The 222,599-nt window shown below is 47.6% G+C and overlaps 11 protein-coding genes across 43 annotated transcripts; 5 read left to right on the plus strand and 6 right to left on the minus strand.

Annotated features, from left to right (window-relative positions):
* Window positions 1–19,250: 19,250 nt before the first annotated feature.
* SDHAF2 (succinate dehydrogenase complex assembly factor 2) lies at window positions 19,251–37,142 on the minus strand. 5 transcript variants are annotated; one of them, XM_041774210.1, is made up of 4 exons: window positions 36,972–37,142; window positions 32,951–33,171; window positions 32,761–32,870; window positions 19,251–20,167 (listed from the first exon to the last, which is right to left on the minus strand). In XM_041774210.1, the coding sequence occupies exons 2-4, from the start codon at window positions 33,169–33,171 to the stop codon at window positions 20,037–20,039; spliced, it is 462 nt and encodes a 153-aa protein (XP_041630144.1). In that variant the 5' UTR covers window positions 36,972–37,142; the 3' UTR covers window positions 19,251–20,036. The 5 variants fall into 5 exon arrangements, with proteins under 5 accessions (XP_041630144.1, XP_041630143.1, XP_041630148.1 ...); XM_041774209.1 differs by having other exon boundaries at window positions 36,909–37,052; XM_041774212.1 differs by lacking the exon at window positions 19,251–20,167 and adding an exon at window positions 30,274–30,422 and having other exon boundaries at window positions 36,909–37,053.
* LOC121501773 (60S ribosomal protein L7-like) lies at window positions 26,216–27,193 on the plus strand. Its single transcript, XM_041774208.1, has one exon. The coding sequence runs from the start codon at window positions 26,332–26,334 to the stop codon at window positions 27,118–27,120; it is 789 nt and encodes a 262-aa protein (XP_041630142.1). The 5' UTR covers window positions 26,216–26,331; the 3' UTR covers window positions 27,121–27,193.
* CPSF7 (cleavage and polyadenylation specific factor 7) lies at window positions 37,098–60,945 on the plus strand. Of its 4 annotated transcripts, none has more exons than XM_041774204.1 (10): window positions 37,098–37,174; window positions 37,813–37,930; window positions 44,888–45,106; window positions 45,942–46,045; window positions 46,420–46,592; window positions 49,405–49,819; window positions 50,768–50,886; window positions 53,117–53,285; window positions 53,927–54,094; window positions 58,901–60,945. In XM_041774204.1, the coding sequence occupies exons 2-9, from the start codon at window positions 37,877–37,879 to the stop codon at window positions 54,087–54,089; spliced, it is 1,416 nt and encodes a 471-aa protein (XP_041630138.1). In that variant the 5' UTR covers window positions 37,098–37,174; window positions 37,813–37,876; the 3' UTR covers window positions 54,090–54,094; window positions 58,901–60,945. The 4 variants fall into 4 exon arrangements, with proteins under 4 accessions (XP_041630138.1, XP_041630141.1, XP_041630139.1 ...); XM_041774207.1 differs by having other exon boundaries at window positions 46,420–46,565; XM_041774205.1 differs by having other exon boundaries at window positions 37,126–37,247.
* Window positions 60,946–64,157: 3,212 nt separating this feature from the next.
* TMEM216 (transmembrane protein 216) lies at window positions 64,158–90,909 on the minus strand. 3 transcript variants are annotated; one of them, XM_041774133.1, is made up of 5 exons: window positions 90,831–90,909; window positions 68,466–68,567; window positions 68,063–68,155; window positions 65,011–65,212; window positions 64,158–64,725 (listed from the first exon to the last, which is right to left on the minus strand). In XM_041774133.1, exons 3-5 carry the CDS (start codon window positions 68,106–68,108, stop codon window positions 64,710–64,712), a joined length of 264 nt encoding a protein of 87 aa, XP_041630067.1. In that variant the 5' UTR covers window positions 68,109–68,155; window positions 68,466–68,567; window positions 90,831–90,909; the 3' UTR covers window positions 64,158–64,709. The 3 variants fall into 3 exon arrangements, with proteins under 3 accessions (XP_041630067.1, XP_041630065.1, XP_041630066.1); XM_041774131.1 differs by lacking the exon at window positions 90,831–90,909 and adding an exon at window positions 69,091–69,235; XM_041774132.1 differs by lacking the exon at window positions 90,831–90,909 and adding an exon at window positions 69,077–69,215.
* Window positions 84,542–90,960, minus strand: TMEM138 (transmembrane protein 138). The gene is made up of 5 exons (XM_041774130.1): window positions 90,831–90,960; window positions 88,812–89,073; window positions 87,046–87,217; window positions 85,416–85,491; window positions 84,542–85,141 (listed from the first exon to the last, which is right to left on the minus strand). Exons 2-5 carry the CDS (start codon window positions 88,937–88,939, stop codon window positions 85,029–85,031), a joined length of 489 nt encoding a protein of 162 aa, XP_041630064.1. The 5' UTR covers window positions 88,940–89,073; window positions 90,831–90,960; the 3' UTR covers window positions 84,542–85,028.
* An 18-nt stretch (window positions 90,961–90,978) lies between these two features.
* LOC121501751 (cytochrome b ascorbate-dependent protein 3) lies at window positions 90,979–100,474 on the plus strand. 16 transcript variants are annotated; one of them, XM_041774122.1, is made up of 10 exons: window positions 91,125–91,402; window positions 91,553–91,736; window positions 92,881–92,973; window positions 93,214–93,318; window positions 93,628–93,736; window positions 94,758–94,956; window positions 96,242–96,450; window positions 97,107–97,261; window positions 97,999–98,155; window positions 98,874–100,474. In XM_041774122.1, exons 6-10 carry the CDS (start codon window positions 94,773–94,775, stop codon window positions 98,895–98,897), a joined length of 729 nt encoding a protein of 242 aa, XP_041630056.1. In that variant the 5' UTR covers window positions 91,125–91,402; window positions 91,553–91,736; window positions 92,881–92,973; window positions 93,214–93,318; window positions 93,628–93,736; window positions 94,758–94,772; the 3' UTR covers window positions 98,898–100,474. The 16 variants fall into 16 exon arrangements, with proteins under 16 accessions (XP_041630061.1, XP_041630051.1, XP_041630063.1 ...); XM_041774123.1 differs by having other exon boundaries at window positions 91,553–91,649; XM_041774127.1 differs by lacking the exons at window positions 91,125–91,402; window positions 91,553–91,736 and adding an exon at window positions 90,979–91,116.
* Window positions 100,475–101,940: 1,466 nt separating this feature from the next.
* On the minus strand, window positions 101,941–115,273 carry TKFC (triokinase and FMN cyclase). Of its 5 annotated transcripts, none has more exons than XM_041774111.1 (18): window positions 115,184–115,273; window positions 113,737–113,853; window positions 110,778–110,967; window positions 109,556–109,666; window positions 109,301–109,482; window positions 107,547–107,625; window positions 107,123–107,212; window positions 106,334–106,368; window positions 106,170–106,254; window positions 105,989–106,078; window positions 105,332–105,448; window positions 104,893–105,012; window positions 104,579–104,716; window positions 103,415–103,521; window positions 103,208–103,311; window positions 103,037–103,070; window positions 102,837–102,926; window positions 101,941–102,497 (listed from the first exon to the last, which is right to left on the minus strand). In XM_041774111.1, exons 2-18 carry the CDS (start codon window positions 113,737–113,739, stop codon window positions 102,336–102,338), a joined length of 1,737 nt encoding a protein of 578 aa, XP_041630045.1. In that variant the 5' UTR covers window positions 113,740–113,853; window positions 115,184–115,273; the 3' UTR covers window positions 101,941–102,335. The 5 variants fall into 5 exon arrangements, with proteins under 5 accessions (XP_041630045.1, XP_041630046.1, XP_041630041.1 ...); XM_041774112.1 differs by having other exon boundaries at window positions 115,191–115,215; XM_041774107.1 differs by lacking the exon at window positions 115,184–115,273 and adding an exon at window positions 114,989–115,124.
* DDB1 (damage specific DNA binding protein 1) lies at window positions 115,130–148,730 on the plus strand. Of its 2 annotated transcripts, none has more exons than XM_041774102.1 (27): window positions 115,130–115,261; window positions 116,826–116,974; window positions 118,335–118,451; window positions 118,804–119,025; window positions 122,108–122,222; window positions 123,166–123,263; window positions 124,017–124,175; window positions 124,809–124,892; window positions 125,664–125,780; window positions 126,383–126,485; window positions 131,450–131,525; window positions 131,621–131,729; window positions 133,623–133,801; window positions 133,899–134,062; window positions 134,139–134,246; window positions 134,393–134,600; window positions 135,533–135,628; window positions 135,751–135,862; window positions 136,832–136,955; window positions 137,287–137,451; window positions 138,134–138,228; window positions 144,840–145,010; window positions 145,376–145,485; window positions 145,749–145,918; window positions 146,144–146,246; window positions 147,168–147,291; window positions 147,913–148,730. In XM_041774102.1, exons 2-27 carry the CDS (start codon window positions 116,933–116,935, stop codon window positions 147,994–147,996), a joined length of 3,255 nt encoding a protein of 1,084 aa, XP_041630036.1. In that variant the 5' UTR covers window positions 115,130–115,261; window positions 116,826–116,932; the 3' UTR covers window positions 147,997–148,730. The 2 variants fall into 2 exon arrangements, with proteins under 2 accessions (XP_041630036.1, XP_041630035.1); XM_041774101.1 differs by lacking the exon at window positions 115,130–115,261 and adding an exon at window positions 115,387–115,608.
* Window positions 148,731–150,341: 1,611 nt separating this feature from the next.
* VWCE (von Willebrand factor C and EGF domains) lies at window positions 150,342–177,190 on the plus strand. Of its 4 annotated transcripts, none has more exons than XM_041774106.1 (20): window positions 150,342–150,566; window positions 156,122–156,216; window positions 156,341–156,430; window positions 156,757–156,885; window positions 159,213–159,329; window positions 161,413–161,529; window positions 162,427–162,555; window positions 163,303–163,736; window positions 163,818–163,911; window positions 165,102–165,184; window positions 166,794–166,881; window positions 168,087–168,175; window positions 169,296–169,413; window positions 169,654–169,739; window positions 170,974–171,070; window positions 172,125–172,207; window positions 173,266–173,356; window positions 173,437–173,519; window positions 173,811–173,901; window positions 176,216–177,190. In XM_041774106.1, the coding sequence occupies exons 1-20, from the start codon at window positions 150,550–150,552 to the stop codon at window positions 176,815–176,817; spliced, it is 2,733 nt and encodes a 910-aa protein (XP_041630040.1). In that variant the 5' UTR covers window positions 150,342–150,549; the 3' UTR covers window positions 176,818–177,190. The 4 variants fall into 4 exon arrangements, with proteins under 4 accessions (XP_041630040.1, XP_041630039.1, XP_041630038.1 ...); XM_041774105.1 differs by lacking the exon at window positions 150,342–150,566 and adding an exon at window positions 151,733–153,156 and having other exon boundaries at window positions 169,654–169,719; window positions 170,978–171,070; XM_041774104.1 differs by lacking the exon at window positions 150,342–150,566 and adding an exon at window positions 151,733–153,156 and having other exon boundaries at window positions 168,090–168,175.
* Window positions 177,191–183,609: 6,419 nt separating this feature from the next.
* Window positions 183,610–192,209, minus strand: LOC121471475 (pepsin A). Its single transcript, XM_041722278.1, has 9 exons — window positions 192,106–192,209; window positions 191,514–191,670; window positions 189,438–189,555; window positions 188,832–188,950; window positions 187,915–188,114; window positions 186,403–186,519; window positions 185,203–185,347; window positions 185,011–185,109; window positions 183,610–183,916 (listed from the first exon to the last, which is right to left on the minus strand). The coding sequence occupies exons 1-9, from the start codon at window positions 192,159–192,161 to the stop codon at window positions 183,767–183,769; spliced, it is 1,161 nt and encodes a 386-aa protein (XP_041578212.1). The 5' UTR covers window positions 192,162–192,209; the 3' UTR covers window positions 183,610–183,766.
* A 15,499-nt stretch (window positions 192,210–207,708) lies between these two features.
* On the minus strand, window positions 207,709–216,210 carry LOC121501350 (pepsin F-like). Its single transcript, XM_041773312.1, has 9 exons — window positions 216,158–216,210; window positions 214,917–215,079; window positions 213,918–214,035; window positions 213,712–213,830; window positions 212,136–212,335; window positions 210,015–210,131; window positions 208,532–208,676; window positions 208,345–208,443; window positions 207,709–207,903 (listed from the first exon to the last, which is right to left on the minus strand). The coding sequence occupies exons 1-9, from the start codon at window positions 216,208–216,210 to the stop codon at window positions 207,751–207,753; spliced, it is 1,167 nt and encodes a 388-aa protein (XP_041629246.1). The 3' UTR covers window positions 207,709–207,750.
* Between the last annotated feature and the right edge of the window lie 6,389 nt (window positions 216,211–222,599).

The raw sequence follows: 222,599 nt of genomic DNA on the forward strand, positions 1-222,599 counted from the left end.
AAGGATTAGCTCATAATTGGCACTAGAGCCAGGATTCAGGTCCAGGGTATCTGTCTCCCAGCTCCTGATCTTAATCCCCTCATGGCCTCCTCTGGGGGCTGAATAGACCAACACCCTCCCATCTGGCAATTCCTAGCCTCGCCAGCTCTGGAGCTCACTCCCAGCCTCAGGCTCCTTGTCTCTCCCTCAGCTCCTGGGCCTGCCCTCCTGGGTGGGGGGCCCAACCACAGCCGGCCCCACCCTCACCTGCCCTCTGCTGTGGCTCTGAGGTCTGGCGAGAGAGGCTGCAGGAGGCAGCTGCTCCAGAGAAGCCCAGGCCCTCTGGGAGGTGGCCAGGCCAGGAGAAACAGTGTGTCGCCTAGCAACTGGTGCCTAGCAACAGCGTCCCCACGCCTCTGAAGGCCTTCTAGGGCCAGGGCCCACTGAGAGGCTGACCTGGCTGGGACGAGGGCAGCTGCCCAGGCAAGGTCCTGTGTTTCCGGACCCTGCCCCAGTTGTCGGCTTCCCAAGGACAGGGCTGGGCAGAGTTGCTGTGTGAGTGACAACAAATAAAAGATAATCTCGAACAATCACTCCCACTTATTAAGTATCCACTTCTCAGCAGACACTTTACATCCTTTACGGGCAGTCTTCTGAGTGGCTCCTCCGGGTGGCTATTATTATCCTCTTCTCACATGGGGAACACGAGGCTCAGACTAGCAGTGTCTTGACTGACCAGAGATCTCGAAAACATAAAGAGAGGAGCCAAGACTCAAACATGGGTGGGCCCCGATCCCACTGTAACAGCCTCTGGGTGAGTGATCCTGTTTCCTGTGTCCTGCTGGAGCCAGATTGGTGCTGAGGTCTTCCACACACATTGTTACCTCAGACAATCCCCCCAGCCACCCTGTGAGCAGGGCACTGTGATCACAAGGCCCACAAGCCCCAGCAGCTGCGAGTGGCTCAAGGCTAATGGGTCCCTGTTGATGAGGGGCCCAGCCTCTTCTGGCCCCCAATCCCTCCTCCCCACCTAGGACTGCAACAGCACCTGCCTTGTGGGGCTGAGTGGATTCAGCTCTTGGGTTTTTCAAGACTGCTGTTCTCAGCCTATTTTGCAGATGGGAAAGGTGAGGCCCAAGGACACTGCCCAGGCCTCAGAGTCAGTGAAGGATTCAAATGGGAGTGATCCAGCTCATGGCCCCTGCTCCCCCTGTGCTGGCCCATTTGCTCCACAGGAGCTTTAAGGCATATAAGATGTCTAACCGCTGGATCTCTGGGGGACAGAGTGGGAGTGGGGAGCCCTGATATGTAGCATTGGCCACATTTCTGTGCTCCCATCATGGCTGCTTTCAAACTACCAAGGCAAGGTCACCAAGCAGGGAGCTGGTAAGTCATACTCAGCCTCTCTGGAGCCCCCACTATGTAGACTTTGCACCATATGGATCCAATAGTCAGAAGTGACCTCATGACCATGGATGACAAACAAGGAGGTGATGACCTTGAAGTCTTTGTTACCTTTGTTTTTAATATAATTTAATAAATTGTAAGTTTATATAATTTGATTTTTTAAGGTTTTATTTATTTGATGGAGACAGAGAGAGTATAAGTAGGGGGAGAGGCAGGCAGAGGGAGAGGGAGAAGCACACATCCCACTGAGCAGGAAGCCCAACACAGGGCTCGATCCCAGGACCTCGGGATCACGACCAGAGCTGGAGGCAGATGCTTCACCGACTGAGCCACCCAGACGTCCCTATAATTTGATTTTTACCAATGGCAGAATTTAACAACCAGTTCACAAATTTCCTGGAGGTATTGCCTTCAACTTTCACGAGCTGGTGTGAGTCGGCTCCAGAGCACCCCAACTCCTAGGGGAAAGCAAAATGTGGATGAAGAGGGTACCCAGGGAAGGGGGGGAGCACCCGCCCAGGAGATGCCCTTGCTGCCCTCAGCCTGAAAAGCCTGGGCCTGCCAGGGACAGAGCTTGTGGCCACACCTGACCCCCACAGAGAGGCCCTGGGCTCAGAGATGCATAGAAAAGTGGTTCCATGCAAGAGCTCAGACTCTGAAGCTCTATCACACAATAACTAAGATTCCATGTGTGTGACTTATGCTTCAGTTTCCCTTACTGGAAAATGATTCCTACCAACAGCGTGGTAGTACACATAAAGCCCTTGAAATACTCTGCTCAGTGTCTAGCAGGTGGAGAGGATGGAGGGCTCGCCACCTGGAGGGCCCCTCAAGGGCAAAGATGGGTAGCGCCGGCATGCTGGGGACGGTGATGGGTCCAGGTGCCTGGAGCACTGTGTGGGAAGGCACTCAGCTGGGAGAGGTTGTCCAGGTTTTCCTTTCAGCAGCTGGAGGTGGTGAAAAGTTTGAAATAGCCGGCAGCGCTATGGCAAACTCTTGAGCTGCTGAAGACAGCCTGGGCTGAAGCCCATAGAGGATGGGGAGAAACTCTGGAAGGTGTCCATTCCCAGACTCAACTCCCATTAGGTCTGGGCTCCCAGGGGCTCATCATGGGGTTTGTTTTTTGGTTTGGTTTTGTTTGTTTGTTTGGGGTTTTTTTTGCTGTGCGGCGACACCCAGCGGTAATCACGGGGAACTGCAGGAGATGCCGCAGGTGTAGCCTCCTGAGGCTGCAATAGCAAACTCTATTGGGCTGTATTTGGTACCAGGCACCGTTCTAAGTGCTTCACATGTATCAACACACTCAAACCTCACCACAGTGAGGTGTGTTCCCTTGGGGTGGGGGATAGTGTCAGCATCTGCATTTTACAGATGAGGAAACTGAGACACCAAGAGGCTGCGTAAGTCGTCTGGGGTCACACCGCTAAGGGGGAAGGGGCTGTTATTTGAATCCAGGCAGGCTGGCACTGAGGGCAAGCTGGTGGCTGCTCTGATGTTGCCTCCTGGGTTGAACTGAAGGTTCTCCAAGCTATTTTCAAAATCTGAGCTTTGATGGCTCAGTTTTCTTTTTAGAAGTCTGTGCCTCCCTTCTCCTTGCCCGTACTTCACTCCTTGGTTGGTGCTGGGCACCTCAGGGTGAAAAGCCACAGAAGAAAGGTTTAAAATCATCCAAATGGCAGAGATGACTAAGAAGTGAGAAATGGGCCTCTGGGGTGCAGCTGAGCGGGAGGGTGGGGTGGTGGGGAGAGGGGACTTGGTTATCCTTTTTTAAAAATTGTAAAATACACATAAAGTTTACTACTTCAACCATTTTAAAGTGCACCATTCTGTGGCATTGACTCTGTTCATGATATTGCATGACAATCACCAGTGTCCATCTCCAGAATTTTTTCATCTCCCCAGAAACCATGCCCATGAGACACTCACTCCCCACTCCCTCATCCCCCCAGGCCCTGGCACCACTGTCTTACTCTCCTCTATGAATTTGCCTGCTCTCGGGGACGCCTATAAGAGGAATTATATAGTGTTTGTCCTTTTGTGTCTGGTTTATTTCAGTTAGCATCATGTCCTCAGGGTTCATCCCCATTGTAGTAGGTATCAAAAAAAATTTTTTTAAAGAAAGACTGAATAGTATTCCATTGTGTGGATTTACCACATGCTATTTATCCATTCATCCATGGACGGACCGTTGGTTGTTTCCGTTTTGGGTTATTGTGAATAATGCCGCTATGCACACAGGCATACAAATATCTTTTTGAGGCCCTACTTTCATGTCTTCGGGGTAGATACCTAGACGTGGAACTGCTGGATCATATTAGATTTATACTTTAAAAACTTTTTTTAAAGATTTTATCTATGAGAGACACACAGAGAGACAGAGACACAGGCAGAGGGAGAAGCAGGCTCCCCACAGGGAGCCCGATGCGGGACTTGATCCCAGGACCTGGGGACCATGACCTGACGCTCAACCACTGAGCCACCCAGATATCCCTAGATTTATACTTTGGGAGTCCCTGTGCTGGAGGCCCAGGCAGGCCCAAAGGGGATGTTGCCTGGCTTCAGGTGGGCACTGAGAAATGGCGGTGCTGGGGGCAGAGGGATTGGATCAGGTGTTGCCCCCAGGAAAAGCCTGGGTGGAGCCCTTTAGGTGAGAGGAAGGGGCAGGAGTCTCCTGTCTTGAATGAGACCAGGTCACATCCTTGCTCCTTCCTGAGCCTTTTCTAGAACATGGGTTTGAGGTCCAGCTCTGGCACAAATGGTGGTGACTTTCCCTAATTAACCACCCTTCTCTGGCCCTGGTTGCCTGTGAAAGAGGGGGCTGGGCTAGAACAGGAGGTTTGGCTTGTTCTAAGTTTGAGACGTGTTGTTTTGGCCTCAGGACTTTGGAACTGGTTCCTTCAAACAGACGGGAATGATGGTTGGCTCCACGCCTCCTCCTCCACCTCGTCGTCTGCGCCGTAGGGGTACCCCCAAGCTCATTCTCTCTTGAGGTCCTGCCTCACTACGAGAAACTGAAAGAGCCCGAGTCTGAGGGCCTACGTCTGCTCTCTCTGTCTCTGCCTTTCCTGAAAGGCAACAATTCCCTTCATGACCTGAGCTCAATCTCTCCACCTCCCGCCTCGCCAGCACTACTACTTCTGGTTCATTCCCCCTGTAGGTAGACACCTCCTGGAAGAACTCGGTCATGCTTATTTGATGGCTCTTCTGTTTCCGCCCGTTCTTGTTCTTCTACCTTCTCCTCTGGGTGAACTGGGTGATCTTGCACCAGGTTTAAAAATTAATGACTCCTGGGGAAGATGAAATAACAGAGCAGAAAATCAGGATCCAATCCCAGTGCTCCAATGGGACAAAAGTATTTTCAGCAGTGACCAGCAAGGAAGTCAGGGTAGGGGTCAAGAGGAGCAAGCATTCTGGATACACAGAGATCTGGGTTCAAATCTCCAGCCCTTTCTTTCTGAGGGCTGGGCTCTTGGGCGCCCTTATCTTCTTGAAAGCTGTGTGATGAGGTCACAGTGGTGAGGGCACACAGCAGAATTCAGTGAGGCCAAGGATTCAGAAGAGACATTTAAGTACTTAAACACAGCCGGCACAGAGAAAGCACTCAGTAAGTGCTTGGGATTATTTTACATTTCCCAGACTCTCTTGAGGTTAGATAAACACAGTGTGGCCAGTTCTGGAGGACTGAGAGCTGTTACTCCCAGTTGGAGGGAGTTAGAAGTGGCCATGCATGTTCCACTCTCGGTGGGTAGAGACCCCATGTTAGGACAGAGGAACTGATGGGAGCAGCCTGCGTCACTGAGTCACGGCAGGTAAGTTAGCTGCCTGGAGCATTGTGGTTTAAGCCACGCAGTCTGTGGTGCTCTGTTCCAGCAGCTCGGGCCCACTAAGCCACCTCTGTCACTGTGACCTGCAGTCTTCCAGAAGGGGCTGCTCTGCCAGGGTGAGTCCAGGCACGAGGATGACACAGCTGTCACACCAACCTCCTCACTGGCCTGACACGCACATGGTGTGAGCAAACTGTCCGGGGCCACCATGGTCTGCGGCTAGTTGTTAACACAGCACAACTTAGCCCATTCTAACTTTGAGGCATTATCATCTTTAAACACTCTTATTTCAGGGGCACCTGGGTGGCTTAGTGGTGGAGCATCTGCCTTTGCTCAGGTTGTGATCCTGGGGTCCTGGGATTGAGTCCCACATCAGGCTGCCTGTGGGAAGCCTGTTTCTTCCTCTGCCTCTCTGTGTCTCTCATGAATAAATAAAATATGAAAAATAAAATAAAATAAACACTATTATTTTAGAATGAAGTGTAAACATTTCATCATGACATCCAAAATCTGCCCTCCTTTCTTCCAGGCCTCATTGCTAACCCTCGCGATGTGTGGAGACCACACACTGAGAAGGCAAAGCCTGGGTCATTCGGTCACCCCATGAGGAGCTGCCCCATTCACACTGGACTTGGCCCAAGTGAGAAATAAACTTTGCTCTGTTAAGCCACTGAGATTTGGAGGTCTATTCATGATCATAGTCTAATCTGCCAGGTGCCTCTCTGCTCTAGCCTCACCATGAGCCATTCTGGGACTCTCCAAGCATGCCCTGCACTGTCAGCAACTTTCCCCCATACAGTTGCCTGTGCCTGGAATGTCCTTCCCTGCCCTGGGCACTTACTTCCTAAAGCATAGATTTGCCTAGATCACTTCTCTGTTAATATCTCTCAGACAGTTCTTCAAGAACTATTCAGGAGATCATTCTCAAGCTGAATGAGAGGGTGTTGTTGTCAGAGATGAAAGCTATGTCATTAAGTGGTTTTGGGAGTCACAACTAGACAGCAAGGCTAGTGTGAGAGGGATTCTGGGGTACTCTGGCAGCTGTGCCCCCCCGGGCCTTCACAGTGGCCTCCAGTAGGTGCTTGGGTGGATGCAGGTGGCAGGCACCTGAGGAGCAGCACAGTGCTCCCAAAGGGGACATGCTCCGTGATGTTTTAGGATGGAGACAGACAGGTTTTTAACAATTTATAAACCAAAATTACTGGGTAATTGGAACTGTACATACAGGCAGGAGGCCAAACTCTTTTCTTACAAGAAGGCCAAACTGCAAAGGGGTTGGGAGAGCACACGTGGAGTTGGGCTGCTGGGCTGAACGTGGGACCTCTGCAGCTCACCAGCTGAGTGACCTTGGGCAGGTGGCATGGCTTTTCTGCACCTCTGATTCCCATTAAAAGCGGGATGACCAGAGAGCTTCTGCCTTTCTCTAGGAAAAGTAAGTGAGCTAAGTGAGAGGCGTGCCTTACACAATAAGCTATACATCTCGCTATTATTAGTCTCAGGATAAAGCTAAAAGAAGCAGGATCTTGGCTGTCCTCCTGACCAGGATACCGACCACATGACCATGTGACCCTCTGGCCACATAGTTGACAGGCACCTTAGGTGATGGGGATGGCTGGTATGGGTTTTCAAGCACTGAATTTATACACACATCGCCACAACAAATACTCCTGGGCGTTGACAACCAGTTTTTATGTGACAAGCTGATAAATAATTGTATTAGAAAAACAGTTAAAATCTTTTGCTCTCACCACCTACATACATATGGGCTGTTGGCATTCTTGAAGCTGGTTAATATCATGGTTTAAAAAGAGAATTGCTTTATGATGGAGAACTTTATTTTCATTTTAGATATAAATGGTACTAAAAAAACCAAGTAACCTTTTATGACAAACTCATCCTTGCCGGTCTCATTTTTCTCAGTGAGGAACTTATTTTTAAATATGATTTTTTGTAACTCAATTAGACTACTTTTAGCTGCATTTAATTTTCATTTGAACATTTTATTTAAAATCTTTTTAAATTTAATAACGTGGCTTTGTTTTCACAGTTACAGATGTGATCTTTGACAAAGATGTCACAGCAAGCGAATAGGACAGGAAGTCTTTTTTAATAAATATGTTGGAATAACTGGGCATCTCTATAGAAAGAGAAAAGAGCCTCAAGCCTTACCTCACACCATATCTAAATCTTCATTCAAGATATAAAATACCTTCATGACTTAGGAAGAAGCAAAGCCTTCTGAAACAGGTCACAAAAAGCAATAACCATAAAAGGAAAAAGCTAGTAAATTCGATTTCATCAAAATTTAAAACTTTCGGGGCACCCCTGGTGGCACAGCTGTTTAGCGCCGCCTGCAGCCCAGGGTGTGATCCTGGAGACCCTGGATCGAGTCCCGTGTCAGGCTCCCTGCGTGGAGCCTGCTTCTCCCTCTGCCTCTCTCATTCTCTCTCTCTCTCTCTGTGTCTCTCATGAATAAATAAATAAAATCTTTCTTTTTTTTTAAATTTTTATTTATTTATGATAGTCACAGAGAGAGAGAGAGAGACGCAGAGACACAGGCAGAGGGAGAAGCAGGCTCCATGCACCGGGAGCCTGATGTGGGATTCGATTCCGGGTCTCCAGGATCGCGCCCTGGGCCAAAGGCAGGCGCCAAACCGCTGCGCCACCCAGGGATCCCCTAAATAAATAAAATCTTAAAAAATTTTTAATTTAAAAATTTTTTTAAAACTTTGGCCTTTCAAAATACACTGAAAAAAAAATGAATATATAACTCCCAGACTAGGTAAAATATTTGCAAACATATATCAGTAAAGGACTGGTATGCAGAATGTATAAAGAATTCCTACAATTCAGTAATAAAATGACAACGACCAGATTTAAAAGTGGGCAAGGGGCTTGAATAGGCACCCCACAAAAGAAGACATATGAATGGCCAATAAGCACGTGAAAAAAATATTCAATCATCAGGGAACTGCAAATTAAAGTCATAGGGAGGTGTCCATACCTATGCATGAGAATGGCTAAGTTTTGAAAGCATAACACCAAATGCTGGCAAGGTTATAGGGCAGCTGGATCTCTCATACATTGTCTGTGAGAGTATAAAATGGTATATGTCTGTTTTAGAGAAAGTTCTGGCACTTGCTTTTCTTTCTTCCTTTCTTTCTTTCTTTCTTTTTTTTTTTTTTTTGCACTTGCTTTTCAACTAGACATACACCTACCTATGACCTAGCGATTCTACCTCTAGATATTTACTAAGAAATAAAAATATTCATTCACAAAAGGAATCATCTATAGACCAATACTGGAAGGAGCTCAGGTGCCCATCAATGGAATGGATAGACAATGTGGTAGAGTTGTTCAATGGGATACATTTGACTCAACACTAAACAGGACCAAACATAGATGTAGGTTGTGCCAAAAACAGTATGCTGAGTGAAAGCAGACACATACAGAAGAGTATATACAGTATGATTCCATCTTTATTAAATTCTAGAACAGACAAAACTAATCTATGGTGAAAGAAAACGTTATAAATATGGTTACCTGTGTGTTATGAGGACTGACCAGGGTAGAGCATGAGAGAACTTTCTAGGGTGATGGTAATTCCAGCATCCTGATAGAAGTCTGGTGTAGGCATCTGCCAGAATGCAGCACATATACACTTAAGATTCGGGTATTTCATTGGATGTAAATTTTACAGCAAAATAAAACAACTTTTTTTAAAACAATTATTTATTCATGAGAGACAGAGAGAGAGGCAGAGACATAGGCAGAGGGAGAAGCGGCCTCCCTGCAGGGAGCCCGATTTGGGACTTGATCTTGGCCCCCAGGACCACGACCTGAGCCAAAGACAGACGCTCAACCGCTGAGCCACCCAGGCGTCCCAAGAAAATAATTTTAAATAAATGTATACATCTAGTTAATGATATGTATTCTGAAAGATTTTGAGGAAGCCTTCTGATATCTATAATTTTCTTTGAAACGAATCAAAAAGTAGATGGATTCATGTGTGGAAAGGGATGGAAAAATGAGCAGATAGTCAATGAATCAAATATGTAAAAAGTTAATGGTAGAATCTAAATAGTGGACAGGACATACAGTTATTCACTGTAAGACTCTTTTCAACATTGCTGTATATATGATATTTTTATAAATAAAATGTTAGAAAAATTCCATAACATTTTATGTATTTAAAAAATTTTTTAAGTAGGCTCCATGCCCAACATGGAGCTTGAACTCATGACCCTCAGAATAAGAGTCACATCCTCAACTGACTGAACCAGCCAAGCACCCCCAATGCATTTGTTTTTATAGCTACCTTCTTAATTTGGGCAAGTGACACCACTGATAACGGTTTTTCCCATTTCAGTGGTGATGTAAAGTTTCCTTTTAAAAATTAATTTGTTTAGGGGATCCCTGGGTGGCGCAGCGGTTTGGCGCCTGCCTTTGGCCCAGGGCGCGATCCTGGAGACCCGGGATCGAATCCCACATCGGGCTCCCGATGCATGGAGCCTGCTTCTCCCTCTGCCTATGTCTCTGCCTCTCTCTTTCTCTCTCTGTGACTATCATAAATAAAAATTAAAAAAAAAATTTTTTTTAATTAATTTGTTTAAATAAAGAAGGGACTCAACTTAGGGAAGACAGTAAGTAAATATTAGTATAGGTGGTGCACAGATATAGCAAAGTTCAGGAAGGCAAGGTACAGGGTACATCTGGGACAAGTAGGGTATTGGGAAGTGCATGCCAGGATCTGGGGAAATCTGGATTTCAGCCCTGTCTCACTGCTTCCCAGCTGTGTGACCGTAGGCAAGCATCTCTGAGTTCCAATTTCCTCAGGTAGAAATGGGATAATGCAATCTCTTCTGAAAAGAGGCATGTTGTGAGCATGAATGAGACCTCCTGGGAAAGCATGGCTTGGCAGGCCACAGCGAGCCCATCTTCCGTCCTGGCTTATGAGAAGGGCAGACAAGATGTGTACTGGGAAAAGTATTGGGAAGAACGCCCGCCTTCAGCAAGGGTGGGTGGACCCAGGTGCCCCCAGCTTCAGGGCCCTCCATGGAGTTTCTATTTCCCAAAGCATGCCTGGGTTTGGGAGTTTGCTCCCTTCCAGAGGCCTTGGCAGGAAACCAAGAACTTTCCACTTTCCACAGTGAGAGAGACTGATCTCACTCATTTTAAAACCCTTCTCCCCAGTCCAAGGGCATGCAGCCACCTGGAAAGCTGGGGATCATTCCTTCAAGCACACTGAACCATTGGAACTAGAGAGAGAAAAATATGTCAACACAGCAGGACACCCAAGAGGGCTCTGACTGCTGACCTACAGCTCTTCCTGTTGGAAAGTTTGCTTTGAACTCTGCAGTGTGATTACACATCAATTTTTTAATTCATTTCTTAAAATAATTAGAAACACCTTTTTTGAATTTATTTTTTAGTTTTATTTATTTGACAGAGAGAGACAGAGAACACAAGCAGAGGGGGAGGCAGGCAGAGGGAGAGGGAAGAGCAGATTCCCTGCTGAGCAGGAAGCCATTGAGCCCAAATGAGCCCAAAGCATTGAGTCCATGATTCCAGGACCCTGGGATCATGACCCAAGCTGAAGGTCTTAATTGACTGAGCCACCCAGGCGCCCCTTAGAAACACCTTCTATGTGCAAAGTGATGTGCCAGGCACTAGGGATATGAAGAGCACAAATCTAATCCTGTCCTTATGGAACTTAAAATCTGATGAGGAAGGGGGTGCCAGGATGGCTCAATTTGTTCAGCCTTGACTCTTGATTTTGGCTCAGATCATGATCTCAGGGTTGTGAGATTAATTTCCCAGTCAGGCTCTGTGCTCAACGGGAAGCCTGCTTAAGATTTTCTCTCTCTCCTTCTGTCCTTCCCACAACTCATGCGCCCATGCTCTGTCTCTCTCTTTCTGTCTCTCAAATAAGCAAATCCTTTAAAAAAAAAAAATCTAGTGAGGAGGCAGTCATTAATTAGAGAATCACCAGATGGATTTAAAATTGAGAAGTTAGGAAAGCTTCTCTGAGGAAGTGGCACCTGAGCTGAGATTCAAAAGAGGGTAAGAGGTAAAGAAGGAAATGGAGGAAAGAGCATTCTGGACAGAAAGAGCTGCATGTGCAAAGGCCCTGTGGTGGGAAGGGTTGGGGTAGGATGAGGTTAAAGGAACATCTAGAAGAGATGCCTGAGAGAGAGCCTGGCCAAGATGCAGGACCCATGTAGGTCACGTTAAGGATTTTCCTTTTTTTAAGAGCAGTGGACAGCCATGGAAGTGTCTTAAGGAGGTGGAAGACATGGTCAGAAAAGTATACTGGAATACACTGATCTCAGGGTCACAGGCAGAGAACAGATTTGAGGTGGCTACAGTCAAAAGGCTGTAGCAGTTGTCCAGTTGAAGGTTGTGAGCAATTTTGATCATGGTGATGATGCTAGGGAAGGAAAAAGTGGGTGGATTTAAGAGCTATTCTGGAAGTAAGTCTGCAGGCCTTGGCGATGTCATGGACAAAAGGGGGAGGTTTGGGACAAGTCCTAGCTTGAGCCGCTACACGATGCTGGCACCATTTGCTGAGAAACTACAGAGGAAAGCTGAGAAGGTTGGGTCCTGGAAGAGGGACGGGGAATAGCCTGATTCCATTGTGAAGGAACCAGTTTGAAGGACTTTTGAGATCCACTGGAGGAGCCAAGCTGGCAGTTATATATGTAGGCTGGAATTCAAAGGAAACAATGGATTTGAAACATAGATTCCAGAACTGCCCACATACAGTTGGTATTGGGCACCTCACTGTGGGTGAGATCACTAGAGGAAATATTGAGGGAAAAGAGGAGGGCTCCTAGGACAGCATCGTGGGGAGCTTCACATCTGATGATTGGAGAGGGGGCAATGGGCCTCTACAGCTGCAGGGGTGTGGCTAGAGAGGCCGAAGGAAACCTAAGGAAATGTGGGGTCATGAAAACAGGGGACAAGGAGGTTTCTTTTCTTGGGCACAGGTGGTAGCACAACTCTGCGTCATGTCAACTGCTACCTGCAGTTCCTGGGGGACCTGGTGAGAGATGTTCTCATTGAATAATGAAGCAGACAGGATGGAGACCGGTACCATCAACCTTCAGAGAAGTTGGGTTGTGAAGGGGAGGAAAGGGGAAGGACCTGGCAAAGAAGTCTGGATGCCATTGAGTGAGACACATGAACACATTAGGGTGGCTTGATGATAAGGAAGGAATAAGGTAGGGATGGGATCCGAAGTATAGGTAGAGGAACTGGCTGCACACAGGAGGAGGGACAGCTCCAGTGTTAGAATAGGAGAACAGTAGGTGCAGATGTGGGAAGATAAGGGAGTAGCTATCTGATGGCTCTAATTTTCCCTGAAGGAAGTCAATTTTCCCTGAGAATGGAGGGAAATGAAAAGTCACAGGTTTGAGGATGGGTAGGTTTAACCCAGTCATTGTGAAGAGTAAGACGGCAGATTGACCACAGGTACATAGCATGTGCAAAGGCCCTGTGGTGGGAGGGATTGTGGAGAGAATAGGTTGAAGGAGGATCTTGAAGGCTAGAGCATAGAAACAGAGAGAGACTGGCCAAAATGAAGTCTTATGTCCAAGAAGTGGCAGTGATATATAGTTGACCCTTGCACAGCACAGGTTTAACTATGAGGGTCTACTTATACCTGGTTTGGTCTTTTTTCCCCATAAATACAGTATAGTACCGGGGTACCTGGGTGGCTCAGTGGTTAAGCATCTGACTTCGGCTCAGGTCATGATCCTGGGTCCGGGTATAGAGCTCCATATTGGGCTCCCTGCTCAGCCAGGAATCTGCTTCTCTCTCTGCCTCTGCTTCTCCCTCCTGCTCGTGCTCTCTCTCTTTTGCTCACCCTCCCTCTCTCAAAATAGGTAAATAAAATCTTTTTTAAAAAATACGTACAGTACCGTAAATGTATTTTTTCTTCCTTATGATACTCTTTTTTTTATTTAAGTAAGCTCTATGCCCAATATGAGGCTCGAACTCACAACCCTGAGATTAAAAGTCACCTGCTCTAGAGCCAGGCGCCCATCCCCCTCATGATATTCTTAATAACATTTTCTTTTCTCTAGCTCACTTTATTGTAAGAATATAGTATATATATTATATATATATATGCCATACAAAATGTATGTTGACTGACTGTTTAGTATCAATAAGGATTCGGGTTAACAGTAGGCTCTTCGTAGTTAAGTTTTGGGGGAGTCAAAGGTTGTGTGTGTTCACCCTCACATTGTTCAAAGGCCGATTGCATTGTGTCTGGCACAACAAGATGTGCCAGTGACAAGATAGGCCGTAACGAGGAAATGAATAAAGCACAAAATCACCCTGACTTGACACAGTAAAGGTTTAGGTCTCATTTGTGCAGTTGGGTGACCTTCCTCCTTAGGCACCCCATCTGGAGCACATGTCTCAAGTGTCTGCAGCAGGCTGAGGACCGCTCAGGGTGTTGCTAAGGGCCAGGCCTGAAAGTGGCTTTCATAACCTCTGCCTGTGTCCTGCCTGCCAGTTCCAGGCACAGCAGGGGCCTTGTTGAAGGCAGGCTGGGCCCCTGTTTTCTTCCTGCCGCTCAGGGAGAGGCAGCAGCTGGGGGCGGGGGGATACTGCGGGCTCTGCCGTAACCCAACCTTGTTTGCCAAGCCGGCCAGTATTTCTCCTTACACATGGCACCATCTCACGCTCTCCTCAAGAGACACCACCCAAAGTCCTGTCCAGAGTCCCTGCATCCTGGCTCGCGAGGCCCGGTGTCTCTGGTGACACTGGCACTCCAGCCTCTTCTCATCTAACGAGCTCTTCCTGGACCAGCGACCCATGGACTGGAAAGGCAGGTGTGTTACCCACCCCCTGGCCCACACCGTACGGCACTGCAGGGGGCCTCCCTCCTTCACTGGTCCCACTTCGCAGGAGACCCCTGGCCACTGTTGGCATTGGCCTGGTCTCTTCCCTCTGGGGGGCTCCTCCTCGGCCACCTCTGAAATGGATGAGGCAGAGCCTGTCTTCCTTGGCAGCTGCATAGTCTCCCTCCTGCTCATGGATGGTTGGAGAGCCAAAGGTCCTTTTACAGCTGAAAACTGTCAAGGACTTTTATTTGTGAGGGGAGGGAGCCCCGGCTCGTGGTTCCATTGGCAACACAATGTTGGCTTCTAACCCATTTGTATTTAGTCACTTTTGTGTGCCCACAGCCACACTCGCCTAGTCTTTCCCTAGAGAATTCCAGAACCTAACTTGTCTTGCTGGTTCACCTCCGTACCTCTCCTGCTCTCCTCAATGGCTACCTAGAGGCTATTTTTAATAATAAATAGGAGGCATGCCCCAGTCTGGTCCTGTCCTGAGTCACTTTATCCAAGGGAAAACGTTTACTGGGTTTTTGTTGCCCCTAACTTTTTTATATCTTGTCTTTTTTCTCCTTGGGGTATAGAAGATTTCTCAACCCTGGATGTCTGGATTCTATTTTCCTTCTTTACTACTTAACCACTAGGTAATTCTTTCCTGGGCTCACCTCTTCCTTGCGAATCCTCACCAAATGCAGACAAAAGTAGCCAGCAGAGGTGACTAGGTTTTAGCTTTCCAACTTCTTTCCCATGGGTTGCCAGTGTGGAAGGCACATGCGGTTCCTCTTGAGTTAGAGAAGGCAATAGCTTCACTGAACATTTTGCTAATGCAAGACTCTAAGAGAAGACTCTTACAGTGCATCTAATTAATTTCTGAGTTATCACTTCCTTTTTGAACCAACTCAACTGCCTTTTTCTACTTGACTTGGAAACACATTATCTAGTGCAATTTCTCACCTTTATAAGACCCTAACAAGGGAGTGGGAGCTGAGAGAAAGAAACAGGGGAGTGAGGGTCCTGCTCACAAGAGGCCTGGCATTCAGGGCCTCTAGCTAGAAGGAGCCAGTACTGGCCTGTTAGCAAAAACACTGGAGGCAGTAGTGTGCTGGAGGTTGGGCAACTCATCTCAGTACCTGGAATGGGGTTCGAGCGGCCTTCTCCAACAGCCGCATCCAGCCCTCCAGCTTGGAGGGAAAGGACAGATAATGACAGAAGATCCAGAAAGCTTCAAACCTCATCTAGGCTGCTTGACATAAGGACAAAACCCTTGAAACAGGGCAGTTTGAGCCCTGCCTTCTGATTGCCCCCTGAAATCCAATGTGTCTCTCAACTCCAAACCATCATCTGGAGGTTGCACGTGTCCTATTTGGAGGGCTCTGGGGGTTAAGGCTGGAGCTGCTGGGGCCATGACATCATTTCTACAGGAGTCAGGGCCCAGGGCTCCTGTAGGGAATCAAGGGAGGGTCTCTGTGAAGTCTGTGCAGCAGTCCTCCATGGACCAACGGAAGATCCAAGACCAGAAGCCAGTAACAGAAGGGGGCTGGTGATGGCATTTGTTTTAAGGCGGTGTAGCATGTGGTGCCTCCCCAAGGCGTGTCTTCAAATGCTAGTTCCCATCTGTGACTTAGAGCAAGTAGCTTAATCTCATCAAGCCTCACTTTTCTCATCTGTGGAAGGGGAATGCCAAGGGTACACATCTCATATTATCATCATGAGCATTCGGCAAGAGTCCACGCGACACTCTAAGCAGGGCTGGGCCTACCACCAGCAAAGAGTACTGTTGCTAGGACTACCACTGAGCACTTCTAAGGTGCCAGGCCCTGTTAATAAGCACCTTACGCGCATGACCTCATTGGGTCCTTACACCCACACGTGAGGGGAGGTTCCTTTTTTATTCCCCTGTAAAAGAGCCTTTCCACAGAAGCGTGGACAACTTAAATTAACATGCTTGTCCATCTGGCTGATCAATGGGAGATCCAGGAGTCTGACTTAGGTATGATTGTCAAGCAGCTGCCCTTAACCGCGCTGCTCTATTTGCCCTCACCGTGTGTTCTGAGGCCTCGCCAAATGTGAACATTTCACTCGATACTAACTAAATAACTTGAATCCACTGGCAGACAAAATGCACATCTTAATACCATCATTTCTTTAAAACTACATGCTAGGATGTGTAGTTATGTAAGACGTGTTCACAGTGCTGTTTCTAAAGAGAACATTCTCCTCTTTGGCAAGAGTATCCAGATTCCAGCAAGACCTGGGAACCAGCAAAGGACTTTGACCCTTCTTCTGCGATTTATAGGTTACGAGGTGGTGGATTTCTTCTCTGCACATCTTCCCCCTTCAAGCCTCTTATCTTGGGTAGCTTCCACTTTTCTGTAATCCACCTTAAAATGTCAGACTGCTAACAGACATGTGTTTCTTAAAGCAGAAAGAGCACCCCTTTCAGGCCACCTGTTCCACCAATGCCCTTTTAGCTGACTAGGGAAGATTCTGCACCCTTCCTCACTCCCAGAGGGCTTCACGTGTCATGAGGTGGCCTAACTGGAAGCTAATTGGCATCATTCACTTGACAGCTGCAGGATGGCAAGTCCGCCCCCTTAGACATGGCAGGCTGTGCTATCGGGGGCTGTCAGCTCAGAGGTCTCCCAGATCTGCTGGCCACTTAAGGCTGCCCCGCTTCCATATCAAGGATCCTTCCTCTTCATCGAGCCACAGCAGAGAGACAGATGGATTGAAGGATAAATGTGAGACTCTTAACTCTGCCAAGTGAATCTCTTTTCCTGGTGAAGTTTAAAAATATGAACCAGGTTTGTGAGTGTACCACCCTGGCTGGAGCTACAAGACAGACCAGATGACCTCCAGATAATGCCCAAAGCCAGTAAGAGGCACCTAGCAATGACCCCAACAGGTCCACTCAGGCACAGAGCTTGGGCCAAGGGGTTTGGCTTGTGCATTCTGAAGGCTTAAAATTATTGAGAGGGAAGAATGGGAAGAGAACAGACTTTACAGCCCAGAGTGATGTGTCACAAGGCAGCCTGAGCAGCAGGGCTTCCGAGACCACTCCTCAGAGGTCAGGGCAGGGCCAGATGCTCATCTGCCCAGCTCAGGCTTGGAATGAGGTCACTGAGCAGAGATGTGTCACACTGAGAGCAATGGGTCCAGCTCCTGTCCATCACAGATCCTTGAGGGGGCTGCTGGCCGTTGCTATTTATTATTTTTTGAAAAATGTACTGTGGCCGACCTAGTTTTAGTTAATGCCTAATAAAGGTAAAAACTGTTTACATAGTACCCTTGTGGACACTGAGTAGCTGAAGTTAGCAAGATCCTTCCCTTTCAGGGAGGACACAAGCCAACAGTCTGGGAGGAAAACAATTCACTAGAAGCATGCCAGTCCCAGGTGACAGTGGTGACAGTTGAACATTATGTTAAATGAGACAAAATCAGGGTAAGGAGACTACAAACCCCCAGGGGGCAAGGAGGAGCCCAGATTGCATACTAGGCTGTCAGGGCTGTCAGGGCTGTCAGGCTGGGTTGCATAAGCATCCAGAACCGATGGTTAAGTAGCTGCCCAGTTTGTGCACTTCCTGCAGTGGTTTAGGTCTCTCTACACGAACCCTCCAGTTGGTTAATGCCCTCCCTCCAGCCCATCAAAGGAGGTCTGCAGCCGGTCTGAGGTAAGCCCTCCTGGGTCCTGCTTCCTCCCTCCCAACTGTCAGCACCCCCTTAGGTATGGTGCTTCTCACCCCCAGGGTGTTTTCTGTCTCCTCTGGCTGGTAAGATTCCTGCCCGTCCCTCCACCGCTTCCTTTAAAGGCTCTGCTTTCCCACCTAGACAGGAGATTGCCCCACATCAGCTCTGGTGACCTGTGACATGCCAGGCAACTGGTGTCAGGAGATGGCTTTTAAGTCTCAGGCTGAGGCCATGATGAAGCGCCAACACCTCATATCTACTAAGAGCAGAGCGTGCTGGGGGCCGTGTAAGACATGTACGAGCTTTTCCTCTTCTCATCTGACACTCACAACCAGTTAAGGAGTCATTTCCATTTTATGGATGAGGAAATTGAGGCTCAGGCCAGTGCATTTAGCCAGCAAGTGAGCAGCAGAACCAGGATCTGAACTTGAAACCACTGCCTGCACTGCTTCCTCGCTTCTGAGAGCTGCCCTCGATCACCACATTTGGGAAGCCCTCTGGCAGCTATGTGCCCTCTTTGTGACACACAGGTTCATGTCTCAGAAACATCATGTCTTTGCCCTAACCGCAAAGCATGAATTTCTACTAAGTTTCTGCCAGTAAAGGAGACAGTTCTAGTGGAAAGTTCACGTGCTTTGAAGGAAAACTGAACTGTCACTTTCTGATTGAATAGCCACAGGACTTTGGACAAATTACTGATCCCACTTTCTCTTCTATAAAATTAGCATAATACCATGTTTCCATATGGGTGCTATGAGGCGTTCACAAGGTCATGTAAGCAAAGGCTGCTACTCTTCTTCTCTCTCCCTAGCCGGGGACACGGAGAGGCAGGAAGGACCAGAAAGAGGCTCTCCGGGAACTCCTGAGGTCTAGAACCCTGGAAGCAGGCCCTTCCTCTCTGCGTGCATCTCCTGTGATCATCAACCACATGTTTACACTCCCTGGCCTGCCTTCTTGAGGTCCACACGGTCGGATGATCCTGACCCACCCTTGGGTGATGACTGCTCTGATTCAGTTATGGTTTTGAGGGCAAAATCCTGCTGGGAAGACCACTGCTAGCCACACATAAGTCTTCCTGTCCCAGAGCTCAGTACTCCCAAATGATTCATCTAAGATGTTACTGCTTGCGTGTTGTCAATTTGTCAGCTATGGTAATTGGGAAGACTGTGGAAATACAGAAAAGTTTGCTATTGTGCTACATGGGAATAAAACCTGTTGTCGGGCAGCCCGGGTGGCTCAGCGGTTTAGCACCTGCCTTCGGCCCAGGGTGTGATCCTGGAGTCCCGGGATCGAGTCCCACATCAGGCTCCCTGCATGAAGCCTGCTTCTCCCTTGGCCTGTGTCTTTGCCTCTCTCTCTCTCTCTCTCTGTGTCTCTCATGAATAAATAAATAAAATCTTAAAAAAAAAAAAAAAACCTGTTGTCACCTTGTGAAGTTCTAGACAAATCACTATGGATTATATGAAAACAGGCAATAATTGTGTGAGGGCTGAGGAACTGTGACTTTTCCTTTGTAAAATATTCTTTAATATTTAACTATCTTCAGTTTACAGTGAATGTTTTGGAGAAAATCTGATGATGATGATGTAGACTTCGTCAGCAGCATACCCACACATTCCTGCTGGCTGCCCTCGTTCTGCCTGCTGTGCCTCTAAAAGATTTGGCTCAGGGGGCTTGGGTCCATCTCCCTTGGCAGGAAGAACCATACTAGGTTGGAAGGTGGTCGGGGAGATTTCACTTGAACAAAGCCCTGGGCTGCTCAGGAAAGCTCAACACACAGCACCAGCAGCTGGCTGCCTCTTTTCACCAGGCATATGCTACTGGCTAAAGCAGTAAGCCAGCACAATTGCTTCCTCAACAGTGCCCTCCTGTGGCAGAGGCCTGCCTCCAGAGCAAGGAGCCAGGGAATAGGCCGGAGTGGTGGCAACACCAGCAACCCCTTTTGAGGATTAAAACTGAGCAAAATAAGTGTTTGAATGAGTCACACTTAACATTGACATGTCCTATGAGATGGGTCCATCACTTGAGATGAGACAAATGGCCTGGATGGACTGAGTTTCTAAGGAGAAGCAGGAGGTCAAGGCCAGTGTCTTGTCTACCCTAGAGTCCAGGGACTGAGCCCCCATGTCAGGCAGTGGTACACAGCTCAAAGTGGCTTTTCTTTTCTTTTTTTTTTTTTTTTTTAAAGATTTTATTTGCAGGGAGCCCGACGTGGGACTTGATCCTGGGTCTCCAGGATCATGCTCTGGGCTGAAGGCGGCACTAAACCGCTGAGCCACCCAGGCTGCCCTCAATGTGGCTTTTCAAAGAGGTATTCCAGATCCGGGGCACGCAGTCTCTGCTCTTTGTTTTTGTTTTTAGCAAAGTCTCTCAGCAGTGCCATGACTTCGTTTTCAAATATTTCTGGGGCCGGTTTTGCTTCTGCAAGAGAAGAGTGGGCAGAAAGAATTATGTCAGTCAGTACTCAGGCATAAGGACCCTGAAACTTGAAACTCTGGCCTCTGAAAAGAACCAGTAGATACACAGACTGTCTCCATTCTTCCTCTAAATATACATGGTAGCCTACAGCAGGAGCTGTACTGTAAATAGCTCTATTGGAACAGCTGCTCCCATCTGTTTACATATTGTCCATGGCTGCTTTTACCTATGGTAGAGCTGGATAGTTCCAACAGAGACCATATGGCCACAGACTAAAATATTTACTGTCTGGTCTTTTATGAACAAGTCTGCCGACCCCTGACCTGTCCAAGCTTGGTGGCACCATTTTGCTTTGCACTTGGTATCTCAGTGTTTTCTGGGTATTGTGTTTCTTCTTCCAGCTTATACATTTCCAGAGGCAGAAGTCCTTGGTTGTACATGACAAACTAGTGGCTCTACTAACTTCAGCAAAAAGGAATTTCTTAGAAGGCTATTAGAGGAACACAAGATGGATGTGAACCTGGAGAACCAGGTTTGGATGGAGGCCACAACAGCACGGAGCAAAGACATGAGAGTGTGTCTTAGGAGTGTGCGAGGGGGTCCCAGTATGGTTATTTACCTCCCACCTCTCTCTCTCCACCCTAAGACACTTGAGTAAGATTCCAATTACAAGCAAAGCCTTCCCCGGGGAAAGCTTAGGTAATGTGTTTGAGAATGACTCTCCTATCAAGACTACAACGCCAGGAGAGAGAATTTCTCAAAACAAAGCTGAATTCCCCCTCACTCAGCACTGAGCCCAGCATCTAGTGGGCTTGTCATCTTTTTCTTTTTCTGTGATCACTGAAATGAAGTCCAGGAGATTTAGGCTTCCCCTAAGGATGGTACAAGTTGGAAAGAACACTGTGCTCATCCTCACAAGAAAAGCCAGAAAAACCATAAACAGCATGACTTTCTGTGAAGTCATCCGAGAACTGAGGTCATGGGGCAACCAAGTAGAATAAGATCTAAGGGAAGGCCCTCAAAGGAGAAATTGCACATGAGCATCTGCTTGCCTGAGACAGGGCCCAGGAAGAAGAGATGCTAGAGACCATCTGGCAGGGAAGAAGAGTTTGGCTACAATTTTTTACAAACTGCTACAAGCCAAGTGTGGGCTAGCCACAGACACTGGGGGAATGCACATCCTGTGGACTATTCTCAACAAACCTTCCGAGTATGCTCCTGCTCCTGGATCCTGATCCATGGTAGGTTCAGGTCAGGAGGTGTGAGAACACCTCCCTGAGCGGTGCAGGTCAGAAGCAGGGGAGCAGCCAAGACTGCAAAAAAAGCATAAAGCCCAGCCTGGCCCTTCTTCTCTACAGAATAAAAGCCATAAGAAACTGGGAGTAGGTCTGCAAATCCTGTCTCCTACTGAACACATGTGAGGAGACCTTTTTGGGATGGTGAAAAAAGAATAGAAAAACAAAACAAAACAAATAAACTTCTACTCCTGTGGGATAGGCAGGGCCACAGAGAAAGCCCATCCCTGAGAAGCAGGGCCACAGGGACTGAACCAGGATAACAGAAAATGTTCTCCCAGCCTTCCTTCCCCGCCCCATGGGAGGGAAGCACTAAGTGGGAAGCAACAGTAATTTACTGCTGGGGAAAAGCAAGAAGAGCACAGAGATTCCCTTAGAGGCACAAAAATAGAAGGAAGGCTGAAAGCTGAGGGTAGAACAGGAACATTGAGAAATACCTTCCGGAAACTCAGCCCCTACTCAAAGCAGATGGTAGCAATAGAGGCTTGTGGTGCAGTGAAGGGAAGCAAAGCCCTAACAGAATCCAGGCAAGCTTAACTCCTAACTAGACTGACTCCATCCCCATACTAACAGCCTGCTGGAAGCATGCCCATTTCCAGGCATGAATACTATTTACTTCAGTCTTTACTGTCTTGCTCATAATGTCTAACACTCAATCAAAAATTATGAGATACACATGCATACAAAAGGAGACAAACACACACTGCAAAGGGACAAAGCAGTCAACAGAAAAAACCTCGGGGGTGACACCAATTTTAGAACTACTACCAAATTTAAAGAACTGATACGTTAAAAGCTCTAGCAGAACAAGTAAACAAAATGTAGGAACAGATGAGCAACTTCAGTAGAGTTGGAAACTATAAAAGTCAAACATAAATGTTAAAAAAAAAATACAGTAGCAAATAAGCAGATTGACCAACAGGCTAATCAAGAGACTCAACACTGCAGTCAAGGAAAGAACTGGCCACTGGAAGACAAATCAATTGGTCTTACCCAATAGAAATTCCCCAACCTGATACATATAAAGAAAAGACTTAAAGACACAAAACAGAATCGAAAAGCTGTAGAGTAATAAGAAACTGTGTAATAGGACCCAACATGCCCAGGGAACAACCCAAGCAGGAAAAATACCAAGGACAAACATCAAGACACATCGTATTCAACAGCTAGAAACCACAGATGAAATGCTATAAACATTCAGGAAAGATATGTTACATATACAGGAGTAAAGACATAGCAGACCTCTTGTCTGCTACACAAACCAGGAAACAGAACCTGGTAACTCGATGGGAATTGGAAGTTAATGGTACAATGAAGGTAACCAAGACAGCAAAACCGAAGCCAGTGCCAACTCCCAATCAGACTGACTCAATCCTGCACACTAACAGCAAAAGAAGTATGCCCCTGTAAAGTGCTGAAAGAAAATACCGTGAGCCTGTAATTCTACACCCAGTGAAAATATCTTTCAAAAATTACAAAAACAGAGATAATTCATAATAGTGGATCTGCACTATAAGAAATACTTAAGGAAGTTCTTCAGGCAGAAGGAACAGGATACAGATAGAAAAATGGATCTATACAAAGAAAAGAAATACAAAGAAATGAAAATCTCTAGACAATTAAAATAAAGGTTAGTGTATTTGATACATTGTTATATATTTTTGTGTATATACATATATGATGCAATGTAAGTTATAATTTTTTAAAAGATTTTATTCATTTATTCATGAGAGACACACAGAGAGTGAGAAGCAGAGACACAGGCAGAGGGAGAAGCAGACTCCATGCAAAGAGACTGACATAGGACTCAATCCCGGGACTCCAGGATTATGCCCTGGGCCGAAGGCAGGTGCCAAATGGGTGAGCCACCCAGGGATCCCCTAAAAGTTATAATTTATATATACAAATGTAAAATATATTCTTTTCCTTATTTTAATTGGCTCTAAAAATGACTGTCTAAAGTTAAACTAAAGAAATATAGTGTAGGCTTACAGCTTAAGTAAAAACTACGACAACAGATGGGAGGGAGGATTTGGGAGTATATTAATGTGAAGTTCTTACATCGTATGTGATACAGTTAATAGTACTTGAAGAGAGACTGATTAATTAAGGATGTATATGTAAAGCCAAGGGCAATCACTAAAAGATTATAATAGGAAGTAATAAATAATAAACTAACAATGGAGGTCATATGAAATTTAAATTACTCAATTAAGAGATGCCTAGGTGGCTCAGTTAGTTAAGCATCTATCTTTGGCTCAGGTCATGATCCCGGGGTCCTGGGATCGAGCCCTGCATTGGGCTCCCTGCTCTGTGGGGAGTCTACTGCTCCCTCTCTCTTTGCCCCTCTTCCTGCTCAGGCATGTGCTCTCTCTCTCTCTCTCTCTCTCAAATAAATAAATAAAATCTGGGGATCCCTGGGTGGCTCAGCTGTTTGGTGCCTGCCTTTGGTCCAGGGCATGATCCTGGAGTCCTGGGATCGAGTCCCACATAGGGCTCCTTGCATGGAGCCTTTCTCTCTCTCTCTCTCTCTCTCTCTGTGTGTCTCTCATTAATAAATGAATAAAATCTTTTAAATAAATAAATAAATAAAATCTTTTTAAAAAATAAAATACTCAATTAAAAAACCATGGAGGGGTGCCTGGGTGGCTCAGTTGGTTAAGCATCTGCCTTTGGCCCAGGTCATGATCCCAGCGTCCTGGGATCGAGTCCTGCATCAGGCTCCCTGCTCTGTGGGAAGCCTGCTTCTGCCTCCCTGCTCTGTGGGAAGCCTGCTTCTGCTCCCTGCTCTGTGGGAAGCCTGCTTCTGCCTTCTCTTTCTCTCTCTTTCATGAATAAATCAATGAAATCTTAAAAAAAAATTTTTTTAAATCCAAAAAAAAAACATGGAACTAGAGAGGTAAGGAGAAAAAGAACAGATGGAAAAGACAAGAAAAAGATGACAGATCTTAATTCAACCACATTGTTCACTGAATATATGCAAATAGCCAAAACACACCAATGAAAACAGAGACTATAAGACTGAATAAAAGAGACTACATATGCTATCTATAAGAAGCTCGATCTAAATATAAAGACAAAGATAGGTTAAATGTAAAAGGATGGTGTGGGAGGCAAACTTCTAAGTTGGCCCTCAGTATTTCCCACTCCCCTGATATATAAGCCCTGCATAATCCTCAGGACTGTGAGCATGATTTTTACTACCATGGTTGGGTTACGTTATATGGCACAGCTGACCTCAGGAAAGGCAAATTATCCAAGTGGTTCTGACCAAATCACATGTGCTCTGTATTTAGTCTTTTAAAGGGGGAGGGGGAGAGGGGGAGAGAGAATCTTAAGGCAGGCTCCACACCCAGCACGGAGCTCAATCTCAGAACCATGAGATCTTGACCCTAGCCAAAACCAAGAGTCATATGCTTAACCAAATGACCTACTGAGGCCCCCACATGTGCTCTTTAAAGGTAGTTTTCTCCAGCTGGTGGCAGAAGGAAAGCCAGAGAGATTTGAAGTGTTGAGAGGTATTCCATGTGAGGGAGAATCTCCATTGCTGAGATGGAAGGAACCATGTAGCAAGGACCTGCAAGTGCCTTCCAGGAGGTGAAAGAGATCGACAGGTAGCAAGACAAGTGGAATCTCAGTCCTACAACTACAAAGAAATGAATTCTCCTAAGAACCTGAATGAGCTTCCAGACAGGATTGCAGAATAGCTGACACCAATGTCAGACTAAGCTACAGGCCTATAGAACTTCTCACCTATAGAACTATGAGTATATGTATAAATATGTATGAACTATGTTATCTAAAACCACTAAGTTTCTAGTAATTTAATATGTACCATAGAAAAACTAACATAGGTGGAAAAAATACATACCATGCAAACACTAATCTAAAGAAAGCTGGAGTATCTAAATTACTATCAGATACTTTAGAACAAAGAATATTATCAGCAATAAAGACATTACATAAAAATGGTAAAGGAGTACAATTCATCAAGAAGATACAACAATCCTAAATGTTTTCACAAAACAAAGCTTCAAAATATATGAAAGAAAAACAGAAAATTGAAAGGAGTAATAGACAAATCCACAATTATAAATGGAGAGTTCAACACTCTTCTCTTACTAATTAACAGAATGACAGAGGAAACCTGTCAGAATATAGAGAACATGAAGAACAGCATCAAACAAGTTGTCCTAGTTGACATTTATAGCACAGTTCATCCACAGGTTCAAAAAACACATTATGTTCAAGTAAGTGAACATGAGACATTTATCAGGTATCACAGCCATAGTTCAGGCCACAAAACAAATTTTAAGAGACTTAAAAGACCTAAAACTACACAACATAAGTTCTGTGGTCATACTGGAATCAGTAACAGAAAAATATCTGGAAATATTTTATTTTTTTTTTTTATTTTTTTATTTTTTTAAATTTTTTATTTATTTATGATAGTCACAGAGAGAGAGAGAGAGGCAGAGACACAGGCGGAGGGAGAAGCAGGCTCCATGCACCGGGAGCCTGATGTGGGATTCGATCCCGGGTCTCCAGGATCGCGCCCCGGGCCAAAGGCAGGCGCCAAACCGCTGCGCCACCCAGGGATCCCCTGGAAATATTTTAAATGAAACTTCTACACAACTCATGGGTCAGAGGAAGTCAGAAGGGAAATTAGGAATTGAATGAAAATGAAAACATAACACATTCAAATTTGCAACATGAAGCCAAGGCAGCACTTAAGGGGAAATTAATAGTATTGAATGCTTACATTGGAAAAAGAGGTTTCAATCAATGAGCTCAACTTCCATCTTACAAAACTAAAAAAATAAGAGCAAATTAAGCCCAACACAGGCAGAAGAAAATAAAAAGCAGAAATCAATGAAATTAGAAAAAGAAAAACATCCTCTTTTTCCGGCTGGAACCATGGAGGGTGCAGAAAAGAAGAAGAAGGTTCCTGCTGTGCCGGAAACCCTTAAGAAAAAGCGAAGGAACTTCGCGGAGTTGAAGATCAAGCATCTGAGAAAAAAGTTTGCCCAAAAGATGCTTCGAAAGGCAAGGAGGAAGCTTATCTATGAAAAGGCTAAGCATTACCACGAGGAATACAGGCAGATGTACAGAACTGAGATTTGCATGGCGAGGATGGCGAGAAAAGCCGGCAACTTCTATGTGCCTGCAGAACCCAAGTTGGCATTTGTCATCAGGATCAGAGGTATCAATGGTGTGAGCCCAACGGTTCGAAAGGTGTTGCAGCTTCTTCGCCTTCGCCAGATCTTCAATGACACCTTTGTTAAGCTCAACAAGGCTTCAGTTAACATGCTAAGGATTGTGGAACCATATATAGCATGGGGGTACCCAAACCTGAAGTCAGTGAATGAATTGATCTACAAGCGTGGTTATGGCAAGATCAACAAGAAGCGAATTGCCCTGACGGATAACACACTGATTGCTCGGTCTCTTGGTAAATATGGCATCATCTGCATGGAGGATCTGATTCACGAGATCTATACCGTTGGAAAACGTTTCAAAGAAGCCAACAACTTTTTATGGCCCTTCAAATTATCTTCTCCACGTGGCGGAATGAAGAAAAAGACCACCCATTTTGTAGAAGGAGCAGATGCTGGCAACAGGGAAGACCAGATCAATAGGCTTATTAGAAGGATGAACTAAGGTATCTACCATGATTATTTTTGTAATCTGGTCAGTTAATAAATGACTACTTTCAAATGGAAAAAAAAAAAAAGAAAGAAAAAGAAAAACAGAAAAAACAATGAAATCAAAATTTTTATGGTTCTCTGAAAAAATAAATAAAATTGATCAAGATCAACCTTTAGCCAAACTGATCAAGAAAAAAAGAAAAAACTCCACAAATCACCAATATCAGAAATAAAGGAGGGACCTCACTACAGCTCTTCAGACATTCAGAGGAAAAGGGAATATGACCACAACTTTATATCCACAGACTTACTAACAGCTTAGGTGTTAATGTGGCCAAATTTATTAAAAACACACTAACAAACCTCACCCAAAAAGAAACAGGTAATTTGAATTGTTCCATAGCTATAAAAAAAAAATTAGGCTTTACAGTTAAAAACTTCCACCAGAGAAAAACCTCAGATCCAGATGAATTTCCTAGGAAATTCTACTAAATATTTAAGGAAGAAATCACAGCAATTCTACATACTATTCCAGAAAATGAAAGAGGAAAGCACTTCACAACTCATTTTAAGAGGCCAGCATTACCCTGATCAAAACCAGATGGCATTATAAGAGAACTACACATCAGTACCCTCATGAAGACAGACACAAAGATCTCCAAACTATTAGCAAATCAAATCAAGCAATACATATCCAGGTCAGGTGGTATTTATCATGGTGATGCAAGATCGATCCAATATTTGAAAGTCTATTAATCAGAGTCGCCTGGGTGGCTCAGTGGTTTAGCGTCTGCCTTCAGCTCAGAGCGTGATCCCAAGGTCCTAGGATCCAGTCCTGCATTAGGCTCGCCACAGGGAACCTGTTTCTCCCTCTGAGTCTCTCATGAATAAATAAAATCTTAAAAAAAGAAAAAAGAATCAATCAAAAATTCATCATATCACTAAACTAGGGGGAAAAAAATCATAGGACCAAACAATCATCTCTATAGAAATGCCTAGAAAGCACCTGGCAAAATTCAACATTTATGAAAAAACATTCAACATATTAAAAAAAAGAGGGAAGTTTTCTCAATCTGATAAAAGGCATTTACAACTAACCTACAGTTAACGTTATATTAACGGTGAAATACTACTTTCCCCCAATGCTAGTAACAAGCCAAGGATGCTGCTCTAACTGCTGCTATTCAGCATTATACCAGAGATCCCAGACAATGCAGTAAAACCAATGAAAGATATAAAGGGCATACAGATTGGAAAAGAAGAAAACCTTCTCTGTTCACAGATGACACGGTTGTCTACATAGAAAAAATCCCAAAGAATCTACAAAATAGCAGTATACAAAAATCAATTTTCTATCTATATCCTCCCAATGGGAAGCTGAAAATTTTTCTTAAAGTATCATTTATAACAGTCCCAAAATATATGAAATACCTAGGTATAAATCCAGCAAAATATGCCCCAATATGCCAAAAACTACAAAACATGGACTGTAGATTTTTAGGATGGCCCCCAATGATCTCCACCTCCAGATATCATGCCCTTTGTATGAGTCTCACCCCACCCCACTGCTTCAGGCTGGACCTTAATGGCTTGATTCTAACCACCAGAAGATGGCAAGGATAACAGAATGTCATTTCTGTGATTAGGTTACAAAACACTAAGACTTCCATCTTGGTAGCAGACTCCTCTCTTGCCTTCTTGGCTTGCACACTTTGAAGAAGCAAGCTTCCCAGCAGGAGAAGGACAGGGAACAGAAGGCAACCTGTAGGCAACAGCCAGCAAGGAACTTAGGCCTGCAGGTGGGGAACCTGTGAGGAATTTAATTTGTGCCAATATGAGAACTTAAAACATATCCTCTCCTAGCTGAGCCTTCAGATGAAGCCCCAGATCGTAGGCTGACACCTTGATTATAACTTTGTGACAGAATAAAGGGTAGGACCCAACTAAGCCATGACTGGATTCCAGACCCACAGAAAAGTTGAAATAATAAAAGTAGGTTTGTTTTAAGCCAGTAAGTTTTGGGGTAATTTGTTATACAACAGTAGATAACAAACATGCTGTTTAAAGAAGTCAAAGACCTAAAGGGTGCCTGGGTGGCTCAGTTGGTTAAGCATCTGCATTTGGCTCAGGTCATGATCCTAGAGTCCTGGGATTGAGCCCCATGTCAGGCTCCCTGCTCAGTGGGGACTCTGCTTGTCCCTTTTCCTCTGCCCCTCTTTCCAGCTCATGTGCTCTTTCTATCCCAAATAAATTTTTTTTTTTAAAGTTGAGGAGTTTATTAGGGAAATATGAGAGGCAAAGATACCCCAAGTGACAGAAAGAAAATTCTGAAAATGAATTCAAGCCAAGTGGAGGCCTGGCCTTGACCTCCCCCAAAGGACAAGAAACTGGTAGGTTAGCAACGACATTCTCTGATGGCCACCTTGCCGGGGCGTAAGTGTCTCAGCCAGGACTGCCTCCCACCCCCCCCGCGCCAAAGGTGGAAAGGAGACAAAGACTGTTTATAGAATCAATGCAGAGGCAATGAGAGCTGAAAGGAAAGTCTGAGAGAGAGAGAGATGGAGAGGACCTTAACAGAGTCCCAGGCATCTGGCTCTGAGCGCTTCAAATACACTGATGAACAGTTCTACAAAATGTTACTTAAAAGGTAAAATGCCTAATGTTGGTTCCAAGAGTTCTTCCCCTGGACTTCTTCCCACATGCCACATCACACGTCGATGTACATGGCAGAGCCCAAAGGCCACACTTTTGAAAAAAGAAAAACAAGAATAAGCCCTGTTGCTCTTTAAGAAGAGAGGAAGGAGCTGAGGCTGCTGGGGCCTTTCCCACGTCGGCCTGTGTTTCATAAAGCAACTTCCCGGGATCCCTGGGTGGCGCAGCGGTTTGGCCCCTGCCTTTGGCCCAGGGCGCGATCCTGGAGACCCGGGATCGAATCCCACATCGGGTTCCAATGCATGGAGCCTGCTTCTTCCACTGCCTGTGTCTCTGCCTCTCTCTCTCTGTGACTATCATAAATAAATAAAAATTAAAAAAAAAAAAAAAAAAAAAGCAACTTCCCAGCAGCAGCATGGCATAGTTCTAGGTGAGGGTCTCACCTTTTGTCACCCGTGCTTCAATGTACTCTATTCTCCGCTCGAGGGCTGTCAATTTCTCGTTTAGTGTTGCAAGTCTTGAACGACAAGACATATCGAATAAGTTGAGAAAGTCCGCGATCTTCTTGATGCTGCTGGTGATGACCTCAATGTATTCCCGGTTCGCCCAGTCCTGGTGAATCTCCCGCTGCACCGGATCCTCTTGGCCCGCCATGGTTGCCGCCTCCCAAATAAATTTTTAAAGAATAGTTTTTTTAAAAGTCAAAAGACCGAAAAATGGAGATATATCATGTTCACAGATCAGACAATTCTGAATTGCTAAGTTTCCCAATTTGATCTGTTGATCTAACACAACTCCAATCAAAATCCAAGCAGGAATGTTTTGAGAAACTGAACCAGTGATTCTTTTTTTAAAGATTTTATTTATTTGACACAGTGAGTGAGCGAGACAGAGAGAGAACAGAGGGAGACGGAGAGGAAGACTTCCTGCTGAGCAGAGAACCCAACGTGGCACTTGATCCCAGTACCCTGAGATCATGACCCGAGCCAAAGGCAGACACTTAACTGAGCCACCCAGGCGCCCCTGAACAAGTGATTCTCAAACTATAAAATTCCTAGAAGAAAACAAAGAAAATCTTTGACTTCAGATAAGGCAGATTAAAAAAAATTTTTTTTTTAAAGATTTTATTTATTTATTAATGAGAGACACTAAGAAGGCAGAGACATAGGCAGAGAGAGAAGCATGTTCCCTGCGGGAAGCCTGATGTGGGCCTCAATCCTGGGACTCCGGGATCACTCCCTGAGTCAAAGGCAGACTCTCAACTGCTGAGCCATCCAGGCGTCCCAAGGCAAATTTTTAGACATAGTATCAAAAGCACAATCAGCTATGTCACCAAATAAAACATTGTACTTCACCAAAATTAAAAACTGCTCTTTGGGGATGCCTGGGTGGCTCAGTGGTTGGGCATCTGCCTTCAGCTCAGGGCAGCCAATGTATTTAATCATACAATAAAAATATGGTCAGTCTTTGAGCCTGACCTCTTTCACTTAGCATAGGAGTCAACAAACTATGGCCTGCTGCCTGTTTTTGTAGGGCCTGTCCGCTAAGCATGACTTTTAAATGTCTGAGGAAAAAAGTCAAAAGGATATTTTATGACACACGAAAATTATATGAAATCAAAGTTCAGTGTCAACAAAATTTTATTGCAATGCAGCCACATTTGTTTGTTTACCTACGGTCTGTGGCAGTTTACATGCTTCAATAGCAAGAGTTGAAGACTCATGACAGAGACTGTATGCTCTGCAAAACCTAAGATATTTACTACCTGTCCTGTTACAAAAAGTTTGTCCTAAACATACACTTACCATATGACTCAGTGACGCTTTTCCTGGGTATTTATCCAAGAAAAACTAAAATCTACATCCACAAAAAGCTATATGCAAACATTTGTAGTGGCTTTATTCATAATTGCCTCAAACTGGAAACACCCTCATGTCCCTCAGCTGGTCAATGGATAAACAAACTGTGGTACATCCACATGATGAAATTTTACTTAACAATAAAGGGCCAGAGAGTAAACATTTTACACTTTGTGGGCTTTCCAATGTTTATATAAGCCTCTGGACTCTGTATTATGTCACTTTATACTCAGAACCTACAGAATGGTTTCTACTTTATGACTCAAATATAGACTGCAAACATAAAAACAGAAGACCCAGACTGTAGCAAAAATGAATGAGATATGTATGCTCTAAGATCCATTCTCCCATTTTTCCTGATAACAGAACTCCCACTGTAGCTGGATGCATGAAATAGACTATATTTTCATCATGACTGGCAAAGCCATGTGACTGAACTGTGGACAATGGAAAATAAGTGGAAGTGTGATGTATAATCTCCTGAGAAGGATCCATGAATAAGGCATGTGCTTCTACACATTTACTCCTGGCTGAAACACAGACATGATGAATAGACCTGCAGCAACCACCTGTGACCATGAGGAAGACAGTACATGCTGAGGATGAAGAAGTAAATCAAGAGGAATCTGGAGTTCATGGCTTCTGAATGGAATGCCTACCTCTGGACTTGTTATGAGAAAGAAAAAATACAATCCTGATTTGTTTGAGCTATTATTGTTTTGGATTTTTTGTTTGTTTTACTCACAGCCAAAGCTAATTCTAATTATATATAGTAAGAACCATTCTTCCCAAAGGTAGTGCTGAAGTGAGACTACCAAGAAACTCTTCCTTATGTAGCCTTCTACAGTTGTCGGGTTCCATACCACTGCCAGCCTGTTTTTTCTATAACAACTGTCTTTCCACACCATCCCACTAAACTCCTTTTTTGCTTAAGTTAGACAGGTTTCCATTACTTGCAAACAAAGAACTTTAACTAATAAAACAACTTTGCACACTTTGAAAAATTTGGAGTGCTACTGGGGTTGAGGGTCTACTGGACTGAGTGTTCACTGCATGAATAGAAAGAAAAAAATATTCCAGACTCAAATCGGTGCAAGTCATCCTATTTTTCACATCATGCTGCTTGCTGATCATGCCAGTACCTGTGGCCCAGTAGTAAATATCCCAGTCATTACTGGGCTCATTAATCAGGCGATCATAGAGGTTCAGCTGCTTCTCAGTCATGTGGTGCAGATACTCTTTAGCAAAGAGGCTAAAAATGAGAAAAAGAACAAAGTTGAAAAGGCTATCTCCAGTGAAAGAGAAGTGACACCAAATCTCGTATTTCCCTACCTAAGGAGTATACAGTTTTCCAACATTCCCCTCTTTCTGCTCTCGTAGAGCAGCCGGGCTCTTTTGGTTTCTATGGATTCATCAGTTCGCTCCTGCCATGGAGGCAAAGGGATTTCAATCATGTCTTTTTGGGAGTCTGTTGGGCTATCACCTCTGTAGAAACGGTTGGATGGTGTGCTGAGCAAAGGAGACACTAGGTGGCGCCTTGACAGAGCAAGCATCTGAAATAAACCACAAACATCTTTATGAGGACTTACCCTCAGTCATCCACTCAATACTTACTAGGTGTTAAATGCATTCAATCTCATTTAGTTCTTAAGAAGTTATGTTGAGGGGATCCCTGGGTGGCACAGCGGTTTGGCGTCTGCCTTTGGCCCAGGGCGCGATCCTGCAGACCCGGGATCGAATCCCACGTCGGGCTCCCGGTGCATGGAGCCTGCTTCTCCCTCTGCCTGTGTCACTGCCCCTCTCTCTCTCTCTCTCTCTCTCTCTCTGTGACTATCATAAATAAATTAAAAAATTAAACAAAAGAATATTAAAAAAAAAAAAAGAAGTTATGTTGATACTGTCCCCACTTTATAACTTAGGAAGTGGAGGCTCTGAGAAGTTAACTTAACCAAGGTCACCTAAACAGTAATTGCAGTTAAGACTAGAATCCAGCTCTAACTGCAAATATGTTCTTAACAAGTATCTCTCTGGAAATTCTTCAATAGAAATATTTTCTCTTTCCTTTGTATTCCCTTAAAATTCTTGTGGAATGGTATACATTTTAGTTGCTTGTTTGTGTTAAAATCTGAGCATACAGTGATGGCATGGTCCTTAATCTCCCAAAGGCTCCCAATCAGGAGAAGGGCAAAACCTATCAAGATGCAATTATAAGGTAGTGACATCAGCAAGATGATGGAACAGGAAGTCCCACATTCTCCTTCTCTCACACAGACACCAACTCCACAACACATGGACCAATTCCCTTTTATGAGAAACCCAGAAACCAAGTAAGAGGCTCTTGAAAAAAGAAGACATGAAATCCTTCCAACTTGGAGTTTACATGCACAAGTCTAGAGAAGACAAAAGTCTGAGAGGCTCCTGGAATCTCTAGCCAAGTTGACTGGTGACAAAGGTCTTTCCTTGTACAAAGCCAGTCCAAAAAGACTGGGAGAGCTGTTTTTTCAAAAGTGTAGACACCACATATAGTTCAAGGGACACGAAGAAACATGGCCCGATCAAAAGTACAAAATAAATGTGTAAGAGACAACCCTAAAGAAACAGGCATATAAATTACCTGACAAAGAACTCAAAACAGCTGTCTTCAAGATGTTCAATCAGCTCAGGAAAACAATGCATGAACAGAATGAGAATATCAACAGAAAAATATTTAAAAAGAACAAATTTTAGAACCAAAGAATATAAAAACCAAACAAACATAATTTACTATGAGGGTCAACTAGCAGACTTGATCAAACAGAAGAATGAATCTGTGAACTCAAAGATAAGTCATTTGAAATTTCCCAATCAGAGGAATTTAAAAAAGAACAAAAGTGAAATGCACATAAGGGACTTATGGGACATTATCAAGTAAACAAGTATAAATAATATGGGAACTTAGAAGAAGAAAAGAGAAAGGGGCAGAAAGCTTATTTAAAAAAATGGCCAGGGCAGTCCCGGTGGCTCAGTGGTTTAGCGCCGCCTTCAGCCTGGGGTGTGATCTTGGAGACCTAGGATCAAGTCCTGCGTTGGGCTTCCTGCATGCAGCCTGTTTCTCCCTCTGCCTGTGTCTCTGCCTCTCTCTCTCCGTGCCTCTCATGAATAAATTAAAAAAAAAAATCTTAAAAAAAAAAAAAGAAACACAAAAGCCTATGAAAACATAAAGATCACTGGTAAAGATTAACAAATGACAAACAGAATACTGTAATATTGTAACAGTGATATGTAAATCACTCTTAATTCTGATATACAAGTTTTTTTTTTTTTTAAGACTTTATTTATGGGACTCAATCCCGGGTCTCCAGGACCACACCCTGGACTGAAGGCAGTGCTAAACCAGTGAGCCACCTGGGCTGCCCTAATTCTGATACAGAAGTTAAAATAGAAAAACATAAGATAGGGATCCCTGGGTGGCGCAGTGGTTTAGCGCCTGCCCTTGGCCCAGGGCGCGATCCTGGAGACCCGGGATCGAATCCCACGTTGGGCTCCCGGTGCATGGAGCCTGCTTCTCCCTCTGCCTATGTCTATGTCTATGTCTCTGCCTCTCTCTCTCTCTCTCTCTCTCTCTCTCTCTCACTGTGTGCCTATCATAAAAAAAATAAAAAATAAAATAAAAAAAAAGAAAAACATAAGATAATACAATATAAAAAAATATGTAATTGTGGGAGTGCTTGGATGGTGTAGTTGGTTAAGCAAACAACTCGGTTTCTGCTTAGGTCATGATCTCAAGGTCCTGAGATGAAGCCCTGCCTTGGGCTCTGCACTCAATGCCAACTCTGCTTGGGATGCTCTCCTTCTGCCTCTGCTCCCTGTGCGCTTGCACTCTCTCAAATAAATTACGCTTTGCATAAGGCACATGGTAACCAAAAAGAAAATATCCAAAGGAATAGGAGATACACAATAGAAAATGAGAAAGGGATTAAAGTTTGTTTCTAAAAAAAAGAAGAAAGAAAAGAGAAACACAAAGGATAACAGCAAGGGAGGAGAAAAAGGACACAAAAGCTACAATGCGAATAGAAAACAATGAACAAAATGGCAATAACTTCTGGATCAGTAATTATTTCACATGTAATGAACTAAACTCTCCAATCAAAACACTAGTGTTTTGATTAAAGAGTAAAATCCAACTATATGCTATTACAACAGACTCCTTTTAGATATAAGAATACATAGGCTGAAAGCAAAAGGATAAAAAAAGATAGTCCATGCAAATGGTAACCAGAGAGCCAAGATGGCCCTACTTATGTCAGTCAAAACAGGCTTTAAGTCAAAAACCGTCACGAAATAAGGGACATTTATTATATCATGGTAACGGGGTCAATGCACCAGGAATATTTAACAGTTATGTATTTCCAATCAACATTAGAGCACTCAAACACATGAAGCAAACACTGACAGAACTGAAGAGAGAAATAAACAGCAACACAGTAAAAATAGATTTCAATATTCCACATTCAGTAATGGATAGAACTCCTGGACAGAAAGAAAAGGTCAACACAGTAAACCGAAGCCATTTGGCCTGAACAACAGCTACAGACCAAATGGACCAAGATGGACACATACAGGACATTCAACCAACAGCAGGATACATCATTTTCAAGCACGCTTGGATAGGAACATTCTCCGAGATAGATCACGTTAGGATGCAAAATAAGTCTTACCAAATTAAAAAAAGATTAAAATGCCACAAATGACCACAATGAAATGAAAGTAGAGACCAACATCACAAGGAAAACTGGAAAATTTACAAATATGTGAAAACTACCAACACTCTAGCTCACGAATAACCAATAGTTCAAATGGGTCAAACATCAAATGGGGAATTCGAAAATATCTTGAGACAAGCGAAAACGCAACCTACAAATATATCATGAGAAGCAGCAAAAAAGTACTGAGAGAAGTTTACAGTGTGAACGAGAAGCCTGCAACGACATGCTCTCCGGTTGTACGATCATAACAGGTATTAGGCAATAGACAGACTTCAGATCTGGCACAGAGGCGGCGCAGCCAGCTCCACCGGGGAAACAGGTGAAATCTGAACCGGGTCTCGCACGAGACGGGCACAGCGGGCTCGGGAAGGAGTGAGTGTGACCTGAATCTCCTACGTTGCAAGGCGCATCTCTCCTTGGCTCTGCCCTTGCCCTGGGGTATCAGGCAGCTGGATGCTCCTCGCAGTCTCCACGACTGCGTTGTAGGACGAGACTCAGCCCCCACTATGGCCTGCCCAGGACCCTACAATCTCCACTCGCCTCACCCGTGCCAGACCCGGGAACGTGGCGGCCACCACCATCCTTCCCGACCCGCTCCGGAAACCTACGGCTCGGCCACTTCCGGGAACTTCCGAACGCCTGAACTGCGGACTTCGGCGCCGAGGGCCTGAGCCGGAAGATGCGTCCCTGCGTATGGCGGAAGTGGCTGTACGCGTGACGCGAGGGGCGGAGGGGGCGGGACCTGGGGCCGAGAGCGGTTCGCGCGCTTCGGGCCTAGTCCGGACTCGCCGCCGCCGCCGCCATATTCCCGGTAACGGGGGCGCGCGGCCGGGGGCCGGCTGAGCCGGAAGAGGGCTCGGGGCCAGCGCTGAGACTGGGAGGGGGTCGGTTGAGTTTGGGGCGGTCGGAGTCGACGGGCGGTGGGAGGTGCGGGCTTTTGAAGGAGGAGGCCGAGAGCGCCGGGCGGAATCTGTGGGGAGGGAGCGGGGCGGGCCTAGTTGGGGGCGAGGACTGGGCCTGGGTGGGGAGTGGAGGCGGCTGGAAATCCGGACCCGCGGGGACTCGAGCCGGGGACGCTTGGGGGCCTAGGCAGGTGCGGCGGGCTGGCGCTGCGGGCTTCTCCGCGGGCGTTCGTGGCAGCGCCGTCCCAGGGCCCCTCGCAGCAGAGGCCTGGGCTTTGCCGTCGCGCCACGGGCAGCTGCGGCGCAGCTCGGGTCAGGCCCGAGGGTGATGGGCAGCGAGCCCCGCGAGCCCCGGCGGCCTGGGAGTTCGAGGGGCGGCGCGAGGCCGGGGGCGGGGCGGAGCGGGTGGGACCGAGCGGGACCGAGCGGGACCGAGCGGGACCGAGCTTGGGCTGCCGGGATGCTGCGTCTCTGGAGACCGGAGGTTGGCAACCATCGCTCTCCTCCCAGCCCGGGACCCTCATGCCTTCTAACTTGCCTCTTTCAGGATACCGCAGTGGCATCTTCCTTACTTTGTCCGTTCTCCGGCTCGCGATCTTCCTTCCGGAGCCATGTCAGAAGGAGTGGACTTGATTGATATATATGCTGACGAGGAGTTCAATCAGGTGAGGGGTCATCGGCATGGGGGTTTTCTGGGCTCAGCTGAATCACTTTGACCAAACTTGCAGGGGTTTCAAGCATTGACAGGCTTTGCTAGGCCTGAACATCCTTCTATCGGGTCTAAATTTTTTACTCTACCACAGACTTTAAAGACGTCTGACCATTGCGTTTTATGTTGGTTTTTAGCTGCCAAGGCTTAATTTTACAAGCTTTAAGAGCAAATAAAAATTAGATATAATAGAATGGTGAATCAGCCTGTGGAACTTGCTCCCCCAGGAGGCCAAACTTGGGTGTCAGTCTCCTCAAAGACTAGCCACACTTAAGAAAATCACACTGACGTTTGCTGTAGTATTCATGAGGACAATGTGGACCTTTCATGAGGACCTTTTCCTTTGCGGTTATTCTCCCCACCCCCCCTTTTAGAGAGGGAGAAGGAGGTGGAAGGGGAGAGGGAGAGAGAATCTTAAGCGCTCCATGCCCAGTGCAGAGCTGATGAGGGCTTGGTCTCACATACCTGAGATCATGATCTGTGCTGAAATCAAGAGTCAGAGACTTAATGGACTGAACCACGCACACACCCTCCCCCCTTGCAGCTCTTTGAAAGGGCAGCTGGGGAAATGTAGTCCCCTCCTCCATAAGGCAGTACAAAAATACAGTGTAAAAGATACTTTAACATTTAACTGCAGCTCCATTCTGCCTGTTTTGGGTCTTCCTTCTGTAAGTAGTTTGCCTCTAGTCTTGAGAGGTGCATAGGCATTTTGGTGTAATAAATTTTATTTTATTGATGAATGTAACTGTTTAGAGGGTAGAGGTAAGGGTGTTGGACAAACCAGTTAAAAAGCATATATAGACCCCTTGGTATACCCTGGATTTGTCGGTCGGTTTATACTACCTCAAGGAACATTATGCAGTGATATTCCTTGAAATGATAATCTAACATTGAAGTCAATCTCAAGAATGTTCCATACTCTGTATTTAAAAGTTAGTGATATCTTGCGGGAATTGTTTTCAGCACTATTTTAGATGAGTAAACTGGTTCTTCCCATTAGCACCTTTCATTAGCACCTTACGTGGGTACACATAAGGACCTGGAAAAAGGATAAAAAGGACAGATTAAAGAAGGAGCCCTGGTTGGACCCTGACTTTTATACAAGGCAACAAAGGTTTCATACGTGTCATTTTTTTTTTCACTTGGCACAAGTTATATTAATATTTTTAACATATTATGCCGTTTTCTAACATGGAGATTTTAGAACACCTGAGTAGAATAGAATAGTGACCTTCTACCCATTATACAGCCTCCTGAAGTAGAATATTTAATAGTCATCTTCCCGTGTGTACTTAGGTAAACTGGAGTCCTCTACATGTGGCTGCCGATTGACCTAAATACATGAAAAAAAATTTTTAAGCCCAAACAAGTCAAATAATTATGGATGGAAAGAAAGGTTTAGTGTATTAGTTTAGTTACACGCCATTATTTTCCTGAGTTGTCCATATTACTTTGAATCAGATCTTTACTACTCTTTACGAGTTGTGGGTTGTTTTTGTTTTATTTTTAATGCAAGACAGGAAGAAAAGAAGGTTCTCGTAGTTCTTATTATAAATAAAAACCCTTTTTCCCCCCGTTAATTTCCTTCTCTCTGGGTTGATAACAATGCTGCTCATTGAGAAGTGCGCAGAACACGCAGGTCTAGCCGCATTTAGTCTAAGAAAATGGAATATCATAATTTCTTAAGCTATATAGCTTGGAGGTTCTAGATGAGGCACAGGCCTTGTCCAGTGGTCACTGCTTTGTTAGTGTAGAAGTCACTGGACTCAACAATTAATTGTTGTCCTGTTACTTTAGAAAAGTTTTTTTTTAACGGGTCTAAGGCCAAAGATTGTATGTGGTATCTAGTAGACATTTATACTAAACACAATATTTAATGCTTGGCAAGTTGAAAGAAGTACAGATTTTGAATGTTTTATGTCCATTTGTGGAAGGTCTAGGGAGACGGGTGGGTGGGTAGGGGTGTGTGTGTGTCTCTGTGTGTTCCCCGCCAAATGAGTTAATTTTTGGTAGAGCTGCTTTTAGTGTAATTTGGGGGCTGCTAAAGAAATATTAAAGTTCTGTTTGGGAAGAATTGTTAAAATCAAGGTTAGACCTGAAGGCAGCCAGTACAGATTGTATTTTAGAATGTTTAAGGAATATTAAGGGACGCCTAGGTGGCTCAGCGGTTGAGCCTTCAGCTCAGGGCATAATCCTGGGATTCAGGATCGAGTCCCTCATCGGGCTCCTTGTGGGAAGCCTACTTCTCCCTCTGCCTGTGTCTCTGCCTCTCTGTGTGTGTGTCTCTCATGAATAAATAAATCTTTTTTTTTTTTTAAAGGAATATTAAGAATTCATCCCAAGCTGATCCAGGCATGAGAACCATATCACATGTACCCTACCCCCCAAGCAAAATGAATGCAGTTCCTGGATGGAACCTTAGGGTGCTGACTCTCTGATCTCTTACAACATGAGCTGTAAAAAATTCTTTTGTAGAGCTGCTTTACTCCTGTCATATTGGGAGTCAAAATTCACAGTTGCTCTCTTGGGCTGGGGAAAGGTACTCTGGAAAAGTAAGGATGAGCTGCCGCTTTGCTGAGTATTTTGCCTCTGTTCCTTGTGCAAAGCAAGGCTCTTTGCATATTGCCCAATACTGTTCGCTGCTTCCATCAACAAGTACTTATTAAGCAATTTCTTTTTGCTAGGCACTGTCAGGGCTAGGGAGGGAACAGGGAAGAAATGGATCCCTGTGTTAAAAAGACTTTGCATTCCTGGTGGTTGAGAGCAGTGGACAGTGGCAGGGAAGGAGGGCGTAAGCTGAGGACTAGAGATTGTCATTATAAAGCCAAAAACTTTGAGTTTTAGTTACAATTAAAAGAAACTTTGGTATCGAGTAGGTGGCCTTGAAAAAATAAATCATAGCCTTTCTTCCCTCAGAAATTAGGAAAAGGGAATTGGAGGGTAGAAAGCGTACAGTGAGCGTACAGTTGGAGAAGTTCTTATTTAAATTCAAAATCATACAAGTCCTTTTTTCTCTAAAAGCTAAAGAGACAGTCATAGTTCTTTCTATAGTACTAAACAAATTTTTTCATGAGATCTTCATTCAGTTTTAAATACATACTTTTTTGATCTTCCTGGAATGAAACCTTCAGCATCAATGCACATAAAACATTGTATTTTTCACTTAATATGTAGAATTAGATTTTGCTTTAACCTAATTCAACATTTGGTAATCAGAAAAACGTCGGGCCTGTTTTTCTGTCTTACCAGCTGAAGAAGTTAAAATGAATTGGTGTTGCTAGTAGATTTAAATCCAAACACAACTTGATACGTTGTTTCTTCAACAAACTCCTCAACAGGCCTGCTCTGTGAATCAGAACAGTTCCCACCAGCTTTTTTGACCCCTGGTTTTATGGCCCAGAGAAGCCATTTGAATCTTGTGACAATTTTGGATTCATTGAATCCTTTTGTGCTTCTTAAAGTGGTAAGGTAATCCATATACAAGGGTTTTCAGGACTTGAGTCTATCTGCTCTCTAGGGGGTCCCTGAAAGAGTAGATTGCCTAGGCTTGCAGTATGGGAGATTTCCTGGTAATGTGTGGTTTCTGAGCTATACGAATCTGCATGTTAGTTCACTGCCCAATATCAGTGGTAATTTTTGTGTTAAAATTTTTTTTAAATTTGTTTAAAAGATTTTATTTATTTATTAATGAGAGACACAGAGAGAGAGAGAGGCAGAGACACAGGCAGAGGGAGAAGCAGGCTCCATGTAGGGAGCCCGATGTGGGACTCTATCCCGGGTCTCCAGGATCAGGCCCTGGGCCGCAGGTGGCGCTAAACCGCTGAGCCACCCGGGCTGCCCTGTGTTAAAAATTTTAGACGTACATTTCTGAATCACAGATACTGCCTAGAAGGAATTCTAAGTTTGGTTCCACGGAGTACTGAAGTACTCACTGAAGTAATGAAGTACTCATTCCCCATAAGTTCTGTTTCATAATCCTTGATTTAAATTGAAAAAGCACCGTGGTGCTTTTTAAAGTAGTGCTCTCTAAGGATTAGAACATGGGAGGGGTGTTCAAGTGGTTTCTATCTTCTTCCTACCTTGAACCATAAGAGCATATTACCATGCCTACTATATAAATAAGTAAATGATTTTGTTTAGAATTGCAGTTCTTGGGATCCCTGGGTGGCGCAACGGTTTGGCGCCTGCCCTTGGCCCAGGGCGCGATCCTGGAGACCTGGGATCGAATCCCACATCAGGCTCCCGGTGCATGGAGCCTGCTTCTCCCTCCGCCTGTGTCTCTGCCTCTCTCTCTCTCTCTCTGTGACTATCATAAATAAATAAAAAATTTAAAAAAAAATAAATTTTTAGAATTGCAGTTCTTTGAAACAGAAGGGCTATGAAGTATTTTTCACCATTATGTTTGTCAGGTTTTTAGCCCTTCATTTTACTCACTTTATTATCTACCCTGTGCTCTCCAATGTTAGCTTCTCTTCCTGTTCTTTACATATATATTCTTTTTATGCAAGATGCTTATTTACTTATAATTTTGACTATCTAAAACAGTCTTCATGTGCTTTTTTGTCTCATTGATTTCTTTTTTTCTTAAGATTTTATTTATTTAACTTTAAAGGGAGAGAGCACATGAGCAGGGAGAGGCAGAGAGAGGGAGAGAATCTCAAGCAGATTCCATGCTGAGCATAGAACCTGACTTGGGGCTCAGTCCCACAACCCTGAGATCACAACCTAAGCAGAAACCAGGAGTCGAACTTTTAACCAACTGAGCCACCTGGGCACCCCCCTTTTCTTAAGTTCCCTCTAAAAAGGTTACTCTCTTTTGCAATTCTCTCCAATATTTTTACAAGGTATAAACTTTCTGTGGGATTTTTTTAGAGAGTATTTGTAGTATTTGAAATTATTTACATGCCTCAGGAAGTAGAATCCTTTTTTATTCAGTATCAGAACAGTCCAATAATGCTTTGTGTGCATGTTCTTCTATTGTACTTCAGATAAACTGAGAAACTAAAAGATTGTTTTCAGAAGTATGTGATGGTATGTAGATCTAGGAATGAATTTTGTAGTGAGTTCCCTCTCTAGTCTCACCTTAGAATCTGCAGTTCTTGAACAAAGAAAGCTATTAGAGCTTCCTGTCCTGAGTTGCATTAGAGGAAGTGCTCTGTTTCTTCAGGGAACTAGAAAAGTTACTTAACATAGGTTCTTCCTTTATTTTTTTAAAAGCAATGTCATGAATGAGGTGTAGTTTCCCTAAAACACTTTGAACTTCTGTCATTTTGGCAGCATCATCTTTGGCACTGTTAGGGTGTTTTAGAATGTTATCTGAAAAAATACTTTCTGATCCATAAAAGAGAGCTCTCTGAAATAACTGACATTGCAAATCTGAAACATTAAGGTCTCCTGGTGGTTTTCATGGTTTTAAGATTCGAGGTATATAGTGTTAACTTGACTCCTATAACAAAATACCAAAAACTGAGTGGCTTATAAACAACAGCAAATTTCTCACGGTTCTGGAGATTAGAAGGCTGAAGTCAGATTGGCTTCTGGTGAGGGCCCTTTTCTAGGTTGCAGAATGCCAGTTTGTATCCTCATGGGATGCAGAGCAGAGCATGCAGGCTCTCTCTTGGCTCTTATATGGGCACTAATCCTGTTCAATAGGGTTCCACCCTTAAAGCCTGGTCTAATTGTAATTTCTTCCCAAAGACCCCACCTCCTGATACAGCACAGTGGAGAGTAGGGTTTCAACATCTGCATTTTGGGGGGGACAAACACATTTATTCCATAACAATAATAAACGTGTAAACATAACACACGATAAAAGTATATTTTGCATTGTGTTTCGGAGTACATGTTCATGTTGTAAATGCTTACTGTGACATAGTTTATGAGGTGCTTGTCCTGTTTTCTGACCCTTAATATTTTGAGAGAACTTCACTGTTTTTGTGGTATCATTAAACATCTCTGGCATTGCTCCCAGAAATCTCTTATAAGTGTCACAATCATGTATTGGATTTACATTGTCACCTAAAAAATATTAAGGGAAAATCTCCCAGAGTTACTCCTTTCCTTTCTTTTAAAAATGTTTCTTTGGAACGTCTGGGTGGCTCAGCGGTTGAGCATTTGCCTTTGGCTCAGGGCATGATCCTGGGGTTCCAGGATTGAGTCTCCTATCGGGCTCCTTGCATGGAGCCTGCTTCTCCCTCTGGCTATGTCTCTGCCTCTCTCTATGTCTCTCATGAATAAATAAATTAAAATCTTTATAAATAACAAAAATAAAAATGTTTCTTCAATGGATACTTAATAGAAAGATAGGATTGCATACTATGAGTTTTAGAGCTTCTCTGAATCATTTGTGTAAAAATAAAAGTTTAAACCAGTAACTTCAGTTATTTCTTGCATTCTGGGTTCCCACTTGAATATGCTTTTCCCTTTTATTTTTAAATGAATATACTCTTTACTCTTTTTCTTATTAAATAGAGTAAGAAGATTTGTGTAACTCATGATTTTGGAAATAGTACAAGTTGTGGAAAATAAGTTTTTCATTACTGTATCTTAGGTGTGGTCTTTAGAAGCTAACCTCATTGACAATAGTAGCAGGTGCATCTTTATGTGTTCTTAGTTTGCTTTTGTAATCATCATGTACCTTTTGATTCTCACAGTTGGCTGAAGCTAGAAGCATTGCAGACTTCTAAGAGGGTCTTGAGAGAAAAAGCTACAGAAGCATAATTCAGTGAAGTGGTTTTACGTGAAAAAGTATTCTTACCAGGAAATTATTCTTACTAGCTTCCTAGGGTACGACAGGGAAGTTTTGTACGTTTTACGAAATATTTGAGTGTGGATTTTAAGTAAACTGGAATGATATAGAATGAACCCATTGGGAGGTCTGCAAACCCACCTTTGCCAACCCTTCATCTCTTAGGACCCAGAGTTCAACAATACAGATCAGATTGACCTGTATGATGACGTGTTGACAGCCACTTCACAGCCCTCAGATGACAGAAGCAGCAGCACTGAGCCACCTCCTCCTGTACGCCAAGAGCCATCTCCCAAGCCCAATAACAAGAGCCCTGCGATCCTGTACACGTACAGCGGCCTCCGCAATAGGCGAGCTGCTGTATACGTGGGCAGCTTCTCCTGGGTGAGCATGGGGAACCAAAAAGCTTCCTGGGTAGGCTGGAGGGAGAGTGCTGGGAGGTGATGGCATTTTCAAAAACCACTGTTGCACTGTTTTGTGCTCTGATGGGGTTGGATTTCTTTTTCCTGGGATCAGGTTGGATTGATCTCTGAAAGAGAACTATCCTGAGGACGTACTGGTGCCGAAGAAAGCAATGATTAAGTGGGTAGTTGCTTTTTCTGCCATCTTGTTAATGCCCCTGACCCTGGGGCTTTATGTCTAGCAGGGTCATCTGTGGGATGAGATTTCAGAGTGAACAGCTTGAACTCTTGGTGGGGTCATTCATTGGTTCTTTGATAACGATTGGTGACAGGATCAAAGACCTTGATAGTTCTAGTACACTCAGGGTAGGTGGTGATTCTTATGCAGAAATTCTTGTGTGATAGACATGTTTTGGGGCTGGTAGAGGGAGGGTCCAAATTAGGAAATGCACATACTGAGGGGGATGTTCCTGACATTGGTTAAACTGTAGCCTGTCAGGTCTGTAATTAAAAGCTGCTAGTAATCATTCTTTGAACTGATGACCAGCCAGCCCAAATGGCAGTCAAAGTTAAAATAGGTTTTAATTTTCTTAATCTCAAGAGATGGGGTTTGGGGAGTGGTGGGAGGTTTTGGACTGCTGGATGGGTGAGGATAATAAAAGCCTGCAATAATTGAAATGTTGGTGGGCTCTTGGGTTTCTGTGGGAGGTCATGATTGTGACTAGAATCCTAGGTTTGGGGAAAGGGTTTGGGACATTCTAGGTGGGGAGGGGGTGTAGCTCTTGACATTTCTTCCTTTTCCATCTTGCCGGCCCCAGTGGACCACAGACCAGCAGCTGATCCAGGTTATTCGCTCTATAGGAGTCTATGATGTGGTGGAGTTGAAATTTGCTGAGAATCGAGCAAATGGCCAGTCCAAAGGGTGAGGTCTGGATTTGAGAAGCCCCTTTTAGTTTGTCATCATTAGGATAAAGATCTACACTGTATTTTGGCCCTGGATTTTAATCCCTCTGACCCCTGGCCCAGGTTATTGCCTTGGTTTTGACAGACTGCCTTAGAATGGGGACCTTGCTGCAATGTAACAATGTCCATCCGTTGAGGGGCAAAAAAAGCTGATTTCTGATCCAAATAAATAGGACAGTTATAGGCTGACGCCTTTTTATTGATGGTAGTTTTGTGTATGTTGTTAGCAAGATATCTTTTATTTTACCAGCTTTCACTAAAAGTGGAAGAGAGTTTCTTTGTTTTTTTGATTGGCTAATAGATCTCACTCATTTTTAATTTTTCTTCTTCAAGGTATGCTGAGGTGGTGGTAGCCTCTGAAAACTCTGTCCACAAATTGTTGGAACTCTTGCCAGGAAAGGTTCTTAATGGAGAAAAAGTGGACGTGAGGCCGGCCACCCGGCAGAACCTGTCACAGTTTGAGGCACAGGCTCGGAAACGTGAGTGCGTCCGAGTCCCAAGAGGGGGTACGTGGAGACCATCTGTATGAAGGGGGGCAAATTTGTGGGTTTGTTTTCTGTGGTGTGGGCTCTGCCTACAATGTGGAGGAGTTTGGGGGAGGGTGGTGGTGGTAATGAGTGTTGGCAAGGTTAATTAGTAGACCCAAAAATGAGGCTGTGTATAAGAAAGAGCACTGTGCTGAGAGGTTCAGATTATAGTCTGGTTTTGCCACTGACTCATTGTGTGACCTTGGTCAAGTCACTGTACTATTTCTGCTCTGAAGTAGATACATGATGTTTAAAGTTCCTGTCAACTCTAAATTATATGGTTTTGTCTTAAATCAGTATAGTGAATGGGCTTAACTGTAACATGTGCTCTGTATAAATTAACAAGCAGCCACCTTAATATACAGGTAATGTTTATAAAGATGGCTATAATCTTGTCATAAACATATGTTGGAAGGGTGCTCTGTAAGGAATCAACCAAAAGGAGTGCTGGAAAAGAAGAGTTTAATAATGTTTCTCCAGCATTGTCCAGGGGAAGAGAGTGCCCTTTCAATTACCAGATATTTTAGTCTGCCTGGCAAGTGTTTCCCACTAATAAAGCTGCATTATACTATCTTAGCTTGATGATAGCATCCGTTGAGTTCACCTTACTCCCTTTGTTCTGATTCTGTACTCACCAAGCCACCTTCTGATACTAATTTGGTTTCCTAAATAGGCTCTCCTACTGGGAAGAGAATGCGCTGACCAGCCGACACAAGTATTCCAGTCTGCTTGGCAGTTATATTTCTCATTGTAAATTAATAAATTGGCATTCTGGTTTATGAATCAGTCTCTTGTGAGTTTGGTTAGCGTTGAATCCATTTTCTAGGGTACAGTCACCCTGGGTGAACTATTAAAGTTGAGTTTCTGAACCCACAAAACCTGAGGACCAGACCTTGGATTATCCTGACCTCACAAAGTGCAGCCACCCTGCAATGCCCTGCCTGAAGCAGCCAGCTGCCTTTTCTTTTCTGACGGGGGGGGGGGGGGGGGGGGGGGTCATCACCTGTGTTCTGTCATTTCTTAGGTCCTGCTCTCACAATAGTGTCTTGTATTGATTGGGTGGTCCACTGGGACCTTGTATTGATTGATTGAAGGTGAAGATATGGCCACTTCTCTATTTGCATAGGAACAACTGTTCTTTTAACTAGATTGAGAGCCTAGATGGATATAGTGTGAACTCCCATTGCTCTGGGTTAAAAGGCACACGCTTTTCTTTGACAACTTGAATTTTCAAGTTCCTCTGTTTCAGAGTCTGTATAATTCAACCCTTTTCTAATTTTCCTAAGCTGCATAAATGTACAGTTACATTAGGGATAACATTCCTACTTCTGCTTAGCTATGTACTCCTCAGTGTTCCGTTTCTTTGCTGAAATGATGGTGGTGACTGAGTGCTGTTTTCTGCTCTGTCACGTTGACAGACATGGGTTCTATTAATTCACTAAGTACAGCTAGTAGACTTCCTCTGCTTAAAAATGGTTGCTACTCTGGGATTGTAGCCATAGATATAAAACAATCTTTGAAAAAGTGGGAAGATGGCTAACTTTCAGAGGATCCCATTTACGGATACCTTTTTCTTTGGTTTGAGAGAACTCAGGGAAGAAGCAAGTTGCCATATGGATAAGATATGAAGCACAAGTATGCCATGATAGGCACCGGTGATAGGCTATGGTGGAGAAAGTAAGGTGTTTGCTGAGATAATAGGTCCCTGCATGCTTGAACCTGGAGTTGAGTTTATCAGCAAGTGTTAGTTTAAGGAGCACTCTCCTTTCTGCCCACATGTGACTGCTAACAGCATCTCTCTGCTTCCAAGACTTCTAAGGGTATGTGATCATGTTCTTCTGTTGGGTTCCACCTTAACCAGGCCTGGAGTAGACTATTAAATTGGAGAGAGTGAAGAAGTTTAACTGAGTGACTTTACAGTGTACAGCCACATTCCCAGCTGTGTACAAGCATTTGTGAGCCCTTGTGCACACCACCATACCAAAGTGCTGTGGTGATTTTCCTGTGGGGTACAGTGTTTGGGCCATTGAAATATAGTGGGAGTTCCCCAGATACGAGGGTTGCTTTTTACTAAGCTTTTTACTAGGAGTCCCTGCTGTCAGCTGTGTACCATCTGCTCAATCTGTGGACATGTCTTATCTTGGCTTACCTCCCGTTTTCTTTCTACTTCTCACTTGACCTCCAGTCTTCTGTGGTGTATGTCTCTTCCCCATCCCAGTGACGAGTTTTGTTATGTAGATGGAGGAAGTATCTCCCCCTCCCCTTCCCTCACTTCTCCCAAATTCTCTGGCCAAAATGTCATTGCAGAGAGAACATTGCAGATGTACAGTAGCATAGTACTGGTCTCAGGTCAACTAGTACTGGTCTAAGGAGAGAGGCCCTGAACTCTTAATCATGGAAGGGGATTCCACATCCACTTGACTCCAGCTGAACAGTAATGAACAAACTTCAACACTGTCATTTTCTCCTGGGTTAATCAGGATCCTGCATTTAGAAATAGAAAACCAGTCTAAGGATAAATTGAGTGTGAACCACAGAGAATTCTAGATAAAGAGCATTCTCTGACATGGAATTGGAGTGATACTGCTTTCTGGGTTTATGACTTAACTAACTTGCCTCAGCCCTTTTTTTCTGAGGCCAAAGAAAAGGGAATAGATGATTTTACCTTCTTTCTCAGCTGCTTGTCACCCTTCTCAGTATGGTATCCAAGGACTCTTGCTGAGGGATGAGCTGGTCCCATGGGTACGTGTAAAGCCTTGGGCAGTAACGTTAGTTCTGTTTTGCTTCATAGGAATACCTCCACGGGCCCATTCACGGGATTCTAGTGATTCTGCTGATGGACGGGCCACACCCTCTGAGAACCTTGTACCTTCATCTGCCCGTGTGGATAAGCCCCCCAGTGTGCTGCCCTACTTCAATCGCCCTCCTTCAGCCCTCCCCTTGATGGGTCTGCCCCCACCCCCAATTCCGCCCCCACCTCCTCTCTCCTCAAGCTTTGGGGTCCCTCCTCCTCCTCCTGGCATCCACTACCAGCATCTCATGCCCCCTCCTCCTCGATTACCTCCTCATCTGGCTGTACCTCCCCCTGGGGCCATCCCACCTGCCCTTCACCTCAATCCAGCCTTCTTCCCCCCACCAAATGCTACAGTGGGGCCTCCACCAGATACTTACATGAAGGCCTCAGCACCCTATAACCACCATGGCAGGTAAGGACTATCTTGTTTCTTTCAGATCTGAGCCAGGTATAGTAGGGTAGACCATGTGTTACGTAGTTTATTCTCCCTGAGGAAGTAAGTAAGCCTGAATTCTTGTGTTTTCCCTTGTAGAAACTGTTGTCATAGTGTTGAGTCCTGGGAAATAGTTAACCATCCGTTAGATAATGTTTTTTTATTTGGTGTTTCATTTGCATCTTAGTCTCTTGACCCTAATCATGTCTTTCGTAATCTTTTTTTTTTTTTTTTTTTAATTTTTATTTATTTATGATAGTCACAGAGAGAGAGAGAGAGAGAGAGAGGCAGAAACACAGGCAGAGGGAGAAGCAGGCTCCATGCACCGGGAGCCCGATGTGGGATTCGATCCCGGGTCTCCAGGATCTCGCCCTGGGCCAGAGGCAGGCGCCAAACCGCTGCACCACCCAGGGATCCCTTGTAATCCTTTTTTAAGGAGCTTGATTAAATTGAGAGCCACAGGGCAGCCCCGGTAGCTCAGTGGTTTAGCGCCACCTTCTGCCCAGGGCATGCATGATCCTGGAGACCTGGGATCGAGTCCCATGTTGGGCTCCCTGGGTGGAGCCTGCTTCTCCCTCTGCCTGTGTCTCTGCCTTCGTCTCTATGTCTCTCATGCATAAATAAATAAAATATTTTTGTTAATTAATTAATTAATTAAGAGCCACACGTGTCTGTTAGGGATGCTGCAAATGTCTAGTGCCATTGGGTCATGCCAAAATTACAAAAGAATATGTTGTAAATTCTGTCCTTGAAGAGAATGTGAACACATATAATGTGAACAGGCTGAGAACCATTTAAGACATTATGTAGGAGAAAAAAAAAAAAAAAAGACATTATGTAGGAGAACATGATTAAGTAACACTGTAGTGTAGATTATGGTAAAGATAAGAGGCTTGGGCAATCAGGAATGGTGTTATTTCTGTGCAGCCGAGATTCGGGCCCTCCGCCCTCTACAGTGAGTGAAGCAGAATTTGAAGAGATCATGAAGCGAAATAGAGCAATTTCCAGCAGTGCCATTTCCAAAGCGGTATCTGGAGCCAGTGCAGGTAACTCACCCTTACCTCTGCTGTGTTCTCCTTACCTTTAGTTTTTCCATGTTTTGTCATTTCCTTTGGGAAGAAGTTCAGCAAGATAAAGTTGGAGTACTGTTAGATTCTCAAGAGTGGCACATTTTCAGTAATATATAATCTGATACTGTGGTTTTGTGGCTTGGGGGAAGCTCTAATGTTGTTAATTTATTAAGCCTGTATCCAGACCTGCCTCATGAAAACAAACCTAGTGCCTAGATTATAAATAGTATCTCATTGTAGTATCTGTTGTAGAATGAAATTCCTGCCCTCATGGAGATCTCAATGGTTGATCAGTGGATCTAATGTCTAGTCCTAGTGTAGACTGCAGGTTTCTTAGGACTAGATATGGTTTGATATGGAATTTCATTGTATTTGGGGGTTTAGACAGAACTGCTGACCTCTCTGTAGCGTCTCCTAGAAAGAGGCAGGTCTGTTGGGTGTCATCGTAAGACATAATATATGCCCTTAGAACTAACTTTTGCCCCAGTCAGTATTAAGTGGACAGAACCAGAAGCTGTAACTCTGAGAGCCCTAGTATGGAATCTTTGGTTCTTTATAGGATTTTGGTCCGAGTCTCATGTTATGGTATCAGTCAGACTTCTTTCTTGTGAGTTTCCCACACTGATGTAAATGTAGATTGTCAGATCTCCTAGGAAATAACACTAAATATTGCCATCTGTTTTCTGTAATTTTTCATCTTTGGCTGCAAAATTTGAATCCACAGGGTAGGTTAAAGACAGGAAATACATATATTCTCTCTCTTTATTTTTTCCTCCAGAAAACTGACATCTGAAAGATTTTTTTTTCCTGAAAGATTTTTTGATTAGAAAGTAATCTGTGCTCATTTTACCAAGTTCAATACACAGAGGAGTATAAAGGAAATAGTCATTATTCTTCCTTACAAACTCCTGCACCTTAAGATGATCAATAACTGAATCTCTATCTCTGTCCGTTTTTGTTGTTCTCATTCCAGTCATTCAAACCACAAATACTTACTGAATGCTTACAAAATAAGCAAAAATTCCCTGCCCTGGTAGAGCTGACATCCTGGTGTTCCTGGATCTCTACAGAATCACAGTCCCTCCACAGTTTCCGTTCTATTCTTATTGCCCTGCACAGAGGAAGCTGCCAGTCCTCTTCACTGGACTCCTGTCTAGTTCCCATGCTTTCCTTGCATTATCTTCTGTCTGTATTGCACTTGACTTAGCATGGAAAAGCATTGTGCAAGTACCTACCCCATGACCACAAACCTTGAGCCAGGCACTGTGCACATTTGGGGAATGAAGGGGCTAGTTCTTCATGGCAGCGAAATTTAAAAACATGTATATGTAAATATACTCTACATACAGACATGTTAGGTATGTGTTATGTATATGTGTACACACATCTGATTATAGATTTAAAATAATTCAGACTTAGAAATGTGCAGTGGAAAAAAATTAAAATTAAAAAAATTTAAAAAAAATGTGCAGTGGTAATTAATGAAAGTCCTCTATGCAAGGCCCACCACCAAGACCACCTTCCACAATTTAGTGTCTGTCCCTCAGATTTTTTTTCTGTCCATATGACAACATAAATATAATTTTTATTCTTTTTACAAAAACGAAATACTGTTTTGCGACTTTAAAAAAATTAATGTTCTGGACATCTATCAGTGTATAGTATCTAACATTTATTGAGCCCTTACTGTGTGCCTGGCACTGTGCTAAGCGCTTTATGTGGATTACTTTGTTTACGTACAGATTTATCACGTGCCTTTTAACAACTGTGTAGTATTTTATAAAACCGGCATCACATAATTTATATAGCCAGATGCCACTGAAGGAAATTTAATTTGTGTCTAATTTTTTGATAAAATAATGCTGAAAAATAACACTGTTAAGCGTACATGCTTGTGAACAGAAGTAGAACTGTTCTTAGACTTTCTGGGTCAAAAAGTATGCACATTGTTTATTGTAACGGATATTAGATTGTTCTCAGACTACCCTGCACCACTTTGTATATCCACTGTCAACATCTGAGAATCCCTGATTGCAGACTGTTGAAATATAGATGCCGTCCACTTTTATACCTGCCACTTCTGCCTCATTCATCTTACCGTGGTTCTGTGAGACAACTAGTTACTGTTTGTGCCCTCTTGAGTTCTCCTTTTGGTCCAGTTAATGCCTCTGCTCATTCTTGGCCTTTCCCATCCGTCCCCTGTCAGGGGATTACAGTGACGCGATTGAGACACTGCTCACAGCCATTGCTGTTATCAAACAGTCCCGGGTCGCCAATGATGAGCGTTGCCGTGTCCTCATCTCCTCTCTTAAGGACTGTCTTCATGGCATTGAAGCCAAGTCCTACAGTGTGGGTGCCAGCGGAAGCTCGTCCAGGTGAGTTATTGGTTGCTTCAGCAGCCTACCAGCCCTGAGCAGCACTCTTCCAGGGATTGGCAGGGAGAGGAAGAGAGCCCAGGGGATGTGGCAAGGCCCTGGCTGGAAGAACAGGCCTACCTCTGCTGTCTTATTTAAGGGGAAGGAATTAGTCACATCTGCATTAACGAATGTTGTAATGTCTGCAATCCGTTGTTCAGTGAGGCGGTGGGCTATTTAGGAATAAAGATAGACCGGCATAGTTAAGAACATGGGCTTTGAAGACATATGTGCTTGGATTCGAGTCCCATTTCTGCTCCGGTATGGCTTTGGGTGTGGCAGTCACCAGCTTTCTAAGCCTCATTTTTCTCATTTTAAAAAAGGGACAATAATAGTACTTCTCTTACAGCCCTGTTGTAGAGATGAGATGAGATAAGCATGTAAAGCTCCTAGCACTGTGCCTGATACATTAGTAAGATCTCAACACATTTGATTGTTCCTTTTTCCCAATAAAAGATTAGTCCTCAAAGAGCTGACATCCTCAGACATTGGGCCCATAATAGAAAAGGGGTTCAGACAAATACTGGAAGACACCAGAACACAACACTCTTGGAAGGCACGTAGTAGGTCCTCTGAGTGAGGCTGAAGGATCTTTCTAATAGGAAAAGACATCGGTCCCGAGAGAGGTCACCTAGCCGGTCCCGGGAGAGCAGCAGGAGGCATCGGGACCTGCTTCATAACGAAGATCGGCATGATGATTATTTCCAAGAAAGGAACCGGGAGCACGAGAGACACCGGGATAGAGAGCGGGACCGGCACCACTGAGACAGGTGAGACGGGGCCCTGTTCCTGGCTATGGGGGGCCTGCCACGAAGGACAAAGTACTGGTGATCGTGAAGATTTTGCTCTCTTTTTAAAGCAGTTAAAGGGAAAGGGAAGACTTTTGACTTAGGTAACAGAAAATTGAGGAGGGCAGATTGCTTGCTCTTCCTGCTCCTTTGGAGAAGTCTTATCCTGAAATGGACCTGAAATTGAGCTGGTTCTGTTTGTGTCTTGTCTGCCTTAACCCGGTATCTGAGAGACAGCATTACATCTGGGATGAGAGCACAGTGTCTGCAGGCCACATTACTTTGTTCTTAAGTTTTCTCATGTGTAAATGAAGACCGTAAACGCAGCTGTCTTCGTTGAATTGCTGAATTCAGTGAGACATTCTGTCTAGAGCATTTAGCACTCATGGTACTCGTCACATACCGAGTTTTCAGTATTGATAGCCAGTTATATTTTCACCCCGCCAAACTTTCAAGTACAAAATTAGGAAATTGACCAAGACAAAAAAAGTAAGACCATTGCCTACTTGTTAGTTTTCAATGTGCAACATTAACAATTTTAAGAATTAGTATCTAGGGATCCCTGGGTGGCTCAGCAGTTTGGCACCTGCCTTTGGCTCAGGGCGTGATCTTGGGAGTCCTGGGATCGAGTCCCGCATCGGGCTCCCTGCATGGAGCCTGCTTCTCCCTCTGCCTGTGTCTCTGCCTCTCTCTCTCTGTGTCTCTCATGAATAAATAAATAAAATCTTAAAAAAAAAAAAAAAAGAATTAGTATCTATTAGGATTTTGAAACTCAGGCTACTTTAGGAGAAAGCTGATCTGAAAAAATCATATTTAATAATGTAGAGGTTGTAAAGAAGATACTTCAGTGGAAGGATCTGTTTTGGGAATGAAAGACTTATTGACAGTGATTGATTTTTTTAATTTTTATTTTTATTTTTATTTTTTTTAGCAAAACAAAAGTAGAGTTGTGAGGGGAACTATATTAACTCAGGTTATTGAGAAGTTGAGTTAGGCTTGGCTGGATCCAGGGACTCCAGCTTTGTCCTCAGAACTTTGTATGATTGTTTCTAGTATATAAGTAACCAAAGAGTGTTGTTTATTCTGTTTCTGTGGAGGCCTTTAAAAGTAGTCTAGATTCTGGCTAGGATGATCTGTTTATGGTTCCTGGAGGCCACTGCAAGACCCAGATCTCTTTAGGGTCTCTTCTCAACTTTATGGTTTCATTCACATCAAGTGTGTTACGAAAATGTTCTTGTTTTTTGGGTGTTTTTTGGCCAATTTGGTTGGTCCGAAGTAATGGTAATTGAACAGGAGGGTGAGGATTAGGAAGGGCTCTCTGTGGTTCTTTGGGGGTGGCAAGATGGGTACCTGAATGAAGATGAGAAAAGAGACCCTCTTGGGCAGCCCCGGTGGTACAGCGGTTTAGCGCCGCCTATAGCCCAGGGCGTGATCCTGGAGACCCTGGATCGAGTCCCACGTCAGGCTCTGTATGATGCCTGCTTCTCCCTCTGCCTGTGTCTCTGCCCTTCTCTCTCTCTCTCTTTCTCTCTCTCTCTCTCTCTCTCTCTCTCTCTCCCCGTCTCTATGAATAAATAAATAAAATATTTAAAAAAAAGAAAAGAGACCCTCTTGCTACCTGGGAATGCCCATAGTTCACTAGCAATAGCTGGACTGTAACATGTTTGGCCCACTGATAACCTACTAACAAGAAAGGAGTTCAGTTATGTTTGGCTGCTGCCCTCGACTTTATTGTTTGCATTATCTGCATTGATAAAAGTGGTTCTAGCTGGAAATTACTTTTTGTTGTCTTCTGTAGGAGGTAAGTGGGAAAATGAAAGGTTAACTAACATTTTTTTACCTGCTTCCCTTCTGTTTCTAAAACACTCAATTCCACAAAATTTTAAAGTGCATGGTATCACTGAAATCTGAGATAATCTATATAAAACTAACAGGCTGTGGGTGCTAGATACTTCTAGATTTTGCGACAAACTGAGTTTAGGGAGGTACCCATATTTCTCCAGGGGAAGTGGACTCTGGCCTAATTCGGCCTTGGAGTGGAAAGGAGAGTGGGTGTTAGGGTAGACCTTTGTTCCTGTCCCATCCCTGCTGTGGTAGTAGTAGCATCTCCCTGCTCTTGTTTGAGCTAACACAGTTGCTAGTGTTGCTGTGGGGTTGAGTGTCACCTCTCCCCTAATCCTGCTGCTCACAGCATGGGTCCTTCATACTGGAAAAGACTAGAGAATAGTGACCAGGGAGGTACTTGTCCATGCAGAGCATGAATTATAATCTCTAGGGCCACATTTGGGTTAGCAGTTAGAGTATGTAACTGCATGTCACCATTCCTGGTGGCTCTCCTAACAGTCTTTTGAAAGAGAAATTGCGAGATCCACTGATAGACTAGCATTTTGGGTACTAAACATCTGAACCTGAGACTGTCATTTTGCATCATTTTTTCCACCTGTAAAATGAGTGTTTCTCATTAATGTCATAAATGAGTGTTTCTCATAAAGTGTTCCTCCATATGAGAGTGATGCAGTTTGAATAACTCTGAAGAACCTGTAACCCTGTAGTTCTCAGAAAACAGTCATTTGGCTGGTGTGAGCCTATGACAACAGGAGGAAAAAGGTTTTCCAGGTTCCCATTTTTTATCCCTTAGGTATGTTGGTTATTCCATCCAGATAGCTAGTTCAAAAGAACTGAATCAGAAACCCAAAAAATGTCAGTTGCTCACATTCTCATCTTAAGGACTTTGCATTCTATCTTCAGTTACCAAGTCGTGATGTAGGAGGTTCCGTGTTGGGGAGATGGTATGTGGGTCCATTTAGCTGGAGAACTGTTGGAAGTTCTGTGTATGACACATTTTAGTTAAAAATACTAGTGTTTATATTGTATGGATGAGTGTTCCTGAGAGCCAAAGGATTTGTTCCATCTAGAGGCAGCAATACAACAGCAAGCTTTTCTATCCATCCTTTCTGCCTGCCTCCAAACATTACCACCAAAGGTAACCACAACCTGTAAGATTTGAGTGCAACAGTTGATTTCTCCTGATGTATTAGTTATCCTTTGTTGTTTTGTTTTGAACAGTTTCCAAATTACATCTCCTTTGGAGTATATGTGTGTATGCTTTGGAATTTGAGGATATTCTTAGGTAATGTGTGGCTTTGGCTTCAACTTATTGTAGTTCTCAGCTATTGGCTCATTATTTGGGGATATTATTGTATTTAAAATATAATCATTCTCACCTCATTCCTTTCCTCCCAGTCCAATGAAAACTAAACATTCTGTTCAATTTTGATCCAGTGCAAAGATACAGAAACCCAAATGGTTTGAAGGGGAGAGGCACTGCGGGCTTCAGAGTTTTCTCAGGAAATGAGACAAGTAGCTGCGAGCATAGGTGTTTAGAGAAGCTGGAAGGCAGAAACTTCTAGAACAGATTCTGAGGCTCCCAAGCCGAAATAGTAGAATGTAGAAGGAGCAAGCTGCTTGTGGATGTTTTTTCCTTAGGTGGTTCCTCCAGGTTACAGAAGTGCATACATAGGGCAGCGTGGGTGGCTTAGCGGTTTAGCATCGCCTTCAGCCCAGGGCATGATCCTGGAGACCTGGGATCGAGTCCCATGTCAGACTCCCTGTACGGAGCCTGCTTCTCCCTCTGCCTGTGTCTCTGCCTGCCTCTCTCTCTCTCTGTCTCTCTCTCTGTCTCTCATGAATAAATAAAGTCTTTTTTTTTTTTTTTTTTTTTTAAAAAGAAGTGCATACATAAAGAGTGAGCATTTGTGTGGAAGCTATATTATGGGTTTGGCCATTAGAAGAAGTCCTGAGCCTGATTTAATCTCTCTTTTTCCTGTTCACTGTTCATTCTCCTTTATGCGGTCAGCTTGATCAGGCTGCTCCCCGCTGACTGATAACTGTAACCCTGGAACAAGGGCTGGGCATACTAGGGGCCTTAGGTTTGGCAGAGATGTGGTGAGGGGCTGAACAGTACCTTACTGTTCAGTGGAAGTTCTTAATTGTGACTACGAATTCTTTCACTTCCACGCTCTGCTCTCTGTTCTGGCCTGCCAGATAACTCTTGCTTGATATGAGGGTGCTACTTGGCCCCTTACTCAAAGCTGTCGTCTGGGGAAAGATTTAAAATCCCTTGAGTTTTAGTATAGCTTAGTACATCCTTGGTTCTGTGTGTGTGTGTGTGCGCGCGCGCACACGGATGCATAAGGATGTGTTAAACAGGGCTTCTTGAGGGTTTAGGAGTTCCTGTGTTAAGTACATGCTCCCTGCTAGGGCCTCTTGGGTGTTTGTGGGTTAATGGATTTGGTTATGTGCACATTTGTGTTTTCTTACCATTGTACCTCCCATTTCCAGATTTTAACCCCTCCCCTTAAGGTAAGCTCAGAGTTGCTCAGAACAGATTTTCTGAAATGGTAGTTCAACTCCCTATATTCCCTTATTGCAACTCTTTTTGGATTGTCGTAGTTTCATATTTCTCCAGCCAGTCTCCTTTTTAGTCAAACTGCTTTGAGACTTCATTTCATTGTCTGTTTCTCCCTAACCGTAAAGTGAGATGTTACTGCTTTTTCTCTCTACTCACTGTAGTTCCTGCAACCATCCCTCACTATGGACAGTACCCAGACACCTCCAGACAATCCTGCTTTCTTTCCTTCACTTTCCCAGGCTTGCATTCTGTCTGTGTATATACCTCACTTCATACATTGTAACTTTAGACAATGCCAGTATAATTCCTGTAAACACATCAATCAGAAGATAATCTCTAACATGTGTTTTCTTTTTCTTCTGATGTTCTCATTGCAGGAGTCTGGTTGGAAGCAAATGTTTTTTTAATGGACTTGCATCTCCTCACCTTGATCAGGACTAAAGGACGGAGGCCATTCCACCCCTCTCCCTTCCTCCAAACCCCTAACTCCCTTCAGACACCCAGGGAATACCCTCTGCCCTACAGATTGGAAGATTGCCTGGCAGCCCTCCCAATCCCACACCTCCTGTTTGTCAGGGGAAGGAACCTAAAGACTTCCATGTGGTTGGAAGGGGTGGCAGACAGGAAGAAAACATGTCTAGGCCCCTGGTCTCCATAGAGAATGGTGCTTTGTCCAAGGAAACGTAGGAGTTTCTGATTCTCCAGGAGGAATTCAGTGGTGAGGTTGATGGGAAGACTTTCTTCCCACAGAAAACGGTTCCTCTGTGCAGGATCTAGGAGAAGTGACTGGGTGTGCCAAAATAAGCCCAGGGTCCTGCCCTCAGCATTAGGTTTGATGGGGCCAAGAGGGTCCAGTCCCCTTGCTAACATACCACTTCTTTGTTTAACTCCTTTACCTTCTCAGCCCTTTGAGGAGGGATCCTGAGAACAGAAATTCCCATATGAAAAGCTTCTCCTGTTCTTGCTTTTCCCTCTTCCATACTGACAGTTTGTTTCCCTGACCTCCCAGAGGACTGAGTCTTTCCACCTCCCTGCTGCCCAGCCGCCTCATTGGACTTGCCCCTCGTAAGCAGAGAAGGCCATGAGGTTGCTTGCTGCTGGGAGCCTGGCAGAGCCAGTTACCACCCACTGCAGCTTCGTGCTTGGTTGCCTCTTGCAGTAACCAGCTGTACTAGGTGTTCCCTTTCCTGGGGCTTTTCTGTTTCACACATGGAGCCCCTCCCCCAAGAAGGCTGCTTCCTTGTTTTAGAGGAAGATGCTGCCCTTGGGAGATGGGGACATCGGACCTCAGCACTGAAGAAGCCCTGTGAAGTACCGGGAGGGGTAGGAGAGGAGGCAAGCTAGGGCAGGCTAGGCCTACTTCCATATAGGCTTTTCTTCAGATTCAATGTGAGCATGTGCTTGCATCCCCCAGGTACATACTTTTACTTACTGTGGGATAACCTGGCACTAATAGGCAGGTAGTCATAAATTTGGTGTCTTTCCACCTTTGGACTATTGACGTATTAATAGTTTCCTTCACTCTATGTGGAGGTACTTCCTGCCTCTGATGAGGAGCAAGGAGGAAGTGGAGCCTGACTTGAACGAGCTCAGCTCAGAGTCCTACGGACCACCACTCGGGGGTCATTTTCTACACAGGCCAATGGAATTGCTCTTCACAGAACTTCCGAGTTGTGTGTTTGCTGCTGATGGAAGCAGCAGTAACAGGGTCCTGCGGTACCCACAGGGCGATGGCTGCTGCTTCTGCATGCATTTACAGGGCATGTGACATCTAACAGGAGATGAGACGGCGTGTGAGACATAGGGCCACTGGAGACCCTTCTGGCTCAGAGGGGAGAGACTGAGTTGGACCCAACCCTTCTTCTGTGCCCTGCACGTTTCTGACCTAGCCCATGGTCAGTCAGTGAGGGGGCCCCCAGGGTTGGACAGGCACATTCCCTTGGGACAGAGGCTACAGTTTGTAGCTATTTCCCCCTGTCCCCCCAACCCCATCCCCACCTCTACTTCAGAACATGGCCCCCCGCCCAACTGGCCAAGCGTTAAGTAATGTGCTTATCCTCGGGAGCAGCTCCGGGTGTCTTTTTAAAATGTAGAGAAAACCAAGTACGGTGACAGTTTAAGGAAAAAAAAAATATAGAATACCAGAAAAGCCGTTTACCCGGAGAATTTTTTTCTCCCCATTCTTGTTTTGTTTTTACTCAATGACAAAAATTTTAGTTTTATTTCCTGATAGCAAAAGGAAAGAAAAACCCAGCCCTCAAAAAGGCCAAGGCCCCGTCCCCCTGTTGTCGGTGATTTGTTTGTCTTTCTGATAGGTTGAAAATTGTGTAATAAACTTGATGACGCTGTCAATCTTTTATACTGCATTGTATTTTTTTCCTTTTGTAACAAAATATTTTTAAATAATAAATGGGGTGTGAGCTGTTTTTTGGATTCCGCATTGAATAGATTTGTTGAGGTGTCTGGGACACGGGCTGGGACTGATGTAGAGGCTATGGGATGGTGCTGAAGCCCCGAGTTCTGAGCTGGAATCGCAGGTCACAGGTCGGGTATGTGGTTGCCTGCGGTACACTAGGGGGCCTCTGGTGCAGATCTTTGCAAGTGCCCCCTTGTGGGTTAGCTTGCTTCCTTAGCCATCTAAACTAAGGGAGGAAAAATTCCAAGTCGTCCTTTACGCTTCAAGATTCCTAAGATTCATTCCCTGAGTTAAGTGTCCTCCCCTTAGAGTTCAGTTCTGATATTCTCAAGTTCTGGGTGGGAGGACTCTGCTTGGAGTCAGGAGGTATGCTTGCATGCTTGCCCCCCCCCCCCCCCTTACACCACCTATGGACACCACCTGTGGACTGTGGGCTGAGACCCACCCATAGCTGTTCTGCCTTCCACACGGCATTGTTTTAAGAATCTGAGCAAACAAATGAGCAGGTTTTAGAAATTGGACTATGGTCTAAACATCGGGAAAGTTTAGCAGTGTTGTGGGAGAGTTTGGAATTCCAGAAAGCTTCTTGTAACTAAAGAGCTTACATGTATAAGAAGATGAACCAGAGACCAGGTGATACATAATGTATGCTTGGACCAACAAAGGCAAGATCAGCATAAAAGCAAGAAACCTTCAGAGGGAGAGAAAGCCCCCAAAGCTCTACGACCATGCGCAGTGTGTGGGAAATAAAGAGTGGGCTCTCAAGGCAAGTTTGATGGTTCCAACCATCTCGGTTACATGTTGTGCTTGCTTTTTGAAAAGCCCATTCTTGGGCTGCATCCACATCTACATGAAGTCTAGAAATCTACATTTTATGTTCTAGATGAATTTCATGTAAATTAAATTGTGAGGACTGGTAGTTTAGAGATGTAAACACATTCTTCATTGAAGAGTTACCATGGTGTAACAAAGGGAATGATCTTTGTGTTACTCTTAGTTCAAACCCCAACTCTTTTTAAGCTGAATGCCCTCAGATACAGGTCGAATTAACATTTGAGTTGATCTTCTGCCTTGTAGGATCATGGTATGAATTAAGTCTACTCTGCCAGGCACTGGGTAAGTATTCGTCTCCTAGACACTGCTGCCATGGTACAGAGCCAGAAACCTGAATCTGTGTGTCCTAAGTGTCTCCTGTACTGGGCCAGACCTCAGCCTCTAGAGAAGTTCTAGCCATGCGTGTGAATATCTGAGCAGGTCTAGAATATCTCTACCAGCCTGTGTGACCAAGGCCTGCTCCTTTACTTAGGTCCTCTCTACTGTTCCAGAATGTTGATCCTGTCTAGATGGACTGCAAAGTGGCTTCCCTTGGCATTCAGTGAAGATAGCATCTGACCACATTAACCCTGAAAGACTATGCTCATTCCCATCCTCTGCTGCCTCAGTTTCTGTTGTAGGACGTTCTACCCTGGCTTGACTATCTTCACATGGTGGCTCCAACAAGCACCAGGAAGAGTGAACACCCATGAAACCCATCTGCAAGAAGCACAAGGCACTAAGCTCCTGGAGAACCATGAAATCAACAAGAGGACTTCTGCTCTAAACCTGTTTCCAACCACTCATTTTCATCCTCAAGTGGTACCTGCTGAGGAGTGGAATTTACTTGATCTAGACTGAGACTCCCAGGACAAGATTTTTAGATTTAACTGTTGGTAATCAGTACGATTACCTGGCTGTTACTTTCTCTAAGCCTGCAAAGTGGGGGATTAGATCCCTTTCTAAGGTCCCTTTTAATTTTAGGTCACTTCTAAACTTCCAACTGAGCCTTTCAGTCATTTATCTGTGTTGCCAGCAGAGTGACCTTAACTACTGAACCTCTCTAAAAGAAATGGGGAGGCCATGGAGAACAAGTTCCTGTCTAGCTTGATGCTAGCAACGTCTTTAAAATAAGCTAGAGAGGGCAGCCCCAGTGGCCCAGCATTTTAGTGCCGCCTTCAGCCCGGGGTGTGATCCTGGGGACCCGGGATCGAGTCCCATGTCAGGCTCCCTGCATGGAGCCTGCTTCTCCCTCTGCCTCTCTCTCTCTCTCATGAATAAATTAATAAAATCTTAAAAAAAGGAAAAAAAGCTAGAGAAAGCAGCAGTGTGAGCTGCAGAAAGGGTTTGTGACTGAAGTATCAGGGAAGTACCTACTGGATTTTTGGTTACTGTTTCGTAGTGGATTACAGCTGTCTACTACAGTTCTTGGATAGACCCCAAAAGCAGCCAGGAGTCAAGAACAAAGAATTTGTGGAAACCAAAATTATCAGCGCTTTGGCCAGTAGAGACCTTCATAGGCTGAGAATGAGCTCCATCACAGGAAATAAGCAGAATTAAAAGCCAGCATGGAAATACTTAAAGACCAATTAACTTTTGACTTTGAGCAAGAGCAGATAGTCTAGGATTCCCCTGACAGCAGAGGGGCCATATGGCTCAAAGTTTTCTAAAGTGGAGTCTGTCATGGCTCCTGGTGGCTTTTTGGGGGGAAACCAAAAAAAAGGCACTACCAACCAAGATGAGAAATAGTTTTAAAGACAGTTACTTGGGGGGCAGCCCCGGTGGCTTGGTGGTTTAGTGCCGCCTTCAGCCCAGGGCGTGATCCTGGAGACCTGGGATCGAGTCCCACGTCAGGCTCTCTGCATGGAGCCTGCTTCTCCCTCTGCCTGTCTCTCTCTAATAAATAAATAAAATCTTAAAAAAAAAAAAAAAAAAGATGGTTACTTGGGGAAGGGAATGAATGAATTATATGCTCATGTGGGGCAACATTTCCCCAGTTTTAAAAAAAAGTTCCTTTTACATTAACTTGAAATTTTAAAATAAATGACCAAAAAAAATACTGGCAAGTTTTGAATATGCTTTTTCTAATTATTCATGCCTCACTCTGGAAAGCTGACAATCATCTGTAAGAGGAATGAGAGAAAAGCTGGCTTTGAGGCAGAGGTGAAGAATATAAGCAGTCTTTTACCGGATGACAGGCCTGAAGAAGATACATAAGTTAACAGTGCCTTTAAGGATTAATTTAGGCTAGAGCTGAGAGGAGAAAATCACTGCCTTCGTGTCTGCATAGGATTGCTAAGCACAGCCTGAAAACAAACCACTGGCTAGGAAAGTCCCTACCTTCCCTTGGAGTGGATAAAATTCTAGGGATAGGTGCCAGAAGGAAAAGGCTTCAACTCCCATGATGGAAAATATACATTTATTATAAAATAATGTTTGTTTCATGATGAGAGTAGAAAAATAACACTATGAGCCGCTAAAAGAAGTTCTGGAGCTCAGTCTCAGGACTGAAATGAGAGGCCTTTGCATCACCCTGGGAGCAAAGCATCCGGAGGCTCTCTGCCCATGTGACAGGTATGGCATAGCACACACGGGGAGGATGTGGCTCTGGTTCTGCTGGAAGCCCAAGGAGCCTCCCTGTTCCACACAAGATGCTCTGGCCACGAGGATCAAAGAAAACTTGAGGTCAGCAGAGAACTGGTTCTGAGAAGGGCCAGGACAGGACAACCTTGCCCCTCCCTACACTGCAGTGTAGAACAGTCTCTTAGGTTGATGGTCCTGGTTTAGAAGATGATGCCCAGTGGCCTTATGCTGTTTGCTGCCCAAATGTCTGTGTTGAGGAAAAGCTGCAACCTGTCCCAGGACAACTTGACCCACCAGTTCTCATTGATGTGGCTAAAGACCAGAAGAATCTGTGATCTCAGCCCATAAGGGCTGCTGGCTGAAATTTTTGTATTTCATATCCTGTCCATACTGATGGCAGAAAGAAAAAAAAAAGAAAATGTTAAAAGACCAGTGAACAAGAGCAGCTGGCCTGAACTGTTCTGTATTTCAAGCCTCTTGGCCCCAAAGAACAAAGAGAATGTCTTCCCTAAGTAACCGTCTACCCTGAGTAGAAAAAGCAGTCCCATAGGCATCCCCTTTCCCCTTGAAAGTCCTTCAGACCCCTCAAGCTTCAGAAGAACAATGAATCCCTCCCTAGGATGAGCTGGGAACCCAACCCTCAGGTGACAGGAAATGAACCCTCAGCAGCAGTACCTGGAGAAAGCAGTCAGGGTGAGCACCTCAAGCAGCAGCTCTGAACCACAGAAGAAGAGCAAGATGCTGTTCATGATGGCTTCCAGGCGGAGCACGTAGGTCTGCAGCAGCAGGTAATAGGAGGCCATCATGGCAGATGGGAAGGTCAAGGCCACGCTAAAACCAAGTGGCATCTTTCGCTGGCAGAGGTTCCCCTTTGTACCTGTCAGATACAGCCCATGGAGTCACCTCCATGTGGCCTGCTTTCCCTGGGCTCAGAGAAAAGGTTGAGGGAATGGGATGGGATGGACTGGCAAGGCAGAGAAAAATTATCCTGAATGGGGATGGGCAGATTTATAAAGAGGGTCCTAGCGTGCTAAAAATGAAGGGCTTTGGAGGTGCCACAGGACGGAGTCATTCACTCCAAAGGTCCTGCTTCAAGTCTGGCTCCCACTCAAGGGACAACAGCTTCTTTACTCAGGGGAAATTTTTTTTTTTTTTTTTTTTTTTTTAAATTCATGAGAGAGAGAGGCAGAGGGAGAACCAAGCTCCTCGCAGGGAGCCCAGTGTGGGACTTGATCCCAGAACCTGGGATCACACACTGAGCTGAAGGCAGACGCTCAACCGCTGAGCCACCCAGCCATCCCTATATATATATTTTTAATTACAATATATAATCATTGAGCATCTTTCAACTAGGGCAGCCCCGGTGGCTCAGTGGTTTAGTACTGCCTGATCCTGGAGACCCGGGATCAAGTCCCACATCGAGCTCCCTGCATGGAGCCTGCTTCTCCCTCTGCCTGTGTCTCTGCCTCTCTCTGTGTGTCTCTCATGAATAAATAAATTAAATCTTTAAAAAAAAAAAAAAAAAGAATCAACTAACATAAATACAGAAAATAATTTTAGGAAATATAGAAACTAAAAGACCCCATGGCTCCCCACCGGAGATAACCATTATTATAGAATGATGCATACTGTTCCAGGTTTTTTTATGTCTGCATACTTACATATTACTCTTTATTATTACAAAAATAGAATTAAAAAATAAAAATAGAATCACACTGTACATACTATTTTCAACTTGTTTTTTTTCCCATTTAATGTATCTTTTCACATATAACTACCTTATTCTTTTTTTAATGGCCATGAACAATTTCACGGAAGCAAGTCCATATTTTAACTAATCCCCTATTGCCAGATGTTTAAGTTGTTTCCGATTTTTTTTTTTTTTTAAGATTTTATTTATCTGAAAGAGCGTGAACAAGCATGAGGTGGGGAGGGGCAGAGGCAGAGGGAGACGCAGACTCCATGCTAAACAGGGAGCCCAATGAGGCTCAATCTCAGGACCCTGAGATCATGACCTAGCCAAAGGCAAATGCTTTACCGTCTGAGCCACCCAGGCACCCTCTAATTTTTTTTTAAGATTTTTTTTTTTTTTTAAGTAATCTCTACACCAACTTGGGGCTTGGACTTACAACCCAGAGATCAAGAGTTGCACACTCCATGACTGAGCCAGCCAGGCACAGCCCTCTAATGTTTTGTTGTTACAAAATACGTGGCCATAAACTTTCTCCTATAGATACATTTGCATATCTGTGGAAGTGTTTGTTTCTTTACCAACCAGTTTTAGATGCGTAATTGTTATGTCTCAGAAAAAAATACAAATTTTAGGGGTGCCTGGGTGACTTAGTCACTTGAGGGTACGACTCTTGATTTCAGCTCAGGTCATGATCTCAGGGTCATGGGATTGAGCCCTACATCAGGCTCTATGCTCGGTGAGGAGTCTGCTTGAAATTCTTTCCATCTCCCTCTGCCCCTCCACCCCACTCATGCCCTCTCTCTCAAATAAATAAATATTTTTAAAAATAATACAAATTTTGGGATCCCTGGGTGGCGCAGCGGTTTGGCGCCTGCCTTTGGCCCAGGGCGCGATCCTGGAGACCCGGGATCGAATCCCACGTCGGGCTCCCGGTGCATGAAGCCTGCTTCTCCCTCTGCCTGTGTCTCTGCCTCTCTCTCTCTCTCTCTCTCTGTGTGACTATCATAAATAAATAAAAATTAAAAAAAAAATAATACAAATTTTACATGACAAAAATTTAGCAAAAACAATTATTCTAACTTATATTCCCAAAGAGTGTGGAATAGAAAGACCTGGTCCCCATACCCATTACAATACTGGGTATTTGGAAATCTTTCTAATCTGATGGATGAAATTATCTTGTTTCAATTTGCTTTTTATTAATGAGTTTGGACATTTTATCATGATTAATGATTCTCTGTAATTATTCTTATGTGAACTCCCTATTAGTGTCCCTTACCAATTTTTAAAATTAGGTCATCTTTAGTTACTCCTGTGAGCCTTCTATCTTTGTTACATATGTTGCAAATACTGTTTCTTCTCAGCCTGTGTTTTAACATTGTTTCCTGGGATGAGATATTTTCTAACTAATAAGGAATCTACTCTGGATCTGGGAGGATAAAAAATTTGTCCTAAAGAAATCCTGTTCAGAGAGAAGAGGGGACCTTAGTGCTTTCTTGTGTGACATATACTGCCCTGAACGTGGAGTTATAGTCAAATCTATTCTCCTAAGCAAGCTAGTAATAGGAACCAGGCAGGCTCTCATAGCACTTGGGAAGTTAGGAAGAACCTATATAAAATCTCAGGTGGCTCAGTTGGTTAAACATCTGCCTTCACCTCAGGTCATGATCCCGGGCCCTGGGATTGAATCCCAAGTCAGGCTCTTTGCAGGAAGTTGGCTTCTCCCTCTGCCCCTCCCCCTGCTCATTCTCTCTCTCTCTCTCTCTCTCTCTCTCTCTCTCTCTCTCTCTAATAAATAAAATCTTAAAAAAACAAAACAAAAAAAACTCATGCTACTGCCCACTTCTGTCTCTATAGAGCAACAAACTAGTAAAGCCTGACCCAGAAAATGAAGCAGCTTGAAACTTCAGAGAGGGAGTAATGGGACATTCCATCAGATCCAATCTATTATTGTGAAACTAGGTTATGTACCTCTTGTTAAGTTACAGATAGCAGTCTGAGAAGGAATGGAAATATTCTCTGGACAACACTCACCAAAAAACAGTCGAATTACTTCAATTCCAAGGTAAAGGAGAAGCATCACCACATCCAGTACTAGATTGGCTGTTGGATATGGTAGGAGGAGAGCTGCCGACACAAAAGCCAGAGTTTGCAAACATAAGAGCACCCACAAGAACTCCCCCACACTTGGGAATAAAGAGGGCATGAGTCTTATCAGCTTTCCATGAACTAGTTAGTGAGATGTGGACAGGATCTGTTAGCCTGCTGTAGGGTATGTTAACTCAGTGTGTGTTAATGATGAAAACACTTCTCTAACTAGCAGTAAAAAGGAGCAACGAAAAGGACGAAAAATAAGGCTCCTGATGGGAGTTGGCTCTGGCTGGGCTGAAGTGGGGAAGGGATGTTGGGACAAGGTTAGTCAAGCCCCAGGCCTTACCTTTATACAGAAATATGAAGAGTTCCAGGAGAAAATAGGTAGCATAGTACCACCCGTTCAGAAAGAACAGGATTTCCAGCGGGGTGGAGGACAGCCGTTTACCTGAAAAGACGAGCATAAGTGAGAAGGATGTGCGAGACGGCATGTCACTCTCTGCCCTCCGAATGGTTTTGTGCCTAACTTGAAGGAAACGAGGTCGCAGCTGGAGGGAAGGGCCTCTTGGGGGTACTTCTTATCGCTGATAATGAGGGTGTGTGCGTGTCGGGGGCCTCCTTAATCCGCTTCTTTCCCCGGAATCACGCCAAACCCGACTCTTGGCTTCGGGGTGAAAGTCTAAGATCTCATCCCGTCGCTGCGCGCAGAGGCCAGCACTGGCCTGTCAATGACACACAGCAGGTTCGTAACCGAGCCGGCCTAGAACAGGCCCAGCCCGGGGTTTGGGGGTTGCTGAGACCCGCAGCTCGAGACCTCAGGCACTCGATGGGTGAGGCTGCGAAACCCCACTCTACACAAGCGACGAGCGACATCCCTACACCCGGAAACGAAGAGTTCAGGTGAGCTCCAACGGGGGAGAGAGGGGCACCGAAGGCAACAGGACCAGAGACACACACCTCCAGAAGCTCACCTCGCGACGCCATCTTCTGTCCCCATGGAAACTGCGTGCGCGGCCACAGCCGTTCCCAGAGCAGCGAGGCCCGGCCGGAAGCGGGGGATGGAGCGCCCCCCGCTTCTGGCCCCTCTGCCCGCCCGCGGCACTCTATGGTTCGCACGGTCCGGGGCCGCCTCCAGGCCGGCCGCGCCTGCGCGGGGAGGGGACTGGGCGTACGCGGGCCTCGCTGTGATTGGGGACAGTTCCGGCGCGCGAGGCTGTAGCCCGCGTGGCTCGGGCAGGGGCGGTTCTCGATTCCCCCAACCCGAGTGACGGTACATTGGTAGAAGCGGTCAGTTGTGGCGGTCTGGCCGCAGGAGTAGTAAACAGGCCGTAGCCCCACGACAGTGAGAAACGGTCTGCGCGACCGTGCTCAGCAAATGATTGGTCCTCCGTGCTGGCCGACAGCAAAGCGAGCCAGAACTCGAGCTCCCTCTGCGGAGCACGGGGGACGCGAAGACGGAACGTGATCACCACGTGACCCGTGACGGGGCCGGTGCGAGAGGAGGGGACGCGCGCCGAGAGGGCCCTACCCCCGGCTGGGAGCTGAGGTTTCCAAGGAAGCCTGGAAACCGTCTGGAGCAGTAAAAGCGGGGTTCGCTACCCGCAGGGGAGGTGTCAGGAAAAGGGTTTCCAGGGGACCCAGGCCAGGTTGGCTGTCGATCCGCGGAGGGGCCCGGCGGGGCAGGCAGCCGGTCGGTCGTTTGAAGAGAGGTCAAACAAGGACAGCGCTGTGCTCCTCGCCAGCTGGGATGGAGGTGGGGCAACTTTTTTCTTCTAGGCATAAAAGGTGAGGAGCAGAAGCGATTACAGGCACCTGGAGACAGGGATGGAGAAGTCCTACCCCCAGGCGGCCACAGTCTGAGAAGCTGAGAAACCACCTGGTTTCCCTCCCCTCTCCTCTGCGCCTTCCTAGCTCCGCCTGTGCCTCCCATCATTGGCAGAACTTGCAAGCAGATTTTCTTCAGTAGCAGTGAGCAAAACACAGTAAGGTGGGGAAAGGTGGAAAGGGGTCTGGTGGCAAACAGCCCTCCTTACCTCCACTTACGGACCTCCACTACCCGTGGAATAAGAGACATTAGGCAAGTTACGACTTTGAGCCTCAAATGGTCCATCTCTAAAAGGAAGATGGGTCAGCTGCTCTGTCTTGTACTTAAAGTTCTTTAGGGGGAACACAGCTACACCCACTCATTTACATGTTGCATACAGCTTCTGTCATGCTATTGGTTAGGCTCAATAGTCCCCAACAGAAACAACGTGGCTTCTAGCCTTGAAAACTACCATCTGGCCCTGCTCACCCTTTTCATAAAGGATGGCTAGGAGTAAACTTGCCACAACTCAAAGTAGATGGTAAGACCGAATTACTCCTAGCACAGCAAACAGCAGGAATGGCAGGACAGCAGCCTGGTTCTCCTGCATCCAAGTCCTATGAGTGACAATGAGCCCAGATAGTGGTGCACACAATGGATGATGCCACATTTGAGAACCCCAGGGTAAGGGCTCAGCACCTTTTAAAGCAAGCAGCTAATAAGCCAGGGTCCTGGGGGCAGGAGCAATTATAGTGTGGTCTTTTTAAAAATATTTATTTATTTATTCATGAGTGACAGAGAGAGGCAGAGACATAGGCAGAGGGAGAAGCAGGCTCCATCAGGCAGGGAGCCTGATGTGGGACTCGATCCTGGGTCTCCAGGATCACACTCTGGCCTGAAGGCGGCGCTAAACCGCTGAGCCACCCAGGCATCCCTACAGTGTAGTCATATATAAGATAAGAGGTTAATATCCAAAATATATAAAGAACTGGGATCCCTGGGTGGTGCAGTGGTTTGACACCTGTCTTTGGCCCAGGGTGCCATCCTGGAGACCTGGGATCGAATCCCACGTCGGGCTCCCGGTGCATGGAGCCTGCTTCTCCCTCTGCCTATGTCTCTGCCTCTCTCTCTCTCTCTCTCGCTGTGTGACTATCATAAATAAATAAAAATTAAAAAAAACAAAAACAAAATATATAAAGAACTTATGCAGCTCAATAACAAAACAAAACAATCCAATTAATAAATGGGCAGAAGACATGAATAGACATTTTTCCAAAGAAGACATAGAGATAGCCAACAGAAAAATGAAAAGATGCTTAACATCACTCATGAGGTAAATGCACATCAAAATCACAGTGAGAAAAAAAAATCACAGTGAGATATCACCACACATTTGTCAGAATGGCTATTATCAAAAGAATGAGAATAACAAATACTGGCAAGGATGTAGAGGAACAGGAACCCTTGTGCACTGTTGGTGGGAATGTGTCTTAATGCAGTCACTCTGGAAAACATGAAGGTTCCTCAAAAAATTAAAAACAGAAATGCTACATGACCCAGTAACTCCACTACTGGGTATTCATCCCAAGAAAACAAAACTCTAATTTGAAAAGATAGATGCATCGTTGTGTTCACTGCCACATTATTCATAATAATAGCTAAGATATGGGGACAAACTAAGTGTCCATCAATGGACATCTCCCAATGAGTGGAGAAAAGAAGATATGCTGTATATATTCAATGGCGTATTACTTGGCCATAATAAAAATGAGATCTTGCCATTTACAACAACATGGATAGACCTTGATGGTTTTACGCCAAATGGAAATAGGACAGAGAAAGACAATTACCATATGATTCCACTTACATGTGGAATCTAAAACAAAACTCAACTCCTAGAGAATAATTTGATGACTGCCTGAGGGGAGGGTGGAAGGGTGTGTGGAGGACAAAATGGGTAAAGGCATCAAGAGGTACAAACTTTCAGTTATAAAACAAATAAGTCATGGGGATGTAATAATGTACCTCATGATGACCTATAGTCAATAATATTGTATTGCAAATTTGAAAGTTGCTAAGAAATCTTAAAAGTTCTCAAAAGAAAAAGATTTCACCATCAATATGTTAAATAAGGACTTTTTTTTTTTTGCAGATACTCTATCAGTTTAAGGAGTCCCTTCTCTTCCTAGTTTGCTGAAATGTTAATGATACATTTTATTGAATACTTTCTCTGCAGCCCTTGAGATGATCCTATGATTCTCCACTTTATTCTGTGAATGGGATGAATTACATGGATTTTCAAGGGTATAATTAAGCTTGCATTCCTGGGAAGAAACTCATTTGCTTATGATATTATTGCAGAAAAGAGTTGACATAGCAGGCCCGAGACTACTATCCTTAGGAAGTCCTACTTGCAAGATTGGCCTTTGGCTGGTGTCTGGAACTTTGGTTTCAGAAGTGTTTCCACCTATCCAAAGTGGCTCACTGTGCCTAAACTGTTTGTACAAACTATGTGGTTTATGCTGAACACCTGCTTCCTTCTGGGAGTCAAATTTTGGTAAGTACATGCTAAATAGAGGTTGCTTATGTAGCTATCCTCCAATAAAATCCTTGGACACCCAAGTCTCTTACCTGGTAGACAACATTTCATACATGTTATCACAACTTATTGCTAGAGACATTAGGCAAATCTTAATGTAATTCCACTGGGAGAGGATTCTTGGAAGCTTGCTCTTCTAGACTTCACATTTTCTTTTTACTGACTTTAGCTTTGTATCATTTCATTATAATAAATCATAGCCAAAGTATGCTGAGTCCTGTGAGTTCTCCTAGCAAATCAGTGAGTCTGGAGGTGGTCTTGGGGATGTTTAGTAGCTATAGTACACTTTTTATATATCATTGAATTTCATTTGCTAATATTTTGTTCAGGTTTTTACATACATTATGAGAGAGATTGGTTTGTAATTTTACTTTCCTGTAAGGACCTTGTCAAGTTAGGCATTAAGGTTAAGTTGGGCACCTGAAATGAAGTGAGAAATATTTCTTCTTTTTGTTACATGAAGGAAATTGTGTAAAATACTTTATTTCTTTAGAAGAAGGATTCACTGATGAAGCCACCTAAACCTGGATTTTCTTTGTAGGAGATTTTATCATAACCAAATTTCTTTAATGTATACTTGATTTCAGATTCAGATTTTCTATTTTCTGAGTAATGTTTGGAAAAATTTGTGTTTTTAAAACATCTTCCCATTTTTATACATTTTCAAGTGTGTTGATGAGAAGTTTCTCATAACAGCCTCATGTTTTTTAATGCCTACAGGATATATAGTGATAGCCCCTTTTTCTTCCTGACTTTTTTCTTGATTATTTTTTTAAGATTTTGTTTTTTCTTGGGCAGCCCTTGTGGCGCAGCGGTTTAGCGCCGCCTGCAGCTAAAGGCGTGATCCTGGAGACCCTGGATCAAGTCCCATGTCAGGCTCTCTGCATGGAGCCTGCTTCTCCCTCTGTCTCTGCCTCTCATTCTCTCTCTGTGTCTCTATGAATAAATAAATAAAAAATCTTAAAAAAAAAAAAAAAGATTTTGTTTGTTCTTAAAAAAAAAAAAAAAAAAAAGGCAGCCCGGGTGGCTCAGCAGTTTAGCACTGACTTCAGCCCAGGGTGTGATCCTGGAGACCCGGGATCAGTCCCACGTCGGGCTCCCTGCATGGAGCCTGCTTCTCTCTCTGCTTGTGTCTCTGCCTCTCTCTCTGTGTGTCTCTCATGAATAAATAAATAAAATCTTGGGTTCCCTGGGTGGCGCAGTGGTTTGGCGCCTGCCTTTGGCCCAGGGCGTGATCCTGGAGACTCGGGATCGAGTCCCACGTAGGGCTCCCGGTGCATGGAGCCTGCTTCTCCCTCTGCCTGTGTCTCTGCCTCTCTCTCTCTCTCTCTCTCTCTCTCTCTGTGTGACTATCATAAATTAAAAAAATTTTTTAATTAAAAATAAGTAAATAAATAAAATCTTAAAAAATTTTTTTTTTGTTTATCAGAGAGAGAGAAAAGAGCAGAGGGAGAGGGACAAGCAGAATCCCAGCTGAGTATGGAGCCCAGCGCAGGGCTCAATCTCACAACCCCAAGATCAGGATCTGAGCCGAAATCAAGGATTGGACACTTAACCAAGCAAGCCACCCAGACGCCCCTTTATCGATTATTTTTGATAGGTGTTTATCAATTTTAGTAATCTTTCTTAAAGAAACAACTTCTGGTTTTTCTTCACTCTATATTTGTTTTCTCTTATAGATTTCTGCTTGTCCTCATTTCCTTCGTCCTAGTTTCTTCAGGTTTTACTTGGTGTTCTTTTTGAGATGGAAACCTAAAGCTTACCTTTTCAGTCTTCTCTAATATTTGTGTTTTAAGGTTATAAATTCCCCTCTACATGCTAATATGGCTGAATCTTGTAATCCAATGTCCTGCTAAATCAAACTAACGTATAATTGTACTGACTTTTTGTTGATCCTTTAGGATTTTTTATGTTCATGGTGATCATTTTCTTTCTTTTCTTTTTTTTTAAGCTTTTATTTATTTATTCATGAGAAAGAGAGAGGCAGAGACACAGGCAGAGGAAGAAGCAGGTTCCCTGTGGGAAGCCCAATGTGGGACTCAATCCCAGGACCCTGGGACCACGTCTTGAGCCGTTCAACCACTGAGCCACTCAGGCATCTTTCATGGTGATCATTTTCAATTAAGGACAGTTTTACTTCTTTTTTTTTTCAATATGCATACCTTTTGGAGTGTCTACCTGGCTCAGATGGTAGAGCATGTGACTCTTGATCTCTGGGTCATGAGTTCAAGCCCCACATTGGGCCTAGAGCTTACTTTCAAAAAAACATAAGCCTTTTTTCTTTTTCCTTCTCCTACTGTTCTGGGCCAGCTAGTACAATATTGAATAGAAGTAGTGTGAGCGGATTATCTGTGCCTTTTCCCCAATTCTAGAAAACATTCAGTCTTCCACCATTGAGTGTGGTATTTCAGAGATGCCTTCTACCAGGTAAGGAAATTTCTCTTCTTAGTTTACGGAGAATTTTCATCGTGAATGGGTGTGAATTTCATCACAGCTACATCTATTTAATGATCAAATGCCTTTCCTCCTTTATTCTATTGATTCTATTGAATTTCACGTATTGATTTTTAAATGTGAGACCAACTTTACATTCCATGATAAATTCCACTTGGTCATGATATGTTGTTATTCTTTTTACATTGCTGGATTCAATTTGCTAGAATTTGAAAACTGTTTGCATCTATGTTCTTGAGGGATATTAATCTATAGTTTTGTTTCCATGTGAAATATTTGTCAATCTTGATATCAGGGTGTCATAAAATGATCGGAATTGGGAAATGCTTCTCTTTTTCTATTTTCTGAAAGAGTTTATGTAGGATTATTATTTCTTCTCCAAATTTTTGATAGAATTCATCAATTAAGTCATCTGTACCTGAAGTTTTCTTTAATGGGAAGGCTTTTCATTATGAATTCAATTTCTCTTTTTTTCTTGAGCCAGTTTTGGTGATTTGTGTCTTTTGATGAATTTGTTCATTTCATAATACTTATCAAATTTATTGGCATAAAATTGACTATCGATAACCTTCTGATCCTTTTAATATGCTAAGATCTATAGGAACATTCCCTCTTTCATTTTTTAAAAATATTTTATTTATTTATTTATTCATGAAAGACAGAGAGAGAGGCAGAGACATAGACAGAGAGAGAAGCAGGCTCTATGCAGGAATCCTGATGTGGGACTTGATTCTGGACACTGGGATGATGCCCTGAGCCAAAGGCAGACGCTCAACCACTGAGCCACCCAGGTGTCCCAATAAATAAATCTTTAAAAAAAAAATTTGTTTTCTAATAAAAGCTGCATTGTAGGCATTTTAATGTTTTCTTTTCATTATTATTCAAAGTACTTTCTAATTTCCCTTATGAATTCTTCTTTGATCCATGGATTCTTTACAAGTGTATTATTTAACTGCTAAATATTTAGTGTTTTCCCAGTATGGCAACTATCAATATACTGCCCCTCAGCTCCAGATTCACCTTTCAGCACCTATTCTGGGGTAGCAGACTAGACTCTAAGAATTTCTCCCTTGCAGTGAGCATGACGATAAGATGATACTAGAAGGATACTGCAGGAAGAAGGGCTTTCCTGGTTCCAGTATGCATCTGCTCTTGCTGCGCAGTCTGTCAGAGATGTGTATGTGGGGGGACATCCAGTGGTGCTCTGCCCTAGCTGTGTGCCAAGAGTGGAGGGTCCTGCAGCAATCCTCTAGCTCCAGCCCAGGTTTGGCGACAAACTTGCCAAAGCCTCACCACCTGCAAAGCATCCAGCTCCCTCTGTACTCCTGCCCACCAGCTCAGCTTGCTGCATCCCAGAGGGTGTTTCCCAGAGGTTTCCTGATATGGACACCAGAGGCTCCAGATCTTACCCCTGCAGTAGTGCCCCAACTCTTCTGCATACCCACCCACTACCCTTGGCCCACCCATGCTCTGGAGTGTCATTTCCCAGGGCCCTCCCAAAAGAAACACCATGTACATTCACCACGTACTCTACAAAATTGAATCTGATCAAGATACTCATTTCACAGCAAAGGAAGTGTGGCAATGGGCTTATGCCCATAGACTTAACAGAACTTCCCAAACATATTTCATCACCTGGAACCAGGGGGCTTCACTAAAAAGTGGAAGAGCTTCCTGAAGACTCAGTTATAGCACCAGGTGGGAGACAATCCATGAAAGAATGATGGCTGATTTACAGAATAAAGTACATCTTTGAATCAGAGACCACTATATGGTGCTTCATCCCCCTGGCCAGCATACAATTGATCCAGGTACCAAGAGGTGGGAGTAGGAATGACTCATCTTATTACACTGTACCAATCCACAGAGTTTTTGCCTCTTATCCTGAAAAATCTGAGCCTGCTGATTTGGAAATCTTAGTTCTCAAGTGAGGAATGTTCCACAAAGGGATATAACAATGGCACCACTGAATTACAAGATAGGATTGCCACTTGGCCATATGGGGCTCCTTATGCCCCACACATAAACCACTGGGTGAAGAAAAGGGAGGGGGTCCAATCTACTGGCTGGAGTAATTGATGCTGATTCTCAAGGGAAATTTCTACTGCTGCTATACAATGGAGGCTAGGAAGACTTTGTCTGGAACCCAGAGGATTCTCTGGGGCACCTCTGAGTGCATCCATGCTACCCAAAAAGCAGGGCAATTAAGGACCAAGATCTTTTAGAATGAGACTTTGGGTCCCTCTACCAGGTAAAGAGCCCAGAGCAGCAGAAGCTCAGCTGAAGACAAGGGAAATATGGAATAGGTAGTTGAAGAAGAAAGCCATGGATCCCAACTATGACCTTGGACTAGCTACAAAAATGACCAACTAGAAAAATGAAGACTACAATAGCTTTGCATGTTTTTCTTTTATTTTTGTGTTTATTTGTACACACTGTTTTCTCCTTTTTACTTCCCTTTTAATGTACAAATTGTAGGAGGTCAACTTTATAATTTAATCTTTAGATAATAGAATATTTAGTGGAACTATGACAAATTGTGGAGTAATTACTACAGTCAGTACGGGATACAGTGACTATTGGGACAGTGTCTTCTCATTTGTGAGAAAGGTGAGAACATCACTTTTAAGGATAGATATATCTTATTGGTAGGAATGTAACTGATAGGGAGGTTCAAATATGTATCGAAGGGCATATGGAATCTGAGTAGTCAAAAAGATGGATTTTGTTACCTATTTTTTGCCTCGGCTCCAGGTCCACCCTTTAGTACCTATTCTTTGATAATGGACTGGACTCAGCATTCCTTCCTTACAGTGAGCATGATGTTAGCTTTGTCAGTAGAGGGCAGTGGAGGGACACTCAGGGAAGGAAAGGATTTGTGTCTTCTTGGCTCCAGTGAGCTCTGGTTTGTTTTTCCATGCTCCAGTGCCATGGTCTCTCAGCAGTGGAGGTGCACAGGGCCATCAGGGGCCATCAGGTGGTGCTCTGTTCCAGCTACACACCAGGAGCAGGCACTCCCTCAGCAACCTGGCAGACCTGGTCCAGCCCCAATAACTACTTTGCTGTGACCCTCCTGAAAAGGATACTGCATGCTCCAGGCCTTGCACCTGGAGCAACCCCCTAACTCTCTGCATCTGTACCCTCAGCCTTTTTTACCTTTGCCCTGGACCATCATTTTTCCCAGACCCCTCTAGGCATTGACACCACATACCCACAGCAGTGCCCCAACTTGCTCTCTACATCTGTTCACCAACTTTGGCTCTTCTCCCTGGAGGGTTAATTCCCATGGCCCTCCATGCCCTGTGTGGAGGTCTTGCACTCCAGGCCTCATCACAGGACACTCCTCTATTTTGGTCACCTTCCCAACAGCCTTGGCTCACCTGTGGCCTGAAGGTTGTTTCCTGCAATCTTTCCAATGTGGATACTGTATGCTCTGGGCCTGGTGCCTGCAGATGATATCCTTACATTCCCTGCACCTACTCACCAGCCTCAGCTTACCTGTGTTTAGAGGGTTGTGTCTTGCCTGACAACTGTGAAGCAGCTCCGGCCTAGCTAAACCAGTGAACCTGTCTATCATCCAGTGGGCTGCAGTGAGGTCTGAACCCCCGCCTTGGGGTTGGGGGACCTTGCCAAGTTTGTCCTTTCTTGAGTACTCTCCCTCAGTCCTCAGGCCCCTTTTAGAATTCTCTTTACATCTTTGTAGTTATTCTTTTGCCATAATTTAATAGTTCTTTATAGTAATACCCTTTTTATGTTTAAATGATTGTATAGCTTGTCTCCTGATTGGACCTAGATTGAACCACCTAGCTATCTTATTGTTACTGATTTCTAGCTCAGCCCCATTATTGTCAAAGAGCATACTCTTTTAAATTGAGAATTGCTTTATGGCCCAGTATATTTACCATATACTGATCAATATTTTGTATACTAGGAAAAAAACTGCATTCTAAATTCATATATATTATAAAGAAATTAACAGGAAAAAAGACAAAAAGAAAGTCTTTAACTGGCTACTATTTCTGAGGTGCTCTATTCCTTTCTGAGAATCTGAATTCCCATCTGTCGTTTCCTTCAAGCCAAATAACTCCTTTAGCATTTCTTATAGTGCAGAATTGTTGACAGCTAATTCTCTTTTATCTGAAAATATCTATTTCAACTTCATTCTTGGAAGTATATTTTTGGTGAATGCTGAATTCTGACTTGACCTTTTTTTTCATTTTAGAATCTTAGAGATGTTGTTACATTCTCTCCTGGCTTCCAAATTCTAGTGAGAAGCAAACCATCAATTGTTATTCCTCTATATGAGGTATGTTGTCTGCTCTTGATGTTTTCAAGATTTGCTTTTCATCTTTAGCTTTCAATGATTTGACCAGGATATCCTAGTGATGGCCTTTCTGTGTTTCTCTAGGTTTGTGAAGTGTCTTAAATCTATAAATCTCTCTTTCATCAAATTAGGGAGATTTTTGACTATTGTTTTCCTAAATGCTTTTTCTGCTCTGTTCCTCATTCCAACAGGATCTCAGCCATTATTAGAAGTCCCTGGGTATAGGGCACCTGGGTGGCTCAGTGTTTGAGCATCTGCCTTTGGCTCAGGTCATGATTCCAAGGTCCTGGGATCGGGTCCCTTATCAGGCTCCCTGCAGGGAGAGAGGCAGAGACACAGGCAGAGGGAGAAGCAGGCTCCATGTAGGGAGCCTGACGTGGGACTTGATCCTGGGTCTCTAGGATCACACCCCGGGCTAAGGCGGCGCTAAACTGCTGAGCCACTGGGGCTGCCCTGTTAGTTTTAAAGATTTTATTTAAGGGCACCTGGGTGGCACAGTTGGTTAAGTGTCAGCCTTTGGCTCAGGTCATGATCTCAGGATCCTGGAATCAGCCCTGTGTCAGGCTCCCTGCTCAGTGCTTCTCCTTCTCCCTCTGCCTGCTGCTCTATTTGGGCTCTCTCAAATAAATAAAATCTTTAAAAGGAAAAAAAAGGATTTTATTTATTTGAGAGAGAAAGAAAGAGAGCACAACCCTCAATCATAAACTCCTTGTCTGCTTTCTTCAGTATTTGGGTCACCCTTCTCTATTCTTTTACTCTGGTTTTAAATAATATGGGCCTGGGATCCCTGGGTGGCTCAGAGGTTTGGCGCCTGCCTTTGGCCCAGGGAGTGATCCTGGAGACCCAGGATCAGTCCCATGTCAGGCTCCCTGCTTGGAGTCTCCTTCTCCCTCTGCCTGTGTCTCTGCCTCTCTCTCTCTGTCTCTCGTGAATGAATAAATAAAATCTTTAAAAAAATAAAATAAAAAAATAAAAATAATATGGGCCTATCTCCTGACTGCCAGTAATTTTTAGATCCAGAAATTATGTATAAAAATATAGTGTCAACTCACTTGGGAACTAAATGGTTTGAGGCTACGGCAATTATGATAAGTGTCAGCTTACCTGTTTCATCTTGTTCCTAGTAAGGAGTCCTGAGCTTTTTATCTGTTCACAGTTCCCTCCAACTGGCGGGTCCTGAATTCTAATTATCAGTACCATATATCTACCAAAAATTCTATTCTGCTTTTCAGAGCTTTGAGGCTTAGCTTTTGATAGCCTCTGGCCCTAAGACTTGGTAAATATCTTGAGATGATTGTTTTGTGTTTTAAGCTCCTCCAGCCCTCAGTTGTTTCTCCAGTGTTATCAGATAACCTGGCTCAGCAGACTTTTTCCTGGCTATAACCCTCTCTCTGGGCAATGCATGGATTTTTAGCTTCTTGCTCAAACCCAGAATCAGCAAATACCCCCAGAGAAAAATCTGCTGCAAATTGTCAGCTCACTTCTCTATGACTCTCTCTACTTTAGAATTTCAAGTCCCCCAGTCCTCTTTCCTTCAGTAATTCTGAGGCCCTTTAAAAAGATAATTTTTATATTTTATGGTTTTTTTTTAGTTACTGAGGCACTACTTAGCCAGAAGCAACCTTATCCTACTAATAAAGTCTCCAAGCATTTGTAAAATACTTTTCTTTCCTCTGAACTCTGAAAGCTGACTGTCCCCAAGGAGTTACTTTAACATTCCATCTTAAAAACACATTTCTATCGCTAAATAGGAGAGGAGCAAACTGTTTTATGGCATATTCCCCATAATCACAGCTGCATATAAAATATATATACATATTGTCAAATATTTGAAATGACTGGGATGGGATTATGGCAAACTGTATGTTTGTTTGCTTTTGGTAGAAATATTTCTGAAATGTTACATTGTTTATAAGAAGTATACAAGTAAATGTAGATCATCAGGGAGGGGATGGAGAAGGAACTCAATGGCTGAAATACAGCAGTGGGAGCAGTGGGAAGATTAACCGCATAAATCTTTTAAGATTTTATTTATTTATTTGACAGAGAAAGAGAGCGCAAGCAGGGAGAGCAGTGGGCAGAGAGGGAGAGGGAGAGGGAGAAGCAGGCGCCTTGCTGAGCAGGGAGCCTAACATGGGGCTCCATTCAAGACCCTGGGATCATGACCTGAGCCAAAGGCAGGTGCTTAACTTTTATTTTATTTTTATTTATTTATTTTTAAAGATTTTATTTATTCATTCATGAGAGACACACACAGAGAGAAAGAGAGGCAGAGACACAGGCAGAGGGAGAAGCAGGCTCCATGCAGGGAGCCCGACATGGGACTCGATCCCAGGTCTCCAGGATTGGGCCCTAGGCTAAAGGCGGTGCTAAACTGCTGAGCCACCTGGGCTGCCCTTGTTAGGTTTTTTTAGATCACTTGTTCCAATTACAGGATATGGGGTCTTACATGGTTTATTTAAACATTGTACCTTTTCTTTTCTAAGAACTGTTTAGATCTTGACAGTGCAGCTGATTACCTATAGTCTTTCTTTCCCTAGAACTTTATTCTAGCCTTTTAAACCAGGCATACTATGGCCTGGGGCAAATCTAGCCTGTTTTTCCCTTGAGCTAAGAATAGCTTTACATTTTTACACGGTTAAAAAAAGTCTACAAAAAATATTTTGTGACACATGAATATGATACGAAATTCAAATCTGTGTCCTCAGTATTACTGGAACACAGCTGCATCCATTCACTGACAAATCATCTATGGCTCCTTTCATACTACAATGACAATGCCCAAGCGGAGTACAGGCACATGTCAAAGATAATATAGGTTTGATTCCAGACCACCACAATAAAGAAATACTGCCATAACGTGAGTCAAATGAATTTTTTGGTTTCCCAGGGCACATAAAGCTTATGTTTACACTGTACCACACTCTACAAAGTGTTCACTACCTTTATATCTAAAATACCCTACATATTTATCTTAATTAAAAAATAATTGCTGGGGTACCTGGGTGGCTCAGTAGGTTGGGCATCTGACTCTGGTTTGGGTTCAGGTCATGATATCAGGGTTGTGGGGGCCATTCCTGCACTGCTTTGGGCTCCATGCTCATCAGGGAGTCCGCCTGAGAGTCTCTCTCCACCTCCCCACAAATAAATAAATCCTTTAAAAAAATGAAAAAAAAATTGTTAAAAATCATCTGAGCCTTCAGTGAGCCATAATCCTTTTGCTGGAGGAGGGTCTTGCCTCAGCAGTCCTGCCGCTGCTTCACCATGCACTTGTGTGTTATGGAGATGGCTGCTTTCCTTAAACCTCATGAACCAACCTCTGCTAATTTCAGACTTTTCTTGGGCAGCTTTCTCACCACTCAGCCTTCATAGAATTGAAGAGTTTTGGTATTGCTATGGGTTAGGCTTTGGTTTATAAGGAGTGTTGAGGCTGGTCTGATCTTTTATCCAAACCACTCAAACTTTTTCTGTATCAGCAACAAGACTGCTTTGCTTTATTTGTGGGAACACCAGAGCAGCACTTCTAATTTCCTTCAAGAACTTTCCTTCACGTTCACAACTTGGCTGTTTGGCACAAGAGGTCTAGCTTTCAGCCCATCTTGACTTTTGACAGGTCGTCTTCACTAAGCTTAGTCATTCTAGCTTTTAAGTGAGAGACGTGCAACTCTTCTTTTACTTGAATATAGGGTTATTCACTTGCCTAAGTTCAACACTGTTGTGTCTCAGGGAATAGGGAAGCCAGAGAGGAGCAAGAGAGATGGGGGAGAGCCAGTCGGTGGAGCAGTCACAACATGCTGAACATCTATGGCCTAACTTTTCTCCCTAACGTGTGTGTGGTTCATTGTGCCTCCATTAATTACAATAGCAACATCAAAGATCACTGATCACAGAGGACATAACAAATATAACCACAAAGAAAAAGTTTGCAATGTTGCAAGAATTACTAAAATGTGACAGACACAAAGCAAACAAATACTGCTAGAAAAAATGGTGCCAATAGACTTGCTCAACACGGGGTTGCCACAAACCTTCTATTTCTAAGAAACACAGTATCTGTGAAGTGCACTAAAGCAAGGTATGCTTATGGTTGCAACAAAGACCACATAGCCCTCAAAATCTATCTAGTGCTTCATGGAAAAAGTTTGCCGAGCCCTGCTAAAATACTTCTGAATGATGTTTCACAGAGGAACTTTCTGATGTGGTTAGGCTGCAATTCATGGCCCTCCCTGTATCTGTGCCTTTTACCAGGACATTTTGTAGTGCTTTCCTACCTGGGCTCTGGGCACAGTCATATGACTTACTTTGACCAATGGGAGTCTAAGAGACACAACACAGAGGCTTGAAGTAAGTATTGCACAATGGGGGTTATTCTTCTGCTCCTTTGCCACTGTCATGTGAATGAACCCAGGCTAGTCCCTGGAGGATGACTCATGAGAACCAGAACACCCCAGTCATTCTAGCTGAGGCCAGCCTAGGTTTGCCAAAAGCCCCAAATCCCAAGATCATCACAGCTGCCTGGCTGACACAGAAATGAGCAAGCCTAGCAGAAATCATCTAAACCAGTCCAATCAGCTGAACCCCAAGGCTCAAGAGCCACATAACTATTGTCACATGCCACTGAAGTTCAGTGGTGGTCTGTTACATATTATTCTGGCAATAGAAAACTGATACCACGAACACATAAATTTTAAAAGTTTCTTTTGCCAAAACAGGTTAGGGATTTTTATTCTTCTGAGTGCAGTTTAGGGCTCTGATGGTGGGGAGAGTCTGAATAAAGCACAAAAGTCCAGGGGTATCTGAGTGGCTTAGTCAGTTAAGTAAGTGTCTGAATTTTGGTTTTGGCTCAGGTCATGATCTAAGGGTCTTGAGACTGAGCCCCATGTTAGGCTCTATGCTCAGTGTGGAGTTTGCTTGTCTCTCTCTCCCTCTGTTCCTCCTCCCCTGCTTGTGTGTGCATGTACACACACTCGAGCACTCTCTTGCTCTCTTTTGCTCTCATTTGTAAAAATAAATAAATAAATCTTTAAAAAAAAAAAAGGCAAAGAAATCTGGAATTCCAAGGGTTGGGGCGGGGCATCAGAATGCATTCTGAATTTCTACAAAAATAGCTTGTACTCATAATGGCATTCAGTAATACCTGTGTTTGTTCTGTGACTGAAGCTGCCCACTGGGTCAAGCAAATGCTAAGGCCAGGACTTGATATACCTCTTATCTGCGACACTAGACAGACAGACTCCACCATTTATGGAAAAAGAATTCAATTTATTTCCTATTTATAAAGTGTTAAAAAAGTGCCTTGGGTATAGAATCTAAATGTCTACAGTGTGATGAGTTAGGAGCTCAAAAATATCACTCTTTGCATCCATTAATTATGTTTGCTGCAAAGAAACCAGATGCCAGGAGCCCCTCCTGTACCAGGCTAAGTGATAGCTTCCTAAGGATCAAGCCTCATAGCCTTCTATGAGGAAGAGAAGTAGAGAGCAGGAAAGGAAAAGGGGCAGAACTGAGGTAGGAGGCCAGGGAGGGTTATGTACTAAAGCCTGTATTGGGAAACACTTTAATTTGCAAGAGGGAAGATCTTCCTTCTTGACTACTAAACACAAGTGGTCTGAGCCTGTCCTACGAAAGTCACATTGCTTCCTGTGCATAGGGTAAACCCCACCCCACAGAGCCATAAATGTGGCCTCTGTCAGGAAGGAAAGGCACCCATCAGTGTGACAAGAAGCAGTCACCTTTGGACTTGTGTGAACTCCTTGCGCAGCCATAAAGAGTCCTGGTAGAAGCGAGGATCGCCCAGTCTCACAGCGGTTCGTTTGTAGAAGTAACAGTATAGCACTGCTGCTGTGAACAATAAATAGGAAAGAAACTTCAGGGATGCTCCTGAATATTCATTACAGGCTAAGGACACAACCTAATAGGGCAAAGGAGCTCTGCCTCATGATTTCCCAGTGACTACTAGCAAGGACAGTGGGCCATCATCTTTCCTGTTCTTGCCATGGCTGTTCCACTCATCCCATTCTGGCAATGATGGACTGGGAAAGCTAGGACCAAAGCCCTTAGCTGCCTGAGCCACAGGTAAAACCAAAGTGAGGCCTGAGGTTGCTCTGGTCCTTACCTAGTCTCTGGAATACAAATAGTGTTTGAAGTCCATCTGTCCAGACAAAGCGGTTGGAGTTTTTCCAGCGTAAGTTCTGAAGGAGACATGAGTAGAAAGGGAAAGTTTAGTGACCAGATGAGCTGCAAAATGCTGCTTGGTTTTAAATCAGGCTAATATCGGGACACCTGGGTGGCTCAGCAGTTGAGCATCTGCCTTTGGCTCAGGGCATGATCCCGGGTCCGGGATTGAGTCCCATATCGGGCTCCCTGCAGGGAGCCTGCTTCTCCCTCTGCCTAGGTCTCTCTGCCTCTGTGTTTCTCATGAATAAATAAATAAGAATCTTAAAAAAAAAAAAATCAGGCTAATCTCACCCTCCTTCCTTCCCATAACTCCCAGGAGTATTTCTCAAAGGAGCTTCAAACTCCCTTTTCTGTGCAAAGGAAATATCCTTTTAACTCTGAAGGAGGAAGTTTGAACTTAGCTACTTATTCCCTTTTATTCCATGGCCTTTTCCAAGGAGAAGTGCTACACATTATCTCAGGACTGCAGTGTTGGTCACTGTCTGGCCTTGAAGATCTCAGGCTCAGTTCCTGTCAGATTAAGGCTTAGTGTACTCAGGATTTAATCAGATTAACAGCTTTATAGTACAGAGTACAAAGCCAGGACCTATTTTGGTCCCAGGACCCAGAGCAGAGGCAATCCTTTTCAGGAAGCACCTAGAGAGACTCTGGCACTGCTGTTTCTTTCCTGTGAGCCCTACTTCTCTCTGTGGAATAACAAGGGCAACTTAAGAAGGTTTAGTCTAAAAAGGTGGCTTTATTTTTTTTTAAAGATTTTATTTATTTATTCATGAGAGACAGAGAGAGAGAGAGAGAGAGAGAGAGAGAGAGAGAGAGAGAGAGAGGCAGAAACAGAGGCAGAGGAAAAGCAGGCTCCATGCAGGGAGCCTGACATGGGACTGGATCCTGGGTCTCCAGGATCACACCCTGGGCTGAAGGTGGCGCTAAACCGTTGAGCCATCCGGGCTGCCCCAGAAGGTGGCTTTAGTAGAGAAGTGACTAGGGAAGCCTCCTGGGCTTTTCTCGTGTTCGATCAAGATGAGTACTTGGGAAACATAGGCGATGTTTCCAAAGAGATGGAACAGTTCATGAAGCAGGAGAAATCTGGAACCATGAAAACTGGGATCTACTGTGAGGCCATGTTGGCACCTTGGAGAGGAGTCCTTCTGGTATAAGTGATGAGAACAGAGTAGAGGGCATGAGGTACTAAAGGGCAAGTGGCACTCTTGGCACAGCCATTTCCCATGGGACACTGATATCTAACAATATCTTGTCCCAACGCCTACCTGCCCAAACAGCTAATGATGAAACAGAGTCCCCTTCCTGTTTTACCTCTGGCAGGACTGTTTGGGGCAAAGGTGAACGGAATATTCCAGAAGCGTCCCCTAACTCTTGGATAAGGCAGTCCTTTAACATGAAAGGTTGGGCAGAAGTGCTTTATGCAACTCACATATGCCCAAGTCCAGGTGGCACCACATTCATTCACCACAAACACACCTGTTTCCTGTCAAGGATTCTGTGAGATATAAAAGAATGATGCTGAATTCCTAGGGAAAAGATACTCCTTGCTCCTTAAGCTCTGCTCTTACCATGACCCAGACATGAAGGGAGATGCTGAGGGCAAAGTACACAGCTGTGAGGATGATGGTCCCTTTGAACTTGTGGAATAGGAGGTTGACCAAGCCAGCCTGGAAGACGAAGGTGTTGAAGAACATGAGGAAAATGATGATGATGTTGAAGAGGATTGCGATATCCTGGATGCTGTGGACATCAAACAAAGCACAGCCAAATGGAGGTCTGTGTGATGATCCAAGAGCTGGCTCTGAGTCCTAAGGGACACCATGAAGTCTGGTCTCCCCTGTGCTCTGGTCTCCCCTGTGCTCTAGCCCTCTGAAACCCGCCCCCCCACCCACAGGTATTATGGGCCTTTGGGGCCCAAATGACATGAGGTTTGAACTACCTGCAGGCCCCATCAGTGAGGTGCAGCCCATAGACAAGGCTTCCCTGCTCTGACGCTCTTAACCTTCTAGACACTTGGGAGAAGCTGCTTTCTTCCCTATGTCTAAAAAAAGCCAATACCACCTGTCACACAATTCCATCTAGTGAGATGGCAATGCCTTTCCCTTAATCTTGGCATGTCTGGTGTCTTAGTGCCATTCAAGTCTCAGTTCTGATGTCCCGTCTTCAGAAAGCCTCCTTTAACTCTACTGCCTTAGGTAGCCCTCCCCTCTCCACCCCATCCGCTTTCCATCCACTGTATGACATTTGTTACTATTCAAAATTATCTTTAAAAAAAAAAAAAAATGTAGGGCAGCCCGGGTGGCTCAGTGGTTTGGCACCACCTTTGCCCCAGAGCCTGATCCTGGAGACCCAGGATCGAGTCCCATGTCGGGCTCCGTGCATGAAGCCTGTTTCTCCTGTGTCTCTGCCTCTCTCTCTCTCTCTCTGTGTGTCTCTCATGAATAAATAAATAAAAAATTTTAAAAATAAAATAAAAATAAAAAAATGTATTCGTTGTCTCTTTCCACTTGAGTGGAAACTCCATGAGAGCAGGAAATTGTCAGCTTTACTGCTGCACCTGGAATACTGTCTGGTAGGCCAATGAACACTTGTTGAATGAAGGAAGAGTCAAACACCAGTTTTCTTTCTTTCTTTCTTTTCTTTCTTTCTTTCTTTCTTTCTTTCTTTCTTTCTTTCTTTTTTTCTTTTCTTTTCTTTTCTTTTCTTTTCTTTTCTTTTCTTTTCTTTTCTTTTCTTTCTTCCTTCCTTCCTTCCTTCCTTCCTTCATTCCTTCCTTCCTTCTTAAGGATTTTATTTATTTATTCATGACAGATACCCACAGAGAGAGAGAGAGAGAATGAGGCAGAGACACAGGCAGAGGGAGAAGCAGGCTCCATGCAGGGAGCCGGATATGGGACTCGATCCCGGGTCTCCAGGATCATGCATGCCCTGGGCTGAAGGCAGGCGCTAAACTGCTGAGCCACCGGGGCTGTCCAAACACCAGTTTTCTATTGAAACTAGCCTCATGGAGTCTGTAAGCCACTGGGGAAGAAAAATGCCAACAGCTTCTATCCCATATATATAACTGATAGAACTGCCCTTTTAACCTGTGGTTCTGTAATCCTCTTTCATGACAATGTAAGACAATATTTCTACTCACAGATAGAGAAAATGACCCTCTGACTGCTCCCTGGATCCCAGACCCTTGTTAGAGGTATATAAATACAGGACCCTTGACATGTCTATGGAGTACCCAAGATACGCAAAATTTTATTTTCCCTGAGGTTTCTCTATTAATAACTTTAAAATGCTAAATCACAATTGTCAGCTGTCCAGTCCCACCCACTGAACTCACATGAAGAGCACCAGCTGGATGACAGGAGCCATCCGGAGTAGCTCCGAGAAGGAATTGACAAAGAGGTCATAGGACAGCAGCAGGAACTGCAGTGAGAGCACCAGGCTATAGTTACTGGTCTGGAGCATCTTCCTTCTGCTTTATTGGGCCCCCAGGGGCACATTCCACAATTTCCCAAAAGAAAGCTCCTGGCTTTCTCCCCAGCACTGAGGGAGAAGCACTAGTTCCTCAAATCAGAGCTGTTTACCTTGAAGACAAGGGCCTGTTGGGGGGGGGGGGGGGAGAAATTCATTAATACAGTAAATATTTATTGAGGCTCTAATCCATGCCAGGTGTAGGTGCTTGGAATACGTCAATGACCAAAACCACTACCATGTCCAAAAAACCCAACTAGTCACTCCTTCTGGGGAGCGTTATCCTCAAACTTTCTCCATGCCTGGAAACTTCTAAATGCAGAGCTCTTTCTTTTTTCTTTAAGTTTTGCTTATTCTTTTTACGTAATCTCTACATCCAATGTGGGGCTCAAACTCATGACCCAGAGACCAAGAGTCACATGCTCCTCCAACTGAGCCAGCTGGGCGCCCCAATGCACAAATCTTTCTAACCACTTTTGAGTTCAAAGGAATCTAGGAGTACTACAAAGAGTGTCTGTCTGATTGTGCAATTAATACTAATTCTAATACTAACTGCAGCAGCAAGCCTTTATATATCACTTACAATATGCCAGGGACTATTTTAAGTAATCGCTACAGCCAAAGTGGGGCTCAAACTCTTGACTGAGCTCCGTTATCAAATCACATGCTCCACCGACTGAGCCAGCCAGGCACCCCTGCCTGGGGCTATTCTAAGCACTGAAATTCTGTAAATCTCACAATAACTGTGTGAAGTAGAAGATTCACTATTATCACTCTACCCCTTACGCAGTTAGGACAACTGAGGCTCAGAGAGGTAAAATAATTTGTCCCAGCTCTGTGAGCTGGGATTGGGATTCAGGCAGCCTGGGTCCAGAGTCTGTGCTCCTAAGTACTCCCCAAAGCTGCCTCTCACATAACAGATGGGCTGATAGGTAACTAGGTGGGAAAGATGTCGGAGCCAGAGAAGTAGGAAGGGGTGCAGGAGGTGAGCAAGAAATAGTGCTCTCCCGCAAGACTCTGTTTAAGGTGGCAACAACAGAGTGGCACCATATGAAGGGAGCCTGGCCTTTACTTTCGCATATTCCAAGGCCCTGAAATTGTTCTGGGGGTGTCCTGTGACCCTTCCACCTCGGTCAAATCTCTAAGCAAATTTCAAAATGCTCTGAAGTGTCAGAGCACAAGATCAAGCTAACATCTGTAAAACGTTTTGCAATTATTATTCATGGGGTCACTTATCCTACACCCGTCTTGAGCACCAGCCATTAGTGTGACCATAATCCCCGGTATCACACGGAGGCTCCGACAGGTTCCGGAACCGCATCCAGCTCCCCTGGCGGAGAAGCCCCACCGTAATGGCTGCAGGACCACACGGTCTCTAAGCCCAGCCCCCTCATTCGTCAGACGACAGGACAGCCACCGCCTACCACCAGCACTATGATAGAAGTGGCGACCAGGCCAGCTGCCTCCAACCCTCGCAGCTACCCGGCAAAGGGGAGAGAGGGTGATTCCCTCCGTCCTGCAGGCAAGAACACTTCCACAGGGCCAGACTTCAAGTCGCCCCGGGTCGCCGGTGCGCGGGGCAGGCCTCACAGCGAGGGGGGACACCGAGCCCGCGCGCCAGGCCACGGCGCCACCGCCCCCGGCTGGCTGCCGTCGGGACGCCCAGCGCCTCCGCTGCAGCGCAGCGGCGATTCGCGAGGGGGCCAAGCCGGCTCGGTCTGTCCACAGCTCCCCTCCCCGCGTCCCCTTGGTCCCCAGGGCAGTCTTCCTCTCAGGCCTTCCCCATCCACTTCATAACGGGGCTACCTGGCAGAAAACCCGCCCTGCACACGAACAGCGGAAGCCCCGACTCGGGTCACCTCACCCTCTCCTCCAGCACGCTCACCTCCGAGACCCAACGCCGGTTGTCATGGGGACGCCGGCCTGGCTTCCGGAAACCGCCTTTAGACCCCGGAAGTAGGTGGCGGCCGCGGGCTCGGTCGGCGCCGCGCACCCGCCTCCCCGGCGTTCCGGCCGCTCTGCGGTCGGCCCGGCCGCCGCGTTTGGGCAGGCCCCCTCGGGCCCTCGCAGCGTCGCCGCATCCAGCTCCTGCCTTCCCAGCAGCTGCCCGCGGCCTCGCTGAAGGCCAGCCCCCGGCGGGAGGTTTCGCGTCCGCCGAGCGCGAGATGGGGGTGAGGGACCGGGCCGAGCGGCGGCGCTCCCTGGGGAAGGAACGCCTCGGGGCCGTGGGGCTGGGAGCCGGCGGCTGGACTCCATTTCCCAGGCGGCCGCGGGCGCCACCGGAAGCGCCGTGCGCCTATAAGGAAGGTGGCGCGGCTCGCTTTCCCTGGGGCTGCGGGGCCGGCGACGGGCGCTGCGGAGTTCCCGGCTGCTTCGGCCTGGAGTCCTGCTGGCTGCGGCGCCGGGCGGCGACAGAGGCGGGCCTCGGAGACCCCTGCGGCCTACTGTGGTTCGGGGGTGAGGAGGAGCTCGAGTGGGGAGTTCAGGGAGCTCGAGCGCTGGGTCCGCTGCCTCCTTGCTTTGCGCTGTCGCTCGCCACCCCTCCCTTGGCCTCGGCTTTCCCTTGTAGGGAATGGGACGCCGTTGTCTGTGCCCTTCCTTCTGCAGGTGTGGCCTGCTTGTACAGGCACGAAAGCTCTTCGGAAGTCGCTGGCAGCAAGCGGAGCCCCTCGCCCTAATTGTCAGCCGAGGCTGGCCAGGACCAGTACGCGGCCCTTCGTCCCCGCAGAGGGCCCTGGACAGGGGATCCGGGGCACCAGAGCCAGGCCCGAGCAGCCCGAGCCCGAGGCCGGTCTGTCATCACTGGGGCGCTAAGGAGCGCCTTGCTTTGCTACCTCCTGATTGGAATTTAGGGGACCTGACCTTACAGAAGCCGCATTTGGACCTGAGGAGTCCTTGCAGCTGAGGGAAGCGAACCTGGGTTCCTGTACCCGCTGTGCCACTCACCGTGGCCGAGCCACTTCCCTTCTTTGGGTCCCAGTGATTTTGATCTGTAAGAGAAGAGTTTAGGACTTGAACCCGAAGTCTGATTCTCAGGATTCCCAAGTCCTCCACCATTCATCTGGGAAGTGGGGGCAGCAAATTGACTTTCTGTTCCTTCATCCACTTGTAGTTCTAAATTTTAAAAGTAAATATTGTTAAGAATTCGGAATAGAGTCCTTTTTCCTAAGATTAAGGGCTGAATGGAAACTTACTCATTTCCTGCACAGGGGCCTGATCTGTTTTACTGCAACCAGGCAGAACCCTTTTTTGTCAAGGGACCGAGGAGAGTATTAGGTTGGAGGGTACATCTCTTAGATTGTGGTCGACGAAGTTTGATGCACCGCCTGCATGGTTTTTACATTTTTAACTGATTAACAGAAAGAAGAAGGATAATATTTTGTGATACATAAAAATGATATGAACCTGAAATTTCAGTGCCCATAAATAAGCATTTTGGGGAACATGGCTGTGTTCTTTTGTGAAAGTATTGTCTATGATTGCTTTTGCACTCCATCAGAAGAGTTGCTGACACAATCATGAAAGAGGCTACGGCCTGCAAAGCCTAAAGTATTTACCATTCCGGCCCTTGATAGAAGAGGAGCTGATCTGCCTTAGAATGGGGCTTTACAAAGTGAGGGCAGAATCAGAGACCAAACTATGGTGAGCCCATCCTGAAATCATAGCACAGCCTACTTTCATGGAATAAATGAGAATATTTTCAGAGTTTGGGCTGCAGTTTTCACTTTATTCTTTTTTCTCTTCTTTCGTACTCTCTGGCAGAGGAAGGGCTCATCTGTGTACTGTGAACAGTATAACATCACAGCCCTCTGTCAGAAAAGTGTCCCCATGGTGAACTCTTAAGTCTGTCCCAGAGCAGAAATCCAGAATCTGTTGTAGAAGGGTGGATACAGCCCTTTTGGATTATATTTACTTTTGTTTTTTCTTCTCCGAAGGAAAAGGAAGTCATGAAAGATACTTGTCTGATGGATCCAACCTGCTGACCAGGTGCTTCATGCTGACTTCACTGGGAGATGACTGAACATCTGGTGACTTGAAACTTTCTCTGCTCTTACAGAGACTAAGGGGACACCTCTGAAGCTGGGTGGCAAATCTCTGAGCTCTGTAGTTGAGCCACAAAACTTCTATGAAGATGGTGGTGTTATGGTGTTATTTACCCTCAGCCTTATGGAACTTTGTTTTTCCCCCAGCCCCTCGAGTCTTCTCTTCTCAGTGATTACTGCCAACTTGGGTCACATTGAGCATTCAGTGTCTGTTTCTGTTTCTAGTTAGGTGGACACCTGCCATGGAGTGAGTTGGCATGGCATAGTATCAGGGCTACCAAGAGGCCTGGCCTGGCATGGAGGCCACAAGCTTCAGGCTGTAGCTTATAGGTAGGATGGACTGCTGTGACAATAGTAGAATACTTTGCCCTTACAATGTCCTCATGGACATTTTCTCACTTGCTCTTCTGACAGTCTATGGTCAAGGAAAAAACAGGAGCCTTAAAGCCAAACAGACAAGGGTTTGAAACTTCCTGCCCATTTCCTGGGTCCTAATGCTGGCATTTAATCTTCCTGAGCCTTAGTTTCCTCATCTATAAAATGGGGATGATAACTTCTCACAGGAGCAAATGGGTTCTAGTGGGGTGTCTGCTCATGGCTGCTCTTCAGTGTATTCTCATTACCATGCTTTTCTTTCAGATGAGAAGAATGAGTCCTACCAATGCTAAGTGATTTGCTCAAGGTGCCCCACTTCATAAGAATTGGAGCCTCGGCCATCACTCTGTCAGTCTGCCACTAAGTCTACAGGGTGAGGAATCAAGTGTCTTATCTCCTTGGGAGTTCTTAGCTGTTTAAGGGACCTGCCTTTTTTTCTATTAGCTGGTTCAGATTGAGAGGTATCAACTGCAGGATGTCCTAGTGTCTCCTCCTTGGTGTGAGTCCATGGGACAGGCTGACTGCCTTGAGAGCTGGGCCCATACTGCCTACATGTTAGCTGAGAGCAGAGATGGTCCTGTGGCTTTGTGTATTTGCCTGTTAGCCCTCATGCCCAGTTGCCTGGTTTGTACGAGCAGCTGCTCAGGGCTCTAGATGTTTGTCTGAAACCAGAGCTGGTTTCTGACTTTATCAAGGACATAGAAAAATCTCAAAATAAACTCATGCTTTCTAGACCGTGAGTTCTCGCTTCCTCTTTTCTCCTCTGAACTTTCCCCAGAGGAAGAGAAAGCAGAAGTCTCAGGCCTAGGACATCTGAGGCTTGTCCAATTCAAGGTGTAGAGTGTGGGGACTCTAGAGTGAAGGCCTGGTCTTTCTTCCTCAATAGGAGGGTTAGCCCCATAGAGTTCACCAGCTGCTGAAGAACTTTCCTATAGAAGTGGGAGATCATAGGACTTCCTGTCAGCTGGCCTAATAGCAGGGTGTTTGCTCCTTGTAGATTATAATTTTTCCACCTTCTGTTAGAACCGAGGGCCTAGGCATTTGTGTGATCTAGCCTGGGTTTGGATTCCTGTCCCTTCTTTTCAGTGGGATAGGGTGGGGTGGATTCTTTACCTTTTGGTCCTGTGAAGAGAGGCTAATCCCAGGGCTTTGGGCCAAGAGCCTTGAGCCAGAGCTACCAGGTACTGGGGTGGGGCCATCCTTACTGTCCATAACCAGAGATCAGGACTTCCAAGTCTTACAGGGAAGTGCCCAGGCTGGTAGCAGGAGAGCTAAAGTGAAAAGTGTCCACACTTCCAGCAAGAGCAAGCTCAGTGTTACCTCCTTTAGCTATTATGTGGGATGCACTCAAGCCAGCAGAGCCAGCAGGGACATGTGACTTATGCTTCTTCCAGGAGCGCCTAATCAGAATGGCTGTGGGATGGTTCTACTTGTCCTTTTACTCACTGTGGTTCCTGGGCTTGATGTGCATCATCCTCACCATCTATTGGGTGCAGTTGTGGCATGGTGGCTTTGCCTGGGATGGCACCCTTCTCATGTTCAACTATCATCCAGTATTCATGGTTGTTGGCTCAGTGGTACTCTACAGTGCTGGTGAGTACGAGGTCATGGGAAACATACTGTGGCCCAGCCCTGGCTGTGGTAGAGCTTTTGTCACTGTTGAGTTATTGGGTCTATGAGAGTAGGACAGATTGGGCTGTTTCTGAGCCCAGGTATCATTTGTAGGAAAAAAATGGTGAGAATGGGGGCATCTGAGAAGGGTACCTTTACAGATACTCTAAGGTAGGGGTTGGCAATATCTTTCTATAAAGGATCAGAGAGTAAAGGCTTTGCAAGCCATATGACCTGCATTGCAACTGGCTATCTATCTGCCATAGATAACCGGAAAACATGAATGTGGCTGTGTTCCAATAAAGCTTTACTTAAAAAACAGCTGGATTTGGCCCGTGAGCTGTAGTCTGCCAACTTCTGCTTTAGGGAGAGGAAGACTGAAGCCTCTCGTCCCCCAGTCAGGATTACATGAGGGAACTGCTTACTCTGCCAGACTCATCTGTGCCCCATGCATTCAGAGCTGGGCCTTGGGGCCCTGGTGAACCTCATCTCCCCACCTGTAAAATGGGAACAATGACAACATGGATCATAGCTTATCCTGTGTACTTCAGATACATCATCCTGTTTTGTTCTTCCAAGAAGCCTGTGAGATGGGCTGTGCTGTTATCCCCATGTTACAGATGAGGACACTGAGATTTATTTATTTTTTTTTTTTAAAGATTTTATTTATTTATTCATAGAGACACAGAGAGAGAGAGAGGAAGAGGCACAGGCAGAGGGAGAAGCAGGCTCCATGCAGGGAGCCTGACGTGGGACTCAATCCAGGGTCCCCAGGATCAAACCCCGGGCTGCAGGCGACACTAAACCGCTGCACCACTGGGGCTGCCCGACGCTGAGATTTAGAAACAAGATGTCAAATAGCCAAGAGGCAGAGCCAGGATGTGGACATAGGCCATCTAACTTTGCTAAAAGCCTGCATTTGTGACCACTAACAGTTGTGAGTATTCAATTAGAAAAAAATAATGAATGTGACATTGCTTTTTTACCTGCAGAGCTGCACACAAGTGCATATATGATGTAACGACAGACTGGCAGATTGATAAACCTACTCCTCCCTTTTTACTACTATGTTTTCTTCCCGCATCATGGCCAACTGCTATCCCAGCAATGATGCAGGGATAGGAGATGCTGAGGAGGGGGTGCTGCATCCCAGCATCTCCTTCTCCCCTGGTTGGGAAGCTGTGCGGGGCCATGTCAGGTTAGTTCCCCCAGTGTTGAGGGGAGCAAGAGGGGAAGAGTCTGGGCCCTGGGACATTCTCTCCCGCAGCGTCACTGCTGTACCGCCTGCCTCAGTCGTGGGTGGGGCCGAAGCTGCCATGGAAGATCGGCCACGCCATGCTGCACCTGCTGGCCTTCATCCTGACCGTGCTGGGGCTGGTGGCCGTCTTTCAGCTCCACCGCCGCTCCAGGATCACCAATCTCTACTCCTTGCACAGCTGGCTGGGCATTGTCACCGTCTTCCTTTTTGCCTGCCAGGTGCGTTCTCCCCTTTGGGTTCCTGTTACCGGCTGGTGGCCGTGGGCTCTGGTTGGGGCTTTCCTTGCACCCGTGCCACACACTCCCTCTGCTCACTGGCTGGACGCAGCCCCACAGGCCACATCCCCATAGCAGTGGCAGCTTAAATAGCCATAGGACGCTGTTGCTTCCCACACTCATCCGTTCCTGCTCTTACCCATCACACTACTCCTCTGTCATTCTGGAGCATGCTGAGCTAATAACTTCATCACAGCATGTGCCACACTGACTCTAGGTAGTCTTTTCCACCTTTCCCATTCCCACCTTTCTTTGAACTGGAAGCAATTCTGGAAGTGGTTTTTGCATTTTGACATCAACCCCGTATGAGCAAGGAGTCTTAGGGGCCAGGACTGGAAGGAAGCAGAGACACACAGGGATGGCTGGGATTTTAGGAGACTGGGCTCATAGCTAAGCATTTCATGGGATGTGCTGGTTTGACTGAGCAGCCAACCACAGCATGAAAGCTGGAGTGGCACCTAGTGGGAGGTTTGAGCCAGTAACAAAGGGTGAGGGACCACCGCAGGGCAGGAGGCCCTAGGGCAGGGGGCTGTGGGATGGCCTGGGGCACCACTGGGCACAGCACAGTGTGGTCAGGCACCTCCTCCCTGTGTCCACAGTGGTTCTTGGGCTTTGTTGTCTTCCTGCTGCCCTGGATGTCCGTGTGGCTGCGCAGCCTCCTTAAACCGATCCACGTCTTCTTTGGAGTCATCATCCTGTCTCTATCCATCGCATCTGTCATTTCTGGCATTAACGAGAAGCTTTTCTTCAGTTTGTGAGTGGGGTGGGGGGGCAACTCTAACATGGACGGGAAAGCATAGGGTCTTCAAAAGATGCACCCTGGGATCGTAGGACCTTGCCAAGGGAGGGGAGACTTTGGGGTTGAGCTTGTTCCTGATCTGGAGGGTCATGAAGTCTTTAGGTTGAGATTGGTAAATTGGTCAGCAAATATTTATTTAACCTTCAGATTGACTTGGTGCCTACTATGTCTCAGAAACTATTCTAGGTACCTTAAATTGAATCCTTTAATCATTTATAATGTAGATACTGTTGTCATTGCCATTTGCGAATAAGGGAACTGAGGCACAGAGAGGTTAAGTAACTTACCCAAGGACACACAGTGAGGAAGTGGCAGAGCTGGGGTTTCAGTTAAGATTGCAGCCTTCATGCCTAGCCACTACCGTCTCCCCATTCTTTTAAGGCAGGGGTGTGGGTAGTGAAAGGAAATAAGATATGAAGTCAGACTTGGGTTTAGGTCTTGGCTGTGCCATTTACTAGTTGTCTGACTCTGGGCAAGCTCATCATGCCTCTTAGAGCTTTAGTTCTGTCAGAGGTAAAAAGCAGTCTGCAGATGTTTTTTGTGGTGGTGGTAGGGACTTAGTACGTTAATGCTTCAGGTCACAGATGGTCCTTGGAAGCTTTTCTCACCATCTGCTAATGGTGTTGGGTCTCCTATTGGGCAAAAACAGGTGAAAAACCTTTCAGGGGCCCACATTATTTTGTCATTTTCAGGAACAATGCCACTCAACCATACACCAATCTGCCCAGTGAGGCTATCTTTGCCAACAGCCTTGGGATGCTGGTGGTGGTCTTTGGGCTACTGGTGCTCTATATCCTCCTGGTTTCATCTTGGAAACGCCCAGAACCAGGGATCCTGACTGAGGGACAGGTATGGCGTCCTGGTTTCCCCCTTCCAGTTTGGGATGGGGCCGAGTCTAGAGGAGACTCACCTAGGAAAGCCTTGGGCCTTGCTAGGAAGACCACTCAGTAACATGGTGGGAAACCCAGTATCTTGAAGGTGGGGTTGGGTTGGCTGATGGGGAGCACAGATATCAAAGCACATCCCAGCCATTGTGACAAACATAGCTGTTTGGGCTCAGCAGCTCCTGGGGCCTGCCTCTTGGGAGAGGACAGGTGGACAGGATAAGTGACTTGGTCACTGGTAACTGAGGTCACTCAGTCAGGAAATGGTAGAGTTGGGATCTATAGGCCAGATGTTTATGCCAGTCCCCTCCTCAAATTTCTGTGGTTTCATGAGGGGAAAGTATGGCCTTCTCTCCCCCAAGAAAGTGCTTGAGCATGAAGAAAGGGTGTTGTAATTTCTTCTTTTCCAGTCTTCGAGCTAGTCTTGAGGGGTAGGAGCTTATCTAGCGGGTGCTTGCTAAAGGGTGCAGTGCTTGGAGTAGGTTTTGCCTGTTCTTGGCCAAGCTTCAGGCAAAGGTTGTGAGATGGGGTGTGTGTCAGGCCGAGGGACATTGGGGCTTCCCTGAAAGATGAAGTGGCTTGCCTGGGGACCGCTCTACAGGTTGGGGGTTTTTCTGAAGAACTCAGGCCTGCACATTAGGGTGTGATGCCATTAACCCCTGTGTCTCTGCCTGTCTTTCCAGCCCCTGTTGCGTGATGGGGAGTGAAGCAGGAAGGGGCACCCAGGAGCAGGTGGAGGTGCTTCCCCTCAGAAGCTCTGCTCTGCCCGGGGCTCCTGTCTGGTTTCAGCGACAGACCTGCCTTGGGCTCTGGGCCCCAATCTCTTCTGGCCTCCATGTGGTGGTTGCGGGGGTGGTCTGCTCATTCCACCAATTTGCTGCCCACCCTCCTTGCTTGGTGGCTTCGGCTTCTGTACTCCTTCCTGGCGTCACTTTCTTGGGTTCTTCATTCACTGTGGCCTCCTCCCTGCACCACAGCTGCTCATGCTGCCCCTGCTTTCTGTGTGGTCAGGCTAATTTCCCCTTTAGACTCCAAGGATGTGACAGAAAATCTTGACAGCTCAAAGGAGCCAGGAGTCCAGGGCAATCTGTATGTGAAGAGTGAGGTATCTGTATCTACACCAATCTGTATGGTAATGGTGTCCAGCAGCTTTCCCTTAAAGGCATGTGTTTCATTTGGGCCGCCCCCACTGTGGGGTGGGCATCATCAGCCATCATCTCCATCCAGCCCACCAAGATGTGAGGCTGGGCACAAACATCTTGAGGTGATGGAAGTATGGGGGGAGAATGGCAGCAGAGCAGCTTCTGCAGAGAAGCTGAGCAGCTGACCGCTCTTTGCTGTTCTGTTTCATGCTGCCATGTTCCCTGTCTGCCTACATTGTGACCATGTGGCTCTGCTTCTACTGCTACAGCTCTGGCCTAGATCCTGGCCTCCCCTATGACTTACATGCCTGTCATGGTCAGGCAGCCTGATGAACCCTGGTAGCCTCTTTTTCCAACAACATCCTGTCCAACAGGGATGATCCTCAAGGGTGCTTCAGACTTCCTTTGCTGCCCCTCACCAGATCAGGGCCTCTCTGCCGCTTCGCTCTTTTGGCAAAGTGCCAACCCAGCTGGTTTTCACTCTCCAGCTCACCATAAAAAAGCCAAAGTTGTGGTACATTGTGCCCAGCGGACCCCAGGGGCCACAGCCACTTTCCAAGGTGCTCCCTGCTGAGTATCAGACTGCCTCATTTCCCTCTCTGGTGACTTGCTTGGCCAAACCCAGTCTCCTGTTATGCCAGAGGGTGAACAGCTGCTTGCCTCTTGAGGAGAAGCTGGGGTTAGTGTGAGGACGGGAGAAATCTTGTTCCTCTCTTAAGTGGTGGCAGTGGCTTTTCCTGCCCTCTCCAAATGAGCCCTGCCAGGTCCCAGGCTCCATACTGCTGTGCTTAGTGACAAACGACACAATACCTGGGGGCTGGGATGCATTTACCCTTGGCAGGTGGAGAGAAGGCTGGCTGTCCGCTTCAACCCCACACAGCCCAGTGTCAGCAGGACTGTGACTGAACTTCTGAGTGATGGACCCTTTGAAGCCATTGGGATAACTGCCAGACACCTCAGTCATGTGACCAGCACCCCCTCTTTCCACATGGATAGGCCTGTAACCTGAAGCTTGATTTCCATTTATCATGTTTTTAAGAACCAAAGCCTCCTCTATTGTAATGACATTGTGGTTAAGTGAGCTCTGGGAAACTTGTAAAAGCCTCTGGGGAGGAACAAACCAAAAGGCACCAAAGATCCCATGAATATCCTCCTGGAATGGTATGACTTGTGGTGTGTGTGGATGTCCTTAGTAATGAAAAAGCTTCTGGGTACTTGTATAGCTCACAAGGAAGGAAATGTTTCCTGTTTTATACTCTGGAACTCAGAAAGGATAAGTGACTTGGTCACTGGTAACTGAGGTCACTCAGTCAGGAAATGGTGGAGTTGGGATCTATAGGCCAGATGTTTATGCCAGTCCCCTTCTCAGCTGCCGGGTATGTGCATCTGTGCACCCCAATCACCATACGTAGTGATTGGAAACCCATGGTGCACATCCATGGGGGGACAGGGGGTCCTGAACAGAAGCCCAAGGATTGAGGGAGCCTGTAGCCAAGTTTGGGCAAAGCCCAAAACCCATGGAAAGCCCCCTTCCCACTGTGACCAGCTATAGACACCTCCTGGCAGTGGAGCAGATGACCCAGAAGGAGTTGGGTGCAGACACTGGTGATGATAGTAACTCTCAGCAAATAAGCACCTGGACCATACTGAGTCCATTGGTTCATTTCAGTGCTTGTCCACATCCCTGAGATGGATACTGTTCTGATTTTACGAATTCCAAAAGGCTAAATACTAGGCCTGAGTTTATGTAGCTGGTCTGAAGCAAAATCAGGATTCAATCATGCCCACGCCAGGCATGTGCTGTACTGTCTCCACCATGCACCAGACACGGCAGCCCCCTCCCACTTGCCCACATGCCATCAGTGACTGCTCTAGAGAGACCGGAGGTTTGGCTTGGGTGCAGTTTCTCTTCAACCACTGAGCTTCAGTATGTGGTGATACCTTCTGGCGTTGCACTTGCCCATTTGATTCCTGAAGAATACGTGAATTCTGTCAGTTTAGTGCTGAGAAAAGCACACCTTTCAGGTGTGGTGTGTGTACTGGAAACCAGGACTAGGGATCCCAGTAGAGCCAGCCCAGCTGCGCAGACCCTGCCCTTGGGTGGGGTGGTAGTGGATGGGTCATGATCATTCCAACCAGGGGCTGAGGCCTTAGCACCTGGGGCAGTAGTGGACCTACTGGTTCACACCCTTGGAAAAAGATCCCTCAGCAGCAGGAGCTTTTCTTTCTTTCTTTTCTTTCTTTCTTTTCTTTCTTTCTCTCTTTCTTTCTTTCTTTCTTTCTTTCTTTCTTTCTTTCTTTCTTTCTCTTTCTTTTCTTCCTTCCTTCCTTCCTCCCTCCCTTTCTTTCTTTTCTTTTCTTTTCTTTTCTTTTCTTTTTTCTTTTCTTTCTTTCCTTCCTTCCTCCCTCCCTCCCTCCCTCCCTCTCTCTCTCTCTCTCTTTCTTTTATTCATGAGAGACACAGAGAGGCAGAGACACAGGCAGAGGGAGAAAGAGGCTCCCTGCAAGGAGCCCAACCCAGGGCTCAGATACCAGGACCCCAGGATCACACCCTGGGGCCAAAGGCAGGTGCTAAACTGCTGAGCCATCCAGGGATCCCCAGAAGCTCTTGTTTTAATCTGGTTTTTTATTCGCTTGCTTTTCCACACTCACTCATGGTCAGGCCTTTCTCAGGGAGCCTTAAAACCAAATTAGCACGGCCAGTTAAAGGCCATGTTGCCACCCTAGGAAAATGCATATCACTGAGGTCCCACGGTGGCTGGGGGCAGAGCGGCATGACCCCAGAAATGAGAAAAGGCAGGGCTAAAGCAGTACATGACCCACTCAGCCTGCATTCCTGTAGGAATTCTGGAGGCTGGCAGAGAGTTTTCTGCTGAACTCATGACAGGCTACAGGGACAAGGAGTGAGGGAGGGTAACAGTGGGAAAACAGGAGGAAGTGACTGGCCACCTGTGCACAGCAGTGAGAGAGGCCCTGCGGCCCAGGAGGCACTCCAGGAGGCCCTCACACACCCTGGCTCTGCAGGACCTCCAGGATGGTGCGGAGGATGGCTGCGACTGCCACTGCCCCAGGGTCTGGCTGATCCAGCTTTGCAGAGCTGATGTAACTAGCTCTTCCGGCTCCAGCTTCCATGTTCTTGGTGGCCTGGGCTGCAGCTTCTGCACTCTGGGTGGAAGTGTGGGAGCAGGTTCAAGGACCTTTTACCCTCCTGTCCCAGCTCTATTAGCACCCCAAGTACTGTCATCAGGGTAGAGAGGTCACCTGTCGCCTACCTCTAGCAAGGCAAGAGACCACCATCTACTGAGGGCTTGCAATGTCTTAGATTCTGTCTTGGGGCTCCACATATCTCAAGCCTCAGAGCTACCCGGAGACAGGTACTCCTCTCCATGTTTGGAGGAGGAAACAGGTACAGGAAGGATATTAACTTGCTCAAAGTCCTACAGATATGCGAGCCTGGTGGCTCTAAGTCTGTCTTCCTGGGTCGCTGGGTCCAGCCTCACTCACCTGGACTGCTTTGGTCAAAACTTGGAAAAGATTGGCCCCTGGGTTCTTCCAGGCTTGGAGCTCCTGCCCTGCTGCCCACAGGGAATCCAGCTGGATATGGTGAGGGAGAGGGGACTGAGGATAGGCCCTGCCACTGACAGTGGCCTCCAGGGCTTCCATACTCAAGAGAGGGAAAGGGAAAGGCTGGGCTGAATACATACCATAGTCCTGTCCCCTGGAGCAGCCTTCCCATACCTGGCAGGGAAGGAGGATGAATTAGACTCCCTGCAGGGACTCACTTTGGGGGTAGGGACAGGGCCTGGCTGGGAGCAGGTGACACCATTCACTGCTCCTAGCCCACCCTTGGTCTAAGGCATGGGGTTCTGGCTCACTTCTGCATGGCCTCCAGGCCAGCATCCATGGCAGCAGACCAGGCTGGCAGGTCTGTCTTGGCCTTGAGTGGCTGGGCCGCTGCAGTCAGGAACAGGCCATAAAGCTGGGAAGGACCAGAACACTGAGCACGTGGGGCTGGCCTGGGCCTCAGGCAGCCTGGCAGCCAATGTGTCAGCCCTTTGGTCCCAGTGCCTCTTTGTACTCACCGCCCCAGATGAGCCTCCCATCTTCTCCAGGAGCAGGAGGGACAATCTGGAGAGTAGTTGGGCAGGGCTGGCAGGGGGTGGACCCTCCTTCAGCCACCCCTGGATTGCTGCAGGCAGAGAAAAATGAATTCAGAGACCCCTCCCTTCCATCTGCTTGTGCCCTGACCTCATTGGCAGAGACTGAGGGAATCAACCCAGGAGATTCTCAAAGCTCCCTTTCCACATCCTGTGTGCGGTCTGGGCAGGGTTGGGAAATGGGGAATGACAGGGACCTTGGCAGTCACCTAGGAGGTGAGGCCTCCCCCATACACCCTCATCCTGAGATGTTCCATGCCTCGTTTCCCTGCTTCATTTCTCCTCCTCAGCCCTTTGTACCGCCATCCTCTATCTTAGTTACTGATATTTCCTGTAGCCTGTTTGCCTCCCCCACCTGACCATAAGCCACAAGTCTCGGGGGCAGGGAGTTTTATCTGCTTTGCTCACTGTTTTATTCAGAGCATTGAGAGCTGTGCCAGGCCTGGGGTAGGCCTAATTCTTGATAGAACTATGCTGGATAATTAAGAGCTTTTCATTAGTCTCAGTAAGCTGAGAAAAATAAGGACAATTATATTGAGTTTCCCTTGAACCTAAAGTTATTCACTATAAAACTACATTTTGGGATGCCTGGCTGGCTCAGTCGAACATGCGACTCTTGATCTTGGGGCATATACACATATACCTACATAAATACGTAATTTTTAAAAGATTACATTTGGGGCCCCTGGGCGGTACAGCTGGTGGTGCAAACCAACTCTTGGTTTCAGCTCAAGTCATGATCTCAGGGTCATGGGATGGGGAGCCCAGTGTTGGGCTCCACACTCGGCACAGAGTCTGCTTGAGTTTCTCTCTCCCCACAAAATAAATCTTAAAAAGATTACATTTTATTTTGCAATGACCACCCTGCTACATTTGTAGCATTAGGAGTCTTTTCTAATAAAAAAAAAAAAAAAGGTGAAAAGGGTGCCAGATTCTATGAATGATCTCTTGGCAAAATAAAATGTTGGCCATTCCATGTGAACACTCCCCATGCTTTTGAAATTGTTCTGGTTCATGAAATGCCAAAATCTCAGAACCCATATTCTACACCAACCCCTGTCTCCACCCCAGAGGGACCCTAGCATCAACCTCTGGCAGCACGGCTGTGGGTGGTACCACAGTCCCCGTCACCAGCAGCGCGGTCCAGGGCATTCAGATGCTCCTCCAGGCCCAGGAGGGTGGTGCACACCTGCTCCATCACAAGCACCACCCGCTTCAAGGCCAAACCTGCAGATGGAGGACAGTGTGACAGAGGCCCACTTGGCCCTTTCACAGCCCACCTTGACCAGTGTGGGATGTGTGGGTACAAGAGCCCCTGCATATCCTGCACCCTTGGGGCATGGGCCAAAGCCCCAGGGCCACCCTCCACAACAGCAAGGTACCTTCTGCAACACCCTTGGTACCTTCTGCAACAGTGGAATTAGGGGCCTCCAGAGGCTCAGCAGGGGCTGCTCGGGTCCGCTTCCGCCCAGTCACAGAGACTTTGGCCACATTAGGCCAGGCTGATGCCGTAGTTTCAGCATCTAGGGACAGCAGGATGACTCAGAGACACAGGTCAGCCAGTCAGGGATCAAGTGGGGCCTGGACTCCCCACCTGGTGTCTGGCTTCCTCCATATCAATAAGCAAGTACCAAGTGCCTACTATTTATAAGGGAAGCGTCATGGAGGGTCCCTAGGGAGGATCCTAATATCAACTCAAATGAGAGCTGAAGGCTGGAGAAACCACAAAGAGTGTCTCTGTAGAGGTCACGGTCAGCCCTGATGAGGTCTCTCCAAGTCCCCTATGGCTCCTTCTGGCTAAAAGGAGGCCTGGCTTGGATGACCCCAACTTCCAGGTCTCACCAATCAGTTTCAGGAGAGGCTCATCCACCAGCAGAAGGGTGAGAGAAATGCCAGGCATCTCCAGGGCTGACATGAAGGTGCCCACCAGGGCACGGGCGATCTTCACCCCGCGGCCCTCTGCAATACCAGAGAATGGGAGTCCATGAGGGAAGGAGGGGAGGATGGGCGATCATCCTCAGAGCATCAGAGAAGGAAACAGTAAGAGGAAAACAAGGACTTTGGGAGCTAGGACCCAAAGTTAGTAGTGAGATGGCCAGATTCCCTCAGGTCATCCCTCAAGGATGCCCCGAACAACCACATTCCCTGGAGGTGCCCCTCTATAGGGCACACAGATGATCACAAGTCTCCTTTATTGAGTTCTAACTGGGTGCCAGGCCCTGCTGCTAAGTGGGATATGTCTGTGTAATCTCACATAATCCTCACAGCAACCCTAAAAGGCAGGAACTACTGTTGTCCCCTCTTCACAGATGAGGAGGCTCAAGGTACCCAGCAATCAGCTGGCACCATGATGGTCTGGCTTGGGCTAGTCTGCCCACACAGTCCTTGCTCTGGGCCATCACAAGACCCCATCGTGGCTACTTCTGTCCAGCTTCACAGGGCTGCAGGGAAAGGTGTGCCAGGGGTTGGGGAGGTCCCCTTCCAGGGTGTGGGGCTCACCCAGAGTGCGGACAGCAGCATCAGCTATGATGCCCACTTCCAGGAATGACAAGCCACCGAGGTTGTTGACCATCAGCACCACTGAGGAACCTGTGTGCAGACACGACACCCATGTGAGACTCGCTAGGTGCTCTGCCCAGAGTAGGAGGAAAGGCTGGGCGACAGCGGGACAACCCCTCACCGGACTGCACAGGCACATGGGACACGTTGGAGGAGGCTGTCATGTGGTCCAGCATGAGCGTCACAATCTCATTGGCACTTGCCATCTGGCAGAGCGAGAGCCAGGAGTGAGTGGTGCTGTAAGGCCTTGGTCTTAGACCAGCCCAGGCCAGGGAGTCCACTTACCTTTATGCGGCACACACCAGCTTCCCCGTGGATCCCTGTGGATAGACTCAGTCATCACTGGCCCATATGAGGGATTCAATCATCATGTTTTTCTCAAGGATTTACAAAGTGCTCAGCACTAGGCTAGGCGCCGTGGATGTGAGGAGTGTGGGGAGCAATGGGCAGAATAATGAAAAAGATACAGTCTCCACTCCCTGGGAGCTTATGGCTGGGTGGTGGACACAGCCAGAGCCTTAACTACTTACCTTTTAACTAGTTAAGTAGCTTTAACTAGAAGCAATTACAGTGAGGCCCCATGGCCTCTGCTCATCACTCTGGAAGCACAATGGGGAGGAAGACGGGAGATGGGTGGCCTCTGAACCACTTTTGAGAGGAGGCCTGCATTTTGGCTGGGGCATGAGGGCCCAGAAATGGTGTGAGCAAAGGCAAGGAGGTAGGTGGGGCACAGAGCCCCTGTGGCCAGAGCCCTGGGTATTAACAGCAAAGCAGGTAAAGAGACCACGCAGGCTGTGCCAGAAGGGCCTCCAGTGCCCACTTAAAAATACAATGAGGCACCTGGCTGGCTTGGTCAGAAAAGCATATGACTCTTGGTCTCAGGGTTGTGAGTTTGAGTCCCACATTGGGTATACAGATTACTTAAATAAACTGAAAAAAAAAAAAAGCTTAAAAAAGCACTAAGAGCGCTATGGCACCAGGTCCAGGTGAACAAAGAAGACAGCTCCCAGGGTAGAAGATATGGGGAAAATCAGAGCACAGGCAGGGCCAGGCCAAGGGTGGCCCCAAACTTACCCAGGCCTAGCTCTACTTCATCCTGTGAGAGCTCAAAGGTGGGTCTGGAGCCAGGGACACTGCAGGAGGACAAGCTCACTCCCAGGGTCCCTGTGGGAAGTGAGGCATGGAAAGGGTGACTGCTCTGTTCTTGGTGTCAGGTGTCAGGCTGGGCAGCAGCCATTCCTTGGGGGCCCTGCCCACCACAGCCCTCTTCACTGAGCCAGGCTGCCACACTCTTCACCTCACTGGTGAGGGAGAAACACAGCTTGGGGACCCAAGGCTATGGGACCCCAGGAATGGCCCCAGGGAGACTTTCCCTCAGCCCCCAGGGAATCACCCAGAAAGTCCTTCTATGCACCTGCAGGGAACCTGTGCCTGGTCTGTCCCAAGGTCATCCTTGACCTTCCACCTTCCCCTTCCAAATCCCTGGGCTGGCACTCACCCATGGCCTTGGCAACCACGCTCACCCGATTTGTGATTTCCTCCAGCCCCACACCTGCCTCAGCCAGGGCACCAGCCACCTGTCCCCACACAGATCAGAGGAAGGAGTCAGTGTGTTGTTTGTGGAGAGAAGGGGCCGGGGCTGTTTCCAGCTGGGCAGAAGGCATACCAGTTCTGTCCCATCAGCCTGGCCCACCCTATTTTGGGCAGAACAATGCACCCTCTGCATTCACAGGGCACCTGCCTGGAATTTTCTAGAACCCCAATCTGTTGGAACCAGAAGGGACTTTGCAAATGTAGAAAGGGGCCCAAAGAAGGGAGGTGACTGGTCCAGTGTCACACAGCTATTTGGCAGCCAGTTTCCTGATGACCAGCCTAGAGTTTTCTCCATGGCACATGCATGGCAGCAGCTTCTCCCAACCTGCACACCCACCCACTTTTTGCCAAGCATTTAGTGTGTGCTAAAAAAAAAAAAAAGGTGACTGAGTGACAGTCCCAATCTTGGAGAAACTCTGAATCTAGGGTGAGGTTGGGGAAACAGACACAAACCCAACACTAACTGGGAGGGAGTACATCACAACAGGATGGGAGCACTGAGAAGGGAAGCCTCCCCACATAACAGACATCAGAGCTGGCCCTTCATGGAATTGTGAAGTTAGCCAGGCCAAAGCGGGGTTGGACAGGGAAAGGATTTTCATAGTCTCAGGCTAGGTATCAGCAAAGTCCCAGAGCTGCAGCCAGGTGTGGAGTGAATTGGTATTACTGGGGCCTATGAAGGCTGACAAGAAAGGAATTTAGAAATCAGGGAGGGGGATCCCTGGGTGGCTCAGTGGTTTGGTGCCCGCCTTCGGCCCAGGGCCCGATCCTGGAGTCCTGGGACTGAGTCCCGCGTCAGGCTTCCAGCATGGAGCCTGCTTCTCCCTCTGCCTGTGTCTCTGCCCCTCTCTCTCTCTCTCTCTCTCTCTCACTCTCATAAATAAATAAAAATAAAATCTTTGAAAAAAAAAAAGAAATCAGGGAGGAGGGACAAATGTGGTGGGCGCTAGCAGCCTTGGTGGCTCAGCGGTTTAGCGCCGCCTTCAGCCCAGGGTGTGATCCTGGACACCTGGGATGGAGTCCCACATCAGGCTCCCTGCATGGAGCCTGCTTCTCCCTCTGCCTCTCTGCCTCTCTGTGTCTCTCATGAATAAATAAATATTTTATTTTTAATAAATAAAATTAAAAAAAAAAAGAGTGTGGTGGGCGCCTGACCAAGAAGCCTAGGTTGACTCTTGGAACCCTAGAGGGATTTCAGCAGGCGGACAACCCTGGTCAGATGCACATTTTCAAAAGACACCTTTGGGGCAGTGTGAGGAACACACACGTTGGAGCAGCCTGGCAGGAAGCAGGTGGGGAGCCCAGGGAGGAGCAGCTACAGCCAGCTGGGCATGAGCACATGGGCACCGAACCAAAGCTGGGACAGGAAGGGCAGGGCTCCGAGAGGCATGTGCATTCTAGGGGCAATTCGGAAGTCAGATGACTAGGACAGGGCAACTGGCTCGGTGTGGGGGAAGTAGAGGGAAGGGTCTGGGAAGAATGCTTCGGTTCTGGGCTTAGGTAGTTCAGGGGATGGTGGGCCTTCCTGGATCAGGGAGCACGGGGGAAGGAGTGGTCCTGGGGGGATGGGGTGGCTGGAAAGGTCCAGGTGCTGCCTGGAATGAGAAGGTTGGGGGTGAGGGGTGCTGGCCAGCCAGCGTCCCAGGTGGGAAATCTCACCTTGTGTATGAGCACTGTGCCGCAGAGTCCCCGCCTGCCTGCCTTCTTCAGGACGGTGAAAGCACTATCATCTCCAATGACCACCATCTCCACGGGGATGCCCTCAGCCTGGGCCTGCTCCCGGGCCAGGCCGAAGTTGAGCCGATCCCCAGTGTAGTTCTTCACAATGAGGAGGGTCCCCACTGCAGGAGCAGCCAGCAGGGCCCCATCAGTGCCTGCCTTCCCCACAGCAGCCCTCCCACACACTAGGCTTACCTGTGCCTGCCTGGGCCACTGCCCTGATGGCTGCCAGGATGCTGCCCACTGCTGGGGAGGTGAACACAGCCCCCGCGATGACCCCTGTCAGCATCCCCTTCCCTATGAAACCTAGAAATGGAGGAGATGCTGGCTGGGGACCTGTGCCTGCCATCTTCAGGGCTTCCCACGCTCCTGGGCTTCATGGTTTGGTGAGCCCCACTGTGTGCTTGGTGCTAAAAGAGCATCTGGGTCGCCCTCCATAGACCTTTCCTGAAGAGCAGTTTCCTTGGAGAGGCCTCCCCTGATCTCCAACCGAGGCAGTCATCACCCCATCCCTAGCAACTCCCTGTTCCTTTTCCCTGTTCTCTTGTCTTTGCTACTTCACTACACATGCTTCGGGATGCTTTCCTTCACTTACGTGTTTACCTGGTTACAGTCTCCCCAAAGGAGAACAGAAGCTCTGTGAGGGCAGACCCCTATTTTCTGGTTTGCTGTTAGACCCCTAGGGCCCCAAACAGTACCAGGTAACAACAGGTAAGGTTGCTTAGTGGAGGGATGGATTTGTCAAGGGAGATAGGAAAGGTTACAGGGGACAAAGCGTGGTGTCCCCCCCCGCCCCCACACCCGGAAGTTCTTGAGAAGGCTCACACGCCTGGCACTGAACAGGAAGCAATCCACAACTGTCTGTGTTGCATGTGAAAATGTGGGGTGGGAATTCAGAAGAGGGATACCACCCTAGGTTGGAAATGTCAAGAAGGCTTCATGAGGGAGGGAAAGGGTCAGTGGGGGCCTGGAAAGCCAGGATTCACAGAACTGCCAGGGCCTCAGAGATGATTTGGCCCAACCTTGTGTTTTTAAAGACATACAGATTGAAGCCCAGATAAAGACCATGACTGGCCCCAGATCACAGCCTCAGGGATTGAGACAGTAGGAACCAGGATCACGGTGCCTGAGTGGCTCAGTGGTTGAGCATCTACATTTGGCTCAGGTCGTGATCCCAGGGACCTGGGATCAAGTCTGCATCGGGCTCGCCACAAGGAGCCTGCTTCTCCCTCTGCCTGTGTCTCTGCCTCTCTCTGTGTGTCTCTTATGAATAAATAAATAAAATCTTAAAAAATAAACAAACAAAAAGGAATCAGGACCTGACCAGGGCTCTGTCCTAGCAGCACTGAGGATCTTCCGGGAGCCCCCATCCACTCTGCCTAGCATCTGGCCCCCACCTCTGGCCCAGACTACTCACCAGCATGGGCAGGCTCATGGCCAGAGCCCCCACCTGACAGCAGTGCCACCCGGCCCTTGAGGCTGTCCAGGTCAGAACGGAGGGCCACACGGTGGCCCTGTAGAAGTTGCAGGTTGGGGTTGCAGGCCACCAGACCAGCAAGGGCATCATCAGCACAGCCTGCCACTGTGTTCACCAGCTTCTTGGAGTTCTACAAGAGAAGAGTCAGGAGGAAGTTCCAGGTATATCGACAGGGACACTCCCATGCTGCCCAGCCACAATGCTATGGTTAAGACTCCTGAGCTAGGGCATCCCGAGTGGCTCAGTGGTTTAGCACCGCCTTCAGCCCAGTACCATGTCCGGGCTCCCTGCATGGAGGCTGCTTCTCCCTTTGCCTGTGTCTCTGCCTCTCTCTCTCTCTCTGTCTGATAAATAAATAAAAAAATCTTAAAAAAAAAAAAAGACTCCTCAGCCATAAAGACTCCAGGGACACAGCAGTAATTTGAATGGGCATGACTTTATTAGCTGGATGTTTCTGTGAGTTCTCTATATTTGGGACTACTTATTGACAGCAAAATGTATGGCATGTTTTGGACTGTGGCTTAAATTTACCTGGAAAAAAGCCTCAATATAAAAAAAGAAAGGAACCAGAGTCTTGAGTCTAGAAAAAATTCATAAAATTAGGGCCCAACAGCCTTCTCCTGTCAGAGGAGAAGCTCCACGCTGAGGCACCTGTGCCAGAAGGTACAAAAGAGACCCCACACTCATTTGCTATTCCAACTAGGGCCTCTGGTACTGGACAAACAACACTTCCTGAGCCTCTCTGGGTTCCTAGTGCAAGGCACTGGGAGTGAAGACATAACAGAACGCTGGTCTTGCCCTTGATGGAAACACAAATATCATTTCCACATGCTATGGGAAGTGCTACAGAAGAGGAATGCACTTGTACCACCTCCTCAGTAGATCCTGGGAGTCTCTGCAAAGGATAAGTAGGAGTTAGGAAAGCAAAGAATGTGAGAGCCATGGTGTGGGGTGGTAGGGAAAAAGGAGAGGATATTCTAAGCAGAGGGAGAGTACACACCATGGTGGTAAAATCGTACGGTAGCCGGGCCAGGAAGCCAGTTAGAATGACTTGAGTGACCAATGACCACGAGGAAGAGGTGGGCAGGTCCTCAGAAGCAGAAGGTGGGACCTGGCCATGGGGAAACTCTGGTGGGAGGGTCTTGAGCAACTGGCCTGAAGGTAGACCTGAGCTGACACAGGGTGCCAGCAGTAGGCAGCCTTGGGGCCAGAGTGGCACAGGGTTTGGGTTTTGCGGTCATGAGCTCTTGGGTTCAAATCCCCTGTCTGCCTCTCACCAGCTGTGAGAACTCAGGGAAGCCACCTTGTTGTTCTGACCTTTGTCTTCTTTAGTGAATCGGTGACTTAATAAACTAGAGTATATACATGTTATGGAAAAGAACTGAATAAACGACGGTTACTCCCTTTCTCACACAGGCTCTGAAGAGCTGGTGTGAGCTGAATGAGGTTTGTAGAGCAGGCTGCAGCTTCTGCCTCTGTCCCCAAGAGATACAGCAGCCCAACAGAGGCCCAGAGGGCAGGTTCCCAGCGCCGCCTGGTGGCCCTGGGCAGCATAGCTGAGCCTGTCAAGGGGCATTTCCCTGCAGGCACTTGGTTCCTTTGAGCAAATTCTGGCCTTTCCTGGGCTAAGGAAAGTGGGCTGAGCCCACTTACTCTGGGCTAAGGAGAGCAGCCCAGGTCAGCAGGAAGCAAGCAGAAAAAAACCCCGGTTATTCCTGGCTCTGTTTCCAGGTATTGACTAAAAGCCAGGTGCGGGGTCCAAGTGCTTTTTGAGCATATTTCATTCAATAAATATTCCCAATAACCTATGGAGAAAAGATTGGCATGGAGAGGAAACCAAGGCATAGTTTAATGACTTTGCTAAAGGTCACACAGACAGCAAGTGCCCAGGTCGGCCTGGCTCCAAAGAGAGTTCCATTTTAGCCTTATCATGCTGCTTTCCCCAGGGGCTGAAGGGAGGCTGAGACTGGCAGAGGTCTTGGCCTAGTAAGGGCATAGGCTTGTAGCTCTGAGAGCCCTCCGGGGACTGGAATATGCAAAGAAATTGTGATTTGGTCTTAACTTCAAGCCCAGCCTCCAGTGCCATCACCCTCCAAGAATGTGTCCCCCACCTCCACCCCCACCACCCCTGACAGTCCTGCCTGGGATTTGCAACCACTTCTGAAACAGAGCCAGAGGAGGGCTCGGAGACCAGGACCAATCCTGGTTCTCAGTAGCCTGACAGGATGGAAAAGGAAAAGTTGATCAGGCACTGAGTGAGGACCCCAGGATTCTAGTCTGATCAATAGCTCACAGCTACTTGGAGATTGGGCCTTAATCTGCCTCACATTGAGGATGGGGGTGGGGGTGGGGAAAGGCTCAGAGAAGACGAGTCTCTTGTACGAAGGTCTCTGGTTGGTGACAGGCTGAAATTTGAACCCAAGGCTGTCCAAGGCCTGCTTTGGTTTGGATCTAGTTCTAGAGTGGGCCTGGAACAATGCCCAGGGGCATGCTGAGCCTCCCACAGTGTAGATCCTACCTCTGGGACTAGCCCACACTTGTCCCCGGCTCAGGAACAGGCATCAGATCCTTCATGGCTCCTTCTGCTGTTGATATAATGTCTATTCAGAGTAAGTAATTATTAACATTGTAATCTAAGGTTCTAATCTAAACGTATTACCTAGACCAGGACCAGATGGCCCCGGCAGGGACTCAGGAGCTGCAGCCCCGGGCAATGGAGGGAAGTGGGGATCTAGCCCTAAGAGGGAGGGTGACCTTCTCTCTTAACCTCTCTGAATCACAGGTGGCAGCAGCATCTCTTGGTCAGGGTGAAGGGAACTTCAGCATGCCTAGAGCTGGCACCTCCACTGCTCCAAGACCACAGTGTCCTTCTTCTGCCCTGGCCCTCATGGGCACTTACCATGGTGGGGAAGGCTCTAAAGCACGCTGAATCCACACCTTCGCAATGAACTGCCAGAGGATTCGAAATCCTGTGGATGCTCCCTGGGTCTACTCACAGTGAAGGTAGCAGCAGCACCTGAAGAGGGTGACAGTATGAGCTGCTGGAGGCACTGGCAGCCTACTGGCAGTCACGCTTCCAGGGCCCTAGTAATGAGGGAGCTGCCCCAGACTTTGATCCAAGTCCAAACTCTAGTACGTGCACTGGGGATGGGGAAGAGCGTGGGGCTGAGCAAGGTTCACACCTGCGCTTGGCTGCCAGAAGACAGACTGATTCATGTTGGGCATAGGGCTGCCTTTATGCCCAGGAGCAGCACCCTATCTCATCACAAGAGCCGTTACCCACAGAGTAACTTCATCTCTTACATGGGTATTGTGTGCAGTGAATTACGTTTACGAAGACCTTCACACACTTGGTCTTGGCACCACACCAGGAAGGAGGCAACTGAAGCTGTGACTCTGTCTTACTTCTGGGGACCAGACTCAGAGAGCTCTAGTAACTTGTCCAAGATCGTACTGGTAAGAAGGAGCACCCAAAACCAAGCTTAGTCTTTCTACAAAGGCTGTGTTCTTTTACCAGTAATTCAGGGCCTCCAAAGTCAAGCAGAGTCCTTGGTGTGGGAAACCACACAAATAAACTACAAAGACATCTTAACTCCCTCCAGTTTCAGCCTGTGCAAAGGTATCTTGGGGTCATCCAGGAACTTACGCTGTGTCTGCAACAGAAAGAATTGGCACTAGATCCCCCACCTAGCTCTGCCTCGGCCTGACCGGGCGATCTTAGGTGAACCAAGTCCCTAAGCCTCAGCTTCCTCATCCGTAAAAGGGAGGTTGCTTTCTTTTCTAGGCCTCGTGGTTTCCCCTACTCTTTGCAAAGCCTGTCTGATGTGGAGTGGCCTGGGGATTGCGGGGCTGACTGCTTTCCTGGAACATTAACCAGGAAAATTCTAGTTTTGTGTTTGAGGCCAGAATTTGGTACAGCAGCAGGGACGCTAACATAGCCGGGCAAAGGGCCCAGTGGGCTCCTCTAAGTCAGAAAAATAGAACAGTTTTAAAGGGAGAGGCGAGCCTCCTAGTGTCCTTCGAGGTGAGAGGTGAGGCCAGGGTCAGGTGAGGGAACCGGCTGAGAGCGGAGGAACAGAGGGTGCTAGGCAGGGGGAGGTCCAGCCCTCGGACCTCGGTTCTAGCCGGGGAGGGGCACACACTGCTGTCACCTCCGTCCCCGTCCAGCCCTCTGCAGCACTTCCGGTTCCAAACGAGAAGAGCCTCGACAGCTCCCGGAGCAATGGAAGGCGGAGAGGGCAGAACCTACGGATGAGCGAGGGCCGCGGACTGGGGCTGAGGGTGGCGGGTAGGCTCCGAGGGCGGAGAGGAAGCCCGCGCAGCCCCCCACCCGCTCGCGCCCGCACCGAACACCTCCGTAGCGGCCGCCGCTCCTCCACGACCCCCGACGGCGCGCTCTCATCCGGGCACTGCGGGCTCCGGCGGTAAGAGACGGGGCGGGGCCTCGGGGGGCGGGGCCTCCGGGGGGGCCTCGGGGCGGGGCCTCCTTCGATTGGCCGCCTCGGGCTCCGCGAGTCCTCCAAGAGGCCAGGGGAGGCCGTCCCGTGATGCCCCGCGACGCGGCCGCTCTGGCCCGCAACGTGTCTCCGGGGCGGAGGCAGAGGCAGAGGCAGAGGCAGTGGAGTTCGCCGCGCGCGGTTGGGGGCCGCCGTCTCTTCGCCTGTGTCCCTTTCTCTGTCGCTGCGCTCGAGTGCCGCCCCAGACCTCGACATGTCGTACAACTACGTGGTAACGGCCCAGAAGCCCACCGCCGTGAACGGCTGCGTGACCGGTGAGGCTGCCGGGGCAGGAGACCTCGCGAGGGAGGGAGCCGGGGCGAACCGAGGCCTAGGGAGGCCCGCGGCCCCCGGGGCGGCCGGGCGGGGCCGAGTCCCTGGACCGGAAGGTGCCGGCGGCCGGCCGAGCTCTCCCCCCACCCCCCCGGCCCACGACTTTAGAGAAGCTGCCTTCAGCACGCGCCTTCTGGGGGGCAGAAGCTGCGTTGAGGGTCCCTTCCGTTCTGGGAGGTCGCTTGGCCTTCGGGTACGGGGACGGGCCCACTAGGACAGAGCGAAGTGTGAGTTGATTGTGCGCCGGTGCTTGGGCCCCGAGGTTGGCCTCGTGTGGTCAGGGGAAGGGGCCGGGGTGATGGCGACTTGGAGGGTCAGAATTTCCGTGTCGGAGAGCCTGGGAGGTGCAGGAGGTGGAGGGATGTGAGGAATGTGCGCCTGCACCCGAAGGAGAGTCCTCCTCCTTGCCTGGGGCTGTTGTTTACTCGAGGGGGCTGCTGGAAAAGAGGGTTTGGATGGCCCAGCCCAGTGCTGGGTTTGCCTGTTGGCTCTTTAAGGATTACAGAGGACACAAAATCCAGAACCCGGGAATAATCATCCTGATCCACGTTCTTAGCAGAATACCAAGACTTCAGATTTGTATGTTTATGTAAACTCTAATCATGATTCCAAAACGAAACTCTGTTTTTGGAAAGTGGGAAGCTCTGGAGTGTGGATGGGGTATTAGTTGCTGGTGGGGAAGGCAAGAGGTGTGGACAAAACAGTGTTTTCATGTAAAGCTCAGAATTTGCATTCATTCTGCTGTTAAAGATTTTGTGAGGATTTAAGTAAGGACTGACTGGGGATGAACACTTCCAGCGTCTCTCTTTTTTTTTTTCTTCCCAGCGTCTCTTAACTAGGTAAGTCTGCCGCTTGAGTAGGAGAAGTAAAATTTGAGGGCACAGAAGTAAAATCTGAAAGGTTTTCACAGTCTTTGTCAGCTGAAGGACATGCTGCCCTCAGGCCCAATCCAGTTTTCTTAGTCTGATTAGGGAAGTAGCTTTCTTCAATGTACGAAGTGAACTCTTCCGAGGTGCTGGGTTTGGCAAGAAGGAAGTAAATGGAGGGAGCTAGAGAAATATACGAAGTAAATGAGATTTCTGGAGGTTTTTAAGTAGAAGTGATAGGATTATTTAGATACTGTTCTGGCTTCCAAAGTTAGAGGATCTGTTCCTTTCAGGACACTTTACTTCAGCCGAAGACTTGAACCTGTTGATTGCCAAAAACACGAGGTTGGAGATCTATGTGGTCACTGCTGAGGGGCTTCGGCCCGTCAAAGAGGTGGGCATGTATGGGAAGATTGCAGTCATGGAGCTCTTCAGGCCCAAGGTAAGTGCTCTGGGTTGGGCCCAGCAATGAAGAACTGTTTTAGATGGTTTTATGTTGTTTTACAGTTTTGCTTGGGATGAGTGGAATGAGGTTTAGGAGAGAAAAGCTTCTCTTTTGATTGGTGGGTTTCAATTTGTATACTTGAACAAGCTTCCTAGAAGTAGAAGAGAGTCACTAAGAAAAAATTGATGGGGCAGCCCTGGTGGCTCAGCGGTTTAGCGCCGCCTTCAGCCCAGGGTGTGATCCTGGAGACCCGGGATCGAGTCCCACATCAGGCTCCCTGCATGGGGCCTGCTTCTCCCTCTGCCTGTGTTTCTGACTCTTTCTCTGGGTTCTCTCATGAGTAAATAAATAAAATCTTTTTTTAAAAAAAGAAGGGGAAATCAAAGCAGTTTGAAACGTGGGTCACCATACTGATTTGGCAAGTAGGCTCTAGATTAAGGCAGCCGTAGCTTTATTCCTTATTAATTGTATTTATTTATTTAATTTTTTAAAAAATATTTTATTTATTTATTCATGAGCGACAGGGAGAGAGACAGAGACATAGGCAGAGGGAGAAACAGGCTCCATACAAGGATCCTGATGTGGGACTCAACCCCGGGACTCCTGGATCATGCCCTGAGCCAAAGGCAGCTGCTTAACTGCTGAGCCACCCAGGTGCTCCTCCTTATTAATTTTAACTTTAGGTGTCACTTAACCTTTCAGAGCCTTATTTACTTGTCTGCAAAATGAGGATAACAGTAGAAAATCTCTGGGTTATTGTGAAGATGAAATATTTTAATAACACAGGAGCTATTACATAGCAAGCATTTGTGTGGTTATCACGGTATTATCAGTATTGTAATACAAATGTTTTCACCCGTATTGCTTCATTATATTCTAACTGAATCTGACAAGTAAGCAGTGGATTCAAAATCTTAATTTTAACCCTTTGGACAAAATATTTACTCTTTTGGGGCTCTGTTAATAACTAAGTAAGGCTTTGTAGGTCCATTTTAGCTTCCCTTGTTTTTCATGCTTTATTTTTTCCTCTCTTCAAATAGTTGGAGAAGATTAGAGGAGGCATTATATTCATCTTTCAGAATGAGGTTAGCTTGAGATGGAAATAGACAAGACATTATTGTAGGTAGGGTAGAGATGCACAGTCATTAAAGTGCAGACTAGATGTTTACCAGGTTCAGTTTTGGCCTTTTGCACATACCCTAAGGGTGTGTATTACCTACTCACTATGGACTTTTCTCTTAGGGAGAAAAGAAAGTTCTTAAAGAATTTAGCATGTTTAAAGAAAGATGTTTAGAGGCTGGGTAGGTATCCTTGTTTGAAAAAGAACTTCTTTTGATGATATTACATTGGTTTCCAGGGGGAGAGCAAGGACCTACTGTTTATCCTGACAGCTAAATACAATGCCTGCATCCTGGAATATAAGCAGAGTGGCGAGAGCATTGATATCATAACGCGAGCCCATGGCAATGTCCAGGTGAGGTGGCTGCGTCAAACTGATGAGAGTTTTTGGGGGTAAAGCCGTCATGTTTCAAAAAAAGAAACTTGAACTGCTAGGGGCAGCTCTCTCTCTGATCAGAGAAACAGAGATAACACTAAGGGTTTGAGCTTTTACAAAGAAAGGAAGAATCCAGGGGACAGGGTACTAATTCATTGAGACTCCGTGTTTTTGCAAAAAGATGTGCACTAACATGTGGGCTCCGTGGCATGTCAAGTGGATGCCACTAGTTTTATTCCCACCCTGAAAATCATCTTAGGGAAGAGATGCTTCGTATCTTCTATTACTCTGAATGTTGAGGTTCTTCCCTAACCCTAGTTTTACTTCTCAGGACCGTATTGGCCGCCCCTCAGAGACTGGCATTATTGGCATCATTGACCCTGAGTGCCGGATGATTGGCTTGCGACTCTATGATGGCCTTTTCAAGGTTATTCCGCTAGACCGGGACAATAAAGAGCTCAAGGCCTTTAACATCCGCCTGGAGGAGCTGCATGTCATCGATGTCAAGTTCCTATATGGTTGCCAAGCACCTACCATCTGCTTTGTCTACCAGGTACAGAGCCGGAGGAGAGAGAGGGAGAAGCTATGTGGTTTTGCATAGTGGGCGTTGATTTTCGCTAATTGGACTGTCTGGATTTGGTAGTAGGGTAGGCAGAGAGTTTAATGTATTCGTCTGGAAATGTTTTAAGTGGTATAGTTAATATGGGTCCGATTTCGGTTGTGTCTCTAGTGCAGTAGTACTTAATGAGGCAGGAAGCTCTCTGGCTCTGGTAGCAGGTTTTAATCCCGAGATTACATTCTTGTGGACCTTGGAGATTTTATAGGGTGACCCAGTTTATACTTTGAGTCTCTTAACGGCATGCTAGGGGATTATTGAAACATACTGTAGAGAAATGATCTAGAAATTGGCCTTATAAGCAAAATAAAAACGTTTCAGTCATGCCTTACTTATGTCTTCTAAGGAGAGGTTTGCATTTTGTCCAGCATTCCCTTTCTGGTGACTTGTTGGCTGTTGACTTCTATTTTAGTCTGTGCCTAAAACTTTAGTAGAGCTGATCCTGGGCAGCTGTTCTCTGAGCCAGATTTGTTAAGTGGGGGCGGGGTGGCAGAGCATCAGACTAACTTATTTGTATCTTGGTAAAATCTTACCCTTTTATTTTTTTATTTTTTTATTTATTTATTTTTATTTATTTATTTATTTATTTTTTAATCTTACCCTTTTAAACAAAGAGCCATACAGCGTGAGGTCATTTCACTTACATATGGTTGAATAAATGGTGGAAGAAAACCTAGTCCGAATCCAAGTGCTGTGTGTGGGTACATTTGATAGTTGTGTTAAGTATTGAAAATACTGATGTATTTTTGTATGTTTTTTAGTGTCACCATAAGTGTTAAGCGTTCAGAGGCTGGTTGAAATCAAGTTCATTTGAATGAGGTTGAAATTACTGCAGGGGATTTTTTTTTTTTTTTTTTAAAGATTTTATTTATTTATTCATGAGAGACACAGAAAGAGAGAGGCAGAGACACAGGAGGAGGGAGAAGCAGGCTCCATGCAGGGTGCCCGATGTGGGACTCGATCCCGGGACTCCAGGATCATGCCTTGGGCCAAAGGCAGGCGCTAAACCGCTGCGCCAGCCAGGGATCCCCAGCTCTGACTGTTAAAACACAGTAAGCAAGATCAAACAAAATCCCCTGCAGTGGGGATCCCTGGGTGGTGCAGCGGTTTAGCGCCTGCCTTTGGCGCAGGGTGCGATCCTGGAGACACGGGATCAAATCCCACTTCGGGATTGAATCCCACGTCGGGCTCCTGGTGCATGAAGCCTGCTTCTCCCTCTGCCTATGTCTCTGCCTCTCTCTCTCTCTCTCTCTGTGTGACTATCATAAATAATAAAAAAAAATAAAAAATAAAAAAAATAACAGAGCTGAAATAAAAACTTAGAATTTGGGCAGCCCCAGTGGCGCAGTGGTTTAGTGCTACCTGCAGCCCAGGGCGTGATCCTGGACACCTGGGATTGAGTCCCACATCGGGCTTCTGCATGGAGCCTGCTTCTCCCTCCTCCTGTGTCTCTGCCTCTCTCTCTCTCTATGTCTATCATAAATAATGGAGCCTGCTTCTCCCTCCTCCTGTGTCTCTGCCTCTCTCTCTATGTCTCTCATAAATAAATAAATAAATAAATAAACAAACAAACAAATAAATAAATCTATCTTTAAAAAAAACCAACAACAACTTAGAATTTCCCTTCTTCAGTTTTGTAAATACCAGGTTATTTTTTTTTTTTTTTTTTTTAAAAGATTTTATTTATTCTTTCATGAGAGACACACAGAGAGAGACAGAGGCAAAGACACAGGCAGAGGGAGAAGCAGGCTCCATGCACCAGGAGCCCGACGTGGGACTCGATCCCGGGTCTCCAGGATCACGCCCTGGGCCGAAGGCAGGCGCCAAACCGCTGAGCCACCCAGGGGTCCCCTAAATACCAGGTTATTAAAATACTGATGTTGGCTCTTCAAGGCTGACCCTGTGTTCCTAGCCTCAGAGCTGCCAGTTATGACTGATCTTCATTCCTGTGTGGGTGTGGGTCTCTCTCTCTCTCTCTCTCTCTCTCTCTCTTTCTCTTTCTCTCTCTCTCTCAGGGGCCCAAATCAAACCCCCCAGCTTGAACTTTTCCTGAAGTTCAGTCTTACCCTTGGTCATTGATGGGAAGATCTTTCATCAACTAAAAATGAGTATCTCCTGTTTTGTGAAAAAAGTCAAATATTGGTAAATATTTGAGGATTTACTGTGTGAAAGGCAGTCATTCTAAGTGTGTCAGGAGCTATAAACAGTGATTAAGATGTGGCCCCTGCCCTGAAACACATTGTTGAATTCTTTCCATAACTTCTTAGGCTTTCATCTGGCCTTTGTGAAGGCCATCTCTCTCTGTTCTTTCAGTCTCTCAGAAGTGACTTTGACAGCCTTAGCACTGATTTGAGTCATGATTCAGAAGGAGAGGGGGGAAGAGAAGATGGTGTTGACAAAGTTAGGACTGGATGTTTTAGTTAACTGTAGACGAGCAATATGTTCTGTTCCCTACTGTCATCCTGTCAGGATGCTTTTAAGAATCGTATCAAACAAACTTTTTAAAGTAGTCTACACCCAACATGGGTCTCAAGCTCATGACCCTGAGATCAAGAGTTGCTAGCTCTACCGACTGAGCCAGCTCGGCACCCCTCAAACAAATTTTTTAATCTCTTAGACGCAGTTAGCTTCTCAGTGGATTTTTTTTTTTTTCAAAGCTACTTCATATGTTCTTTGAGGCCAAGGAATATAGACCATACATACATCTTGTATGTACTCACATATATAAGTACGTATATTGTATTTCTTATGGTGATTAGTATGGTATGCCAGATTGATTTTTCTAATTTTTAAGTCTGTCTTGGTTGGTTGAATTGTTAGAAACAATAGGTCTGAGTCTCCGTCTACCCAGTCATAGCCTTAGTTGGTGGCTGTCAACTTACGGATGGGTCGGGATGGTTAAGGCCACCATGATGGGATGGTCAGATGCTGGCTGGTAGTGGTCTGTCCTTTTCAGGACTCCTTTCCAGTTTAGGTTTCCCCTGTCCTAAGGACTCACCCTCCACCTTTCCTCTCCTAGGACCCTCAGGGGCGGCATGTGAAAACTTACGAGGTGTCTCTCCGAGAGAAGGAGTTCAATAAGGGCCCTTGGAAACAGGAAAATGTAGAAGCTGAAGCTTCCATGGTGATTGCAGGTTGGTTGGGGTTTTGGAAATGTGCCCCCACACAAGGTCTGGGCCTGTTCCTCACCCTTGTTCCTGCCTCACCTTCACTGCTTCATTTCAGTGCTCAAGTGCTACTATTATTATGGACATGCATTACTCAGCAGTCCTGAGGTCTCCTTTTTCTAAATGTACTTTCGTTTGCTTTTCCCATTTTTGTCTTTGGGATTGTCTGTTTTTTACTTCTTCCAAAAAGTACAGTTTTCCTTTATCTGGGGTGGAGGGATTAGCTACAAAACCCTCAGTTTGATTTGTAGAGTGGCTTGCAGAAATTGTTCTCATTATGTTTTTGTTGGGCATAACATTTAAAAACTGCAGGGGCCTTATAGAACTTATCTAATTTTGACTGTGCACAGTTGAGGAAGCCTGGCCTGTGGGGCTTGCCCATGCCTGTGCCTCATTGACAAAGCCTTGGCCCGACTCCAGGCCTCTTTGCTTCTTATCCTGTATCCCCGTCACAACATTATGTTATGTGGCTCACCTAGGGGAGAAATTTTAAAACTCTCAAGTGAAAATTGGTTTTTCTACATGGTGGCCCTCATAATGGGGGAAATTAAGCTAAGGAACAAGGAGAAAAATAAAAGCTTCGAGCTGGAAAGGATCAAAATTTCAGAGAGAAAAGGGAAGGAATGCAGGTGGAAGAGCACAGAGAAGACTCTTCATCCCTAGGAACTTAGAAGCACCAACAGAGTGACAATTAAAATACTACTAAGGTTAGATAATGCCAGCCTAAAATTTCTCAGCCAGCAGTCTCAGTTAAAGCTATCATGTTCCCTGGACTTTGCTGTATTTTTAAAAAATTATAATTGTCTGAAGGTTTGCCTCAGAGATGGCTGGCTGGATTAGTGCCCTTGTTGCTGTAGGGCTTGGCGGGTCCAAAGTGCTGAGCATTCTAATGCTGCCCTTCCTCCTGCAGTCCCAGAGCCCTTCGGAGGGGCCATCATCATTGGACAGGAATCAATCACCTATCACAATGGTGACAAATACCTGGCAATTGCTCCTCCTATCATCAAGGTGAGCAGTGGTCTTTTAATTTTCCCTCCTCTGTTTTTCACCCTTGTTCTTACCCTGCTTCTCTCTTTCTCCTCATTTGTCAAAGGGACGTTTAAAGATGTCTGTCATAGTGTTTGCTGTGTGGTCATTGGGAATACAAAGAGATTGGCCTGGTTTTGCTTACTGATAGCTTGCTAGCTAACTATGAGAAAGAAGTAGTAATGAAAGTAGGTTTACCCTTTCCATTGACTAGGGCAACTTTAAGAAGGAAGGGAGAATTTTGCAAATTTTGTTCAATGTTTTCAGAGCTCAAGTCATGTGCAGATAATGTAGCAATAAGTTATATAGACATAAAAAATTAGTTATAAAAGTTTTAAACTTTAACGTTTCAAGCTTTAAGAATTAATAAAAAGATTAAGTTAAAGCCTAAGTAACAAAATCTATGGTAACATTAACAGTGGGAGGTAATCAGTAGTAGTGAGGATAAATAACAAAATCTGAATTAGTATCCATAGTCCAATTAATACTTCAAGCTGCTTCCTACTTTCTATATATTTTCATTTTCCAGGGAAATGATGTAAATAAACATTTAAGGTATATTGAGTTCCTCAGAAAGTTGTCTTCAGAATAAATTGTCTTCACACAGGTAGTCTTAGCTAAGCGGATTCCTTGCTCGTGAAATGGATGGGTTTGGTAAAGGGAGTGGTTCACGAGGGTTTGCTCTTTGGTTGTGGTAGATTTAATGTCTAATGACCACGTCTTCCCTCTTGGCAGCAAAGCACAATTGTGTGTCACAATCGTGTGGACCCCAATGGTTCCCGCTATCTGCTGGGAGACATGGAGGGAAGGCTCTTCATGCTGCTTTTGGAGAAGGAGGAACAGATGGATGGCACTGTCACCCTCAAAGATCTCCGTGTGGAGCTCCTCGGAGAGGTAGGAATTGTCTCTGCTCTGCTACATTCTCCTAGGGGCCTAGTGACCCCAGATGTGAGTCTGGGAATGTGACTCAGTGTGAGCAGTGTGAGACTGGGAATTGTACTCCTTAGCACCCAGCAAACAAATGGTCAGTCCTGCTATGGAAGTTGGATTTTGAATAAGTTAGATGTTAAAGAATTTCACAGACAGCTGAGCACTATCTCAAGTATAAAAAGGAAGAGAAATAAAAAGGATACCATTCAGAATTAAAGATTAATCTAATGCTGATATTCAATTCCAGGAAGAAGTTCCCCCCAAAGTTTATGAATGATGCAGTGAATTTTAGAGGTATCTAATTATTTTGAGGAAACTGGAACCATTGGGATTAAAATGATGACTTGGAGCAGGTACCTACAAGATAAAGTATAGATTTTCCTGACAGTAAGGATGTGGTAAATGGAGTCACAAACTTCAGAGATTTAGGAACATTTGTTTAGTATGAACTGAGGTTTTGAAATGGAGAATCATTTTGGGACTCATGGCTGCAGTTGTTCATTTTCTTAGCAGATGTTCACGAGGTGGTAGGACATTTTGCTTTTGCGTCATGGGGTGTTGGTTCTAATGTCTCTCATTCCATTGGCTCTCTTCTAGACTTCTATTGCTGAATGCTTGACATACCTTGATAATGGTGTTGTGTTTGTTGGGTCTCGCCTTGGGGACTCCCAGCTTGTGAAGGTGAGAAGATACTTTCTTTTTTCTGGCTGCTTCTTTGCCACCTCCACTGCTTCTTCCTTAAGTTTCTCCTCTGTTTGGAGCCTCTCAGAATTTCTTCAGTTCATCGACATCTGTACTATGCAGCTTTCTCCTTGGCTGATTTCACATCCTCCCCTGACTAGCTCTTTGCCTTAAAAGTTCATTCAATAGATGTGCCAGGCAAGGTGCTGGGCATAGTGGATACAGTGATAAATGGGACCCAACTCCTAGCTTCAAGTAGATCATAGTCTAATGTTTTAGATCCCGTCTAGAAGACAAAAACTTTGGACCTTTCCTGCCAAAAAATGCATGAGAATGCATTAATTTCCAACCTGCTGCTTTGAAATCTATCCATGGGGGACACCTGGGTGGCTCAGGGGTTGAGTGTCTGTCTTTGGCTCAGGTCGTGATCCTGGGGTCCTGGGATCGAGTCCTGCATCGGGTTCCCCGCAGGGAGCCTGCTTCTCCCTCTGCCTATGTCTCTGCCTCTCTCTGTGTCTCTCATGAATAAATACATTTTAAAATCTTAATAATAATAATAATCCATGGGACTCACAGATGAGAAATTCCTGAATAATGAGTGGATCTTCTATAGGCCAACCATGTTCCTTAGTCAACATTCCCCTTGTTGAAGCATCCAGTGGAGCACAGGAAGGGCAGATCTAAAAGGATTGAGAGTTTCTTTTGGATGATAACCTCTTTAGGATGGCTCTCTTAGGAGCATTCCAGCACTAACTGTTTTTTTCTTCTTAGCTCAATGTTGACAGCAATGAACAAGGCTCCTATGTAGTGGCCATGGAAACCTTTACCAATTTAGGACCCATTGTGGATATGTGTGTGGTGGACCTGGAGAGGCAGGGGCAGGGACAGGTAAGAAGATCATTCCCAAAAATGGATAGCTGATACACCCACTCAAACCATGTCCTCTAAGACTTGCCTGTCTGGAGTCGGGCATGCCCACTGAAGATAACTTTTAAGAGCATAACTCATTAATCCCAGTGATGCAAGGATAACTATCTTTTATTGAGTGCATCTTTTGGCCTGTGATACTGATAAACATCATCTGTGATCACATGAGTACCCTAATTAGATAGGAATTCTTGACCATTTAAGAAGTGAGAGGGCTTGGGGCAGGAAAAAATCAAGTAACTTGTCCAAGGTCACATAACCTCCAAGTGGCAGGTGTGTCTGACTCCAGATCCTGTGATCTTTCTAGTAGACTAGGTTTCAAGGATGGAAGCCTGCTTGTTAGGAGCAATGGTAGTTGCTCTTTGCTTCTTGGACTAGAATGTCCTATCTGCTTGGTAAATTTGAGAGACTTGGAAATCAGCCTCTGTTGAGTCGGCTTCCTCAAACTTAGCTCTGCTGAAAGGGTCCTTGGGTTTAGGTATAGCTCGTTTATCTTCTAGGCATCAGTATGATGGCCCCAGGCTCTGAAGGTAGTTTTTTAGAAACCTTTTCTCTGCTTGCAGCTGGTTACTTGCTCTGGGGCTTTCAAGGAAGGTTCCTTGCGGATCATCCGGAATGGAATCGGAATCCATGAGCATGCCAGCATTGACTTACCAGGCATCAAAGGTAACCTTTTGGTAGACATAGGATGCAAATCTTATTTAAGTGACCTTGGCTTTTGGCCTCATTAGGTGTTGTAAAGGCACATGAGTGAGAGCTTAGAGGAAAGCAGGTCAGATGAAGAATTTTAAAAAAAAGTCTTAATGAGAAATAAATGGTAGAAGCTTAAACATATTTAAAAGTGCAAATGGATGCCTGGGTGGCTCAGAGGTTGAGCATCTGTCTTTGGCTCAGGTCATGATCGCAGGGTCCTGAGATCCAGTCCCACATCGGGCTCCCTGCAGGGAGCCTGCTTCTCCTGCTTGTGTCTGTGCCTCTCTCTGTGTCTTTCATGAATAAATAAATAAAATCTCTAAAAAAGTTAAAAAGGTGCGAAGCAAGTAAAGTTGAAAATATATGTTGTTGACCAAAATTGCATAAGGAGTAGAGACATGGAAAGGAAACATTTGTAAGTTAAGTCTAATATTTTTATAAGAGAACTGATAGAATCCCTGAAAAAAGAGGAGACTGAAAATATCATAGAATATCATACAAAGGTGTAAGTATAAAGATAGTAACTTTTCTTTTTTTTTTTTTTTTTGATAGTAACTTCTGGAACAAAAATACAAACCTAAATTCCAGGAGAGCTATACTAATCAAAAAGATCAAAGAAAGACTATATAGTGAAAGGGTTTTTTTCTTTTTCTTTTTTTTTTTTTTAAGATTTTATTCATGAGAGATACAGAGAAAGAGACAAAGACATAGGCAGAGGGAGAAGCAGGCTCCATGCAGGAAGCCCGATGCGACCTTGACCCCAGGACTCCGGGATCACACCCTGAGCCAAAGGCAGACACTCACCCGCTGAGCTACCCAGGCGTCCCAGTGAAAGATTTTTATGTATAAATAGTAGACATGACTCAAGGTAATATGACAGAACTGTTATCAAACATCTGCATGAATGTATGATCTATCTGGCAAGTATCAGTAAATATAAATGGGCTAAACTCACCTATTACAAGAAAATGATCAGATTGAATCATAAAGCAAAAACATAGGTACAAATAGAAGGCACATCAGAAAAAAAGTTATTAGGGAATCCCTGGGTGGCTCAGTGGGAATCCCTGAGTGGCTCAGTGGTTTAGTGCCTGCCTTTGGCCCGGGACATGATCCTGGAGTCCCAGCATTGAGTCCCATGTCAGGCTTCCTGCATGGAGCCTGCTTCTCCCTCTGCCTGTGTCTCTGCCTCTCTCTCCTCTGTGTCTTTCATGAATAAATAAAATCTTAAAAAAAAAAAGAAAGAAAAAAGTTATTAGACTGTCAGGTAATAAGAGGATAGGAACAGGTAAATAAATAGAGAGTTATGAATTAGGAAGAGATCATAAAAGTATAAAAGCTGGGAGAATCGACTGAAAACTAGACAGAGTTTATTAAGGCAGCAAGGTATAAAATTAATGTACTGAAATCAATAGCATTCATATGAAAACACAGTCTGCTAGAGGGTACAATCAAGGGGTCCCTGGGTGGCTCAGTCAGTGAAGCGTCTGCCTTTGGCTCAGGTCATGATCATGGGATTCAGCCCCGTGTCTGACTCCCTGCTCAGTGAGGAGCCTGCTTCTCCCTCTCCCTGTGCCATTCTCTGGTGCTTGTGCTTTCTCTCTCACTCTCTCAGATAAATCTTTAAAAAAAAGAAAAAAATAGAAGGTATAGTTGGAGGTGAAGGAGCCAATTTACAATAGTAATGAAAAGGTAAAATACCAAGGAATAAATTGAACAAGAAATGTGCAAAACCTGTACAGGAAAAACTTTAAAATACTCCTTAAGAATTCAAAGGATAGACTTGATCAAATGAAAACTATATCAAGGTCCTATAAATTAAATTGTAAAGTGATCTCTGTTTGACGTATTTTTGTATTAAATGTATCTCAATAAAAATATCAAGAGGTTTTTTTCTTGACCTAGAAAAGCCAAAGTCCAAATGGAAAAAGGAAGAAGCAAGAAAAGCCAGGAAGACTTAAAAAGGAGCAGCGAGACAGGACTAGCCCTACCAGATACTAAAACATACCATTAAACCTTAGTAAATTAAAGTATAGTTTTGGTGCACTAATAGGCAGAGTTTGCTTGAGCAGACTCAAAAATCCAGAAATTAAAAAACAAGTCCTGAAATAGACCTGTGGGAATTTAGTGTATGCTGATGGTAGTATCTCAGTTCAGTGAGGTAAAGATGATTTATTTATTTATTTATTTATATATTTTTAAAGATTTTATTTATTCATGGGAGACACACAGAAAGAGAGAGGCAGAGACACAGGCAGAGGGAAAAGCAGGCTCCATGCAGGGAGCCCGTTGTGGGACTCGATCCCGGGTCTCCAGGATCACACCCTGGGCTGAAGGCAGCACTAAACCGCTGAGCTACCTGGGCTGCCCTAAAGATGATTTTTTAAAAAAATAAATTGTTTAATAAATGGTGTTCCTAGTTATCAACTGGGAAAGATAAGTTTGGATCCATAGTGTACTTTACATACCTTGCTAGAATCCAAATGGATTAGACTTAATATAAAAAAGAAGTTATATGGAGATCCCTGGGTGGCTCAGCGGTTTAGTGCCTGCCTTCGGCCCAGGGCATGGTCCTGGAGTCCCAGGATCGAGTCCCGCATCGGGCTCCCTGCATGGAGCCTGCTGCAATATCCGCCTGTCTCTGCCTCTCTCTCTCTGTGTCTCTCATGAATAAATAAATAAAATCTTTAAAATAAAAAAAAGGAAGTTATATGAAAGTAAAAAAGTTGTCAAATTCCTTTATAATTTTATTTATTTAAAAAAATATTTTATTTATTTGACAGAAAGAGCATGCACGTGCGTAAGCAGGGGGAGCTATAGCTCCCTGCTGAGCAAGAAGCCTGATGTGAGGCTCGATCCCAGGACCCCTGGATCATGACCTGAGCTGAAGGCAGATACTTAACCGACTGAGCCACCTAGATGCCCCCCCTTTATAATTTTAGAATGGGGAAGGCCTTTTAAACTATGACTCAAAGCACAGAAGCAAAGGAAAAGATTAATTAATTCAACAACATAAGACTTCTGCACGGCAAAAACAAAATGCTCAAAGCTAAGTCATAAGAAATGGCAATCCAGATAAAAATGTTTGTAGTCCATCTTATAGACAAAGGCCTCGTTTCCCTAATGTTGAAACATTTCTATAAAGAAGATCACCAAAAATTTGTTTTTAATTTTTAAAGATTTTATTTATTCATGAGAGATACAGAGAGAGAGGCATAGACACAGGCAGAGGGAGAAGCAGGCTCCATGCAGGGAGCCCGATGTGGGACTTGATCCCTAGACTCTGAGATCACTTCCTGAGACAAAGGCAGCTGCTCAACCACTGAGCCCCCCCAGGCATCCCATGATCACCAAAAGTCTTGCCCCCAGATTGGCAAAGGACAGGCATAGACAGGTAACAGGCCTCACTTGTACTAAGGGAGATGCAAATAAAAATTGAATAGTGGGGATGCCTGGGTGTCTCAGTGGTTGAGTGTCTGCCTTTGGCTCAGGGCTTGATCCTGGGGTCCTAGGATCGAGTCCCACATCAGGCTCCCTGTATGGAGCCTGCTTCTCCCTCTGCCTGTCTCTGCTTCTCTCTTGTGTCTCTGATGAATAAATAAAATCTTAAAAAAATAAAAACGAAAAATCCCCCCAAGACCAAAATTGAATAGTGGGGGACATCTGGGTGGCTCAGTGGTTAAGTGTATGCCTCCTCTTCAGGTTGTGATCCCAGCATCCTGGGATCAAGTCCTGGATTGGGCTCCCTGCAGGGAGCCTGCTTTTCCCTTTGCCTATGTCTCTGCCTCTCTGTGTGTCTCTCATGAATAAATAAAATCTTTAAAAGTCAAAAACAAATGGTGATACCATTCTTTATATACTAGGTGACCAGAATCCAATCCAAAAGCTTGACAACACTGTGGGTGAGGCTGGGAGGAGATAAGCATACATTGGTAAACTCTGCCAAAACTGCACCTGCATTTAATTTAGTGATTTATGGACATTTCTAATTCTAAGCATCAATCCTATAGACCTTCATATAGACAGAGTAATGTAAATACAAGATCATTTGTTGTGGCGTTGTATACAAAATACTGAAAAAGTGCCCATCAGTGGAGACTTAAAACTGGTACATCTGTACAATTAAATGCTGTGTCACTGTCAAAAACAAGGTACTATTGTGAATAGGGCTTTAGTATAAAATGGAAAAGCGTAGTGCAGAACAGTATATGATAGGTTTTATTTATATGTGTGTGTCCTTGTGTAACCTTTTATAAATTTTATTTTTAAATACTACACGGGGCTTGGACCCACACACATGCACACTCCAACAACTCAGCCAGCCAGACACCCCTATATTTGTATTTGTAAAACAATGATTACCAAATTCTTTAAATTAAAAAAAAATTTTCTGAAGAATGAACAAGAGACTATTTTTTTTCCATTTTTTAAAAGATTTAATTAATTAATTAATTAATTTATTTATTTATTTATTTATTGAGAGAGAGAGAGAATGGCTGGGACACAGGCAGAGGGAGAAACAGGCTCCATGCAGGGAACCTGACATGGGACTTGATCCCAGATCTCCAGGATCACACCCCAGGTTGCAGGCAGCGCTAAACCGCTGCACCACCAGGGCTGCCCTGAACAAGAGACTACTAATGACTTATTTGGGGGGTGGGTTTCAGGGAGTGAAACTTCTATGTACACATTTTAAAGATAAATTTTGTTTTTTAGTACTAGAAATGTATCATCCTATCCAGAATCAAAGGAAAAACTTTAAAATATTAAGCTTCTTCGGAATCTTAAAGCCAGGAAAGAAGAGAGTGGCTCTTTTAGCTTCAGTGTGGACTCCACAAAGTTCCTGCTCCTTCTTGAGGCCAGGCTGCCTTTCTTTAGATGTGGCGACCCGAGTGTTGGGCTCTGCTCTGCATCTTTATCCTTGATCTTTGTTCCAGGTCTGTGGCCACTGCGGTCTGACCCAAACCGGGAGACTGATGACACTTTGGTGCTCTCTTTTGTGGGCCAGACAAGGTAAGGGTGAGTCTGGTGCCTACTCCAGATGCTCCTGTCAAGGTTGCAAGGTGGGAGAGCAGGTCTGGCTGACCCAGTCTTCCCTCCTCCTGCAGAGTCCTCATGTTAAACGGAGAGGAAGTGGAAGAAACCGAACTGATGGGTTTTGTGGATGATCAGCAGACTTTCTTCTGTGGCAACGTGGCTCATCAACAACTCATCCAGGTAGTAACTGAGAATGGGGCAAGCCCCATGGACTTGAATTTGATCTAGAGTGCAGTATAGAGCACTGCAGGATTTTATGAGTTCCTTTTTTTTTTTTTTTTTTTTTTTTTTTTAAGATTTTATTTATTTAGGAGAGACAAAGAGAGGCAGAGACACAGGCAGAGGGAAAAGCAGGCTTCCTGTGGGGAACCCGATGTGGGACTTGATCCCAGGCCCTGGGATCACGCCCTGAGCCAAAGGCAGATGCTCAACCACTGAGCCACCCAGGTGCCTCACAACAGTCCATTTTTATGCCTCTGAAAGTAACAAATCCTAGAAAAAAAAAAATTAAAATCACCCAATAACCCACCACTCAGAGAAGACAACAGCTCTTAACTTTGGAGTTATTCCTTTTAGCTTTTTTTTTGTACAAATATATATATGTTGTATTTATTCACATTCTCTTACAGACTGGGATCATAATATTTTTTATGGTTTGGGGTATCATTTTAGCACTAACCATGCTCTATTTTCTGAGACACATTTCTTACCTTGTAATAATATATACCTATTTAGGTCTAGTGCTTCCATCCATATTTGACTATTGACAGCATTTTCACATTAATTATTAGAACCAGAGCTCTTACTTTGTTTTGAATTTGCTTTATTTTTTATTTTATTTTTTTTTAATTTTTATTTATTTATGATAGTCACGGAGAGATAGAGAGGCAGAGACACAGGCAGAGGGAGAAGCAGGCTCCATGCACCGGGAGCCCGACGTGGGATTCGATCCCAGGTCTCCAGGATCGCGCCCTGGGCCAAAGGCAGGCGCCAAACCGCTGCGCCACCCAGGGATCCCTTGAATTTGCTTTAAATCTATATATGCAGTATGGGGTCACATATCCTTTTGACACTTGATAGCCATGAGAGCCTGATTTCTGAGTACCATGCCCACCTCCAGTTTATTTTAGTTTGGAATGACCCCTGGCATTCTTCACTTCTACATACCCTCCTCAACTCTTGACTTTTCTTAACTGTGGCCAAAGTCCATGTTTGCCAGTATCAGGTATGGCACTTTCTTTCCGTCTTTTTATCCACTTCGGTCTTCCTTTTAGCAGTGGTAGATTTGATAAAAGCCAGAGGGAAGGTTATTTTGGTTTGTGGACCAAGTGTGGGAGGTGCCCAGATACTGATTCATTGCTTTGCGGGTTTTTCTAACTAAAGCCTGAAGACTGGTTCTAGTTCATGTATCTATTATTAATAGGAGGTCAGCTTTGATAGGTTAAGATGAATTGATACATATGTTACAGTGTCATCAATCTGCTTTTTGTTTTATGTCAGTGATGAAATAGATTTTTTAAAGTATATTTCAAGATATTTTCATAGCCTTTTCTAAAGAATTTTATTTTTTAAGGTTTTATTTTTAAATAATCACCTCACCCAATATGGGGCTTGAACTCATGACCTTGAGCTCAATAGTTACACACTCATGCCACTGACTAAGCCAGCCAGACACCTGCAAGGTTTAAATAATTTTAATGGTTCATGCACAGTAAAGAACTTGGCTGTTTTAGAGGACTGAATTTTGGGTTGAGAAAAACTGCTAGACTGGTAGTCATGGGGTCTTCCTCCATTGCTACCTCTCCTAAGACTTAATCAGAATAAAACAAGTTGCCTTTTTTCTGGTTGCAGGTAGGTAAGTTGGAAGCAGCCTTCAGCTTGTCTGATTTGGGGCTTCAACTAAAAATGGCATCTATCAGAACTAATCGTTGCAGGAGTTTAGGGAAAAAATACATATGGCAGAGAGGATTTCTGTAGTTTATTTTTAGGGCTCCGCTAGGGCACTGTTTACCACCTTCCCACTAGTGTATGGATCCCAGCAGATGCTTGGAGACCTTGCTCTTCTTTTTCTAGATCACTTCAGCATCTGTGAGATTGGTCTCTCAGGAACCCAAAGCTCTGGTCAGTGAGTGGAAGGAGCCTCAGGGCAAGAACATCAGTGTGGCCTCCTGCAACAGCAGCCAGGTGGTAGTAGCTGTGGGAAGGGCCCTCTACTACTTGCAGATCCATCCTCAGGAGCTCCGACAGATCAGGTGTGTGTTTATCTGTCTGCTCTTTTTTTCCTCTCCTATTCTCTGGGGCTTCTTTCATCCTTAGGGTCCTTCCTCTGCCATATTCATCTTTGTTCAGCCACACAGAGATGGAACATGAAGTGGCCTGCTTGGACATCACGCCACTGGGAGACAGCAATGGGCTGTCCCCTCTTTGTGCCATTGGCCTGTGGACAGACATCTCTGCACGTATCTTGAAGCTGCCGTCTTTTGAGCTGCTGCACAAAGAGATGCTGGGTGGAGGTAGGTGTTTTGTAAGGATCTTTTGAAGGTTGGAATGAGAAAATGGAGCAAGTCTTAATGTGCCCCTTTCCCACAGAGATCATTCCTCGTTCCATCCTGATGACCACTTTTGAGAGTAGCCACTATCTCCTTTGTGCCTTGGGAGATGGGGCACTTTTCTACTTCGGGCTCAACATTGAGACAGGTAAGAATAATACTTTGAATGGAGGGCTTTTGGAGAAGTAAGGAGTGTAGAGTTGCCGTAGCCTCTGGGTAGTGCTTTGAACCTTCACAGCCCAGCTGTTTGTCTTGTTTCCTTCCTTTTTTCTCCCGATGCCATTCTTTCTATAGGCCTGTTGAGCGACCGTAAGAAGGTGACTCTGGGCACACAGCCCACGGTATTGAGGACTTTCCGTTCTCTTTCTACCACCAACGTCTTTGCTTGCTCTGACCGCCCCACTGTCATCTACAGCAGCAACCACAAGTTGGTCTTTTCCAATGTCAACCTCAAGGAGGTCAACTACATGTGTCCCCTCAACTCTGATGGGTATCCTGACAGGTGAGCCTCTTTTTCTTTCTTTAGCAGGAGCCATTGATTGAGGACATCATGGTGTTTTCCTCAAACCCTCCTCTCTACCCTTTTCCCAAAGTCAAATCAGTGTAAGTAGCTGAGATGGGAAATGTAAAGCAGAGGTTCTCACATCTGGGCTACCCATTAGAAATCCCTGGGACACTTTTTAAAAGGTATATATTTTTTTGAATCCTTTTCAGATTCTGATTCAGTAGATCTGGGGTTTGGACCATAGAATCTGTATTTTCAGGAAAACCTCCCAGGTTATTCAAAGGGTTGTCAAGTTTCAGAATCCCTGATTTAGAGATCATTCTGTATTCCCCTAAAGCAAGACTTGGTCAAAGTATGGTCCCTCACCTGCAGCCACCGCACTAGTTGGGAACTCATTAGAAATGTAAACTCAGGGAGATGCCTGGGTGGCTCTGTGGTTGAGCCTCTCCTTTGTCTCACAGCTTGATCCCACAGGGAGCCTTCTTCTCCCTCTGTCTTTGTCTGTGTGTCTCTCATGAATAAATAAATAAGGTCCTTTAAAAAAAAAAAAGATAAATGTTAAACTCAGACCTTGGAGGGTTAGGGGCTGGCTGGCTGCTTTAACAAGCCCTCCTGCTGATTCTAATGCTAATGGTAATTTGAGAATCACTGTTCTAGATTCAAATGCTATACAAGAGCATTAAATGGAGAGAGCAGTTAAAAACCTCAGCTGGACCTGTTAATAAATAAGATGGGGGTGGCAGTGGGACCAGGCACTGGAATATGTCATGTCTCCCCAGGTGATTTTTAGCATGAGTCCAGGTGGAGAACCATTGCCCGCAGGAAGCTAGTGTAATTATATCTTGTTTTTCTTCCCCTTGTGGAGTTACCTTGTAGTATCCTTTCTTTTCTTGGGTCTACTCAGTCTAAACCTAGACCCTTCTTTCCAGCCTGGCACTGGCCAACAACAGCACTCTCACCATTGGCACCATCGACGAGATCCAGAAACTGCACATCCGCACAGTTCCCCTCTATGAGTCTCCCAGGTGAGGGCCAGGGTTGAGGGCCAGGGCAGGAGGGCCGCAGAACACAATGATCTGGTTGTTGGTGTGGGGTGCTTCCCCTCTCCGACCTGTTCTCAGAGGCACTGTCTGCACTTGCTCTCCAGGAAGATCTGCTATCAGGAAGTGTCCCAGTGCTTTGGGGTCCTCTCCAGCCGGATCGAAGTCCAAGACACAAGTGGCGGCACAACGGCCCTGAGGCCCAGTGCTAGCACCCAGGTGAGGGCACGGACAGAGAAAGATAGCATTAGAGTAGGGCTGACGAACTTTTCTGGAAAGGATCATGTAATATGTATAGCATTGTCAACCATAGGGAGCAGCTACTCCAGTGTGCCATGAAAGAAACAGCCACAGACAGCAGGTAGGGTAGTTGGGTTCCAGTGTGAACACAGGTAGTGAGCTGGATTTGGCCCCCTCGGAGCGTTGGGGAAAGAACTGGGGATAAGTGTGGTGGTCAGTGATTCTGATACTCTGTAGCCTTCCTTGCAGGATGAATAATTCTCTTTCATCATCAATTTGGATACTTTGTGGGATGTGCATAATTGGGGACAGCATAGCATAATAGGTAAGAAGTGAGATTTGGAGTCTGACAGAACTGGCTTCAAGGTTTATCGCTGCCTGTGTGACCTTGGGTAAATCTAAACTTCAAAATTCTCATTTGTGAAATACAGAGGATAGTAGGACAATTTATAGCCCCATGTAATAGACTCATTGGAGATATTAGCTGATTGTCTTACATTACATATTCTATGCTTTTCTTGCTCCCAAACAACTGTGGTGAGACTTCTTTCCTTAATCCAGGTTATATGATTCTTACACCTTTCTATTTCATGTGCACCCTGCTCTTTCCGTTGAGAGATATGGAGTCTCTCCCCTTATTAGGTTACCTTAGTTCCTCATTAGCTTGGTTTGATTGAGTTGGCATCACTGTTTTAATGGTAATTAGTAACCATTAGATTGTTCTGTTTTGGACTGCTGTGTCAATTTTATACGGAATTTGGCTCCATATCTTCCATCCCTGAACCTTCTCCAGAGCTCTCTGTTCTTCAGGTTCCACTTGAGCTGCCAACCTTCAGTTTTCCTCATTCAGACTTGGCTTCTGTTCCCTGATCCTGGCTGACCCCATCACCTGGATGCTTCCAGTGCCTGGTCTGCTTTTGAAAGGGACTGTGTGTTCTCTGTTCTCAGGCCCTGTCCAGCAGCGTCAGCTCCAGCAAGCTATTCTCCAGCAGCACAGCACCGCATGAGACCTCCTTTGGAGAAGAGGTGGAGGTGCACAATCTTCTCATCATTGACCAGCATACCTTTGAAGGTACAGATGAGCTTTTTCTGTCATTTGTGCCTATGTCCTCCCTGAACCAGTCTATTCTGGGCTCTGATCAATTCCACAGTTTGATAGACCTTGTTGTAGACCATTCTAGGAGGAGAAGAAAGGAGGGGTGGGGCCTCTGGATTGGCCAGGAATCCAGGGTGCTGGGCCGCCTCCTGTCAGCACAGGCTGGTGAGGGATGGACAGGCCGAGGAGACAGGAAGAACAGGAGCTGGACACTGTGCGTGGACCCAAGCTGGGGCCTCCCTGGAGTACAGGGTCATATGTGTGGGGATCAGTAGCAGCTAGTCATGTTCTCTGGCTCTCCTTCCAGTGCTTCATGCCCACCAGTTTCTGCAGAATGAGTATGCTCTAAGCCTGGTCTCCTGCAAGCTGGGCAAAGACCCCAACACGTACTTCATTGTGGGCACAGCCATGGTGTATCCCGAAGAGGCAGAGCCCAAGCAAGGTCGAATTGTGGTCTTTCAGTATTCTGACGGTGAGTGGGCACAGTCCCCAGCTATTGAAAGATTTGAAATTCTGGGAAAGTAACCATTTTGGTTGCAGAGCTTGCTTAGTTAAGCAGCAGAAGAGCTTGGGTTAGTTGCTACGACCTGAGCATTTTTGTTCCTTCCACTCAGGCTGCTGATAGTTGGAATAAATTTTGGGGGAGGGGAATGAGCAGACACACAAGTAAAATTTGGCTTGTGCTTCTTCTTTTTCTACTCTTTGAAAGGCAGATGAGGGGAGATGTAAACTATAAGTAAGAAAGTCTAGTCGCCAAGATAAGAGGAGTCCCAGATTTGCTTTCCCCTTGGTTGCTCAGTATTAGCGCTTCGTGTTCATTTATCCATCTCTTCTCATCTCCCCCACGTAAGATGGTTATAAAGACTCGCTATCAAGACAAAAACCTCAGCTCAGATGGCCAAGATGAGAGTTGGTCTCCATCTTGGACTTTGGATCAGCAGTTTTGGGGGGCAGGCAGATCTTAGGCACAGTCTGCAGTCCCTGCACATCATGTTGGGGCTCACAGTTGTGGTGGTGGCTAACCCCAGTGGACACTTGACTCCATTTCCTGCATTCTGATGTGTGGTTTGGGAGCAGGAATTCGAGCCAGGGGGAATCAGGATTCTTTGCATGAGTTAAGAAAGGAGTCTCAGAGTCTGTCTTTCTCCCTTTAGGAAAGCTACAGACTGTGGCCGAGAAGGAAGTGAAAGGAGCTGTGTACTCTATGGTGGAATTTAATGGGAAGCTCTTAGCCAGCATCAACAGCACGGTGAGGCCCACACCACTTGGTATCACACCCTAGGTTGCACACCATCGTCTACAGAGCATGTCCCCTTTATGTTCCCTGAGGCTGGGTATGCGACAGATTTTAAGAATGACAGAGTATTGGGAATGGGAGGTGGAACTGGGAGTCCAGGGAGGAACTCAGGTTGGCTCAGGTGTTAGCCTCCGTTATGGGAAGCCCCCTTGCATATCAGATCCTAAGTGCTGTGGATATTGAGGAAAAGGTGAGAACCACTCCCAAATGTGTGGTGACAGGGGACTATTTCATCCTTATGGAACAAGGTGAGCCAAACTGCGTTATCCTGTGTATATCCCCAGAATACTGATCCTGTGGAATAGTCTGCTTCTCTTCTGCCGTGATTCCTCCTCCCTTGCAAAAAAGTTTTAAACAGTTTTGTAGTCAAATACATCTGGGAAATATTTGTCCTGTGTCCCCTCTTGGAGCCCCGCAATGCATCATGGGTTGTTCAAGGTGCTGAGAAGTATGCGAGTAAAAAGCATTCAAGACTTTCGGGAGCTGTTTTTATTCACAACCTATTCGTTGAACACTTGAGGGCTGGGCATATTTCGGTGTTGAGATAGAGCAGTGGACAGAATAGATAAAGAGCTGCCCTTTGGGGCTTATGAGCAGATAGTACATATATGTTTTCAAGATGGTGAAAAATAAAAATGGGACAGGGACTGGAGGAGTGTCAAAAGGAGCATGGGGTGGGAGGAGGAGATGGTTGTTTGATCACAGGGTTGGGGTTTCTGCTGATACAGTGACCTCCAGGCAGGTTCCTGAGGGAAGTGAGGGATAAGCCATGCCTATGTCTGAGAGAAGCCAAGTGCAAGGAGTCGGAGGTGGGAGTGAGCCAGAGGATGCAGAGAGGTCAATCAAGAGCAGCCAGGGGATCGAATGCACAGGCTGTTTAAGGACTTTTCAGTTTTACTCTGAGAATGTTGGAAATTTCAGGAGGATTTGAGCAAATATTTGGATGTGATTGGACTTTGGTCTTGGAAAGATCACTTTACACCTTGGAAAAGGCTGGAGGGGCCCAAGGACAGGAGTGGTGACATCTGTGAGGCTGTAGTGGTAATGGAGACAACAGCCTCTTGTTGCGGGGAGGAGGTTGCTGATTGCTGATGGAAGAGGTGAACACGGAGAGGCTATGATGCTGCATGGAAGATGACCTGTGTGTTGGGGGGAATAAAGGGCCAAGACTTTTGGCCTGAGCAACAGGAAGGGTGGGTGGCATGGCCATTTATTGACAGGGTGAGACTGAATAGAGTGGGTTTGGAAGGTAAAGAGAATGTTTCGTTACTCAACACTATGACACCATACGTGTAGGGTTTTTATCCCCACACCAACCAGTTTTCTGACTCAAGACGGCAACTGTGCTGTCGCGATTCAGTTCTGACCCTGGCTACCCGGAGCTGCTGTCAGATGACACAGCTTATGTGCTCAGTCCCACGAGACTGTCCTCATTTCAGACATTATCCCCAGCACTGGGGCTCCAGGGTACCCAAATTTCTGTCCAACATGGCTACAAAGTTGGGTTCCCACAGCCTCCTCTCAAGTTTGATACTTGATGAAACAGCTCACGGAACTCAAGGAAATGTTTACTTATATTTACTGGCTTATCATAAAAGATACAAAGAGCCAGATGAACATAAGAGCATGGTCCACAGGGGTCCTGAGTACAGGAGCTTCTTTCCTTGTGGAGTTGATGTATGTCATCCTCCCAGTGTGTGGGTGTGTTCACCAACTCGAGAGCTCTCTGAACCTGTACTTGATGGATTTTTATGGAGGTTCCATCACCAAGGCATGATCGATTGATAGATCTGTGAGAGAGAGAGAGAGCATGCACAGAAGAGGGAGAAGCAAACTCTCCACTGAGCAGAGCCTGAGGCAGGACTCTATCCTCAGACCCCTGATACCATGACCTAAGGCAAAGGCAGATGCCCAACCCATTGAGCCACCCAGGTGCCCCAGCATGATCAACCACTAACTGAAGCTCTAGCCTCTCCCCCAGAGGATTGGGGAAGAGGGCATTCAGGTCTAGGCTTCTTGTCATGGTGACTAGCCCATGTCCTGAACTATCCAGGAACCATCAAGATCCACCTCATCAGAATAAAGGACTCCTAGCACCCAGGAAATTCTGGAGGATTTAGGAGCTCAGTGTAAAATACTGTTCACACCTAGGAAGTTACAAGGGTTTTAGGAGCTCTGGGTCAAGAACTGGCGGCAGAGACCAAATTTGTGTGTGTGTGTGTGTGTGAGAGAGAGAGAGAGAGAGAGACTCGATCCCAGGATCACCACCTGAGCCAAAGTCAGATGCTCCACCACTGAGCCACCCAGACATCCTCAAATATATTTTTCTTACCATGTGTCAGTAGGGAAATCAGAGGCCTGATTTTGGACATGTGTCAGTAGTTTCAGTAGTCAGGGTTAGTGAAGATGTCAGGGTGGTTGCTGGATGAGAGGTCTGGAATCCAGGCAAGGGCTGGGCTGAGGATGGCCGGGTAGTGGTTATGACATGGCATTTAAAGCCACCAGTCTGGATGGGGTGCCGTAAGCTCATCCACGCACTGAGAGTGGGTAGAGGAAAGATAGGAAGACTGAGTCCTGGTGGAGTGATGAGGAAGATCACACCAAACAGAATGGTGACGAGTGAAGTAGGAAAAGGACCAAGAGAGAAAACTGGAAGCTATGGAAAGAAAGCATCATCAGGTAGGAGGGAATTGGTAGATGGCAAATGCTGCCAGAAAGTAATCTAAGGATTGGAATTGACCGCTGGTTTTAGCAACAGGGAAGGTGATACTGCCCTGGACCAGCGCTCCTTTGCTTGAGTGGTAGAATGGGAGGCTGATAGAAGAGGGTTTGACCAGGACTGGGAGGAGAGGGCTGCTAGCATTAGAAAACTAGAAAATGCTCTTGACAAGTTTTGTAGTGAAGAAGAGTCTTGGTGATTGCAGGGCGGGGGTGGGGAACAGGACAAGGGCGTTGTTAGTTTTTTGAGTGTGGAAATATGACTATGTTTCTGTGCTGATGAAAATGGTCTATAAGAGAGGAGGGGCTGGAGCCGTGTTTTTGAATAGACCTATGAGAGGGGGGACCCACTACACCATGTGGGCCGCAGATGGTGAAAGCACCAGAGGTCCTCTATTGGTTGTGTCCGTCCTTTGGGAAGAAGCTGAGAGGAAGGGTAGAAGTGGAGGTAGTAGAGGTTTGAGGAGGTATGGCTTCTTGTTTCAGGACCTGGAGTGTAACAGACCAGGAAAGTATCCAGTTACTGGGAAGTCTGAGGAACTTACTGTCATCAGTGGTCTCGAAGTTCAAGTGAGACCATTCATCGGGCTCCCATTGTTTTTCCTTAGCTGTTATTGAAGACTAGACTTATGCCAGAGTTGGGTTATGTTTGGTGAGCAGGATCAAGGGAGAGTTGGCAATGGGGTCGAGAATCTTCAAAGTTTATGCTGAGGAACTCGGGGCATCTGAGTTGTTTTTAGTGACAGGCTCTGAGGGGTGACCACTGGTTGGACAAGATAATGTGGGGAGAAGGGGGTCAAGAACGGAAAGAGGTCAGTATTGGGTCTTCTCTGAATGTAGAAGTCACCAAGAATTACAAGAGGTTGTGTTGGAGAGAATGTTGGGTGGGGGTGTGCATGGGGGTGTTCAGACTTGGTGGTGCTGGCAGAGTCTGGTAGAGTGAGCTTCGGGACTGGTATTTTAGGGAGGAGGCAAGATGGAAATGAGAAAGGGCTGGCAGGAAGTGCAGGGAGGACGTCTGTCCCCCAGTCCCAGCCGTAGTGGGAGGCTGAGAGAGATGGCTTGGAGTCCTTGTGAAAAAGCTACCCTTGAGTTAGAGAAAGGGGATGGCCAGAGAAGAGGCTGCCCAGTGACTGTGCGCCAGGGGAGTCAGAGCTCGTGGGCAGGAGTTGGAGGGGTTGGGTACGAGGTAGGGTAGCAGGTGTTTAGGCCATTGCTGTCTAAAGCAAATACCATAGGAGCCACAGTTGTGATTTTGGACTTTTTCGTTGCCATGTGAATGAAAGTAAAAAGCAGATGAAGTTAAATGAGGAATGTATTTTATGGAATACATAAATACATTCTTTAGGAATGTATTTTATGTAGCCCAGTATATCTAAACTATTATTTCAATATGTGATTTATATAAAAATTATTAGAAGATATTTTGTGAATGTATTTCATATAAAGACTTTAAAATCTGATTTATATTTTACACTCAAAAGTATGCTCAATTTGGGCTAGGCCCATTTCAAGTGTGTCTTTTGTTTTCTTGGTTTTTTTTTAAGATTTATTATTTTAGACAGAGAGAGAGCGCATGTGTGCACACACATGAGCAGGAGGGGGCAGAGGGAGAGAGAATCCCAAGCAGACTCTGCCAAGCACAGAGCCCAACATGGGGATCATCAGTCCCCATGATCCTGAGATCACGACCTGAACCAAAACTGAGAATTAGATGCTCAATTGACTGCCAGCCAGGCACCCCCTTTTATTTATTTATTTTACATATATATATATACCCTCCATCTGCAGCACCATTTATCCAAGGGCACCATGGGATGTGATATAGTTTGCTGTGGTATTTGCATGAACATTTTTTATTTTGGTATTATATATTTACGAAATACGAAAATAGAGCGAGCACATCAAAACAATAATACAAAGTTTTCCTTTACATAAAAATATGAGTCAGTGTAAAGAAAAATGCTAAGTAATAAACAGTGATGCTAAGGACACAACAACAAAAGATGGTCTTCTCATGACTGAAGGGTGATAACTGACCAGAAATATTTCTGGAAAAAGAAGATCCATCTCCAGTTTCCTGATCACAAAGGAACAAGATGGCCTCCCAACAAACCGTTTTTTCTGAACCCTTCTGAAAACATACATTTCCAGAACATTCTGATGTGAACGCAACAAGAAGGGAAAATGGAATGGAAAGTCCAACAGATATATTGTCAAATAACTAAAGGACTCTTCAAGCATTAGTCTGTGGCTGCCCAAGGGCATTCAAATTTTGAAAAAAAAAATATATATATTTTATATATATATATATATATATTCAAATATTTTATTTATTTACTCATGAGAGGCACAGAGAAGGAAGGCAGAGACACAGGCAGAGGGAGAAGCAGGCTCCATGCAGGGAGACCAATGTGGGACTCGATCCCGGTATTCCAGGATCATGCCCTGGGCCGAAGGCAGGCACTAAACCGCTGAGCCACCCAGGCGTCCCAAGATTCATTTATTTGAGAGAGAGTATGTGCTGGAGGAAGGGGAGGAGGAGGGGGAGAGAGGAGACAGAGAGCGAATCTCTAGCTGACTTCCTGCTGAGTGCAGAGCCTGATGCAGGGCTCCATCCCACTACCTGAGATCATGACCTGAGTGGAAATCAAGAGTCAGATGCTTAACTGACTGATCCACCCAGGCACCCCACATTTCTGGTGTTATGTAGCCACATGTGGTTAATGGCTCCCATATTAGACAGCAGTCATGTAGAGCCTGTTGGGTTAAGAATGGGCATCTTGGGTTTTGATGATGTCTTACCTTAGCCTTGACTGTCTTCACAGCAGATTGGGAGACTGGGAGTGTGGAGTGGAAGGGTAGGGGATGTAGCCAGTAGCACATGGAACATTTGGCCCCATTTTCATTCCTCTGTTAGTCTGGGCTTAACAAATATGGGGGCCTCTAGGCACCCCTGACCCTGCCAGTGGGGGTGTGGTGGTCAGTGTAATTGTCATGCATAAATCTTGGAGGTCAGGTTCTTTACACAACCCCGAGAAATCATGGCTTAATATATTCTGCCCATGAGTTCTTGTGTGTGCAGAAGCCAGGGATGGGACCACCGGGATCCTGAAGGGTCTGCCAGTGGAGGCTTCTCCAGGGAGTTGAGTCTCTCTTTTTCTGACTGGGTTGTGCCAAATATTTGTTCATCTGTATGCTAATTGTAAAGCATCTGCGTTTGTTTGGATGTATGGTTGTAACTGAAGAAACATTGCAGTGGAGAAGACAGAAAGGGGACAAAAGCCCTTGGGCAGCCACAGACTAATGCTTGAAGAGTCCTTTAGTTATTTGACAATATATCTGTTGGACTTTCCATTCCATTTTCCCTTCTTGTTGCGTTCACATCAGAATGTTCTGGAAATGTATGTTTTCAGAAGGGTTCAGAAAAAACGGTTTGTTGGGAGGCCATCTTGTTCCTTTGTGATCAGGAAACTGGAGATGGATCTTCTTTTTCCAGAAATATTTCTGGTCAGTTATCACCCTTCAGTCATGAGAAGACCATCTTTTGTTGTTGTGTCCTTAGCATCACTGTTTATTACTTAGCATTTTTCTTTACACTGACTCATATTTTTATGTAAAGGAAAACTTTGTATTATTGTTTTGATGTGCTCGCTCTATTTTCGTATTTCGTAAATATATAATACCAAAATAAAAAATGTTCATGCAAATCCACAGCAAACCATATCACATCCCATGGTGCCCTTTGATAAATGGTGCTGCAGATGGAGGGTGGAGGAGGGGGACAATGGTCAGTCCGAGAGTTTGGGCCCCTCAGGTTGAGAGAAACAAGATGTCCTTCCCAGGTTCGGCTTTATGAGTGGACAACAGAAAAGGAGCTTCGCACTGAGTGCAATCATTACAACAATATCATGGCCCTCTACCTGAAGACCAAGGGCGACTTCATCCTGGTGGGTGACCTGATGCGATCAGTGCTGCTGCTTGCCTACAAGCCCATGGAGGGGAACTTTGAAGAGGTATTTGGGGGACGGGAGCAGACCTCTCATTTAGGATGTGGCCCCTGCAAGTGTTTCTCTGGTGATGGGGGTAATCAAGTCCAGTGGGGGCAGAAGGTTTTCCCTGGGGTGTACATTCTGCATTGATTAGGTATTTTCAGAGACCTCCCTCCCCTCAACTTGAATTTGAGTAGGCTCCATTTCTGGTCAGTTACAACCAAATGGGATGTTTTGGCCAGAGATTGGGGGTAGAATCCCTTTAGAGTGGCAGTTGTAAAACACAGAGCTGCAGGGCAGGCTCTCAGCCTTGGCCAAAAGACGGTCCCAGAACTGGCTTCCATGTAACTGCTGAATATATTTTCTTGTTATACCTTATCTATTTTAAGATTGCTCGAGACTTCAATCCCAACTGGATGAGTGCTGTTGAAATCTTGGATGATGACAATTTCCTGGGAGCTGAAAATGCTTTTAACTTGTTTGTGTGTCAGAAGGATAGGTGAGTGGCGGCTTTGGGAATAGTGTGGAAGAGGTGGCACCCCTGGGTCTGGTGGTGCGTCCTCTTTCAGGTGATTGGGTGCTCTTTCAGGCATCGGTGCTCCTCTTCACGGGGTAGAATTCTTTCACAAGGGAATCAAAGCCACAACAGGCAGCCTCTCAGACCGGCTCTGCCACTGTGAACTCACCAGAGAGGCTGAGCACACAGTGTCCACTGGTGGGGACAGGAGGTGCAGGGAATGAGTTTCTCCCACTGCCTTTCAGTGCTGCCACCACTGATGAGGAGCGGCAACACCTCCAGGAGGTCGGTCTCTTCCATCTGGGTGAATTTGTCAACGTCTTTTGCCATGGCTCTCTGGTCATGCAGAATCTGGGCGAGACTTCCACTCCTACACAGGGCTCAGTGCTCTTTGGCACAGTCAATGGCATGATTGGTAAGGCTAGCCCCTGCAGGGTGCACTCCCACACGGGCCCCTTTCCTAGGGGGCCACCATTCTGAGGGGTGAGGAAGAGCAGTTGGACACCACCTAGGAGTTCACTAGCAGAGGCTGCCACAAGGTCGTCCTTCCTTGTGCTGCTTTCCTGGGCTGCCCTTGGTAGAAGATGCTTGCTGTGGGCTCTGCATGTTCTGTAGCTCCTGGCTCCCTTTGCTTCTTCAGGGCTGGTGACCTCGCTGTCAGAGAGCTGGTACAACCTCCTGTTGGATATGCAGAATCGACTCAATAAAGTCATCAAGAGTGTGGGCAAGATTGAGCACTCCTTATATCCTTCCCAGAGGCATGTCCCAGCACAGGTAGACTGACACATTATCCTAAGCTGCTTCTGGAAACTGCTATCCACTTAGGAAATGTATTTGGTTCTGTTTTTTTAATATAGTTTTCTCATGGAAAAATTCAAAGACTAGTAGAGAAAATAGTATAGTGAATCCCCATGTACTACCATCCAGTTTACCTGGTTCATCTTGGAAATACATATTTGTGTTCTTGAAATATATCTGCTTTTGGTCTTTCTGGCCTTACATGTCAAATAGGCAGTTTAGATGATTTCTTTAGGAGCATACTTCGGGAGATGTTGGGGACAGCAGTATCTGAGAATCCTTATGAGAGAGGGGGAAGACTGAAGTGGAAGAAGGGGAAGACTGAAGAAGCGGGAAACTTCCAGAAGCCCAGGGATCAGCCCCCTCGGGACACTGAGGATCCAAGTATTGCTGGACATTTTTTCGTTCCAGGAGATGGAAAAGGTCCTCCCCAAGCAGGAGGTGGGAGGGCTCCTGCTCTAGCCTGGGAGGGAGGCGATGGACTGATGGCATGCCTCTTGTCTCACTAAGCCTCAGTTTATTCATCTGTGAAGATCCAGGCTAGACTTAGGAGCATGGTTCTTCCCGGTGTGCATGTCTGATTACCTGGAGCGCTTGTAGAAAATGTCCACATATGTCCAGGCTTTGTGCTAAGGAGGGTCTCATCTGTAGCTTTAAAAACATTAACAGTTGAGAAACCTTAGTTTGGATAATAATTTTACCTAATGTCTTTTAGTTCCAAAACTGTCCAAAAAGCAATGTGATTTTTGAAAATGTTTCCTGTTCTCATCTGATGATTGCTGTAGATTGTGGTCTTTGCAGAGGTGGGGGTGACCGAGAGTAAGGCTATTTGCAGATCTCACACATTCCTTAACTCCCCCGTCCACCTGGAGATCCTTTCATACTGAGCGAAAAACAGAACCAGCCACGGGCTTCATTGATGGAGACTTGATTGAGAGTTTCCTGGACATCAGCCGGCCCAAGATGCAGGAGGTTGTGGCAAACCTGCAGGTGAGTTGTGTGGTACGTGGCCCTGCACTTGTGACGCCTGTGACACAAGTCCATGGCAAGGCTGGGCGTGCTGGAGGGTCTCAGAACACTGGGGGCCTCCTGCCTTGATCCTTAAATGCTGGTGGCCCTTTCTAAGTTGTTTCCTTCCCCTGTGGGAAGGTGGAGTCTGAGGGCAAAGGAATGTAGCCAAGGGTCATGGCACTGTACTAGGAACTTTACGCATGTGACCTCTGTGCTGGAGCAGCAAGGGCATGTTCAGGCATGTGCGGGATCTCTGGCAACTCACAGATGGGAGGCTCTTGGATCAGGTCAGGATCCTGCAGGGAAGAGAAATTTCCACAATGTGGAGTTTTGGGATATTGCTAACTGGAGATGGTGCCTCTGGGGAACATCCTGGGAGGGGGAGAAATGTATGCCAGATGGTAGCCTCTGAGCCAGCTTTGCTGTCAGTAAGTAGGTCTTGCTGACTTGAACCTTTCAGAAGAGGGGTATGGGTTTCTGAAGAGACCTTCCTCCTTGCCGTGGCATTGGAGCCAGGTGCCTCTTCCTGACTGTCCCGTTTCCCTGGGGAGGGAAGAGTAGCCTTGTGGCCCTCACAGCGCTCCCCTTTCCTCCTTGCAGTATGATGATGGCAGCGGGATGAAGCGAGAGGCCACTGCAGATGACCTGATCAAAGTTGTGGAGGAGCTGACACGGATCCATTAGCCCAGGGCTGGGATCCCCTTTCCAGGCCCTTCCCGAAGGCTTTGCTCTCTGCCCTGCTCCCCTCCCCCACCATTGTCTTCTTGGCCCTGGGAAACCTTTCCCTGAGCCAGCTGTCCCAGAAGCCACAGTACCTGTGTGGAAATGGGGATTTCTTTGAACTAAAACCAGTTCACTGGAGACCTGGGAATGGGGTGAAGGTGGAATATTTTCTCCCTGGATTTTTACCAGTCTCAGAGGATTCCAACCATCACTTTGGACCACCAAGTCTTGATTGGTGTTGCCAGTTGTCCTCCTTCCAGGGAGGGATTTTGCAGCTCTTGGGCTGAAAGGAAGCTCTGTGTGTGTGTGTGTGTGTGTGTGTGTGTGTGTGTGTGTGTGTGTGTGTGTGTGTGGTGTATCTCACACTCATATGTTGTCCTCTGCTATCTTTTTATTTAGATTGGGGGTGCAAGGAGGCTGTGGGTAAGGGGGAAGAGGGGGCGGGACGGGTTCATTGTCTCTGAAGTGAGAGCTTCCTTTTGCTTTCTGTCTTGCCTGAGAGCTTTGGGTCTGGAGGCCTGACCACCAGGCCATGAGCTGCCCGAGTCTGAAATCTGAAGATGGTGGGTGATACCCAAGCCACCACAGCCTTTTTGTCTCTGGGGAACTGCCTTCTTCAGGGGGAAGGAGGTGGGGACGGTGAATTGGTTGTTAGTTTCTGAGTTTTACCAAATAAAGTAGAATCTAAGAAGAAAGATCCATTTGCTTCCACTTTCCTTCTTGCTGCCCAACTCCCCAGCATCCCAGTCATACGACGCCTAATTCAGGGCACCATTGTCTCCCTCCTTTAGGGCAGTGGCTGCAAGGCACTTTGCTGCCACAACAGCTCCTCTTGAGTAGTGAAATGACCCCTGTGTCTCATTTGCCATGTAATCATTTTTGGTGGGATCCCAGGGGTAATTTTTAAAATTCAGTGGTCTTTGGTTGCTGTTGACTCTGTAGCCACCATGTGATTCCCAGTTGCCTCTGTTAGTAACCTGGCGAGCCTTGGAGTTGCTTGGGCTGCCTTTCCTTATGTCATTTTAGGTGTGTATACAATGTCTGGCCAACTAGCTCCCAGGCGCTGCTCCTTGGCTGGGGCAAGTAGCTCTTCATGCATCTCTCAGCTTCCTGTTGCCACATGCCCTTTGGAGTCTGATTTTATTTCCTCTGGTTTAATCAAGTAAACCTTTGGCGCCTTTGGTTTGAAAATACAGGAGTAGGACACATTTGGGGTTCACCCTTCTGTACAGCAAACAGAGCCTGTCTTCTTTCAGCTCAGTGGGTCAGAGTGCCTGCACCCACATTTCCACCAGTGATCCAGTGGGAATAAAGGCTGCTCTGTCCCAACAGCAGAGAGTAGGGTTGATCCTAGGCATATTGGCAGGCTCCTTTAAAATCAGCCTTTGATACAGTGTCAGGAAAATTGTGGTTTCAAGTTCAAACTGTGGTTTTGAGAGAGAGATTCTAGCTTAAAGGAGAAAGGGCAAGGAAGCATCTCTGCTTTGGGGGTCTTCTGGAATAAGCTTCCTTCCTTAGAAGTATTCCTTGTATTTATTTTATTTTTTATTCCTTGTGTTTCATTACTGTTCTTTCCCCCTTTTCTGGAATTTCTGAGGGTGGGAGCTAAGGGTCTTAAGGGGAAAAAATCATCAGCATCTCTCAAAAACCACAGTTTGAACTTGAAACTCAATACTGTGATTTGAATTCTTCAAGTCATGGTTTGAATTGAAAAGGCTTGCCCCCATGCCAGAGACCAACTTTAATGAGGCAGCAAAGCAACGGAACAGTCTCCAGATTGTGATTATTTTAAAATGTTAATCCTAGTTGGAGGATTGACTATAAGGTGCTAAGATCAGAAAGAGCATGTGGTAGGATGATTATTCCGGTGCTTTTTTGTGGTCTGACCTGCAGCATGGAGACCTCAGTGAGTAGAAGGTTATTACTATCCGTGGCTTCAGTCTGGGCTTTGGGAGCCATAGAGTCCTTGCAGTTTGTTTGTTTCCTATAATCTTGAGTATATTCAGTCAGGATAGAATTGAATTCCAGCAATTCTTTGGAAACTGACATTCTGCCACATTCCCACATCCTCTCTTAAAAACCGTTAATCACCTCTCCAGGGGTGAAAGGTTGCCCTTGGAGCTTTGCTACAGCCAGCTGGAATGGCTCCTTTCCATGTAGGCGCTGATGAGCTACTCACTCCAGGCCTCTGCACGAGTGGACCTTTGGGAGAATAATAGAAACACTGACTCATCACATGACCATTTGGAAGGGTCACAAGCCAGAGGCCTCCTTTCTACAGCCAACAACAACTTGGATCCTCCGCCCTCAGCGGAGGGTCCCTTTTGTTATGGAGAAGCCACAGGCCACAGAAGCGCTGAAGAACTATATATAACCAGGGGATATAAACTAGTTCTTGAAGATGAATAATATTAAGTTAGATGCTGTCAGAGTTCAAACTCTGAGAAGCCTCAAGGTCTAACAAACCAAAAGCCAAGAAAAAGAGAGCAAACAGCAAGCAAAAGAAGCAAACTGATGGTAAGAGGAGCAAGGTGAGTGCCATCAGGTCAAAATGAACCAGGGAAAGGAAAGAAATGCCAGAGACTATTTAGAAAGTTGTTTTTTGTTGTTGTTGTTGTTGTTTTCTTTTTTCTTTTTTTCTTTTTTTTTTGAAATTGACCAGTAGAAATTTACTAAGTCTTAAATATCCTGAGCTCCTCTTGAGGGGAAAATGAGGATTTTCTTCAAGCACAGAGCTGCATCTCAACTATCCAGGTGCTCACTGGCCAGTGTGGAGCAAACCCTGCCATAGTTCTGGGGTGAGCCAGAAGACGGGACTGGAGGCCACAGCAGAGTTGTGGAGTTCAGGGAGGAGGTAGCTGGGGTGTGTTGGAGTGTGTGAAAAGATGGCGCAAGGTGTGACAGGTGTGTAAAAGGGACTTTTAGTCCTGTGTAATTGTGTTGAGCATTTGTGGGTAGCTTCCAGGATTGGGAAGGAGCACCTGTTTGACACTGAGTGGTGGCCTAGGTAGGCATGATATAGGGCACTGGTGTGGTAGATTTCGTGGGCTCAAGTGAAGGAAGGCCTTTATGTTTAGCCCTATTCTTGAATAATTCAGGGTTAGATTAAGTAACAGCGAGGAATGCGGTATGAATGGTACAGAGAGAAAGCGCACCTTTGGATGTCTGAGGCAAAAAGGAAAGTTGCTGTAGGATCCTGAGGGTCCTTAGGACTCAGGATGGCCTTTCTTTTTTTTTTTTTTTTTTTATTCATGAGAGACACAGAGAGAAGGAGAGGCAGAGACACAGGCAGAGAGAAGCAGGCTCCATGCAGGGAGCCTGATGTGGGACTTGATTCCGGGACTCCAGGATCACGTGAACCCTGGGCCGAAGGCAGGTGCTAAACCGCTGAGCCATCCAAAGATCCCTTGGGATGAACAGTAATATGAAAGTTGCACTCATCTTACAATACAGAATATTTTGGTGACTTAGTTGCTGAGAATTTGTTGCTTAGATTTGAAGATGGATCAAGACTAACAAGGTGAGGGCAGCCCGTTTGGCTCAGTGGTTTAGCACCGCCTTTAGCCCAGGGCGTGATCCTGAAGACCCGGGATTGAGACCCAGGTCAGGCTCCCTGCATGCAGCCTGCTTCTCCCTCTGCCTGTGTCTCTGCCTCACTCTCTGTCTTTCCTGTGTATTCTCATGAATAAATAAATATCTTAAAAAAAAAAAAAAAAGACTAACAAGGTGAGATAATGGGCCTAAATCTGAACATCTGGGAAAACTCAAGTGCACAGGTTCAGGTAGGGAGATTGGTTTAGCAGCTTGAGTTCAGGAAACAAGAGTAACAACATGAAACCATGACAGCCGGAAACACCACTATTGGAAACCGCTATGAACCACCAGCATCCTATGGTTGCCGGAAAAGCCAAGTCCTATTAGGCTGTGTTAATAAAACTTTGGTATCTGCAAGGAATGGAAGGAGACAAAAGTCCAGACCATTGTTGGTACACCATGGTCATTTGTGGTCACCAGTGTTAAGGATCTCAGTGACAGCTTAAGGTAGCCAGTGGGAGGGCAGCTGCAGAGGCAGAACCAAAGGAACTGGAATTCTTTAGCTGGGAATAAAGCACTTCCTAACAAATGTAGTTACTCAAAACTGGCTTGGGCTGCCTTTTGACAGGTGAGTTCCTTATCCTTGGAAGTGTTTAAGCAAAAGCTTGACTCACGGGATCTGGGTGGCTAGGGAGGATTCCTGCACAAGGCCCAGGATAGTTTGGGTATCCTTCCTGCTTCCTCCCAGCTGGATGGTCCGATCTCCCTCCACTACCTGCTCCCCACTTCCCCGCCTACCAGCCTCTGGTTGCAGCCTGGGGCAGCTACAGAGGGGGGCCAAGAGGAGCCTCTGGGTTCAAGCCTAGCTAGTGTCCTCTGGCCAGGGAGCAGGTGGATCCATGACCCGCACACCCTGGACTAGTGTGCGGACCTGCCGGCAGGCGGGAAGCCGGCCTTGACCTGCCCAGCGGCGGAATGACCCAGCGTTTCACCTTCCGGGACAGCTGTGGCAGCTCGGGCTCCCCCGAGACCAGCCGTGCCCCGGCGCCGGCCTCCAGCGCCAGCCGCGCTCCGGGACCTTTCCTCCGCGGCCCTCGGTCGGACGCCCACAGCCCTTCGCAGGAAGCCGACTCCGACCCCGGGCAGCGGGTGTGGGCCGAGGCTGAAACCCCGCCCCCAGGGGTCTCTGATCTTTGCCCCCGCCCCGGGCTCCGCGCCTCCTCGAGAGGCCACCGGCCGGCGAGCGGCGCTGCCTTTTGTGCGCTGCGCTCCGAGGTGCCAGGACCCCGGCGGCCGGCGCGGCCCTTCCTCTCCGAGCCCCGGCCCCCGCTCGGGCCCGCGTGCCAGCTCCGGGCTCTCCGGTTCGCTCCCCCAGCGCCAGGAGCAGGGCCGAGGGCCGAGGGAGGGCCGAGGGCCGGCCGCCCCCTCCCCCGCGCGGCGCCCGGGCCCAGCCAGCGGGGACCCGCCGCCGCCGGTCATGTGGGCCGGACTGATCCTCCGCGCCGCCTGCGCCGCGCTGCTCTTGCCGGGGGCCCCGGGCCGCAGCCACGGCGGGAGGAAGCCGCCCGGGCATTTCGCGGCCGAGAGGTAAGCGCCTCGCGCCCGTCCCCTGTCCCGCCGCGGGGCGCCCCGGGCGTGGGGCCGACGGGGGCTCCGGCAGCCGCGGGTGGCACCGCTCCGGGGGGTCCGGGCAGCAGCGGTCGGCGCCCCGGGCGGGGCTGTCCCGACAGGATGGGGGCAGGGGCGGCGGAGACCCGGCGCCGGCCGAGCCCCCCGCGCTTGCCCTGCGGCGCCGACCCCCGGGGAGGGCACCGCGGGGAGGGCACCCCGGGGAGGGCGGCCGCGGGGAGGGCACCCCGGGCTTAGGGCACCCCGGGGAGGGCACCCCGGGGAGGGCACCCCGGGGAGGGCACCGCGGGGAGGGCACCCCGGGGAGGGCACCGCGGTGAGGGCACCCCGGGGAGGGCACCCCGGGGAGGGCACCCCGGGGAGGGCACCCCGGGTAGGGCACCGCGGGAGGGCACCCCGGGTAGGGCACCGCGGGGAGGGCACCGCGGGAGGGCACCGCGGGAGGGCACCCCGGGAGGGCACCGCGGGGAGGGCACCCGGGTAGGGCACCGCGGGGAGGGCACCCCGGGTAGGGCACCGCGGGGAGGGCACCCCGGGGAGGGCACCGCGGGGAGGGCACCCGGGAGGGCACCGCGGCGAGGGCACCCCGGGGAGGGCACCCCGGGGAGGGCACCGCGGTGAGGGCACCCCGGGGAGGGCACCCCGGGTAGGGCACCGCGGGGAGGGCACCGCGGGGAGGGCACCCCGGGGAGGGCACCCCGGGTAGGGCACCGCGGGGAGGGCACCCCGGGGAGGGCACCCCGGGTAGGGCACCGCGGGGAGGGCACCCCGGGGAGGGCACCCCGGGTAGGGCACCGCGGCGAGGGCACCCCGGGGAGGGCACCGCGGGGAGGGCACCCCGGGGAGGGCACCGCGGGGAGGGCACCGCGGGGAGGGCACCCCGGGGAGGGCACCGCGGGGAGGGCACCCCAGGGAGGGCACCCCGGGGAGGGCACCGCGGCGAGGGCACCCCGGGGAGGGCACCCCGGGGAGGGCGGCCGCGGCGGCGAGCGGCTGCGGACCTTGAACCGCGCGGCTCTCCGCGGTCACGTCCCGGTTTCCGCCGTGCGCGGGCGGGGGCGGGGTTTGCCCCTTTGCCCCCGGTCGGTGCAGCGCTCGCCTAGAGCCTCCCCGCGGGTTTGCGTGATGCGCCGGCTCCTGCCGGACGGGCCCCGCGCCCGCCCCCCGCCCGCCCCGCGCCCGCCCCCCGCCTGCCGCCTGTCGCCGAGGCTGCCCGGGGCGCCCGCCCGCGCCCGAGGGTCGCCTGCCGCGTTGGTGGCTCCCGGCCCCTTCAGGGCCCGCCCCGCCTTAGGAGCAGGACCGCCGGGCCCTCCCCCAGGACCCTCCCCCAGCGGCCGCCAGAACCGCTCCAGCAAGGGCGGGGGTGAGACCGCGCGGCCGGGAACACCTCCCGCCTCCCGCCTCCCCAGGCGGCTTCTTTGCTGCTTCTGTGATGACTCCAGAGAAGTCTCTTGGAGGCTCCAGGCGCGGTGCGCTGCGGAGCCGTCCGTACCCAGTGTGCCCAAAGTTCCCCTGCCCAGAGCACTTGTCACGTCTGACAGCTGCTCTCCCGCGTGGAGTGGATGCCTTTGCCATCCGTCTGGTGCCTGCTGCTGCACCTAGCACCAGGTGGGTGCTCTGTAGAGGCCGCCTGGCAGGGCAGCAGCCTCCGGGCAGGGCTAGAGTGCAGTTGGGGAGGGTTTTCCTCTCCCCTTGTGCCAGGATTCCCAGTTAAAACCCGGCTGGACTCCCCCTCTCCGCCCAGCCCATCACAGGGCCACTTCCAGTCAACACCGATCCCCTCCAGGACGAGCACCTGCTCCCTCTGCCTCCAGCACCCTCTCCCTTCCTCCACTCTCATGGCTTGCCCCGACTCCTCTTGCCCATCTCAGCCCAGATTCCGTCCTTCCAGAAGACCTCCCCTGGCCCTCCTCAGGACTCCAAAGCCTGTCCCATTGTGGCACCAGTCACACTGTTTTGTTATCACCTGGTTCTTCATCTGCCCAGCGTCCCTTCAGGGCAGGGAGGCTTGTTCATGGCTGTACCGCCATGCCTCACCCAGTGTCAGGCAAACTGGCTCCCCTTTCCTGGCACCCTCACCTCCACCCCAGAGATGTCACCTGGGGAATGCGATCTCTGGGGCTGCCTCCCTCCTCTGTCTCTTCTCCTGGCTTCCTTTCTCAGCCTTTCCCTCCACAGCCATCTAGTGAGCACCTACTATGTGCCAGGCATTCCTCTTGACACTGAAGTGGACCAAAGAGATGAAGCCCTGGTCCTCAGAGAATGAGAGGGGAGACAGACAATGAATGAATCAACAAATTGATAAGTACTTGAATGTCCCAGGAAGTACTTCTTCTTATGGAGAAGAATAAAGCAAGATAAGGATAGGTAAGATAGATCTCTCTGAGAAGGTGCATGAGCAGAGAGACCCAGGTAAAAGAGCGAGTGACCTGGGTTCGTTCGTTCGTTCGTTCGTTCCTTCCTTCCTTCCTTCCTTCCTTTCTTTTTAAGATTTTATTTATTTATTCATGAGAGACACAGAGAGAGAAAGAGGCACAGACACAGAGGGAGAAGCAGGCTCCCTGTGGGGAGCCAGATGTGGGACTTGATCCTAGGACCTGGGCTCAACCACTGAGCTGGGTGCCCTGGGCTGGGTACATTTCTGAGGAAGAACCTTCCTGATAGAGGGAACTGCTGCTCTGTGTTCATGTGGTGTCTGTAGGAAGCTGGTGTCTCTTCTCTCCTACCTTTGTCTTTGTCTTGCCTCCAGGAGAGACCATCTGGGTCATTTTGGCGGGGGCAGAGGGGTACTTCCCATTGCTCCTCTGGCAGGTTTCAAGAACTGTTGACTGACTTACTGACTGGCTGGGAGGCTTTCACTGCATGGCAGACCAATCCCTCAGCCAGCACAGAAATATGGAAAGTGCTCTCTCCTCTCTTGTAGACGCCGGCTGGGCCCCCACGTCTGCCTCTCGGGCTTCGGGAGTGGCTGCTGCCCTGGCTGGGCACCCTCCATGGGCAGTGGGCACTGTACCCTTCGTAAGTGCCTGTCCCTGTGCCCCAGACATCCTCCACAGCAGGGTGCTCACTCCCTGGGCTGGCCTATGTAGGGCAGATTGGGGTCCCCGGCCCCCCACTCCCTCACCTGCGTTTCTCCTCTCAGCCCTCTGCTCCTTTGGCTGTGGGAGTGGCATCTGCATTGCTCCCAATGTCTGTTCCTGCCAGGATGGAGAGCAAGGAGCCACCTGCCCAGGTAACTGGGGGTGGGCCGTGGCTGGTGGGAAATACTCTTTTGACACTGAGACTATGTTCCAGGCTCAGGGCTTTTGTTTCAGAATATCATCTTCCAAAAACCCACTTGGTAGGCCTTCTCATCTCCATTTTACAGATGAGGAAACTGAGGCACAGAAGTTAGTGGTTCACCTAGGTTACATGGCTAGCAAGTGGCACAGCTGGATTTAAGTTCCAGTCTTTCCCTCTAGAGCCACCTTACCAACAGAATTTAGGAGGAGCCCCGGTGAGGTGGGGGCAACTGGCACTGCGGTAAGGGTGTGTGCTCATGGATGTGATCCATTTTAGAAGTCCATGGACCCTGTGGCGAGTATGGCTGTGACCTTACCTGTAACCATGGCGGCTGTCAGGAGGTGGCCCGAGTGTGCCCTGTGGGCTTCTCCATGACAGAGACAGCTGTCGGCATCAGGTGTACAGGTGAGAGACCTGGGCATGGTGAGGGTTGCACGGCGAGTGGGCATCCTGTCTCATCTTCCATCCCTCCCACCAGTACAGCCTCCAGAGAGGCATGCCAGGCCAGGCTGAGCGAGGCCGAGCTCTGGTTGGAGTGTGGGCAGGGAGGCAGGCCAACACAAGAAACAGGTCCCTTCTGCTATGAGCCAGGAATGGAGCTAGGGGCTGGGGTGACGAGTGGCGGCTTGGTTCCTGCTGTTGTCCATCCCTGCTCCTGAACAGGCGAGGGGAGACAAGTCAGGATAACCACATAATGGGGCCGTAACCAGTGAAGTGCGGGGAGCCAGACCCACAGAGGGGTAGGGAACCAGGACTTGGAGACTGGGCTGACCATGGAACGTTCCCTTGGGACCCTGGTATTTGAAAGACCAGGAAAGCCAACCTCAATAATTGTTTTCTAACAGTGCTATTTGTTTGTGATTTTAAAAGCGTTCTCACAGGCAGATCTGTTGCCTTCTCAGAGGCAGCCACTGGGACCAGTTTCTTGAGTATCTTTCCAGAGAGCTGAAAGAAAGCCTTTCTTTCTCTTTTCTTTTCTTTCTTTTTTTTTTTTCTGAGTTTTGACTTTGTATAAATATGTTTCTTCCCCAAATATGAAAGTAAAAAATAACTTACTTTGGAACATTTGGAAAGTATAAAAGAAGGGTAGAAGGTAAAAACAGACATATCCCCAAAGCCCCTACTCAGAGATATTTTACTAAAATGAAGTCGTTTTTTTTGCTTTTTTCCCTGGATGTATATGTGTTTGTGAGTGTGTGCACCTGTGTGTGTTTGTGTGTGCACTTGTGTGTGTGTGTGTGAAGCGTGTATATCTGTGTGTTTCATAAATTGGAATTATACCTTACGTAAAGTTTTTGTTCATCCTTTTTCTCACTTTATATTGTGGGTGGGGAACAGTCCTCACAACGTCATTTTTAGCGGCCGAGTATGTGGTTGCTGTAACTTGCTGTCCATTGTGTAGGTTCTCTGCGATGCTTCACTACGACAAGTAATGCTGCAGTAAAGAGGCTTTTCATGGGCCTCTCCCATTATTCCCAGAAGGAGAACCACTGGGTCAAGGGTCTCACTAAGGAGTTTTAGTGCTCGGGGCCCATTGCCACATCCTCTTCGGGAAGGCTGAAGCAGTAATCCTCCCATGAATGTGTTTTCTAGGGAGCACTTTCTGCACACACTTCTTGTTGCAGAGGCAAATTGGACCTGGAAGAGCCAGAGAATGTCAAAGTTAGCACCAGGCAGGGGCGGGGGTGGGGGGCACTGGCCACCATCACAAGGGATCCCAGTGAGATGGGGTTTAGTCAGGGTGGGCTTTCTAGAGGCCATTCATGTGGTCCCCAGGGGCTGGCTGTGAGGAGAGCAAGTGGGGAGGATGGAGGTGTCCAGCAGGCACGGGGCCAGGGGGTGGGAGACTCAGATGCAGACTGCAGTGGGTGGCATAGATTATATAAGTCCTTAAGACCTGCTGTGGCTCCTAGAGAAGGGATGCCATGAAGCCAGGGGTGGAGAGTTCTGTCCCTGGCACTCCTCACCCCACAGGCCTGAACTTCCCCAAAGGACTACTTGGATCTGGTCCCCCTGCCCTGGGCAGAAGCCTTGGGGCCTCCTTGGCACTCTACAGCTGAACCTCAACCCACTGCTTCAGCCTCTCACTGCCCAGGCCAGCAGGAGGAAGCTCCTCAGGCTCTCTCTGCTGGTGGCCCTCCTTCTGATGCCTCGTGGTCCTCTGCCCATCTGTTCTCCAGCTTCTGGGGCCAGGCATTTCCCGGTGGGGCATGTATCACCTGGTGGGGCTCCAGCATCTGGGCGTGTGCCATGGCTTTTAATGTTAGCAGACTGTAACCAGCTGGAGAGTCTGTGCCATGGCTTGGTCACATTTGTGTCCTCCATGGCACCCCTCCAGATCTGCCACATATAAGTGGTGCTCAATAAACATTTAATGGAATTAGATCAGCCCTCCTGCTCACTCTCCTCTGCCCTTCTAGGGTTGCCCTATGGTGGGGCCATTGGAAATGGTTCTGTCTTAGCTATTCTCTGCCCTCCAGTCTCTGTGGGTCACAAAGGAGCCCAGCCCTCAACCTCTGCTATCTGGTCGTTCACTCATAGCCAATGACTTTCCCGGTGGTGCCTGGTCTTCCTCGGGGTATGTGTGTGTGTGTGTGTTGTGGGGCGGGGTGGTTTCCACCCTGCTGAAGGTAGGCTTCTCCTGAAACAGTGTCCTTGTGGGGTCAATTTTTTTCCCCCTGAACCCAACCACATGCAGATGGTCTGTGCAAGGATGTTTTCTCTCTTCCCAGACATTGATGAATGCTTAAGCTCCTCTTGTGAGGGCCAGTGCGTGAACACGGAAGGCGGGTTTGTGTGTGAGTGTGGGCCAGGCATGCAGCTGGCTGCCGACCGCCACAGCTGCCAAGGTGAGTGGCCCAGAGACAGGTAATGCCACCACGGCCAGGCTCTGAGTCGAAGGCGTGGCCCCACCCAGCCCAACAGGTGCACTCCATGCATTACTGCATTTCATGGTCCTCTGTGGGCAATACTGTTATCATCCGTACTTTATTGACTGGGGCTCACCCAAGGCCATCCCAGGAGGAAGCACTGGAGTCATCTTGAATCCTGGCATGTCCAGCCCCTGCTCTGAACTGGTGCTGCAGGGTGGAGGGATACAGCCAGAGATGCTGAGGGGAGAGCCAAGGACAGGATGGAGGAGGCCACTGAGGTGAGGGAGGCTCCATGGAAGAGATATGCCTGCTGCAGTCCATCACCTGCTGCCTTCATTAGCTCCACCTGCCCCGGTGGCTGAGCTGCCTGGGTCTGGTGGGGAGGGCAGAATTAGGTTGGGGTGAGGGGTAAATGCTGGGGGAGCCTGGGGAAGAGAAGGAGTCTGCTCCTGAGTGAGGAGGATGAGGGAGATCTTTTAATATAATTACCTATCCCTTTAAGATGCCTTTTACTTACAGAGGAAGCATTCTCTCTTGAGGCAGATAAGGAAAAAGGTTCCCTATGAAACTGGTATTATTTTCTATTGTTTGAAATAGTCATAAATTGTGAAATACATTTTAAAAGCTGCTACCTCCAGACCCTTTCTGCCACTCCTGCGCTCTGCCCTGCGCTCTGCTCTCCAAGCCTGGTATCTTAGTTTGCTTGGGCTGCTATCACAAAATCCCACAGAATGGGCCAATTACACAACAGAATTTATTCTAATGGTTCTGGAGTCCCAAAAGTCCGAGGTCAAGGTGCCAGGCCGTTCTCTTTCAGGCCTCCCCTTCCTGGCTTGTGGACAGTCACCTTCTTGCTGTGTTTTCAAGGGGAGAGAGAGCAAGCTCTGATGGCTGTTCTTATAAGGGCACTACTCCCATTATGCGGGATCCCCCTTCATGATGTCATCTAAACCGAATCACTAATAAATAAATAAACAAACCCAATCACTGCCCAAAGGCTCCCCCCCTCCATCACATTAGGGGTTAGGACTTGAACATATTCACCCAGCATCTGGTTATTACTGCTCTGACGCATGCCCTCCTTGCCTGTCCCCACGGTATGTCCATACACACATATGTACTCACAGAGACAGGATGAGTAGCTGATAGTTGCATCATGCCAACCACTTGACGTGCATGTTCTCATTTCATTCTCAGACTGATCTTGTGAGACTTCTACTGTTTATTTACACTTTCCTCATTAAAGAAATTAAGTAACTTGCCCAAGATCATGTTAGAGTTGGGGGTTTGAATCCAGTTGTTCTCTGCTTGCTATCTTCTTCTCAGCAATGGAGCTGATACGGAGATCTCTCCATATCAGGGTAAACAGACCTGCCTTGCTCTTTTTAAAATGCCACCTGGTGCTCTGCAGCACAAATATCCCATAGTGTACTAACTCTTCTCTTGTTGATGGACATAGAGATCATTTCCAGTTTTTCAAACAGTGGCATGGGGAAGCTTTGACAGAGGAGGTGCTATGCAAGCTGAGTTTTGAGGTATAAGAGTTTTCCCCCAGACAAGATGGACAGGCATTCTGGGCAGACAAAAGAACATGGGCAGAGAGGGAGGCCCACAAGGACATGGTACATTTGCAAGGTGGCTGAACAAAGGTGAGGGAGAGGGAAGGATGTGGGAAAGGCTGCCCAGGGCTTGTGAGCTGTGGGGTGGCATTGGCGTCTGCGAGAGCAGAGAGTGGCCTGGATGTTTGGTCAGAATATCCCGGATGCAGTGTAGTGGATGGCTTGGGAGGAGCGCAAGGAGAGGCACCAGGCCATTTTTCTTCTCCAGATCAGAGAGGCAAAGGAAGCCCGGGCTGGGGTAGGACAGGGAGGATGGAGAGAAGAGGGCTGGTCCAGGGAGGATTTCGTTAATATGCCGAATGTGGGTGGTGAGAAAGAGAGGGTTTAGGAGGGTCCCCCACAGCCCCGAGTGGGAGGGATAGCAACAGAAGAAGAGGGGAGCACACAGTTCTGACGCTCCATGGGGAAATGAGCTGCAGTCTTGCCTTGGTCCCTTGCAGACACTGACGAATGCCTTGGGACCCCCTGTCAGCAGAGATGCAAAAACAGCGTAGGCAGCTACAGGTGTTCCTGTAGACCTGGCTTCCATCTCCATGGCAACCAGCATTCCTGTGTAGGTAAGGTGGGGGGACCCTGTTGTCTTCATACTTAGGCTGCCCATCAGAAAGATGGGCAGGACGAGCCCAGGGACAGGGAAAGGCCAGCGGTCCGGACCTCCTGGCCGCCTGGAGCCTGTAAGCACTTGAGCCTTTGCTCAGAGCCTGCCTTTCCCTGGGGTTGGCGTGGCTCCTCATGTAAGACCCTGTCTTGGACTTTTCCTGGCCACATGCCACTTTCATCCTGTTATGTTTCTCTTCTACCCCTCTCCCAGATACACCCCAAGGATTCCTCTCTGCTCACCCATTTTCTTGGCTGCCTTTGCTCCCCTTGGTAAATAAAGCATGTTATGTCTTGGTTCCTCTAGTTTAGAAGGAGACCCCTGTTTTCTTAGCCCATTAGCAGAAATTTCCAGAAAGGGATTGGCATGTTTGGCTTAAGCTTGGCTCATGAGTTGAAGGTGGGGGTCCCATGGGCCTGAAAACAGACCTTGTTCTGACGGAGTTTGGTATTTGTTCCACAGTCTACGTTGACTAGTGCAGTAATTCTTGAGACTCTTTTTCAGAGGGGGCCACACTATCCCCTACTTACACGTGGGAAGGTGGAAGGTTTGGAGATGAGATTCCCAGCAGGGCTCATCCCCACCAGCCAGCAGGTAACCATCCCTTAGTAGTGCTGGGAGATGAGTTCCTGGTGCATCCGTTAAATGCCAACTGGGTGTATGAACCTTCCAAGGGAACCAGCCATAGATTTCAGCCCCTCTTAGACATCTGAGTCACGTCCCATACCCTGAGGCAGGGATGGACCCTATAAGAACATGGCAAGGAGACTGCCCCAGGCTTCTGGGCTCAGGGATGGAGAAAAAAGGGGTCAGCAGCCCCAACAAGGCAGCTGTTGGCAGCGAAGCTCTCCTACAGATGTAAACGAGTGTCGGAGGCCACTGGAAAGGCGAGTCTGTCACCACTCCTGCCATAACACCGTGGGCAGCTTCTTGTGTACATGCCGGCCTGGCTTCAGGCTCCGAGCTGACCGCGTGTCCTGTGAAGGTGAGCAACCAGCCTGCCGTCCTGGCCCCTGGCCCCAGGCCCTGCCCCCACAACAGGCCCCACCCGGCCCACCCTGTGCCCACTCCCGCCTTCTTCCTTTTCCATCGGTTCTTTTTCAATTCGTCTTGTTATTTCCAACTCATCACTTTCTCACTTCCTCTTCCACTTTTTTTTATCCATTCGTCATCCTTTGTCATTTTACTGTTTCCCTAACCCTTTTGTTTTCTTTCAAATGGTAAAAAGGAAAAACAAATGATAGAGGAGCATGTGACTGGGAGGAGTCCTAGGAACCTGGGCTCCCAGGGACACTTTGGACATGTGGTGTCAGCTCACTGCCATACTTCAGTGGTGTGCCTATTAACATGCATATAAGGTCATCTAGATACTGAACGTGTTCTTTCTAGTTCATGGCAAGCTTTCCCCAGGCTGTTCCTTCATCCCAGGCCTTAGCATCCCCTCCTGGGAAGCCACCTCTGGGTGGGGAGCAGGGGACCTACTCCCAACTTGTCATTGGGCTGGCTCTTGTGGTGTTGTTCCATCCACCTTGTGTGATCATCACTGTGGCCCTCCCTGTGGTCTTGGGTCGAACAGGTGGTATTAGACCCGTTTTGCTGCTGAAGAAACTGGCCCAGAGACGTTCAGTGACTGGTGGTGGAGGAGCTTTGTTCAGACACCCTCCCCGCCCCCACCCGTCTTGCCTCCTGCCTCCACTGCCTCCCTCAAGAGACACCTTTGCTTCTGTTTCAGCTTTTTCGAAAGCCGCTCTGGCCCCATCGGCCATCCTGCAGCCCCTGCAGCACCCACCCAAGATGCTTCTGCTGCTCCCAGAGGCAGGCCGGCCTGCCCTCTTCCCTGGACACAGTCCCCCTTCTGGGGCCCCGGGGCCCCGAACTGGGGTCAGGACCACCAGCCTGCCTTCTCCCACCCCTGTACCATTCACGTCCTTGTCCTCTGCCCCAACTCAGCTGCTGGCCACCCTGGTGCCTATCCCTATACCTAGTGCCTCCCTCCCGGGGACCCTCGGGCCTCCCTCACAACTACAGGAGGTGACCCCGTCCTTGCCCAGGGGCCTAGCAGCCACACAGATGGCACCAAGGTCCTCTGCCTGCTGGCACCTGGGAGCCATGTATGAATCAGGGAGCCACTGGAAAGAGCCTGGGTGTTTCCAGTGCTGGTGCCAGGTAGGTGGGAGAGACCCTGGGGGTGCCCTGGTCTGGCATCCAGGGCCTTGTGATGGCTGGAACTCCTGCTTCTGCTTGCAGAATGGGGAGGTGACCTGTGAAAAGGTGACGTGTGAAGCTGCTTGCTCCCACCCGATTCCCTCTGAAGATGGAGGGTGCTGTCCGTCGTGTGCAGGTGGGAGCTGGTCTGGGGAAGGCTGTGAGTTCCCCACATGGTCCTACTTCTTCCCTTCCCTAGTCCTTCTGTGGCTGAAAGACTGTTCTCCAATTTTTGGGTACATTAGAATCACCTGAAGGGTAATTCCTGGGCCTCACCCCCAGAGCTTCTGATTTATCAGGTATGGGCAGGGCCTGGGAATTTGTATTTCTAACAAGATCCCAGGTGATGCTGATGTTTTGGTCCGGGAACCACACTTTGAGAACCACTGGTCTATGCTGTGATATCCCTCAGGGGAACTTTTCATCATCTGTGGATTCTCTTTGAGCTTCATTCATTCGTTCATTGAGTTTCTCCAGATCAACCCAGTGGTCCCCGTCCCCTCCCCCATCTCCCCTCCTACAGCCAGAGGAGTAGTTCTTTGTAAATTCTGTCCCCCTTTCCAATTTACTCCCATAATCTGCTTACAATAAAGACCCTGCATCTTAACAAGTCCTTGGATAGAGCTTCTCAAAACTTGCTCTTCCCAGGAATCCCTGGGATCTTATTAAGACACAGCTTCCCATTCAGTAGATCCGGGAAGGGACCTAAACTTCTGTGTTCTCTGAAGCTCCTGGTGATAAGATGCTGAGGCCGCTGCAGGTGGAGCAGCAGCAAAGACATCTTCCAAAGGGTTAGAATGAGAATAGACTTAATGATAATCATGACCTTTTACCATGTTCCCACTATGTCCTGAGCCCTGAATGTGAATGCCTAGGCACCTTACATCTGAGGCTGTGGATCTTCCCAAGGTCCCTGCAGGGCACATGGTGGTGTTTCCATTTCACAATAAAAACAACTGAGTCCATAGAGGTTAAGTGACATACCCGAGGTCACTCAGGTAACGGAATGGACAGACCGGAGTTTGGAACCCAGGGATGCCTGACTGGCCTTCCTGCCTTATGGGAATAAAATGCCATGTTCTCAATAGAGTTCTGGGTTTACAGACATGAATGGGACCCTCTCCTAGGCCATCTTCTGTGGGTATCTCCTTACTTCTCCAGGGGTCCTAGGACCACACAGTCCTGGGTATCTAGATCTGCCACTCCTGGGCATCCAGGCCGGTGAGAGAAGATTCTAGGTACATTATGCCTGGAAGAGTAATGAGACCTCAGGCTTCCTCTACTTTGAAGATGTCTAAGGCCTCCACTCCTGTTTGTCTTTCAAAGGCTGTTTTCATAGTGGCGTCATTCGAGCCGAAGGGGACGTGTTTTCCCCTCCCAACGAGAACTGCACTGTCTGTGTCTGCCTGGTGAGCATCACAAGAGCCTCAAGGCCTTGCGGGTATTTTCCTAACCATTTGGGGGTTTTAGAGGAAGAGGGAAACATCCGATGTTAAAGGTGAGCTTGTCAAATGGAGGAAGAGTTCCCAGGTTGTGAATTTTGGTCAGAACCTGTCGCATTTAAAGGCGTGGGGGGTCTGAGGAGCCAGGAGCCAGCAGGCAAACAGGATCCATCCATCTAGGAAGGGGAGGGGATGAAACTCCCTCGGAAACTTCCCACCAGGGAGGCTGTTTTCCTCTCCAGGCAAAATATTTGCCAGCACAAAGGTATCCACATTTGGGAGGGAGGAGGCTTATTACCAGACTCAGCTTATTAAGAGGATTATTTTGCTGTAGGTAAATTCGTTTCTCTAAGAATAGTTATTAAGCACCTACTGTGTTCCGGACACTGCCAGGTGCTGTCACACAGATTCGACTAGGAGTACTTGGTGAGTTCCAGGCTCAGGGCTTGGGGCTTTTCTTCTGTTGCCTCACCCGAGGCTCCTGGCAGCTCCTCTGGGTCAGCTTTCCTGGCCCTGTTCTACAGATGAAAAGACCAAGGCATGAGCTGGGATGTGAGCAAGGGTCTGTCTGCGTCCATGGCCTGGGCTCTGTCCACCACTCCTCACTGCCATCCTCTGACTGTCACTGGCCTGGTGGTGACAGCAGAGGCCGCAGGACAGGGGGTAGGGCACATAGACTGCAAGCGCTGCCCTGTACCGAGGTCCCCTTGGGTGCCACGCATGGGGACCCATGTGCAGTGGCTGAGTACTTTCATGGATCCTGTTGTGGCACATATCTTCAGCAATCCCCGATGGAAGGGTCGTTTCCAGCTCATCTCACAGATAGGGAGATCGAGGCTCAGTGAGCTGACCAACATTGGCCAGAATCTCAGGACTCATTAGTGAAGGAGCAAACACTATAGCTCAGCTCTGGCTGGCTTGGGGGCTGGTGGGAGGGGGAGAGGAGTTTGCCTTAACTTTAAATTTTAAAGTTTACCTTTTTTTTTTTTAAGATTTTATTTATTTATTTATTTATTTATTTATTTATTTATTTATTTATTTATTTATTTAAGAGAGAGAGAGTGAGTGAGAGAGCACAAGCATGGGGAGAGGCAGGCAGAGGCAGAGGGAGAAGCAGGCTCCCTGTGGAGCAGGGAGCCCAATGCAGGGCTCCATCCCAGGATCCTGGGATCAGGACCTGATCTGAAGGCAGATGCTTAACCTGCTGAGCCACCCAGGTGCACTTAAAATCTGGTCTTAAATTTAATTCTTTGAATAGCCAGTAGAGTCACCTGGTTCAAAACTCAGATGCACAGGGAAGTGGTGGAGCAATCTCTGTTCGCCTCTCCCTGGCATCCTTCCAAAGCTTCTGTTATGCTTTAGGAGGATGTAACACTGGGGCCTGGGTCCCTGCACACTGTCCTTGTGTCACCATGGTGGCATTCAGCAGTCTGGGATGGCTTCCATTAGGAGGCGTTGGTGTTGCACAGGAGACCTGAAGGATGGTGTGAAGTAGGGAATGAGCTGATGGGGTGTAGGACCTAGTTCTCCTCCTCCCCACCTCTGCCCCCACCCACCACCATGTCTCCCTCCTCAGGCGGGAAATGTGTCCTGCATCTCCCCAGAGTGTCCTCCCGGCCCCTGTCAGACCTCCCTGAAGTCAGATTGCTGTACTTGTGTTCCAGGTCAGTGACTCTTCGGGCTTTGGGTGGGAGGATTTTGCTTTTTGGTGTGATTTTGGGAGCAGGGTGAGTGGAGCAGAGGAAGGAGATTGATTTTTGCTTCAGAAACTCAGATCAAGCGAAGCATTTCAAAGTGCCAGTTTAAGTGAGCACCTACTATGTGCACAGTTGTTTGGAAGCTTGATTGGGCTCCCAGCCCAGCCAGTGCCCTGCCCCCCCTTCCACACAGCCAGGAAGGGCTATGAGTCCACTCCTGGCATGGCTCTGTCTTGAGACTGGGAGGGCATCTCCCTTTCCCTACTAACGAGTTTGTCCTTTGTTTAAAATGTGGTTCTCTTTTCCTGGGATGACCTCATCATCATCATGAATGTTCCCTGATGGCTCTGTGTTGTTGCCTGCCAGCCCTTGATCTCACTGCATTTGTGTTGCTCAGCCTTGAGGGAGTACTATTCACAGCCCCATTTTATAGATGACAAAACCAAGGCTCACTGACGTCAGTGATGACTGCCCAGTTAATACCAGAACAGAACTTGAAATCAAGCCTACTAATTACAAAACTGGTGTTCTTTAAACAAAAAAAATGCTTTTCTTAACCTTTAAATATTATTTTTAGCTAAGACGTTTTTTAATAGTAATATACTGCCTATGAAGTAGGAACTGTTATCATCTCTTATCAACCCCAATCTACAGATGGGAAGACTGAGGCTTAGAGAAATTGAGTATGTTGCCCCAAATCTGTCCCTAGTGAGTTGTGTAGCTGGTATTTGAACCCAGGGGCGTCTGACTAAGCCAGCTTTCGGGCTGTTTTATTGGAGTGGGGTTGGAGAGGAGATCTTCAGATGAGAGGCTTTCACTGATTCCTCCCAGCCTCCAGGGGTGGCATAGGTCCCAGTCCTTGCCTTAGGTATCTGGGGCAGTCTTATTTCATTTCTGCTTTTCTCTTACTCTTTAGTTATTTGGGGAGTCCCCTCCCTTTTTTTTGGTTAAGGACATTATTTTACATGTGATTCATTCTCCATCAGTTTTTAAGCAACAGCTTAGTTTTCATCAAGGGTTTGGAGGGGAGTGGTTGGCTCCTTGAGTGGGGCAAGCTGTGGAGCATGGTGGGAGTATGTTAGCTTCCCGAGGGTCCCGCTGCCCACTGTTCCCCTTTCTTTTTAGCTGCCCCCAGCCCAAAGCCCTTGAGCTGCCTCTCCCTTTCTCCTCAGCAGTGAGATGCTATTTCCACGGCCGGTGGTATGCAGATGGAGCTGTGTTCAGTGGGGGTGGTGATGAGTGTACCACCTGTGTCTGCCAGGTAAGTGGCTGCAGGAGGGGGGCCAGGCACAGGACTTCCCTAGCGTGCCTTGACCAGGAGAATAGGAGCTGCCATGTGGCAGAAGGGACACTGAGGCAGCAAAGGCATTAACGGGACCTGCCCTCACCAAGGCCGGCCCACAGTCTCCTTGAAGGTCACCCTGCTGCAGAGCTTTTTATAGAGCATCTACTGTGTGCCTGGAGCAATGCTGAGTGCTGAGGACACAGCTGGACACAGGACAGCCCCAGTTCCCTCTGTCATGGCCTGCTGTAAGGGCCTAAAGATGTCCCTCTGGCTGGAGCGCAGAATGTGGGCATCAGGCAAGAGAAGAGGCTGTAAACAGGGATGGTGCTTGGGTTGGGATCTGAGAAGCAGGGCTCAGTGCAGGATTCTCATGTAAGTGATTTTCTGAATGCTCTCAGGAGAAGCTGGCCAGGGAAGCAGGATAGGCAGGGAAGGGAGCCTGATGAAGATACCACAGGGAGCTCTGGAATGAGGTGCACGGCAGAGACGGGTGTGCCCAGAGGCCAGGGAGCTGGGCATCGTCAGTTATACACATTCTCTCTGCTCCCCGGGGAGTGCAGTGCCCGGGAGGGAACCGTCCAGGTACCTGGAGAGCTCGGTCCCTGTTAACCAGAGGTAGGACTTGGGGGAAGGGATCTTGGGGAGGATGGGGCCCTATAGTCTCTGCCTCAGACTAAGTCATGAAGGGCTTTGCCGGCCAGGCTGAGGGCTCTGGACTTGGCAGAGCTGCTGATGGATATTAGGTTTGGAGCCATGCGATCACATTGGTACATGAGAACGTTCTCTGGCTGCAGAGTGAGGGCAGACTGGAGTGAGAGCAGGAGGCTGTTGCAGAAGTGAGGGGAAGAGGTGTAGGAGTTGCAGCCCGGGTGGGCAGGGGCCCCCAGCTTAACTGGGCAGGGGCCCCCAGCTCAACAGACAGGACATCTCAGAACGTGCTCCCGGCCTCCTCCTGCCCCTTCCTCCATCCCCTCCCTTGAGATTCTTTGTCACTTTTAGAAGGGGGACAGCTGCCAGCCAGCCTCTTCTTTAGCTTTCAGATGGCCCAGGCCCAGGGAGCTGCCCTCACTGGCCTGTGCCCTCGGTTCTCTTCCAGAATGGGGAGGTGGAATGTTCCTTCACACCATGTCCAGAACTGGACTGCCCCCGTGAGGAGTGGTGGCTGGGCCCTGGACAGTGCTGTTTTACCTGCCGGGAGTCCACACCCATGACAGGTGAGGGCCCCCAGCATCCGTGCGTGTGTCTGTGAGTGTGTGTGTGCCTGTGTACAAATGTATATGTTTATGGTTTTGCAGGTAAGCGTATGTTTGTGTGAGCCTGCTGTGTGTACCAGGCACGTGTGGAAGCATCTGTTCTTGGTGTGGGGGGAGGTGTGCTGTAGGTCTGGCAGGTGTTCCAGGCCTCCTTGGCACTTGTGCCCACCTGCCCTTTCTCCCTCACTGTCCCCTGGCCAGGCTGCTCTCTCGATGACAACGGGGTTGAGTTTCCGATTGGACAGATCTGGTCTCCTGGTGACCCCTGTGAGTTATGCATCTGCCAGGTGAATGGCAACCTGCATGCCTTCGGCTGCTCCCCCAGACTGTCCCTGCCTCACCCCTGACCAGGCCCTCCTGGCCAGGCATCCCTGCTGCTCCTGAAGCTGGGCTGCCTTAGCCCGCCCTTTGTCTTCCTCCTATGCTGGCAGGTTTCATTTGTTCAGAATGGGGTGTGACCCACTGCTTGTGAGGAGTCAGGGGTCCCAAGAGCAGGATTTCCCCAGGCATGGGTAACTGAAGGAGCAGGACAGCCCGAGGCTCTGGGGTTCAGGGCTTCCCTGCAATACTGCAGGGTTTCCTTCACGAGCCTGAATTTGTGGCCTCAGCTCATCTGAAGTGGATAATGATATGGTGCACAGGTGTGAGAATCAGATGGACCCAGATGCAAACACAGCCACTTACCAAGAAACGCTATTGTTGCAGCTCATCATTTAAGTACACGTTGGCATTCTTTTCTGCTTTAGAAGAGCATTTAGTCCCTTGGATCTTAGAGCTTTACTTCTCAAAATGAGGTCCATGCCTGGAGCCTGCTGGACACGCAGAGTCTGGACTCAGGATCTGCATTTTAATCCCGGGTGACTCATGTGCACATTGGAGTTAGAGAGGCACAGCCTTCAAGTGTCTCCCAGATGCAGCATTTGTTAAAAAGCCATAGACCCTTGCAAAACTTGAAAACATTTCATCAGAGTTACAGTTGGGAGGAGGGCACATCCTCCGCCTTTCCCCTTGATGACTGATCCAGAGAACTCGTAGTATGAGAAAGCAACACAAAACCTTCATCGACGTTCAGATTCTTTGAGAAAAAAAAAAAAAAAAAGAAACCATATGTGGTGCTTTTGTCTTCTGAAATAGACATTTCTGGTGGAATAGCTTTCTATAAAAATAAGATTTTATTGTACTCCATAGGTTTGGGGTGAACGAGGGTTCCAGGGAATGGCTGAGAGAAGGATTTGGATGAGGTGGTGGTGAGCTCTGGCTGCTGCTGGAGAGGGATAGGAAGTCACAGAGACCAAAATCCCGCTCTGACCTTCCTTCTCCTTAGATAGGGGAGTTCTCATGAAAGGCTCCCACCCCCTTTCCCCCACCTCCCAGCTACATCATGGACCCCTTTGGGCAAGCCTCAGCCAGTTTACAGCATTGCCCTTTCTTGGGGATGGTGCTAGAAGGGTGGAATGGGGCAGGGAGGCACAGGGCCTGATGTTACAGGTGGGGTCTTGGTGAAGTTCTTTCTTCCTTCAGGCAGATGGCTCAGTGAGCTGTAAGAGGACAGACTGTGTGGACTCTTGCCCTCACCCAATTCGGATCCCTGGACAGTGTTGCCCGGACTGTTCTGCAGGTGATTTTCTGCATAACACCCCTGCTCCCCTTGGTGGGAATACTTGACCGCCCCCCCCCGCCCCCCCGCGCATCTGGGATCACCCTGCACCAGGCTCCTCCATGCAGAGGATGGGCCACACAGGCTTCATCCCCACTGCCGCACAGGGCAAGCCCATTTTACAGATGAGGGCTTCAGAGACGTAAAGCAGTTTGCCCAAGGCAGGCCCTGTGTGTGTGCTGGAAGCACAGAGATACAGAGATATGCTGAGCTTATAGCCTGGGTGGGGTGACAAAGGAACCACACCTGTGAAACAATTAGTGGGCAGCGAGAGAACATAGCAATGATACTTCATTTTTTTATATTAATTTCCTCTTTTTTCATGATTTCAGAAGTAACATTTTATTGAAGAACGTGCAGACAGCAAAAATAAAAACAATTAAAAAGGGCCCCTTATCACTTTTAGCCTCTTGGTTTGTTTTCCTAATCTCTTTTCATGAAATAAGTAGCTCTATCTCTATGTCACACATCTGTAACATGTATCCCTATCTAACAAATAACATATGAATGTTCTGAAATATGTCCCTGTTGTGCTCTCACCTGCTTTCATACTTACTAGGCTGTGATGAATGTCATCAAGGTGGCAGCTCTCAGATCAGGCCTTGGCGGGCTTGGGGAAGCCAAAAGGAGAGATGTGGGGGAATGTCCTGGAAGGTGGGGACTGGCTGAGTAGGGGTAGGGTCGGGGAGCAGAGAGGACGGCTGTGGTGCCTGGGCACTGTGTCTCCTAGTCCCTCTGGCTTGTTCCTGCCCGGTGAGGGGCAGAGAAGGAAACGCTCTCTTCCCTGGAAGTGGAGGCACTCTGATCCTTCAGCTAAATCCAGGGAGAAAAAAAAAGGCAGCACCCAATCCAGACCTGTGTTTTGTCCTTTCCCTAAACCCCCGGGATGACTGCCTGGGGAAGCAATTGGCCTGCCCTCTGCAATGCAGAAAACTCTCAGACCTTCACCCTTGGCAGGAGCCTGGTCACCAGCCACCTGCCTGGCTGGCGCTCACCCCCATGCTCTCTCTGGCAGGCTGTACCTACACGGGCAGAATCTTCTACAACAACCAGACGTTCCCGTCAGTGCAGGACCCATGTCTAAGCTGCATTTGTCTGGTACGGACCACCCAGACCTACCCCCTGTCTGTGGAAACCACCCAGGGATTGACACCAGGCCCTGGATCCAGAGCCCTCCAAGAGGAAGGTCACTCTGGTCACGGTGAAAGTTGGCTCCCTCCAGCCCTCCTCAGGGTGAATCTTTATCCAGGGCCAGAGAAATATTTTTAAACCTGCCTGGTGAAAGTCCACTGCTTCTGGGGGCATCTTGGGGGCTCCTTGTAACTTAACGTGTGAGTGCTCCCTGAGGGTGTGGATGAGGGACTCAAGCCCAGGGTCTGTGCTGGAATCTTTAGTGTACTCACGTCACAGAGCTCTTGCTGTGTGCCCGTATGGCTCTCCGCCCTTTCTTTGCAAGAGCTCAGTTAATCTTCAGGAGAATCCTATGAGGTATGTGCCACTGTCATCTCCATCTGCTAAGGTCAGAAAACTGAGTCACAGAGAGATAAAGTCATTCCTTCAAGATCATGATCAAGACTGGTCAGCTGAAGTGCCAAGAGTTAAATCCTGTGTTCCTGGAAGTGCACTTTTGCCCCTAAGCCAGGCTGCCTCTCAGCCTGAAAAAGCATGTGAGATTGTTAATATGACCCAGGATTTGGAAGATGGGGTTGGGGGGAAGAGTCCCTATTGCTTATCATGCTGGCGACATTTGATGCCAGTGGAGCTTCTTGGCTGGCGGTGCGTGCAGAGTGGAAAGGACAAGATCTATAGGATCAGAGAGATTCAGAGTGAACATCTTGGCTGAATGGCCTTGTTCATTCACCTGCTTCAGGGAGCTTCAGGCTCCTCCTTTCTCCTTGGTTTTCGGTGCTCACCTTTCCTGGGTTATTCATGGATTTGTTCGGCTGGGGCCTGTTCACAGATGCGCTGCATGGGTGTGGCCAGGCCCTTGGCTTTGTGGGGTTTGCGTTCTGTCAGGAGATAGCCTCTAACTGAGTGAGCATCTCCCCCACCCATGGGGGCTCTGATGGTCACTCGGTGGTTCTGTGATGGCCCTTCCCAAGCGCCCCATCAGCTGCCCAGAACAAAGGGCTTTGTGTCTTTTCTGTGTCGTGCAGCTGGGCTCAGTGGCCTGCTCCCCCGTGGACTGCCCCATCACCTGCACCTACCCCTTCCACCCCGACGGAGAGTGCTGCCCGGTGTGCAGAGGTGAGTGGGACCCGCTGCCCCACATCTGAGGCTCCTAGGTACACCATGGCTCTCACGGCCCCATCTCCTCTGCCCTGCAGATTGCAACTATGAGGGAAGGAAGGTAGTGAATGGCCAGTTGTTCACCTTGGACGATGAGCCCTGTACCCAGTGCATGTGCCAGGTAAGCCGGGGCTGGCAAATCAGAAGCTGCCCCGCCAGGCACTGCTTCTTGCCTTCTGTCCCTTTGCAAAACTCTGAGTCCCCTTAGCCAGTGTTAAGCCCATCTTCCACCTGTCTGCCCAACGTTAAATATCTGCCAGAACACCTTCAGGTCTGTGGTTTCCTTAAAGTGGCCCTGCTCTTTCAGCCTCTGTCCCTGTACCTTTCTGTGGGTGGAAGAGATGCATTGGGGTGCTGTTTCAGGAGGGGAGATGACCTGGGCTGCCTCATGTGTGTCCTTGTGCTTCCACAGCTGGGAGAGGTGAGCTGTGAGAAGGTCCCCTGCCAGCTGGCCTGCTTGGACCCCTCTGAGCCCCCAGGGGATTGCTGCTCCTCCTGCCCAGGTAAGCAGGCCTCTGGGTCCTGGAGCCTCTTCATGGGCTTCTTGCACTTTGCTCTTCTTCCCAGAAACCTAGAACTTATAAAGGGCTGGAACTGTGATACTCAGAAAGGGAAGGGGTTTTGCTCAAGATTACACAGCCAGCCTGGATTGAGGACAAGCCTGTGCCCGGGCTTGCTCATCCTCATCCAGTGTTCCCGATGCCACACTGTGAGAAGTGTGTTTATTTGCTGTTCCTTTTCCTTCTTTACTTCTTTTCCTAATCTCTTCTGCTTTCTTCTTCTTCTAATTTTTAATTACAATTCAGGAAATGAATCAACTTTGCAGAAAAGTGATAGCTAATATGTGAATACTCTTTAGGTGCCAGGTTCCTTTTCACAGCAACTCCAGTCCTATTATCATCTCAGTCTTCCCAATGAGGAAGCAGAGGCACAGAGAAATGAAGTGACCTGCTCAAGGTCACACCACGGATGGGCAGTAGAGCCAGATTTAAGCCCAGAGTTGATGCTTTTATTTATTAAATATTCTATTTATTTATTCATGAGACACACACACACACACACACACACACACACACACAGGGAGAGAGAGAGAGAGAGGTAGAGACAGAGGCAGAGGCAGAGGGAGAAGCAGGCTCCCTGTGGGGACCCCAATGAGAGACTCGATCCCAGGAACCCGGGGTCACAACCTGAACTGAAGGCAGATGCTCAACCACTGAGGCACCCAGGTGCCCCAAGTTGATGCTTTCAGCTCCTACATTATATTTTTTTTTTCCTACATTGTCTTGACCGTCATCTTTGTCTTGTCTTTCTCCATCATGAGTGGCCACGTACGTTAATCTTTTGGCAGAGGTATAAATAGGATGTGGACAACCTGCTGTAACATGTGGTTTTGAAGTACTGACAGAGGCCCACGGCCACCTGTTGTCAAAAGCTCCCATTTAGTCTGGTTTTCTCACCCGTTAACTTTTAAGCTGACATTTAGGTAGTTTCTTGCTTCTTCTTTTTCCATCCATAATGGACCTACTGTGAGAAATCTTGAGTCAGACAACTTATTTTTCAATATTTATGGGTTGCACTGGGGCCCTTTGGTTAGCAGGTGGAGTACTGGGGCATGGGGTGTTGGGAGCTGTGTGGGACCTCCTTAAGCATGACAGTGCATCACCAGATGGGGCTCCTTGGAAACAGGAAACTCCCCCTGATGTAGCTGGCTCCTCATACTCCTGCCAATTCTGTGCTTTGTGTCTTGAGTTTAATTTTTCTGATTTAACATGTCCATAATTTACCTTCATTGTGGCTATTTTGTACTTTTTAAAAAAAGATTTTATTTATTTATTCATGAGAGACACACAGAGAGAGAGGCAGAGACACAGGCAGAGGGAGAAGCAGGCTCCATGCAGGGAGCCTGAGGTGGGACTCGATCCCAGGTCTCCAGGATCACACCCTGGGCTGAAGGCAATGCTAAACCGCTGAGCCACCTGGGCTGCCCTCCTTTTGATAATTAATAAAAGTAACAGTTTTCTTGAGGTATAATTCACATACCATGCAACTCACAGGCTTGGAGTGTACAATCCAGTGCCTTCAGTATATCCAGAGTTGGGTGACCATTCTTGGGATGATTTTAGAAATATAAAATCATTCTAGGTTTCCTGGGCTTGACAACCTCTGTCTCCTCCTGACCATACCTTTCTCCAGTACTCTTCCTTCTGTGCTTATTCCCTCTCCGTGTTCTCTTTGCTTAGGTTCTTCCTTTGCTTGTTCTCCTCCCATGCATCAAGCCCTAATGATGTGCCAGCTCCAGGCTGAGACTTCAAAAAGAAATTTTTTTTCAATGGACTTTATTTTCGAGAGCAGTTTTGGATTCCCAGCAAAAGTGAGAAGGTCCAGCCTTCCCCTATGATCAATGTCCTGCACCAGATAGGATGTTTGTTACAATCAATGAGCCTCCCACACTGACACCTGGTTATCACTCAAAGTCCCCTGTTAACATCCAGGTTTAGGCTGAGATTCCCATGCACCATTCATTCAATGCTTGGAGTGGCCCTGCAGGTCCTTATGATGCCCATTTTACAGAAGAGGACGCAGGAGCCCAGCAGAGTTCCATGCCTTATGCCAAGTCACATGGCCAATGCCCAGCAGAGTGACTTTGGCGGACTGCCTTCCTCTGCTCATGGTTCCTTTCTGGTGTTCCCTGGAAGCAGGGGCCAGCTGGTCCTGGCCAGGGCAGAGAGACCTCTGTCCCCAGTGCAGCTCATCCCAGAGCCGCCTTGGCCATCTGACAGAGCCACTGTGCATCTTGTTTCCTCTGCCTCTCTCTAGATTCCCTGGAAAGAAAGGCAGTGGAGGTGGGCAAAGCAGCTCGGAGCCCCCGTGGAGACGCAGAGGCCCCGGTCAACTGTAGCTCGTGCCCGGGCACCCCAGCAGCGTTGGCTCAGAAGCCAGTGTTTCGTGTCCTCCAACTTCTCAGGACGAACCTGTCTGACACACAGACTTCACCCATGAGCCCCTCAGGAGCCCACACCTCACCCTCATCCCCTTTGGGACCCAGGGGCACATTCCCAGGGGAGCCTGGGGCCTCCCAGCCCTCACTAGGGCCTTTGATCCCTCCACGAGCCTCCAGTCTACCTCCAGTCTCTCCTGGGGCTCCTGGGCCTCCTCCTGTTACTCCAGAGCCCTCATCCTCCTTCTCTGGGGCCCAGACACTGACCAGAAGGGCTTCTTCACCTGCTGTTGTCCTGACTGAAGCTTCAGTCCATTCCATGAGGGCCCCCAGCCCCTCAGAGACCCCTGCTATTCTCCTCAGGCCTCGCAGACTCTCTCCTGCCACTGCCAGACTCTCTGCAGCCCTTGTAGCCTTGGCTACCTCCAGCCCTCAGTGGCCTGCTGCAGGGACCTCACGGGAGGAGGAGTCCACCAGCTAAGCAGGCCTCCAGATCAGGACTCTGCGTGGGACACGCCGGACAGAGAAAACTGCCAGCGGTCCTGGGGCTGGTAGGGAGGCTCTGGGGCGGATGAGGCTGGTTGACACCAGGGAGCTCGCTTTTGCATGGCCCCATGTGCAGCCTTGTCCCCAAGAAGCATTTGGAATGTGCTGTGAGAAGAGGCAATCGGCCCTCTCCACGATCAGGATCCTCCTTGGACACTGCGGCCAGCCTTTGGAAGAAGGTCTGGGCCACTGAGGATCCTGCTCAAGAGGAGGAGAGTCTGAGAGGACCCAGGATTCCCCTGGGCTTGTGCCACCAGCCATCATGTGTCCCTCCCTGAGGTTCCCTGATTAAAGGCTGTCTCAGTCTCCCCCAGGCTACCCTGCTCATTTACTTCTCACCTTTGGAGAGGTGGGGCAACTTCACTCCGAGCCCCAGGTGGTAAACTAGCACCGCAGCTCAACCCCCCATTCCCAGCTTGGGAGAAAAACTCGCACCTGAACTGGAGTGGGGTGGGCTCTTGTGGAAGCACCTGCTGCTTTTGATGCTGGGGGGCTCTCCAGGGAAATAGGAAAAGATGGACAGAGGAGGCTTTGCAGGTTGGGTTCCTTGGGTGGGGGGTTGTATGGGACAGGAGCTGACAGTTCCTGAGGGCACCCTCTCAGCAGTGGCCCCTGTGGGTGGAAGGCAGGGAGTGCAGAAGCGAGGGAGGATCACAAGCCTCAGCCAACCCCCTTGGAAGCTAGGATGGCCCCTCAGAGTAGTCCTGAGTAGACCTGAGTTGGCTCTGTGGCCACACTGCCACCCCTTGCCCCGTGCTGACCGGTAATTCTAACTGGGCTGCCTCAGGAAAGGGGCGTGACCTTGGCAGGGCAGCTCCCTTCAGCCCAGGTTGTTCCTAGGGGCCCAAGGCCGAGACCTATTAGCCGACAGCCTACCCAGCAGCTGGGGAAATAAGTTGTCAGTCCCAAAGAAAAAAATCGTCAGTCCAAAGGGTGGGGGGATCTGGGCGGTGGATCCACAACAGATGGAAAGAGGATAGTGCTATTGTTAATGGGGGCGGGATGGAGACAGAAGACAGAAGGGAGCTATGCTGTCCCTGGGTCACCAGCTTGCTACCACTGAGAACCGTGTATTCTGCAACCTCCTGGGGCACAGCCCCACCGCCATTAGCCCCGCTTCCCCCTTCCCCACTAGCTCTTCTCTGCCCTGCCACTCAGCACACATGCCAGGGTGAAGCATCCGCCCAGACATCGGTGAGCCTGTGAGGTCCTAATCCGAGCGTGGTGGCAGGACCAATGAATTTCTAGTTAGGAGCGTGGAAACCCAAGACTTGAGAGATGCAGAGGACTTAGAGATCTTTTTGTCCAGTAAGACCTAAGGTGTGTGGTGTAGAGTGAGATCTGGGATGCCCTTCAGCTGTGACCAGCCCAGGGGCCTTAGTTCTGTCTGGCTCCCTCACCTGTGTAGTGGGGATCCTAACCCTCCCGCCATAGAGAGCCGTGACAATGGCACGCACTAGTGCCTTCATATGTCTCAGTGGTTTATGCTTGGAATCCAGGGCAGCCTGCCCACCTCACCATGCCCTCTGGGATCTAATTTCAGGATGGAAGTGTAAAATATTGGCTGCCTCCATGTTGTCACCTCTTGAACAACCCAGCTGTCAATGTGGTAGTGGCTGAGAGTCAGTGCCAATTTTCTCATTGCTATTCAGTAAAGTGCAGTTTGAGTTTTAATACCAGTTTCCCTCTCTCTTGAGCTTGAGAAAATCATGTTTATTTTGAATGATAAAAAAAAAAAGAAAAACAAAGGACAGGACAACAGCTGTAAACGTTTTCCCCAAGGTGGTCCAAGTATAAAAAACACTTATCTAGACTTCCTCTCCCCAATTACAGTGGGGACCACAGAGGCCCAGAAGAAGTGTCCTAAGGTTGTGTGGATGGTGAAGTCTGAACTGGGAGGAGAGCCCTGTTTCTCTGACTTCCAGCTTGGGCTTTGTCTCTTCACATCACTTCTGGTGGGGTTTCAGAGATAGTTTATGGTAGGGCAGTGTGATTACCCTATTTTGGTTTGGGCTCCCCCAAGAGCAGACCAGAGATCTGGGGGAGAGTCATTGACCTGGAAAGTGATCCCAGGGAGCACAGTGAGGGAGGGGGCGGTGAGATAGAGACAGGAAGAAAATCAATCACCGGGTGTTAAAGTGTGGGTCACGTCTATGGGCAGTTGGTACCCAGTCCTTCTGCAGACCCTCTGGGAGACCATGTAGCGCATGCCTCAGAATTGTCCTCCCAAGGGCCTGAGGATGCCACACTCTTGTCCCTCTCTTGCTCCCAGGCTGTTGGCTCTCCAGTATGCCCAGTTGCCTGGGGCTGAGGATGGAGCTTGTCTCCTTTCCACTGGTTTCCAGCCACATGCAGGCACTCAGGGAAGAGGTGAGGGAACTGTCTGCAGAGGGCCTCCAGGCTGGCCAAGACCCTCACTACCTCACACTGTGATCAGTGTAGTCCCTTCCCAGGTCACCTGGGCGGGGGCGGGGTGGGGGTCAGAGCTGTCCTCCTTCAGGCAGGGTTGATGTGACATGTTGGGAAGCCCCAGTGGGATCCAACTTGGGAAGAACATGTCCAGCCTGAAAGAAGCCTCAGGATGCTAGGGCCCCTGTCCAGGGCTCACTGGCTCCAGCAGGCTGGAGGACTGCCTTCAAGACCCTAGGATGGGTGAGGGCTGCTTTTAACGAATGGGAGGAGCTGGTCTGAATTCTCAGACTTCAACACTCAGGTGTTTGGTTTTGGGTGAACACACCCTTCAATGTCCCTTACTTGGGATTCCACACTTAAGGAATCTTCTGAAAAGCAGTAGAGGATGTGGAAGACAGGATCCTGGAAGCCTGGTCTGTGATCCAGTTTCACTGGGCGTAGGGAGTTCTCAAATGGCCAAATGACCAGACCCCATTCAAGAGACCTGATTTTGGAGATTTTCAGATCAACAGGTTCAAGGACAAACTATAGTAGGTTTCAAATTAGGATAACTCAGAGGTTTAAGAGTACCTTCCCTTTATACATATATATGTGTGTGTGTGTGTGTGTGTGTGTGTGTGTGTGTGTATGTATACATATATATGTATATATATATTTAGAGAGGGGTGGGAGGAAGTGGGGGAGAGAGAGACAGAACCTTAAGCAGGCTCAACACTCAGTGTAGAGCCTGACACAGGGCTCAATCTCATGACCCTGAGATCATGACCTGAGCCAAAACTAAGAGTCAGAGGCTTAATAGACCAAGCCACCTAGATGTCCTCCCTTAACTTATTTCTAATGTGTAATACGCTTACGTCATGTAAAATTGTGTTCAGTGAGACCTCTCCCCCATCCCCTGTCTACCCTGCTCCCCCTCTTCTTTTTACGGTTTCTGATTCTGGGTGTCCTTTTTCAGTTCCCATATCTAAGTGCGAGCAAATCTTATTTTCTTTCTTTGTAATGCAAAGATAGCATTGTATGAGCCTGGTTGTCACCCGTTTGTGTGTGTATTCATTTCATCTAACAATCTCTTCTCAAGAGCTTTCCCAGTACCTTTTGAGCACACTTATTTTTAATCCTAGTCTGTTTAACCATCCCCCCACGGGTGGACATTTGGGTCGTTTCAAATCTTGCTCTTACAGAGAAGATGCTACAAAAATAACCTCGTACTTATATCATTCAGCACGTGTGCAAGTTTATGGCTTTAAGATAAATTCCCAGAGGTGAAGTCATTGGGCTGGAAGGCATATGCATTTCTAACATTGATAAATATTGCCAAATGGTGCCTAGGAGCTGTACCAGTTTCTGCTCTCACCAGCACTGCATGAGACCCTCCGTGCCTGAGGAGGGTGGAACAGAGATTGCAGAGATGAAAATACACTCCTGGACAAGTGTGAAGGGGAAGGATGGACCAAGCTGTGCTTAGACCCCCGAGGCCTGCGGGGGATGGAGAAAGATGAACAGAGGAGGAGCCCCAGACTGTAGAGTGCTAATGTGAATCTATCCTATCTATCTCGAGGGGCAGAGTGGAAAGAGTCAGATCAGGCCTGTCAGCTCTGGGTTTCCCAGCCCAAATGGTCTGTTTAAAGGGGAGTCTTTTTAGATTCTGTCTGGATCCAGGAATCCCAGAGCGAGGAAAGGGAAAAGGGGCAGGGAGGGAAGGGCTGAGCTGCAGCTGGTGGGGGGCGGGGGGCAGGAGCAGAGGTCTGGGAAAACAGGGCCTGCCTCCCCAGAGCCTAGCATGCTGCCTGGCTCATGGGAAGCGCTAGAGAAATGCCAGAAACACGAACACAGCAGAGCAGCAAAGACAGTGTGAAATTCCTCCTCAGAAACCTGAGAAGTCCACCTCTTTGTCTCAGGACCAAGTACGACTGGGACAGAATGTGGGTGGAGATGGAAGCAGACCCATCTGCTGTGTCAAGCACGTCCTCAGTGAAACTAGAGCCACTTCCTTATTCCCTTTCAAAAAGTTGTCTTGAATTCATTACTGGGTGTGCAAATATTCATTGAGCACCTGCGATGTGCCAGGCCCTGCCCTTGATGCCGGGGCTTTAGCAGTGCCTGCCTTGATGGATCTAAAACAGGCAGTCCCATAGATACATGATTGCAGGATGCGTCAAGTGCCCTAACAGATAGGGGGGCCAGGCTCCATGGGAGGGTGGTGAGGGAATACTTTGCAGGTCAGTGCTGTGTGAGCTGAGATCTGCAGGATGCCTTTTACTTGAAGGTCAAGAAAAGTCAGCAGGAACCCAGGCAAAGGGAACAGTGCGTACAGAGGTCCAGAGATGGGGAAGAAGTCTGGGTATTTGTGGAGATGACAGAGGCTTGGAGGAGGGGTCAGGGTGAGGGGGGGTCAAGGTGAGGCAGGGGAGGTGCTCAGGGACCAGAGCGCCCAGGGCCTGAAAGATGGATTGTCTTATTCCAAGTGCAATTGCAAGGTATTGATTGAAGGTTTTTGTTGTTGTTCTTGTTTTTAAAGATATTATTATTATTTTTTTTTTTTTTCATGAGAGACACAGAAAGAGAGGCAGAGACACAGACAGAGGGAGAAGCAGGCTCCTCACAGGGAGCCTGATGCGGAACTTTATCCTGGGACCACGCCCCCAGCCAAAGGCAGCCGCTCAACCACTGAGCCATCCAGGCGTCCCTTGATTGAAGGTTTTTTTTTTTTTTAATTAATTTTTATTGGTGTTCAATTTACCAACATACAGAAAAACACCCAGTGCTCATCCCGTCAAGTGCCCCCCTCAGTGCCCGTCACCCAGTCACCCCCACCCCCCGCCCTCCTCCCCTTCCACCACCCCTAGTTCGTTTCCCAGAGGTAGGAGTCTTTATGTTCTGTCTCCCTTTCTGATATTTCCCAACATTTCTTTTCCCTTCCTTTATATTCCCTTTCACTATTTTTATATTCCCCAAATGAATGAGAACATACACGGTTTGTCCTTCTCCGATTGACTTACTTCACTCAGCATAATACCCTCCAGCTCCATCCACGTCGAAGCAAATGGTGGGTATTCGTCCTTTCTAATAGCTGAGTAATATTCCATTGTATACATAGACCACATCTTCTTGATCCATTCATCTTTCGATGGACACCGAGGCTCCTTCCACAGTTTGGCTACTGTGGACATTGCTGCTAGAAACATCGGGGTGCAGGTGTCCCGGCGTTTCATTGCATCTGAATCTTTGGGGTAAATCCCCAACAGTGCAATTGCTGGGTCATAGGGCAGGTTTTAAGCAAGGGAGCGATGTGATCAGGTTTATGTTTATGTTCAGTGCTGGAAAATGGGCTAGGAAGAGTACCAGTGACACTGGGGAGACCCAGGGCATCCTAGAGTCCAACATCTAGTATTTGTATGAGTGACAGATGACAAATTGGAAGAGGATGTGACCAGACAGTTTCCAAAGCCATCCTGTCTGGGCACCCCAAAGTCACTCCCTTCCTGCGGGGAGGCCCGGCCCAGCCCTCAGCCTGGAATCCAGCTCTCTGGCATCAGGCTGAGCTGGGTCAAGGTGAAACAGATGACTTCGTGGGAACACTGCTCAGAGCCCTTGGGAAACAGACCTCGTGCACCTCTAAGAAGGGCCCAGAATGCCACATGTTCTATGCTTATTCTGTAACTTTGTATTTCATTGGATGTTTTGCTACTAGACCCACTGGGAGAAACACTGCTCTAAGTATTTCCTGCTTGCTGGGCTAGGGCATATTTGCTAACGGGCATGCCCACTTCCTTTTCATAATCTCTGCCCCAGGAACTGGAACACCATTCTCTTCAAATTACCGACAGGGAAATGGATCCGTTCGGTGTCCTACACCCAGAACATTGAGGGATCTTCAAGTGTTAATCTGGATCATCCAGCTAATCACAGATGGCAGCCTGGTAGATTTGGGAGTGTCAGCTTTGGTGGCCCCTCTGGCCCCTGCCTGGTCTGCTTAGGGAATATCTCCATCAGTGCAATGCTGCCTCCCCTTGCCCTCGTTCCTCCTCTCCCTATCCCTTACTGACTTTGGGAGAAATAAGAAGTTGACTCCCTTGCCAAGGACCCAGAGGCCCTGTTCTTCCAGGAGGCAACAGGCCTGGCATTTCTGGTGCCCGTCTTTATATATGGTGTTCCCGGCCAGACCTGCTGAGGGCTGTTCATCTCCCTGGCTCTCTTACGGGCCGGGTAGCACTGTCACTGTTTGGTGTTGTCCAAGCGGACATGGTCATCGTGTCCCCCTGCCCTGGCATTCTGCTCCTGGTGGTACGGGAAGAAGAAGCAACTCCACAGAACATTTTTCAGGAGGTGAGGTTTTTATTCTACGTTATTGGTAATAACAGGGAATTGGGTCAAGATTCCTCCTCCACAATCCCATAGGAAGAATAATCGGGAGAATTATATACATCTAGAGTGGGCAGCTAAGGCTGGGACGTGGCAGGAGAGATGCAGGCTCAGGCCACGGGAGCCAGGCCAACCTGGTTGTTTGCCCTGTCAAACACGGCAAAGTACTGGCGGATGAAGACATCACCCAGGATCCACAGCTCTCCGGAGGAGGTGGGGAGGTTCATGCCCTGGAAGCCGCTGACACAGCTCTGTTGGCTCTGGAGAAAAGGAGGATAAAGCTGGAGATGGGGCACAGGCTCAGCAGTGACAAGGTGCTGAGTACAGAGCATCAGGGCCGGCAGGCCACCACCAGGCACGTGCACGGAAGAACTTCCTGGCTTGTGTCCGGGGACTTGGCTCTTATTGGCTGGGGGCGGGCGGCGGGGGGTCTGCCTATATAAGCTGTTTTCTCTCCTATTGGTTTCCAGGTACTACTAGACATTTTTCAGTGTTTTTGGTGGATGTCCAAACCTTGACATTAGCGTAAGAGCTAAGAGGTTTAAGGAGAAGTCAGCTACTGTGAAGAATTTTGGAAGCCCTGATGACACAGCCTTTTCTCATTCTGACCCCATCCAGTGGCAAAACAGATCACTGTTCGTCCTTTTCAGTTACTACGGCCTACGGGCCACCACCTTGGCTGCACGTTAGAACCACCTGGGGAGTTTTGGAACCACCCCCTCTACCACTACCCCTGCTAATTAATCAGCATCCGTGGGGGACAGCCTGGTAATACATACTTCTTGCTGAATGACATTGACCCACTGGGTCAGTGAAGCATTGTCCTGTGGCTCATACTCTACCAAGTAAAGATTTGTTACTTGGTAGAGACAGTGGGAGTATCATAAACCCTGACCCTATGGAATGTATGGTTTCCATTTGCTCAACACTTTGTAGCTTTGATGTGGTGGATCCTTCTCAGTTACCCTAACCACATTCTGAGGGTGGAGAACACTGACATCTCTCATTTCTAGACCAGGAAACTGAGGGCCGGGAGAGGTTACAACTTGCTTGGAATCAATGAGCTAGTTATTGAGACCCAGGGCTTGGACTCAGGTGTCCAACCAGAAATTCTCTTTTCCTGCCACCTGCCTTTGCCTCCCTTTTCCCCTTGGGGGGCCCTGCATCCACATTTTCATTCATACATTCATTTTAAATGCATTCTTTCTCTCTGGAGGCTGTCCAGAACAGAAGTCAGCTTCAGCCTGTGGAAGTACACTTTCTCTTGTGCGAAGCCTGGGGGTAGAAGGGTGAGGTGGTATGTGGCCACAGTCTCTGCAGGCACATGTGGGTGCCTGGACCAGAGCCTCCTTACCTGTAGGATGTAGGCACTGGGAGGCAGAGGGTACTGGATGCCGTTGATGGTGAAGACGATGTCAGGCAGGCTGTTGATGGCTGAGCAGCTGATCACCATCTAGAAAGAGTGATGGTTAGGAGGACTTCTGTTTCTTCTACATGGCAGACCTACCACTTGGGTCTAGAACGGGAAAGTCAGGGCTGGACTCACCTGGCCGTATGAGTTCTGGCTGGCTCCAATGTAGCTCTGGATGTTGGCAATGGCATTGGTTGGGCCAGCCAGCAGAGAGGTGCCTGTGTCAACAATGGCCTGGCAGCCATCACTGCAAGCGATGGCCTGTCCGTTCATGGTAACACTAAGGATGAGATGCAAGTAAGGGTCCCCTGAGTCCCCAGGGTATATCTCCCCAAGGAGGAACCAGGTGTCCCCAGAGGGTCCCTCCTTCCATCCATTGGCCAATACATGAAATTCCAGCAGCTCTTATTCATGCATGCATTCTGTTACTCAACAAATATTGACTGAGTGCCTGCTCTGAGCTAGGCATGGGAGATGCAAAACCAGACAGCTGCATGGTTCTGGGCTGCAGAGAACACACAAGCTGGCTGGGAAGATAGGTTATGATTGAGTAGGAGCAGGAGGAGCAGGACACATGGCAGGGCAACAGAAGCATAATCCAGGGGGAGGGTGGTGGTGCTGAGTGGCTAGGGATGGCTTCTCAGGGAAGCAGAGCCCCAGAGGCTGCTAAGGAGGTGCAGAGCTGCAAGAGGACATCATGGGCAGAGAGTGATGGAGATACGGAGCACAGACAGGAGGTGAAAGAGGTGATGAAGTTTTAGCATGGCTGGGGCAGACACATGGTGACCAGCATGTGCCAGGTTGTCCAGGACCATCCTGGTTTTAGTACTACAAGTCTGGCATCCCAGGAAACTGCTCATTCCTGGGCAAACCTGGGCAGTTGGTCCCCCCAGCAGGCCAGCTGGGTGATGAGCAGTTGGGGAAGGAGTCTGCGTGGGGGAGGGGCAGGCCCCAAAGGGGAAAGTGGAAAGGATGCCCTGAAACAATTCAGCCCCTTCACCCTAGGGTGGGAGGGGCATGTATCAGTTCAAGGTCCCTTAAGTGCTGGGATGTGTGGATATGTATGCTGGTAGGTTGTCTTGCTTCTTTGACCAGAAGGGAAGTGGCTGTCTCACTGTTGCAGAGCATCTGGGGGTCCCAGGCAGCTCTGCTCCTCCAGTGAGTTACTTTCCTTGCAGCCTCTCTGGCTTGGTCAACTTGTATGTTCTTCCCTTGGGGTACATTTCTCTGTGTTGGCTGTTCTGGGGGGCGATTCTCGAAAGCTCAGTTACCTACGAGTCTATATGGAAAAGAGACCTGCCCATGTCAGAATGTTAGTCATCCATGTGCTCTGACCTGTCCACGGTGATCTGCCAATAACCCTCGACAGAAACGGGCACCCAGTTCAGGTTTCCACTGTAGTAAGAAGAATCGATGCCACCAAACATCACCACGCTGCCACTCTGGTCATCGCTATGGAAAGTGGGGGTAAGAGATAGAAATTCATTCATTCATTCATCAACCTGAACATCTCTTAGGTGCATCCTGAGAGCCACCCTCGACTGGGTTCTTGCTAGTGCCAGGAGCTGTGCCGAGGGTATGACAGACAGAGTCATTATTTTTATTTCCACTTTACAGTGAGGTTCAAAGACATGAGGCAACTTGCCCCAGGTGAATGCATGGCAGTGTCCACTTGTCTGCTCTCAGCCAGGAGCAGTTTCCAATTTGCTAACGTCTAGGATGTTTTTGATCATCATGGTTCGGCCGGGTATAGGGGTGCTCCTGGTAGCTAGTAAACAGGGGCCAGGGAAGCTGCTAAATAACCCGTGATGTACAGGACAGCCTCTGTGAATGCACAGAATTCTGTGGTCTGTAACGTCCAGAGTGCTGTGGTAGAGAAAATCCTGATCGGTTGGAGAGATGAAAGAAACGCCTAAGTATCCATAAAGGCAGGTTATGTGTAGGAGCAGATTGGAATATTAAGTGGGCAAGAGGAAAAACAAATGAATGGCTTCTCCTATTGTAAATTGCAGGAGTTCTTGGAACGGGGACATTCACTTTCTATATCTCTGCAGTTTGGGGTGAGATAGGGAAGCAAAGGTGAGTGATGATAAGAAATAAACCATGGAAGAACTGGCCGCGGATAAAACAATCCCCACTCACTTAACCCCACCCTACCTCCCTGCAAACGTCTGACCTTACAATGTAACCCAACGAGGTGGAGATTACAGCAGAACAGTTAGCAACTCAAGAACAACGTCGAGCATGACAAATTGCTTCAAGAGAGAACGACTTGTCAGAGGAAAATTGAGTGTCTCAAGAAAATTGATGACACCCTCTTATATTCTTGCATAAACCTTTACTCAACCAAACCAACCCTTGGCTTACTCTTTATTCATCCTTAGAATTAACTCAAAGTCACCAGCAGAACCTAGGTTTTGTTAACTAACAGAAGAAATTTGCTTTCATCATTTAAAAGTTCCCTTGTTCAGGATATAAGTCCTATTTTCTTTCTTTTTTTTTTTTGCTATGGAATTTTGGCCTCCATTTTAAGTGGATTCACTAAATCCACTTCTGGGGGCCAGCAATGAGAGGACTGGTGCTGGGGAGCAAACGGCTAATGACATTCAATTTTGTTTTTTTTTTTTTTTGTTTTTTTTTTTTTTTTTGACATTCAATTTTGTAAGTGTTAAGGTGACAAAACTCACACTGGTAAAACAAGATGAATGGAGACAGTTCATCAGGGAGGGATTTACCTCTTGAGACTTAGACATTGACCTTTCAAATCCCTTGCTTGCTGAAATCCTATCCACCTGCTCAGCCCTGGACAGCCCCGTGCTATGGTCATGACTTCCCTGCCCAACTTACCCACTTAAGTAGACTGAGAAAAGGTCTTGGGAAACCAGACCCTCGTTCCACATGTTGTCAAAGACGGGTGTAGCTCCAGAAGCTGAAATCTGAGGGTAGGCCAGACCCAGGATGCCGTCGAAGGGAGCATAGTACAGGAAAGAGCCGGGCTCAGTCTCGCTCAGGCCAAAGATCTGATTGGTGTCTGCGATGCCTCCAACCTGAATTGGGGGAAACCAAGATTTTCACCATCAGCACATGTTGATTGAGCACAGCGGGGTGCCAGCCCTGGGCTCAGAGCATCCCTGTTTCATTTCAAGTAGGACCCAGCTTGGCAGTCTGGAAGGGAGAAGGACTGGCCCTGGGAATGCTTGTTATTCTGCTGGAAGTAACCATTGCGATGGATCTCCAGATGGCCATAGTCTGCGACGCAAAGGGAGGATTTGCTGCAGATGGTCACGGTGTCTATGTGTATGTTTCTAATGACTGGATGCAAAGCTGACTCCAGACTAGTCAGAGAGCCCTTGACCCGTGCTGCACCCTGTGGGGGGGGGGGGCAGGGGGTGGCCCTTTGGAGTTCTCCTGACTCAGGGGGGCTGCAGGTAGGGGAATGAGTGGGGGAAGAGGTGCTGAAAGAGAACTGAGACTTTTTGTCTTCTGCTCCTTTCCCCTACCTAACATTTGACTTGGGGGTACTGAGGTTGGCTTATGGCTTCTGGTGCCCCACCCCCTTACCCAGTACTGCCCCACCTAAAAATGTCTGTGATGTCCTTTCCACTTTCCCCTCCTGCGATCCCTCTCAGGTTACTTTGTTTTCACTGAGACCCATGTTGCTTGAATAAGCTAGCTCGGCAGGGGGTGCGCTGTGGTCACCAGGGTCCTGGGAAGATGGCTTCAGGGCTGGGTGGGATTGGGAGGGCAAGCTGGCAGGTGCTCACCTGGACAGTGTCGTATCCCAGGATGCCTGTCATGCTGCCGGTGCCATAGGCGATGGAGACTGGCCGGTTGGTGCCCTGGTATGTGGAGGACTCCTGAGGGTTGAAGCGGTTGTGGTTGGCTGCCAGGACGAGAAGTAACAAAGTCAAACTTGAAAAGCTGAGTGAGACTCATGGGCTGAGAATGTCTTCTTAGGGTGGGTGCCTTGGTTCGGGTGGGAGCGTGGGGGCTTTGGAGGAGAAATGTAACCTTTCCCCCAGACTTTAGAGCCACTTCTGGCTCGTTGGGCCAGTCCTCCCAAGGACCCCCAGGCAAACAGTGAGCAGAGCAGGCTCCCAGCTGCCCATGGTGCTAAGCCCTGTCACACTTCTCTCTGCTGGGGACTGAACTCCCGAGGGTGGGGACCGTGTGTAAGTTACCCCTTATCCCTGGGCACCTAAGCCCAGTGCCTGGTATGTAGTAGGTGCTCAGCAAACGCCTGTTGGGTGAATCCCCGAGTGACTCCCCCAGGCTTGAAGATGGACCTATTGGAAGCCCCTGGGTGTTCTGGGCTCCCAGGTGGGGTGGTGGCAGGGAGCCCCCTGGGCAGGGCAGGGCCAAACACTCACAGCAGGCAGGACTGGAGCAGTAGACTGAGGGCACCCACAGGTTGGAAGAGCCGGTGTCAAAGATGACGGTGAACTCCTGAGGAGGAGTGCCGATGCCGATGGTGCCAAAGTACTCCATCTGTCAGGGCGGGGGGGCGTACAGTTCGCGGTTGGGGCCTCCCCGGGGCCTCTGCCGGGTCTGCTGCTCAGCCCACCCTCTTGCCTTGCCCTTCACTGTTCTCCTAGCCTTTCTCTCCCTGTCCAACGCATCCATCCTCCAAGACCCAGCCTGGCCCCCCCTCCTCCTGGGAGTCTCCCCGATTGCTCCCCTGTCACCCTCTGTTCTCGTTTAAGCACCACAAACACCCAATAATAATCTGCTGTCCTCTCTTCAGCTCTTGTCTTGTGTATCTTAGTCTCATCAGCCTAGAGAATGCACGTTCTCAGGAAGGGCTAGAACCCCACGTACCCATCAGGGTAGATGCTGAAATGCCTTTTCACTGAATCGCTGGTGGGGAGATAAACGAGTCACCTAATGATGGGAACCTCTCGAGATGTCTGCCTCCTAAATCTAGGTATGTGTAGCAGGTTCAAGAAAGGACACAGTCAGGACTGTTGGTCTCAGGGGTGGCATTATCTCCCTTGCCAGCTCTGTTCCAGCCCCACTGGTCTTTCTATTCTTTGATGATAACAAGCTCATTCCCCTCCCAGGGCCTCGGCACTTGGTATTTCTTGTGCTAGGCAAAGTTTATTCTAGATCTTTCCTTGGCTGGCTCCTGCTTGTCACTCATTCAGAGCCCCAGTCAAATGTCACCTCTGCCAAGAGGCCCTCCCTGATTACTTTATCTAAATTTGCCCCTCCCTCATTTTTCTTCTTCCTTTTACTCTAATTAATTTTTCTTTGTGACCCTTGTCATTACCAGAAATTATCTTACATATTTCTTTGTCTCTTCTCTGTCTTGCCCTCTAGAATATAAGCTCTATGAACTTAACTTATTCACTATCATCTCCTTAGCTCCTTGCACAGAGCCTCTGGCACATAGTAGGTGGTTTATAAATATTTGTTAATTGACCAGGTGGGCTGACTTTACCAAGCTCTGACTAAGGTCAGGCCCTGGGCTGAGCACTCCAGAAAACATTATTGCCTTATTTACTTGCAGCGACACCCTGATGGTAGATATGAGCGGCTCTGTTTTACAAAGATGCTGAGGCTCACTCAAAATTCAAATGATTTGCCCAAGGTCATGTGGGCAGGAAGCATTTGAGCCTGGCTTTGCACCAGGTCTGGCAGATTTTGTAGGCTAAACTCTTAACAACAGGCAACCTGGTTTCATACCCTGGGCCTAATGCCATTCACACTAGGGACACATAATATCTACTGAAGGACAGGTGTGGCCATTGAATCTCAAATGAAAGAGTCAGAGTGATCTTTCTGAAGCTCCAATCTGGGCGTGTCAACCCTCCTGGTTAAGACAATTCAGCAGCAAGCCATTATGAGACTCGTCTTTGGCTCCTCTCACCCACCCCTCAGGTCTTGCTTGTGCCTCTCTCTCCTTCTCTGCTCTCCATGAACTCCAGCCTCCTTTCCTCAAATGCACTCTGCTCCCCGCTGTCACGGGGTCTGGCACAAGCTGTCAGCCCTCTGGGACTCTCTCCTGTCCCCTAGAAAGCCCTGCTCTACCTTTGCTGTTTGCTGTAACCACTTCCACATAGTTTGAGTGAGCCCTCGGCCTGCTTTACTTGGCATGGTTTGTGAGGCTCCCTGATTACTGTCTGTCTCTCCTTATAGAATGAGTGTGAGCAGCATGAGGGCAGGGGCTGTGCCTGGTTTTGCTCTGCACTGGGCCCAGCACAATGCCTGACACATAAGGAGGTGCTCTGGACGCATAGACACTGGATGAATGAACCAAAGAACAGATGAAAGCTACGGCTCTGATTGCAAGTCTTCCTGCAACCCCCATGCCTCTGAGATCCTGGGAGCAGCCACCTAGGTTACTGCCTGGGAGCCCTAGCCCATCCTCCAAGACCCCTGGGAGCCCCTCTCTCCTCCAAGGCTGCGTCCTTGGAGCTGCCCCACTGCCATCCCTGGGGACTCACATCCATGTAGTTCTTTAGGGACTGAGTGGCCAACACAGTAGGCTCTTGGGGAAAGTACTTGCTGGCTGGGTTGGGGCTCTGGTTCTTCAGGAAGTCATTTAGGAGGCCATGCTCGATCAGGTTCTGCCTCAAGGACTTCTTTCTGACCAGGGGAACCCTGTGGCAAAGCAGTTGCAAACAGGTCGTTTGGAGGAGGAAGAGTAATTAGGCAAGGGATCTGCTTATGGGGTGCTCTGGAAACCTCAGAAGGAAAAGGAAGCTGGCCCAAGAGAGGAAGAAGGAGGGAAGCCAAGAGGAGAGATGCTTCCCTTTTGGGCACACTAATGCAAAGAGGTGAAGTGGTTGCCCAGAGTCACCAGCCCGGTGCTGGAGCTGAGAAGCCAGCCTGGGAAGGACTTTAGACTTGTGTCAGCAGCGCTGCCTCCCCCAAAGGGCAGAGAGACAAGAAGGAAGGCTGGAGGTGGTGAAACAGAAAGAATGTGGATGAGGGAAGAAGGAAGACAAATGCAAGGGAAAAGAAAGGAAGGTGACAGGCAGCAGAAGGAAGAGCCTATGGAAGCTCTTCCGGGTGCTGCGAGTCCCCCAGACTCACTTGATGATAGTGCACTCAGAGAGTGCCACCAAGCTGATCAGCAGCAGCCACTTCATGGTTCTTCTCAGGTCCCAATCTCCAGAGAAGGGTAGATGGGTGGAAAGTGTACAGAAGCAGGCAGGAGTTGCTCCTTATATACAGTCCATGTTCTTAGGGATCAGCCTTATCAGCCTTCAAATGTCACCCATAATTGTAACCCCAAACAGAAAATTTCCCGATAAGATTGTCCCCGCCCCTCAGCTCTGATCTGAGAAGTTTCCAATTGAGTAGATTTCCACTGTAACCATACCCCACAGTTGGGACGGACCTGCAGAGAGCAAGCTATGGAGCGGTGGCTTATTACTTAAATAATGGAATTCATTAAAACTTGACAAGCTGAATGTTTTGACAGAATTGGTCTAAAGTGCACTTAACATTGAGCAGATGGCAAGGGGGGCTCATTGTACCCTGATCTGCCCCTGTGGGATGGACGGTGGGATTCTCGGAGGACAGTTCCCCACTCAGTGATGAACCATGTTTCTGGAGCTGCTACCCCAAAGCACGGGCCTAGGTCAGTGATTCAGACCTCAGGACACATTTCCACATAGAAATGTCCTCATATGGAAATATAGGGTGTCAAATTAGCCTACGGCCCTACTAGGTTCTTGTTTCTCACGGCAATTGGGCTGACTCTTGGGAAAGTGGTGTGTGCAGCACAGAGGAAGAGGAGGGAGAGGAACAGGTGGGAGAATACTGCCTTCCTTTGCTGGAGGAAGCAAACTTGAACCAGGCTGGGTTTGTCATTGGGATCTGCACCTTCCACATTTTTACCCCTTCTCTCCCTAGGGCTCCTCTCTCACCCTCTCAGGTGGCTGGAAGCCTCCATCTTGAAGATCCCACTAGAGTCTGTGTCTCCCAGGTGCTCCATGCTTAAAATACGATCGAATCAGCTACAGTGGAGCAAAGCTATCCAGGCAAATTCACACTAGCACGTGAATGACTTCAAAGAGGGTCCTCTTTAAGGAAAAAAAAAAAAAGAGGATCCTCTTATTAGAAGAGGATACTTACCAACTCACAGGATTCTCTACCTTGTGGGATTTATTCAGTTGACAAAATGGAAAGAAAATTTTGATTCAGAAATTGTAGGGGAGGGAGGTCAGCAGCAAGCCCTATCTGTGGGTCTTGTTTTGAAATCAGATTCCCTGGGCCACCCCTGTTTTTTCCAAATCAAGAGACATAGATTTCATGAAAGCCCCAAATATCCCCCAGTGCCTCTGGGTGAGTGTGGAGCCGTGGGCAGTGTGGATCAAGGTTGGGACCAGGGGTGGTTAGTCCAAAGCACACTTGCATTTCAGACTTACCTCTTAAGACATCTCTGTGCCCCAAATGTGGATCCTTGCACCATAATCTCCACATTCAGGTATTTTGATATCTGCTTCCTGTCTTCTCTCTTTCTTCCCCCTCCAGACTTTCTCACCCTGACTTGTGAACTGATCTCAGCACTTATGTGGTCAAGCCTATGGTCCGACAGATGCTTGCCTAAGTTCTGGAAGCATTAGATAAAACCCCTGGCTCAAAGCTGCCACTGGCCAGGAGGGAGTATGGGTTGGGGGCTACTCATCAGGACTTCAAGAGGGTCTTGCACTGGGTGGTGGGTACATGGGTGCTCATTAGTCTTTATACTTGATGCAATATGTGTATCTGAAACCATTCATAATAATTTTTTTAAAAAAATTTATTCAGAGAGAGAGGCAGAGACACAGGCAGAGGGAGAAGCAGGCTCCATGCAGGGAGCCCAACGTGGGACTGGATCCCGGGACTCCAGGATCACGCCCTGGGCTGCAGGCGGCGCTAAACCGCTGCGCCACTGGGGCTGCCCTCATAATAAATTTTTAAAAAAGAAAGGAGGACCAAGCCTTTTGCACCCACTTCTCAATTTAGACATGAAGGGAAATATGGGTGGGCGATAGCAGGGACCATCAGGATTGAGATGCAATGAATGAATGAAGATCATGCATGTTTTATTCATCTTTCATTTCCCTCAGTAGATTATATGGTGCATGGAGTGTTCATCATGCTGTTTTGATGAATCCCAGGCAAAGCTGGGCTTAGTTAAGAGCAGGTTGTAGGGGGCACCTGGGTGGCTCAGTGGTTGAGCATCTAGATGCCTTCAGCTCAGGTTGTGATCCTGGGTCCTGGGATCAAGTCCCACATCGGGCTCCCTGCATCGAGCCTGCTTCTCCCTCTGCCTGTGTCTCTGCCTCTCTCTCTGTGTCTCTCATAAATAAATAAATAAATAAATAAATAAATAAATAAATAAATAAAACTTTAAAAAAAAAGAGCAGGTTGGGAATGTGGCTCCAAGTGGGGTCATGATTCCCTACTTAGCCATTCTGCTAATTGACCTGGGGTAGCATGTTCCATGTGTTTCTCTCCATTGGCAGTTAGAAGACACCAAGGAGCTTGGATTTATTGATCTCTTACTCTTAGCTCACTCTGCTAAGTAATATTATTATCCATATTTGATGGATGCGGAGACTGAGGCACAGAGAATTTGTGACACTTGCCTGGGGGAGCTTGAATCCTGGCCCTTCTCTGTTGCTCCTTGTGCCTTCTCCCTCAGTCCCTGGACTAGAGCTTACTGCAGGCTATGGGTGAATCTTATGAAGAGTTCTGGATCCAGGGTCTAGGTAAGGACCTTAGTACTGCCTCTGAATGTCTGTAAGACCTGGGAGTAATGGGGATAATAGTCCTACCACTTTCATGGGATCGTTGTGAGGATAAAACATGGAGTGCTAACAAGCCACACACTTTTTTTTTTAAGATTATTTATTTTAGAGAGAGAGCACATGCACACATGAGCGGGGGGGGGGGGGCAGAGGGAGAGAGAGAGAATCTCAAGCAGACTCCATGATGAGTGCAAATCCCACCACCATGAGATCATGACCTGAGCCAATACCAAGCATCAGATGCCTAAACGACTGCACCACCCTGGTGCCCCTAACCAGCCACGCACTTACAATGGCTAAAATGAAAGCAACTGTCAACTGCAGGTGCTGGTGGGGATGCTGGGCCACCATTGCAGGTGGACATGCAAGAGGCATAGCCCCTTTGGAAAATGACTTAGCAGCTTCTTGTAAAGTAAACATGTACTTATCATTTGACCCAGCAATCTTCCTCCTGTGATTCACTGAAATACTGGGTTTCTATTCACTGAAAAGAAATGAAAACCGTATGTCCCCACAAGGACCTGTACACAGATGTTTGTAACAGCTTTTTTTCATAATTGCCAAAAACTGGAAACAACTTGGAAGTCCTTCAGCTGTTCCCTGGATATGCAAATGGTGGTGCAGCCACTTGACAGAAGAGCCCTCAGCAACAGAAACAAAAGAGCTGCTGGTTGAATCTCATAAGCATCATGCTGAATAAAGGAGGTCAGACTCAGAGATTACAAATCTTACAAATATGTAAGATTCTACCTATATGACATTCTGGAAAAGGCAAAATAATGGGAACAGAAAACAGGTGAGAGTCCAGAGGAAGAGGTTGGCTTTGGGGAGATGGAAATACTCTCTAGATTGTACACTTGAAAAGGAATGCTTAAAAAAAAAAAAAGAAAGAAAAGGAATGCTTTACTCTATGACAACAGACCTGATGCACTTGACTTTTATAGCAGGTGATGTGTTCAGCCAGTAACAGCCACACAAGCTGGGGAGGGGGGTGGTGAAGGGAAATTGGGTACTAGGTTCTGCTTGTGGGGGTGCCCTGGAGAGGACCCATTTGATTCCTTTGAAATAAGATGTTGTAATACCATTAAAGGAAACACAAAAGAAAAGAACAATGCATTCACCACCCCTGCTTCCATTTCGGTCCTACAGAACCACGAGTAATACCTGTCACAGCCTGCTTTTCTCTTCCACATCGAATGGTGGCAGTGATGAAGCTGGTCCACTGTGGTGAAGCCCTGGGGAACCGAGTGAGGACCGAAACTCCTCAGAGTGACTGGCTGGCTGGCTCTTTCACGCCATCCTGGGGGTGAGAGTGGGGTGGCCATGGTCCATCTAGGAGGGGTAGATAGTGTCCAGGCATCTATCTGGGGGGCATAGCTTGTCTGTGAGACCCACATGGGAATTTTGGATAGAGGAGAAATATGTTCAGGAAGCAGAAGGAAGGCTCCTCAGGCAGGAACCCAAGGGAGCCATTCACGCATTCGTTTAGTACATTTTTACTATGAACCTGTTACATGCTGGGCAGGCATGTTCAAGAGGCTGGGGGTACATCCATGAGCAAAATGAAAATACACCAAGCCTTCAAGGGTTTGTAGTCAAGTCAAGAGAGGGCAGATAGGGGTGGGGAGCTCTTTCCTTCCCACCTGGATAGGTCTTTGGATTGCACTAAAGAGAAGCTCTTAGATGGGTGAAGATAGTTGAGTCTTCCCATATTAGAGATTTTAACACCTTGAGAGAGGCTGAACTGCTCGGTGGCACCAATCCCCAGCTTATGTCTCAGTCTATGATGAGCCCCAATTATCCTTGCCCCTCCTGCTCCCCTCCCTTGAATGCATGGAGGAGAACCTGTGACTTGTTCTAGCCAATAGGATGTGGGAAAGCAGATGGGATGTCACTTTTGTGATTATATTATATGGGATCATCATCACTTCTGTCTTGCCAGTAGAGTCTTTTTTTCTCTCTTTTTTCTTTTATTTAAATTCAGTTTGCCAACATATAGTGTAACACCCAGTGAGACTCTTTGTATAGATGTTTTTCCTCCCTCACTCTGATGGAACAAGCTGCTCCCATGGAGAGGCCCAAACAGCAAAGAATAGGGGGTGGCCTCTAGTCAACAGCCAGCAAAGAACTGAGGCCCCTAGTCTGACAGCCCACAAGGAGCTGGATCCTGCCAACAACCATGTGAGCTGGGAAGTGGACCCTTATCCAGTCGAATGCCAGATGAGACCGTGTCCCTGGCTGACACCCTGACTGCAGCTTCATGAGACACTGAAACAGAGGACCAGTTGAATGAACCTGGATGCCTGACCCACAGCAACTGTGAGCTAATAAATGTGAGTGTTTCAAGCTGCTAAATTTGTGTTAATTCGTCACCAACAGTAGAAACTAATACAATAGAGGGCACCTGGGTGGCTCAGTGGTTGAGCCTTTGGCTCAGGTTGTGATACCGGGGTCCTGAGATCAAGTCCCGCATTGGGCTCCCCATTCATGAGAGATATGTCTCTCATATCTCTCATGAATAAATAAAAATCTTAAAAAAAAAGAAACAAATACAATATAAACCCCCTTGAAAATTCCATTAAGAATGACATAACCACCTCTGCTTTTCTCCGTTTGGGGCCATTCCAGAGCCCTCCTGGCAGTTTTCTGCCCAGGCAACGTGAGCCATCGGGCAAGAAGGGAGCTGACATATGAAACTCCGTCCATACAGTAAGGCTTGTGCTTCTGAGGCTCTCCAAGCTTTCCTCAGTGCTTTGAGATACAGGGGCTTTTAAGAATTATTATCATCCCTGAATTATCCCTACTGACACAGTTCAGAAGGTTTAAGTGGTCAGCATGGGTTCCTATAACTAAACAGTGACACTATTTAGGGGCTAGAACCTGTGTCACAGAAGTCTGTGGTCTGGGGAGACCGTTGCCCTGGGCAGGCTCTGCGCCCACCCTACCCCCCACCTAGTTCCTGCCCATTGGTTAGAACGTAAGGTGGATGTTCCATCATGGCCACAGTCTCCTCCCGGGGCACTCAGGGGGGCCACTCCACCCAGTCCCTATAGGAATTCCTGGGAGGGACAGTAGATCCCCGATTCTAGGACCACGTGTCTTCCATGAGCAGGTCTGATCAGCAGCCAGAGCCGCTCCTCGGCTGCCAAGGGGGATGCCAGGTAATCTCATTGTGCCAGACTGGCCTGGTAGAAAGATTAGACAACACTGTGTACACTGCCATTAGCCCTGCCCTGAACTTGGCTTTAAGGGGCACTCAGAACGGCATCACTAAGGCAGGGCACCCCCCGCCAACGGCACAGGTGTTCAGAAACGTTCCGTGAACATATCAAATCAAGCAATGGAATGAGATCTAAAGAACTCAGTCTTGGCAAGACTGAAATGGAGCATTTAAGCAAGATAAGTGTTATCGAGCTGGTGTGATAGGCTTTGGGCTGGCTGGTCCCCTAGGGGCTTTCAATCAAGGCCTTGCCCCAGGCACACAATCTTCCAACACTGACCACACACTTCCACTCCCCAGCCTCAGCCTTGCGGAATTGCTCTAGGGATGGGCACATGTTTTACAATTAAATTTATAATGACATTTTTGGGGCCCGAGTCTACAAATAATGCATGTCCCTTGTAAGATTACTTATAGGCAAATAAAAGTTTTAAAGGGATTCAACCGCACCCAGAATGATCCCCCCATTAATGTCGTAAATGAATAAATTTATTTTTTCCGAAAATGGGGCCAGACAATAAAATACTCTTGTAGCCTGCTTTTGAAAGAAAAATGAGGGGCAGCCCGGGTGGCTCCGTGGTTTAGTGCTGCCTCCAGCCCAGGGCCTGATTCCGGGAGTCCTACATTGGGCTCCCTGCATGGAGCCTGCTTCTCCCTCTGCCTGTGTCTCTCCCCCTCTCTCTCTGTGTGTCTCTCATGAATAAATAAATAAAATCTTAAAAAAAAAAGAAAAATGAAATGTTCATGTGTTTTCCAGGTGATTTCATGTCATTTACACCATCATTTTATTTTATTTTAGATTTTATTTATTTATTGGAGAGAGAGAGAGAGAGAGAGAGAGAGAGAGCACACAAGCAGAAGGAGGAGCAGAGGGAGGAGAAGCAGGTTTCTCCACCGACCTGGAAGCCCGATGCAGGGTTCCATCCCAGGACCCCAAGATCATGATCTGAGTTGAAGGCAGACACTTAACTGACTGAACCACCCAGGTACCCTCCCTACACCATCATTTTAAAAGCATTTCTTGAACTATACGGTGTGTACCATAGGGAATGGCTTCATACAATTTCACAAACCGAAAAAGTCCATGTAACCACTACCCAGATCAAGGAATAGAACATTGCAAGGGCCCACAGAGCTCCCTGAGGCCCCCCTTCTAGATCCACCCCCCCCAAACCAAGCATAATCACCACTCTAATTTCAAACAGTAAAGATTAATTTGGCTTGTTTCTGTACTTCAGGGAAACCGCACCACATCTACTCTCTGGGTCTAGCTTCTTGGCTCCAAATTATGTTCATGAGATTTACCCCAGGATAGTGGGCAGCTGCAAATCAGTGATTTTCACTGCTGTATATTGTTTTGTTGTGTAAATATACATTTTCTGGACCTCTTCTCTGGTCAATGGGCCTTTGGGTAGCTTCTAGAGTGGGGGTTCTTAGGAACCATGGTGCTATTAACATTCCAATACATGCCTTTTGGTGAATATATGTAGCATTTCTATTGGCTGTAGACCAGGAGTGGACTTGCTGGGTCATAGGGCAGGTTCAGCTCTAGTACAAACTGCTAAGCAGTTTTCCAAGTGGTTGTACCATTTTGTGCTCCCACCAGCAGATAGTGGGAGTTCTAGTTGCTCCACGTTCTGGTCAACACTTGGTATGTCCATCATTTAATTTTAGCTACTCTAGTGGGTGTAAGAAGGTACCTTCTTGTGGTTTTAATCTGCATTTCCTGAATAGTAATGCTAAGCACGTGCTTACTGGCCATTGGTGCCTGCTCAAGTCTTTTGCTCATTTAAAAGACCATTAGGTTGCTTGTCTTTTATTATAACTTGCAGGAGTTTTACATCAGTAATTTAATTGTTTAAGGACAAAATATCTTTATAAAATGTGGGGTGCCTGGGCGGCTCAGTCGGTGAAACATCTGCCTTTGGTTCAGGTCATGATCCTGGAGTCCTGGGATGGAGTGCCATGTTAGGCTCCCTGCTCAGTGGAGAGTCTGCTTCTCTCTCTCCCTCTGCCTCTCTTCTGCTCATGCTCTCTTTCTCTATCTCTCTCTCAAATAAATAAATAAAATCTTAAAAAACAAAAACATAAAATCTTACATGCATATGATGCCATTATAGGAAAAGGGGAACAAGCTGAATTGCCTTGGCAGCAGAGGGGATGAAGACTCGCCAACTCCACAAGACATTCCTATGGAACCCCTGGAAATTGAACTTACAGTTTGAAAAACCCGTGAAACAGAGGCTCTTCTCACTCTTACCTCTTAGGTGTCTTACCTCATTTGCAGATTTGGAGTTTGCAGGAGCAGAGGACATCTCCCCTAGAAAATCTCTCCCCCATGGCTGTCCCAACCCAAGTTGGCAAAAGTAATTGCCTGCAAGTGTCGAGCACTTACCTATGTCATGCCAGGTACCTGTACACCTGCATGAGATCTTCCCATGAGATAGATCCTGAACTATATGGCACCATTTCATTTACCTCAGCTGGTAAACTGAGGCTCAGAGAGGTTCAGCAGCTTGCTTAGGGTTCAGAGCAGTGGAAGGCAACCTTGACTCTTCTGCTAAGAGGGTCTAATGCCAACTGTGCCTGCCCCGCTGGACCTGAGATTTTTGGGATAGTAGGGGTGAAAATTCTCTTGAATGGAAACATGTGCAAGGCTTCTGGGAGCTGGTGTGTTCTATTTCTTGGCCTGCACGGGGTTACTCGAATGTTTCATAACAATATGCTAAATCGTGTATTTATGCTTTAAACCTATTTACATGTTGGTTATGCTTCACAATTGAAAAAAATGAAAAAGCAGGTAGTCCCCTCACTCTGGCTCTGGATCCTCCTTATTCACTAAGGAAAGTGAATTTCTAATTGGTTTGGTTTGGTTTTCAGACCTCTGAGGACTGGCAAATGGCGCACAGGAGACAGGACACTCACTGGTCCAGGCATAGTCCATCTCCCTAGGGCAGGTGAAACCAAGCCCCTCCCATCCAGACCAGCCCCTGGGACAAGGAGGCAGATCAGTGGCATGACGGTAATGCATAGACGCCTGGGAGCATGACACTGACTAGCAGGTATAAAGGCAAGTGTGTGCTGGGAATTCAGTCTCATTTCCACGACCCTATGAGTCAGATACCCCTCCTCTTTATGTGTCACTGGTAGGATGCAGAGAGGTTCAGTGGTTCAAGGTTACACAGGTTACTCAGCTGGCAGGGGGCAGAGCTGGGGTTCAAATCCAGGCTGTCTGGAATGTGAGCCCACACTTGTAAGCATTTACTGCCACTTTCCCAGGAATACACACACCCAATTTCAGAGCTCCCAAGGCTTGTCCCTGGGCCCAACCCGGGGGGAAAATTTCTGCTTGTGGAGAAGGCAATAAATAGGTAGTGAGCTCTGCCCCTGAGAGGTATGCAAGCTGAAGCTGGGATGCCCCCTGCAGATGGTGCAGAATTGATGTTTCCATATAGATGAAGTGAATGAACACATGAAAGGATGAGTGAGTGAATTGGCCCAGGGCAGCAGGAGCCCACTGACCTTTAGGGCCTAGGACCATGGGAACCCTATAGCCCCAACTCTGTGTCCCCTGAGCAGCGAGGGCACTGGGTGCTGTGGTCAGGCTCTCAAGCACAGTCAGGAAGCAGAAAGGAGGTAGTGGTTTCTTGGGGGTAGGGATGTGCTCATGCAGAATCCTGAGAAGGCTGAATGAAGCATGATGTGGAGCCTCCAACCCAGCTTTGGGGAGAATGCAAGAGAGGAGCGTGGGGGAGGCAGGCATCTGGAACTGGGCAATACAAGGGTTAACTGGAAGCAGACAAAGTGATGTTTGGAACCTGGGAGTGGGCTGGCAGAGGATGGAGTTATTAACCGGGGTATGGAAAATTCTCGGGAGCTGGAGTGTAACCAAGGAGTTTGCCTGGAGTCCCGCAGCAGAGACAAAGGGATTCTCAGAAAGCCCCTCTGCCCCTCACAGCCCCCACCCCCCGCCCCCCCCCTCAGGGTGCCTCCCTGGAGCTGGATCTGCCCAGGGTGGAGGGTGCAGTGGAAACTCACTGGAGCTGGTGGCCTGGGGTGAACTCCTGCTGGGGACAGAGGGCTAGGTCTCTGATAATGAGTCCCGCCCCATAGGGCACCAGCTCTTTCATCCTCCGAAAGCCACATTACTTACTCCCTGGTGAGCACGCCTCTGGACCTGACCCTCTGTGTCTGTTCTGATCCAATCTGATCTGATGGAGGCCCTGTTCTTTCTGGCAGTGACCTGGGTCCTGGCTTCTGACCTGTGACTTTATCATGTTTGGTTACAGTGGAGCGAGCTGGGGAAGTGGCCGGAGGGTATTTAAAACCCTTGACCTGGGCCTCAGGCTCCAGATGAAAAAAACATTCTTGAAGCAGCAGGGGCCTCCAACCAGAGGATCTGCAGCAACAGCGTGGGTGGCCTCCTCCCTTGGCCTAGGGGTGGGCTGTGAGGCCACGGATGATTGCGGAAGCCTTTGCCATCTTTCTAGACCCTCTTACTGCTTTGCATCACCCACTTTGGCCTGGTTCCTGAGTACCCAGATTCCTCCTTTGCCTGGTCCATCTCCTCATTCATTCATTCATTCATTCATTCCATGTGCTGGTCAATAGGCCCACTAGAGACAAATTAGCCATTAATTTTGCCTCCATTGGGTTCACATCTGAGTGGGAGGAATAAGACCCAGACTTAAATCACTATAATAATGGGCAGAAAATCATCACAATAGTTAGCTAGAGCAGGATACCAAAAAGAGCCAAGGCGCTATAGGTCATTTAGAAAAAGGAGCTCACTTCTAGGGAACATCTGGGAGGTCATCATGGGGGAGGAGGCATTTGAGCTGTCTTTATGAGAGTAGCTTAAGAGTGTGTTTCCCCCTCCTAGGGGGAATCAACTTTTTATAGATATTTGAAACTGGCACAGAGTAGATGTCAGGTGAATTAAGCCTCCTGATGGACCCTCTGGAATGAACTTTTGATCACTGGTGGTAGAGAAGTCTTCAGGGCCTCTCTGGAGGCTTGAAAATCACACTGCTGGTGTGCTCCCAGCACCTGTCACCCTGCTCAGCCGGAGGTGTGCCTGTGAGGGTGGACAGCAGAATCCCACATGTTCTCTCCATCCCGGGGCTGGCTCAGGTAAGGCACCCTCCCTTCCCCTGTTGTCCTGGGGCTGCCTTACCCCTGGCACTAAACATGAAACCATCTCTAAAGTTTGAAACTTTTTATTTTGAAAGTATTTCCAATTTCCAGAAAAATTGCCAGTCTAGTGCAATAAGCTCCTGCATATACTTCATGCACATTCAACCTATTGTTATTTTGCCATTTGTCTCTGTCTACACACACACACACACACACACACACACACACACACACACACACGGAGTATTATTTTGGTTGAATAATTTGAGTCAGTTGCAGACATCATGACCCTTTACTCTAAACCTTTAGTGTGTATCTCCAAAGAACAAAGACATTCTCTTACGTAACCCCGGTTCAATGATTATATTTAGGAAATTCAACTTTGACACAATCCTATTATCTGACACATAGCACCTATTCAAGTTCACCAGCTATCCTAAGATTGTTCCTTTAGGTGATTTTTTTTTTTTTCCTGATGCAAGATTCAATTCAGGCTCATGCCTTATTTTGTGCCTGGTCTCTTCACCTCCCCTTTAGTCTGGAACAGCTCCTTAGCTTGCCTTTTGTTGTTCTTGACGTGGGCAGTTGTAAAGTTTGGGCTGGTTTTGCAGAATGTACCTGGATTTGAGTTTGAGGTATTTATATTTTTAGATTCAGGTTATGTGTTTTTTCACAGGAATGTCACGGGAGGCACTGGGTGTTGATCAGTCCTACTCTGGGTGCTGACTTTGGTCACTTTAAGGTGGCATCTACTGCTCAGATCCTCCACTGTGGTTCTCAAGCTGGGATTCCTAGGTGTTCTGTGGGGAGGTGCTTTGAAATGGTGCAGATAAGCTGTCCCCCCTCCGCCCCCCCCCCCCCCCCCCCCCCCCGTGAAGACCTTCACCCGAGTTGAAGCATCCCTTGAGGATTTGCGCCTGAATCAATCATTAAAGTGATGGCCACAGTGGTAATTTTCATTTACATTTTTCAATTGGCAGTCTGTGGTGAGGAACAGCTATCCTTTCACCCTATGTATTTATTTATCTGTTTGTATTTATTGATCAATATGGATTCATAGATTCTTGTTTTATTCAATGAGTTAAAATCCAGTATTATTATTCTTACTTTTCATGCCTAGACTGGCCTGGGTTTGGCCCCTGGAAGCCCCTTTCAGCTGACTCCTGTATTCTTTTGACACATCCCAGCATTTTTTGTGTTTATCTGTGTAATGGGCTGAGTGACCTCCCCCCTCCCCAGTATTTCCATATGTTGAAGTCCTAACCCTCAGAATCACCAAATGTGACTGTAGCTGGAGATGAGGTCCTCCAAGAAATGGTTGAGATGAAATGAAGTCATATGGGTGGCACTCATCCAATCTGACCAGTGTCCTTACAGGAAGAGGAGATTGGGGCGCCTAGGTGGCTCAGTCAGCTTAGCGTTCAACTCTTGGTTTTGGCTCAGATCATGATCTCAGGGCCATGAGATTGAGCCCTGCACTGGTCTTTGTGCTCAACGGGGAGTCACTTGGGATCCTCTCTCTTCCTTTCCCTCTGCCCCTCATCCGCTCAAGCCCTCTCTCTCAAATAAATAAATAAATAAAAATTTTTAAAAAGGAGATTGAGATAAGACACACAAAGAGGAAGGACCATGAGAAGACACCAGAAGAAGGTGGCCACCTCCAAGTCAAGCAGAGAGGCCTCAGAAGAAACAACCCTCCTAACACCTTGATCTCAGATTTCCAGCCTCCAGAACTGTGACAAAATGAATTTCAATTGTGTAAGGCCTTGCACTACCCCCCACACCACACTCCCAGTCTATGGTATTTGTTATTGCAGCCTGAGTAAACTGATAGTAGTTGTTAGCATCCACATTTCTTGATTTTGCAGTTATGCTCAGTGTGAACTGATGATATGGTTTTCTCAACATTGGTTTCTTTTTGTTTTTTTTAAAGATTTTATTTATTTATTCATGAGAAACACAGAGAGGAGAGAGAGAGAGAGAGAGAGAGAGAGAGGCAGAGACACAGGCAGAAGGAGAAGCAGGCTCCATGCAGGGAGCCCGAGTAGGACTCTATCCCGGATCTCCAGGATCACACCTTGGGCTGAAGGCGGCGCTAAACCACTGAGCGACCCGGGCTTCCCTCTTTTTGTTTTTTCTTTTTAAGATTTTATATATTTATTCACGAGAGATACAGAGAGAGGCAGAGACATAGGCAGAGGAAGAAGCAGGCTCCCTGCGGGGAGTCCGATGCTGGACTAGATCCCAGGACCCTGGGATCATGACCTGAACCAAAGGCAGATGCTCAACCACTGAGCCACCCAGGCGTCCTCTTAACATTGGTTTCACATAACATTCATCCCCAGGATATTTTATGGAGCATCCACCATGTCCCGGGCCCTAACTTAGGCACTTGGGGATCTATCGAGAGACAAGACAGACCCAAATCAGGTCTAAAGGTGGGAGAGCTGGTATGACAGTGGTTTCATGTTACTAAATAGCCATTCTTGCAGAGCAGCTGGGACCAAGGGGCAGGTCCACCGCGACCTGAAAGAGGACGCAGAGCGCGTGCGCAACACCCATCTTGGCCACTAGGTGACAGCACGTCACAGTCCGTTCCCGGAGGGCTTTTCGATGGGAATGGATTTGCTGGGTGCAACCGCATCATCTCCTCTCTGTTAGAAGACTTTCTCTTTCGTGGAATAATGCTTAGCTCCTACCCCCCTTTTCCTTTAAGGACAAATCATCTCTGAAAAGATGGTACCAATCTGCACTCGTGTAAGAAGTGTTCAAGAGCTTTTTCCTTTTCCTCCACATTCTCTCTCACCAGAGGCTGGATACATCCCTTCCGTATGCAACTGGCAAAGAGTAAAAGTGGAGGGCTGGGGTGTGGTGGAGGGCTTTTTGCTTTGAAGATCAGATTTTATGCTCATGTTGGTAGCACAGGCTACACATACAGGAACCTTAAGGAAAGTTTAGTTCATTAAAAGGCACCAGTTCCAGCCTTGATCTTGGGCTTGTTTAGGGGGAGCAAAGCCCAACCTTTTATGGTTGATGGAGTAGCCGTAAGCCACAGAGATACCACACATGTCTCCTGCCATGGATGCAGCAGTGTGCGCTGGTGGGAGCACTTACTAATTCATCTATTCGCTTATTCAACGTGTATTTACTGAGGGTCCACTATGTGTCTGTCATTGGGAGCTGGAGCCCATCCGAGCCAGCAGCTCGGATGCCTCCCTCATCTGTACAATGGGGGCAGCATTCTCTGCCTTGTGGGGGGTCATGGGGAGACAGTGAGCATATGTAATTAACTAGACCTATTAGTCTTGCTCTTATTGGTGGCTTCTGACCAAGAGAGAAGTTGCCTCTAGTCCATGAAGAGGACTTGAGCATGAGTTTTACAAACTATTTGCCTGAGTCTTCATTGAGCCCAGTTTTTAATTTTTATTGTTTGTTTGAAAACATTACCAAGTCTGGCCTCCCCCTCCACGAGCTCACATCATGTTCCTCTGCCATCCTGAAGGGACTAGGACAGAACCGTGGACATAGAGTAGATCTCACACAGACAGTAGCTGCGGGGTTTGGGGCAAGACTGAGGTCAATGCCAACTCACCCAACCTTCCCTGACTCCCCCAAAGAGAAAGCCCATAGTCCTCGGACCTCCTACTAATGCCTGTTATTTTCTCCACCTGGCACTCATGGGTGGCCAGAGTGGGACCATCTGAGTTTTAAGGACCTCACTCAGAGCCCCCGGGGGCAGAAGGCCACTGCCAACTAGGCTTTTGCGATCGGAAAATAGAATCTACCTTTACTATCCTCAACCGTCCCTCTGGATGTGGAGGTGGCGGATATTGGAGGTGTTGGCATGACCTCTCTCCCAGCTGTCTAGCACGCACCTCGGCCCCTTCTTTTGGGGACTGTTCCTCCTCAGCTCAGGGGGCCACGTGGTTGGGCATGAAACTGTCGATCACACCCTTGGCACTGGTGAGGCCACGTGGCCAAGGAGAACCAATCAGAGTACCCCAGAGCCTGCCCACAGTGGCTGGTCCAGGGTCGGACACAGCCTGATGTGGACCAATCAGAGCCCTGCTGGGTACTCAGCTCCTTTCTAGGGTTTCTTCCTTTCGGTCTGCATCCCTTAAGGCTAGAAAGCCCCGAGGACACATGGAAGACTGAGGAAAGAAACTTGCCAGGAGAAGAGGATCAAAGATGAGGGAAGGGAGAGAAAGAATGAACTGACAGCTTTTGATCTCGTGGGTTCCCGAGCCCTTGGACCTGCTCTGATTCCCGCATCCTGGGTCCCCAGTAGCCTTCCAGGCGTTAGTCTCCCTCTTCTTTGAGGCCAGCTGGCTTTGGGCTCCTCTCACTCTGGTCCAGACTAGATTCTGAAGTCCTGCCTGTTTCTGAGGCACCTCCCAATCCGGAGAGAGGTGCTCCACGGAAAATGAGATCTTTTATTCTCTACTGAGAGCAGGGCTTTACAGAGCCGCAGACAGAGCCCAGGCGGGCACCTGGGCAGGAATGCCCCGTGTGTGTGTGTGTGTGTGTGTGTGTGTGTGTGTTTGGGGACGGCGTGGTTGCTTCCCTGAGCAGTCCCAGCATTTACACCGCTGGAGCCAGGCCGATCGTGTTGTTCCCTCGGTTGAAGACGGTGAAATACAACCTCAGGAAGACATCACCCAGGATCCAGGAGTCTGAGATGAACAAGCCGCCTCTGCCCTCATCAAAGTTGCTGTAGCAGGTGCCCTCTTGACCCTGGAGGAGACGGAAATTTTCACCAGTCAGACTGCGCCCACACCTGCAGCCTCCCCTTCAACAACCAGTGCCTCTCCTCTTCCTCTCCCTCCTTTCCTTTGAGCCAGTTGGCTCTCCCAGCAACTGAAAAGTGGGTGCCCATCCAGGAACCAGGACTGCCTGGGTCCTGTGTCTTTCCTGTGACTCACATTCTCGGCTGTTCCCTCCACAGAGACTGCCTTTCCTTCTCTCCTCACCCCTACCCTCACCCCCTACCCACCCCTTAAGACCGAACTCAGCTCCTCTAGGCAGCCTTCCCAGACCCACGTGACCCTCCTCTGCCACTCGGCCATATCTGCTATGGTGTGGCTTGGGCTCCAGGGGGCTCCTCCTTCTGGCTGCTACCCCAACATTCCTGCAAGTCCCAGATTTGAGGACCTGGCCCCAGGGTTGGCCCCTCACCTCCTGGATGTAGGCACTGGCTGGCACTGGGTAGTTGACGCCATTGATGGTGAAGACAATGTCGGGTAGGGTGTTGATGGTGTTGCAGTCAATCATGTACTGTCAGAGAAAGGGAGAGAGAAGGTTGGCCCAACTGGTCCTTCAGTGTATGGAGAACCCCAGACGTCCCTGCGGCATGACCTGTCACCTCGCCACTGTAGGACTGCTTGGCATTGATGATCTTCTGGATGTTGAGGACAACACTAGATGGGCCAATCAGCAACGAGGTTCCCGTATCAATAATGGCCTCGCAGCCACCACTGCATGCAATTACCGCTCCATTCATGGAGATGCTGAGAGACGGAGGATAAAGCAGGTTCCAGGATCACGGAGGATAAAGCAGGTTCCAGGATCACGCTTGGGGCTCCCTTCACTACCACCCCCTGGCTGGATCCAGAGCAGCCCTTTAGCTCAGGCCTTCCAGCTCTTTCTCTTTGTTCTGATCATACTGATCTTCTTAGACTTCTTTCAGTTCTTGAATGTCCCAAGCTCTCTGGTGCCTCAGGGCCTTTGCATAGGCTGGTGTCCCTTTCTAGAACCATCCCCACTCCCTTTGTCTGGCTAATTTCTCCCCGTCTTCCAGGTTCCAGCTTCACTGTCACTTTTTTAAGGGAAGTCTTATCCCCAGACTAAATCAGCCTCCTCTCTTGGTCACCTCAGCATACCTATACTCACTTCTGGCACATATCAAGACAGTAATTCATTATTTGTGTGACTTGTTTCATGTACATCTGCCCTGCTAGATGTAAGAGCAATTTCTATCCTCAGGGCCTCCCTCAAGTGTCTAGCACATAGCAGATTGCTCAACATGAGTTTGTTGAATGAATGAATGAACCAGTAAGTGAGAGAGGGACAGTGAGAGCTCTGTATCTGGTGTCTGGCTCACTATGGGGTCACACAGGGCAGATGGAGGTTCTCCTGCTGCAGGTGCTCAGAATGACAGGAAGAGAGCCACAGGCTGTTCTGCACCAGCTCCCAGCTCACATGCCAGGGCCCTGGCCAGGAAACACCTTATCTAGCTCAGGGGGCAGGACACCAGCTGTGGAAGCTTCCAAAGGACATTTTAAGCTTTTGTATGCTGGTGTCACACAGAATCACATTAGTTATTGCCTCCTTGTTCTCAGGTTGATTCCCTACTTTCTGATGCTCTCTGCCGCACTGTATGCTCAGGCCGAGACAAGGGGTGGTGGGGGCGGCACCTCATGTGATTTGCTTTCAGACCTCCAGAATGAAGATGACCCCTCTCCCCGGCTGGGCAGCCTCTCCTTAGGGTGACCAGCCGTCTTGGTTTGCCCAGGACTTTCCCTGTTTTCAAACTGCCTATCCCGTGTACTAGGAACCCTGTCAGGCTGGTGGACTTCCCCCCCATCCCCTTTTCAACCTCCGCCCGCTCCCAGTAGGTGGATGAGCACCTCCACCTGCCCCTCTTGCCAGAGGGAGTTCAGCTTCCCAGGTCTGTAGGGCCTCCACTTCCCCTGTCCTCGTGCACCGAGATTCAGGACAGAGCCCTCAGCTTGGTCAGGGCCTTGTCATGAGGCAGGGGGCTATGTCTGTGTGTCTGTCTACGCGTGTCTGCACGTGTGTGCGTGTGTGAGGATCACCCGGAGCCACCCTCAGGGGGACGAACTTACCTGTCCATGGATAATTGCCAGTAGAAGGGTTTGGATACGGGCACCCAGTTGAGGTCTCCCCTATAGTAGGAGTGGTCCACGCCTCCGAACATCACCACACTGCCCTTCTCCTCCTTTCTGGGGGTGGGGGGGGGAGGAAGAGCTCACTGGGTGGGCAAGATGATAGGGGAGAGGGCAGGATGCTTTTCCCAAGCTCAGCAAACACACCAGGCACCATCTAAGGGCACACTCTTCACTTGTGCCCTTCACTCTTCACAGCTTACTTGTTCACATATCACAAAGTCTTGTGGAGTAGGTGCTCCCCTGCTCTTTACAGACAGGGAGGTTGAGGCACGGAGGGGTTAGGGCCTGGCTAGTGGACGGTGAGGCTGAGTTCGAACCTGCACAGTCAGGCAGCAGGGCTGGCTCTGACCACCCCCTCTGCCTGTCCCCTTCGGCCATCAGAGCAGTCGGCCATGCATTTGGAGGGCACGGCAGCCAGAGAGGTCTGGCCTGTCCTCTTTCAGAAAAGCCTCTTTCAGGAAAGAGCCCCAGGCTTAGCAAGTTCCCACCTCTCTGCTGGGGCCTCCTGTTTTTGTTTTGCATCATTCCTACAAATTATGGAGCAGGTCTTGGGAGCACGCTAATATGTTAGTGAGGGAGGACACACCTCTGCCCACCCCTCTCCTTCCTTCCACAGCAAATCTAAGGGCGAGTCTTGTTGCCCCTTCCTCCAACACATATCCCGAATATGTCCATTATTTTCCCTCTTCCCTCTACCTCGCTGGACCAAGCTGCCCCTCTCTGTTTCCGAAAGAGACTGCTGAAGCCTCTCCCCTGGCCTCCCTGCCTCCACTCCACTGCATCATTTTCCAGGGCACACCCAGAGTGAACTTTCACAAATGTAAATTGGATCAAGTCTATTCCTGGCCTAATCCCTGCCAGAGGCCTCCACTCCTACACAGAGCAAAACCCCAGAGTAGCCTCGCCCCTGCAATATCAGCCCCCCCCCAGCCCCCGCCCCCCCATGCTCCATTCCCATTCCCCTCCTCCTGCATTGTTCCAGCCCCACTGGCTCCCTTGCTGGTCCTTGGGTGCTCCTTCAGGCCATCGCACAGGTTTTCCCTTCTGCCCGGGACTTTGCCTCTGCAGCCGGGCTCTCTCCCATCACAGAGACTCAGCTCAGAGACAGGCCTTTGCTGTAGCCCCTCTACATCCACACTTATCACTGTCTGTTCTATCACCTTGGCTTGTTGCGGCCACAGAATCGAGTATTATCCAGAGTTATCTTTTCCCTTTACTCGTGTATTTATTTCTTCCCTGCCTCTTCTGCCTCTTGCCTGTCTCCTTCACCAACACATAGTAGGCACTCAATAAATACTTGTTGAACAAATCTTCTTTGACTGGGGCTAGTATTCTTGAGGCTCAGAGGGGTTCAGCAGCTTGTTTCTGTTCGTGTATATAGCTGAAGTTTGAACTCCGGTCCCTCTAGAGCCTCCACCACACTCTGCCTCCTACACACATCTCTGGGTCAAACTCCACCTTTGGTGAGGAAGGTACAGCCTGTCAAAAGGGTCCTCCTCTACTCTGTGCTTCTCCCCTGCCCCAGACCCTTAACCAGACAGGGGACTTCAGCTCTTCCTGCTACTGAGCCCAGGGACCAGAGATCTGCTGATGACTTGACCACCCACCATGGGGGAGAATCCTACAGGCTGAGATCAGGGCCTGCCACGACAAGCACCTGCCTGGCCAACCTTGTACCAAGCTCTTCTCTGAGCCTGGGTTCTCCCATTGGTCAAATGCGGGACTTGGAAAAAGGGGGCCAGGAAAATCTTCCTGTAGAAGGGGCCAGATCATCATGATTTCAGGAATTGCAGCCTGCATGATATCCATTGTGACTGCTCCCTGCTGCCACTGTAGAGCAATGGCAGCCACAGACAGAATGGGAAAAAATGAGCATGGTGGCATCTCAATAAAGTTTTATTTACAAAAACAGGTGGTGGGCCAGACGTGGCCCCCAGGCCATAGTTAGCTGACCCCTGGTCTCAAGAAACTTCAAGATCAAGTAATCTACAATTTATCATGTAACTTGGAGGCATCTTAAGCTGATTTGGACAAAAGGCTCGTCCAGCCCAGACTTACTTGCTCAAGTAGAAGGCAAAGAGCTCCTGAGAAATGAGACCTTGTTTCCACAGGTTGTCGAAAATGGGGATGGTCCCTTGGAGGCTGAGGCTGGGGTAGGCCAGGCCCAGGATGCCATCGAAAACTGCATATTCCATGAACTTGCCAGGCTCCCTCAGGCTCAGGCCAAATGCCTGAGACTTGTCAACGAGGCCCTCGAACTATAGGAGAAGAGAGGGTTACCAGGGAGAGGGCTAGAAAGTGGGGCTGGGTGGAGGTGGGCAGGCATGTGCCACGAACACGGCAGAGGACAACCCAGGCATGGTAGTGCCCTCGGGGACCTCCGCTGGCATGAGGTACACGCTCTGTCTGCGTGGACTGTGTGGGTTTTAACCAACACTACTCCTCTTGCTGACATCATCCCTTTTTTACAGGTGGAGAAACAGATGCAGAATGGGGCCAAGTTGTTCACATTTGAAGACAAAAGGAAGAGAGAGGAGGACAGTCTTCTCTTGGGCATTACTCTGATGACAGAAATGGAGCAAATTCATTGCAATTCGTTGTGGATTCTGTGTCCACCAAGGACATAGACATGCTTATTATACCATGCAGCCATCAGGGCTTTTATGAAAATTCTGCATGGGAAATATGCTTGTGTGTGTGTGTGTGTGTGTGTGTGTGTGTGTGTGTGTGTGTTCAGGCACTTTAGGGGAGGCAGCCCACAGTTTTTATTAGAGCCTCAAAGTCCCCCAAAGGTAAGAACCCATTTCTCAGGGCCCTTCCACTGCTGCAGACTCCACTTCTCTTTTCTTTTCTTTTCTTTTTTTTTTTTTAAGATTTTATTTATTCATGAGAGACACAGAGTGAGAGAAGCAGAGACACAGGCAGAGGGAGAAGCAGGCTCCATGTAGGGACCCCGACGTGGGACTCAATCCCGGGTCTCCAGGATCACACCCTGGGCTGAAAGCAGGCTAAACGGCTGAGCCATCCAGGCTGCCCCAGCCTCTGCTTTTTTGCCTGGAGCCCTCTCTGCCCTCTCCCCCAAAGTATCTTCCAAGGGTATGAGTCCTGCTTCGCATCCCAGTTCTGCCTCTTAGCAGGTGGGTGACCGGAGTGCCTTGGGAAAGGCACTCACTCTCCCCATACCTCGGTGCTTGCATCTGCCTCATGGCAGTAGCAGTGGCTGCCCATTGGGCTGACACAGGGTCAAACAAGTTCTTACAACGAAAGCACCCAGCACCATGCCTGGCACAGTCTGAGAATATAAAAGCAGGTGGTTTTCCGCATTGCTGTCCCTGTTCCCAGCAAAATCAGCCTTGAGCTAATCGAGGGGAAAGAAGCTGCAAATCCTTGGCCCTAAGGTCCACCAGCACGATGACCTGCTCTCTGGGGTAGTTGTTCTAGGAGTCTGTGTGTCAGCTGGAGGGGAGCCTGGGGGAGAGTACTGTCTTCCTAGGGACACAGCCCTGCAGGGCAGGCAGCCAACTGCTGGGAGGCTTTGGGAAAGACAGGTGCTCCCCCCTGACCCTACATCTGGCCCTATAAGCAGTCACTGCTCCCTGGACCAGCCTGCCCTAGCTTTGGGTTTCCACCTTACCTGAATGGTGTCGTAGGCGAGAAATCCTGACATCGTCCCAGAACCGTACTGGAGGTGGATGGGCCGTCCCGAGACCCGGAAGGTGGTGGACAGCAGAGGGTTGAAGACGTTGTGATTAGCTGCAGACACAGGAGGTGAGTGTCTGTCAGGATGCCAAGGACAGAGGAAGGGATGGTGGTGCGCGAGAGGGGGTTGGAGGCACTCACCGCAGGCAGGGCTGGAGCAGTAGATGGACGGCACCCACAGGTCAGACGAGCCCGTGTCAAAGATGACCTTGAACTCCTGTGGGGGTGTTCCAATTCCGATGGTGCCAACGTAGGCTAGCTGCGGGGGCCAAGAAGGGGTGCTGAAGGAGGCCTGGACGAGGCCCTCGTCCTCTCTGACTCCCAGTGCCTCTGCCTCTTTTGGGTGTCTCGTGTCTCCTGCAATCAGCTTTCAACCACTCCCCTTAAAGCCTCTACTCAGACTAGTGCCTCTATTTGAAAAGCTCTTCAGTGTCACCCATAGCTCACTAAATCCTTCCACCCTCTAAGGCCCAGCTTAAGTGCTTCCCCCTCCAGGCAGCCCTCCTAATGTCACTACAGGCCCCTTCCTCTAAACTCAAAACATAATATCAATACCATGTAGTTAACCCTTTTACATTCATTAACTTATTGCCTGTCTCTCAGGTTGTACTATACATTCTTGGAGAAGAGATGAGACCCCTTGTTAACAATAATGATGATCTTATGTTAGTGTTTTATGGCCTCACACACCATAGGCACTTAATAACCTTTTTACTGGTGTCATTCTTGGGGTTGTGGAGGTTGCACTGCCTCTGCCGGGGGTGTAAAACTTGGGTCACAGTGGGTTTTGTCGTTTACGCAGACCTGGCTCCCCTTCAACTATAACTCAGTGATTTGCATTAGTTCAGAAAGAACAAAATCCCTCAAGCCAAGCACTGTGGCTCATGGGTGCCCAGTGAAGTATCGCTGGTGCTGAAATGGATATTTACCTGCCACCAGGTAGTTGCCAGACCTGGTTGCCACAGATCGGAGTTGAGGGTGGGGGTGACTTCTCTGGGAAGGGTTCCTATTCCCCCTTGTTTCTGCCTGCAAGAGCCCCAGCCCCAGCATCCCTGCTCACACCTCCAGTCATGTGAACCCCAACGCTTGGCTGGAGCCCTAGGGTGTGCTCTGTGGAGCCATTCTGCCTACTGCACTTACATCCAGGTAATTCCTCATGGATTCATAATAGACCCCTGTGTCTGGATCTACAGACTCAACAAACTTGTAGGCCAGGTTGTAAGGATGCTTCTCTAGATAATCTTTCAGCTTGTCCTTCTCCCTGAGGTTTTCTCGCATGGACTTGATCCTTGTCAGAGGGATTCTGTAAGCCAGCGTTGGGAAAGAGAAATGAATGAGAGACAGTAATTGCCCGCCCCATGTTACATGTAACTGCCACATCTCACTCTGTAATCCTACCGTGTATTTTCCAGGCATCTTTATGATATCATCATCAAGACAGGCCACCCAACAGAATGGAAAGACCATGGCAATAAACTTAGGTTTGAATACAGGTTCTGTTGTATGATCTTGGGTAAGCCCTATGCCCTTTCTGTGCCTCTGTTCTTCCTGCAAAAAGGTGGAATGACAATAACTCCCTCACATAGAATGTTTGGGGTGTTAAGCAAAATGATGGCTATCATGCATCTGACCGATAGGAGGTCCCAACAAAGGCAGCCATCCCTCTTGCTACTGTCATCTCATTGTGTTTTTCTCAAAGAAGCCATGATGGGGGTGAGGGGAGGTAGAGTGGAAATCATCCTCTCTTTATATGTAGTTGGTGACTTGGCATGGTCACACTGCTTGTTAGAGGCAAAACTGGGCCTATCAGTAGCTCTCTTGATCTTTTTCTCAGGGCTCAACCAGAAGAGAGGGGTTATGGAGGAAGTGAGGAGATGGGGAATAAATTAGAGAAATTAAGAGGACAGAGAAACAAGAAGGACACAAACTAGAAAAACACAGAGTTTGCATGCAGAGACATCCAAAGAGACAAAGACAAAGAGATAGGTAGATAGAGATATAGATATGTATATGGAAATGGAGAGAGAGCAGGGAGAGCAGATAGAAGACCTAGAAACAAATGTAGGAGAAATGCTGTTCCTAGACAGGGCCATGCCTACAGTTGCACAGGTTGTGCACTGAACAATTCCAAGGGGTGCCATTTCACATAGTTCATGATATGACTGGCACTCCTGGAGTTGTACAACCCTGCAGGGCTGCCTCAAGACACCTGGACCCCATGGTGCACGTGGTAAGCTACTGATCAATAAATAGATACTTGAACTTTAAGACAGTCTGGGAATGATTATATGCTCTTCTCTACCCATGGTGGAGCAGGAGAATAAGAGGACAAGAAAGAGTCCAGAAAAAGAGTGGATGCCACCTGAAGTCCCTGTACTTACGTGACTAAGCACTCTGAGAGGGCCACCAGCCCGAGGACCCCAAACCACTTCATGCCTTCTTCTTGGGTTCCGAGCATGCAATGGCCAGCACGAGTTGCTCATTATATGTACTCTGACCTGCCCTAGTTGTCCCCCTGAGGGCCGCTAAGTGGACCTGATAAGTCATATGAATCTCTCTGATAAGATCTCTATCCTCATCAGTGTTTGTGAGGAGGGGATTTAGAAAATTCACAGAATACAGAGATTTCTATTATGATCTCTTCCTTGGGGCTTGACTGGAACAAACAAACAAACAAACAATCCCAAACCGTAAGTTCTAGCAAAGAGTGGGTAGACTCTTCCTATCTTGGAGATAAAGGTGCTGCTAATAATGTCCTAAAAATAAGTGTCAGGTGCTACGCTTGGCTTTGCTGATCTGGTGTAGTCCCCCCAGGCCTGTGAGGCATGTGTTGCTATCCTCATTTGGAGAGGAGATTGCCAGGAGGAAGGGAGGTCAAGTGTCACTGTGAAGACACCGAGTACAGCACACTGGCATACAGATGATTTTAGGTGGTGGGATGGCACAGACCAGGGGCATTCATGATGCCAGTCAGCTCCAAAGATCCACTTAGAGCAGTATTACACTTACATAATTTTAATGTTAGAAGAAATGTGATGCATGCATCCAAGAGACCTGTTATTCACACAACAAACATTTGTTGAGAACTCACACTGTGTGCTGGGTCTGGGCTGGATGTCAAAAAGTCAAAGTCAAATATGACACAAGTGGTCCTTGGGGCACCTGGCTGGCTCAGTCAGAAGAGCATGCAACTCCTGATCTTGGGAGGTTGTAAGTTTGATCCCCATGTTAGGTGTAGAGATTACCAAAAAAATACATAAACACATTTTTTAAAGATTTTATTTATTCATTCATGAGAGACAGAGATAAATAGATACATAGATATATAGAGAGAGACAGAGAGAGAGGTAGAGACACAGGCAGAAGGAGAAACAGGTTCCATGCAGGGAGCCCGATGTGGGACTCGATCTGGGGACTCCAGGACTATGCCCTGGGCCAAAGGCAGGTGCCAAACTGCTGAGCCACCCAAGGATCCCCTAAACAAATACATTTAAGGGACGCCTTGGTGGCTCAGTGGTTGAGCGTCTGCCTTCTGCTCAGGTTGTGATCCTGGGGTCCTGGGATTGAATCCTGCATCAGGCTCCCTGCAGGAAGCCTGCTTTTCCCTCTGCCTGTGTCTCTGCCTCTGTGTGTGTGTGTGTGTCTCTCATGAATAAACAAATAAATTAAATCTTAAAAAAAAAAAAAAAAGACACTAGCAGTCCTTGCCATTGGGAAGCTTAGGGCAGGGCTCAAGAACTCATGGTGCAGGAGGTGAGGGAGATGAATGGAAAGGCTGGATGGGCAGCATGGGCAAAGGGCAGCACGTGCCTGTGACAGGGAGGCAGCCTCTACCCTGTTCCCATCAGAGTTGCCATGTCTGGCTGTTGATGCCAGACTGGCCAAGTTTTCAAGAGATATCAGAAGTCTGGATGCTTATGTGAAATCCTTATTTTCAAATGTAAGCAACTACTTTCTTAAAAAACAACAAAACAGACCCATAATAAACAGTGTGAGCCAAACCTCAAGCAGCTGTGGGCTGGATTCAACATGTAGGCTGTACAGGTTTTTATTTCTAGCCTAGGGACAAGAGTACAGTGTAGACTAAGAGGATGTTCAATTCGTGTTGGTTGGATGAGTAAGAGACTGAATGCATCCTAGCCATGTGAGTTTTCTGTGCATTTGTAAAGAAACACCAACCAGGGTCAAATCAACCAACAGACTTACCATTAACTTTCATTTGCTGAGCACCTGACATAACTCCCCAAAAGGATCCAAGGCTTGAAACACTTTTTCTGCCAAACCAAAGAGACAAAGGAATAAGCTTGTCAATCAAAGAAGGTGAAAAAGAAAAAAAAAAGACTACCTACAACTTCTGCTTAGCCTGAGATGTATGAGGCTACCCATTAAACTGGTATGATTCCAGCCAAAGTAAAGAGAATGGGAATTTTACAGCTCTTTCCAAGACTGCTGGGGACCTGATGTTCCTCTGTGAGCTCTCTCTAGGTCTGAGTCTTGAGTAGAACAATGGGAGGTGGGCCTGGTGCCCAGGCTGGGTGGTATAGAAGGAGTGGGGGCACTGCATCTTACCCCTCAACACTCCACATTGCTGCAATTTAGTTTTGGTGGCCCAGACTTATGGAAGGGATTTGATAGCACCTAGCAAATGACACACATGTGCCCTTTTTAATTTTTTTTTTTTAAAGATTTTATTTATTTATTCATGAGAGACAGAGAGAGAGGGGCAGAGACACAGGCAGAGGCAGAAGCAGGCTCCATGCAAGGGACCAGGACCCCGGGATTATGCCCTGAGCCGAAGGCAGATGGTCAACCACTGACCCACCCAGGTGTCCCACACATGCTCTTTTTAAATGTAGCAATTCTACTTCTAGGCTTTGAATCCAAAGATATGTTGGCAAAAACATAAAACTACTGTTAAACAATTTAACCCCATATATTTTTAAGACCTAATTGGCTTTAGTATAGAGTGCATGAATCAGCCAGCATCTTATCTAGCAAATAGAGGGGGAACTCCTGAGTTGTCCAAAATGGAAAGAATTCATCGAAGTAGGGTTGGGCAAGAGAGTTACCAGCAAAAGAAATTGTTCCAGGTGAGGCCGCTTTCCCTTGGGGGGAAAACCAAGCTGTCTTATCATATAGATCACCTCGTCTTCCTTTAGGGGATGGAGAGGGCCCATTTGTTAATCAGAAAATTCCTGACTGACTGGTTAAGATTACATTTCTAGGGGAGGTTGAAACTACAGTTAGATTATGTATTAAAGCTACCATTGGGGACTTGGCCTAAGTGATGCCATTTTGGGCCTGTGATTCTTTTTTTAATAAAATGTATGTACCAGCTCTGCACTGCAACGTTATTTGCAAAAGCAAAGACTTAGCAGCATGCCCGAAGTGACAGTCAACTGGGGATGTCAATCAGATAAGCTACAGAGCAGGTCTCACAACTGGGTATAATGCAGATGGAAAAAAGAAGGGGATAGTCGAGACCTCCAGGGTATATTGTTTGTTTAATAAAAAAGAGGGGGCGGAACAGAACAGTATTTATAGCTTGCTGCTTTTACATACACAGACATGCATACTCTTTTACTTCTTTTTTTTTTTTTTTTAAGAATCTGTTTATTTATTAGACAGAGAGAGAGAGGGAGGGAGGGAGAGAGGGAGAGAGAGCACAAGCAGGGGGAGGTGCAGAGGGAGAGGGAGAAGCAGATTCTCCGTGGAGCAGGGAGCCCAATGTGGGGCTCCATCCCAGGACCCCATATCATGATCTGAACCGAAGGCAGATGCTTAATTGACTGAGCCACCCAGGTGCCCCAAGACATGCATACTTTTAATAAGAATCAGTGGAAAGAGAAACCCAAAACTAATAAGACTAGTTATTAATAGGGAAAGGTAGGGATAGAAGTGAGGTTTTTCTTGTTTTATAGTTTGACTCTGCAAGCAGGTAAATGTTTTATAGAACCCATCAATCAGAAAGACATCTCTCAGAATTGAGAACAAACTAAACAAATGAACCCAATGGTTATCAAGTTGGTGACATAGCCACACAGAGCACAACATTACCTCAGATGGCTTAATTTTTTAAAAAAGATTTTATTTACTTATTTGACAGAGAGAGAAAGAGAGAGAGAGGGAGGGAGGGAAGGAGAGAGAGAGCACAAGCAGGGGGAGCAGCAGAGGGAGAGGGAGAAGGCTCCCCGCTGAGCAGGGAGCCTGACCTCAGGCTCATCCCAGGTCCCTGGGATCATGCCCCAAGCTGAAGGCAGACGCTTAACCAACTGAGCCACTGAAGTGCCCCTCAAGTGGCTTTAACTTTTTTTTTTTTTTTTTTAAGATTCTATTTATTTATTCATGAGAAACAGAGAGAGAGAGGCAGAGACACAGGCAGAGGGAGAGGCAGACTCCTCGCAGGGAGGCTGATGTGGGACTCGATCCCAGGACCCCGGGATCATGACCTGAGCCAAAGGCAGATGCTCAATCACTGAGCCACCCAGGGGCCCCTCAAGTGGCTTTAAAATGCGGAATTTTAACTCTACATTCACTGGGGGGGTACTTTCTAAGGATAATCAATAAGGACAGCAAGGAAAAAAACCAAAGAAATCTGGAACTGCATCTAGTAACCTTATTGTTGGTGATGTTGCCACTGTTATTTTGAAACCCCGAAGTTAGAGGTCAAAGCCAGTGAGTAATTAATTTTGCAAATATTGTCCTGATGCAAGCAAGACTTTCAGCGGAAGAAAAAAGAGATGTAAGTCCAGGACAAAAAAGTTGAAGTAAAACCCCACCATCTACAAACTTGAATTGGAAGTCTAAGTTTGTACTAATTCATTATTTTTCTGTTTCTAACAAAATATGTATAGTTGACCTGAGACTAATGTGGGGTTTAGGGCTGCTGACCCCCTCCCCCATGGTGCTAAGAAACCGCATATAACTTTTGACTCCCCTGTAACTTAACTACTAAGAGCCTACTGTTGACCAGAAGCCTTACCAATAACATACAAAGTCGATTAACACATATTTTGTATGCCATGTATATTATATATTATATACTGTATTCTTACAATAAAGTGAGCTAGAGAAAAGAAAGTGTTATTAAAAAGTTCATAAAGATGGAAAAACACATTTACAGCACTGCACCGTATGTACTACAAGGATTCCGTGTGTAAGTGGACCTGTACAGCTCAGACCTGTGCTACTCACGAGTTGACCATATCTCCTGGCTCTGGCAGCCGAAAAGCCTAGAAGTCATGATAAATGTGATAGCAGAGAATATCTGGAGGCCCAGCTTGTGGCCTCTAGATACCATTTACCACTAGAGGATCAGGGATTCTTGAAGAGATGACTGATTCCAGGGTTGGGTGGAGAAATGCATAGGGTGAGCCTAGCACGTCTTGAAAGTCCAGAAAGTTGGGAGCCTCCAAAGATCACTGGAGTCCTATCTAAACACTCAGGAATCAGTAGGAAGAAGCTTCCACTGGCCAAGTGTGGGACATTTTGAGCATCACATCAACTCAAAAGAAACAAACTAAATATACAAAGAAGCCATGAGCTCCATGTAATATCATGTAACATCTACTTTGTCACCATAGGGGATTGCTAGGGCACTGCCTTATTCTGAACATTGATAGAGAAAGGGAAATAATGGTTAATATTTATGCTATTTTTGTCTGAGTGAAGTATATTCCAGGTAACTAAAAATAATGCTGATTGAAAGTTCTTCTTTATTGAAGAATTCCAGAATTAAATTCAGAAGGAATGGTAGAATGAGGAAATCATTCTTTTGCAGTTCCTAATAAAACAAAGGATCTAGGAGAAAAGCATCAGTGGATATGGGGACCATAAGACAAGAGGTTCAAGGGGGAAGTCCAACAGATAAAGTCGATAACATCTGATGAACCCCAGCATCTATCAGTGATGTGCCTACTGAAATAATGTAGTAAGAGACCCATGGAACTGTCTACGAAGTATTCCAATAAAAAATTTTCAACCCAAGTCTGAATCTGACTGTCAGTCTTTAGGAAGTATGTAGATAAAGGGACAAGGGAAGCAATCATTTAAACCCAATACTTAGGACATTCTGTAAGATAATTGACCCTCCCACCCACTCCCTGTTTTTAAAGATTTATTTATTTATTTATTTATTTTAGAGAGAAGGGGGGGGTAGGGCAGAGGGAGAGAAGCAGTCTTCTGGTTGAGCATGGAGCTCAACATGGGGTTCAAGCTCACGACCCTGAAATCATGACCTGAGCCGAAATCAAGAGCTGGTTGCTGGGACACCTGGATGGCTCAGCAGTTGAGCATCTGCCTTCAGCTCAGGGTGTGATCCCAGAGTTATGGGATCGAGTCCCACATCAAGCTCCCCGCATGGAGCCTGCTTCTCCCTCTGCCTATGTCTCTGCCTCTCTTTCTGTCTCTCATGAATAAATAAATTAAAAAAAAAAAAAGCAGAAAACTAAAAAAAAAAAAGACTTGGTTGCTTAATTATCTGAGCCACCCAGGTGCATCTCACTCCCACTTTTTATTTATTTATTTATTTATTTATTTATTTATTTATTTATTTATTTATTTTTTAAAGATTTTATTTTTATTATTTATTCATGAGAGACAGAGGGAGAGAGAGAGGCAGAGACACAGGCAAAGGGAGAAGCAGGCTCCATGCAGGAAGCCAGACATGGGCCTCGATCCCGGGACCCCAGGATCACACCCTGGACTGAAGGTGGCACTAAACCACTGAGCCACCCGGGCTGCCCTCACTCCCACTTTTTAAACAAAGCATAAGAAGGGACTTTTTGTATTCAAAATCTTAAAGACAACAACCAAATGCAATAC

The sequence above is a fragment of the Vulpes lagopus genome, chromosome 11 (assembly GCF_018345385.1).
Source record: "Vulpes lagopus strain Blue_001 chromosome 11, ASM1834538v1, whole genome shotgun sequence".
In the NCBI taxonomy this organism is placed as follows: domain Eukaryota; kingdom Metazoa; phylum Chordata; class Mammalia; order Carnivora; family Canidae; genus Vulpes; species Vulpes lagopus.

Coding starts and splice junctions, on each gene's coding strand:
- LOC121501773 (XM_041774208.1), top strand. CDS start 26,332: ATGAAATTAGAAAAAGAAAAACATCCTCTTTTTCCGGCTGGAACCATG.
- SDHAF2 (XM_041774209.1), bottom strand. CDS start 36,944: ATGGTGGTGGCCGCCACGTTCCCGGGTCTGGCACGG. Junction 33,172..36,908: donor CGTTCCCGGGTCTGGCACGG/GTGAGGCGAGTG, acceptor GGTTTATTTCAG/ATGCTTGCTCTGTCAAGGCG. Junction 20,168..32,760: donor TATTTACTACTGGGCCACAG/GTACTGGCATGA, acceptor CTTCTCTTGCAG/AAGCAAAACCGGCCCCAGAA.
- CPSF7 (XM_041774204.1), top strand. CDS start 37,877: ATGTCAGAAGGAGTGGACTTGATTGATATATATGCTGACGAGGAGTTC. Junction 50,887..53,116: donor GGTATCTGGAGCCAGTGCAG/GTAACTCACCCT, acceptor GTCCCCTGTCAG/GGGATTACAGTGACGCGATT. Junction 53,286..53,926: donor GCCAGCGGAAGCTCGTCCAG/GTGAGTTATTGG, acceptor TCTTTCTAATAG/GAAAAGACATCGGTCCCGAG.
- TMEM216 (XM_041774131.1), bottom strand. Junction 68,156..68,465: donor CTTCATATTTCTGTATAAAG/GTAAGGCCTGGG, acceptor TTGTGTCGGCAG/CTCTCCTCCTACCATATCCA. Junction 65,213..68,062: donor AGTAATTCGACTGTTTTTTG/GTGAGTGTTGTC, acceptor TGTATCTGACAG/GTACAAAGGGGAACCTCTGC.
- TMEM138 (XM_041774130.1), bottom strand. CDS start 88,939: ATGCTCCAGACCAGTAACTATAGCCTGGTGCTCTCACTGCAGTTCCTG. Junction 87,218..88,811: donor ATCCAGCTGGTGCTCTTCAT/GTGAGTTCAGTG, acceptor TGATGTCCACAG/CATCCAGGATATCGCAATCC. Junction 85,142..85,415: donor ATTTGTATTCCAGAGACTAG/GTAAGGACCAGA, acceptor TATTGTTCACAG/CAGCAGTGCTATACTGTTAC.
- LOC121501751 (XM_041774127.1), top strand. CDS start 94,773: ATGGCTGTGGGATGGTTCTACTTGTCCTTTTACTCACTGTGGTTCCTG. Junction 94,957..96,241: donor AGTGGTACTCTACAGTGCTG/GTGAGTACGAGG, acceptor TCTCTCCCGCAG/CGTCACTGCTGTACCGCCTG. Junction 96,451..97,106: donor TCTTCCTTTTTGCCTGCCAG/GTGCGTTCTCCC, acceptor CTGTGTCCACAG/TGGTTCTTGGGCTTTGTTGT.
- TKFC (XM_041774111.1), bottom strand. Junction 109,483..109,555: donor AGTGGCCCAGGCAGGCACAG/GTAAGCCTAGTG, acceptor CTGCTCCTGCAG/TGGGGACCCTCCTCATTGTG. Junction 103,522..104,578: donor CCACAGCCGTGCTGCCAGAG/GTTGATGCTAGG, acceptor CTCTGCCTGCAG/CAATCCAGGGGTGGCTGAAG.
- DDB1 (XM_041774101.1), top strand. CDS start 115,548: ATGTCGTACAACTACGTGGTAACGGCCCAGAAGCCCACCGCCGTGAAC. Junction 124,176..124,808: donor GTGTGGAGCTCCTCGGAGAG/GTAGGAATTGTC, acceptor GCTCTCTTCTAG/ACTTCTATTGCTGAATGCTT. Junction 145,011..145,375: donor TGGAGGGGAACTTTGAAGAG/GTATTTGGGGGA, acceptor ATCTATTTTAAG/ATTGCTCGAGACTTCAATCC.
- VWCE (XM_041774103.1), top strand. CDS start 153,047: ATGTGGGCCGGACTGATCCTCCGCGCCGCCTGCGCCGCGCTGCTCTTG. Junction 163,737..163,817: donor GTTTCCAGTGCTGGTGCCAG/GTAGGTGGGAGA, acceptor TTCTGCTTGCAG/AATGGGGAGGTGACCTGTGA. Junction 173,357..173,436: donor GTGCTGCCCGGTGTGCAGAG/GTGAGTGGGACC, acceptor TCTGCCCTGCAG/ATTGCAACTATGAGGGAAGG.
- LOC121471475 (XM_041722278.1), bottom strand. CDS start 192,161: ATGAAGTGGCTGCTGCTGATCAGCTTGGTGGCACTCTCTGAGTGCACT. Junction 188,115..188,831: donor TGGGATACGACACTGTCCAG/GTGAGCACCTGC, acceptor CCCCCAATTCAG/GTTGGAGGCATCGCAGACAC. Junction 185,110..185,202: donor GCCAGAACTCATACGGCCAG/GTGAGTCCAGCC, acceptor CACTCTTTCTAG/ATGGTGATCAGCTGCTCAGC.
- LOC121501350 (XM_041773312.1), bottom strand. CDS start 216,210: ATGAAGTGGTTTGGGGTCCTCGGGCTGGTGGCCCTCTCAGAGTGCTTA. Junction 215,080..216,157: donor CTCTCAGAGTGCTTAGTCAC/GTAAGTACAGGG, acceptor GCTGGCTTACAG/AATCCCTCTGACAAGGATCA. Junction 213,831..213,917: donor CTGCTCCAGCCCTGCCTGCG/GTGAGTGCCTCC, acceptor CTGTGTCTGCAG/CTAATCACAACGTCTTCAAC.